The sequence below is a fragment of the Mastigoproctus giganteus genome, chromosome 7 (genome assembly GCF_048544385.1).
Source record: "Mastigoproctus giganteus isolate SK-2022 chromosome 7, ASM4854438v1, whole genome shotgun sequence".
NCBI classification, from domain to species: domain Eukaryota; kingdom Metazoa; phylum Arthropoda; class Arachnida; order Uropygi; family Thelyphonidae; genus Mastigoproctus; species Mastigoproctus giganteus.
Genome location: NC_143581.1, coordinates 59,379,073 through 59,619,984, shown reverse-complemented (window position 1 = coordinate 59,619,984; position 240,912 = coordinate 59,379,073). Strand labels below are relative to the sequence as shown.

The window sequence follows — 240,912 nt, the reverse complement described above, 5'->3', positions numbered from 1 at the left end:
ACCAATCTTAATAAAAAAAAAAACAATTCGCTGTTCCGTACATTTGATTCCTCCATCCCGCTGTTCTAATAATCATTCTATATAAGGTACTGTGCTGTGTGTATATACACACACACACACACACAGAGGGTGTCTCAAAAATACAAAGCATAACTTCTGGAATGAGTTCCTCATATGTAGACAATAAAAATATTTTGTATCAACATAGTTCCGGAAATGCTTGGATCAGATGAGCATGGAGGCCAGGCAGTTGGTCCACCCCTCTACTCCAGGAGTCGTAAATCTTGGTCGTCCTCTGTTGGCAGCACGAGGTGTAAAGGTCCCATGTTCACAAAGGCGGCGATGGATACCTTCAAATGTTTTTATGGCTGGACATCTTCCTTCTGGGAACCTTTCTTGATACAAACGATGAGCCTCCAGAGCATTGCCGTCTGCCAAACAGTACATAAAGTGCATATCCGCTTGCTCCTGATTTCAGTACATGGTCGGAATAAAAAACCACCAGATTCTGTCCGTACCTTGTGATGAAGGAAATCACCTTCGGGAGATAAGATATTTCGGTTAATAACTCGGGAACCAAGCATTTCCGGAACTATGTTGATATTTTTATTGTCTACATATGAGGAACTCATTCCTAAAGTTATGCCGTGTATTTTTGAGACATCCAGACAACCTGTGTGTGTGTGTGTAGAGAGAGAGAGGGGGGAGGGGGTTTCAAAAATGATGGTCAATAATTTAAAGGTGAAAAGTACAAACTATTATATTGAGGCCACCCGAATAATTAAATTCATCTGCCTTGTTGTATCTTATGTCTGTTAATTGCGTGTGTTCTATTGTCGATTTGTCTGTTTGACGAACGAAAAACCCCAGTTTCTGGGGAAAAATCTTGCTATCTATGCCTGAGACCGACTAACTCAGCCATGGAGTGAAAAAAATCCGATTAAAGTTCCGCGCGTCATCGACGGGATTATACAGGCCTTTTCCACCCGGTGTGGCGAGGACGGTGACGATACCACTGTGCTACCCGCGCAGACGGTGAAAAGTACAAACTAAAATAAGCAAAAAACTTAAGCCTCTCTTGATAAGAGGATCCCTTCATTCCCCTCACTAATCTTGTTGCCCTTCTCTGTACACGCTCAAGTAAATCTACATCCTTCCCAAAATGAGGCCTCCAGATCTGTACTCAGTACTCAAGGCGTGGCCTGACCATTGTCTTATACAGAGGGACAATCTTCTCCTTTTCCCTGCTAGCAAAATTCCTATATATCATTGACAAAACCCCATGACCTGCCCTGGCAGCCTGTCTGCATTGCTCAGAAAACCTCATATCTGACTGCACAATTACTCCCAGGTCTTTTTCATTTTCTACCACCTTAAGTGTAGTACCACACAGTTCGTACGTTTCTCTGGGGTTACTTCTACCCATATGCAGTACTTTGCATTTGTCAAGGTTAAACTTCAGTTGCCACTTCTTAGCCCATCTGCCCAAATTATCTAGATCCTGTTGCAGTAGCACACTGTCATTAACAACCCAGCCAACCTTTGTATCATCTGCAAACTTCGACACTAAGTCTGATATACAAATTGTACCTTCATCAATATCATTGATAAATATACAAAACAACAGTGGACCCAACACCGAACCCTGTGGGACTCCACTAATAACATTAGTCCACGAAGAGCAGCACCCATTAATTACCACCCTCTGTCTTCTCCCACTTAACCATCCTTTTATCCATTGTAGCAACTTACCCTTAATACCATTCTGCTCCAATTTATACAATAGTCTCCCATGCACAACAGTGTCAAAAGCTTTCCTGAAATCGAAATATATGACATCAAAATTATTTTTTGCATCCAGTTCCTTTGTAACCACATCATAATAACCAATCAAATTTGTCAGACAAGACTTTCCCTTAACAAACCCACGCTGTGTCTGAATTATTTCTGCAGTCTTGTCTAGATGACTTGCAATGCATCTTTAACCAGTGACTCCATTATTTTACCCAGAACAGAAGTTAAACTAACTCGTCTGCAATTACTCGTGTCACCCTTCGATCCCCACTTTATGAACTGGGGATACATTTGCACATCTCCAGTCCGTGGGGACCTCCCCTGAGTCCAAGGATGCTCTCATAATTATGGTTAAGGGTTTGCTTAGTTGCTTTGCCGCCTCCTTTAATATAACTGGATAGATCCCATCCACCCCAGGTGCCTTTCTTATGTTTAACTTCAACAATTTCTCCTCCACTTTGCTCTCAATTATTACAAAATCATTAAATATCCTGCTACAATTTGATAACCTTCTGCCATTTTCAATCCTTAATAATTCCTCATGTGTGAATGTAGATGCAAAATACTCATTGAGTTTGTTTGCTATCTGAGCAGGATCATCAACAGTTGAACCATCGATGTCAAGTGGACCAATCAGATTCGTCCCTTCCTTTTAGAGTTTATATAAGTAAAGAAATCCTTGCTGTTTTTCTTAGCATCTTTTGCCAAGTATTTCTCGTAATCTGCCTTCGCCTGCCTAATATCCTTTGTGACCTAATTACAGACTAGCTTATATCTACCATAGGCTTCTGAGTCGCTTGATAATTTATATGCATCCCATGCATTTTTCTTCTCTGTTACGAGTCTCATTAGTTCATTTGATAACTATTTAGGCCTAAACCTTGAACAATATTTTTTAATAGGTATGAAACTTTTAGTAGTATCCACGATTAATTCCTTGAATGCTTCCCACTTAGAATTTATAGTTGGTAACATCGTCAGTTGATCCCACTGTACAGAATTAAAAAAAAAAACTTTCTGAGAGCACAGTACTCACTTTTACGGAAGCAAAAACCCTTTCCTTTACCCCTGATAGTAATTAAATCTTTAAGTGAATCCCACATCAGTACATGTGATCACTGCCACCTAGTGGTTTCTTTATTTGCAAATTCTTAATACACGAATGATCACTGCTGGTAACCAGATCAAGAGTATTACTCTCTCTCTCTCTCTCTCTCTCTCTCTCTCTCTCTCTCTCTCTGGTTGCCTCTCGAACATGCTGCTGCATAAAACAATCGTCCAATAAATCCACAAAAGTCGGACTAGTGTGTGAGTGACCAACCCACAAGTGCCAGTCAATATCTGGGAAGTTAAAATCTTCCATTATAAGAAATTCATATTTTCTAGCCCACTCTATTTCTCTGTAGAATTGTTCATTTTACTCATTCGAGTCATTAGGCCTATAACACACTCCTCGTCTTATTTTTGCTTTCGCAGTGCTTATGTCACACCAAACTGACTCAACAGTGCACTGTTCATCTATATCAACTGGGTGCACTTCTTTCGATTTTATGTTTTTCTTAATTAACAGCATAACACCTCCTCCCTTCCTATCTATCCTTTGTATGTGTGAAGAAAGATTTTTTTTTTTTTATTATTGACCATCATTGACCAACTAAGTACTATTAGAACCTATAGTACTTAGTACCGTTTTTGGGTTGGACGTTGAGAAGACGAGAGAAGATATTTGTTGACATTAGACTCGAACTTCTGCAGACTGTAATTTTCAGGAAAGACATATGAAGGAAGGTTGTTCCAGAAAACGGCAGTTGAATGAATAAACGAGGAAAATGAAAATGAAAAGTTGGTTCTGTGAGTTTGAAGTTGGACAGTAAATGGAGGTTGTCTTGTGGCGGCACGTGTTCTGATTGTTTTGAAAGAGAGAGCAGGAACTATAGAAGCCAATTCAGAAGAACCGTGCCCATGGAAGTATCTGTAGAAAAGGCATTCAGCAGAAACAGTACGTCTATGAGACAGAGAGTGGAGACTGTTAGAAATTAGTCATTAATTAATCTAACTGCCCTCTTCTGAATGGAATCTAGAAGCCTGAGAGAGGTTTTAGAGGCACGGCCTCAGATGTGGAACAATATTCCATGGTAGGGCGGATTTGCGATTTATACAGAATGAACAGCTGTTTGAAAGAAAAGTAACAGCGAGAGCGAAAGAGAAAACCAAGTTTTTTATATGTAGAGGAAGCAATATTTGTAATGTGCGTGTGCCAAGAGAGATTTGAAGTCAGTATGATCCCCAAAAGAGATATATCAACTTGCCTAGAAATCAGAGTGTCACCAAAGATAAGCATAAGAGCAGAAGAATCCTTTTTGCAAGACATAAGACAAGACTGAGTTTTAGAAGGATTGAAATCAACTGAGTTGTCTTTGCCCCATGGAAATCGGCGTTTAAGGAATTGGTAGCGGATATTCGAGAAGTTAAAGCTGATTGAGCAGGTCAAGGTTTCTCAAAATGGAAAGTGGAATGCAATGTGCTATAATCAGCAAAACTATGGATAGGATTTCTAGTCAATGGAAGAAAGTCATTAATATACAAGAGGAAAATAATCGGGGAAAGAACTGAACCTTGGTAGACACCAGCATTAGTTGAGAAGTTAGAAGACAGAGAGCCATCTACCATCACCCTCAGTGAGCTATCAGAGATAAAACTGGATAACCAATTACTAAAAACAGTTGGCAAACCATAAGATGGAAGCTTGTTTAGACCTTTATGCCAAAGGCAATCGAAAGCCTTTGCGATGTCTATAGCAACTGCTTGTGTTTCACTGAACTTTTCCATTGAATTTGTCCATAAATGAGTAACATATGCCAGGATATCACCAGTGAAGCGACATTGACGGTATCCATACTGGCGATCGTTGATCAGACGGAAGGTTTCTAGGTGGTCTAAAGAGTTGGCGGTTAATTGATTTCTCCGTTACTTTAGAAAGAGTAGAAGTAATTGCAATGGGACGATAATTGGATGGGAGGGATTTGTCGCCCTTTTTAGGAACTGGCTGGATATGAGCAAATTTCCAAGCAGAAGGAAAAACGCCTTTGGAATAAGAAAGTGAAAAAAGGCGGCAAAGAACAGGAGTAAGTTCGGGAGCACAGGTTTTGAGAACAAGTGAAGAAATACCATCAGGACCTGGGGCTTTCTTAGCATCAAGATTCTTTTGACGGAAGACCACAGGAAGCATTGAATGGAGCATGTTGGGAAGTGTTTTACCAAGATCATTAATACACGAGTAGGAAGAAAAATGGGATGCTAGCAGGTCCGCTTTATCCTTGGTCGAAGTGACAACAGAGCCATCTGGTTTTGACTTTGTCAAAACCAGATGGCTCTTCGACCAAGGTGGGAGCAGAGACGGACAAAAGTTGCGGCCAATAGCTTTGGCAAGAGACCAGAATGCTCTGCTACCATTAGGGCAGGAAGCAAGTTTTCTACTCCTAGCCTGTTCAAAATCTAGTTTGGACTGATTAATAACTGCTTTACAATTGTTGCGAGCTTTGGTAGGCAGAAAATGAAACTGAAGAATTGGAAACAAGCCAATTACGATATGCAACATTCTTCTCCTGAACGGCCTTAGCACATTTATTGGAAAACCAAGGTTTAGATTAAAGGACGAGATTTTAAAGTGGAGCGTGGGATAAAGGATTCCATTCCTACAAAGATAATTTCACTGACACGATCTGAGCAAACGTTGACATCAGAAGTTTTGAAAGAGTATTCTGGGCAAGGAAAAGAAGAAAAGAAATCTCGCAGGTCATCCCATTTTGCATTGGGGGAATTGCAAAAACTACGGAGTAATTAGTATTTTAAACCAATGTGATAAGGAAAATGAGAATTTTGAAAACAATAGATTTAGGGGGGGGGAGTATAAAACAGTAGAGGGACAATTTAACCGCTGGATAGTGAAACATGGATAATATCATTGTCATTCGTAAAATTTTATGCAAACGTATAGGACGAAAGACGGCAATCCACTTTGCTTTTGCAGATCTTAAAAAAGTGTACAACGTAGACCATATGCAGCTGTTTAAAGCACTGAACAAAAGAGGGATTATTGGAAATCTTATTTGAATTATTAATCACCTTGACAGTGGAAACAGATTAAAAGTTAAAGTTGTAGTTTTCAAGAGCTTTCGAGAGTTCAAATGGACCGAAACAAATTTATCACATCTCTATTTAAAATCTTTGTTCAAAAGGCAGTGAAATAATGGAACTTAAAATAAAATGGGAATTAAAGTAGGAGAAACTATTCAGATGATCAAATAGTAAAGAAGATCTAAAACTAACGATGAAAAATCTATAAGAACACCACGAAAAAGGACGTGAGAATTAAATTACAGAAAACAGTATATCGGCAGGAAGAAACAGCAACTAGAAATCTGGAAATTGATTCGGAAATAATATCAAGAACAAACAGTTTAAGTTTCTGGGATCAATAATCCAGGAAGAAGGCAGATGCCTCGACGATTTTACCTAAAAGAACTTTATTAAACTAAGGACAGCAAGTAAGATTTTAAATTCAGTTGTTTGGAATACAAGCATCTTTAAAGAATGCAAAAGAAGAATATTTTTCTTGATAGTAGAGAGTATACTTGTCTATAGATATGGAACATGAACAGACTAATTTGGTATGGACATGTAAACAGAATGAAAGACGACCAATAAAGATACTCGAATGGGTACCACCAGGAAAGAGACAGACAAATTAAGATATATTGGCGAGTTGTTTATGTTTGTTATTTAGGAGCATTAGCAACTAAGGCCATATTGCTCCGAGATATGCGGTGGTCATTCCCCGACTTTTCCGCATCCTCCGTATTTGGTGGTGACGGGCTCGAACCCCGGGCTAATCAAGCGTGTGCTACGCGCTGCTGCTCCTTCCCACCTGGCTACGGAGGCGCCTGGATGATTAGCAAACCATAACATAAGTAAAAGTTTCGGCAATAATAGATGAGTGATTATAATGGCCGTGTGGTAACGTGAAATGTAGCCGTTTTCTCTTTCCGCGGTTCAGATCCCACGTTTTCCCACTTATACTTTCTATTTGTTTCTCTGGTTAAATATGGAAGAAATTTACTTGTTTTCGCCAAAAGAAAATTATATTAATAAAGTTTAATGTCATGGCCAAACATCCATAATGTAGCTTAGGAGGAGTAGGTTAAGATGCCATTTGCAATAAACATTAATAAATACAGATTTTTTATTTACACTACTGGGTGTAAATAATCAGGTGGCTAATTATAGCAGGTTTTAGTACAATTCTATGAGTACAATGAGGCCAGAACACCTGTCTCACTCTATTGAAACCTTTTTATTTTCACTCACCTCAAGCCAGTAGTGTTTACATGAAATTCTGTATTTATTAATGTTTATTGCAAATGGCACACATCACTGTCATTTTAATATCCCTGTAGGCTGCATTTTAGGCAATGTCTGGCCATTATATTTTTAAATATTACTTTTTTTGACCTTAACTCCATAAATTTACAACTGTCATTTTGACTGATCTCAACTGTTGTTTTAGGTTAAAAAGTTAAAAGCCGAAGTTAAAAGCAGTTCAATGAATGAATTGAACTGCTTTTAACTTCAGTTCTAATTTTTATTTAATTATTTTCCTTTATTTATTTATTGTTTTATGTCTGGCATACTATGAACACTGCATCATTTCCCTGCTAACCAGAGCCACTAATAATTTTTTTTAAATTTTTTTTTATACACTTCACAGAAATACAAAGAATCTGGAATGAATGAAAAATTTGGAAGACAATTCTCTGTGACTAAATTTTGACTGGTTTTTTTGCTGAGTTAGTTATTTTCTCCATTGTAAAAAAATAACGAGCCACATTGCTGTTATGGCTCGTTAGCCACAACAGCAATGTGACCCTAGATAACAGCAATAGGACTTCCAGAGAAAACTTACATACACATGCTGACTTTCCATGACCAAAGCCATGTTGATTTTGATATGTAAGGCTTTAAAAAATTGAAAAGTTGTTTATGCACTACTGCATCAAATAGTTTAAAAAAGCTTTTTTTGCTGGGGAATAGTCTGAAATCTTATACAAATCACTCGTAACCTTTTTTGAATACCAGAAGTATGTTAACCTGATTAAAATGCTTTGGGTAAATGCCCAATCTCAGATATAAGTTGCAAATATGAAGCATGATAGGATTAAAAGTAGTGACAGACTTTTTACAAAATATGGTTGGTGAGTCACCTGGGTCTTTTGTATTGTCATTTTTCATTATCTTCAATGTTGAGTTTTGGTCATCCTCATTGATCACCAGATCTCAACCAGGAAATGAAACCAAAGGCTCCATATCAAGTCTCAATCCTTGACAAATACTTCAGCAGTGTGGAATTCATCAGACAATAGAATTCAAACTGAATAATGGGGCTATATGTTATTTGTCATTAAGGTATATGTAGTTCAGAATGGCCAGTTAATCCAGTATTGATCAATTAATATTGCTCTGATACAAGCGATCTCTAAAAAAGAGAAATCTTGACACAGTTATTCCCCAGAAAAATCAAATCATGACAATTTTCCCCTCTATCTTTCACAGCACATGCTTAACATTTCCCAGTTACACGTGTTTAACACGTTTCAATAGTTTTTAAAGGGAGTTTCATACTTGACTGGACAGACAAGCTAAATTCATATTTTTCACTTTTTGTTTTTCTATAATTTACGAGATAGACTGAATAAGCACTTTTTGCACATGTGCTTGGTACTCCTGGTTCTCAAACCACTCTAAGTCAATAAAACTTGTTTTAGCATAAAGTTTTTGTAGAACGTTTTCCTTATGAAATAACAAATACACTTCAGAAAAGCAAAATATCTGATACACTTCTCATTGTATTCAATAATTCCTTTGATGGCCATTTTAATCCATACTCTCTCTCACATTAACATTAATACAACAATTTGTCCATATCATGATCTTTTGGGCCTAATAGTAAATCTTTATATGTTTCACAATAATTGATCTTTAAAATATTTCTAGCTAGGTAACCTGAGGCATATGCCAATACATTTTAATCATAAATATCCATATCCTCACAGTACCTGGGCAATTATAACTCTTTCACTTTGTCAGTGAGACTCTGGCTGACTTGACTTGATTTCAGAAACAGTAAAGATGTTATGACATATTCCATGAGTTTTTTTTATGGAATAATTTAATTATTTCATAAACTATTACTTTGATTAATATCAATACACTATTCATAAATTAGTGTAATAAGTTATGAATTAGTTATGTTCCAGGTTCCAGTTTCTATCAATTCTTAAAAATTATCTGAAATGTTCTTTCGGAAATCGGTACAATCGAACTCCAGATTTATTATTATTATTAGCTATATGGTGCAAGGAAGCCTTAGGCATATGCTGCACCAGCCAAAAAAAAAAAAATTCCTGGGCCACCCTGAGAGAGAGAGAGAGAGAGAGAGAGAGAGAGAGAGAGAGAGAGAGAGAGAGAGAGAGAGAGAGAGAGAGAGGGAATCACCAAGAAAGAGAAGAATGATGATATCCAGCTCAGGACCCTGGGTGTGCCATGCCCATACTCACCAGATGTGAACCCCTGAGGTTTTCTGTGCACGATGTCAGCAGATAATTATAATAGTAAAAAAAAAAAAAAAGCTATGTAAAACAAAATTGCTACGTTCAACGAACACTAGAACTCAAAAGAAAGTAGCAACCACGTTATTAATTAGCTATTCAGTTTTTTTTTTTTTTTTACATTTCATTAAACATTTCCTGGTTCTATGGATTCCGATAAATTACCTTAAACGTTCTTTCGAAAATGAGTACAATCGCAGCCACATTTATTGCACACGAAACACTTATTTCTGTGCATGACAACAGATAACTAACAGAAAAATAAATACACAAATAATTATAACAACAGTAAAAAAAATACTACTTAAAACAAAATTTCTACGTTCAACGAACACTATAAATCGAGACACAGAAGCAACCACGTGTTAGCAACTTTATTAGTGTTGGGCATGCGCGTTGAGTTTTGATGGCCACGGCCCACAAGTGAGTTTTGATTACTCAGTGAGTTTTGATGGCCACAAGTGAGTTTTGGTGGCCACAGATCGCCGCGTTAGTTCCATGTTCTGAAAGTGAGGGCTCTAAGATACTCTGTTATTCCATGTTCTGAAAGTGAGAGAAGTAAGATACTCTGTATCTTACTTCTCTGTGGTATTTACCAAAGAGTAAGCCAAATCAGATGCGTGAGTGTGTGGCAAGCGAGGATTTACACGCCGTCATTCTTACATATGGAAAACCTCTCTGACCACACCGTCAGGGGCAGGCCGTCGCGAGGGTGAAAGAGGTGCATTGCACCCGCGCGCCAACGTTCAAGGGCCCACAAGTGAGTTTTGATTACTCAGTGAGTTTTGATGGCCACAGATCGCCGCGTTAGTTCCATGTTCTGAAAGTGAGGGCTCTAAGATACTCTGTTATTCCATGTTCTGAAAGTGAGAGAAGTAAGATACTCTGTATCTTACTTCTCTGTGGTATTTAGACTAAGGCGCATTTAGGGCTAGAGCCTCAAGCTGCGAACAAATTTAGACTATGTATATAAAGTGCTTAGCATCATAATACACAGCCATTTCTGAATAAACAGAAAATTTTTAAGGTGGCATATAACCTAAAACGATGCCACCTTAAAAATTTTCTGTTTAGTTCTCTGTGGTATTTACCAAAGAGTAAGCCAAATCAGATGCGTGAGTGTGTGGCAAGCGAGGATTTACACGCCGTCATTCTTACATATGGAAAACCTCTCTGACCACACCGTCAGGGGCAGGCCGTCGCGAGGGTGAAAGAGGTGCATTGCACCCGCGCGCCAACGTTCAAGGGGCGCCTGAAAACCTGAAACTTACACATATGAAGAAAATTTTAAATGGGGGCGCCAAATTGCGATTGGCACCCAATCGCAATTTGGTGCATATAAGTGAAATGTTTTTGGTGCATATAAGTGACACATTCAGATTACCACTTTACTTATTGGTAATACAATAAATATATTTTCTGTTTATACTCTGGGACGACCACACGGTCAGAGGAATTCACAAGATAGAGAGAATACAAGAAATAGAACCGTATATAGCATTCGCGGGCTTGACCCCAGTCACTCAAGGCAGATGTACTTTAGTAATCTAAATCTTCTCCCTGATCTTGGGAATTACAGAAAAGAGGAAGGACTTGTGCTGGCTCTCGATGCTCCTGAATACAAGCATGCATCAAAACTGTACATTATGCTAAATTGAACAAAATAATATATATATATATATATATATATATATAGTATCTTGTATTAATGTACCAATCTGGAATACCACAAAAGAACACAGATAAAGAGAACACAAAATAATGATAACATATCAGTTACAAAATTGATAAATTAAGAACAAAAGACAGTTGTTATATGATATTTCGAGACGATGTAATTGTGACTTGGCTACGTCTTTTATCATTGCTTAAATGAAAGTACCGTTGATATAGTATGACACAATGGGCTCGGCAATGTATGGTAAAAATTACAGGATGCGATATTAAGAGTATAAATGATTGTAAGCTGACCAGTTTCGTTTCTCAGCCTTTTTCAGTTCTTTATTTATTTTTCATAGTTGTGTGTTAGACGTTTCAGCTTGTAAAATGAAGATTTTTTTATGCGTAGACATATTATTCTTTATAATATGTCTACGCATATTATAAACAATAGGGCTTTTTAAATTTTTTCTATGCACTAGGCCAGTGGTTCCCAGTATTTGTTTCTTTTGCTGAATCCCCTGAGTAATAACTGTTTTCGTGGAAAATCCCTTGAGTAACATCAGCTTTTATAGCGAACCCCTTCAAATACAGTTGATAAAATTTTTAAATAAAATAATTTCTGATTGCATTGAATTTATAAAAAATAAAGCTTCTGTGATATTAATACGTTTACAGAAACGTTTCACTTTCTGATATTGCCATCAGTTTGTACAAGGGTTGTTCAATAAAGAATTTTTTTCATAAAAGTTTTTTTTTACATGCGTTTGAGAATCGCCCATGACGTCTTTACAACTTCTTCTGATGACTGGAAACGTTTTCCTTGCAGCTCCTTCATTAAAAAAAAAAAAAAAAAAAAAAAAAATCGCAGGATGCAAGGTCAGGGCTGTAAGGCGGATGAGGAAACACATTTGACATTAATGCTAGCTAAGTACTCGATGACTGTAATAGGTCTCGCATCGTCGTCATGTAGCATCTACCCACCTGCCTGAAGTTGTGGTCGTTTGCGACGAATGTAACCCCGCAAAGTACGCAGTACAGTTCTGTAGTAAGGTCTCGTAACAGTCACATGATGTGGCACAACATGCTGGTAAACCATTACTTGAATGTCAAAAAAAAAAAAAAAAAAAATGACTAACATTTTCTACAGAAGCCAAAAATTTTGGTTTTTTCGGTGTTGGTGATGACTTGGATTTTCAAACAGAGCTTTGTTGCTTGCTGTCTGGGTCGAAATGATGAAGCCATGTCTCATCCGCCGTTATTACCTTGTTCAGACTCTCACCATCTTCAGTAACCATCCGTTACAGATCCTGACAAACCTCCATGCGAACTCGCTGTTGCTCAGGTGTAAGTAGTCTTGGAACCCAGCGTGCACAAACAGGTGTTATATGCAAATGGTCATGGAGAATATTGTGCGAGCTTCCTCCTCTCACGATTAGTGGCTGGAGCTTCAGGACAGCCGATTTTTGTGATTGAATCACGTCCATCTTTAAACATTCTAAACAACCTGCTAACCATATGAAAGCGTAGATTCAGCATTTCACACACTTCAGCTGATGTTTTCTTGAGACGAAAACCAAAATTTGAGAGCAGCATATTGTTCCTCGCGTGTCACGTAGGCGAAATTGAACAGACCTAAATTTGACGGACGGCCAAGGTCACACCATGGCCAGTGCAGAAAAGCCTGTGGCTTCCTTGCACTATATGGCTATTACTATTTATTACTTATTGTTATTTATTATATGTTGTTTACTCATCTATATATATAAAACGCTTAGGTATGCTACCCATATTTTCCGACTGGTAATTTATGCCAGCACGCGTTCACCTCGCATGACCACCATACCGGGCATTGTTTATTAATTTTTATACTAGCGTTTTTCGACTGAAGAAAGGCAACCTACGCCTGAAAGCTATCGATGTATGGTTATTTTATCTGTCTTCAATTTTAATAAACCGTTCTAAGTTTTAGTAAGTGTAAAAATGGCTAAACAGTGAGTGTGTAAGAACTTTGAGAAAATGTAGAAGAAATGCTAATGAAACATTGGAGGAGAGATCTAATAGACTAAGAGACCGAAACGAGACTCTACGGCTACGAAGACGGACAGAATACATTGAAGAAAGAGAAGCAAGTTTGGAAATGAGAAGACCTAGGACTAATCAAATAGAAGTACCGGATGCGAATAATCAACAGGCTGTAATTAATGTGGAAGAGCATGACATAGGAAATATGTTTTATAACTGTGAGTATTGCAATGCAAGATATTGGGGACATGAGTTAAACACATCGAATAAATACCCTAAATGCTGATGATGGAAAGGGTTCACTTGACCCACTGTCTAAGACACAAAAGCTGCTTACAAGGGATACACACGAAGCAAATAACTACAGAGAACATATACGAGAGTACAACTCAGCAATGGCGTTCGCATCAATGGGCGCAGAGATTAAATCACTGCCTGGAAATGGTCCATACTGTTTTAGAATACATAAGATTTACCATTTGGTGTCACCGCTATATCTAAACGAGGCAAATAAGCCACTATATGGACAACTTTATATTTTCGATTCTGCTGAAGAAATAACAAAACGGCTTGAAAAACAATCAAACCACGGGTGTATGTCCGAAGTAATGCAACAATTGGACGAGATGGTTAAGGGACAATACAATGCACTTACATCCAAAACGGAGGTTGCTGCAATATTTGTTGGAGAAGGTGGGGAACCATCTGCAAATAGAGACATATGCACATATTCCGCAGGTGATTGATGTAGAATTATATCACCGCTAAACAAGAATGGTGAAGACTGAAGGATCTAGATTAAACTATTAACGCCGTAATCAGAAAGATGGTGTATGTTACGCTGGGTACTAGTCATTATTATTTATTCATTACATATGCTTTCAATAAAATCTTGTTAGCTAACCTTGAAACCTCTCTGTAAGGCCCCCGGCCTTAAAATCGTGAAGGGTTAAATTGATATATGTATATTAGTATACAAGTAATAAAATAGATTCTCTCTTTTTCTTAAATAATCACGTTGTTCAGCAACAGGAGGGGGGGGACGCCATATAGATTAGCCACTGAGTGTATATTACGTTATGAGGCATTTGCAGCGACGTGAAAACAATTTTTGTGTTATTAATTAGTAATTAATTGGAAAAAAAAAAATAACTAGCTATTTATTTGTCAGAAATTATCAATTACAAATCTGTTAATCAAAAAGCTTTCTATCAATCGGGAAAAAATTCAGTTAATTTAAGAAATAAAAGTCGAACTCGCCTGATATGTAATGCACTGCGCTCATTATTTAACGTGTTATTTTATTTGTTAGAAAGATTTATATCGCAACAAGTAAAATAATATATACTAGGGGGCTCCGCCTCTTGCTTGCTTTGCTCGCCAACCCCCAGCCAATATCAAATATACAACAACAAAAAAAGTCTTAACCTGCTCGGCATCATTACTGAAGCCACTTCAAAAAAAGTTTCCTTCACATGATCGACCGATTTGCTTAGACCGGCCGCTCTAGCACTACTTGAAAAGTCTTGTTCACTACTCACTACTGTTGTTCACACTTTCAAAGACGTGAGAACTGTGAACGCACAGTTGTCACGTCTTAGAAACACCTTAGACCAGTGGTTTTCAACCTTTTATAAATAACGGCACCCCTAAGTAATTTATTTTAATTTGCGGCACCCCTTTACACCGATATTAAAAATATATATGTTATATGATCTTTATTACAATAATATAATTATAAAAATTACATTTCATAATACAAATTATATATATAGAGTATATAATTTTATTCTTTATATAGAGGTACTAAGTAAACATCAATTATAGATCACCACAAAATTAAAAAGATACTGTACACCTTTTTATAATGAAATAAACATATAAATTAAAAAAATAATAATAAGTTTAAGTAACTTAAACCCAAATTACGTGGCACCCCTGGAATGTTGTTGTAGCACTCCGATTGAAAACCACTGCCTTAGACGTTTCGCTTCGCGTAACAATAATTTCAAATGAGACATCTCACGGTGAGACGCAATCCAACCGAGCGACTACTTTACACACATTTTTACATCGACGCCATTTATTTCACGTTTTGTCCCACGTAAAAGGTAGAGGTATGACGGAGTACGTCAAATCTTCTACACACTCTCGTAATTATACTGATATACTAACATTATAACGCACTGATCGAAATTTAATCAAGAAATGACCTATATAATATCGGTGTAGATACACCGTAGATAACTCTTAAGAAACTACGATGTAGTGTGGGAGGCATCATTTGCTCTGTATCTCATATTGTGCTCTTCCTTCACAACCACCAATGATAGGCCAATAGCTTTGAAACGGCGCCGTCTGGGTGGTGGTACTCACTGAGAATAAGTAAAAATAGTCTTCTCTATCAGTGAAGTGTTACTTATTCGAGGTAGTGCAATACCATGGCAACTCGTTGAGGAAGAGCACAATATGAGATTATTATTAGCCATATGGTGCAAGGAAGCCTGAGGCCTATGCTGCACCAGCCAAAAAAAAAAAAATTCCCGAGTTACCTGAGAGAGAGAGAGAGAGAGAGAGAGAGAGAGAGAGAGAGAGTGTGTGTGTGTGTATGTCGAAACAGAAAGGAATCACCAAGAAAGAGAAGAATGATGATATCCAGCTCAGGACCCTAGGTTTACCAAGCCCATACTCACCAGAAGATACAGAGCAAATGATGCCTCCCACACTACCATCATAGTTTCTTAATAGTTATCTATGGTGTATCTACACCGATATTATATAGATGTTAAACTCTCAATCTTAACGTCTTATGCCTTGTGCATTTTGTTATTTTTAAATATAATTATTTATCTGCGCATTTGTAGTGACGCAATTTCCCCGCCCACCCGCATTTCACCCGCATCCCTCTTCTCCCATTGGCTCGAATAAATATCACCAGGAGGAAAAATTTTTTAAATGTATAGAGAGATATTATATATATTAGGAACAAACAATAAAAGTAATAAAACATTGATAGCAAAATAAATGGCACCCCCTGCATGGCGCTAGGGTTTTGTTGACTGTGTTCTTGTGTCAGCAAGATCGTATACACCTTCAGTTTACACTATTTTTAGTAGCTATACTAAAAATATCAATCTGTTCAATTTCAATGCATTAATTTGGAGAAAAAAATATACACTATTAATGCAATCCGAAAAAATAAATGCTCTCATATACTTTATAGTAAAAACAACAGCTGAAAGCCCTTTTATAGTGTTCAAAAAATAACATACAGGGCCGGCTCAAGAGTATGGTGATACTCGGCCACATTGGTTGATGGCAACCCTCTCGCTGATGCGAAGATTTTAATTTTTTAGAATATGAAAGTGCAACAATAAACACGAATAAGTAAAGAAAACAAAGAACCTCAAATAAACCTACATTTATTTATGAGACTGAATCTATTCAGTCTCATAAATAAATGTAGTAGTCGCAAACTAAGATGGTAGAAGGCCGTTTTGAAATATTGTTTAAAAATTTGTGAAACTAATTCCTAAAAGTTTTAATTTTGAATTTAATATTGTGTGTTTTTAACATGTTAACTCATGAAATACAAAAAAAATTTCTTGCGGGCTTTGTTTTTGGGAGGGGGCGGCGTTGTCGCCCCTAGGGTAGTGCCCACTCGACCTTACCCTAAAGTCGGTCCTGTATACGTACTTAGAAACATTTTAAAAGGTATACAGTACTTAGTAATTTGCACGATATTCTAAGAATAAATTAAGCTTTCAACTGTCAAAAAAGTTGTACAGTACTTGCTGTACAGAAAGTACTGTACAAGGATACATCTCTAATATGGCTGCCAGAACAACTGAGCTGCAGTACTAGGAAAATGAACGATTGTCTTCTTTTCCGCACTCGATTACTTTTAAAGTGGAATCTTGTCCTCCACTTTTCCGTGCCCAAATTCTTTTTTAGCTGCTCCACGGGGTATTTTTCTAAATAAATAAATGTTATACAATTTTAAATAATCGTTTTGTTGTCAAAAATTGGCATCCAGTTTGAAAGTCGTTCTTTTTCAAATGTTATGCTATGCTATGTATATAAATTAATATATTGGAAAGATATTTGAGTTGTTGTTTTAGTGGTCATTCCAATGGCATTTTAGTGGAAATATCTGTTACTGGAACGTACAAAAGGAGGTGGGGGGATGCTATCAATGTGGCTGAAAGGATGAAAGGTCAGTGAACTTGAATGGGTTTGAAGGTTAAGGTTACACTTCGGTGTTATATCTCGGAAATACTGCAATAATTAAAGACAAACACCAGCCAAGGAATTAAAAATTTTTACTATAAAAATAAAATATACAGAAATAAAATATAATGGAAAAACTATCGGAATATTACAATAAATTACGATAAAATAACTACGATAAAAACGTTAAAAATATAGTTAAAAATACAGAAGCAATAAAATTATCTAAAATATCCAGTTTATTTTAGATAATTTTATTGCTTCGGTATTTTTAACTATATTTTTAACGTTTTTATCGTAGTTATTTTATCGTAATTTATTGTAATATTCCGATAGTTTTTCATTATATTTTATTTTTGTATATTTTATTTTATAGTAAAAATTTTTTAATTCCTTGGCTGGTGTTTGTCTTTAATTATTGCAGTATGGAATTTCCCAGCCCCCATAGGCCTGTTTGAAGATATCTCGGAAAGTTAGATTTATGTGGAGATTTCGGATATGTTATACAGTACACGCAGGGGTGTGCTGCCAATTTTTGTTAATAAGGGGTTCACTCGAGAAGAATTTCAGCTATGGTTCATCCCTGGTTAAAATAATTTGTTACATTTTATGAAACTATTTTTTTTAAATAAGGGATTTAAAAAAAATAAGCGTTTATCTTGAGCAACTTATTCTTATAAAAATGTCGATATTTTTTAAATTATCGACATTCTAGAAAACACAGACTAGTTTTATATATAACTTAGTTGTCTCCAATTAAGTTATATATAAGCTATGTCGGTAAACTAATAATAATAAAAAATAATAATACAAATAAACCACTTGTTTTACCTATACATAATATGTAAACTGAGATTGAATTCGTCAATTTCCTTCCATAAGCTAAAGCTGACAAACAGATATTTGGACAGATTCAGAAGATAATATGAAAAAAAATATATAATAAATAATAAAAAAAACATAAAAAATAGAACTATCTAATTTATCAACCAGTAAAACCATGCACTTGCTTTCTTTCCATCTCACACTTAGCTAGACTAAACTATGTTCTCGAGAAGTAAACGATTTACTACCCATCACTCTGCGACTGTGTACTTTACTTAAAACAAAGGCGTCCAACCTTTTTAGACTAGGGGATGACGTTAAAAAAAAAGATAAACTGCTGAAAGTCGCAGGAGGGTTGCGGACCGCAAAACCAGTTCATTACCATTTACCACTAATAATACATTTTTCCAAATAAAATAAGTTTTTCTTTCTACTTTTTTTTTTTTTTTTTTTTTTTTACGTTTAATAAAAATACGAAAATCCACCAATTCTTGCATAATACTAATAACATTCCTATTATATTATAATAATATTACTAAATTCTGTGGAAGATTAATAAAATATGAGAAAACAATATAGAATAATAATATTATTTTATAAATAATAATATAAATAATATTATTTATTACTTTTGAAAATACCTATTTTTAATGGGTATTTTCAAAAGTCTATGGAACTATATTTTGTGACACACTAACTCGGGGGAACCGTAGTACTTGTTAGCTGCCTACATGGTCGTGGGCTGCATGTGGCGAGCAGGTTGGATACCTCTGGTCTAATTTCACTTTCTAATGCAGAGGTTCAAACATTTCCTGCATGAGAAGAACAATAACTGACGTAAAACTTCTGGCAAACGTATTATCAGAAACATATGCTGCCCCCGAAGTCCTCGATAAAGTAAACTTCCATGAGCCTTCACGAGACGTTGGGAATATACATTTCATGTCTCCTATTAGAAGGCTAATATCATGAAACACAGGCTCTCCACAACTGACAGCACATCCGACATACACGTCTTCAACAATCCTCAAGCAGTGCAAGTTTCAATCGAAGGGAAATACGGCAGTTTTCTAAGTATTTCCAGTGTAGCCAACAGCCACCCTGGTTCTGTTCTATTGTATATATACACTGAGTGATCACTGAATTATGACCACCTACTTAATACTTCGTAGGTCCTCCTTTTGCCCTCAGTACAGCAGCTATCCGGCGTGGCATTGATTAAACAAGATGTCGGAAGCGTTCGGGAGGTATGGCCAACCAAGCTGTGTGTAATGCGATCAGCAATGCAGGTATGTAGGTGATTGATGTATCCAGACGACTGATATGCCTTTCCATAGTGTCCCACAAGTGCTCTATGGGATTGATATCGGCGGAGTTCGGAGGCCAATAGATATGCTGGAAGTCAGAACTGTGCTCCTCAAACCATTCCTGCACAACAAGTGCCTGATGGATTGGCGCATTGTCATCTTGGAAGACACAATCGCCATTCGGGAAAGTAGTAGTGGCATGTGATGCAAGAAAGCAAGTGTATGAGCTTATGCAGCATCAGACAAAAAAAAAAAAAAAAAAAATCTCACCATTCCCTCCAAATGCCTGTCCAGTTCCTCCTCCTCCTTAAATTTATTTAACGTATCAACTTCCACAACGACAGATGGAAGTTTGTTCCAGCAATTAACCACCCGCTGCCTAAAGACAAATTTCCGCACATCTATTCTACATCTGTATTTTCTTAATTTGAATTTATGCCCCCTTAGGTTCGTAATCTGAACAAGTGGAAGGATCCCATCAGAATTCAGCGTGCTCAACCCACCTTATACACCTCAATCAGATCACCGCACAGGTGCCTAGTTTCCAGCCACTGCAATTTGCAGAACTTAAGCCTCTCTTGGTAAGAGGATCCCTTCATTCCCCTGACCAATCTTGTTGCTCTTCTCTGTACACGCTCAAGCAAATCTACATCCTTCCTAAAATGAGGCCTCCAGACCTGTACGCAGTACTCAAGGCGTGGCCTGACAATTGCCTTATACAGAGGGACAATCACCTCCTTCTCCCTGCTAGCAAAATTCCTATATATCATTGACAAAACCCCATTGACAACCTGCCCTGGCAGCCTGTCTGCATTGCTCAGAAAACTTCATATAGTAAGTGGTATAATCACCGTCCTCTCCACACGAGCGGGGAAAGACCTGAGTTCGAATCCCGTCAATGAAACGCGGAATTTTTATGGGCCTTTTATGTGACAGTGTGCCTGCATCCGTTGCACATGCCTAACGCTGGATCTGATGTCAACAGTTCAGTATGAGACTTGACAGCAATGTTGGAACACTCAACATATAATTTTTTGCAATTTGGAATTATATTTTCTTTAATCCTAGTTTGTAAATTTTTACTTAAAAAAAACAACAACAAAAAAATTCTTTAGCTGTTTAATTGAGCATAGTTGAATGCAAAGGACTGAGTGAGAACTTGTAACTTTGTTAGCACTATTTAGACGTTTATAAAATTTTAATGACATTTCTAAATTTTCCTTTTCCTAAACCATTAAAATTATTGTTAGTATTTTAATAATTTATAAAAGAAAACAACGTTGCTGGGTTAATTTAGTTTGATAAGTGATACACGCCGCTGTCAAAACTTCTATCACCTTGAACATTGTACCTGTGATTGCTTCACCTACCGCCCTCTATCTTTTCAAAAGTAAGAGAGGGAAGTGTTATTTTTTATTTGAGATTCAATTTGAAAGCACGACGAATAAGTTAGCAAATAATGTCTGAGGGAGAGGATCAGTCTGGCTCGGTTCGGTTACGGAAATTAAATAGTGATGTAAAGACTGATGCAAGTAATTTAGCAGAAAAGAAGGAAATTATTTTTCGTCCAGACAAACCGTAAGTTTTTATTTTTAGTAGTATTTAAAACAGTTTATTATTCGTTTAAACGACGCATTTATTTAAATGTCTCGTGTCAAGAAGGAGTTGGAAAGTTGACATCCTATTACATCATTATACCCCCACTAACGATTAAAAGATGCAAAAAAAAAGTAATAGTTATCTATGAACGATGGGGAAATAAACACTTGAAAAAAAAAAAAAATAATAAAAAAAAAAAAAAAAAATCCGCCCACAGTACAATATCAAAGTGTTCAAACCTAACATAGCTGTAACGAATCCGGGAACAAAATAGTCTGTCAATGTTGTGCATAGCGATTTAAGCACCTGGGGCGTTAATTAAATAAATTTCATTTAATGTAATTTTGTGCCAACCGAAATGCCATTTGTTTTCCATGTTGTGGCACATTCTTGGCCTTTTGATTATTGTTAAAAAGGGAATAATAATTAAATAAGTGAAATTATGAATTTATTTAACCAATAATTAAATGAAATTACAGGTATTTCGTAATATTAACTAATAATCTTAATTAAATATAATTTATTATATAAAATAATTAAGTTATATAGAGTTAGGACTATTTTGGCTTTTTTTTTTTTTTTTTTTTTTTATGTCAGCAGGGTTTAAACTGCTTAATTAATGCAGTGGTCTTAAGTTCACAGCAGAAAAAACATGCCTTAACAACAAGATGTCCTGGTCTTACACCACTTTCAAACAAATATCACTGCTGAAATGTTAATATGCCAATTATTTAACCTTCCACTGCTAGTATGGAGTCTGACAGTTGCTCCTTTTTAAAATTTTTCAATTAAAAAAAAAAAAGTTGTAAATGAAATTGAATTCTCCTGTATACCAAAGCCCACCAATATTCTCTAACTAGTTATACAGTATTTTTGTTTTCATTTCAATAAACAGGCAACCGGTGCCTGATTAAGGCCAAGTGATATCCTAAGCACAGCCCAACAATGGTGCCCCCTCGGCTTCTCCAGTGCTTAACTTATAAGACATTAGGACTCAATAAGTGCTGAATGTGAAATAAAAGTTTGAAAATTTATAACTCGTTTTTAGTTTTCTTTCAAGCAAGACACCAATATCTGTATTAAATAAAAACTTTTGGTTTTTTAAATTTTTATTTATTTAACAAACACTCTAAATAGCAGTAAAAAATATAAGCAAAGATTTACCTATAGGTTTATACTTATTTACTTTTTAAAACGTTTTCTTCTAGATTCTTTAATTGCAAAGTCTTTGATCACTTCCTCAAAACTAATTTGGCATAACAGATTTGCTTATTAGCATTAGCATTAGTAGAGGCATTTGATGCAAGAAAGCAAGCTTATGCAGCATCAGTCAAAAAAAAAAAAAAAAAAAAAAACCCACTTCCACTTCACCCCTCTGTTCGTTCAAAATACCTGTCCAGCTGAGCCTTAAACTTATTTAGGCTATCAACCTCCACTACAAGGGATGGAAGTCTGTTCCACCAACCAACCACCCGCTGGCTAAAGGCAAATTTCCGCACGTCTATCCTACATCTGTCTTTCCTCAATTTGAATTTATGCCCTCTCAGGTGATTATTCTGAGCTAGAGGAAGAATCCCATCAGCATTGAGCATGCTCAAACCATTCAAGGCTTTATACACCTCTATCAGATCACCTCGCTGGTGCCTAGTCTCCAGACACTGTAATTTGCAAAACTTAAGCCTTTCTTCGTAAGAGCACCCCTTTGTTCCATTCACTAATCTTGTTGCCCTTCTCTGTACTCGTTCCAGCAGCTCTACATCCTTCTTGAAATGAGGCCTCCAGACCTGTATACAGTACTCTAGGTGTGGCCTGACCATTGCCTTATACAAGGGAATAATCACCTCCTTATCCCTGCTGGAAAAATTCCTGTATATCATTGACAATACTCCATGAGCTACTCTTGCAGCCCGTCTGCACTGCTCAGAGGACTTCATATCTGCCTGCACAACCACCCCCAAGTCCCTTTCATTCTCTACCACTCTCAGTGTAGTACCACAGTGTAGTACCTCCTTTGATGAATTTGAGGTATTGCTCAAAACATCAAAGGCAGATATTGTTGGGATATCAGAGACGTGGTGTCACACAGATATAAGGGATGCAGAACTGGAATTTGGGAGTACAACGTCTACAGAAAGGATAGACTTATATACTGAGCACAGACAAGGCATCCAATCTGTCTTGTTGCATAGCTCTTCTCTTGGGATTTGTAATGTGCTTGAGTTGAGAAAATGAAACATCAGCTGTGCAGTTTGTAACCATTAATGTTAAAAAAAATATGCAAGCCAATATCTATGTTTGGAAACACACAATCAATTTTATCTTCTACAATTATTTTATAAAGTTTAGCATGACTGAATATGGATTTTACACTTTTTGTTGTACTGAACTTATGACACACATATGTGTGAAACTGCTGAAGCTCTGCAGAGAAATTGAGATTATTGTCCAAGTCTTCTGAGTAAGTATCAGTTAGTTTTTGAGAGCAGTGAGAGTACCTTTCAGTTTCAGCAGATGAAGTGACATTATTTGACACATCACTTAGAAAGGAAAATCTGTCTGCTGTTTCTTTGTACACCTCTCTTCTTCTTCTCACCTCAGTTTCTAGTTTGTCAATAATTGGATAACAGGTGGTGATACGAAATTTATCTCTGGCATTCAGATCTACTTCTGGTGAATTTCTGTCATTGGATACCTTCTTTCTGATACATTTGCAAGTTTGAATGACATTGTAATCATCATCTGGTAGCATTTCCTTTACAAGTGCTTCAAATCTTTCAAAGTCATCTCTTAAAGAACATAGTTGGTCAGCTAATGACTCATAAAGATCAGCACTTGTTTTTAAGTTCACATCTTCACTTTGCAGAACTTAGCTTGCTCTATGAAACTTTTGCAAAATCTCATACCGCCATGATCAACATGAAAACAAATTCTGCCTCTTGCATTGTATTTGTAATATTTTCTGCTTCTCTTCTAGTGAGTGTCTCCCTTTTGTGACTGGTCTGAGCTAAACACTCTAAAGCTTCCAATATCTTAAAGAAATACTTCAAAATTGCTGCTGTTGCCATTGCATATGCCTCCCATCTGGTATTAGAGAGGGATTTTAACTGTGCTGCTCCCTTTCCCTTGGTGCCCTAAGCGTGTGCTATTTTGCTTATTAATTAATCGGCACTACAGGCAACCCCTGTATAACACAGTACTTCTACAACACGGTTTCGCTCTAACATGATTGATAAATTGCAGCAATCCTCACACAATGCTGTACTTATGTAACATGGTTTTGCCCTAACAGGGTTAGAGAATTGCAGCAAATTGCATAAAACAGTAATTTTAGCTTTTGTGCAGGAAAAACCCTGCTATTATGTTGGGTGTAATTTTTTAAAATTGCCATTCTTTTTTTGAATCCTTGCTGTTGACTCACTAGTTGTTATGCAAAAAAAAAAAATAAAAAAATAATTATTGGGAAATCTCATGTGCTATTGAACTTGTGATTGTTTGAGACAAAAAAAAAGTTGATTTTGAAACGTGCAGTAAGTGACTTAAGGTTTTTGTAAGGTTATTTTGGTTTTTATTTGATCGTTTATAAATTTTTCAGTGTATGTATTACTAAACTTTTTGTTCTTACAAATATGGTCAAACTGGCAGAAAACAGAATTGGTGCGATAGTAGAACTTGCTAAGTTGGTAGGAGGGGAAGGTTTTGATGATATGACTACAGTACTGAAGACATTCAAGAATTATTGGTAGAAAAAGAGGCTGGCGAAACGGATTTGGTGGAAATGGCATTGGAGATAAACCAAATCAATTCAGAGGATGATAGTGCAGATGAAAATTCTGAAGTTCCAAAATGATAGTGCAGATGAAAATTCTGAAGTTCCAAATGTTACCCTAAATAGCATACTGGAAGGCATAAACTTAGCCAAGCAATTAGAATCTTATTTTTTTAATGCAATCCTTTGACTTGAAAGGAGCACAAACTTCAAAAGGGAGCTTCAAAAACGCTTTGCTCCATACTATGAAATTTTCAGATCTATCAAGCAAAAGCAAACAAACCCAGATTACCGATTTTTTTAAAGAGAGCAGAAGATACACGAAATATAGACGCTGCAGAAGAAAGTTCAGAAGGTGAAGATATTCTGCAACAAAGAAAACATTCTTGTTTGATTGTGCTTAGCAGCGATGAAGAGGAAGAAAATTAAAGGATGTACATTAACATATATGTATCACAGTTTGTAAGATGTTTGTTCAGTTATTACTGTTTTAATTAAGAATTAAGTTTCTGATAGTTATAAATTAAATGGTGTATTTTTGTTTGCTTTTGGAATGTAATTCCCCTTTAGTACTGGTTCTTAGTCACGTATAACACGGTTTTGCACTACATGAGATTTTATGGGAACCTAACTACTGTGTTATATGAGGGTTACCTGTATTATGAATTAAGAGACATTTTTAATTATTTGTTTCATTTAACAGATGCCAGGTTAGTAAAAGTGTATATCTTTCTTCTAGGTAATTCCCATTCGCACGTGACAACTATGAGAGTTCAGTGACTGGTGTCTAATCTTGTTATGTGGCTTCAGTTTTGCCAGTTAAATGCATACATCTGACAAAAATAAAGATGTTTGTGTTGCCTTTAGGTTTCAAACCCAAAACATGGGATCAATTCAGTAATAAAGCTAAAAATAAATTTTTTATAATTAAAACAAAAAAGGGATGTCTCACAGATACTATGTGAACATCTTTGTTAAATTGAGGGCATGAGTGATGGAAAGTTGAGACAGTCCTAAATGGCAGTTAGCTTTTTTAGGTGATGTCATTATGTCCTCAAAAAGCTAATTCTAGCACATGTTCAATTTCAAACAAATGTATTTTAAAGTGGGGGATACAAACTAGTAAAAGGCGAAATTGATTATTGCAGTGCTTCTGTTGGGGCATGCAACAGTCTATAAAGGGTTGGGAGACTACCAACTGGTGAGGCCTGCTGGTGGTTCACACGGACCTACCAATTATGTGGACTAGGTAAGAGTTATTGAAAACAGATACACACATTTACTTGCATCATACACTAATGATCTAACTAATCAGTAAATAAATTTGATGAGTATAAAATATTGGTTAAGTCATCATCAAATGTTGACATTGCAGGCTTAGCAGAAATAAGGTGTCACCTTGATACTGGGTATGCAGAATTTGAATATGGTAATTATAATGTGTTCAGAAAGGACAGATGCAATAGGACAGTAGGCAGAAGAGGGTTATGTTTTTGGTAAAGAAGCACATTGATTCTAAAACAATACCACCATTAGACACAAGCCATTGCAATGTTGAGTTGTGACAGACACTGGAAAAATAAAGATGAGAGGAGTCTGTTATGGGCCAAATGACTGTGAAGAATTTAATGAACAATTATATAGACAAATAGAAAGCCAGCAAATCAGAATGTGTTTCCATGAGGAATTTTAACTTTGCAAATATCAGTTGGAATTATGGGTTGGCAGCTTGCTCGGTAGCAAAACGTTTCACGATCTACTGGATGACTTTTTTTACGCGCAACATTTTAGAAAAGCAGCATGCTTGATCTGGTTATCAGCAGTGATTCATGATATATTAAGAATCTTCAAGTAACCTTTAGGTGGTAGTGATCATAGCATATTGATGTGGGATTTATTCAAAGAAATAACTACTGTCAAGCGTAAAGTGAAAGGATTTTGTTTTTGCAAAGGTGATTATAATGGGCTAAGACATAGCCAAGTGGTCAGGAGTGCGAGTGCATTGTGGGGACTGGGGTTTTGTATTTCTTATACAGTGGATTCCGGTTATTTGGGCCACCGGTTAATCGGAGCAGCCATTTATTTGGGGCAAATCTTAAAAAACAGAACCCAATCGAGAAAATAGCCAGGGTTTACTTCGCTTAATTGGGACAACATGCCGTTTAATCGGGGCAGGAGACCGCAGCACTGGAGATTATCCTACGATTGTCTCCGACCGTACCATGTGGTTCGGTCAGATTTCTGGAGGTCACAACCATAAAACAATAAAACCAATTAGAAGTCACCTGTTTATTGGGATTTTCTGTTAGTGAAATCTATCATAAACTGATAGTAAACTCGATCTTATTGAATTTGCGATAATATCGACAGCTGGAATTCTGTGGGTTATTATGGTAAAATGTGTTTACACTTCCATGGAATCTTGAATCATAAAAAAAAATAATTTTCAGAATCTTCTCTTCATTCCTATTTTTAAACCTTCGTAACTTGTTACTCCGTTCTCACTTGTGCATATCGTGTTACTTGCAATTTGTGCCGTGTTCTTTGTTATTGATTGCTTCTCTTTTTACTGTTTTAAATTTTAACCCCCACCCACAAATGTCAGTGAACAGAAATGTCAACTAGTTAGTATGTATTAATTATTCCGATTATCACATTTTTTAATTGGTAAGGTTATAAAGGGTAAATTTGTGCTTAATATATCTTTACTTTTATAGCCCTGTGGATAATATTCCTCCTATTTTTGCTAATTAGAATCGCTGTTTAATAGAATTAAAATTCAATTCACAAACGTGATCACAATGTCTGGTGCTTACTACACATCGTATAGTGAACTGTACTTTACTATGGTGACTCCATCATAATGTGATATGATTGTACAGGGAACCAATTGTAAAGCAGGGGTCCATTGTATTTTTAACTATTTATGTGAAACTTCAGATAATTGGGGCAGCCGCTTAATCGAGAAAAAATGCAATAGTCCTGATGTGTCCCAAATAACCGGAATCGACTGTATTTATTTATTTTTCTAGCACCTCTATACCTTGAACTATATGCCAGTTGTGGTAAAATATTCTCAAGAGTAATAACAGAATCCTCACTTTCTTCAAGGTCTCACTGTATCAGCTGACCTCAACACGAATTTTTTTGTTTACATAAGGGTCTCAGGTAATGAGATACTCTTATTTCAACCCCCCCTCCTCAGGATTAACTACAGCTACTCTCCGGAGTGGCAGTGTTTGTCTCTCTTGAATAATGAGGCAATTTTTGCAAACAAACATAATAGTTATGTTTAATTTAGTATTTAATTTATATCATTTATTTAATATTTGATATTTATCATCAAATTTATATCATTACTATATTTAATTTAGTAATTTAATTACTAAATAAAATATTCAAATAACACATCGTTTGTCTCATAACATGAGCACATATGCAGAAAGTCTCACATTTAATTTCCTATAGTTCTATAATTATTTTAATTACCCTAGGAAATTAATTCACATTAACATCGATCCCTTCTCTCATCTTTAGACATAAAGTTAACTTTCTTCCTTGCCATTATCAACAATTTACAAATCTCTGCTTACGCTTACACAGCACATCATCCCACAGTTACTACCACCAAACCTTAAAATACTCAGCTGTTAAGCACCCCTTTTTATAAAATTGCACACACACACACACACACACACACACACACACACACACACACACACACACACACACACACACACACACACACACACACACACACACACACACATTCTATTTATATAATGAGTGTGTGTGTGTGTGTGTGTGTGTATATATATTTTTTATATATATATACATATATGCCCTAAAGCTCCTCTCTACCTCAACATTTCACAACTCATTTTATAACAACATTATTAACTCAACATTTACTAATTAAGGCCTTTGAATCTACAACATACATATCTAACCTTTTTCTTTTTTCCTCACATTGCCTGTACATCACAGAGAAAACTCGCTCACATTCTCTCGTTCCTTTCTGTGTGTGAGTAATGAACCCACAAGTTCCAGTCAATATCTGGGAAGTTAAAATCCCCCATTATAAGACATTCTGATTTACTGGCCCATTCTATTTCTCTGTATAGTTGTTTATTGTACTCATCAGAGCTATTTGTCCTATAACACACTCCTACCCTCATTTTTCTTTCCCAGTGCTTATTTCACACCAAATTGACTCAATATTACACTGTACACCCATGTAAGCTGGAAGCACTTCCTTAGATTTTGTTTCTTAACTAACAGCTAACCCCTACTCCCTTCCTATCCTGTATCCTTTCTGTACACATTGTACTCCCTAAATTCCAATTCTGTATTCCTTATATTTGTGTGACACCACATCTCTGATATCCCAACAATATCCATCTTTGATGTCTTGACTAGCACTTCAAATTCATCAAATTTATTCACTGTACTCCTAGCATTGGTGTACATGGAAGTATACATGCATCTGTTCTTACTCTTAGTTACCCTAACATAACCCATGTATTTACATGTTTCATGATGACTCCCAGCAGTTCCTGAAATCCTCAGTAACTTGCTTTCCAAGCTGCTGCTCTTTGCAACAGAAGCAGTGCAAGAATCTCTTCTGCCTACAGCTACTGTTAATCCTCCCCCAAGTTAGCAGTTTTCTGACCCACCTAACATTGCCTCGATAGCATCAGCAAATATCTTGATAAGTGGGACCAAAAGGCATTCACTGCATAGATTTGTTAAAGGTGGATCATACCTGACCAATATGATTACCTACTCTGAGTTCATCACAAAGGACCTGGATGCAAAGAATAATATTGGCATGTACTTAGATTTCAGTAAAGCTCTTAAACTGTAACACATGTATGGTTATTGTATAAATTGGTAGCAATGTGGCCTTAAGGGAACATTGCTACCAATCTCCAGTTACTACTGGGGATAAAGGGATGGTTAAGTGGTAGGAAACAGTGTGGTTATAAATGGCTTGCCTATTACATAGACTAATGTGATGATTTGGGTACCACAGTGGTCAGTGTTGGACCCCTTACTGTTTTTAATATTTATTAATGATATTGATGTAAGTATTTATAGTTTTATGTCTAATTTGATGATTAATACAAAGGTAGGTACATTGGTTAATGATAGTAATCAGGGTATATTTCTTCACGATCATGATAAACTAAGCAGATGGGCAAAAACGTTTGAGATTTAACATAGATAAATGCAGAGTATGCATTTGGATAGTAGTAATCCCTGAATAACATACTATTTGAATTATTCAAATGGTATGCTATTCCTAGAATAATATGCCATTTGGGTGACATAAGGGTTGATAAGGAGAACAACAGAGGGGTGATTGTGTAGTTTGACATAATTTTCTGAGCAGTACAGACAGGCTACTGAAATAGCCTATGAGCTTCTGTCAGTGATATACTATGACTATTTCATCTATTTCCACTTAGTCTGCCAAACCCCATGTGCTTTTTCTGACAGAATCCCACTTATTGGATGATTCAACCACTGTTCATCTTAGTTGTCTGAATTATTTGCTGTATGAGTCCTTTTGCTTCAAAGGTGTAATTGTGCATATGTCCATTCTGATATTCCCTGTCAGAGACTTAGTACTTTGGAATCTCCTCTTTTCGATCTTCTCTGGCTTAAAATCTCTACCACATTCATCTCTTGCCTCTATTTTTCTCCCAACTCCACTAGTCACATGGAACTCTTTGACTTCCTCTCTCTGAAACTTGACTTTCTCCAGTCCAACTTTCCTAACAGTGAGGTAATTTCCCTTAGTGATTTTAATGTTTACAACTCCAGCTGGTTTCTGTTTTCAAGTCACATGGACCCAGCTGATTGAGATGCTGAGGCTTTTACAATTACTAATGACATTGCACAGATTGTTCATGTACCTACCAGGATACCAGATAATTGTAACTATGCAGCCAAACACACTATCTTTTCTGTTTCCTGGAATGACCTCAATTTATATGTATTTACTGAAAATTATGATTTTCAGAAGTTAGTCTAATGTCAACAAATATCTTCTTTCATTTTCTCAACCTTCAACCCATGCAGAGTACTAGGTATTATAGGTTATAATACCTCTTGTGCTTGGGGGGGGGAGAGTTTCATTAAAAAAAAAAACAATTGCAAGGCGAGTTGTTCATCCCATGTGACTGTTAAATTGGGAGTCACCTAGGATGAACAACTCACCTTGCAGTACTTCACAAACACCAATAAATGAGAGTAAATGACATAATTTGTGTCATTTACTAGACTCAAAAGCTTCCTTAGTATTTGAATATTGGATCCTTTTAGCATTAACGTTAGTAGAGGCATATGATGCAAGAAAGCAAGCTTATGCAGTATCAGCCAAAAAAAAAAAAAAAAACTCTCCCATTTCACCCCTCCATTCGTTCCAAGTACCTGTCCAGCTCAGCCTTTAATTTATTTAGGCTATCAACTTCCACAACAAAGAATGGAAGTCTGTTTCACCAACCAACCACCCTCTGGCTAAAGGCAAACTTCCGCACATATATCCTACATCTGTCTTTCCTCAATTTGAATTTATGCTCTCTCAGGTGATTATTCTGAGCAAAAGGAAGAATCCCATCAACATGGAGCATGCTCAAACCATTCAAGGCTTTATACACCTCAATCAGATCACCTCGCAGGTGCCTAGTCTCCAGACACTGTAATTTGCAAAATTTAAGCCTTTCTTCGTAAGAGCAACCCTTTGTTCCATTCACTAATCTTGTTGCCCTTCTCTGTACTCGTTCCAACAGCTCTACATCCTTCTTAAAATGAGGCCTCCAGATCTGTATACAATACTCAAGGTGTGGCCAGACCATTACCTTATATAAGAGGATAATCACATCCTTATCCCTGCTAGAAAAATTCCTGTATATCATTGACAAGACACTATGAGCTACTCTTGCAGACCATCTGTACTGCTCAGAAAACTTCATATCTGTCTCCACAATTACCCTCAGGGCCTTTTCATTCTCTACCACTGTCAGTGTAGTACCACAGAGTTGATACTTCACTCTGGGGTTGCTGCTTCCCATATGTAGTACTTTACATTTATCAATGTTAAACTTCATTTGCCACCTCTCAGCCCATCTGCTCAACTTTTCTAGATCCTGTTGCAGCAGCGTACTGTCATTAGTGTCCTTCACAACCCTGCCAACCTTCGTATCGTCTGCAAACTTGGACATTAAGCTTGATATACCATCATCAATATCATTTATAAATATAGAAAACAACAATGGACCCAATACTGAACCCTGAGGGACTCCACTAATAACATTAGTCCACGATGAGCAGTGTCCATTGATTACCACTCTGTCTTCTCCCACTCAACCATCCTTTTATCCATAGCAACAATTTGCCTCCAGTGCCACACTGCTCCAATTTGTGCAGCAGTCTTCCATGTGCAATAGTATCATATATCTCATTAGTTCATCTGACATCCCTTTAGGCCTAAGCCTTGAACAATATTTCTTAGTTGGTATGTAAAACCTAGTAGCATTCCAAAATAAATTCTTTGAATGCTTCCCATTTTGAATTTGCTGTTGGTAACATCATCAGTTGGTCCGACTGTATAGAATTTAAATACTGTCTCAGACCACTGTAGTCACCTTTTCGAAAGCAAAAACCCTTCCCTTTACCCCTGATGGTAATTACCTCTTTGAGTAAATCCGACTTCAGCACACTATGATCACTGCCAACTAGTGGTTCCTTTATCTGCAGATTCTTAATGAACGAAGAATCACTACTGATAATCAGATCAAGAGTATTGCTCCACCTGGTTGCCTCCCGAACATGATGATGTAGAAAACAATCATCCAATAAATCCACAAAAGCCTTGCTAGTGTGTGAGTGATCACCGCAAATTCCAGTCAATATCTGGGAAATTAAAATTCCCCATTATAAGACTCTCTGATTTACTGGCCCACTGTTTCTCTGTACAGTTCCTTATTATACTCATCAGAGTCATTAGGCCTATAACACACTCTTACTCTCAATTTTGATCTCCCAATGCTTACGTCACACCAAACTGACTCGACACTGCACTGTCTAGCGATGTTGACTGGCTTCACTTCCTTGGATTTTATGTATTTCTCAACTAATAGTATAACCCCTCCTCCCTTCCTATCTTGTCTATCCTTCCTGTACACATTGTACTCCCCAAATTCCAGTTTTGCATTCCTTATATCTGTGTGACACCACTTCTCTGATATCCTAACAATATCTGCCTTTGATGTTCTCAGCAATACCTCAAATTCATCAAATTTATTTACCAAACTCCTAGCATTGGTGTACATGCAAGTATACATGTACCAGTTCCTATTCTTAGCTACCCTAACACAACCCATGTGTTTACTTGTACCGCAATGACTCCCAGCAGTCTCTAAAATATCCTGCATCTTGTTTTCCAGGCTTCTGCTCATTCCAATAGAAGCAGTGCAAGAATCACTTTCACCTCTGCCAGTGGCTACTGTTAATCTGTTAGTCCTTGTATCCCCCCAAGCTAGCAGTTTTCCGACCCACCTAACACTGCCTCGATAGCATCAGCAAATATTCTTGCACCCTATCTATTTAAGTGTATCCCATCCCTGTAGAAGCAGTCCCTCCTGTTAACAAGTACAGATCAGGCTGAAAAACATTCTACCCCTTGAGCCTTGCACAATCTTTCCAGGGCCGAATTGATCGACAAGGCTCTCATCATATACTCCCTCCTATCGTGTCTGGGCAGAATTGCGTACACTTTCAAATTCAACCCTAATTCACTGTTTTTTTTTCAACAGTGACCTCTACTTGTTAAGTAATTCTGCCGGTCTTCTACTCTTAATATCATTAGTGCCAACATGTACAACAATATCACCCTTTGTGCCCTTAAAAGATGATATCTGCTCTACAACGTCTTCAACCTTGCCCCTGGCAGACATACCATGGTCCTGTTCCACCTATCCTTTTTACATAGCATGTTCCCCGTTTTCCTGACAATAGTGTCACCAACAACTGCTAGTTCCCGTGGGACCAGTGCATTCTGGTCCCACGGGAACTCCCTGTGTTGCGTGATGATCAAGTGCAAGCTGTTGCGTTGATGTGGGCAGCTGAGAGCTTGATGGGCCCCTCAATTTAGATCCTTCGAGGGCATCCACCCTGTCCTTCAAGCTCTCATATAGGCCCATAACAATGCTGAGTTGTTGCCTTATTTTCTCATACTCCTTACATAGCACACAAAGACATCCTCCTTGGCAATATCATGTCCTGTACCTGATTGCTCCACAAACATCAAGCAAGCAGTGCATTTTAAAAGGCTGTGAATCAGAGGGTAACTGGGCCCCCCCTTCCCAGTTCTCCCCTGAGCCACAGCACTCCATTTAGCTTAAGCATTTTGCTTTGCTGCTCTGGTCTGAGTCATGATTTCGATTCAATTTCAGTACAAAATTATAACCCTAAACTTGTATCCCAACGCAGTTGTAAAACTATATATATTTTTTTAATTAAGTACTATCTTAGAGTTTCTTTATAAGTTCCATATCACGTTATGTATTAATTAATTATATTACATTCGTAAAATCTAAGTCGTTATGTTAAATTAAAAGTACAATTTAATTGACAACGAAGTTAACAAGATTAATAAATTTACTGATTAATTGATAATATTTTATACTATACTAAGCTAATGCTATCTAGTTCGGGATATAACGTTGTATCATATAACAATGGCGGCAAATTACGAACGGTAAATCTATGGACACTTAAATATTAATTAACTTCCAAAATCTTGCTGTCTTAATTCAGAATAAATCAAGGATCTTGCCTAGGTCTATAAGCTACTTACAGAAAATAATTTAATATAACAGTTGGTCAATAAAGCAGCTAACTATAGTTAAAAAACTTCCGGTTCACCAGCTCTGCAAAATTTGTAAAACATGTGGATTGGATATCCTTACCGATACTAAGTAATAACCTACAAAATCTCTATCTACGTTAAAATTTAAACTAAGTATTGTAACTAGGAATATAGAGCTACTCTAGAAAATAAGTTAATATGCCAATTCAAGTCAATTTAAGTTAATAAAACAGAAAAAACTTCTATGTTCCTCAGCCGTAAAAACTTCGCCTGAACAAGGCTACTCTCGTTCCCAACTTTTGTGGCTAAACAGGATACTTGGAAAACCTTTTACCATCCCAAGAAGTATCCTGTATACCACCTTTAACTATAAATTATCGGTGTAAATACACCATAGTTAGTTCATAAAAATGAACTATATTCGTAGTGTAAGGGCATCAATTTAATTGTATCTCATATTGTGACTATACCTTCACAATGAGTTACCATGTATTACACTACCTCGAATAATAACGCTTCACTAATAGAGAAGACTATTGTTGCTTATTCTCAGTGGGCGCCACCACCCAGACGGCACCATTTCAAGGCTTGCTGGCCTATCGTCGGTGGGTGGGAAGGTACCCTGTTGTTGCAATCATGCAAACCCAGTTTTGAAGTAATGAGTTTTGAGGTAATATGAGAGATACCAAAAGGTGTACAGAATAATACTGTAATAAAAATATAAATGCAAAAGGCATAATAGAATAAGAGTGTGAATTAACTATAAAATATTGGTGTTAATACACCATAGTTAGCTCATAAAAATGAACTATTAGTGAAGTGTTACTTATTCAAGGTAGTGCAATGCATGATTACTCGTTGTGAAGGTAGTCACAATATGAGATACAATTAAATCGATCCCTTTACACTACGAATGTAGTTCATTTTTTATGAGCTAACTAGGTGTTTTTACACCGATATTTTATAGTTAATTCACACTCATCCTATTATGCCTTATGCATTTATATTTTTATTACTATCTTTAATTGGACTCCCTGTGAATTAATCACAATTCCTAGGGGGTACAGTTAAAAGTGGTTAATTAACTATTACTGGAAAAATTACATCAAGAATCGACACACCAAGCCTTTCCAAAATTATCTCTCTTTCTTGCAATGAAAGGGTTACACATGGAACTGAGGTGAGGCTGCTACACTCCATCTGTGACCAGCTCAGAAGACTGTAATGGATGTTTTCATACATTATGGTATATTTTATTTGCAGAACCTAGTGACAGCTCGGTATGCTGCAGCCCCCACTTTACTATTTTATGTAGTACAGTATATTGTATTTAATTTATTGTGTGTATTCCACTCTGCTATGTACTTTTTATTCATATGCTATTACTGTACTTGTTCTTTCCCCACTAGCATTTACTGCTGTATTGGGGTAAAGTTGTATTCTTCAAATAGAGTAAATAAATAAACAAAAAGTACAAGCAATTACTAGTGAATGGCACTGACTCATGTTCAAATCAGTTCATGATCCAAAAGTTTTGAAAGAAGAAGAATTGGGAACTTAGGCAAAAGAACTTTTGGTGAAAGCAATCCTAAACAGGCCAAGCAAGCTGATAATCCTAGGCATGCTATCCTCATTCATGCAGAAGGTCTGTTCATGGCTTTCTCTTTTCTTGGTTTGAATAAAGAAGTTTGCTTGTTCTTTTGAATGTTATGCCTATGTGTGTATAGTTTTCACTTTTGAAATTTTTTGTGGACAAGTTTCCAGTACTTCTTGGCATTGTTAAAAGATAAAAAAAATTAGATGAGACACTAGGTGTTTTTCAGCATTAGTACAGTCAATTTTCATTGTGAAAATTGAAGAAAGAATTGATGTACAGTGGTTATTGTTAGGGGAACTGGTAAGTGCACAAGTTTTGCATTTTAACAATTAGAAAAGAAAAAAAATTGGGTTTCTTTTTCTGGTGAAGCTTTGAAAATGCTTCAGACAGCAGGGCCATTGTCATGAAAAAAACTTTTGACACAACATTTCAGAAGAGGATGAAGTTTGCAACAGTACCTTTCTTGAAGTGATCAAAGTCAGTTGATGTCTAATAGAACATCCAAACAGAAATCCATCCACAGAAAAATTTTAGGTAGCTAAAATGTTTAAAAGCCATGGTTGTATTTTAGCATAAAATGTATATTTTTCCTTAATACACAATTTCAATAAAATGTGTATTAGGTCCATACTGTGTTAGAAATTTAATTTATAAAAAAACTTCCTGTTTTCCTCCAGTGTTTTGGGAAGTACTCCTGTTTTTAATCTGTTTTTTTTTTTGTCATTTGCCTGTTATTCTTCTCCTTAGAAATGCTTGATCTCCAGTTTTTAAAAGTCAAAAGTTGACAGCTATGTACAGAACATCTTAGAATATAGGGACTTCAGAAGGATAAGGATACACCTTAAGGATAACCTGATAGGTGTTTGAAATACTTAAAAGAATAAGCAAGCAGAATTATTAGGTAAATATTTTTATGTTACAGGTGAAACATAAGCAAGAGAACCCAAATATATAATTTTGGGAAGCAACAGAAATATAGATCTCGTGGAGTTCACTTTTGGTCAGTGTGTTATTGATAAATGGAATACATTTCCTCCCAAGGTAGTTGTGGTAGAGAGTTTGACAAGGTTCAAAATGGATTGGGATTTTTTTTTTTACTTTTTAGAATTTAGAAAATTGTGATTGACTCTTTCTTTCTTTCTTTCCCTGATGCAGAATAAGTTTGCTTTCTTGCATTATTTGGCCTGATTAATATTAATTAAATTGTAAAGGAAAGCAATAAACAGATTGGTAATGTGTTAGAGATCTCCCCAGTGCTAGGCTGGATTTGAAGTGTAATTTAATTTAATCTATTGCTAGAGTATGTTAAAAGTTTTAGTTGCTTTAAGAATTTTTCAAGTGCATCTGATACCTTTTTTCATTTTCCATGTCTTTCTTCTCTTTACTTTCATTTAATATTTGTATTTTAATGGCTAGTGCATTTAGACCTGCAAAATCCAGTTGTTACATATGAAACTAGAAGGACGAACTGTGACCTATTCACTGATGTGTTTCATCAATATCATTTATCAATGATATTGATGAAGATATATCAGGCTTAATATCCAAGTTTGCAGATGATACTAAGGTTGGCAGGGTTGTTAATGACAGTAGCATTGGCAGTGTGCTACTGCAACAGCATCAAGAAAAGTTGGGCAGATAGGCTGAGCAGTAGTAGCTGAAGTTTAACCTTGACAAATGCAAAGTTTTTAAAATTTTTTTTATTTATATATTTATTTATTTATTGTACTAGGCAGTCCCAGCCAGCTTTCCTGCATCCCCACCACTAATCACAATACTGTACAGATATTTACAGACTTACGTCACTAATTCCTACTCCATTACAAGATATTAAAGTTCTGCACTTCATGTTCCCACACAAGTATAAGACATTGAAGGGCTGCAGTTCATATAAAATGAATTTGGAGTCCTTGCTACGGAAAGTTACAAGTGAGAAATTGCCATCAGTGCATACAATTTCAATGTAATGTCCAGTCCGAGAAAGAAAAGTCCTTTTTAATAAATGAAATATTACCTGGAAAGCTGAATTCCACACCATGGAAGTATTCTCCAAAGTAAATTGCAGTCAGGCCAGAAAAGTATTCTCATCAGTAAATTGTAGTCAGAAGATGAACACAGATCTATTGAAAATGCATCATCTTCGTAAGTGTTGAAATAAGTTTAGTTATAGGTTGACGTTTCCAATCGACTCGTCCAGTACACAGACTTAAAAGACCAATCAGTGATGAAATGCACAACCCGAATCACCTATCCTTGTCAAGTACTCAGACTTGAAATACCACTCAGTGAAGCACCTGTCCTTGAATATTCTGCTGTGAAAGAGCACTCAGTGATGAAATGTGATCTAACCAGGGATGTTTGTCTGGCCTATTTGTACTAGTCCTCTTGATGAATCATTAGTGATTATCTAGCAGCTGCCAAAGCTCATTCCTGCAGTATCAGCAACTGCATCACATAGCTGTTGTCCACGGCACAAGGAACCGCCTTGCTGTAATCTAATGATCGACAAATGAAACAGTTCACCTTAGGTGAGCTTGTAGTTGTTGTAGGAACTGGTGACACCTTGGAATTACAATTTCAGTATGATTTAGCTGGAGGATCGATCAACTCGTGCAGCAAGGATCATCAAGAAAATTTTATAGCTGTCACAGTTTGTTTGAAATTGTTTTCAATATGATGTTGCATGTTTAAAGAAAGAAATAGTCACCTACCACTGAAGAGTATGTTGGTTTTCACCTCCGTAAAGGATACAATTGAAGTTGTGTTTTACACGAGTATCACCCGTGGTTAAATCACCTCTTCCGGTTTGATTGCAGCAGCTGACAGAAACATTCTACAGGTATCAGTTTGAGTCACGAAAAACTTGATTGTGTTACATCCGTTTCACTCAAGAAAATTTGATGTGCTGTGGAGCTACTTCGCTAATTTTATCAGCATTGTTCTTGCTCCATTTGCAGCAGAACTCGTCTCTTAAAAACTTTTACAGCAAATGTTTGGAAAGCACCAAAGTCTGCCCCTGTCTTCAATAGAAGGGTCTCACATATAGAAGTCAATGTTTGCACGCTGGGTGCTCCATCAATCAATTCCTCTCGTAGATCCTGGTATTCGGGTACACCTATACAGAAGATGTACCCAGTCTTCTCTTTCTCCACAAGTAGTACATGATGAACGTGCTGATGTCTGGCTAGATTGTGTCGCAAAAGGCAGATGTTAGGAGAATATTTTTAATTCAATGGATAATGTTGTTACTACTTAGTATGGCTTGTACGACTGTGTCAAATGAGGCCCTGCAGGTGATAACAGGATGGCTGCTGCTGGATCTGATCTTAGTATTCAAATCAATGTGCTTCTATCTGCAGCGTAGACAGCCATACGAGCTGTTATCAATTGAAATTTGGTGTGACGATGGTTATAATGAGGAGAGGAAACGATTGTGGACTCTTCTTATTGATCGGTGGCAAAACAGATGGAACAACTGCACCAAGGGTTTAATCAACCACCCGCTTTAGCCAGTGGGTGGTTGATTGCTGGAACAAACTTCCATCTGTCGTAGAAGTTGATAACTTAAATAGATTCAAGGCAGAACTTGACAAACATTTGGAGCGAGTGGATGGGTGAAATAAGGGGTTTTTTTTTTTTTTTTTTTTTTGGCTGATGCTGTATAAGCTTGCTTTTTTGCATCATGTGCCTTTGCTAATGCTAATAACCAAAAAGTTTCCTCCAAGCATCAAACAGTTTGGGAAGAGAATGTCAAGTTGGTTTCAACGAAATCTATATTCAACGTTCCTGCTTACAGGACATGGGTCCTTCTTTGGAAAATTAAAATGCAAAGTATTGTATATGGGTAGAAGTAACCCCAAAGAAACATACCAACCAACTGTGTGGTACTGCACCAGTGTTCTCCTCAGAAAATTTTGCCGCTGGGTGGGGAAGTGTAATACTGCGCAATATTATAAAATTTTCCATTATTTATATATGTGACTTAAGTGATCCAGAGCAAAGATTAATTGCATAATTTAACATTATATGCCCCTGTCACATTGACCTTAATCACATAGTAGGTTTGAATTAATATTGATAGAGATCAGTGAGCCATACCATATGGTACCATGAGAATCACTTAAATTTTAGCTGGGCGATCAGTTAAATTCGATAGGTCCTGGGGAGAACACTGTGCACTTAGGGTGGTAGAAAATTAAAAAGACCTGGGAGTAATTGTGCAGTCAGATATGAAGTTTTCTGAACAGTGTAGACAGGCTGCCAGAGCAGGTCATGGGGTCTTGTCAATGATATACAGGAATTTTGCTAGTAGAGAAAAGGAGGTGATTATCCCTTTGTATAAGGCAGTGGCCAGGACCTGTATGAGTACTGCATACAAGTCTGGAGGCCTCATTTTAGGTAGGATGTAGAGTTGCTTGAGCGAGTACAGAGAAGGGCTACAAGATTGGCGAGGCGGATGAAGGGGTCCTCTTACCAAGAAAGGCTTAAGTTCTGCAAATTGCAGCATCTGGAGACTAGGCACCTGCAAGGTGATTTGATTGAGGTGTATAAGGCCTTGAATGGGTTGAGCAGACTCAATTCTGATGGGATTCTTCCTCTTGCTGAGCTTACGAACCTGAGGGGTCATAAATTCAAATTGAGGAAAGACAGTTGTAGATGTGCGAAAATTTGCCTTTAGCCAGTGGGTAGTTGATTGCTGGAACAAACTTCCATCTGTCATTGTGGTAGTTGATAGCTTAAATAAATTCAAGGAGGAACTGGGCAAACTTTTGAAGGGAATGAATGTGTGAAATGGTTTTATTTTACTTTTTTTTTTTAGCTGATGCTACATAAGCTTGCTTTCTTGCATAACTTGTCTCTACTACTACCACCTATGACAGTGGTTTTCAACCCTTTTTTAATAACGGCACCCCTAAGTAATTTATTTTATTTTGCTGCACCCCTACTGAACTACTCAATTTTCTGCCTGTTAGATCTGATTCTCTCTCTCTCTCTCTCTCTCTCTCTCTCTCTCTCTCTCTCTCTCTCTCTCTCTCTCTCTCTCTCTCTCTCTCTGTGTATATATATATGATAGTTATTACAATAATATAATTATAAAAATTACATTTCATAAAACAAATTTTATATATATATATATACACATATACACACAGTATATAATTATCTTATTCTTTATATAGGCACCTCCGTAGCCAGGTGGGCAGGAGCAGCAGTGCATAGCACACGTTTCTTGATTAGACTGGGGTTCGAGCCTGTGACCACCAAATACGGAGGATACGGAAAGGTCAGGTAATGACCATCACATATCCCCGGAGCAATATGGCCTTAGTTGCTAATGCTCCTAAAAACCAAACAACAACATTCTTTATATAGAGGTGCTAAGAAAACAATTATAAATCACCACAAAATTAAAAAGATACTGTACACCATTTTATAATGAAATAAACATAAATAAAAAAAAATAATAAGTTTAAGTAACTTAAACCCAAATTACGTGGCACCCCTGGAATGTTGTTGTGGCACATAGGTCAGCGGTTGAAAACCACTGACCTATGATGAAACTTGTTTTTTTACCTAGTTCTTGTGCATTCATGGCACCTTCAGTCAACTACTGCTTCCACTTTTCTGTCAAAAGTAATTTAAATGATTTATTAACAGCACTATTCATTTTTACAGTACTTCTTGGTGTTGTTAAGGATACAGGAATAGATGAAACACTAGACGTTTTTCAGTATTAGTTCTGCCAGTGTTGTGTGAAAATTTAACAGATGCTATTATGAATCAAGAAAGAATTGATGTACAGTGGTTACTGTTATGGAACTAACAAGTGCACATGCTTGGCATTTAACAATTAGAAAAGTAAAATAAAAATTCCCAAGACAGCAACTTTTTACTAAGACCATGGGGTATGATTGCAAACTTTGAAAATGATGCTTTTTTGCTTCTTTGGTTAAGTGAGCTCTGCAAGAGTTCATCATTAGAATTGAAGTTGGCCTAAAGAGATCACAGCGTGGTAGAATTTATCTACCTTTTCATCTTCTCGAATCTTTTTCTATAGAAGTTTTCATGACTTCTCCATTCACCCACTCACTCCTTTTCATTAGCCACATCAGTTATCTCCTACTTGCTGGGGAAAGATTTTCTTTTAAAAATAACTGTTAAGGACCATCTGATGTGATTAAAATAACCACCACAAAAGTTGACTTTGTGACCTTTTGACTTGATTGACACTTCTTTTTCTCCCTTGGAATGCACTGTTCTCAATCTTAGCAAGTCGAAATTTACTTGTAACTTGTCCATATTTCCAAAGTGGAGATTAAATAAATGCATTTTAAATTTTCCTTCACAAAAAGTAAGAAACAACAAATAGGTGTGAGTTATATATAGAGGGTAATCCATTTAGTCCCAGTCTGGCTCAAGGTACAAAAGTTTAATTGTAAACCTTTAATATTTTATATATGTTTACACTCAGTAACATTTTTACTTGGTAAATTGAAGGTGGGAAAATAATTTGATGTTATAAAAAGCTAATAATAAGGAAAAAAAAATAAAGGTTAAAATATTTGATGCAAGCTATAAAAGATTGATACACAATGCAAGTATTTTTGGGCGACCACACCTGATTATTGAGTAAACTGAGTAAATTACTGAGTTAACATATAAACATAATGTCACTCAGTAACAGTTATGTTTACACTCAGTAACTTTATTAATATAAAGTTAATTTATTAATTAACTTTATAAATGACAGAACTTACAATTTCTGAAGACTACGTATTTTACTCGATACTAGATTATATTTAAAGAGCAATCTATACTGCACTCAGAAATTGTACTATACATTTGTTGGATTGCAATTGTCCAAAGTGGAAGGTGGGAGTAATTAAGTTTTTTTTTCTTTTATGCATAAATAAATTTTTGCTTGTGTATAATCTTATGTGGTTCTGACGCAGTAATTGTTTAGTTGCATAATGTTGGATGAAGACAGACATATAATAAAATAAACAATTCTTATATATAATTTTAAAAAAATTCTTTTTATACTCTGGCACTAGGTCAGAGAAGTTTAAAATTAATCATTTTTTGTGAGGAATTCACTACTTACTGTATTTAGCAGTAATGTGAACCACAGTCCACTCAAATAATTAAACTAATGCACTCTTGTGCTATACTTCTTGGCTATTAACCTGAACACAATCTTTAACCAGCACAGCTAAATTAAAATGAATTAATGATATACAATATGACAAAAAAGTCATTTGAGCTATGAGGAGGGAAAAAAAAAAATTGCTGATATCTTTATTTTAAAATTAGTAGTGAGGCTCAAGGTATTCTCCATAAATCAGTTTTTTAGACGTGTCGCCTCTCTAGTTATTGTGTTATTTTGTTACAATATGAAACTTAATTCTGTTATTATCAATCTTGGGAAGCATTTCATTTAGACATATCCATTTTGCACCTGAGAAACAAAGAACATTTGTTAGTTGACTTGTGTAAAATTGTATTTTTATAACAGATAATTATCAGTTGCATTTGTTATGCATGTTAAACAACCCCAATTAAGTTTTGTGTAATGAATTGTTAGCTAATACAATAAAGTTATAGTAATGCTGTTTATTCTCTTTTGTGAAATCTTTGTTGCACATGCATTGAAATTCCAGTTTATTTTACACTTGATTAAAGTGTAATACTTGGTAAATAAATGTATCTGCTTGTACAGATTGAATGTGTTTTTTTATGGGTTCCCTCATCTGGTTATTTTTATTGCTGTTTCCTGAATTGGGAAATTATGAAATTGTATAGCTTTAAAATAATAATAATAATAAAAAATCCTATTATGCTTGAATTTGTTGTTCAAAGATAAAATATGATTTCACCATGAAACCCAAACTCTTAGCTATAAAATAAGCAAGTGTACTCTGTTCATGAAGTGTTTTAGGACCAGTTTTCTTATTTAGGAAAAATGTTTTTTAAATATGAATTGTTTATTAAATATCATATTTAGCTAAGCAGTAAAAAACAGAAGACTTCCTGCAAGACATTAAAAGAATCCATTAAAGTAAATAGTAATTTATTTCATCATAAGACCTGGTATTAGTACTAATAATTTGTTTTAAATATCCATTTGGTATGCTTGGCTTCACAGTATTTTAGTTCACTTCTTTCCCATTAACATGCTATTTTCTGCATAACTTATTTTCTCATTAATGTCTTTGTAATCGTTGGCTATTTCACAATGGCATTCTCTTCTGATTATGGATGCAATTTATCTTTGTTCCACTTATGTGGAAAAAGGTTGCCAGGCATCAGCAACCTTTTTCCTTGTAAGTGCCATTTTTCTTTAGTACAACTAAAAAAATCTTCATGCCACTTGGACAAGTGTATGAATAGTAAAAAGCAATTCAAATAAGTATTGTACCATTGGTATGCTGAGAAAAATCTTCCTGCATGCCAGCAAATGGCATGCATGCTTAGGGTTGCCTTGAAGCTGTCAATTCAGTCTTCAACATGTTAGACTAACCAATTCCAATCACCCCCAGCCCCCTTGAAATAAATTGGTAAGAGAAGCTTGGATTTAACTACAGCAGGATTGACTCATCCTCCACTCCCTAAATTATGGTTAAAATCTGTGGACGATATATTCTTTATATGCAACCATGGAGCAGAAATGCTTAACACATTCTGCAAACACATCAATAATCTTGATGCAAATATTAAACCTGAATGGAAAAAGGCAACGACAAAACCCTCCTCATAGATGTAAATGTTTGCATTAAAAATAATAAACTTAGCAGTTTTGTATATAGAAAACCACTATATGTTTTCAATTTTAACCTTTCATTTTAACCAGTCAGTAAAAATGGGCATTATATAAAATGTCACCCCGAGAGCTTTCAGAATCTGGTCAGCAGATATCTTTAAAGAACTTATAATATAAAACTCATTCACAACCAATACTCAGAAATCGGAGCCACTATACTCAGAAATAATGATTAATGAAACCATCAGAACTAGTAATCGGAAATCGCCACTGCGAGTACTCTGAAACCGTCACTGCGAGTACTTGAAAATAGTGATAAATGAAACCATCAGAAGAACCATTTAAAACTTTTGTATTCATTTTACCCCATGATACAATCTCAGAACGTTCTCATCAGACAACTTACAAAAAGAGCTTAATTAATAATATCAAACTTCGAAAAATATTTCTTGACCGAATGTCTAAGAGTACGAAACAGGTCGTTTATGCATGGGTATGACACTTCCATCATGTCTACTACCCAGGTAGTATGAATGCATCGTTTATTCATATCTCATATCGTGAACACCTTCACAACAAGTTGCTAGGTATTATACTACAGGCCGACAGTCACTAATCCTGCAGCGTTGGGACCTGTGGAGTGCCGGATTAGTTAGTTTGCCGGATCACCGGTGGTTATTTTAGCATGCTACATATGTGTAGCTCAAGTTTATGGGTTAACTATGGTGTATTTACACCGATAGCACATACAGTTTACCCAACAGCTAACCTTTAACACGTTGACTGCCTACCTTTAACACGTTGACTGCCAAGTCAGTTTAAGAAAAAAAATTCCCCAGGGACCAAAAAAATTTAGCAAATAATTTGATTAGTGATTCTAAAATAAATATTGTAATGTCAGTGTTGTCGTTTTTACGCTTAAAATATAAAAAGAGACTTTTTTTATGTCGCATATATGTGGCCCATTAGGTTACTTTATTTCTTGAGAAGCCGTGTCGGCATCATACGTGTGACGCTATTACGGCATACATATGAAGGTCGTTTGTGATTAGTTTATTGCACTCGCGGCGAGCGCTGCAATAAAACTAATTGCTATAAAATAAACTCTCAAACGTTGCAATAAGTTTTTCAGTATTGTTAGAGATTTTGTGAAAACAAGTTCGTTAGCGCGCTGTATTATCCATCATATTGTGTTGTGTTTTTCCACAAGTTTGTACAAGTGTGTTGTAAAAAAAAAAAATCTAAAATTGAATGACTAAAAGAAAATTACTAAAATGAGAGAAATTGTTGGAATTTACAATTAAGCAGAGCTAAACTTCTCACGGGACACACCGCTGTCGGTTTTTTTTAGAAGTTCAACTTTATCTGTTATGGACAGTATACGGTGTTTGCGCTTTACACCAAGAGAGGCACTTCCTTTATGCATTGGAACCATGGCTGGGGCTAAATGTGAGCAGGCTATAATAATAATAAATGCAGAAAAACAAATGGGAATGACTTGCCAGTGTTTACGAGTTCGCGCCAACAGCTGATGCTGCAACCAACGCCACCAAAACAGTAGCGGCAGGTCGGTGCGCCGACCGGGAAATTTTAAATTACGTTCGCGAAAATTATTAGGTCATAGTCATATAGTGCAAGGAAGCCTGAGGCTTATGCTGCACTAGCCAAAAAAAAAAAAAAAAAAATTCCCAAGTTACCCTGAGAGAGAGAGAGAGGGAGGAATCACCAAGAAAGAGAAGAATGATGATATCCAGCTCAGGACCCTGCGTGTGCCAAGCCCATACTCACCAGATGTGAGCCCCTGGGGGAATATGTCCGAATTAGCAGTGGAACCAGATTACTGGTGGGCCAGATTAGTGATCATCAACCTGTACTTCGAATAAGTAACACTTCTCTGGTAGAGAAGACCACTGTTACTTATTCTCAGATGGGCACCACCACCACCCAGACGGCACCGGTTTGAAGCTAGTTAGCTTCATCATCATCTCTTTCATACCCTTAGACATTCAGTCAAGAAATATTTTTTGATTAAACCACACACACCATCAAGCATCTTTCATGTTGTGGAGCTTTACTTCATAACTGGGTTGTCACTGTTGCAACAGGGTACTTGCCCATCCACCGATGATGAAGCCAACTAGCTTCGGAACGGTGCCATTTGGGTGGTGGTGCCCCATCTGAGAATAAGTAACAGTAGTCTTCTCTACCAGGGAAGTGTTACTTATTCAAAGTAGTGCAATACCTAGGCAACTCATTGTGAAGGTGTTCACAATATGAGATATGAATAAACAATGCATTCATATAACTTGGGTAGTAGAAATGATGGAAGTGCCATACCCATGCATAAACAACCTCTTTCAGTATCAAACTTATTTGTAACCAGTATTCATAAATCATGATTAATAAAATCAGAAGAACCAATGAAAACTTCTGTCTCTCCCCACTCAACTCCAAACAGACCCCAATCTATATTTTGCCTTCTATTCCAGGTATAGGGAAAATCATTAATAGATTTCTGAAAAGGTTGCAAATAACTTAACAATCACTTACTAGACCAACCTATCATAATTGCTTAAATAACAAAAATCTTGGTTACCATAATAATATTTATTCTGATTACGCAGCCATGCCTGCATGTTGGTTCTGTAATCTATTATACCTTTTGTGTTTGGGTTGGGGTTATCATAAAAGAGACTGATTTCAAGAGCAGCCACATGCTAAGCTTGTATAGTATGTTAGGAGGAGGAGGATTACTATTAAAAAATATATATATTTTATTATTTTTTCTATCTAGTAATCATTTAGTCTGCATGAATTAATGCCTTCTATATTCTATACCTTTGGATACTGCATCCTGTTTTTTGGCACACATTTTGCCTCTTCCCCCCTTATGAGACTGGTAGAAGCACTGCATAGTGTTATTACTCAGTTGCTATTTTGGCACATAGAATGTTTTGTTGTATCAAAGAATTAATATCTAAGAAGATATTTTTTCGAAAAATGGCTAAACCTTTGAGCAGTTCAAGCAAGCTGTTAAAACCACCCACTTGGTTTGGTTGGTTACACAGGAACTTTGCCAGTAGGGATAAAGAGGTGATTATCCCTTTGTATAAGAGATTAGTTAAGGCCACATCTGTAATACTGCACACAGATTCAGAAACCTCATTTTAGGAAGGACATCTAGTGGAAAGTGTGCAGAGCACAAGATTAGTGAGGGTCACAAAACTGTTCTTACCAGCAATTTGCAAAACTTGTCCTTCAGGATGGACAAGTTCTGTTTGCAGTCTGTAGAAACTAGATGTCTGCATGGTAACCTAATTGGAATGTAGAAGGTGTTAGAAGGGTTTTAAGTACCTAATGGTATCTTTATCATCTCTCAAATGTGATGTAAAATGGGACATAATTTAAATTGAAAAAAAAAAAAAAAAATGGTTGCAGAACAGATGTGTGGAAATTTGCATTCAGCCAATGAGTAATTAGCTGGAATAAATTTGTACTAATTATATGGAGATAGGTAGTTCCAATTAATTTAAGGAGGGTTTGGACAAATTAAGTTTTTTTTTTTTTTTTAATTTCTTTGGCTGCTCTGTATTAACATTGCTTTCATGTATCATGTTGATATTAATAAATAAATTTTTATGTTTGTACTCTTAGGCTTGATCCTAAGTTTATACTCCTTTGGCTTGATCACATCAAGCCAGAGGAGTTCACAAGATAAAGAGAATACAAGAACATTACTGTTTACTAGCCATACTAATACAGTACTGTAATAAATTTAGTGCTTAGTGGTTACTTCAATTTTTTTTTTTTTTATTACAAAGAATGAAAATAACTTTTACAATGCTAATTTGTTAAAATTAGGTGATTTTCATATGTAGATGTCAAAGTATATACATATATAAGGGTGGATTGAAAAGTAATGCCTCTGTTTGTAACTGCAGTGCCAAGTGGAGCAGCAAGTTCCAACTAGGTTCATTGTGTAATTAACAGTTTCTGTTTGGAATAAAAGCTTGAAATAATTCAAAATGTTCACTTTTTTTTCGAAGGCATGCCTTTATTTTCAATCATTTTTGAACACAATGTGAATAATCCATTTTTTTAATTGAAAATGCATTTTTAATTAAAATCAAAACATGTTTTACACATGTACTTTTCATAACATGTATTTTTTAACTTCCACACTTGATGTTATTTTCACTGTTGGTGAGCAAAACTTGAAAGAAATGAAAGTCAAAACTGCAAACTACTGCAGATGTAAACAACCTGTGGCCAGTGAGCATTTCTTTTTGCTAGCTTCAGTTTAAAGGTTACACTTTGCTCATCTTTCATTGGATGCTGCAGACAGCTAATTTTAAATTCTTTCTTTCTATAGAGTTTCATAATTTTATTCAAGAATTGGCTTCATGGAAGACAAACTTTCCTTTTTTATGGCCAAACTTCTATAAAAAACAATAAATGATACAGATAAAAATTCGAACTAATAATAAAAGAATACTAAAATTTACGTTGATTTTTTTTTTTTATATCTTTAAGAAATATTTTTTATTTTCAAATCTAAGTTGCTCTGGCGGACATTTACTCGCAATGTGATGACCAGTAAGGAGTTAATTTATTTAATTCTAGTTAATATAATAAACTATATTCTTTGTTCAGACCTTTTAAATGATACATACTGTCTTGGTAGATAATGTCTTTGCAAAACTTTGAGACTAAGATTACAGAAAAACTGTTTAAGAATTTCTTTGATAATAAATCAAAGTATGTGATTAGTATGATAATTGCTTTGATATTTTATCAGAGTATGTGATTAGTTTGAAGGTCATGTGGTACAGCATTGTTTCAACTTTAGTTTAAAGTTAAGAATTTTATAATACTGTATTGATAATTATACTACTTTTTGCTATGCATTTTAATTTTAATATTGCATTATGTTTCAAATGAATTTTGAATTAACTTTTGCAGATGTCATAAACCTCAAGATTCGTTACTGAGTTCATCAAGTGGGTATAACAACTATAGAGGTATTCTAAATCTCTGTGTTGTGTTATTGGTTAGTATCTTAACAACGAAAGTCTTTTTAAACTAATAAATTAGTGTTTTAGTAAACTTTTCCATTCTCTTGGTAGATGTGTTATTGGTATAGTTTTGTTAAAATAAGTGTTGGAGTGTTTGTATGTTGTCCGTTCAAAATTATTTAGCATGTGAGGTATGACTCGAGCTGAGTGTTGAACAGAATGCAGCACAGCTTCGTGCCTCTGGCTACCATTGTATTTCTTCATTATGCGTCTGGTGAGTGTATCCATTACAGTGTGCTGTGTTGTTTTGTAACTACCATTCTAGTGTGTGCGTGTTTTGCGTGATTAATAAAATGGCTGATATGGAGAAGCAGAGGATTGACGTAAACAGTTTTTGATGATGATGCCTTGTGAATGACACTGATATTTGAGTGTTTTTTCATGTTTAAATGTTAATTAAAGATTCAGTCATTTCAATATGAGTCAGACTGTTGAAACAAGGAATAGGTGGTTATTATCTAATCTGAATAAGTGGAAGTTTATTAGGATCACAGGGAAGACCCTTAAATGGCTCGCATAGTAGCTGCAGGACAGAAGGCAGAAAGTTGTGATTACTCCTCAGAATAAGGAGGGGCAGTCCGTCCCCAAGATTTGGCTCAGGAACTGCTGTTGCTTCTGATTTTCATAAATGACATTGACAAAGGAATACAGGGTGTAATACTTATGTCATTATGAAGCGCTTCTTCAGGATGACTTAAATATCAGGGATAGTCAGAAGTGGCAGTGTGTTTTAATGGAGCAAAATGCAAGGTACTTGGGGAATAACTGTCCAAAAATTACTTATGCACTTGGTGTTGAATTAAAACAAGTTAGTTAATGTACACTGTGTTACATTTTAGATGTGTTAGTAAATAGTACTAATTCATGATTTATTTTTTTATTATTATTTTTTTTTTTATGTAAACCCCAAACACGAGAGGTATTAGAACCTACAGTACTTAGTACCGTGCTTGGGTTGAAGACGAAAGAAGATATTTGTTGACATTGGACTTCTGTAGACTGTAATTGTCAGGAAATACATATGAAGGAAAGTTGTTCCAGAAAACGGCAGTTGAATGAATAAACGAGGAAGATGAAAAGTTGGTTCTGTAAGTTTGAAGTTGGACAGTACACCTAATTCTGTTTTTACACGATAGATACGTTCCTGAAAAATACGTGTAAAAAAAATTCGTGTAAAAAAAGACATTGTATTTATGGAAGAAAAGAAGATTGGTTCCGGATCTAAAAAAATCAGTAAAAATAATTTAAAAAAAAAACACATAAAATATTCGTTTTAAGCTTATTATTTTATTTCAACAAAATACACATGTAATAATATGTAATTAAAATGTACTAAAATAAATTTGTATGCATATGAAATGAAAAAAAATTCTTCATGAACAAAAAAAATCTGTTTTACATATAACAAGATTTTATTCATTTTCCACTTTCTGATAATAAACGGCGCATACGTTTGCGTACGACTGGAATATCACTGCCATCACTAGAAATGTTGTGGACATCGTCTTCTTCCTCTATTAATGAAATTCTTTCTGTAATCTCTTCAGCAAAATCAGCACGAATCTCCTCTGGTGCTGATGTTTCACCGGTTTTACGAACGAATTCAGTTATTAATCGTTGTGTTCGTGTTTTGGTTAGTCCGTTATATAATTCTCTGTAAGAGGCTGTCAACAACTTCAGTTCGCGTTGAAACTTCCCAGCGCGTTCCTCATTAGGGTCATGTTTGACAAAATGATTACCTAATTTTCTAGCCAGTTCCAGACCTTCTTTTATTAAATCTGCATTTAGAACAGGATCATTTTCTTCATTATCACTACGTTCTGTGGGATAAGGAGTCCCAAGGACAACCTCTAATATTTCATCTTCGCTTAGGGCTTTGTCGGTTAACAATTCATCAATATCTTCAAACGATAGATCATCGAATCCTTCTCCACCAATTTTGTGTGCCATTGTAATGATGTTGGGAAATTCGGTCGTATTAGGGATGATGGGATCTTTGCTTTTTACACATTGTGGCCAAACCGCTTTCCAACACGCATTTAAAGTTGCTGGTTTTAATTCAGTTAACGCTAATCCAACTTGATTGATACAATCCATAATTGAGAATTTCTTCCACACATCAATGACTGTTAGTGTTTCATCATTCAGTTTGTCCAAAACGTGTTGGAATGTTCGTTTTACGTAATATGTTTTAATTGTCGCAATTATACCTTGGTCTAGCGGTTGTATCAAAGATGTAGTATTAGGTGGCAGAAATAAAATTTGTACATTTAGGTGTTCCAAGACAGGATGGCCGGGTGCATTGTCAAGAATCAGAAGAACTTTAGATTCGAGACCTTTCAAATTCATATAACGTCTGACTTCTGGGATGAAACATTTGTTGAACCATTCTGTAAAAATAGTAGTGGTCACCCAGGCCTTCTTGTTTGCCATCCAGTGAACAGGCAATTTATTGATATCTACACCTTTCATTGAACGTGGGTTTAGGGCTCGATTTACCAGCAGTGGTTTCAACATACAATCTCCTGAAGCGTTGGAAGAAAATAATAAGGTCACACGATCCTTAGCTACCTTAAAACCACCAGCAGTTTTCTGCGATTTGGCTACATACGTTCTGTTCGGCATTCGTTTCCAGAAGAAACCAGTTTCATCTGCATTCCACACTTGATCAGGAGTGTATCCTCCATCTTCAATAATTTTTGCAAGTTCCTGCGGGAATACTTTAGCAGCCGATTCATCTGCAGATGCAGTTTCACCTTTAATTTTTATATTATGAAGAGCATTCCTTTTAAGAAACCCTGTCATCCAACCTGTACTCGCAGAAAATTCATACTTTCTGTTTAACTGAGATGAAGTGCTTGGCTCCTTTTCTTTAATCTGTCTGTAAATTCTTAGTGCTGTTTGCTTGATGGCATTTCCATCTACTGGTACTCTTTTTTGTGACTGATCTTCTATCCACATTACCAGGGCCTTTTCCATTTTTTCCTTGACAATATCTCTTGTATATGATGATGAATTAACACTTACTTTTGTTCCAGAACATACCGACTTCCTAATTGCAGCTTCATTTTTCTTAATAGTTCTTACGGTAGCTTCATGTACACCAAAATGCCTTCCTACAGACGTAGCCCCTTGTCCAGTTGCAAGACGATCTAAAATTTGAATTTTAAGTTCCAAAGAAATCGCTTTCCTTTTCATTTTGGTAATAGGCGAATTATTCGACATTATATAAGGGCTACCGAAAAATATCTCAGTTATAATTAATAAAAAAAGGTATGAAAAATTTGTAAACTTACAATTTATTGACTATCGGCAAAATTAATAAATTTATATGTGCACAAATTTCACTAAAGATTCTTTCACTTTGAAATAGAGCTTACTACTACATGTCTGCTGAAGATACAATGCACGAATACCGTAGATGTGCACAAAATTAATAAAAACGTTGATGATTCATAGATACCTAGACGTAAACATTGGTAAGCAAAAGCACGCGTTTCAAAACGCAAACACTAGCTGTTATCCAATCTATTGATGCGTGTAATATAGAAATGATACTAATATGCCACAAATAAAAAAAAAATTTCTTAGAATTTAGGCAAAAAAAAAATTCATAGAAATCGTGTTAAATCAAAATGACTCGCGTAAAAAGAGAATGAAATATTTATTTTGAATTCGTGTTAAACCAAATTCGTGTAAAAAAAGTTCGTGCAAAAACAGAATTAGGTGTAAATGGATGTTGGCTGGTAGTGGCACGTGTTTGGACTGTTTTGAAAGAGAGAGTGGGAATTATAGAAGCCAATTCAGAAGAACAGTGCCCATTTAAGTATCTGTAGAAGAGACATGCAGCAGAAACAGTAAATCTATGAGACAGGGAGTTGAGAGACTCTGTTAGAGATGAATCATTAATTAACCTAACTGCCCTCTTCTGAATGGAATCAAGCAGCCTGAGAGAGGTTTTGGGGGCACCACCCCCAGATGTGGGAACAATATTCCATGGCAGGGCGGATTTGCGATTTATACAAAGTGAGCAGCTGTTTGGAAGAAAAGTAACGCTGAGAGTGAAAGAGAAAACCAAGTTTTTTAGATGCAGAGGAAGCAATATTTGTAATGTGCTTGTGCCAAGAGAGATTAGAAGTAAGGGTAATCCCCAAAAGAGATATATCATTTTGCATAGAAATCGGAGTGTCACTAAAGATAAGCATAGGAGCAGAAGAATCCTTTTTGCGAGATATAAGACAAGACTGAGTTTTAGAAGGGTTGAAATCAACTAAGTTGTCTTTGCCCCACTGGAGAATTAACTGAAGATCGGCATTTAAGGAATTGGTAGCAGATTTTCGAGAAGTTGAAGCTGATTGAACAGAGCAAGGTTTCTCAAAATGGAAAGTGGAATGCAATGTGCTATCATCGGCAAAACTATGGATAGGATTTCCAGTCAATGGAAGAAGGTCATTAATATACAAGAGGAAAAGAGTGGGGGAAAGAACTGAACCTTGGGGGACACCGGCATTAGTGGAGAAGTTAGAAGACAGAGAGCCATCTACCATCACCCTCAGTGAGCGATCAGAGAGAAAACCGGATAACCAATTACTAAAAACAGTTGGCAAACCATAAGATGGAAGCTTGTTTAGAAGACCTTTATGCCAACCACGATCGAAAGCCTTTGAGATGTCAAGAGCAACTACTTGTGTTTCACCGAACCTTTCCATTGAATTAGTCCATAAATGGGTAACATAAGCCAGTACATCACCAGTGGATCGACACTAATGAAATCCATACGCAATGGGATGATAATTGGATGGGGGGGGGATTTTTCACCCTTTTTAGGAACTGGCTGGATATGAGCAAATTTCCAAGCAGAAGGAAAAACACCTTTGCAATAAGAAAGTGAAAAAAGGTGGCAAAGAATAGGAGGAAGTTCAGGAGCACAGGTTTTGAGAACAAGTGGAGAAATACCATCAGGACATGGAGCTTTCTTAGCATCAAGATTCGTCAAAATCCTTCTGACATCCTTTTGACGGTAGACCACAGGAGGCATTGAATGGAGCATGTTGGGAATGGTGGGAGATGTTTTACCGAGATCATTAATATATGAGTTGAAAGAAAAATGGGATGCTAGCAGGTCAGCTTTATCCTTGGCTGAAGTGACAACAGAACCATCTGGTTTGGACAGAGGTTTGAGCAGAGATGGGCAAAAGTTGCGGCCAATAGCTTTGGCAAGGGACCAGAATGCTCAGCTACCATTAGGGCAAGAAGCAAGTTTTCTACTCTTAGCCTGTTCAAACTCTAGTTTGGACTGATTAATAACTGCTTTACAATTGTTACGAGCTTTGGTGTAGGCAGAAAATGAAACTGAAGAATTAGAAACAAGCCAATTACGATATGCAACATTCTTCTCTTGAACAGCCTTAGCACATTTATTGGAAAACCAAGGTTTAGATAAGGACGAGATTTTAAAGTGGAGTGTGGGATAAAGGATTCCATTCCTGCAAGAATAATTTCACTGACATGATCTGAGCAAACGTTGACATCAGAAGTTTTGAAACAGTAATCCGACCAAGGAAAGGAAGAAAAGAAATCTCGCAAGTCATCCCATTTTGCATTCTTGTAATGCCAAACAACACGAGGTTGGGAATAGCCATGAGATAAAGGTTCCATTGGTGAAGAGACAATCACCAAGTTGTGATCTGAAGTGTCTAAAGGACCTCTCACTTCGACCGTGTACTTAGAAGGGTTGTTTGTGAGAAAAAGATCAAGCACGTTGGCTGTATGATTAGGATTGTGTGGTGTTCTTGTAGGTAAATGAACAATCTGTGCAAGTAACAATCTTATTAGTAATTGCAAAAGCCTCAGCATCTCGACCAGCTGGGTCAGTGTGACTAGAAAACAGAAGCCAGCTGGAATTGTGAACATTAAAATTACCTCACTGTTTGGAAATTTGGACTGGAGAGAGTCAAGTTGCAAAGAGAGGAAGTCAAAGAGCTTCAAGTGATTAGTGGATTTGGGAGAACGGTAGAGACAACAGATGAATTTGACACAATGAGGTAGAGAGATTTTAAGCCAGAGAAGATCAAAGAGAGGAGATTTCAAATTGCCAAGTCTCTGACAGGGAATATCAGAACGGACATATGCACAAGTACCAATTTTGAGGTGAAAGAAATCATACAGCGAATAATTTGGGCATCTGAGATGAGCAGTAGTTGAATCAACCGATAACTGAGATTCTGTCAGAAAAAGTACATGGGGTTTGGCAGACTGCAAGTGGAAATGGACATCGTTGAGATTAGAATTGAGACCACATATATTTGTGAAGTGAATTAGGAAGTGCTTGGGAGGTTTAGATCTTTTCGCAGATAAGCTTGCTCTATTAGTTTGACAATTCATGGTGTATTCAGTAGTAAGAAAAAGTGGGTGGGACATGCTGTATGAAGTAATGAAATTTTTGGATATGGCATACACGTGGTAAGAATATACCCAGATCCTTGACATAACATGGCCTCGACAATGCTCCCCGCATACACACTACTCGGACTCCCTCCAATCACTATCTGGCAGAGTAGAGGTAGCAAGATTATAGACTAGCTGATCCGGAAGCCTCCTAGAGAGTTACCAATAGGTTCGGTCCGGTGTACTAACATTTATAACAAAAAATGAGTAGAGTAACATGACTTTTCTGCATGAACCGAAAACCTTTCATTTCTCTGCATCTGCCGTACTGCATCATTCATTTCTCCAACTATGGCAGCAAACAGTTTCTAGTGTTTCTGCTACAATATGCAGTATATGGATAGTCTGTGTATCTATGGGTGGGGTGAAGAAAAATAATAATTGCTGGATTTCTATTTGTCCGATTTTAATGAAATTTGAGAAGGCTCGACAAATCTATTTGGTGTCACAGGAATGCAGAATCGGAATTTGAGGAGTACAATGTATACAGAATGAATAGACAGCATAGAAAGGAAGGACAAGTTATGCTGTTAGTTAAGAAACACAAAATCTAAGGAAGTGCATCCAGTGACATAAGCACTAGGAAAGTGAAATTGACAGTAGGAGTGTGTTATAGGCCTAATGACTCCAATGAGTACACTGAACAAATGTACAGAGAAATAGTGGGCTAGTAAATCAGACTATCATATAATGGGAGATATTAACTTCCCAGATATTGACCGAAACTTGCAGGTGGTCACTCTCATTAAGGAAGACTTTGTGGATTTATTGCATGATTGTTTTCTACAGCAGCATGTTTGAGAGGTAATCAGAGGGATCAGTGCTCTTGATCTGATTATCAGCAGCGATTATTCATGCATTAAGAATCTGCAGATGAAGGAACCACTAGATGGCAGTGATCACAGTGTACTGATGTGGGATTTACTCAAAGATGTAACTACCATCAGGGGTAAAGAGAAGGGTTTTTGCTTTCGTAAAGGTGACTACCAGAGGCGGATTAAGGTCAGTTGAGGCCCCGGGCGCAGAAGAAAATATATTGTTAACCATTTTTTTAAATAAATAAAAAATATTATGTACTATTAATGTTTTATTTCCAATAAAATTGGAATATAATTTATGTATAATATAATTAATATATAATTAATAATAGCATAATAATAATCATGAAGTTTTGAACTAATAGTTGAACATATGTAAAAGTATAATTAATGATAGTATACGTATAATAGGAGTAACAATCAGAAAGTTGAACAAAAAAATCATAGAATTTTACTTGAAATTAAAATTACAAATTGAATATATTTAAATAAATTTTTTTCTTGCTTTTCGTTTTGCAAACTTATTAACTATCTCATCACAATCAATAATTTTAAGTAAATCGCTCTCTATATATAAAATAGCCATATTATTTAGTCTTTCCTCTGAAATTGAATTTCTTAGATAATTTTTTTACTCTTTTTAGACAAGAAAATGAGTGTTCCCTCGATGCGTTTGAAATTGGCATAGTTAATAAAATTTTCAAAATAATTTCCACATTTGGAAAAGTTGCTTTCATATCTAATGCTTTTTTGTATATATTATTAATTGATCGCTTGTCTTCTTCATCTAAAAAGATTAAAAACTGTTCCAACTCATCTTTAAAATTACTTGAATCAAGGTCATCTTTATACATTTCTATTAAATTATTAACGCATTTTTTCTTTTCTTCTACACACAATGTAAAGAGGAAAAAAACTCTAAAATTATAACATTTTCATAGATTTTTCCTCGTCTGTTCAGTTCTGCTATTAAATGATCGCATATTATGTAGAGTACATTATGTAAAAAAAATTCCTTTAGATTTTCTGTACATGTTCGCTTGCGATCATCTTCAAATGTTTTATCTGTTAGTTCTTTAACTTCTGATTCGATTTCATTGAAATTATGTCTTATGTTTACATTAATAAAAATTTCTAGACTTTTTTTAATAATGATGCACCTTTAACACAATTGTGCAGTCAATAGATTGTAAAGATTTACTTGTTGCATTGATTCTTTGCAAAATTTTATTCCATAGGACTGTCATTAATGCAGTTTCATAATCATTCATTTCTTTAAGTAATGATTTTGCTTCAATAACAACAATTTTTTTTTTCTTTTGTGGAATTGCATATCTCATCTAATGCCTCTTTTATATTTTTGTAGCCACATTTTAATGCTAAAACTGCATCAGCCCTGGCAGACCACCTTGTGTCTGACAATTTCTTTAATGTATAAGAATCTTTATCCAATTTATTGCATAACATGTTCCATCGAAACGTTGATGCAGAATAAAAACCAAACAAATTTTGCACGAATAAAAAATATCTGGAAGCATTACTACAACTCTCTGCAGCAACATAACTAACTAAATTAAGTGAATGACTGGAGCACGGAATAAACGTTGCTGATGGAGCATGTTGCTTATTCTTTTTTGCAGACCTCGTACGATTGTCCACGGCAATATTTTATATCTACTGGCAAATTTTGCAAGGTAGATAAAACTCTCTTCTAGATTCTCTGCATCATGTCTTTCTATAGGGAAGAACTTTAAAAATATTTCTTTAACATCCCCATTTTCTGATAAATAGCATACTACAAAAGTAAGTTTATCCACATGCACAACATCGGGTGTAGAATATAAAATAATACTATAATATTTTGTGCATTTTATTTCCTCCACAATGTGTGCCATAAGATAATCGGCAATTATTTGCAAAAGTTCATCACACGTCTGATGCGATAAGTAATTTACATGTCCGCTACCTTGATTTCCATACTTTTGTAAGTGCAACTTTAAAAAATCGTCATATTCGCTCAAATACTCTAAACTAGTCAAATAATTGCCTTTTCTCGAAGATGTTGCACTCTCATTATGGCCTCTAAAAGCAATGCCCAAACTTGCAAGGAATTTTATTGTGGATACAATTCTTCGCAGAATCTCTCTCCAATAATTTTCTTTTTGCAATGTAATTTGCAGATTTTGAACATCAATGCGATTTAACGTAGAGGAGCGCTTGTATAATGTACACATTGAAGCGATGTGCTCTTTTGACATTTCATGCTCGGACAAAGTTATTCCAATTTTGGAACCCTGTAGTCAACTTAGACTTTGAGCCCGAAAAAATTTTGCATGGGTAACAATAAATTGATTTGGATTTTTCGGAAAGAATTAGCCACGTCCTTCTTTTTCACCATTCGAAATTTTTCGGTAAAAATGGTCTTTACGCAAGCCTCTGTAGTAAATGTGATCATAGTGTTTATAGACCGATTTAAGTGTAGTTATATCACCTATATTTTTTGGTTTATTTGAAATTAGAAATTCAACCATTTCATTAGATAAAACGTTAGCCCAGAGAGCAATATCTTTTAGTGTAACTTTGAATGGAATATATTCCATTTGCGTTTCAATATTTTCTAATGGACTTTCCTTCTATATTTTTTTTTTCTACTGGTTTTTCACCTGGTTGACTGTTGACTGGTTCTTCATCTTCTTCATCATTGTTGTTTCTTCTATACCTTGGTTTTCAACTTCAGCTAACTCTTTTTGTTGACTGATGGAAGCTCCTTGTTCTTCATTGTTGCTCGAATTATGATGGCCTGAATGGCCAGGGCCAGTTATAAATTTGTCCAATGCTCTTTTCTGTTGGTTGGCAACTTGCTCGCGTCTTTTTTTAATTTGTCTTTTCTCAGCCCCTGATAGATATCGTTTCATTTTTCTAGCTACCATTGGTAGCCTACCAATGAAAAGAAAAATATAAAATTTAATAGTCTGAATGATTAGAATTCTAGAGAAGAGATTTTTCGTTATAGTGCAATAAATTAATGATTAATTAAAATTCAAAAATTATTCATAAACTATGAAAATCCAGGCGCTGATGTAACAACAGGAATTAATTTTATCTTAATATAATTTCAACAATATACGATATACGTGTATTTGCGTATATCGTAAGTCTGCACTGCAGGAGAACCTTTATAAGTACAAAGTAGCAAATAAGATTCTATTGCTCCAATGAGGGGGTAGCGCAGCTGCGCGGGGCCTATGCAGCATAGTATGTGTATAGTGTGCAGCGTAGTAATGAAATAATGAAAATAAGCGAATATAAACATACTATCAGGTTTTACCGCCAATTGTAAACTTGTACGTAATTAAAATTGCACATATGAAACCAAACTTGGTGTCATTAGAAAAAAGTGTAAAGTTGGGGTTTTGCGGGGCGCTTCAGAAGTCAGGGGCCCAGGGCGTGTGCCCGGTGCGCCTGCCGTTAAATCCGCCTCTGGTGACTACAGTGGTCTCAGACAGTTTAAATTCTATACAGTGGGACCAGATGATGATGTTACCAATAGCAAATTCTAAATGGGATGCATTCAAGGAATTAACCTTGGAAGCTACTAAGCTTTTCATACCAATTAAGAAATACTGTTCAAGGTTTAGGCCTAAATGGATGTCAGATGAACTAGTGAGACACGTAGCAGAGAAGAAAAATGCATGGGATGCATATAAATTATCAGCAGACACAGAAGCTTATGGTAGATATAAGATAGTCTGTAATCAAGTCACAAAGGATGTTAGATAAGCGAAGGCAGATTATGAGAAATCTTTGACAAAGGATGCAAAGAAAACAGAAAAGACTTCTTTACTAATATAAACTTTAGAAGGAAGGGGTTGAATCAGATTGGTCCACTTGATATCGATGGTTTGACTTTTGATGATCCTGCTCAGGTAGCTGACAATATGAATGAGTATTTTGCATCTGCATTCACATGTGAGGAATTCTATAGGGAATTGGAGGCCTGAAGCTTATCAAACACTAACAGGGAGCTAAATGATTTTGTAATAATTGAGTGAAAAGAGGAAGAGAAATTGTTGATGTTAAACATAACAAAGGCACCTGGGGTGGAGGATCTATCTAGTTATATTAAAAGAGGCAGCAAAGGAAGTAAGCAAACCCTTAGCCATGGTTATGAGAACATCCTTGGACTCAGGGGGAGGTCCCCACAAACTGGAGATGTGCAAATGTATCACATAAAAGGGGATCAAAGGGTGACATGAGTAATTACAGGCTTGTTAGTTTAACTTATGTTCTGGAGAAAATAATGGAATCACCGATTGAAGAATCACTACAGGATCATCTTGACAAGACAGCAGTTATTGTTCAGACACAGCATGAGTTTGTTAAGTCAGAACTCTTGTCTGACTAATTTGATTGGATATTATGAAGTGGCCACAAAGGAACTGGATGCAAAAAAATAATTTTGATATCATATACTTGGATTTTAGGAAAGTTTTTGATACTGTTGCACATAGAAGACTACTATAGAAATTGGAGCAGTATGGCATTAAGGGCAAGTTGCTGCTGTGGATAAAGGGATAGTTGAGTGCGAGAAGTCAGAGTGGTAATCAATGGACACCGCTCTTTGTGGACTAATGCCATCAGTGGAGTCCCCCAAGGTTCAGTGTTGGTCTCATTGCTTTTTTCTGTGTTTATCAGTGATATTGATGAAGGTACATCAGGCTTAATGTCCAAGTTTGCAGATGATACGAAGGTTGGCAGGGTTATTAATTACAGTAATGACAGTGTGCTACTGCAACAGGATCTAGAAAAGTTGAACAGATTAGCCAAGTGGTGGCAATTGAAGTTTAATTGACAAATGCAAAGTATTGCATATTGGTAGTAGTAACCCCAGAGTAATGTACCAACTGTGCGGTACTGTACTCAGGGTAGTGGAGAATGAAAAAGACCTGGGGTAATTGTGCAGTCAGATATGAAGTTTTCTGAGCAGTGCAAACAGGCTGCAAGAGTAGCTTATGGGGTCTTATTAATGATATATAGGAATTTTGTTAGCTGGGATAAGGAGGTGATTATCCCTTTGTATAAGGTATACAGGTCAGGAGGCCTCATTTTAGGAGGGATGTAGAGCTGCTGGAACGAGCACAGAGAAGGGGCACGAGATTGCTGAGTAGAATAAAGTGTTTGCTCTTATCAAAAAAAGCCTAAGTTCTGCAAACTGCAGTGTCTGGAGACTAGGCACCTGCAAGGATCTGATTGAGGTATATTTGGCCTTGAATAATCCTGTCAGCATTGATGCTTGTTCAGTGCTGATGGGATTCTTCCTCCTGCTGAGATTACACAATGAGGGGATATAAATCCAAGTTGAGGAAGGATGGTTGCAAGGTAGATGTGCGTATGTTTGCCTTCAGCCAGCGGGTATTTGATTGCTGCAACAAACTTCCATCTGTTGTGGAGGTGGGTGGTTTGAATAAATTCTAGGTAGAACTAGATGCATTCTTGGAGGGTACAGATAGGTGAAGTATGTACGTTTTTTTTTTTTTTTGACTCATACTTTATAAACTTGCTTTCTTGTACAATTTGCCACTACTAATACTTTTGTTGTTGTTATTTATATAGTGCATTAGCATTTAATTGCACTGTGTTCACAGGAGGGCAATTTGCATGTCATAGGCTGAAAAGCCTGAAATAACTAGTGGGAGTGGGCTACTCTCTCAATCTAAGATTGGCTAACTACAGCCCCTAATTAAAGAGGCTTTTAAGAAATTTCTCCATTATCCGATATGGGATTTGAACTCTGGTATTGATGGGATTTTACTATCATGGAGGGCACTACTTTTTGTAGTAAATACAATGAACATAACTGGAGTTAAAAGAAAAAAGATATTTGATTATCAAATAAAGAAACAAACAGTTGAAATTAATTTTATATATCATTTGATTGTCATTATTTTTTGTATTCAATGTTTAGTTTTTTATTTCATTTAATTTTTTAAAATTATGTAGGGTATTATTTTAAAATTTGCATCTCAATTAGATGGATTGCTAATAATGGTAAATATATTATTGCATTTCCGGCCCATTACAAAGGGATTAGAAATTTCACTCATTTTAGTTAGGATATGTAAATGCGGCACCATGGTTTTTCAAAACATTTTCCTTGAGGGACAACAATCCAACCTCCCCCAAGTTCCCCCTTTTCTTCATTATCTGATGGAAGTTTATATTTTACAAAACCCTAATTATATGTATATATATATATATATATATATATATATATATATATATTGCCTTCTTATTTCTAATGTTTCTGAAGTAATCCAGAAACATTAGAAATAAGAAGGCAATATTTCATTATGTAGCTCATCTTTTAAAATTATATGTATATCATTTTAGGCCCTTTCTAATGCAAGAGTAGCACTTGAGAACATTATTAAGTAAGTATATTTTTATAATATGTGTTGTTTAAATTAAAAAATGGAAGAGAAAAAAACTTAAGGAAATCAACATTAGAGACCTAAAGGTTTCAGTGTGTCTTTGTTTAATATTGATTATACATTAATAAAATAAAGTGTTAACTTTCTTAAGTCTAAATAGCTGGCAGCCCAGTTTTGGTTGGACTTCACAGCTGATACATGGAACTACCAAAAAAAAAAAAGAATAGCATTGTCATCTTGTATGGAAAAGTACTTGGAATAATCTGTACTTTGCATTTTTAAGACTACTAGTTGTTAAATTGCATTGAATACTGCAGTTTAAAATCTGCTATCTCATAAGTGTCTCACTTAAATAAACGATGACAGACTAGCCGTTTATTAGTACCATTTGTTTGAAAAGATGGGACACTATTATGACAGTCTGTTTAAGGACTTACCAAGTCATATCATATAGCCTCAATTTGTAAATCTAAGACAGCTTAAATAATGAAAGAAGCTTTTCTAACATGAGCTGCCATGCAGTGTAAGGATGATGCACTTCATAATGTTTAATACAGCAAAAGCCATATGGCACTAGTTAACCATTGCCAGTCGTGCAGTACCTGACAGGTTTGTTTTTTTTTTTTGGTAGTTGTTGATGCATCGGCTTCTGTGGCCATAATGCACCTCCCAAGGTTTTTTCAGTACTTTGATCCAAGCCTGAGGCGGGATTCGAACCCACAACCTTTGGGTTGCCAGGCAGGCACATTACCCACCTGGTTAGCCCGGTCGGCTACCTGACAGGTGATCTTCGAAAATATCAGTTGCACATTAATTGTTAATTAATGATTAAAATTCTTAATTTTTTTTCTATCTTCCTAAATATAGTCAAGCTTTTATTCAAGATGTTTTGGAAGTGAAAAATTTTTACTTGTAATAAGAAATGCAAAGAACTTGTTAGATCCATGTGACTAATGTTTTTGCTTTTCACTTTGATGTGCTAGTTTTGCTTTCAGCAATACATAAACATGTTGCTCACAAGTTTAGTTTGAAATTAACACATCAGCTGAAGTGTGACAGAGGTATCTGCTACAGAAAGTAGTTCCTCTTTGTTTTATATTTAATTGTACAAAATGTGTTTTTTGTATTAATTATTAATATTATCAATGTAAAATGGTTTCTTGCTTTGATTATTATTATTTATTCCTTTATTTTTTTTAAAAACACATTAATATTTTTACAAACATAAGTTTGAAATTTCATTCTCTTAATGGTTTGTTGAACTGGAATGTGGAAACAATTTTACTTTTATGGTTTTTTTATTTATTCATTTATTTTTATTTTCAGCAGAATTTTTCTGTCTTTTAAATAAAAACACATTTTATAAATAATGAAAGGTTTTATTCATGTCAGTTATCCACATTCCTAATAGCTAATTTGCTTAAAGTTATGTCTCACTGGTTAAACTTAGTCAGTTCCCTCTACCAATGACCAATAAAATCTTTTAAACAAAATATGGAAACTGACGATTATGAGTTGCATTTTTAAATGAACACCCTGTATTTTTTGCTTTCAGCATTTCTGTATACCTGGATCTGTTGGATCTTGTGTGACTGCAGGGTTAATTAATATTTTAGTGTAATTAGTCCACACAACACTTATTTTATTTAATTTTAATCTTAATATCTTGTGATACACACACACATGAGGTATAGTAATAAAGTTTCCAGATTGGTACTGTTGCAGTCATTTTCAGTGAGTTTGAAAATAAATAAACATGGTATATTGTAGTTCAAACTTTCTCTAATAGATGGTGGTACTTAGATTATCTAGTAGGCCGACAGGTTTTTTTTTTTTTTTTTTTTGGTAGTTGTTGGCGCATTGGCTTCTGTGGCCATAATGCTCCTCCCAAGGTTTTTGCAGTACTTTGATCCAAGCCCGAGGCAGGATTCGAACCCGCGACCTTAGGTTGCCAGGCAGGCACTTTACCCACCCGGCTAGCCTGGTCAGCGCCGACAGGTTGGAAGTAACAACCAGTTTCGTTAGTAGATTTAATGTTCCGGGTCACGATTTTGCAGTGATGCAATAAACGAATATTATACTTTGCTTTAAACTGGGAAAATCTGCAACAGAAATGTATGAAACATTAAAAACTGTTTATGTTGATTAAACATTAACTTGCACCAACATGTTTGAATGGTATAAGTGGTTCATTGTGGGGGTTCAACAGTGGGTGTGAGGATGTTCACAATGACCCAAGAATGGATGTTTATTAGGCTCTCAAAATGAGGACACAGTTTCAAAGGTTTCAGAAATTGTGGCAAGTGATAGTTGTTTGACCTTCAGAATAATGAGTTGGATACGAATAAGGAGATGATTAATCAAATTCTGCATGAAGGTTTAGGGAAAAGGAAGGTCTGTGCAAAATTTGTACACCCTCATGGATGAGCAGGAGCAATGAAGAGTGTCATTATGTGAAGACTTCATCCAACTTGTCAGGACAATCCTAATTTCCTCAACTGTATTGTCATTGGAGATGAGTGTTGGGTATTTCAGTACAACCTAGAGACAAAGTGTCAGATCGTTTAGTGAACTTTACCATTACCCAGGTCGAAAAAGTTTTGTTTACAGATGTCCAGGATCAAGACCATGCTGATTGTGTGATTCACGAGGAATTTATACCTGAAGATGAGAGATTCATGTTGCATTATATGTACAGGTGCTTCAAAGACTATTGAAGCACATTTCCTGGGAGAGGCCACAATTTCAAAAGAAAGGTAACTGGTTCTTGTTGCATGACAGTGCCCCTGCCCATTCTGCATTTGTGCAGACTTTTCTGATGAAACATGGCATCCACTCTACTCTCCCAATCTAGTACCAGTAGACTTCTTCCTCTTTGCCACGGTGAAACTGCCCCCAAAGGAAAGAGATTTTAGGACGTTGAGGAGGTAAAGAAAATGTAACCGCTGAACCAAAATGGGATCTCTTTGGAAGCCTTTGCTGACTCTTCAGATATATATATATGTCATGTCGAATAGAATAACAAAGTGGAAACAAGAAGCCAAAAATTGGGGAAATAGTCTAGTGCAGTCAAAGGCAGCAAACGTTAAACCTATGCAAAACATGAACAATAAAGTGAGGCGGGGAGGTTAACAAAAAATATATATAATAAGAGATGAATAATTACAAAAATTGATAAAATAATTATAAAATTGACAAAAGGATGTTGCACAACTTACAAAACCAGCCTCTCGTCAGGTGTCAATGGCCAGGATTGCAAGCAAAATAGGAACGTCTTAATTTCTGATGTAAGCCACAAGCCAAAGGGTAAAAAGCATAAACATAAATAAAAATGAGAATAAAAGTTTGTTACCGAAATAAATGAAAAAAATTTGTTATCGAAATAAATGAAAATAAAAGTTTTGTAAACAAAATAAAATTTTTTTTACAAGGATTAAAAGGGGGTTTATTGAATATATCTTGTGAACTTTACAGTTGACACTATGAAGACAAATTAAAAACTGGAATCGACAACAGAAATTTCTAGAAGCATATAACTTATTAGTCTAATCCATGTAAAGAGATTTGAAAACAGTAAAAAGCAAATAGTGTTAAAAGAGAGCAAGAGACTTGAGATAGGCAAAGTTGCAAGCAACAGCTTGCAGAAAAAAGTGAAATATAGATATAAAACTAAACAATAGTGGCACCTGGAAATAAATTTTTAACCAGAATCTATAAATTTCTAAGAGTAAAAACATGAAAAAGAATGGAAAAAATAACCTATATTGTAGAGACGAGACATATGGGCGAAAAGGTGGTAACACAACTGTACACCAGACAAAACAAAATCAAAACTAAACAACACACACCAATGAGACACATATATAAAGTAATATGGCAGCGACATTTAGTGATTAAAATTTAAAAAAATTGGAAATAACTAGAAACTTTTTTTTTTTTAATTTTCTACTCATTTCTATTTTTGCTTTAATTAAGGAGAAATAGTTAACATAATGCTTAGTTTAATAGTTAACTAGCTGCATAATATAATTTGAGTTGTTACATACAGTATTAAAATTTAAACCAGATATTATATTTTTGCTCTGTTGCACACTTTTTTTTTTTTAAGGTATGGTATTCTTGTTGACCCAGTGCAGTGGGCAAGGATTTTCATGGGGAAACCTTCTAATTGGCCTTCAGTGCTTATCATTGTTGGTGAGATGAATTCTTATTTTGTAACCACTTAAATTTATTTTTGGTCTTTTAAAATGATAATATTACTTAAATTTTGGATACTTGAAAGCATTGTGGAATGCTGAGAAGTTCTAGTTTTATAAATTCATTGAATTTATTCATTTGCCAGTATTAAAACTGTCTTATAAGTCATCCTTGAATGGTTGGACACCATGACTGAACACCCTTGTACACCCCTGAAACCACCGTTCAGAGCACCAGATACCAAAAATTTGCATTTACCACTCTTGAAAAGTTGATGAAACTGACAAACTAAAACTTATCTTCAGCCTAATGAATAGATCCACTGATTCATAATTTTTCTCTGCCAGTGAAATAAAATTCAAACAATTCTGAATTAGGCATAGATAAATTTAAGTTTATCTGTGTAAGAGCACATTTCAGTATAGTTATAACTTGCTGTATTACATTGTTTTTCAGATCAAATAAACACATCCATTCATTCTAAATATCTGTGTACAATGACAGCCGCTATTCTACTAATAAGAACAGTGAAATGCATACCTTAGTAAAAACTGGCTACTTAAACGTTAAACTTTTGGCTTGCATCCAAATTTCCAGTTTTTCATTATGTCTACATTAAAACTTAGTAGTTGTAAACAGGCTGTTTACAACTACTAAAATTTTGTAAATTCCAAAACTTGTCTGTTGTCCAAATGGTTGTCAATCCTTCTGGTCTCTCGCTGAAGCAACTAGCCAGCCATTTAAATTGGGAATAAATGTTTTTGAAAAGGCAACTGTATTCGGAGATATTTGAATACAGTCATGAGTGCTATAAATGTTAAGTTAATACTATTATTACACATTTAATAATAAAGAAATAAATAAATAATAGTATGTTTGATAATGCATATGCAAAGTAGCAATAAGATATAAGTTTTAATTTTCATTATATTTTACCTTTAGGTACGATGATGTTGATTGAATGCATTCCTGCTTTTAATGCTGTTATTTTTTTGCAAAATAAGATAGTTAATTGATCTGAAGAACATTGATTTCTTAAAATCAATTTTTGGTATCCCAACTGCATTAATAAACTTTGTTTGGTAAAATCAAATTGTCCTTGAAATTTTTATTTAGTATAAATAACATCATAATGATAAAAGAAATTAATGTTGCCCTTAGATTTATTAGTGAGGTTTAATTATTCCTTTTCTTTTGAAATTTTTCATGCTGTTGTTATAATAAAATTTTTGTAATAAAAAAAAATTTCCCATTTTAATTTCCCAGATATTGTCTGGAACTTGTTGGGTTTGTCACTCACACACTAACAAGGCTTTTGTGGATTTATTGGATGATTGTTTTCTACAGCAGCTTGTTCAGGAGGTAACTAGATACATATATAAGAGGGAGTAATACTCTTGATCTGATTATCAGTAGTGATTCTTCATACATTAAGAATCTGCAGATAAAGGAACCACTAGGTGGCAGTGATAAAAGTGTGCAGATCTTGGATTTACTCCAAGAGGTAACTATCATCAGGGGAAAAGGAAAGGATTTTTGCTTTCGTAATGGTGACTACAGTGGTCTGAGACAGTATTTAAATTCTATACAGTGGGACCAACTGATGATGTTACCAACAGCAAATTCCAAATGGGAAGCATTCAAAGAATTAATCTTGGAAGCTACTAGGCTTCTCATACCAACTAAGAAATATTGTTCAAGGTTTAGGCTTAAATGGATGTGAGATGAACTAATGAGACATGTTTGTTTGGGGATTTATTAGGCACATTGGCATCTGTGGCCATACTGTGCCAAACGAGACATGTGGCAGAGAAGAAAAATGCATGGGATACATATAAATTAACAGGTGACACAGAAGCCTATGGTAGATATAAGCTGGTCTGTAATCAAGTAGCAGCCCCCTAGGCAGAATGCGCTGGTCCCACAGGAACTAGTAGTTGTTGGTGACTCTATTGTCAGGGAAACGGGGAACATACTTTGTAAAAACGATAGGTGGAATAGGACCAGGGTATGTCTGCCAGGGGCAAAGGTTGATGACGTTGTAGAGCGGATATCATCTTTTAAGGGCACAAAAGGTGATATAGTTGTACACGTTGGCACTAATGATATTAAGAGTAGGAGACCGGCGGAATTACTTAGCAAGTACAGGTCACTGTTGAAAAAAAGCCGTGAATTAGGGTTGAACTTGAAAGTGTCTGCAATTCTGCCCAGACACGATAGGAGGGAGTATATGATGAGAGCCTTGTCGATCAATTCGGCCCTGGAGGGATTGTGCAAGGCTCAAGGGGTAGAATTTTTTTCAGCCTGGACTGTACTTGTTAACAGGAGAGATTGCTTCTACAGGGATGGGATACACTTAAATAGAAAGGGTGCAAGAATTTTTGCTGATGCTGTCGAGGCAGTGTTAGGTGGGTCGGAAAACTGCTAGTTGGGGGGGATACAAGGACTAATAGATTAACAGTAGCCACTGGCAGAGGTGGAAGTGATTCTTGCACTGCTTCTATTCAAATGAGCAGAAGTCTGAAAAACAAGATGCAGGATATTTCAGAGACTGCTGGTAGTCATTGCGGTACAAGTAAACACATGGGTTGTGTTAGGGTAGCTAAGAATAGAAACAGGTGCATGTATACCTGCGTGTACACCAATGCTAGGAGTTTGGTAAATAAATTTGATGAATTTGAGGTATTGCTCAAAACATCAAAGGCAGATATTGTTGGGATATCAGAGACGTGGTGTCACACAGATATAAGTAATGCGGAACTGGAATTTGGGGAATACAATGTGTATAGAAAGGATAGACAGGACAGGAGGGGAGGAGGGGTTATGCTATTAATTAAGAAACACATAAAGTCCAAGGAAGTGAAGCCAGTCGACATCGATGGACAGGGCAGTGTCGAGTCAGTTTGGTGCGACATAAGCATAGGGAAATCAAAATTGAGAGTAGGAGTGTGCTATAGGCCTAATGACTCTGATGAGTATAATAAGATATTGTACAGGGAAATAGAGTGGGCCAGTAAATCTGAGAGTCTTATAATGGGGGACTTTAATTTCCCAGATATTGACTGGAATTTGTGGGTTGGTCACTCGCACACTAGCAAGGCTTTTGTGGATTTATTGGATGATTGTTTTCTACATCAGCATGTTCGTGAGGCAACAAGAGGGAGCAATACTCTTGATCTGATTATCAGTAGTGATTCTTCATGCATTAAGAACCTGCAGATAAATGAACCACTAGGTGGCAGTGATCACAGTGTGTTGAAGTGGGATTTACTCTTTTTTTTTTTTTTTTTTTTTTTTTTTTTTGATTTGGTAGTTGTTGGCGCATCGGCTTCTGTGGCCATATTGCACCTCCCAAGGTTTTTGCAGTACTTTGATCCAAGCCCGAGGCGGGAATCGAACCCGCGACCTTTGGGTTGCCGGGCAGGTACTTTACCCACTCGGCTAGCCCGGTCGGCAGGGGGATTTACTCAAGGAGGTAACTACCATCAGAGGTAAAGGGAAGGGTTTTTGTTTTCGTAAAGGCGACTATGATGGTCTGAGACAGTATTTAAATTCTATACAGTGGGACCAACTGATGATGTTACCAACAGCAAACTCAAAATGGGAAGCATTCAAGGAACTAATCTTGGAGGCTACCAGGCTTTACATACCAACTAAGAAATATTGTTCAAGGTTTAGGCCTAAATGGTTGTCAGATGAGCTAATGAGACATGTGGCAGAGAAGAAAAATGCATGGGATACATACAAATTAATGGGTGACATGGAAGCCTATGATAGATATAAGTTGGTCTGTAACCAGGTCACAAAGGAGATTAGGCAGGCAAAGGCAGACTATGAAAAATCCTTGGCAAAGGATGCAAAGAAAAACAGAAAAGAGTTTTTTACATACTTGAACTCGAAAAGGAAAGGGATGAATCAGATTGGTCCACTGGATATTGAGGGTTCAACAGTTGAGGATCCTGCTCAGGTGGCTAACAATCTAAACGAGTATTTTGCATCTACATTCACGCATGAGGAGTTATTCAGGAAGGAGAATGATGTAGGTAAAGTAAACATTGGCAGTGAGCTGGATGATTTTGTAATAACTGAGAGGAAAGTGGAGGAGAGATTGTTGAGGATAAACATAAAAAAGGCACCTGGGGTGGATGGGATCTATCCAGTTATATTAAAGGAGGCAGCAAAGGAAGTATGCAAACCCCTAGCCATAATTATGAGAGCTTCTTTGGACTCAGGGGAGGTGCCCATAGACTGGAGATGTGCAAATGTAACCCCAATTCACAAAGGAGGATCAAAGGCTGACACAAGTAATTATAGACCTGTTAGTTTAACTTCTGTTCCAGGTAAATTAATGGAGGCACTGGTTAAAGAAGCACTGCAGGATCATCTAGACAAGAATTCAGTTATAGCTCAGACGCAGCATGGTTTTGTTAAGGGCAGGTCTTGCCTGACCAATTTGATTGGATACTATGATGTAGTCACAAAAGAACTGGATGCAGGGAATAACTTTGATATTATATATTTGGATCTTAGAAAGGCTTTTGATACTGTTGCACATGGAAGACTGCTGCACAAATTGGAGCAGTGTGGCATTGGAGGCAAATTGCTGCTATGGATAAGGGGATGGTTGAGTGGCAGAAGACAGAGAGTGGTAATCAATGGACACTGCTCAACGTGGACTAATGTTATTAGTGGAGTTCCTCAAGGTTCAGTGTTGGGTCCGTTGTTGTTTTCGGTGTTTATGAATGATATTGATGATGGGATATCAAGTTTAATGTCCAAGTTTGCAGATGATACAAAGGTTGGCAGGGTCGTTAAGGACAATACTGACGCTATGCTGCTGCAACAGGATCTGGAAAGGTTGAACAGATGGGCTGAGAGGTGGCAAATGAGGTTTAACATCGACAAATGTAAAGTGCTGCATATGGGAAACAGTAACCCCAGAGCAACGTATCAACTCTGCGGTACTACACTGACAGTGGTGGAGAATGAAAAGGACCTGGGGGTAATTGTGCAGGCAGATATGAAGTTCTCTGAGCAGTGCAGACGAGCTGCAAGAGTAGCGCATGGTGTCTTGTCAATGATATACAGGAATTTTTCTAGCAGGGATAAGGAGGTGATTATTCCCTTGTATAAGGCAATGGTAAGGCCACATCTTGAGTACTGTATACAGGTCTGGAGGCCTCATTTCAAGAAGGATGTAGAGCTGCTGGAACGGGTACAGAGAAGGGCAACAAGATTAGTAAATGGAACAAAGGGTTGCTCTTACGAAGAAAGGCTTAAGTTTTGCAAATTACAGAGTCTGGAGACTAGGCACCGGCGAGGTGATCTGATAGAGGTGTATAAGGCTTTGAATGGTTTGAGCATGCTCAATGCCAATGGGATTCTTCATCTTTCTCAGAATAATCACCTCAGAGGGCATAAATTCAAATTGAGGAAGGACGGATGTCGGATAGATGTGCGGAAATTTGCCTTTGGCCAGCGGGTGGTTGGTTGGTGGAACCGACTTCCATCACTTGTTGTTGAAGTTGATAGCCTAAACAAATTTAAAGCTCAACTGGACAGGTATTTCGAACGAACGGAGGGGTGAAATGGGAGTGGGTGTTTTTTTTTTTTTTTTTTTTTTTTTTTTGGCTGATGCTGAGTAAGCTTGCTTTCTTGCATCATATGCCTCTGCTAATAAAAAAAAAAAAAAAAAAAAAAAAAAAGTCACAAAGGATGTTAGGCAGGCAAAGGCAGATTACGAGAAATCTTTGGCAAAGGATGCAAAGAAAAACAGCAAAGAGTTCTTTCCTTATGTAAACTCTAGAAGAAAGGGGGATCAATTGGTCCACTTGATATCAATGGTTCAACTGTTGATTATCCTGCTCAGATAGCTAGTAAACTGAATGAGTATTTTGCATCTGCACTTACACACGAGGAGTTATTCAGGGAGTGGAATGCCAGAGGTGTATTAAATTCTGGCAGTGAGCTAAATGATTTTGTAATAACTGAGAGCAAAGTGGAGCAGAAACTGTTGAAGATAAACATAAGAAAGTCACCTGGGGTGGATGGGATCTATCCAGTTATATTAAAGGAAGTAAGCAAATGCTTAGCCATAATTATGTAAGCTTCCTTGGACTCAGGGGGAGGTACCCATGGACTGCAGATATGCAAATGTAACTCCAATTCACAAAGGAGGATCAAAAGGTGACACAAGTAATGACAGACCTGTTCGTTTAACTTGTGTTTTGGGGAAATTAATGGAGACACTGGTCAAAGAAGCACTGCAGGATCATCTAGACAAGACTTCAGTTATAGTTCAGACACATCATGGGTTTGTTAAGGGGAAGTCTTGTCTGACCAATTTGATTGGTTACTATGATGTGGTCACAAAGAAACTTGACACAATAATTTTGGTATCATATACTTGGATCCTACTTTTGATACTGTTGCACATGGAAGACTTAGCCAGATGGGCAGGAGCAGCAGTGCATAGCAGAAGCTTCTTGATTAGACCGGGGTTCGAGCCCATGAGCCACCAAATACAGAGGATGCGGAAAGGTCAGGGAATGACCACCGCATATACCCGGGGCAATATGGCCTTAGTTGCTAATGCTCCTAAAAACCAAATAACAACAACAATGTGGAAGACTGCTGTACAAATTGGAGCAGTGTGGCATTAGGGGCAAATTTCTGCTATGGATAAAGGGTTGATTGGGAGAAGATAGATAATGGTAATCAATGGACACTACTCTTCGTGGACTAATGTTATTAGTGGAGTCCTGCAGGGTTCAGTGTTGGGTCCATTGTTGTTTTCTGTATTTATTAATGATATTGATGATGGTATATTAGGCTGAATGTCCAAGTTTTCAGATGATATGAAGGTCGGCAGGGTTGTTAATGGCACTAATGACAGTACGCTGCAATAGGATCTAGAAAAGTTGAGCAGATGGGCTGAGAGGTGGCAACTGAAGTTTAACATTGACAAATGTAAAATATTGCAAATAGGGAAGCAGTAACCCCAGAGTAACATATCAACTGTGTGGTACTACACTCACGGTGGTAGAGAATGAAAAGGACTTGGGGGTAATTGTGCAGTCAGATATAAAGTTTTCTGAACAGTGCAGATGGTCTGCAAGAGTAGCTCATGGTGTCTTGTTAACGATATACAGGAATTTTTCTAGCAGGGATAAGGAGGTGATTATCCCCTTGTATAAGGCAGTGGTCATGCCACACCTTTAGTACTGTATTATGGGTCTGGAGGCCTCATTTTAGGAAGGATGTAGTAGAGCTGCTGGGATGAGTACAGAGAAAGGCAACAAGATTAGAGAATGAACAAAGGGTTGCTCTTACGAAGAAAGCTCAAGATATGAAAATTAGTGTCTGGAGACTAGGCACCTGCAACGTGATCTGATTGAGGTGTATAAGGCCTTGAATGGTTTGAGAAAGCTCAATGCTGATTGGATTTTTCCTCTTGCCCAGATTAATCACCTGAGGGGACATAAATTCAAATTGAGGAAGACATTTGTAGAATAGATGTGTGGAAATTTGCCTTTAGCCAGTGGGTAATTGATTTCTGGAACAAACTTCCATCTGTCATTGTAGAAGTGGACAGCTTAAATAAATTTGAAACAGAACTGGACAAGTGAATGGATGGGTGAAATGGGAAGGGTGTGTGGGGTTTTTTTTTTTTTTTTTTTGGCTCATGCTGTCATAAGCTTTTTCTTGTATCATATGCCTCTACTAATGCTAATGTAATGCTAAAAAAGTTGAGGGGATATGTTTTCTCAGCATTGAAAAATTAAAATCTGCAAAAGTAACACTTTCTGGCACCTACAATGAGAGAGAGAGAGAGATTGAGCGATCGTGTGATTACTTCTAGCACAACAGTGTGGTTCATATGGTAATGTTTTAGATTGTTACTGTACTTAAAGGGAAGAGAAAATTAGTTATGGAGAAAATGGAACAAATTTGATCATTATAAAATGTTATTGTAATAAGGTGAAATCTAATATTTGATTATCATGTGCAAGATTTAACATCAATACAATACAATAGTATCTTGGTGAGGAATGTAGGTGTATGAAGTAATTTGGATTATTTGGCTGTGTTTAGCGATATTAAATACAACACAAAGTATTCATTCATGCTATAGCACACACACTATATTAAAATGCTGAAAAATTAAAGAAAAAGGTATGTAAACTTTGTAGAGGTCCTCTTTTGAGATAGTTTACACATAGTTATTGCTCATATAAAAGTAGAAAAAGGAGTTAAACTTGACTGAGGTCAGTCTGTGAAAGAATCCTTACTTATTGCCTGTGATTAAGCTTTGGCATTCTTTTGCTTGAAGTACTAATGCTCATTGAGAGTTTTTTTTATTTATTTATTTATTTGATTATGATGCATATTGTTATGCTGGTTTTGTTATATGAATTATCCAGAGTTTTAAAAGGTTCTTCCTTGGAAACTGTTATCCTAACGACGATATGGTCTTTCAGAAGTGTCATTTGCATTAACCCCAGTGCACTCACATCTGGTGAGTATGGACTTGGCACACCTAGGGTCCTTAAGCTGGATATCATCATTCTTCTCTTTCTTGGTGATTTGCTTCTGACTCTTGTTCTCTCTCTCTCTCTCTCTCTCTCTCTCTCTCTCTCTCTCTCTTTCCCCCTCCTCTTCCAGGGTAAAAAAAATTTGGCTGGTGCAGCATAAGCCTCAGGCTTCCTTGCACCATATGGCTAATAATAATAATATCTCAAAACCTCAGTAATGAAGAATAAACCAATGGGTTTCGTAAGCTGTGCATATTTTTTGTTCACAGTTGTAAGCGAAGGGAAACTTTAAATGAAACACATATATATTTGGCTTAACACAAAAAATTTATTGCAACAACTGATGCACCAAAATTAAAATAAAATTAAATATAGTTACATATAAATATAAGTACTAAATTTGAATAAATAAGCAAAATAAATCTGATAAAATCAATAAAAGCATTGATAAAAATCAATAAAATGCAGTTAGAAATAAAACTTAAAAGCATTAAAATACAATAAATAGCCTTCAAGGCCAAAGTGCCTCTTTTTCAGCTTAAAAATGAATGGTATACTGGGATAGGTTATAAATAGAGTTCATATGACACTTGATTAGTGTGGAAAAGAATAACTGGGCAAGATAATAAACTAATAATCTGGCACAGTTGATGAAGAATAATGTGTATAAAATGCACTCTAGTGCTCATTGCACTATAAGATGCAAGATGGTGGACTCTATAATAGGGCGGATGCAGGTACAGTTATCATGATTCATGGTAGGGTCCACAGTAAAAACATGAAGTGATTCAATCCACAAGCATTGACAGTAGTTGCATGAGCAGTCAATAACTTAATGTCACGCAGGGGATCAAGGTTGTATTGCTCACTCTAGTTGATGTCGTGACCACCTGAGATCTGGACATCTATTTGTTGGCCAAATTAAATCCAACATGTCAGGGAAAGTACAAAGAAGCTCAAATATCTCTGAACTAATTTTCACCTAAGGTCCAAATTGTTTCAAAAACTTAAGTGTACAGAAACAGGTAGTGGATATAATATCCTGAAATGGGTAATGTCCAAAGAGATTTCTGTGTTCAAAGGAACAGGTGTTGGCTTCAATTTCAACAAAGGGGAATTAAGTGGATTGAAGAATTCCCTGGGTGCTACTAATTGAAGGGACAACTATATGCTGTGGCATATGAGTTAATTATGGGACTTATTCAAAGGATTTATCCTGGAAGCCATAAAATGCTTTGTTCCAGTGCAGAACCTCTTGTTATCTGCTTAACCTTTCATTATCATCCATTTTGGCATATTTCAAAATGGATGAAAAGAGAGATTGAGTCTGATTGAGCAAAAGAAAAAGGCATGGGATAGTTAGAAACTGATTTATATGAATATTATAATATATGTAAAAAAACCACAGGTGAGGTAAGGTGGGCACAAAAGCTGAGTATAAGAAATTGCTGCAAAGAGAATGGTGATAGTGTTCTACTCGTACATGAAAATAAAAAAAGAAAGGTGAATTAAATAGACCTCATACTTGTCAGTATGGAAGAATCATAGAAAGCCCAGCAGAAGTGGCAGATGTACTGAATTGGTACCTCACAATAATATTTAAAACCATTCAAACAACATTGATATTTAAAATCATTCATGGACAACACACAAGTTTTGTCTGTTGTCCAAATAATTGTCATGGGGGGGGGGGGAAAGGACAGTGATATGGTAGCAGACTGCTATGAAATATGTTATGATCCCAGAGAAGAGTATCAGAAAAGCTGACAGACTTTTGAATCCTGGGGTGGGCAGTATACATCTTGTTATACCAAAAAAAAAAAAAAAAAAAGTGCATGTGAGTGCATTGGCCCATTGGAAATGTTAATAATATCATTTGAGATCTGGGGATGATTCCTTTGTATGGGAGAAGTGCTGTCTTCTCAATTCATGAAGTGCAAAAAGAGAAGATGGACAAACTATAGACCAGCGAGTTTAATGGTAGGTAAGATGTTGCAGTTTGTAGCTAGGGATACAGTATAGGATCGTCTTGATAGGAATATTATCCTTAATGGATCACAGCATAGGTTTGTGAAGGAGAGCTTTTGCTTGACCTATTTGGAATTATGATGAAATTACAAAATAGTTGGAGGCAAGAAACAGCTTTGATAATATTTACCTTGACTTCAGTAAAGCTTTTGATACAGTTTTGATTATAATTCCTCGTGAAAGGCTCTTATATTAATTGAGATCATGGGTAAGATCCTTTGCTGGATCAGGGGTTTGCTAAAAAGAGACAAGTCATAAAAGGAAATCCTTCGTGGTGAACCAGTGCAGTAAGTAGAATCCCTCGTGGATCATTGGTGGGAGCCACCCTTCCCACCATCATATCATATGCTTATGATTTGATGGTTGGAAGATTGGTTAACCGTCAGGACTAGGCCATGTTTCAGAATGACTTGGAATGATTGTAGATATAGTCTGAAATATGGCAACTAGAGTTTAATGCTCTTAATTGTAAGGTTTTGCATTTGGGAACAGAAATCTAGGACTTAAAAAATTGGGGAGAGAGAGCGAGAGTTAAAAATATATAGGATAAAAAAGAATTAGGGGTTATGTTATAATTAGATATGAAATTTTCCATGCAGTGTAAAGAGGCAGCTCAAAAAAACACCTGGTGATTTGGAGAAAAAAAAACACATGATGGACCTTTGATTTATGACCTTTGTAAGGAGGATGCCATTGTCTCTCTGTATGAGACAAATCAGAAAGCCTTTGCAGACCTCATTTGAAATATTGTATTTAAATTTGGAGATGGCACCAGAAAAAAGACAAGAGCTTCTAAACTATGTCTATATAAAGAACAGCTTTGCAGATTGCAAAGCTTGATAAAAAAAACTACCTTGAGAATGTAAGCCAATTGAGATGTATAAAGTCCTGAAAGGGGGATCGGTAAAGTTCTGTATAGCAATTCTAATAGTCTTACTACATCTGATGTTTTCCTCTTACTTAGACTATGTATTTCCCCCTTTAGAACCTTCAGTGGACAGATCTTTCTTCTGCATTCTATCAAGTCTAACGGAAAGTGAACATTTCTACTAAACTGTGGATAGTGGATGTATGTTTGTCATGTGCAAGCAGACTCCAGCACACCTGCTACAGTATTCCTGCATTTTCTAAAAAAAAATTCTATATTTGAAAGCAAATATAGAATTTTTTGAAATTACCTTCTGTTCTGTTAATATAGTTATACAGAATTTTTGCTACTACACACATTACTTTAATCATATCAGTATGTCTTGAAATCATTAAATCTTAATTTAGATTTTCTTCAGCTCAAGAAATTATTGAGAAAGATAAAATGAATTTTAATACAGAAACCTCAAATCTTAAAATCCAGAATTCTCAAAAGCATGGCAGTTTTGAGAATTTTACATAAAAAAAAAAAAAAAAAAAAAGCCCTGAGTGTTGTTTAACTCAGGAAACCTTTCCATGTCTGCCAAAGTAGCAACATGACAAAGTTTCTCAGGCATCGCATTCTGAGCTTTGTTGTGGTTGCTTAAAAATTTATGATACATATAATATGAATGGCAGTATTTGTCAGATGTGATTAGGAATAATTAATGAAAGATTATACTGGATGGAGATTGATTATTAGTGAACTGCTCAATCATATCATGTAATACAATATTGACACTGCTTCAATAAGCTATGGCAAAGTTTCCTGTGGTTGTAATATTATTTGTGGTTGCTGCTAAGGCAGCTGTTTTGGCAGTGTCCTAATATTTTGAATGATATTTATTTCTTTATTGATATTTTTAATATGCTTATTTGTTGCTTGGGAAACTTTACCAAGATGAGCATTGTGATATAATTGTAGTGGCAAGATTATTTTACTGCTATGTTTTGGAATTTTACTACTGATAGTTCTCTGCAATGTTAGATTTCAAAAATCAGGAAAGGGTGAGGTTAAATTGTCACTGAATTTGAGATTCTGCTATATTAGATATCTTTTCAGGCTTTAAATATTTCAGTTCTGATATTTTTCATTAAATTTTATAAATAATTTGAGATTTTATATCAAAATGTTCATTTATTTGCTGGCTTCTGATTAATTTCTTTTACATTTGAGTTATATTATATTAAAAGATAATGATATTGTATGACACTTATGCCAGAGCCTGTTGGAGGGCCCATCTGTAATATATTTTTCAAGTGATATTAATATTTTTTTTTATCTTTGTTTTCTAGGAGCAAACATTGCAGCTGTAGTGTCACTTTTGATAGAGATAGCAATTTCAAAGGTAAGGTTTGTTAACTGTTTTATCTCCATGTTGCTTTAAAGAAATTTAAGAGATTTTTTTAATTTTAAAGACTTACCATGCCACACGTTGCCGACTGAACCAAAAGGTTCAGTCGGCAATGTGTGGCACGCTAAGTCTTTGCTGTGGCTTAATTGTTTTTAGCATATTTTGCCATTTCTGTTTTTTTTTTTTTTTAACATATTTCACCATTTCATAATTTTATTTAGTAACTGTTAAATAATACTGTTGATTAACTATTTTTTAACAAAATTCAAATCGCAAATTTTTTATTTATTTTTTTAAAAAATAAAGGTAACAATAGATGCCACAGTTACCTGTACATATTTAAATAAAATCATTTTGTTTTAATAATTTTCTTGGCTACAACACTAAATTATATGTACAGGAAACTGTGGAAACGTTAAAGGTGTATATATATATATATATATATGGACTATTTTAGCATATTTTGCTGAAGTAGTATAACGGTGTGGCATCCTGAACAGATACCGTTTTACATATATCAGCCTGTTACCCACTAATTTAAGTTTAAAACCTTAAATATAAGTGTATACAGTAATGTTAAATAGAATTTTATTTTCAAGTAGAATTTTAATTATAAGTATAAGATTTTGGTGCATATAGATATACAGACAAACATACTTCCGAATGCATATATCTACCATGTCCAGGGCCATTACTAACATGGATGGGAAATTGCACTCCCAGATAACTGGAGCACTAGCTTTATATTCTTCAATCATATACTGTACTGTTTACTTTCCTACAACTTTCCACACTCTGAGCTATTAGTGTAATACGAGGGCAGGAGTGTCTATTGCTATCCTAATTACCCTCCTAATTTCAATTCCCTTTAGCTAAACAGCCAGACAATAACCTGTAACTATAATACGCAACTTTTACATTTAAAAAAAAAATATATATATATATATACATGTAAAGAGTAATTTCTGAACTCCATCTTTGTATGTGTAACCTGTGGTCACTGAAAGTTCCACAAACCATTGGAAGTTTGCCATGCTTTTAGTTCTAATAGCATGGGCTTTCATCATGTAGAAGCTTTCTGATTTGAGATCTTTACAAAGATTCCCTCTCACTTTTGTGGTACTGTCTTTGGAAATTTCTAACAATTAATGAAATCTTGAATTCATCTTGCATATTTTTTTCTCAAAACTCCAAAGGCCAGGTTTAATGGGATAGATGGAAAGAAAATACTCCAAACTACTCATTCCTGGCTTATATCTGCTTCTTTGAGGCCAGTCATGACTGATGCACTAGTCTGTGGTATGGCTGTCCCATTGGCATAGGAAATGACAATATTTGTGAACCCTCCGTGCATGCCCATTAACATACCAGTGACTTTGAGGTCACCACAGATATTCTGCTGATGAGTGCTGCAATGAATTGCTTCAAGTAGTGTATCTTCATGTTGTAGTATGGCAAATACTCTGTCTTCTTTAGACAAATAGAATGGGCAATAAATGCTAAATGCAAGAAATGAAGTTTCAAGTTTCTGTGACATATATTTCAATTTGTTATATATATATATATAAGAAATAGAAATAATTGATAAAAGACATAATAAGATGGGAAAGTTATTAACAACAACATGCCAGGCTTAATGGAAGAAGATAAGAGAAAAAGAATGTTAAGAACCTAATAAATTAAGTGGAATTAATGGCTGAATTATCAAGCCAAATCATATTTACAAAAGCCAGAAAGGAAGCGGTAATTAATGAATATTAAAAAATAATAATAAAATGAAAATGAAAATAAATTGGTACATGGATCAGGTATTTCATTAGGGGACTACACCTGATCATGTACCAAAACACTGCGTTACTATACACACCCATGCATGGAGGTAGCATTAAAGAATAATAATATTGTGAAAAAAAAAAAAAAATTAAAACCTCCAGAAACATGAGTAAGGTAGTCCCAACGCAGTGTGTATATTTTAAGTAAAACTGTTAAATTAAGTTAAGGTGAAAAAAAAAAAAAAAAATTTAACAGGCAGCAGCATAGAAATGGGAAGTAATACATGGTATGGGAGGGAAAAGGTAGTAAAAAAAAAGAGAGACGAAGATAGCGAGAATAAGAAAAGAAGGAATGTCCGAATCGCCCTCGTATTGCACTAATAGTTCAATGGACGGAAAAAGAAGAATAGAAAGTAGAAAGACATAAAGGGAAGGAAAAGATTTTAAAAGATACTAGGCAAGCTAGGTGTGTAAGTACCCAACCTCTTAGAGAGGGCCTTGGCTGTGAAGATGTTAGTAGAAGAGGAAAACTAATACCGCTAGCCTGTGATATATTTTTTTGTTAATGTCAGATGTAGAAAAGACAAGTGAAAAGAAGAATAAGAAGCAAAATTAAGAAGAAAAATAAAATTAAATACCTTTAAAATTATGTAGCATCAGTTAGTAAAATGCATAATAAATATGATTAATAAATAGAATACAAACAGGGAGAGCTATAATGACGGTGAAGTTGCTTAGTAGAAAAAACAATGGAACCTCTCTATAGTTAAAAGTGAGGAAAAAGGTCCAATTAATAATAATTAAAATAAATTAAGAATGAAAATAAAAATAAAATAAAGGTAACTTAAAGTGAAAAGGCATGAGCAACGTTCAGAATAGAAGTCATATGATGTGATCACTTTCAAAGTGGTGGAAATACCACTGTTTAAATATACAACTGTACAATTATCATGTTAACCCCAATCAAAATGAGACATAGTGAATCCAAATTTGTTTAATGAAGTTAGAAAGATTTTTAATAATACAATTTATAAAATTAATTGGAATATCATCGAAACGTAGTTTTGTGTAAAAGCCATTTAAAGCTTTGATAAAAAGTGCTTGATTGCTGCTAAGATATGCAAGACGTAAAATTTGTGTATGAATGATATTTTTATGAACTCTAATAGAAATATTAGAATTCCAATTTGTTAAATAATGTTGAAATTAAATTGACTTCTTTTATCAAATACTTCCAAAGTATGGTGAAGAGGGGAATTATTTAAAGTAATATTTAAATCGAGAAAGTTTGCGTGCTGGTTACCATTATTTTCTTTATTTAAGGTAAGTTCAGTAGGATATCCCACTCCTGAGAATACTGTGTTAAATACTAAACAGGAGAATCATATGTTTAGCCCTAAACACTGTGATTATGTACCCATACATACTACACATATTCTAAACCAAACTCTATCTTTTAAAAAATGTTCAGACAAATGGTGTCTTACTTGTCCCATGATGGATAATTCCATTTCCAACTCTAATTCTATCTCCACTCTGTTTTGCAAAACCAGTAATATCATATATTTACTTACTTGTAATATTAAATATGTTGGCCATACTTCAAATTCTCTTAATATTAGAATCAACAGACACAGATCCAAAAGCAAAAATCTTGCATTTGGCAATAATATTGATACTGAAATTGAACTCTTCCACCATCATGGTTTTAAAAACGTCAAAATCAAAATTATCGCTATCATTAATGATAATGTCCTTTGGGATTACTATGAAAATTTATTCATGTGTGCTTATAAGTCGTATCCATATGGTTTAAACAATAAATTTTTTAACAAAATTTTATCTAGTAATGGTTGTTTAAACACCAGCCACTGCATTTACAATCTATTCCATCTTAGTCATTTTCTCAACAATAAATGCAAACACAAATGTGGGAATAATTCAAACTGACATTTCAGATATATTTGGCATAATTTCAATGATATTATTTGCTCATGGGATAATACCATTCTTTGATGTACATAAAATTTCTCTTTTTCTTTTTAACATCAAAAACTCTATACTAAAAGCCCTAACTTTATATATTAATAATTTTAAATTCAAAAATGTCCAACTTAAACACATCATTTTAGATATCTCTCTTTTTAGACTAGGCTCCATTACTACATATAGTAATGAATACTGTATTATTCAATTTACACATAAATGGTTTGACAAAATTCCTTGGCATCATTTGCTAAATAATTGTAATAATCTCCTCCCATTTTATAATAATTTTAAGTTTAACCTCCATCAGTTTCAATTATGAGTCTCCTATCGGACACAAAAATTTACAATTATAAAACTTTAGCTACCAATTTAGGCAATTTTCAACTTTCGGATCTTCCATGTCACTGTAATAACTCTATATATGCTCCTTTCAGAGACCAACACCATGGACATTATCACTGGCAATTTGGATATTGTCAACAACATCCCCCTCAAATTGGCCATGGAAAAAGGATTCAAATTTAGACCTATTCATAAAGCCTATTTAAATAATATATACAGGGACTTATATCTCAATATTTTAAATTTCTGCAACAAATTAGCTCAAAAGTATACAATACCCCATGAAGCATTCTATAACTGGATAAATGTTGTATATCAAGATATTATAAAATCAGTTTCAAAATCTTACAACCTTTATAATAATTCTCATATTAGGCACTCTAATCTCAAAAATGCCATCTCAGATCTACAAGAAAAATTCATCATCACCCCCTGTAGATAAAGCTTCTAACAACTTCGCAATCTTTTGTAAACTGTTTTACTATACTACTCTCAAAAAGGAAGTCGACAGCAGTACCACCTTTTTACATTGTAATCTTGACATTAATATGACCATCAAAAAACTTATAGCTTTGCATAAAAAACTACGTACCAAAATTTGCAATTCTACATTATCTTTCTTATATATGATAGCCAATTTCCATAAACATCCCATATGTTTTAGATTCATCACTAGTGCCACAAAAAGCGGTTGTTATCTTCCAGGTAAACAATTTTTTAAACTACTAACTACTATCTTCATTAATATTCCATCCACCTGGATCATTAATAATAACCATAACATCATTAAAATCTTTAATTCTAATGCCAAAATCTTCAGTATCGAAACTTATGACTTTACTAACTTATTTACTTCCTTGCCACATCATTTAATTATCTCTGTGCTTAATCAATTATATCTTAAATACAAGCATGTTCTACCCGTGGATGAGATTGTCTGGAATAATTATATCAACTTATGTATTCTGAACAACTACATTTACTATGGCATTAGTACCTATAGACAATCTATAGGAGTTCCCATGGGCTTGCAAATTTCCAGTATAATTTCTAACTTATTCCTTCACTACTACAAAGATCTTTATACTCATAATAATCCAAAACTTAACTTCTTTGCATTTAGATATGTTGATGACATCTTGATTTTAAATAATCATATTGAAAATATTGCAAAATTGATATATCCTACTGAACTTACCTTAAATAAAGAAAATAATGGTAATCAGCGCGCAAACTTTCTCGATTTAAATATTACTTTAAATAATTCCCCTCTTCACCATACCATGGAAGTATTTGATAAAAGAAGTCAATTTAATTTCAACATTATTTATTTAACAAATTGGAATTCTAATATTTCTATTAGAGTTCATAAAAATATCATTCATACACAAATTTTACGTCTTGCATATCCTAGCAGCAATCAGGCACTTTTTATCAAAGCTTTAAACGGCCTTTACACAAAATTATGTTTCAATGATATTCCAATTAATTTTATAAATTGTATTATTAAAAATCTTTCTAACTTCATTAAACAAATTTGGATTCACTGTGTCTCATTTTGATTAGGGTTAACATGATAATTGTACAGTTGTATAGTTGTATATTTAAACAGTGGTATTTCCACCACTTTGAAAGTGATCACATCATATGACGTTCTATTCTGAACGTTGCTCATGCCTTTTCACTTTCTAAGTTACCTTTATTTTATTTCTATTTTAATTTTTATTTCCATTCTTAATTTATTTTAATTATTATTAATCGGACCTTTTTCCTCACTTTTAACTATAGAGAGCTTCTGTTGTTTTTTCTACTAAGCAACTTCACCGTCGTCATAGCTCTCCCTGTTTTTGTATTCTATTTATTAATCATATTTATTATGCATTTTACTAATTGATGCTACATCATTTTAAAGGTATTTAATTTTATTTTTCTTCTTAATTTTGCTTCTTATTCTTCTTTCGCTTGTCTTTTTACTTTTTTCTACATCTGACATTAACAAAAAAAATATCACAGGCTAACGGTATTAGTTTTCCTCTTCTACTAACATCCTCACAGCCAAGGCCCTCTCTAAGAGGTCGGGTACTTACACACCTAGCTTGCCTAGTATCTTTTAAAATCTTTTCCTTCCCTTTATGTCTTTCTACTTTCTATTCTTCTTTTTCTGTCCCTTGAACTATTAGTGCAATACGAGGGCAATTTGGACATTCCTTCTTTTCTTATTCCCGCTATCTTCGTCTCTCTTTTTTTTTTACTACCTTTTCCCTCCCATACCATGTATTACTTCCCATTTCTATGCTGCTGCCTGTTAAATTTTTTTTTTTTTTTTTTACCTTAACTTATTTAACAGTTTCACTTAAAATATACACACTGCGTTGGGACTACCTTACTCATGTTTCTGGAGGTTTTAATAATTTTTTTTTTTTTCACAATATTATTATTCTTTAATGCTACCACCATCAGCATGGGTTTGTATAGAAACCAGTGTTTTGGTACATGACCAAGTGTTGTCCCCTGATGAAATACTTGATCCATGTACCAATTTATTCTCATTTTCCTTTTTTTTCTATTTTATTATTATTATTTTTTAATATTCATTAATTACCACTTCCTTTCTAGCTTTTGTAAATCTGATTTGGCTTGATAATTCAGCCTGTTAATTCAGCCATTAATTCCACTTAATTTATTAGGTTCTTAACATTATTTTTCTCTTATCTTCTTCCATTAGGCCTGGCACGTTGCTGTTAATAACTTTCCCATCTTACTATGTCTTTTAATTATTTCTATTTCTTATTTTATAGTTGTATCCTGTTCTATAGCCTTGCGCATCCAGGTACATCTATCTTCTTATTTTCTTTTCTTTTCTCTTCTCTTTTTCCTTATTTCCTTTTCTTTCTTACATTTCTTACCTTTTATATATACTACACACACACACACACACACACACACACACACACACACACACACACACACACACACACACACACACAGAGTTCATTCTGGTTATTTGGGACACATCGGGACTAGTGCATTTTGACCTGATTAAGCGACTGCCCCAATTATCCGAAGTTTCACGTAAATAGTTAAAAATACAATGTTACCCCCACCCCTTTACAATTAGTTCACTGTACAATCAAACACGTTACAACGAATTCACCATAGTAAAGTACCGTTCACTATACGATGTGTAGTAAGTGCCGGTCATTGTGATCATGTTTGTGAATTGAATTTTAATTCATTCTATTAAACAGTGATTCTAATTAGAGAAAATGGGAGGAATATTATCCACAGGCTATAAAAGTAAAGATATATTAAGCACAGATTTGCCCTTTATTACCTTACAAATTAAATGATACGTGAAAATCGGAATAATTAATATGTACTGTAATATGTACATACGAACTAGTTGACATTTCTGTTCGCTGACATTTGTGGGTAGGGGTTAAAATTTAAAACAGTAAAAAGATAAGCAATTAATAGCAAAGAACCCGGCACACGCAAATTGCAAGTAACACGATACGTGCAAGTGAGAACGGAGTAACGAGTTACAAAGCTTTAAATATCGGAATGAAGAGAAGATCTGAAAATTAAATTTTTTTATATGATTGAAGATTCCATGGAAGTGTAAACACATTTCACCATAATAACCCACAGAATTCCAGCTGTCAGTATTATCGCAAATTCAGTAAGATCAAGTTTACTGTCCGTTTATGATAGATTTCACTAACAGAAAAGCCCAATAAACAGGTAACTGCTAATTGTTTTATGGTTGTGACCTCCAGAATTTTGACTGAACCACGTAGTACCATCGGAGACAATCGTAGGGTAATCTCCAGTGCTGCGGTCTCCTGTCCCGATTAAACGGCATGCTGTCCCAATTAAGTGAAGTAAACCCTGGCTATTTTCTTGATTGGTTCCTGTTTTTTAAGATTTGCCCCAAATAAACGGCTGCCCTGATTAACCGGTGGCCCAAATAACCGGAATCCTGTATATATATAGTTATTATAGTAAAAGCACAATAAGTACTATACAAATGCTGAACATGTATATGAACACAACAGTATACAGCTTACAGTAGGCCATAAGGCCAAAATAACTTATAAAGACTAAAATAGCCCATGTAGGCCTACAAGGCCAAACCCTGGAAATAAACATATAATTAGTAATAAAATATAAATATATAATGCAATGACGATTATGTAGTTAACTATTGGTGTAGAGCTACATTGAAAGGGACTTTTTCAAGGGCTGACCCTCTCAATATATCCCACCAATAATTAACAGAGCTATCTGTTTCTGATTGCCTCAGATAATCGGGACTTTACTGTAGTATGTATTCTTTCAAACCTAGCTGAAAAAATTCATATTATTATCAGTAGCTGTTGTATGACCATTCCTATAACTTTTGGCAGCATTTAAAAGTAGCAAATGTTTACAGATTAGAGAAATTCATATTTATCTGATAATCATAAATTTCTTGGAAATTAGTTCCAGACTTTTATTTAACTGTAAACATTTGTTAGTCTTTTTTTTTCTCCACCTGTAGGGTTTGCTGAATGAAATTGTTAGTCGAGTGTTAATAGTACTTTTACTGAAAACTCTAGTCCTTTTGCCAGCAGCTGTTGTTTATACAAATGACTGCAATCCAAGTAAGTTATTATAGTTCAAAAACCTTCACTTTTTTATGAATTACTCTAAATTCTTCCCAAAAATACATTTGCCTTACAATTTTAGTTTTGCTTTTCAGAGCTCGGTTCAGGCACAGTTGAAATGTGTACTAGTTGAAAATAAAATACAATTGAAAATACAATTGGGTACCCAATTTGCAGTCTACTATGCATTCCTTCCATTGTGTAGAGTAGAACTGTATTCCATTAATGAGTGAAAAGAGAAGGCATTCCATTCATTAGCATTCCATGAAGCAGAATACGTTGACAGTACATCTACAATTTTGATATAAAGGGAAGGATCCACAAAGCAAACCATTTATTCTTGTTGGTACAAGCATTTTGTGAATAATTGTATCTATAAAAATCACTCACCCACTCCACTCTACTCACCCTACTGGTAGGCAACTTAACATACCCAAAGAAGCTCTTTGCCAAGTTATTAAAAGGTACCTTCATTAATTGGGTACAGTTTGTGCAGAAAAAGCCCACAGAAAGTGTAATGATATGATTCCTTTCCCTACGGTTCCTTGAAAATATGGCTAGTGATGACATTGATTACAAATGGATTACAAATTTTTGAAACAACATTTCTGTTGTTGAATGAATAAATCAGTACAATTTGCAAAGTCAGGAGGGATGTAACCCTCTTGAGTTAATTGAACATGAAAGAGGCAGTCCTAAGGTTAATTAGGACTGCCCCTTTCATATCTTTGCAGCATTATTGTAAGGAAAAATTTAGTTTTTTCCATGCAGAACCAACAATAAAAGGGAATTTATTGTTTGGGAATTAATTCTCATGTTATAGAATTGGTTAATGCTAGCAGCTGTAGTCTCAGCAGCTAGCATTAAGGGTTCCACCACATCTGCATAATTGAAGAAAGGTCATTCATGAGTGAAATTCTTAATCCGTTGATTGCATTTGGTGGTCCTGTTCAATGACCCAAAGATCATGGGATCTCACTGTTTTTTTTTTTTTTTTTTTTTGGTTCTGGGGATTTGTTAAAGACATTGCTTATGTCTGTTTGTTGTTGATGACGACGACACTAGTAGTGGTTCAAGACATGCATAATAGAAGCCTGTGCAAGAATTCATTACATTATTCTTCATAAAGGGTAGCTCTTGCCACCCTTTATGGAAAATAAGAAAGGTGTCACAGCCTTGGGGCTGTTTATTACAGTATGGACTAGGTCCCTTGGTTTCAGTGCTGAATTCTGTATCCTATATTGATCTAGGCAATTCTGTGTGCCTACATTCTGCCAATTTTGTGGAAGTGGTCTTACATCTTCTTTGTGATAACCACCCCATGCCACAAAGCATGGATTGTGACCACATAGTTTGAAGAGAATAACATCAGAACTTTGCAATGACCTCAGCCTAATTGAAAGTCTTTGGGATGAATTGTAATGCAGGATTAGTTAAAGGGCAATATAGTCCTCTTTATGAATAACAGTTACACCAGCCATTCTACCAGAAACTAGCAGAGCAACATTTTTTTGTGAATTTATGCTTATTTTTGTTAAGGAATTGGCTGCCAGGTGTGCTGTGATAGTTTGTTGCAAAATAGAAACATGGGATAAAAGCATTGTTTTCTCTGTTATGTGAAATCATTTCATAGTACTTGTGTAGCAAAATTGAGTCTTTCAGTATGATGCCAAAGAACACACGCGCACACCAGGTTTTCCATGAATTGTAAAATCAAAAAAAAATTAACATGCTTGCTTGTATAACTGTGTAAGATGTGATTTTTCTATTTCAAGCAGCAGAAACATGATGTAATCAGATGTTTGCAAACAAATAAGCTTGACAGCTTGCAGTGCATAGAAAGAAATGCAAAAATAGGTATTATATTTTGTGGCAACAATCATGTCATATGTGCCAAATGTTTATTTGCCGACCGGGCTAGCCGAGTGGGTAAAGTACCTGCCCGGCAACCCAAAGGTCGCGGGTTCGATTCCCGCCTCGGGCTTGGATCAAAGTACTGCAAAAACCTTGGGAGGTGCAATATGGCCACAGAAGCCGATGCGCCAACAACTACCAAATCAAAAAAAAAAAAAAAAAAAATGTTTATTTGCAACTTTTGTTGTAGAACATAATCTTCCTCTGAGTCGTGTTGAATGCATCATTTAGAAATAAGTTTCCCACTGGCAAAATAGCAAAAATATGGTTGTGGAAGAAAATAACAATGGGCGTTGTTGTGAATTTGTACAGACAAGGAAAGAAGAGGTAGTGATAGTTCTGAAAAATGGGCTAGTTTTGATTGCTACAGATGGCAGTAACCAAAGTGATTGCAAGAATTCCATTCTAATAAATTTTGTAATAAACCTTTTGTAGAAGGAACTAAAAAAAAAAAAAAAAATTGTCAAACTGAAAGCAGCTTGCTCGCAGTGCCAGCATTGGAAGGTGACTCTACAAGGGTACAATATTAGACAACTTCTGAAAGCAAGTGGGATTCTCACAAAAATCTGGCACTTAGCTGATAATGTGTGTTATGCTAACCCTGAACACTGGAGGAGCAAAAAGAGCTGAAGACTGAGTACTTGGTTATAATAGGCTATGCTTATTAATTTGTGTGCTTAAAAGGAAGCTGCATGCCTTCCTGTGAAAGTTGATGAATACTTAGTGGAACTTTAATGCTGTTTAGAAAGAAGTGCTCAAAGGATTGATAGTTAAACAATTTCAACTGATGCATACCACTGAAGTAAAAATGATTCTGAAGCATGTGTGTACCTTTAGTTAAATGTATAACTAGACTGGTAGAACATTGGCAACCTTTGATATTTAAAGAAGAGATTAGAAGCGGCCAGAAAAGCCACATGAGCACTTTTCAGAGTTGCTAAATTGAAAAGTACAACAAGCAGTCACTAGTGAGTGCCATTGAATCATATCCAAATCAAGTTCATGAACCAAAAGAAGTTTTGAAGAAGGATAAATTAATGAACTCCCCCTTTGAAAAAGAGCTTCTAAAACAAAATTCTAAACAGGCCAAGCAAGTTATGATAGTAGTAGTATATGATGCAAGAAAGCAAGCTTATAAAGCATCAGCAAAAAAAAAAAAAAACTCCTGCATTACCTGTCCACCCCTCCAATAATTTGTCTAGTTCTTCCTTGAGTTTATTCAAACTGCCCACTTCCAGAGCAGCAGTGCATAGCACATGCTTCTTGATTAGACCAGGGTTCGAGCCCGTCACCACCAAATACGAAGGATGCGGAAAGGTCAGGGAATGACCACCACATATCCCGGAGCAATGTGGCCTTAGTTGCTAATGCTCCTAAAAACCAAATAACAAACAAACAACAAGCCCACTTCCACAACAACAACAGATGGAGTTTGTTCTAACAGTCAACCACCTGCAACCATCTTTCCTGAATTTGAATTTACATGCTCTCATGTATGTAGTCTGAGCAAGAGGAAGAATACCATTAGCATTGAGCTTTCTCAGTCCATTCAAAACCTTAAACACCTCGATCAGATTACCTCAGGTGCCCAGTCGTTTTGTTCCCACCCTTTCATTCCTTTCACCAATCTCATTGCCCTTCTCTGCACCCATTCCAGCAGATTTAATCCTTCCTAAAATGAGGCTTCTAGACCTGTATGCAGTACTCATGATGCGGATGAGTATCATTGCCTTATACAGTGGGATCAGCTACTAAAGTTCCTATGTATCATAGACAAAACCATGAGCCTTTCTGACAGTCTGTCTGCTTTGTTCAGAGAACTTCATATCAGACTGCACAATTACCCCAAAGTCTGTTACATCTTCTACTACTCTGCATGTAGTACCACCCACTTGCTATCCATATGCAGCACCTTGAATTTGTCGATGTTAAACTTCAACTGACATTTCTCAGTCCATTTGCCTTTTTTTATCTTGTTGCAGTAGCTTACCCTAATTACTGTCATTAACCACCTTGCCAACCTTTGTGTTATCTGCAAACTTAGACATTAAACCTGATATACCTTCATAAATATGGAAAAAAGCAATGGGCCCAGTGCTGAACCCTAGGGGGGTTCCACATAACTCCATGAAGAGCAGTGTCCATTAATAACTACTTTCTGTATTCTCCCACTCAACTGTCCCTTTTTCCAGAGCAGTAACTTACCCTTAATGCCACACTGCTCTAGTTTGTGTAGCAATCTTTTATGTGCAGTAGTATCAAATGCTTCCTTGAAATCCAAGTATATGATATCAAAATAATTTTTTTCATCTAGTTTCTTTGTGTTATGATCTTTAAAAACCTCCTGCTTGCCTATGCCTGATCTTCAACTTTTTGAAAGTCAAAAGTTGGCAGCTGTGCGTGATGCAGCTACCGGGTTATTCTTTGGTTCTTTTGTATTCACCCTCCCAATGCTGTTCCCAGTGAGTACATGACGTACAACATCTTATATTGTTAGATTTTTTTTTTCCTGAGATTGAATCCCTTCCATTACCTTGGAAACAGAAACCTCACTCATCATTCAACTTAGCACTCTGTGATCACTCCCCACTATGGGTTCCTCTACTGAGGAACCCATAGTGGGGAGTGATCACATGTGCCTTATGATACTTTGTGATCACAAGTGCCGTATGATACTTTATGTGAATTGCAGCTGATGATCAGACACAGAATATTCTTGCCTCCATTACTTTCTCTACCAGGCTAATATAGATAATAATAATCATGTAGTTGATTTATAAAGTTTGTTTTCTATAGCATGCTTCCATACCGGTTGCCTCAATAAGTATATATTTCAATATCTCATAACAAGGCACTTGCACTTCCTTGTCTCTGTAATTAAACTATAAAATAAAATACTCTTTATTAAATTATCAATTTACATAGAGCTCTAGGCACGGTCAGTATCATATTTTTAAATTGAATTATATATTCAGTTATTCTGAGGTATTTTCTTTAATCCATACAATGCATGTAATGAATGGACACCTGTGGCCACATTAACCATATTCTAGTTGCACCACTTGACGGCCAGAATGAAGCAAAACCTTGCACTAAGCACATTCTTCCCCCCTCCACCCTACCTTCCTTAGAAATACTGAAGAATGGTGGTCTACATGCTACATTCTTGCTAGAATAACTTCTTTGTGCCTAGAAGAGAATTAAGGTTGATTTAAAAAGCAAAAAAAAAAAAAAAACTCTTTATCACCCAAAATACACTGTACACAGAAGTTTTGTGCTAAAGTGCTTTGGGAAACACTGATTAGGTGAGATATTTCTTTGCTTTATGAAGCAGAACAAGTGTATTTTTACAAACTTCTTAATTTTTTGAGTATATGCAAATTTAATTCTATTTGCCTTTAATCCTGTTATTGCAATGTGATGAAATATAATAAAAAATATAGCATTTGGCTGTTTTAAGTAGTAACATGGCTGGTAGTTCAATAGTGGTTTTAGTTATAGATCAGCACTTTAAGGACTACCTGTATTGATTTATTATTATTTATTAACTGATTATTATTAATTTGTTTTGATTATTTTTTCAATGGGATTCTTCCTAATGGTAATATGTTCTTGTTTTTGTCAGTTGGAAGTTCATTTGCTTTGGGATTTGTTAGTGTGGCATTTGTAAAATTGGTATCCTACCATATGGTCAATTATTGGTGTAGAGAAAACCTTAATAGGGTCCAAAGTGACCAACACAAGAGTGTCACTTCAAGCCAGGAATGTAAGTGATGATTTCTGTTTCTGCATTCATAGTGATATATCATACATATTATTATTCTTTTAATGTAAATTATTAAAATTTACTTATTTTTCTTTGAGTCTTTGATTAAACAGTGTTACAGTAACCTTTGCACTGCTAACTTCAGCCAGTGGGGAATAGAAACCTAAAACCAGGAAGTTTAGATAGTGAAAGAAAAAAAAAATACAGTAGAAAAGTCAGTACTTGGTAAGTTCTTTGTAGCTGCTAGCCTCACACACGATCTGAGGTTTCAGTTCTGAATTATCGATCTAGCTGAAATTCAGTGGATTTTTAAAATCCACTCATTTTTAAATTTGTCTGTTTATTTATTTTTCCTTCTGTTGAATTTCATCCCAATATTCTGATTGTAATTTCCATTAAGATGCTGTTTTCTGGGATATTATTTAGTGCAGTGGTTTTCAACCTTTTTTTAATAACGGCAAGCCTAAGTAATTTATTTTATTTTGCGGCACCCCTTTTCAATTTTCTGCCTGTTAGACCGATTCTCTCTCTTTCTCTCTCTCTCTGTATGTATATTTTGTATGTATGTGTATATATATATATATATATATATATAGACAAAAAGGTAAAAATTAGTATATTTGTATATATGATACGGGAGTTGAGCTATAAGGTGTAGTAACCATGGAAAGAATAGGTAAAAAATCAATTTACCTGAAATAAATATAAAATGCAATTAATAAGGGTGTGATAATTGTAAGAACCAAAAGCTGTGGGTCCTAGGACTTGAACTACGTCTTCAACAGGGTTGGCAGTAAAAATCGTAGGAGTCTCAACAATGGTCCAGGTCTTTGTTTCTGTTATGATGTAAACGGTATACGTATACATCATAGCCGACCAGAAGGAAGAATAAAATAATAAATAAACTGTAAAATAAAAATAATAATGATAAATAAAAACTTGTGGAAAGAAAAGTATAAAATTTAAACTCAAAAATATCTAAGAGATGGGGCAAAAACAAGAGAACTTCCATTCTGTATAGACTGGAAGACATTGTTGTCAATGGTGATTGAAGGAGAGCTAAGTGTTCACTTGCGGTGTGTGTGTGTGTGTGTATATATATATATATATACACCGGCGCTGTATCCATGTGACGGGGAAGTGAGCAATTAAACAGATGAGGCAAAAAGCCAGCAGAGGGAGAAACAAAAACTAACAAAGTAGTGTGGAAAAGACACCAAACTTTGTAATAGAAGAAGCAAGTACTGATAGTAGAGAAATAGCATCTCGATATTGCTTTCGGCCAGCCTAATTGCTCACGAGAAATAAAATGTAGTAAAAAGAAAAGCTGAAAGGAATTGAAATGGAGGTGAATAAAGTAGTGCTCGGGCAGTCCGGGGTTGCAAGCCCATACCACAGATGGCTCCTGGACAATTGTCTCATGTATTTAAGTCAATAGTGGCAATGTTAAAGAAATCAAAATAAGATAAAGAATGAGATAATAAATAATAAAAATATAAGAATACACAAAAACGATGACAAGACGATAAATATAATACCCCCGTCAATAGACAATCTGTGGGCACGAGCTTTCCACGCTGTGAAACACGACAGAGTCAAGGGGGGTATGAAACTATGCAACATATACAAGCCAGAATGTAAAGGAGGTTAGTCTACTGACATGATGTTTAGAACTGGGTCGTAGTTGGTAATATTTTTAAATTTAATAATGTTAAATGCTTTTGTGAAGTGATGACAGAGGAAAGCAGCTGGGAATTTATTATGTAGTAATTTATTGTAGAGTATTTTAATGTTGTCTGAACATAGGCTGATGCTGTTGCATATTGTAGCAATTCTTATACATTGGGAAAGAATGTTTGCATGAACTTTTTTAGAAATGTTAGAATGCCAATGGGTAAGATTTGACTACCTTGAAGCTAAAAGCTTCTCTTTTGTTATATATGTTGATAGTAGTATGGGGGCTGTCGATTTTTTATGCCTAGGTCTAGGTAGTTGGTTGAAAGGTCGGATCTACTGTGATGTATATGTATACCGTTTACGTATACATCATAACAGAGACCTGGACTATTATTGTGGCTCCTACGATTTTCGCTGCCGACCTTGTTGAAGTAGTTAAAGTCCTAGGACCCACAGCTTTTGGTTCTTACAATTATTACGCCCTTATTAATTGCATTTTATATTTATTTCAGGTAAATTGATTTTTTACTTACATGGTTGCCAGTCTTTTCTGCATCTACTGTAGTTCCTGGATCTATAACTCGGTCTTATATACATTTTATAAATTTTGCATAAACTCTTATAGCCAATTCCTGTTTGATAAGACTTTTGTAATTTCATTGCATCTTTATCTTATATATATATATATATATATATATATATATATATATATATATATATATATACACACACACACACACATACACAGAGAGAGAATCGGATATATATACACAATATTAAAAAATATATATATGTTATATGATAGTTATTACAATAATGTTATTATAAAAATCACATTTCATAATACAAATTACATATATACAGTATATAATAATTTTATTCTTTATATAGAGGTACTAAGTAAATATCAATTATAGATCACCTACAAAATTAAAAAGATACTGTACACCATTTTTTAATGAAATAAACATATCATTTAAAAAAACAATAAGTTTAAGTAACTTAAACCCAAATTATGTGGCACCAATGGAATGTTGTTGCAGCACCCTAAGGTGCTGTGGCACCCCGGTTGAAAACCACTGATTTAGTGCCTTGGCTCGGTGCCTCTTCCTTTAGTTCTCAGTTGTTGTCTTGGTAAATACTTTGCAATCAAGATTATCATACATAGAACCACAGCCATTTGGTCCAGGCCTAAGACAAGATTTAGGGGTTTATGCAATGCAATGTCCTTTAGGTTTTTTTTTAACTTTTTGGCATTAAAATTCCTAAAGGCCTTGTTATTTATGATGATTTGAGAGCCTGGTAGATGAATTCTCTATATAATTTCTGATTGTGTACTTTTGATTGTGTAAAATAGTAGAACTCCAAATATTTCAATGCAATGCAGTATAAAATCATACACATACTAATGATTTCAATGCAGTATTAGCATTATTAGAGGCATATGATGCAAAAAAGCAAGCTTATGCAGCATCAGCCAAAAAAAAAAAACAAAAACGCTCCCATTTCACCCCTCCGTTCGTTCCAAATACCTGTCCAGCTCAGCCTTAAATTTATTTAGGCTATTAACTTCCACAACAAAGGGTGGAAGTCTGTTCCGCCAGCCAACTACCCGTTGGCTAAAAGCAAACTTCCGCACAACTATCCTACATCTGTCTTTCCTCAATTTGAATTTATGCTCTCTCAGGTGATTATTCTGAGCAAAAGGAAGAATCCCATCAGAATGGAGCATGCTCAAACCATTCAAGGCTTTATACAATCAGTCAGATCACCTCGCAGGTGCCTAGTCTTCAGACACTGTAATTTGCAAAACTTAAGCCTTTCTTCATAAGAGCAATCCATTGTCTCATTCACTAATCTTGTTTCCCTTCTCTATATTTGTTCCAACAGTTCTACATCCTTCTTAAAATGAGGCCTCCACACCTGTATACAGTACTCAAGGTGTGGCCTGACCACTGCTTTATACAAGGGTATAATCACCTCCTTATCCCTGTTAGAAAAATTCCTGTATATCATTGACAAGACACCATGAGCTACTCTTGCAGACCGTCTGCACTGCTGAGAAAACTTCATATTTGCCTGCACAATTACCCCCAGGTCCTTTTTGTTCTCTACAAAAGTCAGTGTAGTTCCACAGAGTTGATACATTACTCTGGGGTTACTGCTTCCCATATGTAGTACTTTACATTTGTCAATGTTAAACTTCATTTGCCACCTCTCAGCCCATCTGTTCAACTTTTCTAGATCCTGTTGCAGAAGTGTACTGTTATTAGTGTCCTTAACAATCCTACCAACCTTCATATCGTCTGCAATCTTGGACATTAAGCTTGATATACCATCATCTTATCATTTATAAATACAGAAAACAAGAATGGACCCAACACTGAACCCTGAGGGACTCCACTAATAACATTAGTTCACGATGAGCAGTGTCCACTGATTACCACTCTGTCTTCTCCCTCTCAACCATCCCTTTATCCATAGCAGCAATTTGCCTCCAATGCCACACTGCTCCAATTTGTGCAGCAGTCTTCCATGTGAAACAGTATCAAAAGCCTTTCTAAGATCCAAATATATAATATCAAAGTTATTCCCTGCATCCAGTTCTTTTGTGACTACATCATAGTATCCAGTCAAATTGGTCAGGCAAGACTTTCCCTGTTGCTGTGTCTGAGCTATAACTGAAGTCTTGTCCAGATGATCCTGTAGTGCTTCTTTAACCAGTGCCTCCATTAATTTTCCTGGAACAGAAGTTAAACTAACAGGTCTATAATTACTTGTGTTGCCCTTAGATCCTCCTTTGTGAATTGGGTTCACATTTGCACATATCCAGTCCATGGGTACCTCCCCTGAATCCATAGAAGCTCTCATAATTATGGCTAAGGGTTTGCTTACTTCCTTTGCTGCCTTCTTTAATATAAATGGATAGATCCCATCTGCTCCGGGTGCCTTTTTTATTTTTATCTTCAACAATTTCTCCTCCACTTTCCTCTCAGTTATTACAAAATCATCTAGCTCACTGCCAGAGTTTAATTCACCTCTGGCATTCCCCCTCACTGAATAACTCCTCATGTGGGAATGTAGATGCAAAATACTTGTTTAGTTTGTTAGCCACCTGAGCAGGATCCTCAACTGTTGAACCATCAATATCCAGTGGACCAATCTGATTCATCCCTTTCCTTCTAGAGTATTCATAGGAAAATAAATCTTTTCTGTTTTTCTTTGCATCCTCTGCCAAAGATTTCTCATAAATCTGCCTTTGCCTGCCTAATCTCCTTTGTGACTTGGTTACAGACCATCTTATATCTATCATAGGCTTCCATGTCACCCATTAATTTATATGTATCCCATGCATTTTTCTTCTCTGCCATATGTCTCATTAGTTCATCTGACATCTATTTAGGTCTAAACCTTGAATAATATTTCTTAGTTGGTATGTAAAGCCTAGTAGCTTCCAAGTTAATTCTTTGAATGCTTCCCATTTTGAATTTGCCATTGGTAACATCATCCTTTGGTCCCACCGTATAGAATTTAAATACTGTCTCAGACCACCGCAGTCGCCTTTACGAAAGCAAAATCCCTTCCCTTTACCCCTGATAGTAGTTACCTTTTTGAGTAAATCCCACTTCAGCACGCTGTGATCACTGCCACCCTAGTGATTCCTTTATATGCAGATTCTTAGTGCATGAAGAATCACTACTGATAATCAGATCAAGAGTATTACCCCCTCTAGTTGCTTCCCGAACATGCTGATGTAGAAAATAATCAGCATGTTCGGGAAGCAACTAGAACATGCTGATGTAGAAAATAATCATCCAATAAATCCACAAAAGCCTTGTTAGTGTGTGAGTGACCAACCCACAAATTCCAGTCAATATCTGGGAAATTAAAATCCCACCTTATAAGACTCACTGATTTACTGGCCTACTCTATTTCCCTGTACAGTTTCTTATTATACTCATCAGAGTCATTAGGCCTATAACACACTCCTACTCTCAATTTTGATCTCCCAATGCTTATGTCACACCAAACTGACTCAATACTGCACTGTTCAGCAATGTCGACTGGCTTCACTTCCTTGGATTTTATGTATTTCTTAACTAATAGCATAACCCCTCCTCCCTTCCTATCCTGTTTATCCTTCCTGTACACATTGTACTCCCCAAATTCCAGTTCTGCATTCCTTATATCTGTGTGACATCATGTCTCTGATATCCCAACAATATCTGCCTTCGATGTTTTGAGCAATACCTCAAATTCATCAAATTTATTTACCAAACTCCTAGCATTGGTGTACATGCTATATACATGCACCTGTTCCTATTCTTAGCTACCCTAACACAACCCATGTGTTTACTTGTACCGCAATGACTCCCAGCAGTCTCTGAAATATCGTGCATCTTGTTTTCCAGGCTTCTGCTCATTCCAATAGAAGCAGTGCAAGAATCACTTTCACCTCATCCAGTGGCTGCTGTTAATCTATTAGTCCTTGTATCCCCGCAAGCTAGCAGTTTTCTGATCCACCTAAACTGCCTCAATAGCATCAGCAAATATTCTTGCACCTTTTCTATTTTAGTGTATCCCATCTGTGTAGAAGCAGTCTCTCCTGTTAACAAGTACAGATCAGGCTGAAAAACATTCTACCCCTTGGGCCTTGCACAATCTTTCCAGGGCCAAATTGATTGACAAGGCTCTCATCATATACTCCCTCCTATCGTGTCTGGACAGAATTGCAGACACTTTCAAATTCTACCCTAATTCACGGCTTTTTTTCAATAGTGATCTGTACTTTTTAAGTAATTCCGCCAGTCTCCTACTCTTAATATAATTAGTGCCTACGTGTACAACAGTATTGCCTTTTGTGCCCTTAAAAGATGATATCCACTCTACAACGTCATCAACCTTTGCCCCTGGAGACATACCCTGGTCCTGTTTCACCTATCCTTTTTACATACCATGTTACCCGTTTCCCTGACAATAGTAACTAACAACTACTAGTTCCTGTGGGATCAGTGCATTCTATCTTGAGGGTTGCCACTGTGTTGTGTGATGATCAAGTGCAAGCTGTGGCGTTGATGTAGGCAGCTGAGAGCTTGATGGGCCCCTCAATTTAGATCCTTTGAGGGCATCTACCCTGTCCTTCAAGCTCTCATATAGGCCCATAACAACGCTGAGTTGTCGCCTGTGGTATAAGTGCTGTATAAAAATCATACTTTCTCTCTGTATATTCCAGACAAAAAAATTAGTTGCTTCTGGTATTTTGGCCACATAACAGGTTAAACACACACACACATTTTCTATGTTTGTTTGTTTGATCACATCACTGAAATTAGGGTATAAGGTTAACCCTTTTTTTCTATTTCCAGGTATACCAGCTATGACTGAAGAAGTAAGGGTTTCCATCACAAAAGATGGAGTGCAGAAAAGATATTAGTGAGTAGTAAAAAGGAGTGATAGCATTTGGTGGGTCTACAGGATATCCTGTTAAAGAAGTTGCTGAATTTGTCAGTGCAAGTAGAAAATCAGTAGCAGAATTGTATTGGGAAATGTCTGTGCTTAAGTGGTCGTGACTGGCGACAAATATTGCATATTAAAAGAAAAATGATTTCAAACATTACAAGAATTATTGCAAACAGTCAAGGACCTCATCAGCCATTTACTGAGAAAACAATGCAAAGAGAATTGTGACATGGATATTGAGTAGGGACCCCGGAAAAGATGATATTAGCACCTGTGTTTAAGCCCAGCTAATATGGGTTAAAAGCCATAAAAACTGGAATGTTAATGACTGGAAAGCTGTGATGTGGTCTGAGGAATTCAAATTTTGCCTATATCCTAATAATGTCAAGTTCAAAGGAGAAGTAATGAGTAATTTCATCCAGGCTGTGTGCAAGGTGTCATCCAAGCTGGTGGTAGGTCAGATATGCTTTGGGGATGTTTTCATTATTATGAATTGGGTATCCTACTTGAAATAACAACCGGTATGAATCAGTTTGGTTATACAAATATTCTGGATGATCAGATTGTCTTTTACTGAACATTTGAGGGTCATTCATGATTTCAATACTACCATATTTCAGGATGACAACTGTTTGGTTCTCAGTTCTTCTACTATTTTAAACTGGCATGAAGGAATGGTATGGCCTTTAAATTGACTAGCCAACTCACCAGATTTAAATCCTATGGAGAACATATAAGACTACTTTGACTGGAAAGCAAAAATACAAGAATGGCGTCCACAAAACCTGAATGAAATATGCACTAAATTCTTTCAGAATGGCCTGATATTGTTATAAACTGACAGTTTACATGCTACATATTTGCTAGATAGTATTTAAGTGCTCTAGTTGAATCCCTATCAATTAGAATTCATGAAATGTTTCACTGAAGGAGTGGGGGGGTGCACATCAATTGAAAAATTACGCAGGTCAGCTGTTCCCCCCCCCCCCCTCATCGTTCTGTATAATGTTTCTTAATGGTAATATTTCTTGTCCCTGGTTCTATATAATATTTCATATAATATATAGGGTGATTCAAAATTTGCAAGTCATAAATTATGTTAGTAATTCAAATTTATTAATTCTTTAACTATAACATTATGAAATCAAGTAATTATAATAATTGTAATGTTAAAAAAACATTGCAAATGTTCACTCTTGATCTGATTATCAGCAGTAAATCCTCATGCATTAAGAATATCCAAATAATTCAACCATGGTGACAGTGATCATATATACTGATATGGGATTTACTTAGTAGGGCCTGATGTAGCCGAGGGGTCAGGAGAGTGAGTGCAGTAGCACATGCTCTTTGAGTTGACTGGAGTTCAAGTCTGTGACTGTTTATACGATTAATGTTTGTGTTGATGATTTATTGTATAACTCCACTAACTTCTGATGGTTGTGCCAGCATATAAACAAGAAATTTTAAAGATATAACTACTGTAAAGGGTAAAGGGAAGAGATTCTGCTTTTGTGAAAGCAACTACAGTGGTTGTAGATATTTTTAAATACCCTTCAGTGGGACTAACTGATGACATTACCAGTTGCAATTGTAAGTGGGAAGCATACAGGGAAGTAATCATATAAGGGATCCTAAGAGATCCTGTTCAACGTTTAAACCTAAATGGATATCAGCTGAACTTATGAGACTAGTGGCAGAGAAGAAAAATGTATCCATGAGTATCCTTGGATTCAAGGGAGGTCCTTGTGGATTAGAGATGTGCAAATGTCTCCTCCAATTCACAGAGGGGGATCAAAGAATGAGGTGAGTAAGTACAGACCTGTAAGCTTGACTTCTCTTCCAGGGAAAATAATGGTGTCACTTATTAAAGAAGTAATGCAGTATCTAGACAGGAATGCAATAATATGGCAATCACAGCATGCATTTAAAGGGCAATCTTGTGGAAGATTGTTGCTTCTGATACAGACATACTCTCTAGTGAGTATGGTTACCAAAATGAGAGCGACTAGCTTTTTCATTTTTAGTACTAATAGTAAAATGTGTAAATCCTTACACATTTTACTATTAGTATTGACAAATGATGCAAGGAAACATGGTTTTATACCATTAGCCAAAAATTAAAAAAAAAAAAAAAAAGAAAAAAATGAAATAAAATAAAATAAAAGTCAAAAAAAAAAAAAAAAATCAGAATTAGACAAATTTTCAGATGGGATGAATGTGTGATGTGAGGAGTGTTTTTTTAATTTTTATTTTGTTTATTTTATTTTATTTATTTTTGCTGATGCTGCATAAGCTTTCCTCCTTAAAAAATTCAACAAATTAACATTACAACTCAGGAAGAGAGCTAGTTTCTCTTATTTTGGTAACTGTACCAGTGGAATCACCAAGAACATAAGCCTGTGGCCTGTAGTAGGTATTGTTTCACTCTATCAGGAAAACAGGAAATATATAATTCAAAAAGAATAGACAGAATAGGAACAAGACTATTTCCACTGGTAAAAAGTCACAAACAATGTCAAATTGTTATCTTTTAATTGCACAAGAGGTGATATTGTTGAACATGTAGTACTAATGATATTAAATAAGCATAGATAATTTGAGGATTTATTTCATAGATATGAAGCGATGATGAGAAAAAAACTGAGTTAAATCTGAAAGTATGTGGAACTCTGCAAAAATATGGCAGGAGGAAGTATGTCAGTACACACACACAATTATTACACCCTGGAGACATTGTGCAAAGCTGACGCAGTAGAATGGCATGCACTTGCTAACAAGAGAGTGGTTTTTATAGGGATAGGACACACTTAAGTATGAGAGTGCGAGAATATTTTCAGATGCTGTCAAGACATTATGTAGGACAAATACTGTTAGTCTGTGTATCTGCGGAGATGCACAGACTAATGGTACCATGAGCATAGGTAAAATTGATTCTTGAAGTACTTTTTTTCAGACGTGTAGTAGCCTGGAAAGGAGATTTGGAGAGAATACAAGCATAGTAATAATCACTGTGGCCTTGAATGGCTTAGGCCTATCCAATAGTTTTGAAAAGATCTCAATTATTTTAAAATTCAGATTTTGAATTCCTCTCTTCTCTATTGATCATAAATTCTAATATAATTTTTTTATTGGTGTAGAGTAATTACAGGATTTTTTTAAAACTGTTTAATTTCTCTATATAGCGCATTGGAGTATTATAAATAAATTAATAAATTTGAACTTTTGTTTAAGTCAGCCAATTCCATTATTATTATTATGACTTTTTCTCCTTATGGGATTTCTTCTGCCTCATGACAAGTACTGGTACAAAGTGCATGGGATGGTTGGTTGTGTCCAGTTGCTATTATTACTTTATTATTTTTAACATTCCTATGAATAGGTGCACTAACTACAGCAGCTTGTGCACCATTAAACACACACACACACACACACACACACACACACACACACACACACACACACACACACACACACACACACACACACACACACACACACACACACACACACACACACACAATTATTTCTATTACTGTGGTTGAGGAATTCTCTGACAACCATACAGGTGTTCAGGATTGCAACTTTCTGGAATTCCATGTGTTTTCTGGGAAGCCTACTACTGCTAGGGTCTTATGGGGCTCTTTGGCACCATGCTGGTGATCATGGTAATTGAGATGGTCATTACTTGTTTCACATGCTGCATTTCTTTGACTTCCTGTCTTGGGTTTATGTAGTTCCTGATCTTTTCCTTGTAGGTGTTGGGCACTGCTGTGTCAATCAGGTAGATAGCCATTTTCTTCTTGTCAGTGAGGGTTATGTCTGGTCTGTTGTGTGTGGGATCATTTTGTCCATTATTATGGCGCAGTCCTATTATAGTTTATGAGTAGGAGTCTCTAGTATGGCCTGGGATTGTAATATGGTACATCCTTTGATCAACTGGTATTTTTGTGCTAGCTTTTGATGTATTATCCTGGCAACCTGGTTGTGTCTATGAGTTCACTCATAGGCATGATTAGGTTTATGAGATTATTATTATTGGCAAGTGATGCAAGGAAGCTAGCTAGTACAGCGTCAGCAAAAAAACCAAAAAACTACCCACCTTATCTGTACATTAGTAGAACTATTGGAGATGTGGTGCCATACATGAGATATGGTATGATGAATACAGTATATTGAGAAGAAAATAGGGAGGGTAAAAGGGGAAGGAGAGGAGAGTTATTCTTCTTATTAAAAGCTCCCTGAAGGTCACTAGATTGTTCCCAGTGTCAGTCAAGTTCAGATGGAAAAGAAAATGAAGTCAGTTCTCTTTCTGATGCAATTTTGGAAATGCTGTCAACAGCCAAGTCTAAACAGAAGTGCCTTTGTCATAAGCAAAACTTTGACTTAACACTTCTAAAGATGCGCAAAGATTCTCCTGGAAAAAGACTAATTTCATTTAGTAGTTCAGCATGGTTTTCTATTTGTCTAGATGGAAGACTGGGAGATTGAATTTTTTTTTTTTTTTTTTTCATTGGTGCTTATTCTGTATGGTCTAAAACTGGCGATAGCTCTCAGGGAGAAGGCTAACAAACAGGTGTAGGATATTGTTGTCAAGTCCTGTTTGTTTATAGAGGAATGTCCATTTATAACTACCCTCTGTCTTTTCCTATCAGTAATTTCAGTTTTTCTCTTCCAGTTTATATAAATTGCTATTCATGTGGAACCATATCAAAAGCTTTACTGAAATCAAAGTAAATAATATAGAATTTGTTGTTTAATCCAACTGCTTTGCATCTTGAAAGATAATAAACCACATTGGTCAGACAAGATTTCCCCTTCAAGAACCCCTGCTGTGATCCATTAAGGACATCATTATAGAAGTAGTTCTGTATGTTAACTCCATTGTTCTCCCCCCCCCCCACAAGTACTCAAATTCTCCTATCAGAATCCATAACTAAACACACTTAATTTCTGGGCTCTTTGCATTGAAAATATACAAAAGCATCTGTTGCTCTGTTATGTCCCACTGCAGTTAGCTCAGTATACATGCTGCCTGTAATTCAAACAATAAGATTCTGATTTGTAGGTTCAACCCAGGGCAATTCCATTAGCAATTGAAATCATGCCCACACAATTTATTCAGGATTTGGAAAAACAGCCCAGCATGCAGTGTATATGCATATTTCATAACCATTGGTAGTATTTGCTTATTTCATTATGCTTACTGTTTACAGATCTGTTTTGGAAATAGTATGAAAATAAAAATATGATCTTAAATATATTTATTATTTTTGTAGAAGTTTTCCATAATAAGGTGAAATGGATTTTTAAAATGTAATTAAATTATAAAAATCTATATTTATGTGGTACTTACAGCAGGAATTGCAAATGGAAAAGTTTCTTCAATGCTTGTTTCATATCCAGACAATCTTAACATTAAAGGTATGTTTATAGCATCTTTAATTTTGAATAATTGGTTGACTATTTATTACATTTATTTTGCAATATGATTTTGTTAAGGAACCTTGAGTTAGACAATAAGAAAATTCACAACTAAATATTTTTCTCATGGATTTTGATCCCCTCTATTATAAATTTTTTCCCTTACTGTTGAGGTATATAACCTTGCTTTCTTGTATTATATTTGCCACTACTACTACTACTAATAATTAATACTGATGTTACCCTGGTGACGTGAGTATTATTATGAGTATTATGGTGACATCTAATCCTTGTTTATCACTAAACAAGGATTAGATTTCAAAGTATGGCAAATTATAAAAAAAAAAAAAAAAAGTATAGGAACAAATGTTTTTGTATTTAGGATTTTTTGGGCCTAAGTGCAAGTCCTGCATTTTGGATTTGTTGATTTGCAAAAGCATATTATAAAGTACCTATGGATTTACTTTTCAAATTTCTGAAAAACATGACATCAAAGATAATCTTTTAAGGGGAATAAGAAGTTCCATGAAAATGGCAAATCTGTATGAGGATTGAGGAGTGCATTGGAAAATGGCTTAAGGTTAAATTTGGAGTGAGACAAGGCTACACATACTAAAAGCATGTTACTTTTTTTTTTTAATATACATTTAAAGGTTTATCATTCAATGCAGGGCCATGCCGAGCCATTTTAGTACCTGAGGCAAGAATGAAAAATTGCACTCTACTGTTAATGATGGCAACATTGGCAATTATTTAATCTTTCATTTGACGCCCATTTCAGCTTTTAACCTGAGGCAAGAGCCTCATTCGCCTCATCCCCAGCACGGCTGTGATTCAAGGCCTAAGTTATATCCCTTCTAGAGAGAGTTTCTGAATGTTTGGGTCCTGTGCAGCATGGGCCCTGTGGGGCAAGTTTCTTCATGTAATTTTGAAAATTTGTAAAAATTAAAATTTTGTACATTTTAATTATTAATTTGTCATTTTTTGACTTGGTTGCCCAGTATGCAGTATTTAAAGAAATCAACTCAATTAAAAAAAAAAAAAAAAAATTGTAATAAACTTGTTACTTATTTTTTTACCTATATTTATATAGTGCTTCTATTTCATAAACTTCTGGATCTGAATTTTAGAGAATTTCAAATTTTGTAAGCTAAAATTGGGGAACAGTGACAGGTGTAATTTCCTCCTCTGCTGCATGCTCTAATTTAAAATATATTTTCATGCTATTTATTATAAACTTCAATTGTAATTACTTAGAATTACTGAAAACAGATGGCAGCACTTACTAGATTTCAAGACAATTCATAAATGGATTCAATATTTGAAACATTCCTCAGGGCCATGTTTGAAAAACATTCATATACATATGTACTCCAGAAATTTTATTCTGCAGAATAAAAATAAATTAATAAAAATGAGCTAAAATAAAATTTGTTTTATATTTTTTCTTCTAAATATTTATCTAATACTTCTTTAAATTTACATAAGCTCTCTATAAAAGGCCAAGTGATGATTTGTTCCAGTAGTCAATTACCCTTTTACCAAAGGCAAATTCTACATTTATCTTTGCTTAATTTGAAAATGTGTCCCATTGTTTGCATCATCCCAAAAAAAAGAGAGAATATACCTCCATCATTAAGTGTTTTCAAGTCTTTTAAGGCTTTAATCACTTTGGTTCAGATACATGCACTGGTGTTCAAAGAAAGTGCATCACCTAGGAATTTCACATTTCTAACCCTTTTTTGCAATAGTATGTTACATTAATGACTAGCATCACAACTAGAAATATAAACAAAAGATATTAATTGTTAAGGCAAAGCTAAGTAATATTTGACAGGGGCTCTCAAAATATTCCAAAATGAGCATTTGCAACCTTTATACAACAGTTTTGGTGAACATGACAATTATGTCTGAAATGTTATCATCAATTTGCTTCAGTTTATTATTTTAAATGAAAAGTTCACCAGGTGCAAACTAATTTTTAGTTGAATCACCTCTGGCCCTGATGACAGCAGCACACCGTCGACTGATAGTTTGTGGTTCCAAACACGAATTATGGCATCCTGAAGTTCATGAAGGGTCTTTGGTTTCATTCTGACAACTGCAGATTCCACATGATGCCAACAGTTCTCTATAGGATTCAGGTGTTTCCTGCCCTGCTGTTTCCTGGCCAGCTAAGAGTTGGCCAGGAAATCATTCTTGCAACCATTTTTTCACCTGTAACAAATGTAAACACATTACTGTAGAACCTCTAATGCAGAAATGAAGCTAAAGTAACTATAGAAGTGCCTACTTGCACTTTTTTGCCTGATGACAAGGAGCAGAGTTATCCTGAAAGATGCAGTTACTTGGCAGGTTGAAATGATCTCTAATGTTTGGCAGCAATTTGCCTTCCAATATAGCCAGGTATCCATTGGCATTTACAGAACCTTTTATAAACTGCAGGTGACCTACTCTGCGATACGAAATGCACCCCCATATCATTTGGCTGGTAGGGAATTTCACTGTAGACACCATACAGTCTAGATTGTATTCTTCACCACATCTATGGCGAATTATTTGTCTCCCATCAGAGCCATGTAGGTTGAATTTCTTCTCATCCGAGAAAATAACTGACTTCCACTGCTCAAGGGTCCATTTGACATGCTCCTTACACCAAATTAATCGGGTCTTTTTTATTTTTTGTGTGAGGAAGGTTTTCTTTGGATGATGGGCTACAAGTCCATTTTTGAAGAGGCATCTTCTGACTGTTACTACACACTTGCTACAACTCCTGTATGTTCTTCCCATTCTCTTTTCACCTCAGACGAAGGAGCTTTATGGTTTTTAAGGCATAAGCGCTTAAAAACGCAGTGCTGTTTTGGCATAGAGACTTGTTTGCATCCAGTTCCTTTTTTCCTATCAGCAGAACCAGTATTCTTGAGTTTGGAAAGAAATCTACTCACTGTCAACTGATTACAAAACACTCTATAAGCAATATGATGGGAAGAACATCCTTTCTCACATAAAGCAACAATAGCATTTTTTCTTCGTGGCTTCAACTGCACGTAACTCGCCATCCTGACCCAATCAAGGAATGACTGCAACTCTTGCAGAGCATGCTTATATAGCTGAAAGTAACAGCTGATGCAATATTATGTCATCACCATATGCATGTCAGTCTTATCTGATGTAATCTGTAAGAAATATTGCCATATACTTATGTTATTTGGATGACAATTACAATTTTAAGGGGTGATGCACTTTCTTTGAACACCAGTGTATTTTCCAAACTTTGCATCTCACAGAATGAGTCTCCTCCTTTAAGAATCTTTCTTTGTATCGATAGGTAGTCTTTTTGTTCTCCTTTTTACAATTTCGAACATGTTTATATCTTTCTTAAATGAGATTTACAATTTTAAGGAGCGATGCACTTTCTTTGTACACCAGTGTATTTTCCAAACTTTGCAGCTTATTCCCTGTATACAATATTCAAGATATACATTTATTTGTTATCCTACTGATGAAATTCCTTCAAATCATTGCTAGCATTATGCACTATCCTTCCAGCTTTACCATACTGTTAAGAGAACTCCATCTTGGACTGCATTATGATCCAAAGGTTCTGTTCATTTTTAACATTAAGTATGCTGCCCCTTAGTTAATAATATAACTTGAAATTGCTGTGACATAAATGCAAAAACTTTGATACTAGGACTTGTATTAAAGCTTATTTGCCATATTTTAGAGAAGTTGTAATTTCCTTGTCTCATTATAGCAACATTTCCTGTTTCTATTGTTAATCACCTTGATACCATTATCAAATATTATTAATGAAAATTAAAAACAGGTGATCTACTGTGGAACATGCCCATAACTCTGGTCCATTCAAAGCATTGCCCATATATAACCACTTTGTCTTCTACCAGTTAAGTCTCTCCATTGTAGCAACCAATCACCAGTGCAATATTTCTCCATAAGATGTTTATGTAAGACTGTCAAAGTCATTGTGAAATCTAAGAAAATTATATTAGTTATTCTTTTTATTCAATTCCTTTTGTGACTTCCTCATGATACCTTATTTTAACAGACCATGTTTTTCTCCTTAATAATAATATATAGGTGTATTGCTCAAAATGAGTTTTAAGATTTGGATTTCCCCTTTAGTAGTGTGAAACCTGTCTTCCAAGTAATGCTGTGATATTTAAGTTACCAATAAATGATATAACTTAATGTTTTGGAAAATTCATTCAGCATCTAGCTTGCTTCACTAAACATTTATTGTACAGATGAGTGCATGTTATGCTTAGCATCTGATTGTGTGTTTTCTTTGTATTTATTTCCAATTTTTTTATATATATATTTTTTAATAAAGGTCTTAATTGCCTAGATCACTCTGAGAAAACCCTTTGCATATGGGAGAGACATTTGCACACTTCCAGTCCTGGAACTTCACCTGAGTCTAATGGCCCTCCATTATTAGAGACCACTGGTTTCATGATCTCCTTAGTCATTTTTCTCAGCATAACTTGATATCATTGACCCTTAGTGCTTTCTTCACTTTTAAATACAATAGGTTTCTCTTCTAGAGCTTTTTTGCTAATCACAAATTCATTTAATGCTGAATAATTGTTAGCGGAACTACAATCTGCTCTTAAAGTATATTCTTGTGCAAATATAGATGCAAAGAATCTATTCAGTTCATCAGCTGTTTGTTTGTTTTGCGGTTGGCATCTGCTGATTGCACTACTTCTCTGTAGTCTGTCAGTACAGTTTGTTCTTTCCTTCTAGTGTTCAGATATGCAAAGAATTCTTTACTGTGTTTGGAAGTAATAAAGGTAGAATGCTACTTTGCATGAGTTTAAATTTTCACTCTTGAAAGTGCAGTATAATACTGAATAATAATACAAACTATATGTTTAAATTTTACAATTGTCTGACGAACTTTAAAAATTGTTTTAAATAGGGGAAAAGATCAATATGAATCAAGATTCAGAACTTTAAAACGTACAGAAATTTAAAAATACAAGTATTTCTTAATAAGCTATTTTTAGCTGAATTTTATATTAAAATTTTATATTTAACTGTTTTTTTATTTTTTTTTAGATCTCTATTACTTTATACTTGCACCCACTCTTTGTTATGAACTAAATTTTCCACGCACATCTCGGATAAGGAAGAGATTTTTGGTTAAAAGAATAATAGAAATGGTATGTATTTTTTTTTTTTTTTTTGTTTTATCTGTGTGAGTGAGATTTGTTTAGATAGAAACATTGAACCAGGAGAGAAATGTATGGTTTGTGCTGACAGCTATAAAGAAACACATGTAGTTGCAGTATTGGAAGGAAACAGTGAATGTAATAAATGGTGCAGTGCACACACGGAATGCATATAAAGAATTGTGTCCAAATCCATGCTATAACAGTTGTACAGTACTGTAGCACTTGTTGCCTACAGGGGTCTTTAACTACCTTGAGGTAAATTTTTCATTGTATGCAATTTTTTATGGGGAACATTATCTAAAGCAGATAAATTACACAAAGCAGATAAGTGCTGTGCATGTGCTGTTACTTGGAAATGTGCATCATGTTGTCTGATACAACTTAAATTTAGAAGCATTATAAAATGGCTGCATATTGTTTTTTTTTTTTTTTTTTTTTTAAATCCTGGTTAATTCAGAGGTGAAAGTGATTCTTGCACTGCTTCTATTGGAATGAACAGCAGCCTGGAAAACAAGGTGCAGGGAATTTCAGACTGCTGGGAGTCACTGTGGAACAAATAAATACATGGGCTGTGTTAGGGTAGCTAAGAATAGGAACAGGTGCATGTATACTTGCATGTACACCAATGCTAGGTGTTCGGTAAATAAATTTAATGAATTTGAGGTGTTGGTCAAAACATCAAAGGGAGATATTTTTGGGATATCAGAGATTAGCATTAGTAGAGGCATATGATGCAAGAAAGCAAGCTTATGCAGCATCAGCCAAAAAAACACTTCCACTTCACCCCTCCGTTCATTCAAAATACTTGTCCAGCTGAGCCTTAAATTTATTTAGGCTATCAACTTCCACAACCAGGGATGAAAGTCTGTTCCACCAATCAACTACCTGCTGGCTAAAGGCAAATTTCTGCACATCCATCCTACATCTGTCTTTCCTCAATCTCAATTTATGCCCTCTCAGGTGATTATTCTGAGCAAGAGGAAGAATCCCATTGGCATTGAGCATGCTCAAACCATTCAAGGCTTTATACACCTCTATCAGATCACCTCGCCGGTGCCTAGTCTCCAGACATTGTAATTTGCAGAACTTAAACCTTTCTTTGTAAGAGCAACCCTTTGTTCCATTCACTAATCTTGTTGTCCTTCTCTGTACTCATTCCAGCAGCTCTACATCCTTCTTGAAATGAGGCCTCCAGACCTGTATACAGTACTCAAGGTGTGGCCTGACCATTGCCTTATACAAGGGAATAATCACCTCCTTATCCCTGCTAGAAAAATTCCTGTATATCATTGACAAGACACCATGAGATACTCTTACAGCTTGTCTGCACTGCTAAGAGAACTTCATATCTGCCTGCACAATTACCCCCAGGTCCTTTTCATTCTCTACCACTGTCAGTGTAGTACTTTACATTTGTCAATGTTAAACTTCATTTGCCACCTCTCAGCCCATCTGCTCAACCTTTCCGGATCTTGTTGCAGCAGCATAGTGTCAGTAGTGTCCTTAACAACCCTGCCAACCTTTGTATCGTCTGCAAACTTGGACATTAAGCTTGATATACCATCATCAATATTATTTATAAATACAGAAAACAATAATGGACCCAGCACTGAACCCTGAGGAACTCCACTAATAACATTAGTCCACGATGAGCAGTGTCCATTGATTACCACTCTCTGTCTTCTCCCCCTCAACCACTCCTTTATCCATAGCAGCAATTTTTCTCCAATGCCACACTGCTCCAATTTGTGCAGCAGTCTTCCATGTGCAACAGTATCAAAAGCCTTTCTAAGATCCAAGTATATAATATCAAAGTTATTCCCTGCATCCAGTTCTTTTGTGACTGCATCATAGTATCCAATCAAATTGGTCAGGCAAGGCTTTCCCTTAACAAAACCATGCTGTGTCCGAGCTATAACTGAAGTCTTGTCTAGATGATCCTGCAGTACCTCCATTAATTTTCCTGGAACAGAAGTTAAACTAACAGGTCTATAATTACTTGTCACCCTTTGATCCTCCTTTGTGAATTGGGGTCACATTTGCACATCTCCAGTCCATGGGTACCTCCCCTGTGTCCAAGGAAGCTCTCATAATTATGGCTAAGGGTTTGCTTACTTCCTTTGCTGCATCCTTTAATATAACTGGATAGATCCCATCCACCCCAGGTGACTTTCTTGTGTTTATCTTCAATAATTTCTCCTCCACTTTAATCTCAATTATTACAAGATTATCTAGCTTACTGCCAGAGTTGAATACACCTCTGGCATTCCCCTCGCCGAATAGCTCCTCATGTGTGAATGTCGATGCAAAATATTCATTTAGTTTGTTAGCTACCTGAGCAGGAAAGAGTTGAACCATTGATATCAAGTGGACCAATCTGATTCATCCCCTTCCTTCTAGAGTTTACATAAGTAAAGAACTCTTTGCTGTTTTCCTTTGCATCCTTTGCCAAAGATTTCTCGTAATCTGCATTCACCTGCCTAACTTCCTTTGTAACTTGGTTACAGATCAACTTATATATATCATAGGCTTCTGTGTCACATGTTAATTTATATGTATCCCACGCATTTTTCTTCTCTTCCATATGTCTCATTAGTTCATCTGACATCCATTTAGGCCTAAACGTTGAACACTATTTCTTAGTTGGTATGTAAAGCCTAGTACAGAAAAAGCCTAGTAGTAGCTTCCAAGATAAATTCTTTGAATGCTTCCCATTTTGAATTTGTCGTTGGTAACATCATCAGTTGGTCCCACCGTATAAAATTTAAATACTGTCTCAGCCCACTGTAGTTGCCTTTACGAAAGCAAAAACCCTTCCCTTTACCCCGGATGGTAGTTACCTCTTTGAGTAAATCCCACTTCGGCACACTGTGATCACTGCCACCTAGTGGTTCCTTTATCTGCAGATTCTTAATGCATGAAGCATCACTACTGATAATCAAATCAAGAGTATTACTCCCTCTAGTTGCCTCCCGAACATGCTGATGTAGAAAACAATCATCCAATAAATCCACAAAAGCCTTGCTAGTGTGTGAGTGACCAACCCACAAATTCCAGTCAATATCTGGGAAATTAAAATCCCCCATTATAAGACTCTGATTTACTGCCCCACTCTCTTTCCCTGTACAGTTTCTTATTATGCTCATCAGAGTCATTAGGCCTATAGCACACTCCTACTCTCAATTTTGATCTCCCAATGCTTATGTCACACCAAACTGACTCGACACTGCACTGTCCAGCTATGTCAACTGGCTTCACTTCCTTGGATTTTATGTATTTCTTAACTAATAGCATAACCCCTCCTCCCTTCCTATCCTTTCTGTACATATTGTACTCCCCAAATTGCAGTTCTGCATTCCCTTATATCTGTGTGACACCACATCTCTGATATCCCAACAATTATCTGCCTTTGATGTTCTCAGCAATACCTGAAATTCATCAAATTTATTTATCAAACTCCTAGCATTGGTGTACATGCAAGTATACATGCACCTGTTCCTATTCTTGGCTACTCTAACACAACCCATGTGTTTACTTGTATTGCAATGACTCCCAGCAGTCTCTGAAATATCCTGCATCTTGTTTTCCAGGCTTCTGCTCATTCCAGTAGAAGCAGTGCAAGAATCATTTTCACCTCTGCCAGTGGCTACTGTTAATCTATTAGTCCTTGTATCTCTCCAAGCTAGCAGTTTTTCGACCCACATAACACTGCCTCGATAGCATCAGCAAATATTCTTGCACCCTTTCTATTTAAGTGTATCCCATCCCTGTAGAAGCAGTCTCTCCTGTTAACAAGTACTGACCAGGTTGAAAAAAAATTCTACCCCTTGAGCCTTGCACAATCTTTCCAGGGCCGAATTGATCGACAAGGCTCTCATCATATACTCCCTCCTATCGTGTCTGGGCAGAATTGCAGACACTTTCAAATTCAACCCTAATTCACGGCTTTTTTTCAACAGTGACCTGTACTTGTTAAGTAATTGTGGTGAGATGTGGTGCCACACAGATATAAGGAATGCAGAACTGGAATTTGGGGAGTACAATGTGTACTGGAAGGATAGACAGGATAAGAAGGGAGGAGAGGTTATACTATTAGTTAAGAAACACAAAATCCAAGGAACCTGGCCGGACAGTGAAGTGTTGAGTCAGTCTGGTGTGACATAAGCACTAGGAAAGCAAAATTGAGAGTAGGAGTGTGTTATAGGCCTAATGACTCTGATGAGTATAATAAACAACTGTACAGAGAAATAGAGTGGGCCTGTAAATCAGAGTGTGTTATAATGGGGGATTTTAATTTCCCAGATAGTGATTGGAACTTGTGGGTTGGCCACTCACACACTAGCAAGGCTTTTGTGGATTTATTGGATGATTGTTTTCTACAGCAGTATGTTCGGGAGCAAACTAGAGGGAGTAATACTCGTGATCTGATTATCAGTAGTGATTCTTCATGCATTAAGAATCTGCAGATTAAGGAACTATTAGGTGACAGTGATCACAGTGTGCTGAAGTGGGATTTACTCAGAGGTAACTACCTTCATGGGTAAAGGGAAGGGTTTTTGCTTTCATAAAGGTGACTATGGTGGTCTGAGAGTAATTAAATTCTATATGCTGGGACCAACTGTTACCAACAGCAAATTCAAAATGGGAAGCATTCAAAGAATTAATCTTGGAAGCTACTAAGCTTTTCATACCAACTAAGAAATATTGTTCAAGGTTTAGGCCTAATTGGATGTCAGATGAACTGAGACATGTGGCAGAGAAGAAAAATTCATGGGATACATATAAATTAATAGGTGACATGGAAGTTAGGGCTCACAATACTAGTATTAATACTGGTATTCCAAAAAACATTTTTCACAATAAATTTTGATTACAATTAGGTTCAATAAAGTAAGGAAAAAAACAAGTAATTACTGGAATTCACATTTAAAATCAAACTTTTATTACAATAAGAAATAGTCTAGCAAAAAATTATTAAACATACTCAAAACAAAAAAAAAAAAAAAAAAAAAGCATCCAATCTACCTGTCTGAATAAAGTGAGTTCTTAAGAAACTCAATAGTGTTATCGTTTAAACTGGATCTAATTTTGGTACATATTTAATTAGCGGCAGAAAACGTCCTTTAGGATTCTGTGCTGGTTGGTGCTTTGTACTGAGATAGTTGTAAACAAATTGCAGTTTAACTCTCCCCTTATTCCCTCATCTTCAAAAAATATTTCCTTTTTACCAAAAATAAAAAAAATACCTTTTTAACTTTATGGCGTTACATCCATATTAATGAAAGAAGGACTAACGGTTAAGCTTGGCGAGGAAACCAAATCTAAGTTCTGGTGGTGGTGGTTTGGAGGGGGGGGTTATTTATTAATTTTTATTTGCCTGTACCTTTGTATGATTTTCATACAGCAGCTCCCCTCAAGCACTAAGCCCCACAAACTACCTGACTGCGTTAAAAAAATGAGAATTTCCAGGAGCTGAGGGATTTCTCTCCCCCCCCGCACACATGAGTATATATATCGTATATATATATATATATAATATGTGAGCTGTCAGTTTCTCAAGAGCAATGACACAAATATAAAACAAAAGTCGTTTATCATACAAATCTACTCACAATACATAACTGGTGTTTACTTACATCTAATCTATTCATTTTTCTCATTAAATCTGTTAATACATGCTATCATTTCCATAAAATTTCTCTCAATTAACAATCAACTCTCTCTACAGCTTCAAACACTAAACTAATTCAATCTTAATCACCAATATCAATTCTCTTCACAACAGCAATCCATGAGTTGCTAACGTAATGCCAACAGTTTCATGTAATCTCTCTTAACCCTGCTTTAGGCCTGTGCTTTTTGAGCACAATTTTTAACTGTAATTTGACACCCGGCCTCGTCATAGAAACTAATTATTTTTGAAATTTCTACTCAATATACAAAATTGAAACTCTCAATATACATAAACAGAAGTATATTCTTTAATTTCCTACCTTTAGCGCTCAGCAAAAACTATTAATTCACTCTAAAACAGCAAAAATGTACGATCACATTTCAATTTATTAAATTTTGATGTCGGCAAAACAAGATCCAAGCTTTGAAAATAAAACGCGTTACTTCATTAGTTCAAAATTCGCGCGTCAGCTCGGCGCCTCTGGCTAAAACGAATCAACGCACGCAGAGAGATAATTGACTGGTCAAGCTTACGTCATTAGCGTTACCAAGGTGATCCAAGGAGAAAATGAAACTGTAAACAACTTTCGTGGAAAACAAACAGTTGAGCATCATTACTTGCGAACACTAATTTGCATGGCTCACTCACAACAGTAGCTTTATTGCTTTTCGTAATTGTTGTACGAAAGAATTGCAACGAATTGGTTTTGAAAAACTAAAATATTGCATTTCCTTTCTTCAATATCTACTAAAAAAAATCAAGGAAATTCATCTACTGGAAGCTATACTGGAAACGGAAAGAAAAAAAATGTCGTAAAACTGATCACTACAATGCGCATTTCATAAAAAAAAAAAAGTTCGCTTTATTGTAATTGTTTCTAGAGGACTAAATCGGAACAGCAGTTTCATGGATGTATATTTGATCTTCTTACGAAATTTCAAGAAAATATTTCTATTCATAGCTGCGTTATAAACTTCGAAAACTGATATCGAAAGAACTTCACATGCATCTCACCTGGTGTACAAACGAAAAAAAAAAAAAAAAAAAAAATGCGCAGCTAGTAACAGATTGTAAGAACAATCCATTACTCGTAGTGAGGGATTGGGAAATTGTAAGTAATTGTTATTGAATACTTCAATATTTCCTTGATATGCATTTGATATCATCAAAAAATTTCCAGAGAAAAATTGAATTTTCATTATCACACAACACCCGAAAAATTCACCATAAAATGTCATGTGTTTCAATGTTTGAATTCCATTCTGAGCTGCAAATGTAATTTCACTTCTCTTGCGCTGACAGAGTAGCCGTTCACCGAATGAAGAAAAACAGGGTTCATTTTCATGAAATTTCCAATTCCCTTCTTTCACTTGAGGGAAAAAAAACTCCTTAGGGGAGGGAGTCCACCCTTTCTAGTCCGACCCTAGAGAGAGAGAGAGAGAGAGAGAGAGAGAGAGAGAGAGAGAGAGAGAGAGAGAGAGAGAAATAAAAAATACCCTTTTGGTGGGGAGAAGGCCAAGAGATTGTCAAACTTCCAGAGCGCTAACTTTCATTTATATTATTTATTATTATTTATTTATTTTATTTTATTATTTTAATTTATTGCCTCTTATTTATTTTTTTTTTTTCTTGTGTTGTTCTAGCAATCCATCCTGGATTGGGGTTTCCCTGGGCCGGGATAGTGCTTCTCCTCTTTTCTCCTTCCCTCTCTTCATCTTATACAAGTTTTCCTTTCCTCCCTGGGAAACTTTTTTTTTTTTTTTGGCTGATGCTGCATAAGCTCATACACTTGCTTTCTTGCATCACATGCCACTACTACTACTACTAGCAGTTCCCCAGGGAGGAGAGCGTGCAGTTAGTAGGGGAGATCTTGCCCTCCTAGTAGGGACGAGTACCTGGAGGCAGCCAGGTGATTGCTGCTTCCAGGTAGCCAGAATGCCCAAATACAACATCACAATACAGAACACACACATAAGCTCACAAACAGTTTTTCTTTCCTGTCACTTTCTCCCGTGCAGGATGAAAAATTTTTTTCTCTCTCTCTTGTCTTCCTTTTCATCTGTCTTCATCCAACATGGGATATTCCTAAGCAGGATGATTTTTTTTTTTTTTTTTTTTTTTCACAACACACACTGGCCTTACCCTGACAATGCGTAAAAATTGAACAGAGCAACGAGGCCGAGATGACTTTTGTTGTAGGAGCCGCCCATACAAAAACAAAAAAAATAAATAAATAAATAAATAATAATAATAATAATAATAAAACAGCATTGCAGCTCTAAGTCAGTTTCATCCTAGGATGCGGAAACTGCAATTGTTTTAGAGAACAATATTTTACATTTTTACTTTCTAACATTATTTTGCGTTATAGCTCTGTTACAATATTTTGCTTCGTTTCTTTACATTATTGCTGTACCAAACGATATCGGTGTGCATGACGTTTCATCACAGATGCTGGAGTTCTAATTAGTCAGTTCATCCTAGGATGCGGAATTACTAATTAGTCCGATTTTGGTCTGGTGCTCATTTGATAAAAAATCCAGAATAATTCCTCTGGAAATATTAGCTAGTGAACTGCATTATAAATTTCAAACATCGCTGTATTGCTTATCCTTTGAGTGACCGCATGTTTTCGCCTTGTACAATTGTTTTATTGTGGACAGTTTCTTCCAGTCAGTAAAATCATTTTTATACATATAAAGTAATTCATTATGTTGGGGGAAACCGTTTTTGTTCCTAATTGATGTAGCACTTTCGAATTTCGCAAAGTGGATTATTTGAACATACATTAGGAGGTCGGTAAAAGAGTTGATAATTGATGGGCAGCATTCCGACGAACAAATTTTCTGTTTATATTACGTGATGACCACAGGTCAGAGATCCCGAAATAGAGAGAGAGAGAGAGACAGAGAGAGAGAGAGAGAGAGAGAGAGAGAGAGAGAGAGAGAGAGAATACAAGAAATCGCACTGCATTTAGCAGTCACCGACTCATCTGCCAAAAACCACAGTAAAACAATAAAAGTGATGGGGAGTAAGTCTATTTGTCAGCGGAGTTTATCTGTTTATTGCAGTTCAGAACAGCATTATGACCATGGATGGTGAATTTATTTGGCTTCTGAGCTAAAACAGAATTTCTCCCTTTGCGATGACATCAAAGCGTAACAAGCAAATATCTTCTAACGATACTTTTTGAGCAGCCGTTAGTTGTAATCTGTTAGCTTTGTATTGTTACAAATATTGCAGTTATGTGAACAATACACATTTCAAGAAAGAAAGAAATTCATAGCGGATGATTTTTTTTCTTTCTTTTGATGCACCAGTTTCGAAGTTTATAACGCAGCTATAAATAGAAATATTTTCTCGAAATTTGGTTAGAAGATCAAACCCAGGAAACTGCTGTTCTGATATTGTTTACTAAAAACAATTACAATAAAGCAAACTTTTTTTTCTTTTTTTTTTTATCAAATGCGCATTGCAGTGTTATCAGTTTTACACCAGTTTTTCCCGTTTCGAACAGATGAATTTCCTTGATCTTCTGTTCGTAGGAGCAATACACGTTGAAGAAAGGAAATACGATCTATTCACCTTCCATAAACTGTTATTGGTACTGTATGGCTTTATTGCCTCTTATGTCAAAAACAGTAGCTCCTGTTCGTCTTTTGTTTATTTACACTTCTCCCTTACAGTCTCGATGTAGCCGTACGATGTAGCTGTTTATATACTTCCCACGCTTCGCTCGTATTCACGCGGAGTTGTTTATGAGAACTGCTCCTCTCCGTAAAAAGAAATTCGCGCGCTTTACACCAAGAAACGAATCAAGTGTCGGGTTTCATAAGCTCTAGGCTGATTAGGGTGGGGGTAAAAAAATTAATTGAAAAAGGCCTAAAAAATTGCATACTTGATGTCACATTTTTGTCATTTGCGTGAAATTCAATAGAAGGTTTTGAAAATTTAAGTAGGAAAACTCAAGAAAAATGTTCTGATTCCAGCTATACCGAGTTTCAGCTCTGTAATTAGTGTAAAAATGATAGAATTTATGAATTGTAATTTGATCTGGGTAAATATTTACCCAGAGGACCGTTTAAAGGTTAATTTAGCAATATCAATTTTCTTTACAACTTCAACCAAGTAAACCAACTCAATACTGAACATTTCCTTATTTCCTGTTTCTTCAACCTTACTCGAAAATAATCTCCCACTTTAAGTATCTAGGTTTGTTAAGGGAAAGTCTTGTCTGACAAATTTGATAGGATATTATGATGTGGTTACAAAGGAACTGGATGCAAAAAATAATTTTGATATCATATATTTGGATTTTAGGAAAGCTTTTGACACTGTTGCACATGGAAGACTATTGTACAAATTGGAGCAGAATGGTATTAAGGGTAAGTTGCTACAATGGATAAAAGGATGGTTGAGTGGGAGAAGACGGAGGGTGGTAATCAATGGGTGCTGCTCTTCGTGGACTAATGTTATTAGTGGAGTGCCACAGGGTTTGGGGCTCCTCCATAGCCAGGTGGGCAGGAGCAGCAGTGCGTAGCACATGCTTCTTGATTAGACCGGGGTTTGAGCATGTGCACACCAAATGCGGAGGATGCGGAAAGGTCAGGGAATGACCACCGCATATCTCCCTGGAGCAATATGGCCTTATCTGCTAATGCTCCTAAAAAACAAACAAACCCACAGGGTTCGGTTGGGTCCACTGTTGTTTTGTATATTTATCAATGATATTGATGACGGTATATCAGGCTTAGTGTCGAAGTTTGCAGATGATACAAAGGTTGGCAGGGTTGTTAATGACAGTAATGGCAGTGTGCTACTGCAACAGGATCTAGAAAATTTGGGCAGATGGGCTAAGAAGTGGCAACTGAAGTTTAACCTTGACAAATGCAAAGTACTGCATATGGGTAGAAGTAACCCCAGAGAAACGTACCAACTGTGTGGTACTACACTTAAGGTGGTAGAAAATGAAAAAGACCTGGGAGTAATTGTGCAGTCAGATATGAAGTTTTCTGAGCAATGCAGACAGGCTGCCAGGGCAGGTTTTGTCAATGATATATAGGAATTTTGCTAGCAGGGAAAAGGAGGTGATTGTCCCTCTGTATAAGGCAATGGTCAGGCCAAGCCTTGAGTACTGCATACAGGTCTGGAGGCCTCATTTTAGGAAGGATGTCGATTTTCTTGAGCGTGTACAGAGAAGGGCAACAAGATTGGTGAGGGGATTGAAGGGATCCTCTTACCAAGAGAGGCTTAAGTTCTGCAAATTGCAGTGGCTGGAGACTAGGCACCTACATGGTGATCTAATTGAGGTATACAGGGTGTTTCAGTTAAACGTTTCAGAACTTCTAAGAGGGGTAGGGTACATCCTGACAACTCGAAATCATATAGCAATGTGGGGTCGGAAATGCTTTCCTGAAGCGGTGTTGTACACAGAAGCACCATAAAGAAAAGAGACCGTAAGTGAGAAATCGTTTTAATAATACATGAAAAGAAGCAAAAGGTACATGGATTAAAGTAAGTGTTCGAAGTTTCTTCCACGGGCTACAATGCACGCCTCACATCTCCGACGCATGGACATCCGAACATTCTGGAATACTCCAGGCGAATTTCGAATTTCTTCGGCAGCTACTGCGATTCTTGAACCCAGCTCCTCAGCATTGTCAACAGGGGTGTCATAAACTAGCGATTTCATATGACCCCAGAAATAAAAATCAAGACATGATAGGTCGGGTAACCGAGCAGGCCAACGCACGGGACCACCACGTCCCGTGCGTTGGCCTGCGAGATCACCTCATCGGACCTTACCTGTTACCGTGTCGTCTAACCGGACCTATCTACTTGATCTTTCTGCAGAAAGTATTGCCACAACTTTTGAGAGATGAACAGATTTCTGCATCGACGCAACAGACAATGTGGTTCCAACACGATGGAGCCCCTGCCCATTATAGCGGAGATGTTCGTAACTACCTGGATGTCACATTTGGTCAACAGTGGATCGGACGTGGTGGTCCCGTGCGTTGGCCTGCTCGGTCACCCGACCTATCATGTCTTGATTTTTATTTCTGGGGTCATATGAAATCGCTAGTTTATGACACCCCTGTTGACAATGCTGAGGAGCTGGTTGCAAGAATCGCAGTAGCTGCCGAAGAAATTCGAAATTCGCCTGGAGTATTCCAGAATGTTCGGATGTCCATGCGTCGGAGATGTGAGGCGTGCATTGTAGCCCGTGGAAGAAACTTCGAACACTTACTTTAATCCATGTACCTTTTGCTTCTTTTCATGTATTATTAAAACGATTTCTCACTTACGGTCTCTTTTCTTTATGGTGCTTCTGTGTACAACACCGCTTCAGGAAAGCATTTCCGACCCCACATTGCTATATGATTTCGAGTTGTCAGGATGTACCCTACCCCTCTTAGAAGTTCTGAAACGTTTAACTGAAACACCCTGTATAAGGCCTTGAACGGGTTGAGCATGCTGAATTCTGATGGGATTCTTCCACTTGTTCAGACTATGAACCTAAGGGGACATAAATTCAAATTAAGAAAATACAGATGTAGAATAGATGTGCGGAAATTTGGCTTTAGCCAGCGGGTGGTTAATTGCTGGAACAAACTTTCATCTGTCATTGTGGAAGTTAATAGGTTAAATAAATTTAAGGAGGAAACTGGAGGGAATGGCGTGATTTTTTTTTTTTTTTTTTTTTTTTTTTTTTTTGCTGATGCTGCATAAGCTTATACACTGGCTTTCTTGCATCACATGCTGCTACTACTACCATTTCCAAAACAACACAGTTCAGAGGGCTTACCTTTCTTCTCTTTCACGGTGGGATTCCTTTGTGTGGGTTCCTTCCATGGAGTGCGATAATATCTCTCTCTCTCTTCTTAGTTGAACTTCTGCATCTCTGCTGTATAGCTCTTCCAGTAGTGTCTTATTTTGGGATTTCAAGAACAGTTCTCTGTTAATACTGAAGGAAATTACCACAGCAGTAGTAGAAGCCAGGGCACTATCTGACTGGCTTGTTATTTAACTTTGGGATTAATTTCTAGCACAGGAACATGCCCGGCGGAACCCTTCACTATACAGCTAGACACTCCCAGAACTACCATTGGAAGTCTGCAACCCCTCCGAACAACAACCACAAACCCCTCTTTTGATACGAGTACCTTATTTATTTCCTTCTCATTTATTTATGTATTGAATTGATTGCAAGTTACAATCACCCCCTATACTATTTTATATGCAAGTTATGTGCAAATCCCTGATGGGTTTGCACGTATTTACGTATCTCCCACTATCTAATTTAAACCTGACCCAATCACGGTGTTATTCTTTAAACTCACTCTTCTTACTTTGGTGGGAAAAACAGAATATTTTCCCCACACAATGAAACACTTTCATCTTTTACCTCTACATCACCTGTTCACAATACGTTTGAACTGCTCCATACCAAAACCTTTGATTGGTTACTATAATGTGATCACAAAAGAACTGGATGCAAAGAATAATTTTGATATCATATATTTGGATCTTAGAAAGGCTTTTGATACTATTGCACATGGAAGACAGCTGCACAAATTGGAGCAATGTGGCATTGGAGGCAAATTGCTGCTATGGATAAAGGGATGGCTGAGAGGGAGAAGACAGAGTGGTAATCAGTGGACACTGCTCTTTGTGGCCTAATGTTATTAGTGGAGTCCCCCAGCATTCAGTGTTGTGTCCATTGTTGTTTTCTGTATTTATTAATGATATTGATGATGGTATATCAGGCTTAATGTCCAAGTTGTCATTTGATACGAAGGTTGGCAGGGTTGTTAATGACACTAATGACAGTACACTGCTGCAACAGGATCTAGAAAAGTTGAGCAGATGGGCTTGAGAGATGGAAACTGAAGTTTAACATTGACAAATGTAAAATACTGCATATGGTAAGCAGTAACCTCAGAGTAACATATCAACTGTGTGGTACTACACTCAGGGTGGCAGAAAAGGACTTGGTGTAATTTTGCAGTCAGATATGAAGTTTTCTGAGCAGTGCAGACAGTCTGCAAGAGTAGTTCATGGTGTCTTGTCAATGATATACAGGAATTTTTCTAGCAGGGATAAGGAGTTGATTATCTCCTTGTATAAGGCAATGGTCAGCCACACCTTGAGTACTGTATACAGATCTGGAGGCCTCATTTTAAGAAGCATGTATAGCTGTTGGAACGAGTACAGAGAAGGGCAACAAGATTAGTGAATGGAACAAAGGGTTGCTCTTATGAAGAAAGGATTAAGTTTTGCAAATTACAGTCTTTGGAGACTAGGTGCCTGCGAGGTGAATGGTTTGAGGTGAATAAAGCCTTGAATGGTTTGAGCATGCTGTTCAGTGTTGATGGGATTGTTCCTCTTGCTCAGAATAATTGCCTGAGAGGACATAAATTCAAATTGAGGAAACATAGATGTGTAGAAATTTTCCTTTAGCCAGCAGGTGGTTGATTGCTGGAACAAACTTTCCTGTGTCATTGTAGACAGCTTTAATAGATTCAAGGCAGAACTAGACAAACATTTGGAGCAAGTAGATGAGTGAAATGTTTTTTTTTTTTTTTTTTTTACTGATGCTATATAAACTTGGTTTCTTGCATCATATGCCTTTACTAATGCTAATTGATACTACTTGCATTGAAGTTCTGAAATATATCCTTTGTAGTAACAGCAGTGTGTTTTAACAAAAGTTACTTTAACCTAATCGGTTGCATAGGCTGATTTGCATGCCTGAACACTTAAAAATTTATAATGCTGTCCCGTATGAATATTAATTAACAAGTTTTTTTTCCGTACACTATAGATAATGTAAATTAAAACTATGTAAAATTATAATAATAATAAATATGATCATTATGTTTCAAATAAAAAAAAAAAAAACCAATCTTAACTGATGCAACTTTGCTTTGTGTTTCATTTCAGTAGCTTAATGTAGCTGCGTATGGAAGCTCATAATTGATATTTATTTTTCCTTCTGCTTAACAGCATTGTGAATATAAAATATTGGTTTCATTGTGACAATGTTTTTTTATTATTATTATTTAAAATCCTAACTGGTCACTTTTGATAATTACAAAATTCAATTTTAAAAAATTTGTGGTAGCGAAATATTTTATCAATTTTTTTTTTTTTTTTGCCCTAGTCAAGCCTTCTCTGTGTATGTTATTTAAAATATCTTATTATAATAACAATTAGTTATTTTAGTTTAATTTTTTTTTTCAACAACTGATCATTTATGGTAATCACTATTTCATTTTTATAAAATTAAAATGCCAGAAAGCAGTTTTTATTTATTTGTATTTTTAAAAATGTTATTTATGTATGTATTTTATTATTATATTTTTCCATCTCTTATTGCCATTACAGTGTTTATAGAAATTATGGAACTGAAAATAAATGCCGTATTTGATGGCATATATAAGACGCATGGGACTTCTCCCCCAGCCAGACAGACCTAGCATGGGTTCAAAGGAAAGCAAACAAAATAGCACTAAATATCTATATGAGGAGCAGCTTAGAATGTTTGGCAGTATCTTATACATTGCATATGATTGGGACGTATAAAGCTCCAAAGGGAATCAGTAAAAAATGAATAAGGAAGTTATCTTCTAACTGGTAGGGGAGATAGAATTTTAGTGAATAACAGAAGGCTAATTTTGTGAAGTTTATCAACGGGGCATGCTGTAGATAATGGGGATAAGTTACCTTCCAAGGCAGAAATAATAAGTGATTGGGGAATTTTTATTTTGTTTAATTAATTATATTTTTTTCTTGCTGATGTAGAATAAGTTCACTTCTTTGGCCATGCTAATACCAATAATTGTCTACTTTATTTCTGTATAATGTTAGAAGAGGAAAATCTCTTATGTAATACTGTTATTTATTATTATTTTTTTAAATTGAAAATCTAATGAGATCAGTAAGTTTCATGCTGGAACCTACTATCCAAAACTAGTACATGTTCATGGTTACTATTCACTTTTTTATTATTTATTCACATCTTAGTTATTTTCAGAATGTTAACCCCCTGACCTGTATTGTCATATTGGACGTTATTGTAGGTCGTGCCTGATATAGTAAGTCCCTGACTTACGTAAGCCCAAGTTACATAAATTCGGACGCGTAAATTTTTTTTCACTCAAATTTTTTTATTTTTTTTTTTTAGGATTGTAAAATTTAAAACAGTAAAAAAAAATTAAGGAATCAATAACGATGAACACGGCACTCACAAATTGCACAAGTGAGATATGGAGGAACAAGTTTAGGAAGCTGTACAAAACTTAAAAAATAGGAATGAAGAGAAGATTCTGAAAATTTGTTTTTTATATGACTGAAGATTTTAGTGAAGAGGGGACATATTTCACCATAATAACATAAAACTCACAGAATTCCAGCTATCGTTATTATTGCAAATGCAATAAGATAAGAGTTTACTACACGTTTATAATGAATTGCACTAACAGAAAAGCCCAATAAACCGGAAAGTGTAAATTGTTTTTGTTTTATGATGTTGACCTCCAGAAATGTGCTTTAGTAAAATGTGAGCTCGTGTGAGGTGATAATAGTGTGTTGCCCCCTTAACCATGGAAGTTCTTTACAGAAAATTTCATTTTGACCATTATTATGGTGGCCCACAAAGAGAATAAGTAACAACGGCACTAGTAAATCTACTAAGAAAAGGAAAGTGATTGAGTTAGATCAGAAAATTAAAACGATAAGGATGTATGAAAATGGTCAAACATTAACAAGTAGCATGCAGAATTTAGATTTGTCAGTGTTAACAGTGAACACAATAATAAAGGACAAAGACAGAATACGAGAAGCGGTGAAGGGATTGGCACCAATTAAACCAACTATAATAACCAAGACTACGATATACATATCAATTTTTACAGTACAATAACATGTGTTCTTTCTTCCTTGTATGGTTTCTTTTTTTGTGCCAAGCCGATTACTTCACCACTGTGCCCAGATAAAGTTTTTAATTGAACTAATTAAAAATATAACTAATTAATTGAAAAATATATAACTATTTTTCTTCATTCTTCTGAGGATATTATGTAGTTTTTGTAATTTTGGCATATCAAGGATATAGTATCAATATTTTATTAATCGTTCCCGAGTTACGTAAAACTCAACTTACGCAAGAAGTCTTGGAACGTATCTCTTATGTGTGTCAGGGACTTACTGTACATCTCTTCCACAATAATAAAGATCTATTTATTTATTTTAAAATAAATAAAATTTCTAAAATATTTCTAACTTTAGGCCTGCTATGCTGTGTAATACTTAAAGAAATTATGGTAATATTAATAATATGTGAGCAAATTATTTTTTCTCTTATCTTCTCATTAAAATTCTCTATTTTAATATATTCCTTTTTATAGTTGATTTTACTGCAGTTAATATTGGCCTTAATTCAACAGTGGATTATACCTACTATCAATAATTCTCTGAAACCACTTCAGGTAATCAACTCTTTTCATCTATGTATGTTATGTATAACTTTTATAACTGAAGAATGAATTCCCTTTATTTTGTGAATACCTTCTGAATGCTTAGCAGCTCATTAAACAAGTTAGGCAATGTACACAGTGCATTACATTTCAGATGCATTTAATTTTTTTCTCTTTTTTTCTATGATTAATACAAGTGAAAAGTTATCTTATGAATTAATTACTAAGATACTTCATAGAATAGTTAATACAACTATAGTTTGTGTTCTTTAAACTTAGCCATTCAGTTTAAATACAACTGTATAATATTTATTTCCCTTCTCCCATATACTTATATACTTTATTTAAGATTCACTCTCTCTCTTTCTCTGTATATATATATATAAAAAAAAAAAAGATAAAAGTGCAGCCATTATCAACCCACAGCAGGATGTGGAAGCCTCCTCAACAATTAATGTTGAGGGAAATGGACCATAATCTACCATGCTGGTCCAGTGCGGGTTGGCAGATCGACTGTATTTAGCAGTCAGGGGCTTGAACCCTGGTCTACTCAAGAAGCATGTGCTACTGCACTCCTGCTCCTGACCACTCAGCTATGGAGGCCTCCTCGATATATAATATATAGATAAATAATAGCTTAACAAATGCTGAGAAAAGAAAAGGGAAAGAAAAAAAGAAAGATGAAAGTAGTTAATATATCTACTAAAAAAGGTGAAAAAAATTTATACATTTTAAACACTATATAGAAATAAATACTTATATATAATTATATAGTTGCATATCGCACAATCCTGACATCTCTTCAAGTGTCAACCACCAGAATTGCATGACAAAATGACAATATAATGTCCTCTGTTTCTAACATAAAGTACATGGCAAAGTAAAATTAATAAATGGAATTAAGGGAAAGAGAGGAGGGAAAAAATTTGAAACTTATCAAGACCTTTTAGATTATTGTATACTTGCAGCCTACAAACACAATCTGAATCCTACCAGATTGTGTTTGTATCCTACCAGATGTGGATTAATATCAGTTTTCTACAAACTGGTTAGAAAATATTCTAAAATCTGATCGAAATCTCTTATTAATAAATCTTTTATATACTACAACTTTACCAATATTACAATGTAGTTACAAGAACTACATAATAATTTTATTATTACCCCTGTGGATAAAGCTAACAATTATGCTTTCATCTGCAAGGCTTTTTATGCTTTTACCTTAAAGAAAGAACTTCAGTCTTGTGATATTTATAAACCTATCTTATCTTCCCACAGCATCATTACCTAAAAAATATTGGCTTTAAACAAAATTTTGAAATTAAGCATAAATAATTTTAACTTTCCTTGTGTATACTTTATACCCAAATTCCACAAAACACCTGTTTGTTTCAGGTTTATCGCTTCCTGTAAAAACAGTTATGGCCACATTCCTGGCAAAACTTTTGAACAACTGCTTAAATCCATTCTGGATATACTACCCAAAGCAGTATTATTTTTAATAATCTACCAGGTTACACACCAGTCACTTTACAGATATACACTGAGTGGACAGAAATCATGGGATACCTACCTAGTAATGGGTAGGTCCACCTTTTGGCCGGATAAGGGCAGTCACACAGTGAGGCATTGAGTTCACTAGTTCACGAAAGCGTTCCACACGTATTTCCATCTATGCTTGCTGCATTGCTGTCCATAATTCCATCGCAATCCTGAGTGGAGGATCCAAAGCTCGAACATATCTTCTTTCCATAGGGTTCATGTCCGGTGAATGGGGAGGCCATTTCATGGTGGTAAAATCTGCGGAATGCTCTTCAAACCATGTTCTTGTCACCATGGCTCTGTGGGGAGGTGCATTGTCCTGCTGGAAGAGGCCATTGCCCTGTGGTTGCACGAGAACCACGAAGGGATACAGATGGTCTGCAAGGATGGACACGTAACCCATACTGTTCAGAGATGCATCTAGACGTACCAGAGGTCCCAACATGTGCCAGTTGAACACTCTGCAGACCATTACCGACAGTCCTCCTACCTGAACAGTTCCTTGTTGACATGACAGGTGCATAGTTTTGTGTGGCCTTGAATGATTTGAGCAAGCTCAATGCTGATCAGATTCTTCCTCTTGCTCAGATAATGCATCTGAAGGGGCATAAATTCAAATTGAGGAAAGACAGTTGTAGAATTAGGTCCTTGAGGTTGTCACAGACATTCTCTCAGATATGCCAGACAAGCTGTACTTGCTACCTGGGAGTCTAAAACACTGATGGAACTGATATTCGGGTGACACTCAAGTCAAATGGACCCAATTTCGGTGAAGTCCGGACGGTCTGTGACAGCCAAATCCTCTGCTGGCACCTTCATGATGGTGAGACTGTTAGTAATCCTGGGTATTACCTCCATGCACAAGTACATGGTGGGTGACCACCCAGGTGTGAACCAACATAGGCAGGAATCGAAGGGCGGCATTCCACCACATGGAGGAATGGCACCCCTCTGTGTTACCAGGCAGTACTAGGTGGTGGATGACTCTCATCAACCGGAGCAATACCACTACTTTGCTTATTGGAGGCTTGAAGTGGTGAAACCCATGTTTAGTCTCTAGAGCTAAGTTCCGGTAAATCCTTCCCCATCTCTTCCATCATGCAGTATGATTAATGACTTTTGAGGTTATGATGAACATCATGGCGAGATCCAATATTCCTTACATTTCGAGGGTACAGCTCTAAAATGGTGTTCACAGGCCGGCTGCTAGTTATTACACCAGACCGAACCTATTGGTAACTCTCTAGGAGGCTTTCGGATCAGCTAGTGTATAATCTTGCTACCTCTACTTTGCCAGATAGTGACTGGAGGGAATCCGAGTAGTGTGTATGCAGGGGGCATTGTCGAGGCCATGTTATGTCAAGGATCTGGGTATATTCTTACCATGTGTATGCCTTATCCAAAAATTTCATTACTTCATACAGCATGTCCCACCCACTTTTTCTTACTATTGAATACACCATGAATTGTCAAACTAATAGAGCAAGCTTATCTGTGAAAAGATCTAAACTTCCCAAACACTTCCTAATTCATTTCACAAATATACGTGGTCTCAATTCTAATCTCAACGATGTCCATTTCCACTTGCAATCTGCCAAACCCCACGTACTTTTTCTAACAGAATCTCGGTTATCGGTTGATTCAACTACTACTCATCTCAGTTGCCCAAACTATTTGCTGTATGATTCTTTTCTCCTCAAAGGTGGTACTTGTGCATATGTCCGTTCTGATATTCCCTGTCAAAGACTTGGTAATTTGGAATCTCCTCTTTTCGATCTTCTCTGGCTTAAAATATGTCTACCTCATTGTGTCAGATTCATCTGTTTTCTCTACCGTTCTCCCAACTCCACTAATCACTTGGAGCTCTTTGACTTCTTCTCTTTGCAACTTGACTTTTTCCAGTCCAACTTTCCTAACAGTGAGGCAATTTTCTGTGGTGATTTTAATGTTCATAACTCCAGCTGGCTTCCGTTTTCTAGTCACACCGACTCAGCTGGTCGATATGCTGAGGCTTTTGCAATTACTAATGACCTTGCACAGATTGTTCATTTACCTACAAGAATACCGGACAATCCTAACCATACAGCCAACACTCTTGATCTTTTTCTCACAATCAACCCCTCTAGTCACACGGTCGAAGTGAGAGGTCCTTTAGGCACCTCAGATCACAACTTGTTGATTGTCTCTTCTCTAATGGAGCCTTTATCTCATGACTATTCCCAACCTCATATTATTTGGCATTACAAGAATGTAAAATGGGATGACCTGCGAGATTTCTTTTTTTTACCTTGGTCGGATTACTGTTTCAAAACTTCTGATGCCAACTTTTGCTCAGATTGTGTCAGTGAAATTATTCTTGCAGGAATGGAATCCTTTATCCCACACTCCACTTCAAAATCTCGTCCTTTATCTAAACCTTGGTTTTCCAATAAATGTGCTAAGGCTGTTCAAGAGAAGAATGTTGCACATCGTAATTGGCTAGTTTCTAATTCTTCAGTTTCATTTTCTGCCTTCACCAAAGCTCGCAACAATTGTAAAGCAGTTATTAATCAGTCCAAACTAGAGTTTGAACAGGCTAAGAATAGAAAACTTGCTTCTTGCCGTAATGGTAGCCGAGCACTCTGGTCTCTTTCCAAAGCTATTGGCGACAACTTTTGCCCATCTGTGCTCCCACCTCTGTCCAAACCAGATGGTTCTGTTGTCACTTCAGCCAAGGATAAAGCTGACCTGCTAGCATCCCATTTTTCTTCCAACTCGTGTATTAATGATCTTGGTAAAACACCTCCCACCATTCCCAACACGCTCCATTCAATGCCTCCTGTGGTCTTCTGTCATAAGGATGTCAGAAGGATTTTGACAAATCTTGATGCTAAGAAAGCTCCAGGTCCTGATGGTATTTCTCCACTTGTGCTCAAAACCTGTGCTCCTGAACTTATTCCTGTTCTTTGCTGCCTTTTTTTTCACTTTCTTATTCTAAAGGTGTTTATCCTTCTGCTTGGAAATTTGCTCATATCCAGCCAGTTCATAAAAATGGTGACAAATCCCTCACATCCAATTATCGTCCCATTGCAATTACTTCTACTCTTTCTAAAGTAAGGGAGAAATCAATTAACCGCCAACTCTTAAACTACCTAGAAACCTTCCGTCTGATCAACGATCTCCAGTATGGATTCCATCAGTGTCGATCTACTTGTGATATTCTGGCTTATGTTACCCATTTATGGACTAATTCAATGGAAAGGTTCAGTGAAACACAAGTTGTTGCTCTTGTCATCTCAAAGGCTTTCGATCGTGTTTGGCATAAAGGTCTTCTAAAGAAGCTTCCATCTTATGGTTTGCTAACTGTTTTTTGTAATTGGTTATCCAGTTTTCTCTCTGATCACTCACTGAGAGTGATTGTAGATGGCTCTCTGTCTTCTAACTTCTCCACTAATGCCGGTGTCTCCCAAGGTTCAGTTCTTTACCCCACTCTTTTCCTCTTGTATATTAATGACTTTCTTCCATTGACTGGAAATCCTATCCATAGTTTTTCTGGTGATAGCACATTGCATTCCACTTTCCATTTTGAGAAACTTGCCCTGTTCAGTCAGCTTCAATTTCTCGAAAATCTGCTACCAATTCCTTAAATGCTGATTTTCAGGTAATTCTCCAGTGGGGCAAAGAGAAATTAGTTGATTTCAATCCTTCTAAAACTCAGTCTTGTCTTATATCTCGCAAAAAGGATTCTTCTGCTCCTATGCTTATGTTTGGTGACGCTCCGATTTCTATGAAAAATGATATATCTCTTTTGGGGATTACCCTGACTTCTAATCTCTCTCTCTTGGCACAAGCACATTACAACTATTGCTTCCTCTGCATCTAAAAAACTTGGTTTTTTCTTTCGCTCTCAGCATTACTTTTCTTCCAAACAGCTGCTCACCCTGTACAAATCGCAAATCTGTCCTAACATGGAATATTGTTCTCACAACTGGGGTGGTGCCCCCAAAACCTCTCTCAGGCTTCTTGATTCCATTCAGAAGAGCACAGTTAGGTTAATTAATGATTCATCTCTAATAGTCTCTCTCCACTCGCTGTCTCATAGACATACTGTTTCTGCTGCACGCCTCTTCTACAGATATTTCCATGGGCACTGTTCTTCTGAATTGGCTTCTATAATTCCCGCTCTCTCCTTCAAAACAGTCCGAACACGTGCCGCCACTAGCCAACATCCATTTACTGTACAACTACAAACTCACAGAACCAACTTTTCATCTTCCTTGTTTATCCATTCAACTGCCGTTTTCTGGAACAACCTTGCTTCATGCGTATTTCCTGAAAATTACAGTCTACAGAAGTTCAAGTCCAATGTCAACAAATATCTTCTTTTGTCTTCCCACCCTCCAACCCAAGCACGGTACCAAGTACTATAGGTTCTAATATCTCTCGTGTTTGGGGTCTACATAAAAAAAAAAAAAAAAAAAGAATAGATGTGTGGAAATTTAGCCAGCAGGGTAGTTGATTGCTGAGCAAACTGCCATTTGTCATGGAAGTTGATAGCTTAAATGAATTCAAGAAGAACTGGACAAGCTTTTGGAGGGATGGGGCTCACATCTGGTGAGTATGGGCTTGACACACCCAGGGTCCTGAGCTGGATATCATCATTCTTCTCTCTTTTGGTGATTTCCTCCTACTTTTCTCTCTCATATTCAAATTTTTTTTTTGGCTGGTGCAGCATAAGCCTCGGCTTCCTTGCACCATATGGCTCATAATAATAATAATAATAAGAAGAATGGATTGGTGAAGTGGGAAGGGGTGTTTTTTTTTTTTTTTTTTGGCTAATGCTGTATAAGTTTGCTTTCTTGCACCATATGCTAATGCTAGTATTTTTTTAATATATTGATAGTAACTGCAATTTCAGTACATTGTATTTAAGATGTTTGTGATTTTGATTATATAATGTTTAATATAATTTTTTGGGTTATGTAAATTAACAACCCAGCTACAGTAAACTTTTGTATATCCAACTTTATGCAATACCTGATCCATTTTAAATTAAAATATAAATTTGCATATGTGATCTCTGTATTTTTTAAATTAATATAAGTTTCAGTTGGGGAGGAATCTCAAAACCTTTCCAGGAACTAACAGAGCTTAAATTAAAAATTTGGTGTTGATCTGGCATTTCCTTATCAAGTAATACTCTAAAATCCAAAACATACTTCCATTTATGTGTAGAAATAATTTAATGTTTATAGGAGAAAACTAATCAAAATTTGCTGATTTTTGTTTGGTCAGATTTTCATGAAAATTCATCCACTGGGAGTTTAGCTGATATATATATATATATAGACAGATGGAAATGAAGACAGACAGACAGACAGGTTTCTTTTATACATTTGAGAATGTGCTTAAAAAAGAAAAAAAAAAAAAGCAACAATAATTTGAAGCATTTTCTGATGTATAAAGATTATTCCGACTTGAAGTAAATTATTTATTATTTTAGACTGGGTTAATGGGTTTTAAATTTAAATGCTATATATCACTTAGCACTTTGTATTGGTGCAGACAATAGCAGAAAGATGATCGATTGTAAAGTGAATGAAGTTAAAAAGAAATTTTTAGCATTTTGTTTTATACCAAAATACTAAATTGTCTGTATTGAAATTATATATAACAGAAATAGATAGCTTGCTGATTTTGCATTTATTTATTATTTTGAAGGAGATGAATTATTCCAAGATGTTAGAAAGGCTATTGAAGCTTGCTGTAAGTATTTCAATATCAGTTTTCAGTGAGGAGCATATCATTTGTTAGATATCAGAATTATAGTAATAAGAATTTAGATTATCAGGGAAAAATTATTTACAAACAATAAAACTCTGAAAAGTCATTATGCTGATGACTTCAGAATTTAAACTGATGGATTGGGTCCTCCCTGCTTTCTTTGTATTGGAGAAATTTATTGCTTTATGCTGTGTAAATACCCTAAAACTGTGTCAAATCTGTTAATATTTTGCATATATAATTATTAAAAAATGTAACAAAACAAATTTAATTGTGGTTTTAACAAATTGAATTCTAATGTTAGTTTTATTTTCTAACAAATTTTTTTTTTTTTTTTTTATTCCCCATGTCTCTTCAAAGAATACTATAGAGTTTTCTAGTGTAATATATAATAGCACAAATATACACTGGGTCATTATCAAACAGAAAATTTCAGTGGAGGATTGACACATATCTAAGTGATCAGTTTGTTTTGACCATTTTATTTTAACTGGGAAGCAATAAATAATGAACAGAAAAATTTTGGGTATAGATTACTCTTAATCTGGAAGCAATGATAGGAATCAAGTAATTTGGGAGAAATGAAAGAGTGCAAAGCCAGAAAGAGGATGTTCATTACGTTACCACATACATAACACATACGATACAGGATAAAAAGTGTAAATCCATGCAACATATTGGGACATTCAGCTGAGAAACAAGGTGTGGAAGATTAGAAGGTCTTCTGGAAGTCCTCATGGGACAAGCAAATGTATGGACTCTGTTACTAAGAGCAAAAACAAGCATACATATATATACTTACATACTAATGTTAGGAGTATAGTAAATAAATTTGAAGTGTTCGTTAAGTTATCAAATGCAGAGATTGTAGGGGTATTGGAAACATGGTACCACGCAGACATAAGGGATGCAGAATTTGAATATGGTGGTGTATGTATTTCTGTCTGGGCAGTTCCCTGGGATCACCTAAATCCTCCATTGTTGTCTGTTATAGTATTTCAGATTTGTGCATGTTCTGTAGGTTTGTGTTTAGCATTGTGTTGTGTTATTTGATTGGCCACTTAACCAGCCAGCCAGCAGAAAATTGTATGGAAATTCACGAAACAAATTGTGTGAGTTCGTATATATTATACGTTTTTTGGTGGATAGATGGAGAATATTTTCTAGGGCAAACTTGATGTTGCATAATTCAGCTGTATAGTTGCTACATTCAGTGGGAAGTGATACAGAGACAGTGTTAAAAGGGAGAATGGCTGCAGCACCCACTCCAGTATCAGACTTTGATCCTCTGTATATATTTTTGTAAAATGTGGATAATTTTGTGTGTGGGCAGTATGGAGTTGTATGTTGATATTTGTAAGAGAATGTTTTCTCCAGTTTAGGAAGTAATTGTCACAGGATGGTTTAATATAGGACCATGGAACTGTTTGGATCTGAACTGTTTGGATCTTGGAGGACTTTTTTCGAGGTGCATATCCCAAGTTTGTGAAAACGCCTGCAATTTTGATACCAGTAGGCTGAATTGCTCTGGTTTTATTTCTAGAGTATATTGTAAATTGTGAATCACTAAGTATTGCCAAATGGGGTGGGTAGGCAGGCTTCATATTTTAGCTGCATAATTCGGAAGTAACATTTTTCTGCTAAGATTCAGTGGAAGTTCATGGGCCTCAATATAAAGACTTTGTAATGGCAATGTTCTGTAATCACCTATAGCAGTCTTGACAGCAGAATGTTGAATAGCAGCAAGATGTACTAGCACCCTTTCCTTAGCAGAGTCTTATATCAAGGTGCCACAATCAAGGTGAGACCTAATTAGAGTTCTATACAACTGAAACAAGGTGTAGCAGTCTGCACCCTGTGTTGCAGAAGAAATAACTCTTGAGTATGTTAATTAATTATTTTTTTTTGGAAAGTAGTCCATAGCTGTTTGATGTATTCTAAGAATTTCACTTTACTATCGAAAATCAGGCCAAGGAGGTGGATGCTATTCATAATTGAGCTAGGATGATTTGTTAAGTGTTGCTCTGGGTCAGGATGCAACTTTCATTTGTTACAAAAGTGTATGATACTAGATTTCTGATGAGATAGTCGATACCCATACTGCATCACCCATAGCTCAAAATTATTAAGTGAGATTTGCAGTTGCTTTCAATGAAGCTCATTCTGTGAACTGCAAGAAACGGATCATTGGCATAGAGGTATGAGTTTACAGACAGGGTTGGGAATACATTTGGTTATATGATTTATTCTTATTGCAAATAAGGTAGAACTGAGTCTTGTGAGACTCCTTCCTCTTGTATATAGATGTACGAGAGGACTTGCTGACAGCGGACTTGAAAAGATCTGTGCTGAGGAAGTTTTGTATAAGATATGGTAAGTGGCCTCTCAGGTCAAGAGAATGAAGATCTTTCAAGATACCAAAATGCTATGTGGTATCAAAGGCCTTCTCTATGTCAAGGCATAACAAGATACTCATTTCAGATAAATGCATTCTTGATGTTTATTTCACCTTTGACCATGAGATCTAGGGATAATTTATTTCCTCCCACTCTTCTAAAATCAAATTGATTATCAGAGATTAGATTTTTGAAATCAAAATACCATGTCAGTTGGCAGTGTATCATTTTTCTAGGATTTGCTCAAGTAGCTGGTAACAGAAATGGGTCTATAGTTGTGAGGACTAGAGTGATCTTATCTTGGTTTTGGAATTGCCAGTACATAATGATGCCAGGAAGTGGGAAATGAATGATCAATGAAGATGTAATTGTAAAAAGTCAGCAGCAGGGATAATGATTTGTTATCTAAGTATTGGGGCATAATGTAATATATTCTGTCAGGACTACCAGCACTGTTCTTTGAGGTATATATTGCTTCTTGAAGTTCAAGCACTAAGTGGCTGATTGTATGGCAAAGAAATTCAGTTGAGATTTTTCAGCTAAAACTTAAATCTTTTGAAATGAGAGATCATATGCAGTCGAGGTAGACAACTGTGAGAATATGGTGCCTAGAGCATTAGCAATCTCTGCAGGAGTAGAGCTTTTAAATTGAAAATTGTAGGGGATAATGGAGGAAATTTGCCATTTAGTTGCTTTATTTTTCTCAGTATTATTCTTACAATCAGTATTTTTATTAATTGAAGTTGTAAGTCAAATCCAAGAATTTCTTTCTTCCTGATGTGGTGGGCCTTGGCCCTGAGTTGAGTCTCTTATAATATTGTTGGTGGTAGGATTTTTGCAGAATAGATTCTACGCTTGGTTTTTTCTTTTTTGGCACTCTTTACAGACTTCATTCCACCAATAATTTTGTGGTTATATGGGAGCTTAACTGTGATTGTGGGATGGCAGTAGATGCAGCTGCTAGAATTTGTTTCGTAATATGGTCGGCAACTGTTAGTTGGATGAGATTCGATGATCTGATTATCAAAAGATACATGAGAAGTGTACTTTACCCAATCTGCTTTGGAAAATTTCTATTTTATGCAGTTTTCTTAAGTTATGGAGTGTAATGTTTTAAATTTTACAGATTAATGGGTAGTGGTCACTGTTGAGCAGATAGTTAAGAACTGTCTACTTGATAGTAGGAAAGAGGATTGGAGAGCAGATAGAGAGATCTATTGCAGAGGTTGTACCTGTTGGGAGAACAATGGATGTAAGTTGGTGAGCCAGTATTTAGTATGGTTAGATTTTGTCTGTCAGTGAGCATTTCAGTGAGTTGTCCTTGTCCGTTTGCATTGGGAGAATCTCACAATTGGTGTCCATTGAAGTCGCCCAATAAACAGAAAGGGGTTGGCAGCTATAAAATAAGATCTTCAAGTTCATGAATGGTACAAGGATGATTGGGTAGCAGGTAGATTGAAACAAGTGTCAGAGTAATGTCAATAGCTATGTGCATAGCAACAGCTTCAGTAGAGGTCTACGAAGTAAAGGAATGCATTTGCAAGGGAGTTGTGAATCTATGAGAATGGCCACCCCTCCATGAGCATCATTTCTAACAGGTCTGTCTTGTTCGAAAAGAGTAATTTTTTTTTTTATAGAGGGAGATACCCTAGACGTTAAATATGTCTCCTATAAGCAAGTGCCAACTGGATTATTAGCATTAGCATTAGCATTAGTAGAGGCATTTGATGCAAGAAAGCAAGCTTATGCAGCATCAGCCAAAAAAAAAAAAAACCCACTTCCACTTCACCCCTCTGTTCGTTCAAAATACCTGTCCAGCTGAGCCTTAAACTTATTTAGGCTATCAACCTCCACCACAAGGGATGGCAGTCTGTTCCACCAACCAACCACCCGCTGGCTAAAGGCAAATTTCCGCACGTCTATCCTACATCTGTCTTTCCTCAATTTGAATTTATGCCCTCTCAGGTGATTTTTCTGAGCTAGAGGAAGAATCCCATCAGCATTGAGCATGCTTAAACCATTCAAGGCTTTATACACCTCTATCAGATCACCTCGCTGGTGCCTAGTCTCCAGACACTGTAATTTGCAAAACTTAAGCCTTTCTTCGTAAGAGCACCCCTTTGTTCCATTCACTAATCTTGTTGCCCTTCTCTGTACTCGTTCCAGCAGCTCTACATCCTTCTTGAAATGAGGCCTCCAGACCTGTATACAGTACTCTAGGTGTGGCCTGACCATTGCCTTATACAATGGAATAATCACCTCCTTATCCCTGCTGGAAAAATTCCTGTATATCATTGACAATACTCCATGAGCTACTCTTGCAGCCCGTCTGCACTGCTCAGAGAACTTCATATCTGCCTGCACAATCACCCCCAAGTCCCTTTCATTCTCTACCACTGTCAGTGTAGTACCACAGAGTTGATACGTTGCTCTGGGGTTGCTTTTTCCCATGTGTAGTACTTTACATTTGTCAATGTTAAACTTCATTTGCCACCTCTCAGCCCATCTGCTCAACCTTTCCAGATCCTGTTGCAGCAGCATAGTGTCAGTAGTGTCCTTGACAACCCTGCCAACCTTTGTATCATCTGCAAACTTGGACATTAAGCTTGATATACCATCATCAATATCATTTATAAATACAGAAAACAATAATGGACCCAACATAAGATGATGTTGGGTCCATTATTGATTATGATGCTTAATTATCTTGTGGATGTCATCAGTATTGCTGTGAAATACTCTGCAATTCAATTGGATGATGTTCATTGTTTCTATTTAGATGAAGCTGAGTCTGTCAGCTTTTTGAAAGTCTGTTTGAGGCAGTCATTTTCATTTCATTTTATCTCTATTTGGGAAAATAGTTCTTATGTCTATTTCATCCTTTGGATTGATCTCCAGAATGGTTTAGATTTATTTATAATTGAAAATTTCATTGGTATCCATAAGGAAGGAGTCAAATAGCCTTTTTGCTAATGAGATATGATTTCTCTGATTGAGCAGCAGGTGGTATCATTCATGACTGGTGTGTTGTTAGCTCTGTTTGAAATTTCTTGCTTTTGAAGATTGAGGTACAGAAGAGAGCAAAGATAGAGCCCATTCAGAATTAGAGATGCTTGGTTGGTATTGATGTATCAGTCTGGACTAATACTGAATGAAATCTTTAAGAGGCTTTAGCATATGTACTTCTTGATATCTGTAGTTGTAATTGTTTTCTTACTTTTGAAAATGATACCTTAATTTCTGACTTTTTTCCTCTTATTTCCACTGTTCACAATTTTTAGAGAAGGCTGGGTGGTTTCCTTTATGATTGGGACAAAGTGAAGGCTGTACAATTAAAACATACTGAGTCACCTCGACAGACCGTGTGAAAGTGTCCAAATTTCTGACAGTTATGACATCTTATAGGGTTTAGAGTATACGAGCGAATGTGGCATTGCAAAGTACTCTGCTTTCACTGATGAAGGTAAGTTTGGTGATCTTAATGTCACTATTCTCCTCTGATCCTGCAGTTCCTGAATGATTTCTTCCTCCAAAACATTAATTAGGTCCCATTCTGAAATTACACCTTTCAAAGTATTGAGTGTGGACACATGGGGACACCTTAACTGGAACTCCACCAAATGTGAGGCGAGTTTGAGTAGAGACTCAGTGTTTGGAGCACTGGTGGTTTTAACCAGCAGGTTGCCAAATTTTAGTCAGCTATGAACTAGCTATGCTTTCAAGACATTTCTCTATGAGAAATTCGATAGATTGCCTAAGGACTGGTTTGTTAGAGAATGCAGAATCAGAAAACTTGGATATCCTTTTCAGGGAGCATCCATACTCAGTCTCTTTAGATCGATTGAGTTATTATCAGGTTGATGCAAATCCATAGGATTTGGATTTATGGTCTTTATTGGTGGAAAATTGTCACAGTCCATGTTTTGCTCTTTTTGGCCCTGGGGGTTAGCTTTACCACCAGGTTTTTCACGGAGAGACAGGAGCAGTGCCACAAGGTGGCTATGAAGCTGAATTAGTTGGTTAATACTATTAGAAAAAAAAACAAAGGGGGATTTCCTTTTTGGGCCTTTGCACTATTTCTTGTAGTGCAAAAGAGCTACTCGAGTTTATAAATAAAGAAAACGGTAGTTGAAACAAAATGTGTTCACTGAAAGGCTCTTTTGAATAACACTTTGAGTTATGCACAAAAATTGCTTGGCCACAGAATGCTTGGTACCCAGGGCTTTTGTGATGAAATCCGGAAAATGGACAAATATACAGTGCACCCTTCATTGATTGTGAAATATAATGGATATATAATCCAGAACCTGAGGCTATAGCCCTAAATGAATTATGTTACATAATGGATGTGCAATTGCGGACCTAACTGCAATTGTCAAATTCTAGGGGAAAATTTTTCTAGAATATCTGCAGAAACATCCTATTTCCCAGAGTTTCTGTTCCTAAGCCATTAAGACTATTTTCCAACAACTTGGAAGCCTCAACAGGCCATTCACAAAATGAGAACTTAAAATGGCACTCAGTATGCTGTTGGGTCAGACAACATCCATTATGAGATGATTAAACATTTTTCATCAGAGTTTATGGATTCTGATCTTTCTCTATCACAATATATCTTGAAGAGCAGTTTCCAGCCGCTTCGCATAATGCAATCATACTTGCATTTTCTAAGCCAGAAAAAAATTCAGAAAGATTAACAAAAATCCTTGTCTTTATAATTTTGACCTTATCCTGATGTATTAGTCTTCATTGTCAACATGCCAGAAAAACTTAAACCTTACACCTTTCTGAGTGAAGGATGGATTTATAAAAATAGTTTCAGTGCCTGGATGATGAATGATATTTTTGCTTCATGGTTTGAAAGTGAGTTTGTACCATCAGGTGATGCCACTTGCTTTCCAAAAAACTTGAAGAAAAGGCTCTATGATTGTTGAATCACTGTCCAGCTCATCCTTCAGCTGATGTCCTGAAATTGAAAATTGACATGATCAGAATCATGTTTCTGTCAAGGAACACAGCTGCACTAATTCAGCCCATGGATAAGAGCATTAATCAACCCTTCAAAGCTGCTATCTTGGTGAACTCTTGAATTCATAAGTTCTAGAGTTTCTGAAAACATTAACACTAAAGGACCTTGCATACAATATTGGATTATCATGGGAGAAAGTAAGCTCAAAAGTAATTGAAAACTGCTGGAAAAAATGTATTGGGAAAGACGAGATCACCGATAATAACCTTGAATTATCAGCATTTACAAGCAGCAAAAGCTACTTGTAATGTACTTGTTGAGAGTCTTGGCACAAATGACCTGGCTGCTTGGATTGAGGTGGATGCAGAAGCTCCAGTTGCACATTACCTGAGCAAGGAGGAAATTGCAGCCTCTCTGAACAGTGGGAAGATAATCAACAAACAGAAGGCCAGGGATACAGGGAGTGAATCAGAAGATAATGTGGATGAGTTGTGTAAGGAAAAATCACCAGAAATTAACAAAGTGCTTGAAAACATTGAGGTGATGGTGTGATCAGAATGTTAAATTATTACAGTTATAAATTTAATATTTTGTTTTATAGTAAAATAGAATTGCCAACCAGGGGAGGGGGAGAAATTATGCACTATATATGCTTTTAAAATTTGAAGATATCCAACTTTGTGCAACATTTCACTCATTCAGTCCTGTGACTCAATCTTGAAAGTAACTGCCATGTTCTTAGGGAGTTCAGCCCATGGGTTTCAATAGTCAAAGTGGAGATATTCTCTGCTGTGTATTTTTTTAGTAATGTTGGTTTTAAATTCACACAAACTATCATCACAGATAATTGCTACTAACTGACCTTCTGAGTTGAGTTAATTACAGTGCCTTGAGTACTTTAGTGAAGTTGGAGAATGTGGCCTCTTTGTGTTGTCATTCCTAAAAGGAAATATATTACCATATGTTCTGGCATATAAGTCAACTTCTATTTTTTGCTTTAAATTCCTGCTTCATCAGTTCACAGTGTTCAACCCCACTTTTTACAGTGATTTTTCTCATTTTGCTTAGTGTAATTAAAATCCACGTTAAGAATCACTGTCTACTTTTTAATTCAATAATTTCTGCTTTTTAAACTTTTTTTGTATTACACTGTGTAGTAAACTACTGAAAAGATTATTGAAAATTGGTTAAAGTATGCAGTGCTCCTTTATGTTGTGATGGTCACAAAACCAGGACCTACAGGCATAGATGATAACATGACATTACAAGCACTGCCCAGCTTAAGTAATACTCGACTTACAAAAATTTGACTTTATGTAAGTTTTTTTCCGGCCGGTGCAAACTTAAACAAAAAAAACGTGGAAACGTATTTTGCATCTTGTAGGAATAAATGGAGGTATCATGAAAATATCAAAATGTGAACCCAATAACACATTGTTTTTTTTTTTTTTTTTTTTTTGGTAATTCGTTCGAAGACCTTGGAAGTTGAAATTTTCACTATATAACTAAGCTATTTATCTCTCTAAAAGGTCATTTTTCTAATGGAAATTGCACTACACTTTCATTGTTATTATGTTCCGTTGTAAGAATTAGTTTTAAACGCCTTTGTGATATTTTTCTAAAGTACATTTCTGGAGGTCACTACCATAAAACAATAAAAACAGTTTGCGCTTTCCAGTTTATTGGGCTTTTCTTTTTAGTGCAATCTATTATAAACAGGTGGTAAACTCGATCTTATTGCATTTGCGATACTGATAACTGGAATTCTGTGGGTTTTTATGTTACAGTATTATGGTGAAATAAACTGAAATCTTCAATTGGGCGCCTCCTAGCCAGGTGGGCAGGAGCAGCAGTGCGTAGCACACGCTTCTTGATTAGACTGGGGTTCGAGCCCGTCACCACCAAATATGGAGGATGCGGAAAGGTCAGGGAATGACCACCACATATCCCCGGAGCAATATGGCCTTAGTTGCTAATGCTACTAAAAAAAAAAAAAAAAAAACCCAAACAAACAATCTTCAATCATATAAAAAACACATTTTATAATCTTCTCTTCATTCCTATTTACTTATTACTATGGTAAAGGGAAAGGAACCAACGGAAAGTGCAAATGCTGGCAGTGCTAGGAAACAAAACAAAATCTATTTAGAAATGAAGATGATTTATTAAGAAGTACAAAGCAGGACAAAGTTTGTCATCTATTGCACAGAATTAGGTCTCACTGCTTCAATAGTGAATACTATTTTAAGGGACAGTGCATGTATAAAAGAACACGTTAAAGGATCAATGCATGTAAGATCAACAGTGATATAACAGCATTCAGCTATTTCGAAGATGGAAAAGCTATTAATAATATGGATGGAAAATCAGATTCAGAAGCAATTGCCCCTGAGTCCAATGGCCATTCAAGCAAAAGCAAGAAGTATTTATGAAGATATTAAGGATAAGTACGGTGAACCCCAAGCCAGGTTCATGGAAAGCAACAGGTAGTTTAATAAGTTTAAACATCATGCTGGTTTCCAACACATTAAAGTAGGTGGTGAAGTTGCCAGTGCCGTTTCTGCAGCTGCAGAGAAATTTTGCGATGTGTTGGAAAAGATCATTTCTCAATCTCCACAGCCCTTAACTTCCACAGCGGCATGCTTATCAGCTGGAGAGTTAATTCTGGCAACGATGCTCGACGATGCCTCCTCTCTCTTTTTCTAATTTTGAAATTTTGTACTTTTGTACACTTTTGTAACATAAGATAAAAAAAAAAAATTGAATAAATAATTCTATTTACATGTTCACCAAACATTTCATTTTTGTTTCAATCAAATTCAGCGCACATAGTTGCAAGTGCTGCATAATTAGGGAAATTTCAACATACGTACAGTCCCATGGAATGAACCCTTATGTAAGCCGAGGAGTGGCTGTACTCTCATTAATGCTATTTGTGTACGTTACATGAGAGGCTTTAAGTAGCTGAACTTCAGTTGAAAACTAAATCTGAAAACAACTCGCAATGAATTCCACAACTGTTTTCATCCCATGAAAAAGTTTTTAGGTTTTAAAAGATGAACAGCAATATATATTTGTGTAAAAATATGTATATAATAAATTGTAAATATAGTTATATTAATTCATATCTTTATAATAATAAGCAACTTCCTTGGATCAAGCTTAAGATTTTATACCTGGGATATAAGCCAACCTTAACTTCACACCGTTTTTTAATACTTTAAGTAGACTCGTACACTGAAATATACGGTAGTACTTTTCTTCAATACATAGCATCTTAAGGAATTTGTGCACTTTGGACATTTATTTGTCAGTTGGCTAAAAGTATAATTTAGGGGGGGAAAAATGGAATTTCTTTTAATTTGTCAAATGTTTTCTTATATAACTGATTTTATTGTTAATTAAGATCAAATTTTTATAGATTCCTAATCACATTATATGGCTAACCTTTTTTTACTGGATGTTTCATTCTTCAATGAACACTGTTGCAGAGCTTCTGAAATTTGCTGATAGGAACTTTTATAATGATTGGTGGTGAGTCGATATTTTTTTCTTTTTTTTTAGTAATTCAGCACTTGGAACTAACTAGTTAAGATTGCAAGTTATTTATTATTTAAATTTTTTTTATCATTTAATTCAAAAGACATGAATTTAATATCTTTTGAATTTAATTTAAATTTATTCTGAATAATTTTTTTATAATTCTGAATTTAATCTTTTGTGGCCACCATGAACTTTAACTCTTGTCAGGTTTACATTCATATAAGTCAACTTCTCTTTTTTGCGTTAAATTCCTGCTTCATCAGTTCACTGTATAAGCTGAACTCGCCCCTCTCCCCACTTTTTACATTGATCTTTCTCATTTTGCTTAGTAGTGTATTACATTAAAATCCACATTGAGAATCACTGTCTACTTTTTAATTTCAAGTGATTGCTAAGAGTGAATGAAACACTGATTTTAAGAGCTTGTAGCATGGCCATATTTTTCATAACTTATTTTTTTAATTAGTAGTTAATAATACTAATCAAATAATAATAATGTACCTATTATTATTAAAATTACTATTATTTTAAAACCTATTGTTATTTAAATACTATTATTATTATTATAATAATAACTCACCAAAAGAACTCATTTGGTAGTTTAGCAGTGCTGTCCCTGAGAATGAAGCCTTTTTTCTTCTTTAGCCTCACTTAAGGTGTGATAAGAATTGGAAGAAATCCTCAAATATCACTGGCTAACAATTTAGCAATGATATTGTGCTTGTAAAGTGTCATTAAAAGCTAATTTGTTTTTACAATCTGTGTGGTAGAAGAGTGTCTTAATATACAGGTGTTTAAATTAAAAGGCACAATGGTTATTAGCATTAGTAGAGGCATATGATGCAAGAAAGCAAGCTTATGCGGCATCAGCCAAAAAAAAAAAAAAAAAAAAAAACCTGCTCCCATTTCACCCCTCTGTTCGTTCCAAATACCTGTCCAGCTCAGCCTTAAATTTATTTAGTTTATCAACTTCCACAACAAACGATGAAAGTCTTTTCCACCAACCAACCAACTACCCGCCCAGGATCACCAAGGCAAACGTCTGCACATCTATCCTACATCTGTCTTTCCTCAATTTGAATTTATGCCCTCTCAGGTGATTATTCTGAGCAAGAGGAAGAATCCCATCAGCATCGAGCATACTCAAACCATTCAAGGCTTTATACACCTCGCAGGTGCCTAGTCTCCAGACACTGTAATTTGCAAAATTTAAGCCTTTCTTCATAAGAGCAACCCTTTGTTCCATTCACTAATCTTGTTTCCCTTCTCTGTACTCGTTCCAACAGCTCTACATCCTTCTTAAAATGAGGCCTCCAGACCTGTATACAGTACTCAAGGTATGTGAAGCTTTGTCTTCAGTATGTGTTTAGATGTAAAACTACTTGCTATATGAGGATATCTGCATTGCTTCTACTCACACTACAACCATTTTGGCTTTTTTTACCTTCAAATAAAATCAGTTTTTCATTTTCAAGTATGAGTAGGTCCTTGAGGATGTCACAGACATTCTCTTAGATATATACCAGAAAAGCTGTACTGGCTACCTGGGAGTCTAAAACGCTGATGGAACTGATATTCGGGTGACATTCAAGTCAAGTAGACCCAATTTCTGCAAAGTCCAGACGGTCTGTAACAGCCAAATCTTTGCTTGAACCTTCACGATGGTGGAACTGTTAGTAATCCTGGGTATAACCTCCATGCACAAACACACTGTGAATGACCACCGAGATATGAACCAATGTAATCAGGGGTCGCGGTGTGGCACCCACACCACATGGAGCAATGCTGCCTCTCTGTGTTACCAGGCAGTACTCGGTGGTAGATGACTTGTCAACCGGTGCAATACCACCATTTGCTTATCGGAGGCTTGAAGTGGTGAAACCCGTGTTTAGTCTCCAGAGCTAAATTCCGGTCAACCCTTCCATCATTCAGTATGACTGATGACTTTTGAGGTTATGATGAACGTCATGGCGAGATCCAATCTTCCTTACATTTCGAGGGTACAGTTCTAAAATGGTGTTTGCAGGCTGGCCACTAGTTAGTACACTGGATTGAACCTATTGGTAACTCTTTAGGAGGCTTCTGGATCAGCTAGTGTATAATCTTACTACCTCTACTCTGCCAGATAGTGACTGGAGGGAGTCTGAGTACTGTGTATACCGGGGACATTATCGATGCTATGTTATGTCAAGGATCAGGGTATATTCTTCCCATGTGTACGCCATATCCAAAAATTTCATTACTTCATACAGCATGCCCCCCCCCACTTTTTCTTACTATTGAATACACCATGAATTGTCAAACTAATAGAATAAGCTTATCTGCAAAAAGATATAAACCTCCCAAACACTTCCTAGTTCATTTCACAAATATACGTGGTCTCAATTCTAATCTCAACGATGTCCATTTCCACTTGCAGTCTGCCAAACCCCATGTACTTTTTATAACAGAATCTCTGTTATAGGTTAATTCAACTACTGCTCATCTCAGTTGCCCAAATTATTCACTGTATGATTCCTTTCGCCTCAAAGGTGGTACTTGTACATATGTCCGTTCCGATATTCCCTGTCAGAGAATTGGTAATTTGGAATCTCCTCTTTTCAATCTTCTCTGGCTTAAAATATCTCCATCTCATTGTGTCAAATTCATCTGTTGTCTCTACCATTCTCCCAACTCCACTAATCACTTGTAGCTCTTTGACTTCTTCTCTTTGCAACTTGACTTTCTCCAGTCCAACTTTCCTAACAGTGAGGCAATTTTCCTCGGTGATTTTAATGTTCATAACTCCAGCTGCCTTCAGTTTTCTAGTCACACCGACCCAGCTGGTCAATATGCAGAGGCTTTTGCAATTACTAATGACCTTGCACAGATTGTTCATTTACCTACAAGAATACCGGACAATCCTAACCATACAGCCAATACTCTTGATCTTTTTCTCACAATCAACCCTTCTAAGTACACGGTCGTCCTTTAGGTTCCTCAGATCACAACTTGGTGATTGTCTCTTCTCCAGTGGAGCTTTTATCTCATGGCTATTTCCAACCTCATATTGTTTGGCATTACAAGGCCAAACAATTTGGTATTACAAGGCTTATGTTACTCATTTATGGGGTGCCTCCGTAGCCAGGTGGGCAGGATCACCAAGGCGTAGCACACGCTTCTTGATTAGACCGGGGTTCGAGCCCATGCCCACCAAATACAGAGGATGCGGAAAGGTCAGGGAATGACCACCACATATCCCCGGAGCAATATGGCCTTAGTTGCTAATGCTCCTAAAAACCAAATAATAACAACAACTCATTTATGGACAAATTCAATGGAAAAGTTCAGTGAAACACAAGCAGTTGCTCTTGACATCTCAAAGGCTTTCGATTGTGTTTGGCATAAAGTTCTTCTAAACAAGCTTCCATCTTATGGTTTGCCAACTGTTTTTTGTAATTGGTTATCCAGTTTTTTCTCTGATCGCTGACTGAGGGTGATTGTAGATGGCTCTCTGTCTTCTAACTTCTCCACTAATGCCAGTGTCCTCCAAGGTTCACTCTTTTCCTCTTGTATATTAATGACCTTCTTCCATTGACTGGAAATCCTATCCATAGTTTTGCCGATGATAGCACATTGCATTCCACTTTCCATTTGAGAAACCTTGCCCTGCTCAATCAGCTTCAACTTCTCAAATATCCGCTACCAATTTCTTAAATGCCGATCTCCAGTGGGGCAAAGTTAATTTCAATCCTTCTGAAACTCAGTCTGGTGTTATCTCGCAAAAAGGATTCTTCTGCTCCTATGCTTATCTTTGGTGACACTCCGATTTCTATGAAAAATGATATATTTCTTTTGGGGATTACCCTGACTTCTAATCTCTCTTGACACAAGCACATTACAAATATTGCTTCCTCTGCATCTAAAAAACTTGGTTTTCTCTTTTGCTCTCGGTGTTACTTTTCTTCTAAACAGCTGTTCACTCTGTACAAATCGCAAATTGCCCTACCATGGAATATTGTTCCCACATCTGGGGCAGTGCCCTCAAAACCTCTCCCAGGCTTCTAGATTCCATTCAGAAGAGGGCAGTTAGGTTAATTAATGGCTCCTCTCTAACAGAGTCTCTCCACTCTGTCTCATAGACATACTGTTTCTGCTGCATGCCTTTTCTACAGATACTGCCATGGGCACTTTTGTTCTGAATTGGCTTCTATAATTCCCACTCTCTCTCTCTTTCAAAACAGTCCGAACAAGTGCCGCCACCTACCAACATCCATATACTGTCCAACTTCAAACTCACAGAACCAACTTTTCATCTTTCTCATTTATTCAATCAACTGCCATTTTCTGGAACAACCTTCCTTCATACGTATTTCCTGAAAATTACATTTTACAGAAGTTCAAGTCTAATGTCAACAAATATCTTCTTTCGTCTTCTCAACCTCCAACCCAAGCACAGTACTAAGTACTATAGGTTCTAATACCTCTCATTTGGGGTTTTCATAAAAAAAAAAAAAAAAAAAAATATATATATATATATATATATAGATACACTGAGGATCTTTTTAGGCTAAATTGGGAGGAGGGGGAAACAACTTTCCCATTGAGGGAAAAAAAAGTAATTAGGCAAAATTTAAACTTAGAAACTGTAAAATCTAAATCATGACACTGTCTAATTTTAACATGACATTCAAAATTTTCAGTTCAAATATGGTGTGAAAGGTCCACATGATAAATAACCTAAAAATAAGTGAGATAATACTGTTATAAATACAAATATGATTATGTTTCTATGACTGTTATAGAAAAAGAAACACTAGTTACTACAAAACACATAGCAGATTAATACTACAATTAGGATTGTGCTTGGCAGCATTATTTGGCTATCTGAGTAACAGGCTACACCAATATTCAAAATAAAATTAAATCATAAAAATAAGAAAAAGACAAAGCAACACTCACTCTCAGTAGTGAAAATGCATGACATCCCCTATAAGGAGATGTACCCTTTCACTCAAAGTATGAGCATCACTTATAAAATAAAAGGAAACACCAACTCTTCATTGAGAAATCACAGGTTCACAAGCACTGATGTCCCTGTGAGTTCCTTGTTTTCATTTAATTCGACTTACTTTATAAGTGGCACCTATACTTTGGTGGGTGTTAGGGACCATTTTGCTACATTTTGTAGCAAAATTGAGTTGGGGTTCCTGTCCCCTATAAAAATCATATTTAGATAGCTCTTTTCAAAGTGCTGGTGTGTGCAGGGATTAAGAATATGAAACTAACCTCTTCTATTAAAATTACATGATAAAAGTTTAAAAATGCTTAAAAGCCTTATAATGCACACTATAGCCAAGTGGTTGGCGTGAAGAGACAAAATTCCTTATACAGTGTTTGAATGTATATACCACAATTTAAAATCATAATTTTTAACTCCTTTAACCTTGTATAGCTGTTCTGAAATATAATTTGTATTTTATTTTATTTTTTGAAGTATTTTCATTTAATTCTTTTGGTTCCACTGATATTTTTAATGCTTTTTAAATTTCATTTAACAGTTTCAAAAATTTATAAAATGATTTTTATTTTTCTGCTTTGATTTGTTCATTACTTTTACCTTCTTAGGAATTCAGAAACTGTACACTATTTCTGGCAAAACTGGAATATTCCTGTTCATAAATGGTGTGTACGACATTTGTACAAGCCATTACTTAAACATGGATACTCAAAAAACCAAGCATCCATTGCAGTTTTTTTTGTGTCTGCATTTTTTCATGAGGTAAGAAGGGTTTGTGACTAGGATGTTTTTATATTTATTTATATGAACAGCAAAAAATGAGCTTTTTCTACAATATTTACTTTTATCTACATGTTACATATAAGGTAATTTGTAATTAAGTTCCTTGTTAATGTGAGTAAGCACATTGTTTTTCTCTTAAAGAGAATTTATTCAGTATTGGTTATTGGAAAGGAAGCTAGGCTTATACAGCACCAGCAAAAAAAAAAAAAAAAACACACCCCACCTTCATTTGCTTCCTAATTTTCAGTTCATTTCATTCAATTTTAATTCACAAACATGCAGTTCACATTATTTTAATAATTTGACAACGTTTTCCACAGAATGCCTGTGAAACTTAATTACTTTAATTAATTAAAGGTAAAGGCACAGGTTTTAATTTCAGATAAGGGGACTATGGCAGTTTAAGGTGCTTCATGGCATGTTATTTATTATTAATAATATCACAATATTGGCCAGACACCAATCGAATTACAGATTACATAAAAGAGAATCTTTAGCAACTAAATATTAATTGGGCAAATTGCAGAGGGAGGATGAATACATTAGACCACATTATTGAATACCTTTAAAGTAATAATCGCATATGCTACAAATGCATATTTATCATTGAGAAAATATAGCACAAGGAGGATGCTGTGATGGATGAATACAGAGTTCGCCAGTCTGATAGAGCAGAAAAAGACAGCATGGGAAAGTGTGTGAAAAGTACTGAAGCCTATGGCAGATACAAGTTGGTCTATAATAGTAATGCAGATAAGGCTAGGGAGGTCAAGGCTGAGTATGAGAAATCATTGGCTAAGGGGCAAAGAATAGGGAAAAGGAGTTTTTCATGTGAACGAAAAACTCCTTTTCCAAAGAAAACAATTGAGATTAGACCTTTGTGTACTAATGGGTGTGGGAAAGTCTTAGATAACCCAACCAATACTGCTGATAAATTGAATACATACTTTGCATTGGTCTTTGCTGGCAAAGGACCATGCTGAGGAAGGCTGGGATATACAAAATTAGTGATTTCAAAATTACAGTGACTGTTTATTAAAAAAAACTTTTGAGCCAAAAGGCAATATAAGGCTCCTGGAATTTGTTTCTGGGCAAGCACTCATTTCTTCAAGTTGATGGGATATACCCAGTGATTTTGAGGGAGGTGGCTGGAGAGTGTATTGAACAATTGAGGTTAATTATAAGAACATCATTGGACTGGTGAGATTCCTTTGGATTGGAGAAGAGCTAATATATTGCCAATACATAAAGGCAGTTCTAAGAGTGAAGTTGGTAACTGCAGACCAGTTAGTCTGACTTCAGTGATAGGGAGTGTCTTGGAGACAATGATTAAGAGTGCATTTAGATAGCAGTGACATTCTGAGGGACACACAACATGGTTTTGTTAAGAGAAAATCACATTTAACTAACTTGCTAAGCTATTTTAATTCATATTCAAAAATAGGTTCTTTCTTCAGTAATCACAACAATTATAACTATTCTCTACAGGAAATGAACAGCACTTAACTATCTTTCTCCCACCTGTCAAGATAATTTGGTACCAAGTACCTGAGTTTTGCATCATTGTGAAGCAGTAATTTCACATACTGGGGTATGGGTACATTACCATAGCTATAGTTTTAGCAATGACTGTGATTAAATGGAATTAAGTTTGTATGCATATGCTACTGAACTAAAGTAGAGATATTAATAATATCACAATATTGGCCAGATACCAATTGAATTACAGATTACACAAAAGAGAATCTGTAGCAACTAAATATTCACTGCATAAGGAACCAGATCTCTTAATATTTGCACACCTCTGCACATACCATTTACATGCTAAATGATATGTGCTTTTAAGTTCAGTTTTCAATCATATGCCTTTTAAATTTGATTAACTAGGAAAAAGAGGCACCCCTTTTCCCAAATGGGGATATCTTTTAGCTTTTTATTTTTAGTTTAATTTCACTTCCCCATCTTTCAGCCCTCAATTAATACATGGGCACCCAATAAGTCTACAGAAGAAGGGTGCTCACCAATTGACTGATGATCACAAGATAGCATGTATGGCAACATCACTCACCAACCTAATACAGCAGGCCCCTGTTATAACGTGGTTTGCTTTACACTGATTCGCTATAACGCTGTTCTTATATTATAACCCATATCTGACTATAACGCTGTCACAGATCACTATAACACTCTTTTACAGATTGCATTTTTGGCATATTTAACGAAATCGTTTCATTTGATGGAGTCGATAGCTTGAAAATGAATAGCAAAACAGAATTAAAATGTTTCCCACGCTCAGTGAAATTTTCTTGCACGCTAATTTAATTGCAGTACAATGACTTGTTACGTAGTTCGGAGATCAACATTTAAAAAAAATGATCAAGTATATTGCTTGTAATATTTACGCTATATGCATTTGTCCGAAGTCTAGTCATCACTCAGTACCGTATTAGACATCGTGCGAAACGGACAGTTTACTTGAACATTGTATGGTAATTAATGCAACCAACGCAGTTACATTTTCGAAGAGTTAATAATGGCCAATAGGAATGAAAAAGCAACAACATCTGAGCGCAGTATGAAGACTATATAAATGTAAGAAAAAGACTGAATTTGAAAATTAAATTAGACGTTTTGAAGCGAATCGATTCCGGTCAAAGACAAGCGGATGTGTGCCATAATTTAGGACTTGCAAGTCTAACTGTAAGAACAATTATAAAAAAAATAAAGAATTAATTTTAGCAGCGGGAAAGATAGCTGTTACACTGCAAGCAACTAGGGCTAGGCCGGCTATTAGGATTGAAATGGAAAGACTTTAACTAATTTTATTGAAGATAATATCCAATGCAGAATTCAGTTTAGTTAAATATTATTAAAAAAAAAAGAGAGAGAGAGATTAGCCAATATGATGATCTGAAGAAAACTCACCTAAAAAAAAAAAATGTGGAAACATTCAAAACTAGTAAGGGCTGGTTGATGAATAGATTTAAAATCCAAGGAGAAGCCTCAAGTGCAGAAGGAGCCAAAACTTTCAAAAAAGAACTTGTTAAAATTATTGAAGAGGGATATTGTGTGCTATACTTCTCAACATGTTTTTAACATAGATGAAGCAGGACTTTTGTGGAAACGAATGCCTAAAAGAAGTTTCATATTGAAAGAAGAAAAAAACATGCCAGGTTTCAAAGCGGTGAAGGATCGGTTGACTTTATTGTAGGGTGGTAATGCTGCAGGGGATTTGAAATTAATACCCCTTTTAGTTTATTTGGGAGAGGGCCAAAGTTCAACCCAAAATGACACATTTTTCATGATTAAATTCATTAATTAAATTAAATCAATTTAGATCAATTAAATTCATGATTTTAATTGGAATTAAGTTTAATTTTGATACGTAAGTAGTTACCACATAATTATATATGTATGTAATGCAGAATGTTTTATGTGTACAAATATTTGAACATTAAATATTTTGACCAACATTTGTGCATCTTTTCACTACCATTTATTATTGATTAGGAAATATCCTTTGGCACCGACCGCAACTCACAAATACATATGTTACCTTATGGGAATGCGGATTCACTTAGTGCTCTGTTTTTACGGAACGAATTATCAGCGTTAAGTGGGGGTCACCTGTAATGTGCAGAAACAGCGTGGAATTTTTGGGTTTTGTCTTTATTAGACTTATCAGACATAGGTGTTTTGCTGTTTTACCAGGGCTAAGGTGGAATCCATGGTATGAAAGCATCTGTTTCCCCACCCAGAACAAAGTTTAAGTGATGGAAACTATTCTTTTGGAACACACAAGGAATCATTTTGCTAGATTTTATCCCACACAGTGTGAATATCAAAAGCAGTGCTGTTGTTGCAAGACAATGCATGCCCACTCAGTCCTTTTGAACACTTGTCACTAGTATACTCTTTCTTTATTCCCCCTGGTGGCCTGACCTTCACTTTTCACTGCACTTGAAGCATCTGCGAGATAAATGCTTCTTATCAGATGATTGCTATGGTATCTTCCTAGTGCTATTGCTTAGACAATTTCATCCTGTTTAATTGTTTAAAGATGTGTACTTATCAGCAACATGTGTATTTCAGTGTAAACCACATGTACTCACACAAAAATAAAAGGAATGTTACTTTTTGAATTCTTCTTCTTTATTACTGTGCATAATATTTTGCATTTTATTAATTTCTTTTATTTTGGCATTTATTGTGTATATCGGAAATTAGAGGTTAGAAAGTGAAGTCTATTTGGGATAAAGTTTCAGAACTCATGATACAGATTAGGAGTGATGAGTACATATTGGGAAAGACTTATCTTTATGAATTGAAGCTGCAAAACAAAAGGAACCAAATTCTTTAATGTTCACATATCTTTGCACATATCATTAAATGCTAAATGATATAAGCTAGACTGCAGCATCTCTCATGGTGTAACTTGGCCCTAATGGCATATCTTAGTTGTGCTCCATTAACTATGAGAGATCATACAAAGTATTAAATTGGTAATTCTCTAGGTGATTGCCACTGACAGACTACTAAGAGGCCAGTTGAACAATGGAACACACAACACAGTGGCTCAGTACAATGTTCTATATGCCCTCCCTCCTTCAACACAGTGTTTCTTCTCCAGCCCTTGCACCAGTGATTGCCAAGATCTGTCCTGAACTGTCATCCTTGTTCTGCAAATAAGCCTTGACTCTTCAGAGATGGACCTTTGCTGACCTGCATGGGATCTCTGCTGACCCCCGACTACTAAGGAGTGAAATTCAGGGGAAACTTCCCATCCCTGCTTATAAACTGTTCCCCAGCCATCTCTAACCCTATCTCTTCTTGCATTCCAGCTGATCCCCAATTTACCAGAGGTGGAATTTTGTTGATGCCTAGGGCTTGCCTTTGGCCTGGGAGTTTGCTGGAATCCCACCTTCAGGTGGGATTCTCTTGGTGGCGAGATGTCTCCTCTCACCCTACCATTTTAATACTTTCATACAACCTATTACTCTCCTCCCATACTTTCCCCTCTCTTATCTACCTTTCCATTCCTGGCCAGACATTGGTTGTTCAGGATATATCATTAGTGTATCCTCAGGGCCTAGTGTCTAGCAACCATTGGTTGGGAGGTTGCCTCCAGGTTTCAAAATAACTGGTTCTCTTTCTGTGCTGGGGCCAGCCAGCAGTTCCCTGGATAATTGCCACTGGCAGGCCACTAAGAGGCCAGTTGCACAACATAACACACCAAATACAATTCATGATACAAACACAACACAACACGTGAATGGCTCAGCTGTGCTAATGCTGAGCCAGTCACAAAGGACCTTGGCAGTTTTCAAGGGTATCTTCTTTTGCCACTTAGACAAATACACCTCTGCACATTCCTATGTGCTCACCATTTCTTTGCTACATCTAAATCTCGGAACAGATACACTCCTTCTGCACCACTAATACTGCGCATGCCTTCTGTCATGATAATGATGCAATCCGAAACTTGTATTGCAGATAGCTGTCAGTTTTCCTTACCCTCTCAGTGGTGTATGCTTTTTATTTTCCTTTTTGTCATAAGCAGCTGCTGTACAGGATGTTATTACAATGAATAAATATGCATATGGCAGAGGTAATGTATACATTCATGCTTCTCTACACTAACATCATTAGTATTTAGACATACTAAGAAATAGTTTTTTTTCCCCCCTTCCACTCTGCATCTTTGAATCAGGGTAACTTGGATTTTGGTTTACTTGTGTGTGGCTGTGAATGGTTCTATGGCAGCATTATTCCTATTAAATCACCATTGATGCTGACTTCCAGGATATGCCTCCAGGGTTCTGAAATCTGATTTATCATAAAGCTCATTGACCTATTCCTACATATACTTACCATTTCTGTACCCTTTTCTATACTGCTTGCAATATTGTTCCTGGATATAGACTATACGTACTTACCATCCCAAATTACAATCTGACCTATTATACAAAAATAATAATTAAATCATTATAGTCATTCAGTGCTGATTGAGCTACTCATATTCTATTATTTTTTGTTGATTATATACATTTTTGCTTATAGTACTTTTCTTGGTAACAGAGCAAATAAAATAATTTATAATATATTTCTTCATTTATTATTTCTTCCCCCCCCCCTAGTATCTTGTAAGTGTTCCTTTGAAGATGTTTAGAGTATGGGCTTTTTGTGGAATGTTAGGTCAAGTAAGTTTTCCTTATTTTAATTTCTTATATATATATATTTTTATATATACAGGGTGTCTCAAAAATATTGGTACAAACTTTTAGGGGAGGTAGGGTAACATCTAAAGGAATGTGAATTGCATAGGAACCCATAACTGGAAACGCCACCGTAAGTCGGTTCACGCGCTGTTCATCAGTTTGCAAGAGGGAAAATTTCTGGTTTACTCATTCAGCAGTAGTCGCCGCACGAAGAGCATGCATCAATATATGAACTGTGAGCTGGCAGACATGCACCTAGTTGTATGGATTAGCAGAGGGCAATGGATGAGCCGTTCAACGAATTTATGGAGAACGCTTCTCAGACAGATGTGTACTGAACCACCATTTGTTTGCACGTGTGCATCAAAATTTGTGCGATTATGGGTCATTTAGAGGTAACAGGAGTAGTGCAGGAAGACCACGTTCGACGTGAACTCCTGCCATGGAACAAAGTGTGTTGAATGTTGTCCAGAATAATCCTACTACTACACGTGCCTCTGCCTTAGGAGTGTCTCGTTGCAGTGTACAGCATGTCTGGCATGATGATTCCTTACACCCCTTTCATCTCCAAAGGGTTCAGTTACTGCTCCCCCAAGATCATCCTGCACGTGTGGCTTTTGCGCAGTGGTTTCTCCAAGAAAGTGTTCAAGACTTGAATTTTCCAGCCTATGTTTTGTTCACGGATGAGGCTTATTTCACTCAGGAAGGCATTATTCCATCAGCACAATGCTCATGTGTGGGCTCACGACAACCCACATGGCGTGCATCCCCATGCGGCACAACATCGCTTCGCAATAAATGTGTGGGCAGGTATGGTTGGCCCATACATGTTACCATTCCGCATGAACTCCGCTAAATATCGGATCTTTCTTGAAGTTCTACCAGGGTTACTTGACAATGTTCCAGCAAATGTGAGATGCAGCATTTTGGTTTCAGCATGACGGGGTGCCTGCCCATAATGGAAGGTGTGTTCGTGACCATTTGAACAGGCGTTTTGAGCGTCGATGGATTGGCCATGGTGGACCTGTTGCCTGGCCCCCACGCTCACCTGATTTATCGAGCCTTGATTTCTTTCTTTGGGGGAGGGGGCCTCAAATCTATCGTGTATGAATCGCTTGTGGAGACGGAAATGGATCTCGTGGCAAGACTTGTCTGTGCTGCTGCTACTGTCAAAGAAACTCCAGGTGTGTTCGACCGTGTCTGCCAATCCATGCTGCGTCGGTGTCACGTATGCATCATGTCTCATGGTGGAATCTTTGAGCATCTGCTGTAACATCATGAAATGCATCCATCTCATACTCCATTGTTAATATTATGTCAAATAAATGTTTGCCATTAATTACTGTCTTGTGCCTCTGCTACTACTTTCCCGTGACGTTTCTGGTTATGGGTTCCTATGTGATTCACATTCCTTTAGATGTTACCTACCTCCCCTAAATGTTTGTACCAATATTTTTGAGATACCCTGTATACATACACACACACGGTATATAATAGTATGCTTCTATTTTTCTATCTTAGGAACACTGGTCTCTCCAGTGATAGCAGCCTAAAGCTTGATTTTTATCTGTACTCTTTATCCATGAGTCTATCCATATTATATTAATAATGTTTTAAACCAAATGGCATCACTATTTATTTAAAACTCCATGACACTGTGATGACAGCCAGTTTTGATACTTACTAGTCTGTCATCAGACAATGAGTGACATCATCTAGCACTTTGAATCAAACAGTGATTCTAAATGAACAGCCAGTGTGTACAAGGAAACCTTTTCAAATGAACAATGAAAATTGTGTATATTTAAAACTCTGATACTGGGCTGCATTATTCCTACACATTAATTAGTAATTGTGCCTTTTGTTGCGTGTTCATGCAGAAGTTTTTCCTTCAATACATACAGCTTGGCTGCTCATTCAGTCTTAGTACATTGTCATTCAGTTGATAATTGAAACAACTTTCCATTTGATGGGATATCATTGTCTCAGAACAGGCTTTTATGGCATACCTTTGCATTTTTAAACGAATACAGCTTTGTCTCTTTTGGTGTTACTATTGAACTTGATATTAGTAATTTTAAATGTCAACATCGAGGATGATGCAGCTTCTGAAATAAGGCTGCCTGAGCCGTCATTGTTACTTGATTGATCAGAGCTTCCCTGAGCCAGAAAAAGACTGGTTACACCTTTCTTTAGAGGTGTAACAAGTTTTTTAGAATTTTGTCATTACTTTTCAGATTTTAAATTTAGATATTTATTTGAAAGATTGAAGAGTAGAACCAGCATTGATAAATTATGCATTCATTTCTGAAGATCAGTTTATTACATTTCAGTATAGTGTCAAAGGCCTTAACATCATCTTTGTTACTACTTTTTTTAATAGAAAACTATTTTTACTTATTCTCGGCAGATACCACTCTGGTGATGCAATGATGACAAAATAGTTATGAAGTATAACTCCACAATATGAGAGATGCCTGATGGTGTATAAAGTGAATTAAACTAAAGCACTTTAAGGGCTTAGGCTGTGAAAGAATTAGATAACGTATAAATTTGTGCAAATGCAGCATATTAGTACGCAGCAATTCTAAAAAAACTTTATACACCATCAGGCATCTCTCATATATTGTGGAGTTATACTTCATAACTGTTTTGTCATCAGTGCATCACCAGGGTACCAATCCACCCACTGAAGAAGGGCCAAACGGCCCGGAAGCAGTGCCATCTGTATGGTGGTATCTGCCAAGAATAAGTAACAATAGTCTTCTCCATTGGTGAAGCGTTACTTATTTGAAGTAGTGCAATATCACGGCAACTCGTCATGAAGGTATTCACAATATGAGATATAACTAAAGCGATGCCATTTGTAGCTTTTTTAGAATCGCTGCATACTGCTATGCTACATTTGCACAAACTTGGACATCGTCTAATTCTTACGCAGCCTGAGGCCTAAGCCCTTAAAGTGCTTTACTCATCTGTAATATGTGATTGAAAATTTACAATAAGGACAAATGTTTATCTCTTTTTGTATTTGCAGTATTTGAAGTCTGATAATCATTTCCATGTTCATTTAAGTTGATTCTTCAATTAACATTTGCATTACTAGTGGATGGTCTTCTTACTCTTAATTTATTTTTAATAACTGAATAACTTATTCTTTTAATGTTATTTTCAATCTTAAGTCTCAAGACTTCTGGTTCACTTGTAAACCAAACAGCCAGCATGAGTCTTTGTAGTTACAGTTTTTATTATAATTAAGGCATCCCATCTCTATTAACTGATCCACAATTTTAAATTTTATACTGTTTGCTTTTATGATTGCATATGTGTATTATATTTTTATATTTTTCATTTCAGTTGCCTTTTGCAAAGTTTGTAAGCAGGTTTTTACACAACCAATATGGAAATGTGGCAGTGTGGTTATCACTTATCATTGGACAGCCTTTGTGTATCTTAATGTATTACCATGATTATTATGTCATTCATTTTGGGAGTCTTGAAGCTGCCACGTGAATTTTATAATCTACTTACATGGGGAGCAAACAGATGGCTACTTTTGACCAGTTATGATTTGGGTCAATTTCTTAAATATACAGCGCTTCTATAATTGATTTTGTGCCATTGATATACTGATGCAAGAGGTTTAGATTCTGAATCACACTGAAGGAAGTGGGGGGAGGGAACTGATCTAGAAAATCAATTAATGTACAAAGGTTTTTTTTTTTAACTGTATATATATATATATATACATATATAATGTACATATAAGTGGTAACTAAAATTATCGAACTGTTTTGTATGTTGATATGTGAGAGATTTTCTTTAGCAGAGTTTTGCTAGTTATTAAACCAAAGATAATTGTTACTTTTGTAGAAGACAAGTTAAATAAACATTTACCAAGAAGTTGTATGTATGTTTTTAAATTGGCATTTTTTTACAAGAACATTTTGTTGCACTCGTCACTAAATTTTGATGATGTGATAAGTATGCATGTTAGTTAATTTCTGTATTGTGTCCTAGTATTGACCTAATGACAAAGGAATATGATAATTTTTATTTTATCAACAAAACTGGATATCTACAAGAGTGCATATTTGTATTACTCAGAAATGCTGCAGAACAGTTCAGTCCATATATGCATTGTGCTCAAAGTTTATACCCCCTATAAGTTGTTTTGCTGACATTTTTTCTATGCATGGTTAAAGTGGAATAATTTGATCATCTTTTCAAATGTTAATATGACTAATTTGTATGTATTTCAATGAAACTGTGTGGCAGTTTTCAGTTTTATTAATGGAAATAGTTTTGAATAATTAAAATATTTGGTTTTTGAGGTATAGATGCAAAATACCAAATTAATTTTTTTTAATCATGCATATCTTTTTTTCTTAAGATGGTGGTAATCATTATTTCATATGTGATACTGTATAAATAAATGTATGATAGATAAGATCAATAATGCAGTTTTTAACATTCCTTTGGTATTTGGACAACTGGAAATAAAAATGTGCCAAAGTTTTTAGTTTTTTTTAAGTCTTTCAATGCAAACATATAAAGATAAATGTGAATTGTAGCATGATTAGTTTGACATTTTTAATGTCTTTAAAAAAATTGAATGTTATAAGTAGTCTTTATTGACTTTACAGTATTTTTTGTGGTAATGTTACAAAGTAGTTGCTGTTGCCAAAAGGACAGCATCTGTGATTGTGTTGTTACTTTTTAAAAATTTATATGTACATCTGCACAGTTGATTTCATGCAAGCATTGTAATATTGGTTGTATATATTTACAGATAACAAATTATTTACTATCATCTAATCTTATGATTATTTAGCAATCATAAGGCTAATTCTAGATTGTCATTCTACATAACCTGGTAGTGGTTCAGTTTAGTATATGCAGAAGGATATACTTTGTTACATGTAACAAAGAATTCATGCATTTGTTCCACAGATTAATATAGTGGTGGGGGCTCAAAGTGTGGCTTCCATTATAGGGAGTTTGTTATATATAAGACTATTTCAACTTGGATTTTATTATTGACTTCGGCATTTTTATTATTTCCCCCCCCAAAACCCCTTTTTTGACAAATGAAACAACTCCAGTGAAGTTGTTTCATTTGTCAAAAAAAACTGCATATACTATTCTTTTCCATATTCTCTGAATTTATTTTAAAAAAAAGTTTTGCTAACATTAATAATTATATACAGGGTGTATCATAACATGTGGGATCCACTTCAGGAATGTATTTAGGACCTAAAAACAATAAAAAAAAAAGAAAAAAAAAATTAATGTAACCACGGGTCTGATTTTGCCTTGTTTCTGAGTTACAGCCATTTTTTTTTTTTGTGTTCCAGCAACTGTCTGCTTATGTTTACAGGATGGTGCTCAAAATGACCATGCACCTGAATACAAACCTGCAAATGCCTCATCATAGACCTCATTCACTCAAAAGTTACAAGTGTCTGTCAGACTTGCTGTTCTGGTGCTGATGGGTTTACCACTTTCTAAAACCTGTTTTCTAAATGAACCAGTTTCTGCAAGGTGTTTGCATATTCTATGAAAGGTTTTCTTATTTGGCACATGACAATTAGAGAAGTTTTCAGTGTACACGCTTCATCTAGCAGTCCATACATGAGATGCATGTCGGCCATCTCTCAATTTGAATAAGTCTCCATTGTCACAGCAAATGCACAATATCAAAATGTTAATAACACGCTGTAAATGTAGTGCCCTTGCCAGGAGAACTAACTGAAATCACTCAAAGAACACAAGGGGATCTTGTTTACAAAACTATCAGCAAAGTCCTCTGAGATAGAATATTGTTTGTAAATAGTCCAGCTATGCTAACTCAGTTTATGGAACACAAAAATGGCTGTAACTTGGAAACAAGGCAAAATAAGACCTCTGTTTACGTTTTTTTTTTTTTTTTTTTTTTTTTTAATGCAATTTATTTATTTCCAAAGTGGGTCCCAGATGTTATAATACATCCTGGTATTATGTGTGATGAAGAATGTATGCTTTTATATAGTATGACTACAAGTCAGCCATGATCTAACCATCCACATATTTAAACTTAAGTCTTAAATATTTATGAATCTGGATATCAAAACCCACATGTACTCAACACATTAACTAACTGGGGTCAAGGGTTAACTATTCATGGAAAGAACTAGTACCTGAAACACAAACTAATGTTTGTATACTTAATGTGGATAAATGTTTGCTGAATAGGAGGTAAAGGGAAAAAAAAAAACATTCCAGAAAATTTATTTTTATATGCTGCCAATTATAACTGAGCATATGGAAAATTATTAAGTTCACGCGCATGTGCATATTTAATATATCTAAAAGTTCATTTTTTGAAACCTGCATGTTGTGGGGTACAAATGCTTTGTACCCTACAACATGCAGGTTTCAAAAAATAGTACTGTGTTACCATATACTTAAAAAGGTGCCAATGACTTAAAATATTATAGCAAATTTATAGCAAATATATATTATTTTTTTTTAATAGAAGAGAGTATGCATCCTATTTTGGTACTTACAGTGGTGCATGTTACATGTGTAACAGTTTGTATATGCAGAATTGTATATTTATACATAATTTTCATGTGTATTTCAAAATTAAAATTGTTAGTCAGTTAGCAATAAATCATAAATATTTTTGTTGTAAAGTGTGAGGAATTGAAAGAACAGTCAATATAGTTTCATATGAATTTGTACAGTCTTTTATCAAAATAAAATATTTGTAAGATTGTTTTCCTTTAGTTTATTTTTCAAGATTTCCTTTGGTAGCAAGTTATAAGGAATCATTCTGAGAATGACAATGGTGAGTCACAAAATTATAACTTTTTACATTTCTATTAACCCTTAATTGATCCTCAGGAATGTTTTGAGGCTCCACATATGTTCATAGTTGCCATCAATAATGGAGAGATTTGATCAAAAATGAAATTATCCTGTTTACAAGGTTGTTTGTTGCTGTCATTATTTCATAACTCCCATGATTAAAATATAACCAGCTGATGCAAAAAGCTTTGCAAAATACATCACAAAAGTCCAGTTTTGCCTGCAGAGAGTAAGGTGTTACATTTGTACATGAGTGGACACTTTATTAAGTAAACCTACTTTTACCTATTGTGAAATGGAGCACTCCATCAGGAACAGCATCATGTTTGTACCATGTGATTCAAAGCAGGTGGAATAAATAGGAAGCTGTGTGTGAAACGACCATGCACTTTGGATGTGCCGTGGATCTCGGAAACTGCAACCCTGCTGCAGTTTTCACATGACTGTCTCAGGTGTCAAGATTCATCTAATAACCAGCCAACGGCGACCTTGTGGCAGGAAACACTCAATGACACAAGAGGCTGGCAGGGCTTGTGCAGGGTAACAAAGGTTAGTCCAGTGGTTTCAACCTTTTTTTTTTTTTTTAATAACCGGCACCCTTAAGTAATTTATTTTATTTTGTGGTACCCCTACTTAATTTTCTGCCTATTAAATCCGATTCTCTCTCTGTACATATATAATATTAAACAATACGTTATATGATATGATATATTTTGTAATAACCGATTACAAAAGTGCCAGCCAGAGAGGCATTCCAAAATGTGTAATTCATCATACCTTGTGTTTATGGATTGTTTGATACCAATGATCAAACATAATCTGTTGTTGGGGGGAGGAAAACAGTTATGGTGGCCTCAGGAATATCAACAGTGGAGGATCAGAAAATGTTGCCTAGACTGATAAATCCTGGTTCCTGCTGCTAGTTATATTATTATAATAAGTCTAAACAAAATTAAAATTCATAATACAAATTATGTATACTTATATAATAATTTTATTCTTTATATAGAGGCACTAAATAAACATCAATTATAGATCACCACAAAATTAAAAACATATCGTACAATGGATACTGTAAAGCTTTTCATAATGAAATGAATATATAATTAAAAAAAAAAAAAAATCAGTTTAATTAAATTAAACCCAAATTACGTGGCACCCTTGGAATGTTGTTGTAACACCCTAAGGTTGCGGCACCCAGGTTGAAAACCACTGGGTTAGTCAGTCAAATAACCCATTACAAAAGTGCCAGCCAGAGAGGCATTCCAAAATGTGTAATTCATCATATGGATTGTTTGATACCAATGATCAAACATAATCTGTTGTTGGGGGGAGGAATACAGTTATGGTGGCCTCAGGACGGCCTCCGTAGCCGAGTTGGCAGGAGCGGGAGTGCAGTAGCACACGCTCTTTGAGTAGACCTGGGTTCAAGCCCCTGACTGCTGAATACAGTTGATCTGCCAACCCGCACTGGACCAGCGTGGCAGATTATGGTCCATTTCCCTCAGCATGAATTGTTGTGGAGGCTTCCATCCTGCAGTGGGTTGATAATGGCTGCACTTTACTTTTTTTTTTTTTTTTTTTTTTTACAGGAATATCAACAGTGGAGGATCAGAAAATGTTGCCTAGACTGATAAATCCTGGTTCCTGTTGCTTAGCATGGATCCAACCTACCAGGTGCCAACAATGTAAATTGGCAGGAGTAAGGGGTTGTTCATTGGGCCCCCCTTGATACCAGGGGGGTGCAATTTTGATGCCACCAGTTTTGTGGAAATTGTTTTTGATTAGGCACATTCCTCCTATGGCTGCAGTGTATTCATCTACATATAGGTTCTTCCAACAGGATAATAGGCCATGTCACAAGGCCAGAATTAGTTCCAAGAAATTCAGTGAATTCAGCCAGCTCTAATGGCCTCCCTAGTAACCAGATCTCAATCCATATGAGCACTTGTGGAATAAGCTTCTTGGAGTAGAGATGTACAACCATACAATCTGTAACAACTGTGGAATGCAGTTGAGTCAGCACAGACTGGCATCATTGTGGCACACTTTTTACACCTCAATGGGTCTGCACCATGACAAATGCAGGCTATCTCTGAGAGCTAAAAATTGCCCTAGGAAGTGGACACAGTGTAATACTTTTAGTGCCCTTTTGGTAGATATGATTGATGCTGTAACTCAAATGTTTACTCAAAATTCAATAAATAAATGTGAAACAGAAGTAAAACACCAAAGAGTTAGCATTCTGATTTAGAAAATTAACTCTGAAATGTTAAAAAGTTTAAAATAAAAGAAAAATTGATTTTTTACTTTTATCATCCCAAACATTTTAAATGACATTGGGATTGCCACTAGAAAGAAAGTTACTCCATGCCTTCTATAACCAGAGAATTAAGTGTATTCAAGAATCAGTTTGTTACTCTTGCAAACAGTAACCATTCTGTCACGTGACATAAATCCTGTCTAGCTGGCATACACGAGTCCTCCCTGATATGATGGAATACAGGCAATATAATTTAAAATTGGATGCTTCATAGTGAATTCATTACCTTGACAGTATAGTGGATATAAGAAGAAATAACATACATATTTTATAAAAAATTAACATGAAACCTGGAATAAAAAAACTCATAAGCATATAAATGCACATAGACATCCTATGGAATATCGTTTAAGCATAGGTGGAAAAATTTTTTTTTAAAACTTTAAAAGAAAAGTTATGTATTCCTGCAGCCAGCAGGATTTAAGTTACCTAATTAATACAAGTTTTATCACTTGTAGCCGGATCATGAACTAAAACTGGACAGCCAGCTAATACCAGTACATGAGCATTAGTTTTTTAGGACTAATACTTGTCATAAACAGACCTCCTTGAAGACATTAAACAGCTGAGTAGGTGATAGTATAAAATAAGTCACTCGTTTGGAGAAGTCTGGGTTTAAATTGCATCACATACTGGAGATGTTTCCTCTTCATTTGGGGCTGTGGCAAGCCAATTTCAGCCTATGCTGATTGGCCCACAAATATGCACTTGTACAGAAAATCTAAGGTCTGAGTTCATAGTACACAATGAAATCAGACCTTTACCAACTGGTGTGGGGAGGATGGTATTTATGCCAACCGTGCACAAGGGCATGGCACAATATGGGCTAAGCTGTTTTGCACCTAAAAACAAAAACAACTTTGCTTTAAATCCTGTTAGCATAGTGAAAATTTGACCACAATACTGCCATGTGAGACAATAAACAAAACAATGACATCTGGTTTCGCATTTTCTCCTTAGAAATGTCAAGAACTGAAAGTTAGGTACTGATGCATGGTGGTAGGAAAATAATTTTTGGGTACTTTTTGTAAATTGAAATTTGTATGGGGAAAAAGTACTTAGAATGCTGCTAGGCAATGGACGGATCTATCAACAACAACACTGTTTCAATTTTATTTTTTAAATAGATGCAGAGTGCTGACACAGAACTGATCTGAACAAAATCAAGTTTGAAATTGACAAAAATGTGTGTAGTTTAGTATGTCATGTTATATGCTGCATTTTTTTGACATGCCAGTCTAGTTTTGCACAACCTTTATATATGATGTGTGCCACATATGGCATTTTGATGCTGAAGTAGCACTTTTTATTTAAAGCAACTTAAATCCGCAGACCTTACTAGTTACTAGTAAAAAATATTTAACTGTTAACATTATAATTTTTATAGATACATCATATCTATGCTAATTGTGAAAAAAATATATACAATGTAGTACCGATAGAAAAAACAATCCAAATTTTATTGCTTTTCTGAAGTATATTTTGAATAATCAAAATTAAATGTTTAGAAGATACAAATTACAAAAGGTTACCTGATAAACAGTACTCCTACATATATAAGGCACTTTTAACAAGCTGTTTAAAAAAAACTTCATAGTGCATTGATAATTATAAATTATGAGTATATTGCACAATACAATGGTAACCATATATATTCTGTAACTGATTTTAAGGACTAACTCTTTTTTTTAGCTATTTTGCTTTTAACAACATAAATTTACTGTCATAATAACAAATGTCAGTAAAATATTCTTGCATACACTGAATAAACAAAATACAAATGAAACAAAATGTTTTTGTTTTTATCTATAATTTATATGATCTTTCTAACCCTTTGGATACCCTTTGTGAAAACTTTGTACACAGTATTATCAATGCATTGTTCTTTGGCTTCTGTCAAAGTTGTCATCGTTTTGACCCCCTGATGCTGGTCATAATAGGTCTATACAGAGAGAGTTGACAATGCCCAAAAATTGGCATCAAAGCTATGCAATGAAATGTTTGCTTCTGATATTTGTTGATTATTGTAGTGAAAGCCAAATTGAAGAAAAGATATTGTTTCTGTCCTGCATATTCAGTATTATATAATGAATAAGAATAATGGTAAAAATTAGGGGGGAAAAATTGTTGCTTAAGGGTTTTATGACACAAGGGCATCAAAGACCAAGATGTCTTTCTAGGTTTATTAATGTAAATCATGTTTGGGTGAATGAAATTAAACAGTTCTAGGTTTGCAGATTTACCTAAAATATGTTTAACGTTAGGTGCATTCTGATTATTACGTAAACTCCGGATGCAAGGTAATTTGGAATTTCTGAACCAAGGGAATGCCAAAAGAATGAGTTTTACTGAAAGTTGAACAATATTGAGCACAGGAGAGGGTGTCATTAGCTAAGACATTATAATGCATCAGATATGTGTGGCCAATTCAGTCTAGCAAGGAGTACTCTGATTTTTGCTAATGCTGGAGTCCCATATTTGTGGATTAGGTTTTATTTCATGTAATGTATTATTGATTTGTTTTCTCCATGCCTGGGCCAATTTGTATTCACTTGCTCTTCTAATAATTGGTCTAAAGTCAGTGTAAGGAACTATCATTGTTTTGTTTAGTAATTGTGATTCTGACATTATTTGCTTTGACATTTCCTGCTATTCTAAAGTGTACTGGGATTCAACAAAGAGTTATTTCAGAGTGATTTTTTGACAGTGGTTGATTAGAATGGCTGAGATGGCACTTAGTATATATTAATTCTGAATCAGAATATATCAATGCAGAAAGTGATGATTGTTGACGTATTTTATTTAATGCAAGCTGGATAGGATATAATTCTACAGATAGTATGCTATACTTAACTGGACGAGACTTTGAAATTACATGTGATGGGAATACAGCTGCTGCACCTACTTGTGACTGGAACTTAGAACCATATGTATAGATTGAGTTTCCCAATGTGCTCTGAAGCATGATTAGCACAGAGCTGTTGGACGTTATCCAATGGAATGGTTATTTTTTGACCACTGAACAAAGTATGGATAAAGGCATTTGTATTTTCCTCAGTTTTGTTGAGATCAATTATTTGTTTATGTACCAATTCTTGATGGCATATCCCAATAGGACTAGGTTCATTTTGTTCAGTTTTTTTTTTTGGTATTACTATGGTTACCACAATTGACTGATGCCATATATCAGGGTAAACATTCTCTTAAAGATTCTGTTGTAAAGTTGCAGTAGTGTGGATATGAAGTTGGAGTTAAGGTAGTGAAGCATTATGTAATAAATGGCATCTGATCCAGCAGAACTATTTTGAGAATTTTGGAATTCCTGAAAAAAAACCATGTCAAATATCTCTAAAACAGTTGATCAATTACAAAATTAAGCAGCAACAAAGTTCTCATTAGAATTTCAAATGTTAGTCAGTGTTATTTTTTCCTCCCTCACATGAAAATTGTTATGTTTTCATTTCAACTTATTTTTGACATACATGCCAGAAAAGATTTGCCTCTATGGCTTAGGTAAACAAAACACTCATTTAGGACTCCATAATCTTGGGGGTCCAAGAACAATCATGGATAGAGACAAAAAAATTGCATTTTTCAAACTGAACACAAGATCAACTCCAATCCCATTTTATGACATGCTTTCTTTTTGGAGTGTTGTGTTCAGTTTTATTAATTTTTTCCCCATTATAGCTAATTATTGTAATTGACAATTTGTAATAAATATGCCTTTGATAAACAGGTAATAAAATAAATTAAGAAATATTAAATGAAGAAATTTTTATTTTTTAATTTTAAGAAATATTTATTTATAAAACATAGTAGGTTGGCTTTTATCCCTAGAATTGATTTACTATTTCTTTGTAATTACACTTCTTATTTATATATATATATATATATATCAAAAGCCAAATGCTCATAATATTAGGGCTAAAAAACAAAGCATGTCAAAATTATTATTTTAAAATTTTTTACTCATATTTTTCACTCAAATTTTTCATTCAAATAGGTTTCCTCAAATGTTTTCTCCCTACCCAAATTCAACAAAAGACAAGGCCTTGGGAAAACGTGATACTATAGTATCACATGTTTTCCATAAAACAACCATGTATGTTTAGGTCATATGCAGAGGATATTGCCACCCTTCAACACTTATGATGGCTGAATATGCAATAACTAAAAGAAAACCAACCATTTAAAATTCAACAATCAAAGCTGACAGACATTTACTGAAAACCAGTGGATTTCTATTTCAATACTTCCCTGAGGTATACATGTTTGTTTTGAGCTTATTTTCCCTTTGAAATGGGGGAAGGAGGAAGACAGATTAATTACGGAATACATAATTTTCAGAATTTTCACTTTACGTTATAAAATTCAAGTAATTAAGTAAAAGAAATACAGTACAACGAAGTGTTTATTATCAATTTAAAATCTGAGAACCTTTCATATTTTTGTTAAAAGCAAATCCATCCATACTGCATTTGTGGATATAACCACGAAATTTAAAAATAATAAAAATTCATTTGGCTTTTTGCTAATTAAAACAGAATTTAGTGAAAAACTGAAAGGGCAATCTAGAATTTCAATTAGTCATATTTTGAAAACTAATACAAAATGTATCATACATAAACATACTTCAGACTTATGGAATAGATGTATAAAGAGACACCAAACCTAGTTTCCTGGGAAGCCAGATTTTAACTCGTCCAGACAGGAAAGTATTCAGAAATTTGCTTCATGACACTGCAGGTTTGAAAATTCTGTCCTTGAAGCCCACAACACAACCATGCTGCAGAAACTAATATGGTTGTATTGCAGGTCTTCCAGAAGTTGGAGTGTAGTGGTTAGGTGTGTCTAAATATTGGTGGGAGACACTAAACAATTTAGTTTAATGCTATAAAAAGAATAGCTGCAGAATGTTTAACAAGTTTAGCTTAATAATTTAGAGTACAAAAAGCAATAAGACATGTTTCCAGGTCATCTTCCTGTGGCAAAAAAATTAACAAGTATAGTTAAGGACATTGTGGTTGTTTTCCATGAACATTAATTACTATATTTAATAAACACTCTTATACCATGTGAAATTAATATAATTTATTAAGCCACCAGGTAATTGATAGTTGGAACAAACTTCCATCTGTCATAGTGGAAGTTGACAACTTAAATTAGTTCAAGGCAGAACTAGACAAGCATTTGGAGCAAATGGATGGATGAAATGGGAAGGTTTTTTTTTTTGGCTGATGCTATATAAGCTTTCTTGCATCATATGCCTCTGCTAATGATAATGCTAAAGTGATGGGCATCAGTAAGATGCCTGAAACATTGCCTTAAATGTATAGTGGTTTCAGCTACAAGCTTAATAAGCTATGTTATTAATTTCATGTGGGATAAGAGTGGTTATTAAATATAGTAATATAGTAATCTTCATGAAATTAACAAGCCCCTGCTTCTTTTTGTAGAAGCTCATCAATTTCCTTGGTCAGGAATTAGATCTAGTCTGTTCTAACAGGGAAGAATCCCATCCCAATATTATTTCTTCAATCATTGACTAGTGCTCTTCCACAAGAAGCTGATTAGGAACTTTAAAAAAAAAAATTTTAACAAAGAAGACTGAGCAAACAGAGTGAAACATGACAGTTTTTGTATCTCAAATTATTTACCTAATTTAAAACATTCTAAATTCCACATACACAGTTGTTTTTTTCATAGCATTTAAGTTTTTATTTAATTTTATTGACATTGTGATGCATTGTTTATACGTGCATGTTGCCATACCCTTCAGATCAAACATGTAATGGTGGCTTAATCTATTTCACATATTCTGAAATATGTTTGTGCTTCCAATATACTTTCAGACATTTTTTTTTTAATTTTGTGTGATATGAGGTATACTTAGCAAGTCATAGCCACAGGGCAGTAGCATCTTAGCCATATGCCTAGTATCTAATTTTTATTAATTCTTAGATTCAAATTGTTTTTCTCTTCTTAAGAATTACAAAAATGTACTTTAATGAAGATGAGAAAGATGTATTAATACTTGTAATTACCACCTTATTTTCAAGATGATTAATTGTACTATTATTAATATGTAATAAAAAAACCTTGTATAAAACCAAAATAGAATATTATATAATGATGTAATTTTTGCATATAAAGGTAATAATTAAAAACATCTCTAAAACATTTTTAACAATGATATAGCACCCCTGAAGAGATATAAAAGCAGATAAAGATTCTCATTTTACATCTCTTATAAGACATATCTAAAAATATATATAGTATATAGAACATTTAAACACTTTACAAAAGTCAACTTAATACATAATATTAAAATATATTTTTTTAAAACTATATATTGCCCCATTCAGTTATTAACAAACAACTTTATGCCAACACATTCTTATGATGTTATTAAGAACAGGAAGGCAAACTGTCTGCTTCAGAATCTTCCTGAAATTGCTTTTTGATTTCTTCCAAAGTTGATGATGACTGCATAACTTTAAGGCAAGTCATAGCCATTGCCTTAGCTGCTATAATCGTGGGCAGCTGGGCTTTTTGTGATCCAGCAGCTTCTGTAAAGGCAGCAGAATGATTTGGAGCAGAAGTTCCAATAGCATAATTTGGATGTATGCTAGGAATTATATGTGAAACATCGCCCATATCACTGGATGCTACAAACTGAATGATATTTGGATTTCCATCAGAAAAGATAACACCTGCATGAAAGAAAGTATTACAAAACATGGTTACTTCATCAACCTAAAAACATTTAAGAAAGTGAATATAAATATCAAGGAAAGCAATTTAAAAGAGTATACTTAGGTGGTACTGCATTATAAATAAACAGCCTTATCGTTAAGAGAAGTGCTATTTGTACTGGTACACCAGGGTTACTCGTGATGCTGTCACAATTCGAGATCCCTGTTATTGTATGAGGGCTTTGTCTTTTCACAATTTATATATTCCATATATTGAAACTCATGAGTTACAAGTTATTTACAATACAGCCACAGGATATAAATGAGAGTAACAAACACTGAAAATTTACTGTGATGGAAATATACAGTGATTCAACATGTAATTTAAAGTACAATAAAGAAACTCAAGAAAGTTCTTTGTAATATTCATTTATTTGGCAGTTTATGCAGATGCCAGCATGTGTCAAATACCACTGTGCCAGTCAGAAAAGCATTTTGTGTGCTTCCATGACATATCTAACAAAGAGTAAAACTTGTGTGATAGGTAACATCATTTTTCAATTTTAAATATTTTATGTAATGCAGAATAGTATGCCTGATGGAGAATAAAATCTGGAAAGTTGATAACTATAGAAAAGGTATTCATGTGGGACAGCATCAAGCTGGTGTCCCACACTGAAGTCCAAATACAGTATGTCAAAACAGGTCTTTCATTGACAACCTCATAATAGCTTATCTGATTAATTATATGTGATTTCCTTTATTTCTCATATTATCTCATTCCTAACTGGAGGGGTTTGCATGAGCCCTTGTTAAAATTCTGGGGCTTATCCAAGACCTATTAAAAATTTTTTTTTGATTAAAATTTAGCAGGCTACTTTAACCAGGGCTCTTAGCTGATTATTTTTTGAGAGAGTCCCTTGTTAACAAATTGGCAGTAGGCCCAAGTACTTCTGTAATCATTAATTCAATAATCATAATTTTCCCTGTCAAAGAAATTAAATGTACAAGAGTGTAGTTAGCCATTTCACCATTTTAACCACCTTTGTGAACTGGAGAGACACTCATACATTGCAATTCTTCTGAGTCCAGATTAAGATGTACCCATTAAACAAATGATTCAGTTCCTTACTATTTTTTGCAAATATTTATTCAATCCCTCCTTAAATTTAGATAAACTTCCAGCCTCATTCAACAATTAATACTGGAAAATGCAAGGCCTTTTTCAGTATGGGAGTTTATTCAAAAAGGCACACTCTTTGACTAAAGGAAAATTTTCTGACATCCAGTCTACAATCATCTCTTCTCAATTTAAATTTATTCCCCCCCCATGTGCATCACTTGAGTAAGCATAAAAATTCCCCTCAGCATTTACTTTACTCAAATTTTATAAAGTCTTTTTTATAAGATCTTAAAAAAGGTATCCATACCAATCTTACTGCTCTTTCTGTACCTTTTCTAACAGGTCCACAATTTTCTGAAAATATGGCCTCCAAGCATGTATGCAATATTCAAGATGCAGTCACTGCTTTATGTAATGAAATAATCGTCTCTATCTCTAATAGCAAAGTTCTTATATATCACTGACAAAATCCCACAAGCAGTTCTAGCAGCCTGTCTACACCATTCAGAAAACTATTTCCTTTTCATTATCTACAATCTTCAGTTAGGTTGTACCCAAGTAGTATGTTACCCTAGGATTACTGTTACCCAGATGCAAGGCCTTGCATTTTCAAGTATTAAAACTCAACTGTTTCTCAGCCCATCCAAATTATTTAATTTTCTTGAACAAGCATACTCTGATTACACTAACTATCCTGCCCAACCTGTGTATCATCAAAAAACTTAGGCAGTAAACTTGAAATACCTACATTAATATCATTAATGAATATTAGAAACAATAAGGCCCAAGAACTGAACTCTGAGGGTATCCCACTCATAACATTAGTTCACAAAGAGCAGTGGCCATCTATAACTACTGTCCTGTACCACTTACTATTCCTTTATTCATAGTAGTGACTAGGCCTCAATGGTAGATTGCTCTAATTTATAAAACTGTTCATGTGGTACTGTATTAAAAGCTTTGCTGAAGCTAAGTAAATGATGACGGAATTATTCCTTCTAGCAAGAATAGAAGAAATAAAACAAGAAATAAACGTAAATGAAAATATTACATGGGATATTTTCACCAATGGCCCAACCTGCATACAGAAATAAAAGTACAGTAAAGGCATTTAGAATCCCCCACCATAGTTCATACACTTGCTTATTACTTTAGCAGTACAGTAATACCCCGACTTACGCGAACTCGGAGTTACGCGGTTCTTGATTTTTTCGTTTGGCAACGCTGCCGCCCACTATCTTCAAGGTCGTTTTTCATGTTATCGATATCCGGTGCGACGGCGGAGATTGAGAGCGAAAGATGAACAAAATTCAACTTTGCTGCTTTTATGTTTTTTATATCAGTGAAGGGGAAACACATTTCACCATAATAACGTAAAAACCAACACAATTCCAGCTATCGGTATAATCGCAAATGCAATTAGATCGAGTTTACTACCAGTTTATAACAGATTTCACTAGCAGAAACGCAACTGGATTTTTATTGTTTTATGGTAGTAACCCCTAGAAATGTGAGGTGTTAATAGTGTATCTCTGCCTTTATGGTGTTGTTTATTCAGTTGCTACATGCGCGCAGCTTTGTTTATGCGTATCAAGCGTGCTCCTCGTTTTGTAATTGTGCTTTATTCCCTAAAAATTAGTAAAATTAAAAGGTGTGAAAAGGAAGCGTCCTGGTGAAGACACTGCAGATTCAGAGAGAAAAAGAAAAGCAATTATCGATAAACAGAGGCGGACTGGATCAAAAATTCTTACCCGGGAAAATTTATAGTGGCCTCACACTATGGTTTATGGCCAAAATCACACTGGCCCACTGGGGTTTCCCTGGTAAGGCTTATGGCCAGTCCGCCTCTGTCGATAGAGAAAAAATATGAAATTGTGAAACGCTTTGAGCGAAATGAAAGACCATGTGATATTGCACGTGCTACAGGCCTAAATGAAGCAACGGCGAAAAGCACATGACAATTGCAAACTTGACAGGTTGAAAATTGAAAAGATCTCAATTGTAAAGGGCTTAAAAATTTTAGAAAACATAGACTCCAACGAAGAACACGTTATAGCTACAAAGCAAGGAATAAAAAAATTATTAGCTTGCTACGAAGAAATTCTGCGTGAAAAAAAGGAACGCGCTGTGTCGTCAGACGAATTTGTTAGATTTTATGAAGCCATCGACATCGAAATAACTTTTTAACGTGTCATTTGTTTTTTTAATACATATTTTGTATTAATATGTATAAAGAACTGCAATTTTATTAATATTTTTCTTCTAAACTAGTGTTTTTGTTAGTCCTTGGTCCCAATTAAGCAAAATTTATATGTATTTATATGCAAAGTTGTACCCCGACTTACGCGATTTTCGTCGGACCCACCTATCGCGTAACTTCGGGGTATTACTGTATATATTTATAGAGTATATGTTTTATTCTGAACAATATATATACCCTGTATGCACCATCCACCTACTGTCTTGAATATCAGTGGGAAAAGAGCAATCGGGGATGAAGTATTTCCCCCCCCCCCACCACCACAAAAGCAACTTTGGCCATATTGCACCTATCTATTAGTATTATGAGACAATGATGTTGCTTAATTATGATTTTTATATAACTGAAATATCCTATTGGTTTTAAATAAATAAATGTTTTCAATGTTAGAGTTATTGCCTATGATTTATGATAAAGTCAGGGAATCCTGAATATTCACAGGGAGATGGAAGGCTGTTTGTCATGCCATATTGCACTGTGGGTATTCTATAAGGAAATGTTTCACAGCAGGTCGATAAGATCGGTGGAGGCATTCTAGAGGTTTTGCTTTTATAAGTAGTGTGTGAGGTGAGTATGTCTAATGTGCAATCTTGTTAGAATGACTTCTTTGTACGGATTCTTACGGAAATTCAAATTACACAGCTCAAGTTCATTGTTTAGTTGATTTTTCCAGATTTGTGACCACTGAGTGTTGAGAGTCTGTTTAATGATAAGTCTGTAATCGGAATGTGGAACTTTATAAAGCATGAGGTTTGTATTTGTAAGATTCTTTGCTGCTCACACTCATTTCCATCAATACCTGCATGTCCTGAAATCGAACAGAAATTTACTTGCCTTCTTTTCCTTTTGAGCTTCATGGGATGAGATAGTGTCTGCCTTCATTGGAGAGCATGTATTACACTTAATGAAACTATGTATATGAGATGTTTCAGAAGAGGAGAGGTTTCAATGTATTTCAAGGCTATTAATATGGTAAACAACTCAGCAGAATAGATGCTGCATTCTTTGGGAGTAACTGAATGTGTGTGGAAGGACCACTGCATAGCAAGCATGCGGGTATCTGTTTACAGCCATATTTGAAGATATTCAGAGAACTGTGATGAGTAGGCTGCATGCATCTGTTTTATGTTGACATTTATTAGAGCGCTTTTTCACACTGTTGAAAATAAGTGTCACAGGTAGGAGTGAAAGTGTGCCATGATGGCTTCATTGTGCTATTTTCCTCATATGTTGTCAAAGCCTAGGGCCCATTTTGAAACTACACTGAGTGGACAGAAATCATAGGATACCTATCTAGTAATGGGTAGGCCCACCTTTTGCCTGGATAAGGGCAGTCACACGGTAACGCACTGAGTCCACTAGTTCACAAAAGCGTCTGAAAAGGTATTTCAATTAATACTTGCTGCACCGCTACCCATAATTCCATTACATTCCTGGGTGAAGGATCTAAGGCTCAAATGGATCCTTCCACATCATTCCAAAGATGCTCCACAGGGTTCATGTCTGGTGAATGGGAAGGCCATTCCATGGTGGTAATCCAATCATCCAAGGTCCAGTGCTGATGTTCTTTTGCGCAGTTGAGAAAAAGTCCTGTGTCATCATGTTAGCAATGGGACTCTGGTGGGGCTGCAGCTCCCATAAGCTATTGCGACTAATGATTACCTGATGGTCTTGGTGAAGATGTTTCTGGCACTTCCCCTCGTTGAAGTTGGCAGTGATTTGTGCCACTGTTGCTCTCCGGTTGGCTGAAACAATGTGAGACAGACGTTGATGGTCATGTTCATCCACCACTTTTCTCCGCCCACAGTGCTGTCCATGATGAGACGTTATTCCAGAAGTGGTGTATTCCCAATACATTCTTGATACTGTCGAATGGGGATAGTACAATTTCTGTACCACCTCTGCAATAGAGTGACCCGTGCATCAGGCACCCACCCACTGTTATCCCTCTTTCAAAGTCAGCTAACTAACAATATTTATCCATATTGACATTGAATTACTGTCTACATCAATGCAGTGTACCTATATACCTGCCAAGTGGTGGGTTCATCTACTAGCTAGAGAGGTGACAGCGTCGCATTGCCCAGGAACACCATGAATTCTGTCCTTTCTGTGTAGTTCATGTAGTCATATTCCAGCTGGTTTATTTACTGTGGGTTTGTTTCAGTAGAGTTTCTCCCATTGTGGATTGAAAAGATACTGCCAAGTAGGATGATGAGGAAGACTTTGGATTTTAATGGCATAGTTTAATAGCAGCTTTTGCCTCTGGAGCTATAGTGAAGGCCCATGGGCCTCTGCATATACGCTTTGTACAGGTAACGTTTTTGTATTCACCTAAGGAAATTCATAAGGCACCGTGATATATGGAGTCAAGCCATTTGATAACACTTGGCTTACACAAGCTATACCAGGGGTTCCACAGTCTGTCTTGATCTGATTAAAGCAGGGTATAAGTGAAGCAGCATGTACCAGTCAGCTCCCCACATTAGTGCAGAAAGAACTGTAAGAATATTTAGTTTTTTTAGGCAGGTGGGTTGGAGGCATTTGATATGTTCCAAAAAATTAAGCTTTTTATCAAGAAATAGGCCAAGGAAACATATGCTATTTGCTAGAGGTATCAGCTGATTTTCTAGTCTTATTTCTGGATCTGGGTGCATTTTTCGCTTTCTACAGAAATATATAGCCATTGTTTTTTGTTGTGACTTTCTGTATCCATTGTTTTTTTGTCCACAATTCTATTTTTTTAACTGCACTTTGTAATTGCCTTTCAATCATGCTCATGCTTTGTGAATGGCATGGAATGGTAACATCATCTGCACAAAGGAATGTTTCAACTCTGTTCAGTAAGTGTTTTGTAATAGAATTTATTTTGATTGCAAACAAAGTAGCCCTGAGAACTCTTTCTTCTTGAGTATATGTTTGTAATTTGTAACAGATTGTTTTGGTATTTCACTTGGAAGGTTCTGAGCATCAAAAATATTGTAGTATTAAGATTGGCAGGTGTCTTCACAAGCCACATTTATGGAGGTCATTCAGAATGCCATATCACCAGGTAGTGTCAAAGGTTTTTTATATATCGAGACTGATCATAATTAGATGCTCATTCCTTAGAAAAGTATTTTGAACATTTGCTTCTGCTTTTATCATGGAGCCTAGCAATGATCTATTTTTATGATCACTGCTGGTCTAATTAACTGTCCACCACAAAAGCACTGAAATAATTGTACATCATAAAGAACAACTATTATTAATTATAGTGAAGAACGGCGCCTCCGTAGCCAGGTGGGAAGGAGCACACGCTTCTTGATTAGACTGGGGTTCGAACCCATCACCACCAAATAAGGAGGATGCGGAAAGGTCAAGGGAATGACCACCGCATATTTCCCGAGCAATATGGCCTTAGTTGCTAATGCTCCTAAAAACCAAATAACAAACAAACAAACAGTGAAGAACCACTGCAAAACAGAAATTCTATTTTATAATGCACACTAGCACACCTGATTGCCAATTCATTAAAGAAAATAAACAGAAATTTGAAAATTTTTTTTTAAAATTACAATTTTACAATTTTTTTAAAATCAGTTTTACTAATTTTTGCATAAAGAAAAGATGCCAAAAAAACTGAGCATTTTGCAAAGCAACAGAGAAACTCTGTCATCAACCATTTTACGATGGTGGGATGGAGAAAGGGTCAAATCTAGTAAAAAAAAAAAAAAAAAAAAGTTCTCTGTTATAAATCCAGAGAGAGTTGGGAGCTATGACGTTAACTGATGACAATGCATTACTACAACTATAAAGAAATGGGTATCCAAATTTCATCGTGGCAGGCATGATGCAAGAATGAAGAAGCTTATGCACTGCATCCACAAATTTAGACACCTGATCTAAAGCATGTGGGATACTCTTAATGGAATATCTTTAGTGTTTTGAGGAAGAGTCAAAGAATTTTATCGTTACATTTGTAATGATGAACAAGACCTGGTTTCCTCACTCCTAAACTGAAAGGAAAGGAACAGCCTAAGCCAGTGTTTTTACAACCTTTTCTGAGTAACACAACACTTTGGAATGGATAAAGAAATTGGCAGACCAATTTATCCATTCTAAGTACATACATGCAAATTTTTAAATACAAACTTATTCTGTTTCACTTTAATTGTAAAAAAAAAAAAAAAAAAAAAAAAAAACTTTCATGATTGGAAGCAATCGCAAGAATTTGTTTTTAGTAAGATATATTAATTATATTTTCTCTCCTATGATGAAACGTTACTTATTCGAGGTAGTGCAATACCATGGCAATTCGTTGTAAAGGTATTCACAATATGAGATATACTTAATGATGCCAATTTATAACTACTTATGTAGTTGGCTATGTACAGAAATGATGCAAATGCACTAACTTGTACATTATATTTTCTCTTTATTTTGAAGTGCACCAAAATATCAAAATTGAATGTCCTTGTTTATATTATGGCATGACCATTGGTCAAAGGAGTTTACAATTAATTATTTTGACAATGAATATAATTATTAACCACATCTGGCAGTTACATAAGCATGAACCATAATTCACTCAAATGTGAATGTGCATTAGCACATTCTCATACTTGACCACTTAGCTACATAGATAAGAGCTAATTTTTGCTGAAATATTTCACAGAACATTTGGGCAATATTTGCAGGCTGTTGTTTGAAAACCACTGGAAGGGACAGATTTAACCTTTTTTAGAGGTATGAACTTTCATTTCCTATCCCCAAAAAAGGTTAAATCTGTTAATTTCAGCTGGCAGAGTGATAGCATCAAGCTTCAAGAATTCTGCAGATTTGCTCAGATTATCACAGGAATAATACTTTTTACTCTGGTACAATATCAAGGCTAACTGAAATGGAAGTCTCACAGAGGAGTGATCTCTCATCAACACAATCTGACAATACACTGACTGGTGGCTGCAGTGGATATCAATTCGTGATTGTGATATTTAAACTCCATGTTCTTCTTCCTGATTTTGCACAAAACTTATGTCTTCCTCCAAGTTGGAGGGGGGGGGGGAAATTGGCTAGAAGTCGTATTTGCCAAATTCAGGTATCAAAGCTGCTACCAGTGCCTTGAGGATGGGATTAAAAGCTTTGCAGAAACAGTGCAACAGAATTATACATCAAATCCATCATTAAAAGCATAAAGAACAACATGTACCCAAATCCATCAATATTACTATTACAGTTGATTGTAACAAGTAGAAAGTGAAGAACTATTATTCAAACTTATTGAACTTATCAAAGCCATCAACGGAAAGAACCATTAGCAATAAATACTGATATGATTATTATTACAAAAATTATCTTTTTTAACCTTTGACTTATTTTGCCAGACAGTTAGTCAAATAAAATTTATAGTACAATAAAACTTTGATTATTTTAATAGAGTTAAAGTTATATGGCCTATGAAACAAATTAGTAAATTGAGGACTATCTTGTCCTTCTAAGTACTTAGTGATGAGAGACTGTACACAGCATATGTGAAAAATTTATGAAATCCTATAAAAAAGTCAAAAGATGTTCTCTTATACAAACCTTGTTTCTCAGCATACATTCTATAAAGAGTAGCAAGTCCACGGTTGGTAAGCAGGGACTGGTAACCTTCAGATTCACTAAATGATACCTTGCAGCCAGTAGCCGTTGAAGCTGCATTTATGCAGTTATGAACTCTCTGACGAAGATCTTCAAGTTCCTTGTTGTTTGGAGCTCTGATGTATAAACTTAGTTCAGCTTCATCAGGAATAATGTTAGCAGCAACACCTCCTTTTGTTATAATTGCTAGGGAGAGAATGAATATATTCCTCTACAGTAGTGTTTAATTAACTGTGGAATACCTCAGAGGGTATACAGTCTCTCGTGATGAGAGATTGCATAGTCTCCATGAGCAAGTTTGATAAGAGCAGATGATACAGTTTAACAATATCTGATGTCACAATGAGGACCATCCTAACACTCACTCTGTTGCAAAAAATAGGCCAGTCCTTCCCATTAACATTATAATTTAGTAATAGTTATTTATCTTTATTTTCTACTGGCACTGCATGGGAAAGTTAATATATTATTTGGGAACTATATTATTTGGGAACTACTCATACTAATTTGAAAAACATTTGGATGAATCATTTGATGAGCAATGAATAATTTTTAAATTATGTGAAGTTAAAGAAGTTATTGTTAAAGAGTTTTTATTGTTTCGAAACTTTATTCGACAGACAACTTGAGTAGTTGAGACCCGCTAATTTTCGTAAAGTCAGACAAATGCTAATAATTTATTGTAATTTTCCTTGTAGTGGATTTTTTCCAAAAAGGATGGTATAGGCTATTTTTGGAATATTAAATTTTAGAAATATATATTTTAAGGCAGAAGAATTCTCTTACCTGGGGTTTTCTTCAGGAATGGCTGCATCCGGGTGAGGTGTAATTCGAAAGGTATTGAAATAGCATATATCTGGAAGGAGGTGAAGGAAAAAGCAAGCTTTTGTCCTAAATCCTTGCATGGGTAGTAATTATAGGCATAAAGGGAGATGTCCTGAAGCCTGATGGGGGCTGTTCGTTAACACCATCTTCAAAAGAGGGTGAATACAGGTCGTAGGCCGTCTTTTTTAGCCTGGGCATGTTCCATTGCCATATTTCAAAAGTGTGGTGGGGGTGTTGAGTAGTCGAAAGGAGGAGAAGTAGGGTACAAGAAAAATTTTCTCACCCCACTGTATTACACCTATAGTTTGGGAATTTGGAAATTGTAGATTTAGAACAGCTCACAGGTGTTTCTGAGAGGGAAAAAAAAAGGGGGTGAGAAAGGTTTAACTCGGAAATCCGGGTACCTGACTACCCGTTCCCATTACTAAAGGTCCTGGATTGGGGGGGGGGGGGTATGTTCTGTTATTAAAGTTAAACTTATAGGATATTTGTTTTTGGTCCCATTTTTCAGAGATTATTATTGGTCTATGTATGTTTGTTGATCTCATTGCTAGTGTCTCACTGGTTTCTAACTTAAATTTTGTGTTTTGTTTGTCAATTATTATCGTGTTTTCAAAGGAAGGGTAATGTCCTGTGTCTAAGTGGTGAGCTACCAATTCGGAACTATTTTTTTCCTGTTTGGTCTATTTTTTCTTTGTTATTTTTGGCTACTTTTAAACTACTTTTTTATGTTTTTGGATTCTTGTATGTAGCGATGTTCTTGTGCTGCCTATATATATGCAATCGCAATCCAGTGTGCAAGGAATTGCATAAACCATGTTTGTTTGAAATCTATTGTTTTTTTTTGTTGTTAGCTGAGCTTTTTAGGTATGTCCATAGTTTCTTGGAGCTGCCAAAGGCTAGGTTTATTCCGGAATCTTTGAAGATTTTTTCCAATGGTTGTTGGTATGTTTCAATATATGGGAACCCTATCCATTGTTTTTTTTAGTGCTTCTCGTTTTGGTTTTTTTTTTTTTTTCCGGCTGTATTTAAGGTGCCGTTTATGAGCCACGTTGGGTAACCGCGGTTGGAAAAATCTGTCCTTAAGTGTTTCGATATCCCGTTTGCATTCATCCTCTGTAGATAAATACCTGAAAGCATTGTTGAACTAGGCTATTAGGATTGATTTTTTGAGGGGGGGGAAGTAGCTGTCAAAATGTAAATAATTACCCTTATTTGTAGGTTTGTGGTATATTTTAGTGTTGATTTTGGTGGCATCACTTGTTAATGTTAAATTTAAGAAGTTAATCCTGTTGTTTTCTTCATTTTCAATTGTGAATTGTAGCCAATCATCTACATTATTCAACTCGTTGAAGATGGTATTATTATTATTAGCCATATGGTACAAGGAAGCCCGAAGCTTATGCTGAACCAGCCAAAAAAAAAAAAAAATATCCAGAGTTATCCCCTGAGAGAGAAAAGTAGAAAGGAATCACCAAGAAAGAGAAGAATGATGATATCCAGCTCAGGACCCTGGGTTTGCCAAGCCCCATACTCACCAGATGTGAGCCCCCGAAGTTATTTTATGGAGTCTGGCTTGCCTATAAGTAATCATCTACATACCTTCCACAAAATTTAAGGGATGGGGAAGAGCACTTGGAAATGATGTGGTTTTCTATTTCCAGGAGGTAAAATTCAGAGATTTTACCATCTATTCTAACAGTATATTTAGTAAGATTGTTATATCCGAAATATCTAATTTTGTTCTGTTTTTAAGAGTGGGATCATTACGTAACAAGTCTTCAGCGGCCTTCACAGCTTTTTCAGGGTACATTTGTGTATAGTGATTTTATATCGAAGGAATATAATTTGCCATCAGGTTCTAATTTTATATTTTTGATTGATGAAAATAGGTGTTCTGTGTTTTTTATGTGATATTTGGAATAATTCATTAGGGGTTTTAGTATGTCAACCATAAATTTTGCTAAGTTTGCTGTTGATGTATTTTTGAAGCTTACTATGGGCCTCAAATGGTCTGTCTGGTTTATGCAACTTGGTGACTCTGAATATGTATGGTGAACGTGTAGTGGGCTAAGAGATCTGTGTGCAAATTGCTTGTAATCTTTTCTTCACAGCATAATCTTTTTAGTTCTTTTTTGATTGATGGTGGGGATAGGATTTTTTCCTAGTTTCTGGTATGTGTTTGTATCTTGTAGGAGGTTTGTCAATTTGTTGTCATAATCAGATTTATTAATACTATTGAGTCACCTTTATCAGCCTTTTGAATGATGTTTTTATTTGTGGCTAATTTTTTGATGCACTGAAATTCCTCTTTTGAAAGGTTAGGAGTAAGGTTTGGTTTTTTGTTTATCACATTGTTTAATTAGTTTTTTTTTTTATTGCTATGGCTGTATAAGCCTGTTTGGGCTTTTATTACATATACATTGTATGGGGTCACGCTGTAATTGAGGCCTTTATAGAGAAGATTGTGTTCGTCTTTTGTTAAGTTATAGTTGGATACGAATTCATTGTTTGCGTAATTATGTGCATACCTACAGATTGTGGTCTCTGTGATTTTAAAAGTTCCATTTTTTCTCATGTCTTGTAGTATTTCAGTATGAAATTTTGAACACCCCCCACCATGCTTTTGAAATACGGCAATGGAATGTGCCCGTGTTATAAAAGACGACCTATGAGACATATTCACACTCATTTGAAGATGGTATTAACGAAAAGCACCCATCAGGCTTCAGGACATCATCTCCCTTTATACCTATAATTACTCCTCATGCAAGGATTTAGGACAAAAGCTTGCTTTTTCCTTTGCCCCCCTTCCAGATATATGCTATTTCAACACCTTTCGAATTACACCTCGCCCAGATGCAGCCTTTCCTGAAGAAAACCCCAGGTAAGAGAATTCTTCTGCTTTAAAATATATAATATTTCTAAAATTTAATATCCCAAAAATAGCCTATACCATCCTTTTTGGAAAAAAACCACAAAGTTTATTTTAAATCCATAATGAGATCGCAGATCCACTACAAGGAAAAATTACAATATAAATTATTAGCATTTATCCAAATTTACGAAAAATTAACAGGTCTCAACTACTCAAGTTGTCTGTCCAACTACTAATGCAAACTTGATCAACAGAATTACTGTATTGTGACATACTTTGCTGGAGAAGGGATCAATGAACCCTTCCCGCTCAAACCCCAGCAAGAGAATAGCTGCCTAGCACACTTACAGTATCCAAGGCTTAACTGAAACATCTTTAATGAACACTACCTAGCACTGTTACACATGAATTCAAATATCAGGGAAATGGAGATCAAAATAACTGATGATTAAATATGCAACTATATGTATTATTATTTTTTTCCTGGACACAGCCTAGGCTGAAAGAGGAAGCCACTTGTTCAACCTCCATGGGAACCAAAATTTCTGATCTACAGCCATCATGTTTTCTCTGGATAAAAGAACAGGCCATGCAAAGTGTGTTGGTTGAACTGTACAATATGGGAAGCAAGAAGATCATAGAAAAACTACACATAGAATATAATAAAATTAAAAAAAAATAGTAAAATTAAAATGATGTAACTAATTATAGATATATGGATACATTGAATGGAACATTAACTAGGTCTAGCTCCACTCAATATATCCCATCAATAATTAGCTGAGGCTATCTGTTTCTGTATGCCATTTGCAGTTTTTCTATGTTCAAATATACTGAGAATATATTATCAATTTAATTTAATTACTTTAATATACATTAAATTTAGCAGAAAACTGGTAGCTAGCCCGACAAATAGCAGTGAAAATGAATAATAAAAATAATGGAAGTGAATCAAGAATAACAAATGTGAGTTACCAACTATGTTTGAAAAGGAAAATTAAGGTGAAGAGGAATAAGGATAGTAATAGACCTCAATCTCCCTCGAATTGCTCTAATAGATTTTGAGGTATAAAAATTCAGAGTTAGCAAGCAGAAAGCAAAAGCATAGAAACAGCATATTATATAGATACTTGGGATTTACCAGGAGCGTAACTGCCCGACCTTTTAGTAAGGATCCTAGTAATATAGTATGTAGTGATATTTGATGTAAATTAGAAGAAATTTTAGAATACCTGTTGTTTCATAAATTCAATAATGATTAGAAAAATTACCTGATATATTAGAAGTTTAGGGTTGTTATATTAGGGACATGATTAATGGATATTCTTCAATTAGTGTAAGATAAGAAGTGGGGTCCCTCAAATATCAATTCTTTGACCTTCGTTGCTTTTGATTTTCATCAATGACACTGACAAAAGGATAGAGGGCATTATGTCAAATTTTGCAGATGATGTAATGATTGGCAGGGTAATCAATGACAAATGCCAAACAGTACATTTTCAAGATGACTTGGAGAGGCTTCAACAATGGTCAGAAAAGTGGTAGCTAAGTTTTAATGCAGCAAAATGCAAGGTCTTACATTTGGGAATAGCAACCCCAAAACACACTTGATGGAACTGAATTAAAAACTGCAGAGGAAGAAAGGGATCTGGGAGTTATGATACAAATGGATATGAAGTTGTTCAAGCAGTGTAGATAGTAGTAGTGGCAAGTGATGCAAGAAACAAAGTGTATGAGCTTATGCAGCATCAGCCAAAAAAAAAAAAAAAAAAATTCTCACAACCATTCCCTCTAAATGTTTGTCCAGTTCCTCCTTAAATTTATTTAACCTATCAACTTCCACAACAACAGATGGAAGTTTGTTCCCGCAATTAACCACCCGCTGGCTAAAGGCAAATTTCCGCACATCTATTCTACATCCGTCTTTCCTTAATTTGAAATCAGCATGCTCAACCCATTCAAGGCCTTATACACCTCAATCAGATCACTGCGCAGGTGCCTAGTCTCCAGCCATTACAATTTGCAGAACTTAGTAACTAAGTTCTGCTTAGGAACTAAGTAGAACTTCTCTTGGTAAGACATTCCCCTCACCAATCTTGTTGCCCTTCTCTATACATGCTCAAGCAAATCTACATCCTTCCTAAAATGAGGCCTCCAGACCTGTACACAGTACTCAAGGCATGGCCCGACCGTTGCCTTATACAGATGGACAATCACCTCCTTTTCCCTGCTAGCAAAATTCCTATATGTCATTGACAAAACCCCATGACCTGCCCTGGCAGCCTGTCTGCATTGCTCAGAAAACTTCATATCTGACTGCACAATTACTCCCAGGTCTTTTTCATTTTCACCTTAAGTGTAGTACCACACAGTTGGTACGTTTCTCTGGGGTTACTTCTACCCATATGCAGTACTTTGCATTTGTCAAGGTTAAACTTCAGTTGCCACTTCTCAGCCCATCTGCCCAAATTTTCTAGATTCTACTGCAGTGGCTCACTGCCATTACTGTCATTAACAACCCAGCCAACCTTTGTATCATCTGCAAACTTCGACACTAAGCCTGATATACCTTCATCAATATCATTGATATACAAAACAACAGTGGACCCAAAACCAAACCCTGTGGGACTCCACTAATAACATTAGTCCACGAAGAGCAGCACCCACTGATTACCACCCTCTGTCTTCTCCCACTCAACCATCCTTTTATCCATTGTAGCAATTTACCCTTAATACCATTCTGCTCCAATTTGTACAGTAGTCTTCCACGTGCAATAGTGTCAAAAGCTTTCCTGAAATTCAAGTATATGATATCAAAATTATTTTTTGCATCCAGTTCCTTTAACCACATCATAATACCTATCAAATTTTTCAGACAAGACTTTTCCTTAACAAACCCATGCTGTGTCTGAATTATTGCTGCAGTCTTGTCTAGATGATCCTGCAATGCATCTTTAACCAGTGACTCCATTATTTTACCCAGAACAGAAGTTAAACTAACTGGTCTGTAATTCCTTGTCACCCAAATAGGTGGCTAAGAAGGCCCATGGTGCCCTATTGATGATTATAGGGAGGTCATAATCCTACAGTATAAGGCAACTGTAAGAATGCACTTCAAATACCATGTCCAAGGCAGATCACTCTACCTGATGTATGCCGCAGTATTTTTCATCCCGAGTGTGACCTTTGGTGTGACAGTCAGGATGCATTACACAGATCGACAGCAGACAACATAAGTACCCTGATCAACTCTATACACAAATTTTACTCTGATTAACAAGAGCATGCAGGATAACTCTACTGCAGGATCTGACAGGAAAGCTTTCCCTTAATCTGCACTCTATATATGCTGGACTCCCCCACCACATCAGGAAAAACAAAGTCACTAAAATCTATACCAACATCAACGCAAATACCAAACAACAGAAACAGGGGATATTGAATTTACTGGAAGCACTTTGGCAAACTTATAGGACAATTGTCCTAAACGTGCCACTGCCAAAAACATTTTGTAATTCTGTGACCTTTGCTAACCATCAAAAATTTGGTTTACTCCAAAACTCCACGTTACTTTCTTTCTCACAGGGAAAAGCTCATTCAAACAGAAGCTGATGGACCTCACCTTGTTCAGGATGCCACCTGCCTATGTGGAGACATTGAGGACTGGCAACATCAGCGCCTCCGTAGCCAGGTGGGAAGGAGCAGCAGTGCGTAGCACATGCTTCTTGATTAGACCAGGGTTTGAGCCCGTCACCACCAAATACGGAGGATGCGGAAAGGTCAGGGAATGACTACTGCATATCCCCAGAGCAATATGGCCTTAGTTGCTAATGCTCCTTAAAAAAAAAAAAAAAACAAATAATTGGCAACATCTCCAGTCATACTACCCTGTTTACTTAGATCTGAGGATGTGGCTACTGACTGACCACCAGCTATCTTCTCTCCAACTGGAATGCACTGAGACAAAACAAGGCTTTCAAACATAGGTCACAGCCTCTTCAAATGGAGACAGAACTTTATGGTCAATTCCCAACCTCAGGCCTGTCACTGCATCTGCTGTGATCAGCTCACCTTCTGCACCTACTACTACTGACTAATCAATGGAGCATGAACCTTCCCCTACCCCACCTGGAGAACTCTGGCCTCCAAAGACTTCCTGTTTATCACACTCACTCTGCTCTCCATCTTCTGCAAACATTGCAGATGATGGCAACTATATCTGTAAAAGACCTTACTCCTCAATGAAGGAAACATTTGATGATGCTGGAACTTCTCCCAGCATGAGATCCTTGTACCCTTGGATATCATTGCTGACCATGGCAGGATCTTCTGCTCCAAGTATTTGTCTTGCCACCTAGAGCCTCACTCTACTGTTGTCATTGGCTAACCCAAAACTCCGTTGCCCTCTTAGCCATTAATTTCTCATAAGTAGCCATTGTGAACCTCAGTGCATGATACTATTATAGATTAACTTTTTCATCTCAGCATATGTGCATTTATGGCTTCCATAACTTCTGGATGAAAGAGGGGGCCACTTGTTCAACCACCCTGGGGATAACAATCTATCTTCTCTCCAACTGGAATGCACTGAGACAAAACAAGGCTTTCAAACATATGTCACAGCCTCTTCAAATGGAGACAGAACTTTATGGTCAATTCCCAACCTCAGGCCTGTCACTGCATCTGCTGTGATCAGCTCACCTTCTGCACCTACTACTACTGACTAATCAATGGAGCATGAACCTTCCCCTACCCCACCTGGAGAACTCTGGCCTCCAAAGACTTCCTGTTTATCACACTCACTCTGCTCTCCATCTTCTGCAAACATTGCAGATGATGGCAACTATATCTGTAAAAGACCTTACTCCTCAATGAAGGAAACATTTGATGATGCTGGAACTTCTCCCAGCATGAGATCCTTGTACCCTTGGATATCATTGCTGACCATGGCAGGATCTTCTGCTCCAAGTATTTGTCTTGCCACCTAGAGCCTCACTCTACTGTTGTCATTGGCTAACCCAAAACTCCGTTGCCCTCTTAGCCATTAATTTCTCATAAGTAGCCATTGTGAACCTCAGTGCATGATACTATTATAGATTAACTTTTTCATCTCAGCATCTGCCCCCCCCATGATAATTTCTTAATGGCATATGTGCATTTATGGCTTCCATAACTTCTGGATGAAAGAGGGGGCCACTTGTTCAACCACCCTGGGGATAACAATCTGGGAACCACACAACTGTCAACATTCCCTTGGATTAAAAATAATGCTATGCAAAGTGTAGTTTCACTAATAATTATGGGATCTGGGATGATCGCAGACAGGCAAACTTTCAAATTATATATTCAACATGTTAAAGTTGTTATTAATGAATTTACGACAAAGGCCTCAAGCTACAAGAACTATAAAACATTAGTATACAATAACGTTTTATAATTCTCACAGCAAGAGGATATTGCATTAAAACTGCTGCACCAACTTGCACATTATGGATATTTCTCATTGCCAGGAGCCATCACGTCATTCAATACTTCCCAACTGACAGGGCACCAACTAGTGCCAAAACCACTCTTTGCAGAATGGCATACATTTTAAATGAATAACAATATACTTCTTCACTGAGGCAGTGATTTTTATTTAAAGTGCATAAATCAATGCCTTACTCACACAATAAGTTGTTATAATGTAAATTTTTTTTCTGTATTTTTTATATATAAAAAAAGGCATGTTTTTTTAAAAAATTGTTTACATTATTCCATATTAGGAAGAGCTACTACAAATAACCAATGTTAGTTGAAGGGTAAGCACAAAAAACATTTTAGAAGCAAACATTGCACTAGAAATTTGCTAATACAGTAGAATCCCAGTTATATGAAGCAACTGGAATGAAGGAAAGTCTTTCATAGACTTTCCTTCATTCAATTTCTTTAATTTCAGATAACTGATTTTAAATGCAATCTACAAAAGCAAGGGGGTGGAAAAATACTGAGAGAAAATTACAGTAATTTGTACATGAAAAAGAAAACTGCATCAGCAGGTTGTAGATCATACTGGTTTTATCTAGAAGGAAAGCCACACAGTTAAAAAAAAAAAAAAAAAAGAGAGACTTACCACTGACACGTGCTTATTGATTTATCACCAGTTTTGCACTGCTGTTAAAATGTTCAAAGAATTATTAGGTAATTCAAACCATATGGAAAGAACACCTGTTTATGGAAAGTAATATTGAGGGACTGTGCAAATACAAATTTAAATAACATGCACCAGAAAAAAACCATGAAGAGTCCGCAAAAAAGTCAAGCAGGCTGGATCTATTCATGCCACTTCTATAACACCAACCAAACTGATATGATACATATACACTTAGTTTAAAAAAAAAAATGCCTACATATTAATTCATATTGAGGTAAACTTCTCTTATTCTTTTAAAAATGTTAATTATTACATAAATTTTTATTTTCAATAATTTATGTAATCACAAATTTGAGCATTTTTGCATTAGCATAGTAGTGAAAAATGAGTCCACAAAGCAAGCTCATACAGCATCAGCCAAAAAAAAAAAAAAAAAAAAAAACCCTTTTCCATTTTACCTATCTGTTCCTTCTTCCAATAGTTTGTCTAGTTCTTCCCTGAATTTCTTTAAACTATCAACTTCTACAACAGATGGAAGTTTTTTCCAAAAAACTTCTATCTGAAGGTAAAACTTCCATCAGAAGTTTTACCTTCAGATAGAAGTTTGTTGGAAAACTTCCATCAGAAGTTTTACCTTCAGCCAACAACCCATTGGTTGAAGGTAAAACTTCTGCACATCTATTCTGCAATCAGCCCTCAATTTGAATTTATGTCCCTCCATGTGCATAGTCTGAGAAAGAATCCCATCAGTACTGACCTTGTGCAATCCATACAAAGCCTTAACACCTCAATCAGATCACTCATAGGTACCTAGTCTCCAGATGTTGCAATTTGTAGAACTGAAACCTTCCCTGGTAAGAACACAACTTTGTTTTGCTCACCAATCTTGTTGCCATTTTCTGTACTTGTTCCAGCAGTTCTACCTCCTTCCTAGAATGAGACCTCTATGCAGTACTCAAGATGTGGCCTGACCATTTCCTTAAAAAATAGGATAATCAATTCCTTATCTCTGCTGGCAAAATTCCTGTATATCATTAACAAAACCCAATGAGCTTTCCTGGCAGCCTGTCAGTACTGCTCAGAGAACTTCATATCTGACTGCACAATTACCCCCAAGGTCTTTTTCATTTTCCACAACCCTGAGCGTAGTATTACACAGTCAGCACATTAATCTGAGGTTACTGCTACCCACATGTAGTACACTACATTTATCAAGGTTAAATTGTCCGGTCTGTGCTCGTTTACAGGAGCGACTGCTTGTACAGGGATGGGATATACTCAAATAGAAAGGGTGCAAGAACTTTTGGTGATGATATCAAGGCAGTGTTAGATGGTTGGTCAACTGCTAGCTTGGGGGATACAGATTAATAGTAGCAGGCAGAGGTGATTCTTGCACTGTTTCTATTGAAATGAGCAGCAGCTTTGAAAGCAAGGTGTTGAGGATTTTTAGAATTGCTGGGAATCATTGTGGAACAAGTAAATCACGGGCTGTGTTACAAGTAATACACAGGTTTGAACAGTAAGAAATAAATTCGACAAATTTCAAGTTTTGATCAAGACATCGAATGCAGACATTGTTGGGATTTCAGAAACGTGGTATCACTCAGATATAAGGGATGCAGAATTTGAATATGGGGAGTACAATGTATATAGAAAAGGCAGAGAGGATAGGAGAGTTATGCACTTAGTTAAAAAGCACAAAATCTAAGGCAGTGCATCCAGTTGACATGGCCAGTGCAATTTTGAATCAATTTGGTGTGACATAAGCACTGGGAAAACAAAAATGAGAGGAGTGTGTTATAGGCCTAATGATTCTGATGCAAGGGCGGGTTGTTCCGTGGTTGCAAGGGGTGCACAGCACCCGGAAGCCAACATTCAAGGGGTGCCTGAAAACCTGAAACTTTCAGACACATGAAAAAAATTTTAAGGGGGGGGGAAACAAATACCCCAGGAAAGCCCCTGCTTTGATGAATACAATGAACAGCTGTAAGGAGAAATAGTGGGCCAGTAAATCAGAATGTCTAATAATGGGGAATTTTAACTTTCCAGATATTGACTGGAACTTGTGGGTTTGTGACTCACAGACTAGCAAGACTTGTGGTTTTATTGACTGACTGTTTTTTTTTACAGCAACATGTTAGAGAGGCAACAAGGAATAATACTTTTAATCTGAATATCAGCAGTGATTATTCTTGCATTACTCTGTACTTTTGAATTTTCTTTTCTCTCTGCCACTAAATGCACTGCTTTGAGTATGCTGAACGACTTCCTTGGCAAGTTGGACAGCACTGCATTTCAGTAGTGCAGTCTGTGCGAATGTGCTCTTTTGAATCACAGGAGGCACAGCAGACTGCTTGGGAGTGCCCAAATTTGTGGCACTTAAAACAGCAGTTAGGAATGCAAGGTCTAATTTTATATCTCAAATATCCAGCTTTTATGGTTAATGGCAGAGTTGGTGTATTCAATGTAAGAATGTCTGTCTGAGTAGGAGTAAGTACACTAGTCTTTCTATTGATTATCCTTTTCACATGTATTACATTTCGATCGCTGAGTTGAATGATCTCTTCCTCAGATACATTAAGAAGATCCCACTCTGCTATTACCGCTTTAGAGGAGTTCAAGGTGGCATGCAAGATAACCTTTGTGGGAATTCCACCAAATGTTGATATTTTTAAGAGCCTTTCTGAGTATTTGGTAGTATTTTGAGTATTTGCAGGTGGTAGATGACTCTCATCAACCGGTGCAATACCACCACTTTGCTTATTGGAGGCTTGAAGTGGTGAAACCCATGTTTAGTCTCTAGAGCAAAGTTTCTGGCATCCCCCCCCCATACTTTTCTTTCAACCCATCCATGGTACTAAGTACTATAGGTTTTGATACCTTTCGTGTTTGGGGTTTTCATAAAAGAAAGAAAAAAAAAAAAAAAAAAAAAATCCTCACTCATCTCTACTAGGAGGTCTCCTGATTGAAGTCTTCGGACCATTTTTGTAAGGCCAGCTACATTTTTAAGACATTTCTGAATTAAAAATGGGGACAGCTTACTCAGTGGGTTGTCTGTCAAGGAGTGCAGAATTAGAAAAAGAGGAGCAGGGTTTTCAATTCATTTTTTCTGTCTCTTTGCATTTGATGTATTTATATTATCTCTGGTTGTTGGACCAAGGGACATTAATGGTACATCCATCATTGCTCCTTTTAGCCTTGGGAGAGTGAGTTTCTTCTCCCAGGTTATTGCCACGTGGAGGCAGGAGCTAAGTGGTTGTAGTAGAGTTTGTTAGTAATTAATAAATATATACATTAAATAAAGGAAGGTAGATTTTCTTTCTGGCTTTTTACTTTAAGCACAGAATCACTTGAAGTAAACAAAGCAGAAAAAGTCACTAGGAAAAAAATGAAATTTTTTAGGCGTGGAAAGAGCACTCTATATATCACAGAGAAAATCATTTGTCACTAGGGGCCACACACACACCAACAGAAAATTTACTTCAGACTCTAGAAATATACAGTACTTTATCACTACAGAAACTGCCTTATAATCTCAGAGAAATCACCTAATCACTAGAAAGACCTGGCACTTGGGGGCAGCTGTATTGGAAATGAAACTACAGAGGACCATGTGGTTTTCCATCTGTTGTCTTTCATCATTCCACTGCATGCACACACACACATGCACCTATTTTACAATTTTGTTGACTTTCATGTTCAGCCAGTGAAAACAGCGAGATCACAGGTGCCACTTGGGAATAGAAGCTGCCTAAAAGAAAGATAGATGCGTTTGCTCACTGCAGCCTGTTAAACCTAGCAAGCGTTGTTCATGGGAAGCTGCCTCCCCCAGCAAGGACAATTGGAAATGAAACTAAAGAAGAATGTGTGGTTTCTCATTCATAGTTTTTTGTCATTCCAGTGCATGCGTGTGTGTGTGTGTGTGTGAGAGAGAGAGAAAGGCACATAGGGCATTCTGCACTTGCTCATGTGAGTCTTCTTCAATGCAAGCACAGCGTCCATTAAGTTCATTAGTCTATACTTAAAAAAATTACGAAGTGGATTATTCATAATATATTTAACAATACAGGGTGACATACAAAAGTGCACAGCTTTTAAGTTATTTTCTTTACTGTTAGTCCTAATCTGATTTGTGGGTGATGATCTGGTCTAGACTATTACTGCCCTATGGCATGTTTCCCTCCCATTTGATTCAAATAACAAGGAGCAAATTGAAATGGCACATAATAGAACATTCACACTTGCTTGCCCAACCATCCACACACACAGAAGCTCTCATCATAATCTTCAAAATCTAATCTGTAGATCTCTCTCTCTCATTATACTTTTGCTTTCAACTGACTCACACTATGATGATTTTGTACTAACATGTGTAACTTATGGATCTGCAAAATGCTTCTATGTTCAAGCTATTTTTGATAAGAGGCATGACTCCACTACCCCTCTTCTATCTTCCCTATTCTTCCTAAATACATTATATATACCATAGTGAAATGCATTATCTCATTTTGGATGATACCACATTTCCATTAGCTTTTCTATATCAGCATTAGTTGTCCTAACCAGGAATTCAAATTTTCATTCATTTTATTGACAACACTCCTGATGCTACTAGACACACTTAAGATTAAGTGTTCTTGCATACATTCCCTCTTAAGTTATTTAACTTGTTTACCTGGCATTAGCTATCTGTTAATTTGAAACATCATAACTCTCAGTGCCAATACTGGATGATGCAGTAACAAATAAGAACTCTTATGATGAGTGAAAATGTTACTCTGATTCATATCAGATAAATACATATCTGTTTACCTCTGCATCCCCACTCCAGCTAGCAGTTTCTCCTGAGCCCTTAAGGCCTCCTGAACAATAGTGGCAAAGACTCATGCCACCTATATTCAAATGTATTCTATCTCTACAAAGTAGGTCCCTTCTACCTAAAAGTGTGGGTTACGTTGATAAAAATTTTCTGCCAAAATTATTTGCAATACTGGTTCAGACTGCCCAGGCCATTTCCCCCCATCCAATATCTCAAAATAAAATTCCATTTCATTACTATCATGAAGATTACTGCAATTTATGCCAATATTTTACTTGCAATGATCTTAATCTATATATTGTATATTTTACCATTATAATTAATGCCCCATTTTTTTATAGTTTTGTGCTTACTGGTATTTATTTTATTTTTAGAGTATTTTGATCAGTATTTTTTCAAGTAATACTATGAATGATCTGCAAATTAAATTATTTTCAACCCAAGAAGGCATTTGCTGACATTAATGTTTGTTTTTTTTTTACTATTTTATTGTTTCCATTTAACAAAAATGTATAATTTCGAATTCAGATTTAAAGTGACACTGGGATTTCATTAATGTGATAAACATTACTGATGACAAACTGATTGATGGTAAACACTTTTCTGAGAAATATTGAAAGTTCAGAGAGAGAATTAAGCAAATTAATCTATCTGAAAACACTTACCATGAATTTTACAGTTAGGTTTCATTTGTTGCCTTAAGAGAGAAACATTATTGTAACATGCTACAGCGGCATCAAGAGCATTCAGACCTTCCCAAGGATAGCCAGATGCATGTGCTGCTTTTCCTGAATAATTTATAGTAAACTGCATAAAAGAAAGTTTTAAGATATGTATCTTGTAATAAACAATCATTTAATGCTTAATTAAGTGACCTGAGAATGAACTATTCTATATATATTATTTTAACACTGTTCAAATATTACATCTACAGACAAACAAATTACTTGTACGTTGATAAAAGTAATATATACAAGGGATATTTAAAAGGATAGAAGCCTAAGTAAGAAAGAAAAGAAAGCACAAGCATGAATCTTTTAGCTAATAATCCCATCTATCTTTCACTTCCACTTATATGCAAGGTAGCTACTGTTTGCCATTATGTGTCAGTGAAAGAGAAATAGAGCATAGTTTGATTCCTAAAAGCAGGTATCAAATAATACGGATTCACAGAAGAATGTATGCGGTATATGGAAAATATCATGAAAACAGCAAAATTCTCAAGCAAATGATTCAATAAAGGGTGTGCCATACAAAAGATGAAAAGCAGCCATTCTAGCTGTACTGCATCATTAGACCTGGGACAAACTTTGGTGGAAAACAGAATCAAGTCTAATGATGAGTTTGTTAATTCTGGGAACATTGGCTGGAACCCTATCTCATCAAATCTGCACGTCATGGAGAAAGAAGCAGTGTGTGACATTAACCCTTTTAAAATGAGTCTGCTAAATGTGGGATAGCCCTGAGGAATGAATTTATTACTGGAATTCTGAAATTTTGGAAAAGTAAAATTTTTACAAAATTTCAAATTATATATTACTGAAATTGTAAATGAAACAATTTAAAAAATTAATATTTAAATGCTTTAAAATGTTAATTTATTCTTATTTGGATTTTATCACTCAACATTAGAGTTGAACTCTTAAAAATCAAGTCAGAATTCTTTTCTACAATTCATTAAAATAATTCTTAAAATAAAAACACTTTTACTTTTTTGATTCAATTAAATCATCTATATTTATTTATGTTCACTTGACAAATTTTATCAATTTATAGATTTGAATTTCAGAGAAATTCATTAATTTCAACTTGTGTAAGTTCAAATCAGCCAAATGAAGGCAACTGTGTGGTCCCCAATTTGTAAAGTTGGAAAGACAAGAGATGACAGCACATACTAGAAAAAATTAATAATTTATACATTAAGGGATGCATTGTTTGAAAAGACCTTCAAAACATAGATAACATACATACTTCTCAGAGCCTAGACATGAAAAATACAGATATACAGACACACCTGAATGGGTTAATATCAGAGTTAACTTTTGTATAAAGTCATCAAAAACAAGTGCAGGCAGATTTCTTGATTTGGGATGGGGGATTTTCTTCTTCACAATAATATATATGTGTAGCTCCACAAAATATTAAAAATAACTCAGATTCAACAAATTCAATAGAGAAGCATTGGAACACTTATCATACAGTCCAGATCCATCATCTTATGACTTCTGACTGGAGAAGTTAAACAAAAGCTGAAGGGACATTGGTTTAGCCAAGATGATAAAGTCAAGGATATTGAAGTAATCACCAAAATCTTTATATAAATGCACAAATAGACTAGTAATACGAGATACATGTTTTAAATAAATATAATAATTTTTGTTTATTTAAAATAATTATTATGTAGCTTGGTCCACTTTCATTTGATTTCATCTGAAAGCAAATATTTGTTTTCAAAATATAAGCAGTCAGATTATACAAGGTGGATGAAATTTCACAACCCATACAACTGGCCTATTTTTTCCTCCAAAAAAATAATTGTACACAGCCTGTGTAAGTTCATCAATTCAAAGCAATGCACATGCCAGTATGTGTATATCAAAACATGCTAAGGTTGTGCACATAACCTTGAATTTCCACCATTCTGTCAGGTTTTTTTTTTTTTTTTAGGAGCATTAGCAACTAAGGCCATATTGCGCTGGGATATGCAGTGGTCATTCCCTGACCTTTCCGCATCTTCCGTATTTGGTGGTGACGGGCTCGAACCCCAGTCTAATCAAGAAGATGTGATACGCACTACTGCTCTTTTCCACCTGGCTACGGAGGTGCCCCCATTCCGTCAGTTGCATGTAAACTATTTCATAGCACAATGAACTGTCCTTAAACATTTTGATAGTGTACAGTTCAAAATCAATTGACAATGAACACAAATGACAAGAATTGATCTGACTTACCATCAATACATCAATGAAACAGATAACATTTGTCAATGTTTGTTGCAATTGCAAGGCAAACCATTCCAAAAAATTGCTTAGTCAACCAGATTGTCCTACCAAAGTGCACAAAAAGCTATGCAGCATTTGAGTTTCATCCATATCATTTAAGTCATGCATGAACTTAGGAAAATCAGACATTGCAATAACACTGCGATACTGTCAGTGGCTTCAGCAGCTGATTCAAAATTGTGTTGACAGATTGGATGCCATTTTTTATACTTTCATCTAAGAAATGTTAATAGTCAAAACAGCAGAATATAGATCAGCAAAAATTCCCACATTTTTCTCACCCTTACAATATAAGATAAAATGGGAGTACTCTCACTCATTTCTAAAATTTCTAAGAATTTCTGGACACGAAGAGCTTGGACTTATCTTTGAGGAGGACTCGGAGGGAGTGTAGCACAATGCTATGATATGTATCATAACTGAGGTAAAGCTTAGTTATGTTTCAGGAAATAGGATCAAGAGCATCTTTTTTGGAATATGCATTGTGATGCTATACCAAAATTAAAGATATCAAAAGCCATTATAGATTTCACAAATTTTAAATTACCATGTAAAATGTAATGCAAGCTTGTATGTGTCTATATTTAATGTCATCCTATCCTCCAGTGTGATGCATTACTAGTTGATGAAAACAGATGTTTTTGCTGTCACAAAAGTAAATAATAATAGATCTCATGTGAGTAATTTCACAGGGATATATGTACAGGTGACCCCCGCTTAACGCTGATAATTCGTTCCGGAAAAACAGAGTGTAAGCGAGCTCCGCATTCCCATAAGGTAACATATGTATTTGTAAGTTGCGGTCGGTGCCATAGGATATTTCCTAATAAATAATAAACGGTAGTGAAAAGATGCACAAATGTCGGTCAAAATATTTAATATTCAAATATTTGTACATATAAAATATTCTGCATTACATACATATATAATTATGTAGTAACTATTTACGTATCAAAATTAAACTTAAATTTCCAATTAAAATCACGAATTTAATTGATGAATTTAATCATGAAAAATGTGTCGATTTTGGGTTGAACTTTGGCCCTCTTCTAAATAAACTAAAAAGGGTATTAATTTTAAATCCCCCGCAGCATTACCACCCAACAGTAAAGTCACCCGATCCTTTGCCGCTTTGAAACCTGGCACGTTTTTTTGCTTCTTTCAATATGAAACTTCTTTTAGGCATTCGTTTCCACAAAAATCCTGCTTCATCTATGTTATAAACTTGTTGAGAAGTATAACACACAATACCCCTCTTCAATAATTTTAACAAGTTCTTTTTTGAAAGCTTTGGCTCCTTGATCTGCACTTGTGGCTTCTCCCTAGATTTTAAATCTATTCAACCAGCCCTTACCAGTTTTAAATGGTTCCACTTTTTTTTTTTTTTTTTTTAAATCTCTCTCTTCTTTTTTTTTTTAATAATATTTAACTTAACTGAATTCTGCATTGGACATTATCTTCAATAAAATTAGTTAAAGTCTTTTCCATTTCAATCCTAATAGCCGGCCTAGCCCTAGTTGCTTGCAGTGGAACAGCTATCTTTCCCACTGCTAAAATTAATTCTTTATTTTTTTATAATTGTTCTTACAGTTAAACTTGCAAGTCCTAAATTATGGCACACATCCGCTCGTCGTTGACGGGAATCAATTCGCTTCAAAACGTCCAATTTAATTTTCAAATTCAGTCTTTTTCTTACATTTATAGTCTTCGTACTGTGCTCAGACATTGCTTTTTCATTCTTATCGGCCATTCTCTTATAAAAATGTAACTGCGTTGGTTGCATTAATTAAGATACAATGTTCAAGTAAACTGTCCATTACGCACGATGTCTAATACTGTACTGAGTGATGACTAGACTTTGGATAAATGCATATAACACAAATATTACAAGCAATAGACTTGATCATTTTTTAAAAATGTTGATCTTGGAACTATGTAACAAGTGACTGTACTGCAATTAAATTAGTGTGCGAGAAATTTTCACTGAGCGTGGGAAAGGTTTTAATGCTGTTTTGTTATTCATTTACAAGCTATCAACTCCATCAAATGAAACGATTTCATTAAATATGCCAAAAATGCAATCTGTAAAAGAGCGTTATAGTCAGATAAGGGTTATAATATAAGAACAGCATTATAGCTAATCAGCATAAAGCAAACCGTGTTATAATGGGGGCCTGCTGTACTTAGACTATGCATTCACATGTTCATGTCGAAGTCTTCAAAGTGGGTTTTATTTTTATTTATTTATTTATTATTTTTTTTTTTTTTGAAGAAAGAAAGTCACTGATATCAAAGCAAATGCAGGACATCATTAAAAGCTGTTAACTCATATACACTGAATTATAACCACCTACCCAATACCATGTTGGGCTATTGTCTACATGGATAACAGCAGCTATTTGCCTAGGCATTGATTCTGTTAGATGTCTGAAGATGTCCATAGGAATCTGCAGCCATGCTGCCTGCAAGGCTTTCTACAGTGTTGGAATCAGGGCTGTGCTGAGCCATTTTAGTGCCTGAGACAAGAATGAAATATTGCACCCTACTGTTAATCATGGTAACATTGGCAGTTATTTAATCTTTCTTTTGGCACCCATTTCAGCTTTTAATCTGAGACAAGAGCCTCATTTGCCTCACCCTCGGCACGGCTAGTTAGTTATTTGGTTTTTAGGATCAGCAACTAAAGCCATATCTCCGGGGATATGCGGTGGTCACGGGCTCGAACCCCAGTCTAATCAAGAAGCGCGTGCTATGCACTGCAGCTCCTGCCAACCTGGCTACGGAGGCGGACCTCGACACGGCTCTGGTTGGAATAGATGACAGTTGTGTGTCCATAACACCTCACTTCCTATTCAAAAACATCCCACTGGTGTTCAATTGGACTGAAGTCAGGTAAATCTGGAAGCCAATCAAGATGGGTGATATCTTCACTGTGTTCCTCAAACCACATATGCACAGTACGGGCCTGATGACATAGTGCATTATTATCTTGGAAGATCTCATTTTCTGTCTGGGAAATAATGCAACATGGCAGGGCACACATGGTGTCCTAAGAGCTGCCGATAGACCTTGCCAATGAAACGTGGATTCATACGCACCAGGGGTTCTAGTTCTTGCCAGCAAAATGAGTCCCGTATTAAGAAATCACTGCCCAGACAGTGAACACCATGTCCGATGGGTCCATGGCCTTGCGTTGCACCAGGTATTTGGATTCAACTGATCACCACACTTGTTTCCAGTCCTCCAGTGTCCAATCAATGTGTTGTTAACATCACAGCATTCAATGTTGACAATGATTAGCAGTGAGGAGAGAGTGTCCCTTTGGTCGTCTGTTGTGGACTTCCATACATCTGAGTATGCAGCGCATTGTCATTTGGGATATTGTCCTTGCATTCTCCATAATGTATTGTGATGCTAACTATTGCACAGTGACCTGTCATTGAGCCCATACAGTGTACTGCACCCTTCACTCAACACGAACATCCATCTTGAGTAATCCTTTAGAGTTCTGTGAGTGGGAGGTGGTTTTTTATGCATTTGACACCATTCTTTATACACCTTAACCACAGTGGACTGTGAGAAGCCGACAAAACATGACATTTCAAATATGGAAGCACGAGCTCCCACAACCATGCCCTTTTGAAGTCCTATAACTGCTACTTTATCACTCTGATGCGCACAACCAGATGCAACCCACCACTGCTCTAGTGTATGAAGCTATTTGGCTTTTTACTGCAAGCTAGGTGACATAGTCCATTATCAATGGGATGGTCATAACTCAGATGACTGAGCACATTTCAATTCCAGTAATGGACTACTCACTATAAGCAATGATGAGCCGGAGAGAATCTGAAACAAAAGATGAGGATACTGAATATTTTTGGGGAAACAGAAGATGATGAAATAATTATTGAAAGGTTAAAATATAGAACTTTTGAATATACATCCTTGTTAACACTACTGGGGGGGGGAAAAAAAAAAAAAAAAAAAAACCTAAGATGTGCTTGCCATCAAAGAAACTTTATGACTGATAGCCAGTGCACAATATTTCATATATTAAACTTCATGTATGTTACTGCAAGTGAACTTCATGTTCACTGCAATATTTATTAGATTACCCAGCATCCTAATATTCATATTCTTACCACAGGCAATTAAATGAAATGGCATCTTGTGAAGAAAACAGATTTTAAATCTGGAAGACACTGAAAAGACTTTTAAGAGCCTTCTTTTTATTTTCAGGTCCTTTATATTTGTTTTCTGACTTTACTGTGTTGTATGTAAATAGAAAACTAGCGGTGTTTTATGCTCAGTATAATTTCCTTGAATTAAAAGTCCAGAGTTAAATTATTATCACATAGTTTTGTATTCTTCTGAAACAATGCAAAAGTAAATTTGTAATATGTTGCATGTGACATCGCAATGTTAATGAGCATTTCATGGTTTACTATGACAATGGGAAAGAAAAGAAGTAACTGGATTTTAAAAAGAGGTAATAGTAACCATTATGTGATAATTGAAGTTTTGGTTTTAACTGAGTACTTGCAGTTCAACAGGAGTTTAGAATAAATTCCATCAATGTTTTTGTAAGTGAACATTCTGCAACCAAAGGCACTCACCAGTGTATTGTATTAATGGTGCTCTAGTTGAGGGAACTGACATTTAAAGCTAAAATCACTCAACTGTATTCAGCTTAAATTGAATCATTTTGTTGGCTATTTTCTGCTATAATTTTAGAAAACAATTTATAAACAGAGGTTTGAAAACTAAGAGGCAATATTGAGGTAGGACAGAGCCTTTTGTTATCATTTCATACACTGCTATGAAGATTGTTTCTCACTGTGACTGCTAGTCAGAGAATGCAACATTACTTGTATGCTGCTTGTAATTCCAGAAACCAAAACTAAACATATGATTTTATCAGATTGTTTTTGCTATTGAAGTACTGCTAAAGTACGCAACTCTTATGTTACATCGTATTATCTATGAATACATTATTCACTTGCTAATTACCCTAAAGGCTAAGTCCTTATATTTACATAGGAAGCATGCTTGAGGTGGCTAAAATTGTTTCACTGCTATTTGCGCCTCCGTAGCCAGGTGGGAAGGAGCAGCAGTGCGTAGCACACACTTCTTGATTAGACCGAGGTTCGAGGATGCCGAAAGGTCAAGGAATGACCACCGCATATTCTCGGAGCAATATGACCTTAGTTGCTAATGCTCCTAAAAAAACAAATAACAACAACAACAACAACACTGCTATTTCAGAGTTTAAATACTAGGTGTCTGTAACATAGACTTAAGTTTAACACAAAGATATAATATCCACTTCATCAAAACAATATAACATGCTAGACCACGTGGAACTAAAAACCTATTAGAAGAGTTGCTTTACCCTCAATAGAATCGTCAAAAGTGTATCATGAGAAAGTCAGGTGATATCAGCAACCTCACAGGAGGCAAGGTCATAGACAGTTATACAGCAGGAATAATCATTACAGACAGTTGCAGAGCTCACTCATGGATACAATACACGATATCTAGGGTCTTCAGTCAATTGGGAATAGGCAGCAACTATAACTGTGAAGCATGTCCAGCCAGAAGAAGATATTCCATTATTGGAAAACAGACATCTGCTCTGTCATGTATGCAAAAAATCAAAAGATAACACTGCACACAATCACTAAACTCTTCAATACCAGATGACACACATTCCACATTATTGTACTACCAGGTGATCCCTGCCAAATTCTGGCAACCCCACCATATATTTACAATACCGTACGGAGAATGAGGTACATCTATTCTAAAGTAGGCAACAATATCCAGATACTATCCGGCGAATTCAAAATTCAAGAGCAAGCAACAGTGTACTGAGATACTGAGATTAGTCTTACCTATATTTGGTGATGCTATTCTCAGTTCAAGAATAAAATCACTACAAAATGAGCTCTGGAATAACAGTTGTAAGACATCTCAGTCACTCTCAACCAGGGAACATCAATCAACAATGGTAAAGCCAAGTTCAGTTCTAATCTGTTCTAATTTATTTCTAATCTGCAGATTAGAAATGAATACTGCAGTGCAAATGAGTTGCCAACTTAGGTACATTTCCCCTCCCCAGAAGAAATAGTCACCACCATAAAAAGGTCAGGATGTGCCCACAACGAAGAAATCTACCAGCAGGTTTGCAGCACGAAAAGCTCAGCATGTTACAAGTTCAGATACATTGGAACCATAATTATTCACCAAAGGCATGAGTCTACAAAATTTAAGCGCAGCACCAGGAACTACACAAGAATCCTCCAAGAAGAAATGCATAATCCAAGTAGCTTGCAGTATAAGGAGCTGCACGATCTTATCGAAATTGTCTGATGTACTGATATTCTGAAAGACCCTAAGTCTGGTGAAGTACAGGAACTGCACATTGCTACTGAGCCATCTGAAATATTTACATTCTGAGATAATATTAGTAAATTAATAAGAGGAGTATACCTCAATATAGTACGTGGAACACTTCCGTATGATACCCTCCAGAAATTAAAACGGAAAAAACGAAAAAATCGACAACTTACCGGTACATTAAAGTAAAATATAAATAATTAAATAATTAAAGTAAAATATAAATAATTAAATAATCAATTTAACACAATTCAAAACAATAAAAATTCAAATTAACGCAATTAAAAGAATCTAACGAAAATATTCAAAACGATTTTCCTTCCTGAAGCTGACAATGCTTTTCGACCGACTGTCGTGATCACAGGAATGAAAATTCCTGTGATTCCTGAATTTTCATTCCTGTGATCACGACAGTCGGTCGAAAAGCATTGTCAGCTTCAGGAAGGAAAATCGTTTTGAATATTTTCGTTAGATTCTTTTAATTGCGTTAATTTGAATTTTTATTGTTTTGAATTGTGTTAAATTGATTATTTAATTATTTATATTTTACTTTAATTATTTAATTATTTATATTTTACTTTAATGTACCGGTAAGTTGTCGATTTTTTCGTTTTTTCCGTATTAATTTCTGGAGGGTATCATACGGAAGTGATTTTTTTTTTTTTTTTGATTTGGTAGTTGTTGGCGCATCGGCTTCTGTGGCCATATTGCACCTCCAAAGGTTTTTGCAGTACAGTGATCCAAGCCCGAGGCGGGAATCGAACCCGCGACCTTTGGGTTGCCGGGCAGGTACTTTACCCACTCGGCTAGCCCGGTCGGCCATACGGAAGTGTTCCACGTACTATATTGAGGTATACTCCTCTTATTAATTTACTAATATTATTATCAACGTAGAACATATTGAGTATTACAGCTCTGATTCATACTATCTATTCTGAGATAAGCAATGGATAATCAACATGTAGTGATGCCTCCACAGGAACTGCATTCACTAAAATCATGTTGTACAGAACAAGAAAGTGCAGTAAAATTTCACAAGTGAAAATGCACTAGACTTTCCTTATTTGAGACTAACAGGGGTAAATTACCTGTACATGTTGTTAGTCCATGGTTAGCAGAGCAATCATCCCTGCATAAGGATTGATGCAATACATAACAATAAGTGCAGCACAAATATCTGCAACTGATGGGCCTTCTTTACATTATGCAGAGAAGATTGTCTTTCTTTCTGAAACCATTTGGGCATTATTGCTGGCACAGGGCAAACTCCAACCTTTAATTAGAATGGTACTGCACATCCTGTGCCTACCCTGTTGAAATATTGAAATTCATTCTGATGATCAGCCAACCTAGTTGTTCTTCAGTCAGCCACAAGACCTCATTACATGATGTAATAATTAATTTCCTTGCTCCTCTATTTGTAACAAGGTTAACCATCTTCTAAATACCTGGACGGCAAACCCTTGGAAGGATTTGAAATCTGCCTTGTTGCTACCAGAAGTTCATGTCCGGGATTCAATGCCTGCTATTAATTCCTCTCTAAGATCGGAGTACTCACGACAGTCCCACTGTTCATCTTTCCCGCAGATGCATGCAAAACAGTCCACAATACCTAATTCATGTAACTCTGCAAAAAATGATCCATGTCTTGTCAAGACAGTTGCTTGTAAATTTGAACTAAACTGAGTCAAGATTTATCATTAATAATTACGTGCGAAATGAATTTATTTGTAGTGCAACCCTTAGTACTATCATTCCATCTCTCCTGCGATTGACTAATCAAAAGAGCCCAGATATGGTTCTTTTCTTCTTTGTATGCACTAGTGCAGTCAATTTCGATTGATAGATGCCTGTATGATAGATACTCCATGCCTTAAGTGAAACCATGTGAACTTGAAAACTAAGTGTAGGTCTAGAGGCAGTTGTCCAGTCACAACTTGCAATGCATCGTTCAAAACAGTTCTGAAGACAGCACCTAGCTTTAGTAAGAGCTGCACACTGAAAATTGCAAACAGTTTTCTGACATTCACCTTTCAAAACCCACAATCTAACCATACACGTATATCATAACTAACAATTGGTAAGAAGATCCAGTTACAGAACAAATTCAGTATTCTTCCTTTTATCCCTCAGTCCCTCGTTGTTATCCATGCAATCATTTGCACAAATTTCCAGATCTTATCTGCTATGTAAGTAATATGGAAAGAGAAATGTAGCTCTGCCCATCAATGAGGATCCCTAAGTATTTTATTGTTTCCACAAAGGTGGAGATGAGCTCCACCTAAAGAAACCACCGAGTTCCTAGTCATTGACAAGTATCCTTTCAATAACAAAGTTTTACTTTTTGTTGTTGACATTGTCAAGTCTATCAGTTTGTGCCATTGATGCAGTTCTGATAGAATCAAGTATGAGCGTTCTTCCAATTGCACTTGTGAATCACCTTCCACTAACAGAACCAGATTCCTGAGAGCAACCCCTTACTACATTCCTTGTAATTGTCGCACAGAAAGATGACAGTTGCGGTTCTGACTGTGAAATAGCCATTTATGACAGAATTGATTCCAATAGGTTGTGTCAAATGCCCCAGAAAAATCAATGAAAATGCCCAAATTATATTTAGTCATGCATTGCTGTACACAGTTGACCAACCACTGTAACACACATCATCTGTTCCCCTGCCTGCAGTGAAACTGTATTGACTGTCAGATAATACATAGTTACCTTGCACATGATTCATTATTCACATTGTCAGGAGTCTTCCATACACTTTTCCCATTCCACTCAACAGAGCAATCGGGTCATAAGATTCCACTTTGTTCTTCAGTTTCACTGGAAATTTTAATAGAAGTTAACGCCACCTTCCATCGGACTGGAAACACCCCATCTTGCAGACATGCATTAAGATGCTGAGAAGATAACTTGGAATCAACTTTAAACTTCACTTAATAACCTCATGCTCAACAAGGTCCATTTGTTGTTTTTGATCTTGAAATAGCCATTTCTAACCTATCAACCTGAGGTACTCTCACCCTCCCTCACCTTCATAACAATCACTTAACTTCTTCATTTCCAGGTATTCCTCAGGTCCAGTGTCAACCATTAACTTAGAATTACTTCACAGATGATCTAAATTAGCTGCACACTTTCTTCCCAAGATGTTGAAGTTCGACCATTAATGTGAATAGAACAGGTTATATATCCAGCAGGGTATCTCATCTTGTTATTACAAATCTTACAAACAATATCCCAGGGGTTATCATTACCAAAGGATCTCACTAGTTCTTTCCAAGCTTTATATTTTTTCTTCCAATCATACGAGTATATTTTCTATACAAACGTTGGGCTGGTATCTCTAAATAGGCCTACAAGGCTGGGACAAACCATGTTGGTGATAAAGCTTCACACCAGCCAGAAGATAAATAAATTGAATACAGTAACTAAAAACTTTATTTACAATAAAAATTAAAAATATACAAATAACACTGATAAAATATACTAAAAACCTAGAAATTAAAAGCAATAAAAATTTGCTGTAGCTTTTGGAGGCAGCAGTCTCCTTCCTCAGCAACATATGTCTACTGTGCGGAACATCCTTAAATAGCAAGTCCACAGCACAATCGCATGGTTCCACGGTTGGAACTTTCCATTTGCGCAGCGGGACTGCGCTAGCTGAATAGTATTGCTAGCTGCCCCAATACTATGTATTGGGGCAGCTAGCAATACTATTAATAGGGATAGGGGTGCACGTCTACACCCCCTCCTGGAAACCGTCGTCCTTGGACGTGATGAACGGTTTCAGCTAGTGCGCTCCCGAGCCATTTCCGGTCCCGCTGCGCAAATGGAAAGTTCCAACCGTAGAACCATGTGATTGTGCCGTGGACTTGCTATTTAAGGATGTGCTGCACAGTAGACATATGCTGCTGAGGAAGGAGACTGCTGCCTCCGAAAGCTACAGCAAATTTTTATTGCTTTTAATTTCTAGGTTTTTTAGTATATTTTATCAGTGTTATTTGTATATTTTTAATTTTTATTGTAAATATATATTTTATACTTATTTTATTGTAAATAAAGTTTTTAGTTACAGTATTCAATTTATTTATCTTCTGGCTGGTGTGAAGCTTAATCATCAACAACATTGGGCTGGTAGTCATCCTTCAGAGTAATTTGCTCATTTCCTCCCAAACATTTATATCACTGGAAGAACTTTCTTTCCTGATTTGTTTCTTTACACAGACATCTAAATTTCACCATTCACCACTTCACTGAGACACGTTTATTCTGACAGCACCTCATGGAAGCTGCAGAGGCATCAAATAATCAACTCTGCTACAATTGTACTGCATCACATCCCGCCATAGAACCCAACTGATCTGCTGTCATCTCAAAGACTTTATCCCGAAGTTGCTCACTGAAGCTGGTCCAATTTGGCAATCATATCGAGAACCATCTTAGCTGGCCTTGCACATAACCAGGATGACAGGTAGCTAGCTTATCAACCTAAAACCTAATTACTCGATGGTCACTGATACCCAGTTTGGTTCAACCAACCAACTACTGATGAGATCCGATTCCTGCATGGTGGATAATGTGATATCAATGTTAGATTTCTCCATTTAAACTCCAAAAGGTAGTGTTCCGAGTGCTGATTATGTACAAACAAATTGTGGTGGTGTGGTGCCTCTTCAAGTGTCTCCTCTCATCAGTCGGTCTGCTGAACCACAAGGTATTTTTAGAACTGGAATCCAAACACAGAATGACCTTCTCTCCAAGTGATGCAACAAGTCATCCGTGTAATTTAGATATGGTTAAATTTTCACCTCATGTTTGAAATAAAGTTGCACCAGGTAGAATTTGATGCTATTTGTTTCAATTCATATGCATACAGAGTGCAATGTGCAGAAGGGATGTAGAAGAGTAAGAGTAATACTGTGGTTACAGATAAGAATAGCAGCATGCAGATTAAATCACACATTTGGCGCCTCCATAGCCAGGTGGGCAGGAGCAGCAGTGCATAGCACACGCTTCTTGATTAGACCGGTGTTTGAGCCCGTGACCACCAAATACGGAGGATGCGGAAAGGTCAGCGAATGACCACCGCATATCCCCAGAGCAATATGGCCTTAGTTGCTAATGCTCCTAAAAACCAAATAACAACAACAACAAATCACACATCAGTATGCTGTGATCCAGCCAGTGGGTTTTTTACCTGCAGATTCTTAATGCATGAAGAACTGCTGCTGATAATCAGATCAAGAGTATTGTTTCCTCTTGTTGCCTCTCTAACATGCTGTTGTAGAAAACAGTCATCCAACAAATCCACAAAAGTAGATTTATTGGATGACTGTTTTATTAGTGTGCAGTTGACCAATCTGGAAAGTTAAAATGCCTCATTATGAAACTCTGTTTTACTGGTCCACTCTATTTCTCAGCGTAGTTGTCTGTTATCCTCATCACAGTCGTTAGGCCTATAGCACACTCCTATTCTCATTTTTGTTTTAATATGCTACTTAACTAAGAGCATAACTCCTCCCTCTCCTGTCCTCTTGGTACACAATGTACTCCCCATATTCAAATTCTGCCTCTATTATGTCTGAAGTGACGCCACGTCTCTGATATTCCTACAATGTCTGCATTTGATGACTTAATCAGTACTTCAAATTCACCAAATTTATTTACTGTGCTCCTAGCATTAGTCTGCATGCAAATACATGCACCCATCCTCACTCTTAGTTATCCTAACACAGTCCATACTTGTTCGATGTTGACCTACAGCCAGCAGGGCTTGAAATCTGTGACATGGTTGCTATCAAATGAAGCAAAACAACTCAAGCACATATTGTGATCTTGGCAGTCAGTCAAGTTTATGCCTGTTCAGTTTCAGCTATGTAACAAAAGATGTGACATGAGGAACACTATGCTGTTCTCAAATTTTGTTCTGTCTCAAGAAAACATCCGCTGAAGCATATGAAATGTTAAAAGATACTTACAGTGAATCTACGCTTCCATATAACACAGCTTGCAGGTGGTTTAGAATGTTTAAAGATGAATGTGATTCAATTACAAAAATCAGCAATCTTGGAGTTCCAAACACTGATGTCATCACAGAAACCATAAATATTGCTTTGTGTAATCATGAGAGATGATTGTCGTACAGCAGTAAGGCAACTGGGAGAGATGTTGAGAATATCAATAGGAAGCATGCACAGTATTCTCCGTCTCCATTTGCACGTGATGTGTGTTTCTGGATGCTGTGTTCCAAGACTACTCACATCTGAGCAACAGCAAGTTTGTATAGAAGTCTGTCAGGAGGATGGTTACTAAAGATGGTGAGGTTCTGCACAAAGTGATAACAGTGAATAAGGCACGGCTTCATCATTTTGACCTAGAGAGTAGGCAACAAAGCTGTTTGGAAGTCTACATCACTGAAAAAAGCAAAAGTTGTTGCTTCTGCAGGAGAGGTTATGGTCGTTTTTCTTTCTTTTTTTTTGACATTCAAGTAATGGGTTACCAACACGTCGAGCCATGTCATACAACTATTACAGGAGCTTAGTACAGAAATGTAGATGGATTCTGTATCACAACAATGCAAGACCTCACACTGCTCATACTGTCATTGAGTGCTTGGCCAGCATTAATGTCAAATGTGTTAATAGTCTGCTCTACATCCTTGACCTTGCACCCAGAAATTCTTTCCCCACTCCAAAGTTAAAGATAGAACTGTGAGTAAAACATTCCCAGTCATCAGAAGAAGTTGTAAAGACATCAGAGGCGATTCTCAAACACATATCAAAAAATGGCTTCCACCACATTGGACTAAGTACATTTCATCAAATGAAGACTAGTTTTAAAAGGGATATCAAAATATGATAATTAACAAAGGTAAGTTAGCATTTTTGGTGGTTTCATATCTATCGTCTGTCTTTTTGCCTCATTCTCTGAATTATCTGCATTTTGGTTACACAGAGTTTTCTCTTAAAGTCCTGTAGGAGTAGTGATTTTACTACACATACTCACTGTTTTGCCCAGGGAATATTACTTTCTTCTCCCCAGCTTGCAGCCCTGCCACACAGAAGCAAGAGCAGTGCCATCAAGTTAGTTACATCAGTAATGTTAGAATAAGAGAGAAGAAAAAAAAAAAAAAAAAAAAAGTCGAGTTTTCCAACTTGGCACCTTGGGGCCACAAAACTAAAGATTACAAAAACCAAGTTCATCCACAGTAATTACAATTTAAGGGATCTGTGCAATCACAGCTTCACTGAAATTCCAGATCAAATATCAATAACCATATAATAAGGTAAAACAAATGCCATGTATGCAAATGCCACATAATTCCCAAATAAGATACACCCCACTTTTTTCAGAATGATGTTTAAAAAAAAAAAAAAAAAAAAACCCTCTATACAAAAATTTTCTGTTGACTTGCTAGTCATTATGCAAATAAAATTATTGAGAAATCCCCATATTTTATTTTGTTGGGAAATCCCTGTGTTCGGTTCTGTGCTATTGAACTGGTGCTTGTTTGAGATCATAAAAAATTGTGACTTCGAAGTGTGCAGTTCGTGACTTTTAAGGTTTTTGTAAGGGTATTTTAGTTTTTATTTGATCATTTATAAATTTTTCCAAGTATGCATTACTAAACTTTGTTCTTAAGAACTGTATTGGAATAATTTCTTTATTGTGAATTAAATTCCAGCCCCAAAAGGAACTTAGTCATAATTTGGGTAACTACCAATTTATTTAAAGAATAGTTTCTAAATTGTTTTGTGTCAGCTGTGGAAAACTATTTAAAGGGGAAAAATCTAGACTGCAAAGTTTTATTACTATTGGATAACGAGCCAGGTCATCCAAAATGTTGAAGTAATGTTCCTACCACCTAATACAACTTCTTTAATTCAACCATTAGATCAAGCATTGTATCTACCTTTAAAACTCATTACATTAGAAAATCGTTGCAATGGATTTTGGAAAAAATTGATTCCAAATCCATTGAAGTGATGGAGGCATGGAAATATTTTTTCAATTGTGGACTGTATCGGAATCATAGCTTTATCGCTCAAAGAAGTAAAACCGTCAACATTAAATGCAGTTTAATGTTGACATTAAATTTAACATTAAATGACAACATGTATGGCCAGAGTCAGTTCATTCAGGATATATGGTCCAACCGGCAGAGAACAGAATCAGTGTGATAGTAGAACTTGCTAAGTCGGGTTGGCGCCTCCATAGCCAGATGGGCAGGAGCAGCAGTGCGTAGCACATGCTTCTTGATTAGACCGGAGTTCGAGCCTGTGAGCCACCAAATATGGAGGATGCAGAAAGGTCAGGGAATGACCACCGCATATCCCCGGAGCAATATGGCCTTAGTTGCTAATGCTCCTAAAAACCAAATAACAACAACAGCTAAATCGGTAGGAGAAGATTTTGATGATATGACTACTGAAGATGTTCAAGAATTACTGGTAGAAAAAGTGGCTGGCAAAGTGGCTTTGGTAGAAATGGCATTGAAGGTAAACCAAATCAGTTCAGAGGATGATAGCACAGATGAAAATTCTGAAGTTCCAAATTTTACACTAAAAAGCATCCTGAAAGGCATAAACTTAGCCGAGCAATCAGAATCTTATTTTTTGAATGCAGATCCTTAGACTGAAAGGAACACAAAATTCAAAAGGAAGCTTGAAAAATGCTTAGCACTATATCATGCAATTTACAAAGATCTATCAAGCAAAAGCAAAAAATCTCAGAATACTGATTTTTTAAAGAGAGCAGAAGATACACAAAATCTAGCTGCTGCAGAAGAAAGTTTAAAAGGTGAAGATATTCTGCAACAGAGAAAACGTTCTTGTTTGATTGTGCTTAGCAGCTATGAAGAGGAAGAAATTTAAATGAATTTACATTATCTGTCACATATGTATCACAGTTTGCAAGACGTTTGTTCAGTTATAACTATTTTTAATAAAAATTAAGTTTCTGATAGTTATAAAAAATTATGTATTTTTGTTAGCTTTTGGAAAGTAACCCCACCCTTTTTGTACTGGTTCTTAGTCCGGTATAACACGGTTTTGCACTACACGAGATTTTATAGGAACCTAACTACCACGTTATACGAGGGTTACCTGTGTATATATAAAAAACAGAAGACTTTTAATATAGTTGCAGCTTTAGAAAAACTAACTTAAACTTTGTTCTGGCACTGTTCAAATCGTGTTCCTAAACTTTTATTTCGAATTAATGATAACTAATTATTACATGTCATGTGCTATAGAGGTAAATTATGTATCTTGTCATTAAATGCAATAAGCTATATTTTAAAGTTCCTTATTTTATTTATCTCTTCTTCTCACTTTTTTTTATTATTATTTTTTTAATTTTGCATAGTTTAAATTGCATAGTACTGAATAATGCAAAATATTTACAATCCATAACTGCAGCTGAAGCTGACTATAGTAAACCATGCCAACTTACAAAAATCAACTACCAGAGTAAATCAAATCATTCAAATTCAAAGTAACCTAATCTTTCATTAACAAAATATATATATATTTACGCTAACTTTTTTTTTTTTTAACCAATCTACAATGCCAACTTATACAAATCAATTAACAAAGCAAACTCATATCATTCAACAAATTCAAATCTTTCATAAACAATACCTCAACAAAAAAAGAATATATACGTATAGAATAAAATTGTGTATTTTTCTATTAATTCATTTTGATTTCAATATATATATATATATATATATATATATATTATATATATTTACCAAGAAACATAAATACACAAACAGGATGAACTGCTTGATAACTAATAACAACAGTGGTGTCCTAGCTCTGTCCAAGCTGTTAATGATACTTACAATCATTCAAATTAAAACACTAAAAATGAAATGTTTATTATAAAATCGATATGCAAACATACCCCAAATAAAATTTTACCTATAAATATACCTACTTTATATACTTTAAAAGCCAATATTATATGGCAGAGATACTGATTATATTTATCAGCTATTAAGTATATATCATTAAATTAAATAGGTCTGTAATTAAATAAATAATATACCTGCCTATTTGAAAATTAATACAAACTTACTGAAAATCAGAAGAAAACTAAGCTTACTGGAAAACTAGGAGACACCTGATTATCAGAAAACTCCCAACTAAATAAGACAAGTTGGTAGTTATGTTTAAACTTCATATTGTGTATCTTAATGCAAATAATTCTTATTTCAATTCAATTTTTCTGGAACATTAGAGTAAAATGAAATTAAATTAACAGGGTATGTATCTAGTAGTAGTTTTTAATTTTACAATTACTATCCAAGGAATTTTATAGTCACAAAACACAGTGTAAAACTTGCAAAACTCACCCTAGAGATTGCTATAAAGGGAGTAAATAAATCATTTGTTGGAGCTGGATGAACCATCATAGCAACATCAACGCCATTAAATGCACCTTTTTCAATCAGTTGAATTTTTCCTCCACCTCCTTCTTCTGCTGGTGTGCCAAGTACAACTACCTTCAAAATTACAAAAATTAAATATTATTTTCAATATTAAAACAACACACATTATAATAAGCAAATATTAACATAACCTTTTTCTGCCAATTTCTTGGAAAGGCTAAGAAAAATAACATGAATTACAAATGTTAGAAGTAGTTGTGTTTTCTTTTTCTTTTTTTAATTTATTTGCTATATTTTAACAGATAAATCCTCACAACTCTTCTGTGAAAATCTCATTAATACAGCCCGAAATAAATAACCACCATTTAGATCTGTGAAATCATGTTTTATGACTCCATGGTACATGGCAGTACACACAAATTTAAAGAAAATTCATACATAAACAGACTCATCCAACATCCCAATTTTTGGTGTAATGTCTTAGCGTCTGCCTAAAAAAATTTTGGGGATGCTATTTTGTCCTATTTTCACGTAAATTTACTTTTTCTGAACTAAATATACAATGTTAAAATGAATGTTATAAAATTATTAATTCAGCATGGCAATGAACATCATCATAATAAATTGCAACAGTTGTTTATTTCACAACTAACATTGTTGAAGTATGAGGATGTAATAAAGCATCAATACAAGCTATATATTCATTTGCTCATGCACTACTTATTGACATTGTGTTGCACTGTTTTCGTGGATCAAAAATATAAACAAGCAGAAGAAACCTTTTATAATTATAAAACAGAACAAATATTTTATATTCTCCCCATTCCCATTCAGCAAATTGCCTATGCATAAACGCATTTATTAGGAACGATCAAAGGAACAGACATTTAACAAAAAATATTGCATTGATCAAAGTTCAATTCAGAACATGCATGACATTTTTAAATAGTGGAAATGGTGGCTATGATGACAAAAATGTTTACTTAAAATCAAGAAAAACAAGCAAAATTTTAAAGACAAAACTCCAAATTCTGGCTCATCACAAGGTACTTAAGTAGGGCCACCTTATATTCTTTAGCAATTACATTGAAATAACCATTGGGTCTTCTGAATTTTTTTAGTATATCTATGATGACAGATCTAGTGGCATTGTAGTTTACCACTGCAAAATTGCCATTGCAGCCAGGATCATGTAATGTCATCGCAACACCAGGATACAAACAGAAAATTCTGTTGCTTAACATGAAAAGGGCATAGTACAACTACTAGTCTGCCACCTCTGTAAGCTGATGGTGATTCCATGGTGTTGTGAGTAGTGATTACAAAGCTCAAACTTCAAATTTTTCAAAACCAGTAATTTTATTTTTTTACCACAGTATTCCATGAAAAATTAAAGTGCTTCTGAGTTTTTCCAGCCCATTTTCTTAGCATTGTTGAGGAGTATACTATTCTTTAGAAAAATGTGATCGAATAATACAATACTCAAAAGGTGATGGCTTATATAATAGCAGCAAAGCGACTAAGACTCTAATGTTTCAATATATTTTTCTGTAATAGATTCGTTTGCTGTTTGCTGGAGATAAAGTCATGACCCATCCAAAACTAACTAAAAATTGATGAAAGGTCCTCCAGTTGAGATGTAATTCAGATCCCAGGCCTTTCCATAACACAGAAGACTTAACACTATGCCAATATCTGTTTTTTACAGTTCTTAACACTGTGTCAATGTGGAAAAAATATTTCATTTAAACATGTGCTGAACAGAAGAGCAAAACCGAATGGAAGTCTCTACTCTGAAAGTAATTCTGTAAGTAGCAACTGATTACAAATCAACTTGTTTGGAATTTTTATTGTTAAAGAGAAAAAATCTTCTAAACAAAAAAGGATCTAATGAAGAACATGACATAATTGGATTATGGTATTTTTAAATGTAGAGTGCAATTTAAATTTTGGATTCATTATATAAAAGATGATAATTGTTACCTGCATTAGGATTTTCCTGTTCCTACAATTAACTGATAAGTTTTCCTAGAACCAAAATTAAAATTACAGATCTTTCTCTGTGCTGTTTTATAAAATAATATTAGCATTGCTAATATTAGGATATCCTAGAAAAGCTAGTGAGAGTAAAAATTACACCATCCTTATGTTTATAGGAATTGTACAGATTTATTTTGTCTCAATTTTCATCCTTGAAAATCTGGTTACCCTAAATATAAATAATTTTGAAATGTACTGATAAAGAAGACATTAGATAATGTCTTCCTTTTCAGAATGATATAGCAGCAATTTTTCTGCTTTTAGTGGTAACAGATAACATTAGTATGTAATGCTGCTTGTTGTCATAAGTTTTTATTGTCACATATTTTTACCCTTTTCTATTTTGTTGAAATGTTATCTAGTGGAATTCAAAAATACAAAAGGTATTTCACCTGCATTTGCAACCTGTGATGGAATATATAAATTCTGATTCTGCTGCGATTCAAAAATGATCATTATAGTTAGTGTGAGAACCAAAACATGAAAATATGTTCTAAACCTAATATTGACACTGGCATCTTGGTTTCTCAACCTTATGTCAACACTCAAACATAGAAATACACATATAAGACATACAGTTTCAAAAGTAAATATTTTTGGAAAAAGTCTGTATGGTTCAATAAATCTGGTAAATAACAATGATGATACATATAAAAATATGTGAAATATAATTGATTTAAATCAATTTACATAAAGGTTGCTTCAAGTAGGCAATGGATAAAATATATCTTAAAGGGTACACTGGATATTTCTTATACTCTTGTCTTTATATAAAGAAATAAGGTATAAAACAAGTTTTACCAGGTGCATGCACACACAACATTTATATATCCAAAATAAAAAAGAAGGGGACACAAATTTATAATATTATTGATTAGGAACACAAGTGATGGTGAAAATATTTTATAAATCGAAACATTCCAGGCAAATCTACCTTGAGAAAGAATTATCTTAACGCTATTTATGATGATATTGTTAAAAAAATTGGTCAAAATATAAAAGAAAGGTACAGCTGATGTCCATGAATGAAACACAGATGCTTGTAGCCTCTATAGTACACATTTGGTACTGTAGAGTACCAATATTATGTAGGAAATTATACTGACAACTTTCTGGTGTACATGTGCTTGCTTGTAAGGGTCACAAAAAGTGTAATGCTCATAAATATAGTAATAATTAATGTTTAATTTTTATTTTTGTTACTTTCCTAAAATAATAACTTACAAAATAAAATGAGCAGTTTACACATACAGAGAGCAACTTTCTATTACATAAAAAAAAAAAGGGGGGGGGCTATACAAGAAGATTACCATCTCCGATTAAAAAATTAGCCATCAAAACCAGAACAATATTGATTATGTGTATTTTATTTAATAACCTTTGAGTTTTTATGTTATTTATGAATCACTGCATAATATATATTGATAAAATAAGCATGAAAATGAGATAAGTATTCGCAATTTATAGCTTTTCTGGAACCTATCCACGACTGCTATATAAAAACATATATTCTATCCTGTGAATTTCTACTGTGCACTTTTTTTTTTTTTTTTTTTTTTTTTGGAACATATCACATGTTATAGCAGGATAAATTGCATTAAAGTGAAATCCAATACAGGGTGTCTCAAAAATATTGGTACAAATGTTTAGGGGAGGTAGGTAACATCTAAAGGAATGTGAATCGCATAGGAACCCATAACCGGAAATGTCACGGAAAAGTAGTAGCAGAGGCACAAGAAGCAGAAATGACACAAGACAGTAATTAGTGGCAAACATTTATATGACATAATATTAACAATGGAGTATGAGATGGATGCATTTCATGATGTTACAACAGATGCTTGAAGGTTCCACCATGAGATGCGATGCATGCATGACACTGACGCAGCATGGATTGGCGGACACGGTCGAACACACCTGGAGTTTCTTTGACAATAGTAGCAGCGCAGACGAGTCTTGTCACGAGATCCATTTCCGTCTCCACAGGTGATTCATACATGATAGATTTGAGGGTCCCCCACAAAAAGAAATCAAGGCTCGATAAATCAGGTGAGCGTGGGGGGGGGCCAGGCAATGGGTACACCACGGCCAATCCATCGATGCCCAAAACGCCTGTTCAAATGGTCACGAACACACTTTCCATAATGGGCAAATGCCCCATCATGTTGAAACCAAATGTTGCGTCTCACATTTGCTGGAACATCGTCAAGGAACCCTGGTAGAACTTGTTCAAGAAAGATCTGATATTTAGCAGAGTTCATGAGGGATGGTAACAGGTATGAGCCGACTAAGCAGTCACCGACCATACCTGCCCACACATTTATTGCAAAGTTATGTTGTGCCGCATGGGGGCTCACACCGTGTGGGCCCTCTGCTAATCCATACACTAGGTGCATGTCTGCCAGCTCACAGTTCGTATATCGATGCATGCTCTTCATGTGGCAACTACTGCTTGAATGAGTAAACCAGAAATTTTCCCTCTCGCAAACTGATGAACAGCGCCGTGTACCGACTTACGGTGACATTTCCGGTTATGGGTTCCTATGCGATTCACATTCCTTTAGATGATACCTACCTCCCCTAAACGTTTGTACCAATATTTTTGAGACACCCTGTATACATAGTTAAATTACTAGATATAAAAATCACCTGAATATATTTAAAATAAGAAATACTTAAAATAATGTAATATGAAATATACAATGTGATTCTAATACTGACATTAATCATATCCTGATGGTTGGGAGTCACTGTGTCTTACTAATCCAATATTAAACATAGCAAAATCTTTATAATATTAAGGTGGTTATTAATTAAATATCACTTCAACTGGCTACGGATGGAAAACCATTAATGTAAAAAGATGAAATAGGTACATAAGCCTGATCAATTTTAAAAATGCAAACAGAAAGCCTTGACCATTCTTTACATTCGGAAAACAAATTTGAGTACAGATTTCAAAGCATTAAAAATATTTTGCAATACTGATAATATTACATGAAAATGAAATATGCATTTCAATATTTAACTTTTATTCTGCAATGTATATGCAATTTTTCAAGTGGAAACTTAATGCATATATAAATAGAAAAAAAAGCTCACTTTTCCACATATTTCAGGATTTTCTTCCATTGCCTTTTTAATAGCTATTCCAGTAGCAAATCCAGCTTCGGCAATTAAGTTATGCCCACATGCATGACCAATTTCTGGCAAGGCATCATATTCACAAATCACTGCAACTGTGGGACCACCTAGTTTTAATGAATCATGATTATTTTTTACATGAATAATTCAAATATACATTACGATAACAAAATAAATGAGCTTTATAATCCAATCTAATCTAGCACATACGTGCACGCATGCACACACACGCACACAATTAAAATGACCACATTAATAAGGCATTTCACATGATGGGAGAAGACTGTCAGAATAATTTATGGCACTAAGGCCTATAATGAAAAGCAAGGTATGAGAAAACAGCAATTTTAATCATGGGGACAACCTTCCTTTAGAGTGGAAGCAAATTTTTAAACTTTTTCAAAAAATGTTCGATAAATGGCCACCTCTGTGTTTAATTAACCCACAGGTGTTTGCATTCCATTTTATAATTTGAGTGGTCATATGGCAACATGAGAGAGCACTGCTTGCACACTTAAATGTGACTATGAATATCAGATTATCATTTTTTCTTTACTGATCAATAATACTGAAATGATGATAGTGATAATTTTTTCCAAAACATTTTTAAACAATTTGTCACACAGTACAATGTACACCGTGTGGCCAATTTTAACACTGTGAACTGAAATTTTCAATGAATAATATACAATATGTCAGTAGTGACGTTATTCATTTAAAATTTCTATTCTGGATTTGATTTGATTTTGGTGTGGTTTTTATGGTGCAAGGGCAACTATCTATTTTGGAGAAATCATGATCACTCAAATTGGAGATCATTTTATTGTGAGCTCCAAATTTTAGAAACTTGTAATGCAATAAAGTACAAATATTTCTCATTATTTTATATATTTTTTAAAACCTTGATCAATTACTGGGACACATGTACCTCAGAGATATTTAAAACTGTCTCAGTAAGGTAGAACAAATAATAAAAAAAAAAAGCTGTATTAACTTTAATATACTGCATTTGTTTTTATTTTAATATCACATAGCTGATAACATTAAAAATAGAAAAATATAGGAAGGAACGATGAGTAAGTGATGAAACAAGGTGTAAAATAGTTTAGCAAGTCCGTTAATATATGTAAAGCATTACATTTCAGGTATGTTAGCAAATAATAATAATTCATGATTTATTATACAAAAAAAATGTAATGTCTTTTAAGCAAGAACTGAGAGCATTTTGTTTCTGTGCACCTGCCACATTGCTCATTCATTCCTCCAATCAGTGCACAGCAACAAACATAATATCCAGTGTTTCAACTACAATATATGGGCAGCTTATGTGATATTCATGAAAAAAATATAAAATAAATAAATAATAATAATTACTGTATTTCTACAGGTCTAATTTTGGTGAAATTTGGTGAGGAATGACAAATCATTCCAAAAGAGCCAAATCTAAAATTTTGGGGAAACTGATCTACTAAGAACCAAGCTATTACATGCATACAGATTGATAAAGAAATAATAATTTTCATATTGCTGTTGGTTCAATTTTAATTAAAATTTGGGATGACTTGATATTTCTAAAACATAAAAATTTATATATATAAATTTTTATGAAAACCTCTAAATAGTAAGTACTGTAAAAATTAAACCCATGTATAATGAGATATTAAACCCATGTATAATAAATTGTAATCTAAGTCATTGCACAAGTTGATTATTATATATTTTTTAAAACACTAATAACATGGTTATATGAGAATAGCAACAATCCCCCACCCAAGGTTGATGTACTATGTGACAATTCCATTTGGAAATGCTGAGGTTCAAATTACACTGAAACCAAAGAAAATAATCACGGGCCTCCTCTTCAATAAGAATTGTCATTAGCTGATTTCAGCCACAGGAATTTGCTACATTACTTCAGGTTTTCAGCCTGCCCAACATGCAAAACACACACAATAAAGATCACAGGAACTGACACACCAGCAACTAAGGTTACTGGTGTAGCAATTACTTTGGTAGCCAATGCACCAAAAATCCTTAAACAACAGTATTCCCAGTAAACAATACTATAAACACAATGAAAATAAAATATCATATTCATAATGGCAGGAATCTTGCACCACAGATTTGAGATAATATAGTTTTATATTTGTATACTAAAATTTTACAATCCCAGGCTTTCTTTTTTTTTTTCTTCCCCCATGTACATGCAATACAGTCCAGAAGTCTTAAACAAAGGAACGTGACTATTATTATTGTTCCCACCTTCCATAGATCACAAGGGCAGGTCTGGTGGACAGCTTCACATTTAGGTAGTCTGGAAGCCTGGTATACAAATTTTTAGAGGATATAAAACTAAGCATGCATGGCCCCTGTACCAACAGTAATTACAGTGTTCTTATGGTATGCAAAACATGGTATTCTTATTTAATTTTATTATCATTTTTTATTTATTTTTTTTAAAGCAGTCACATAAATATAGCTACTTAGTTGTTATTTGGTTTTTAGGAGAATTGGAAACTAATGCCATATTGCTCCGGGAATATGCGGTGGTCAATCCCTGACCTTTCCGCATCCTCCGTATTTGGTGCTGATGGGCTCGAACCCCGGTCTAATCAAGAAGCGTATGCTACACACTGCTGCTCCTTCCCATCTGGCTACGGAGGTGCCTGCTGCTTAGTAAATATATTTAATTATTTATTTAACTTACCACTGTTCCATGTAAAGTCAGTATGTAGAGCTGGAAAAACTCATTTTGTCTAAAGTTTCTTCTTTTTGTAAAGAATTTATAGACTTTCGTTTGTCAAATTAATATTTACCTTTTTTTTTTTTTTTTTTTTTTTTTTCCAGCCAAAGAATAGCTGGAATCTAATTTGCAATGTGGCATGTTAATCCTAAATTATCTATTTAAATTTGCTGCAATTATTTACAGTAAGTTATCTTTTCATTCCAAAATTTGCTAAGAATTGTTAAGCATAAACTCATGAGCAGTTATTGTTTTAACATTAAAAACGTTTTTTTCTTTTGCCATGCAGTGCACTGTTTTTTCATTAACACACAAAAAAATAAAATAAATAAAATGTTTTACATGCAAATATTATAACATTATCCATGTAAAAGGCTCAATGTGACCAATTGCTTTACATGAAATTCCTGAAAATTACAATCTACAGATTGTCTAATGTCAAAAAGCATCTTCTGCGTTCTAACCTACAACCAGTACATAGTAAAAAGTAAAAGTAAAGTGCAGCCATTATCAACCCACTGCAGGATGGAAGCCTCCTCAACAATTCATGCTGAGGGAAATGGACCATAATCTGCCACGCTGGTCCAGTGCGGGTTGGCAGATCGACCGTATCCAGCAGTCAGGGACTTGAACCCCCGTCTACTCAAAGAGCGTGTGTTACTGCACTCCCGCTCCTGCCCACTCGGCTACGGAGAGTATTATTTGTTTTACCCAAAATAATTAATTATTGCTAGTTTAGCTTTTTTTTCTGAAATGCCAAAACTCCACTTCATATTCTGTTTTACTCACAGCCACTTTATGGGATGAGCTAATGAGCCACTGGCAGCAAAATTTTAGGCAGAACAGGGGGGGGGGGTGAAAATAAAAACACATGAAAATATTGCTCAATTTTGCTTGTCATTGTATAATTTCTAACTAATGAATTTTATGTTAAATTCAAACCCTCGACTGCCCTTTCTACTTGGACAGTATTCAGTGCCCAGTTCCCCCAGCAACACACACACACAGAGCCTCCGTAGCCAGGTGGGAAGGAGCAGCAGTGCATAGCACACGCTTCTTGATTAGACCGGGGTTCGAGCCCGTCACCACCAAATACAGTGGATGCGGAAAGGTCAGGGAATGACCACCGCATATTCCCGGAGCAATATGGCCTTAGTTGCTAATGCTCCTAAAAACCAAACAACAACAACAACCACCACAACAACCACACAGAGAGAGAGAGAGAGAGAGAGAGAGAGAGAGAGAGAGAGAGAGAGAGAGAGAGAGAGAGAGAGAGAGAGAGAGAGAGAGAGAGAGAGAGAGAGAGAGAGAGAGAATGCCAAATTTCAGGTGCGAAAATAGAGCTGGGCTGGTTTATTCCACTATGTATATAAAAAGTTGCTAAGCATTTTTAAAGCAGTCACATTAAAGTTAGTAGTTGGTAAAGATAATTATTTACTTAACTGACCACTGTTCTGTGCAAATTCAGCACGGAAGGCTGTAGGCAGGAGATAGCTCTTTTGGACTAAAAATCCCTGCTCTTGTAAAGCATCTGTCAAAATACAATGCGCATAATTTTCTTCATATTTCAACTCAGGATGATTCCATATTCCTTGACTAATTGAATTTAAGAGTGATTTTTCTTTCTCAAGTTTTTCAGAGATGATATCAAAATCTTTATCAGTCATTCTTCACTTTAACTTAAAACACAAATGAAGCATGCAAAGAACTGAAAAATAAAAATGCAGTATTAATTTTTTTTAAGACTATTATAAAATCCTATTTAATGTTAAGGAAACAAATAAATAACTATAAATAAAAGTGACATAAAAAATTAAATAATTCACTCAAAGTTATGGATACATACAAGTTTGCAGTGCCAAAATTAATCCTAATCCCCAGACATGCAGGGTCAGTGAGACCCCACACAATATTATTATTAGCCATAAGGTGCAAGGAAGCCTGAGGCTTTTGCAGCAGCAGCCAAAAAAAATAATAATAAAATAATATATATGCAGAGAGAGAGAGAGAGAGAGAGTTTTTTTTTTTTTTATGAAGCCCCCAAACACGAAAGGTATCAAAACCTATAGTACTTAGTACCGTGCGTGGGTTGAAGGAGAAGTATGGGGGGGGGATGCCGGAAACTTTGCTCTAGAGACTAAACATGGGTTTCACCACTTCAAGCCTCCAATAAGCAAAGTGGTGGAATTTCACCAGTTAATCACCAAAAAAGATGATATCCAGCTCAGGACTCTGTTAATTATTGTGAAAAATAGGAAAAATGTAGGAATCAGGTTATGCCTGATGCATGCAATTATATTCAACAGAATTTATCGTGTATACAATTATTGACAGTGAGCTGGCTTTACTTCAGTTGGTAACACTGACTGGTTTCACAACATAAAAGCATCATCTAGAACAGGGATTCTCAACGGGGGTGATATTGCCCCTAAGGGGGAAAAAACTGGTTTTTGGAGAACGAAAAAATCATGGATATCGTGGTTTGTGGCCCTCAAGCTCAACTCTTCCCAACGACATCTTATTTCTTAATATTTAATTTCTCTCATTGGGTTTTCTTTTCCCGAGACAACTGATTTTTAACATATAAGTATATTATATTAGGAGTGAGCGAGAAATTTTGATAAAAGGAAGATAGTTGACGCGATTTAATTCAACCACCTTTACTTTTCACAGGCATTAAATGCCTAAGTGCTTTCACAGGTAATGTCTCCAAAATCCTTGCAGTTTGTACCTTTCCGACAGCTGTGACTTTGGCAGTGGCATCATGGGCGTGGTTTATTTATTTTAGTTGTTTATTTTTGATCCACAGTGCTTTTGTGAGTGACATGGGCTATGAGTGTTATATAAAAATAGTTTATATTTTATTATTTAATTCTTTGTAGTTATTCAACCCATCATCAATCATGTCAAGTGCTGGAAAGAAAAAGTGTCAACAGTATCTGGATGAATATCCAGTTTCTGGTTGTATTGAAAGCCCATTCAACTCAAGAGCCTATGCATAATAATTCTTAGCCGACCGGGCTGGCCGAGTGGGTAAAGTACCTGCCCGGCAACCCAAAGGTCGCGGGTTCGATTCCCGCCTCGGGCTTGGATCAAAGTACTGCAAAAACCTTGGGAGGTGCAATATGGCCACAGAAGCCGATGCGCCAACAACTACCAAATCAAAAAAAAAAAAAAAAAAAAAAAAAAAAAATAATAATTCTTTATCAAATGAGGCTGTGAAACCAAGACTTTTAGATCACTTCAAAAGGAAACATCCTGATAAATTTGGTAAACATATTGAATATTTTAAAAATTTAAAACAGAATTTTGAGCAACGTAACAACTATTATTTCCTTATTTCGAAGAACACGCAAACAAATGACAATGGAATAATTGTATCTTATAAAATTGCAGAAATCATTGCAAAAACTGGTAGAGCTCATACAGTTTCTGAGACTGTTATACCACCTGCATTAGACTGTAATTTCAACAGTGATGCATCAAAATCCTTCTAATATTTTAAAAGCATTGCCATTGAGCAACGATTCAATTCAAAAACGAATCGATGAGATGTCAGTTAACATTGAAGAGCAGATAATTGACAAACTAAAAAGAAGGAAATTTTCTATTCAGATTGATGAATCCACAGTTACTGACAATAAGGACCTTCTAATGGCATATGTTTGTTATTTTGATGATGATTGTAAATTGCAAGAAGAGATGTTGTTTGTGAAATCTATAGAAACTGTACTGGAGCATCCATTTTTGCTGCTGTAAAAATGTGGTTTGATGAAAAACAAGTACCATTGCAAAATTATGTATCCTGTTCCACTGATGGTGCTATCTCCATGGTTGGAAGACAAAGGTTTTATAGCCCACCTAAAGGAAGTATGTCCCGAAGTGAAGTTCTTGCCATACACTGTATTGTGCACCGACATCATCTGGTCGCAAAAAAATATTAGTCCAGTTCTTTATCAATCCTCAATATAGTTATTAAAACCATCAACAAAATAAAGCCACATAGCAAATATGATCACTTGTTCAGAAAATTGTGTTCATAATGAAGAACGGTATGTGAGGCTTCTTTTACATACAGAAGTCAGATGGCTTTCTAAAGGAAACTGTCTAACAATATTTGAAAACCTAATAGTTTAACTAGAGCTGCAGGCAGAGGTGTAAGTGATTCTTGCATTGCTACTATTGGTACATGCAATGTTTACCCCAATGTTAGGAAAGTTGGTCTGGAGAAAATCAAGTTTAGAGAAAGGAAGTCAAAGGAGTTCCAAGAAATTACTGGAGTTGGGAGGACAACAGAGACAGCAGAAGAATTTGACAGAATGGGGGTGGGGAGATATTCAGCCAGAGAAGATTGAAAAGAGGAGATTCCAAATTACTAAGTCTCTGACAGGAAATATCAGAGCAGAAATATGCACAATTACCTCCTTTGAACAGAGATGAATCATACAGCAAATAATTGGGGACAACTGAGATGAGCAGTGGTAAGGGCAAGCAATAATTGGGATTCTGTCAGAAAGAGTAAATGCAAAGGGACACGACTGAAATTGGAACCAAGACCATGTATATTTGTGAAATGAATGAGGAAGTATTTTAATTTAGAAACTAGAAATTTAATCTAGACACTGTTCATTGTTAAAATGGCATTCTATTTTCATATAGTGCACTTGACATGTTTCCGTTTGCCTCGTACTGCACCACGGTTTTCCATTTTATGACAGGTTATATAACTGACCTGAACCAGAATAACTTTGTTCTATAAAGAGGGAGGGGTGAAAGCTGTTGTTATTAAGTGTTATTGGCAGGATTTGGTTTGTTCTTTTGTAAGCAAGATCAATATTATTATTTCTTCCCCACACAGAGGTGTATTGTTAAAAAAAATAGTACCGGAACGCTCGTCGTAAAAAAAATAGTACCAGAACACTTGTTCTCCAGAAGACTATACGATAACGCCACATCGACTGTACAGAAACTGAATCAGACTTAAGACTCACAGTTCATAGAACAACCAGTTCTAGCGTTCAGCTCATGGCAAATCAAAATGCAGCATTCGCAAGCATCATGGTATCTCATTTGTTGGATCTCTTTATCTAACACATTGTACTTTAGTAAGAAACGTTCAAGTTTCATTGCAAAATTTATATTTTTGTTTTTAAATAAAATTTTAAAGAAATCTATTAATTTTAAAGGTTACTATTAATATATATTTTTAGTAGATTTGGGTAAAATAGACATTTCTCCCTCCCCTTTGATTATGCCATTGTTTCATAATATTAGGTGTATAAATTTAATGATTTTCTATTATGACATTTAGAAAAAGTACCGGAACATTGTTCCGGCCTGAATATACCACTGCCCCACTCTCCCTTTCTTCTTCATTTACAATATTTACCCAGTCATTTTATTACCAAACCATTATAGCAAACCATTATTATAAAAATAGCATTTGTATGGTGGATATATCAAAGTTTAACAATCTGCAGATCAAGAAGCTTTAGTCTATCCAAACATGCCATACTCCATTACTCCAGTGCCACATATTGAGGACCTGCCAATTCCCAATCCACCTTCCAGAAAGAAGTCTTCAGAATTTGATGATGAACTGGCAAACAGGATAATTAGTTTACAACTCTTAAACAGATTCAAGGCAGAACAAGACAAACATTTGGAATGGGTGGATGAGTGCAATGAGAGAGGGGCATGTGTTTTTTTTTTTTTGGCAGATGCTATATAAGCTTGCTTTCTTGGAGACAAAGGATTGACTTCCTGTCTGCTGAGAGCAAACAAAAGCTTAGATTACAGTAGTTTTTATTTAAAGGCTGGGTTTTTGACTTGATATTCACGAAATGAAAGTCTGCTGCTCTAATGAGAACTTAGACTTTAAGACACTAATTCTATTAGATAATGTTCCTGTTTAATTTAGTAATTTATCAGAAAATGTAAAATTTGTTTTTGCCTCTTAATACCACATCACATTGATCCAGCCAATGGATCATGGAGTAATTTCAACTTTTAAAAGTTATCACCTCTGACATACTGATAAACAGCTTCTTAAAGCTACTAGACAAGATAAGACAATTATGCCAAAGTTTTGAAAAACATTCAGCATGAATGCTATAAAAATATTTCAGACTCATGGAAGGAGATGAAATCTTCATGCATGATGGTATTTAGCATAAAATATAGCTAGAATGTGTGCACAAATGAGGATTAATTTACAGTTTCTTAAAATATTATTTCTTGAAACTTGTAGTGTCGGTACCTATTGATATTTCAGTAGTTTCTAATAGAAAACTATTTCAGTTTGTGTCATGTTTTTTAATAAGAACACAATTCCAATACAAAGCGGGATCTAAAGGTAAACCAAAAACTTTTTCAGAAATAAAAAAGAGAATGTGTGGTCTGTTGGTCTGTTGTTTGGTTTTTAGGAGCATTAGCAACTAAGGCCACATTGCTCCGTGGTCTGTTGGACCAAGTGCTATCATTACTGGGTTAAAGATGTAGAAAAAGAATTCGGTATCATTCGGAGGGGCTCACATCTAGTGAGTATGGACTTGACACACCCAGGGTCCTAAGCTGGATATCATCATTCTTCTCTTTCTTGGTGATTCCTTTCTACTTCTCTCTCTCTCTCTCACACACAGGGTAACTCAGAATTTTTTTTTTTTTTTTTGCAGCAAAAGTCTCAAACTTCCTTGCACCATATGGCTAATAATGATAATGAACTCAGAAGCATATTCCAGTAAAATGCCATACTTCCCTAATCAGCAAGAACTGCATGACTTAGTGAAGGACTTGGGTCTAACCAAATAAAATACAAGAGCTCTTGACATTTCATTCAAAAAAAAAAAAAAAAAAAAGTGGAAAAAACTGAATCTCAGCTGAGAGATCTCCACATACAGAAAAGGACATGTCACTCATAGATGCTTGCAGAATCTCTATGCTATTCTTTTGATTTGATTGATCTTTATGAAGAAATTGGTACTGGTCACAATCCAGAAGATTGTACACACACACACACACACACACACACACACACAGATAGACAGTTCAAATAAAAAGCTTTAAAAGTTGTGCTGCTCACATTTTTAATTTGAATTGAATCCATGAATTTCTGCACATCTTGTTCATATTAAAGAAGACTACAGAAATGCAATGAATGTGTTAGAGAAAATCAATCATAACCAGTATAAATGGGATGTCTATGGTGACTTCAAGGTGTTAAAGTTCCTTCAGGGTTTGAAAGGTGGTTTCACCAAGTTTCCTAGCTTTTTTTGCCTCTGGCATAAAAGGACAGAAGATCGGCATTTCAAGAGAAGAGAATGATCTGTCAGAATTGAGGTTTTTCAGCTTGGTGAAAACAATGCAGTAAAATATTCCTTAGTTCCACAAAATAAGGTCTTGCTGCTGCTGTCACCACTCTGTATCAAGCTGGGACTGGTCAAACAAGTTGTTAAGCATTGGATCCTCAAGGTGACATCTTCAACTTATACACATTTCCAAAATTGGTTGATGTAAATATGAAAGGTAACATATTTATTGGTCACAAGTTAAGCAGATGTTGGCTTAAACAAAACTGGAAGACAAAATTACCAATAGTAACCAAATATCTGATAGTTGTTTTATCTTGTAGTGAAAGGGTTCCTTTAATAACATTAAAAGTGAAAATTACAAAGAGATAGCTGTCAAGTTGATTAAAAATTAAAGTAAAATGGGTTAGCAATGTCAATCAAACTCTGTTACTTGTACTCTCACCTGGACTTTTTTCTGACCACATCAGGGGATGTGGTCGGAAATATTAGTGAAGAGCATGGGGTGAAATTCCACAAGGACATGATCAATGAAGATGAGATATTAAGAAGGTAACAGAAGTTAAATACTATTAATAAATCTTATATGGTAATATACATATTTACTTTTTCATTTTTGAGCAAACCTAACAGTGCAGCAATTGGAAAATGTGACTGATATTATGACATAAGTGTGGTATAGTCATTTGCTAGAAGTAAACATGAAATGAAAGAGTGATTGTTCCTTGAGCAATTCAGTCAAGGCCAGTGGAAATTGCGACCATTTCAGAACGTAGTGCGAGCTGAAGTACACATCTCTTTTGTGTCCTGTTGTGGAAGGAGAATGGAATAAAGAGTAAACATAAAAGTTGTGTTCGACTGGGCAAAAGTGCCAAGAAATGTTTCAATTAATAAAGCAAGTGTATGGAGAGAACTGTCTGTTTCATGCATGTGTTGGAGTGGCATAAATGTTTTGTCCATGGAAGAGAATCACTGGAAGACGACGAACATCCAGCCCCAGCAAAAATGGTTCAAACACCAGATTGATTGAAAAGGTGCAGGAAGTCATCACCAATGACCAATGTGCAATGCTCCAAATGATTTCAGAAGATCTGTGTTAACAAGGAAACCATTTGACAAATAATAACCCAGTATTCAAAGAAAATTAAGGTCTCTGTGTGGTTTATTCCACATTCATTAACAAACGATCAATGACGGGCACAAGCTGAATACTGCAGAGAACACATTGAGGCTGCTGAAAGCAAACCCAACTTCCTGAATTTGATTGTTATGAGCGATAAGATGTGGTGTTTTCAGTAAGATCCCCAATGAAACAACCAAATGCAGAGTGGAAGTCAGCAAACTCGTGGGGATTTCAAGAGCTGCTGGGAGTCATCATGGAACAAGTAAATACATGGGCTGTGTTAGAGTAACTAAGAGTAGAAACAGGTGCATGTATACTTGCTTGTACACCAATGCTAGAAGTATAGTAAATAAATTTGAAGTGCTGATTAAGATATCAAAGGCAGATACTGTTGGGATATCAGAGACATGGTGTCACACAGATATATGCAGTGCAGACTTGGAACCCTGGATACCCCACAAGCAATAAGTCTGCAATAAGTCAATAACAGTGTCACAAGCAAATGAGCATTCATTTGCTATACAACTCCAAAACTCAAATAACCACCCTTCCTCTTACTCATTTATTTCTTCTACTTCTGTTCTCTGGAACAGCCTTACTTTAATTTCCTGAATATTTAAACGTGCATAAATTCAAGTCTAATGTCAACAAGTATCTTGTCTTCTTGGCCTTCAACCCAAGCATGGTACTAAGTACTAAAGATTCTAATACCTTTTTGCGTTTGGAGTTTTTGTGGAAAAAAAAAAAAAAAAAAGAAGAAAATAATAAAAATAGTTTAAAAAAAAAAAAAACACAGAAACTTTGATTTTGAGCTTCAGATGCCCATGATTAATTACGAATGTGCTTGAACCTTCTTGGCAGATAGCTGAGAAGTAACAACTGAAGTTTAATACTGACAAATGCAAGGTACAATCAAGGTGGTGAAGATTGAAAAAGACCTGGAGTAATTGTGCAGTCAAATATGAAACTGTGAGCAATGCAGACTGGTTGCCATAACAGCTCATGAAATTTTGCCTGCAGGGATAAGGAGGTGATTGAGCTGTAGAAGGCAATGTTTAGGCCAAATCTTGAGTACTACATACATGTTTTATTAGCCTTTTTATTGACTTAATTGTATATTAAATTATTTTCTATAAGTAGCTTATAGTCAAGCTCCTTGGTTTATTTTTAATTTAGATAGCGATTTTGAAAGTTAATACTTAGTATCTGTAGATTTACCGTTCGTAACTTGCTGCCATTGTTATATGATACAATGTATATCTCAAACTACGCAGCGTAAGGTTTAAGGTAAAACTAGATAGCGAAACATATAGCGCTGTACTAGAAATCTGTTAGCTTAGTATAGTATAATCAATTAATCAGTAAAATTTATTAATCTTATTAAATTTCATTGTCAATTAAATTGTACTTAAACCAACGCATCACATTCTAAAAAATTGCACAAAATATGAGATGTTTGCTGACCTGCCTAGAACAGGATATGATCTAGCCAAGGAGGCTAGATCACGTCCTGTTCGAGGAAATTAATAAGAGGGGCCCATCAAGCTCTCAAGCTGCCTAACTCAATGCCAAAGATCACTCCTGTGCATCAGGCAACACAGTGGCAATCTCCAAGGCAGAAAGTTCAAAGGCTAACGCAAATAATTATAGACCTGTTAGTTTAACTTCTGTTCTGGGGAAAATAATGGAGTCACTGGTTAAAGAAGTGATGCTGGAGAACCTAGACAAGACTGCAGTAATAGTTCAGACACAGCATGAGTTTGTTAAAGGGAAGTCTTATCTGACCAATCTGATTGGATACTACAATGAGGTCACAAAGGAATTGGATGCAAAAAATAATTTTAATATCATATACTTAGATTTCAGGAAATATTTTGATACTGTTGCACATGGAAGACTGCTATACAAATTTGAGCGGTATAGCATTACGGGCAAGTTGCTGCAATGGACACAGGGATGGTTGAATAGGAGATGGCAGAGAGTGGCAATCAATGGACACTGCTCTACATGGACTAATGTTATTAGTGTTATTACCCCAGGGTTCTGTGCTGGGTCCATTGTTGTTTTGTGTATTTATTAATGATATCGATGGAGGTATATCAGGCTTAATTTCTAAGTTTGCAGATGATACAAAGGTTGCAGGGTTGTTAATGATAGTAAAGATAGTATGCTACTACAACAGGATCTAGAAAAGTTAGGTAGATGGGCTGAGAAGTGGCAACTGAAGTTTAATATTGACAAATGCAAAGTACTGCATATGGATAGCAGTAAACCAAGAGAAACATACCAACCGTGTGGTAATACACTCAGGGAGGTGGAGAATGAAAAAGACCTGGGGATAATTGTGCAGTCAGATAAGAAGTTCTCTTAAATGAGGATGGGCAGCCAGAGCAGGACATGGAGTTTTGTCAATGATATATAGGAATTTTGCTAGCAGAGACAAGGAGGTGATTATACCTTTGTATAAGGCAATGGTCAGGCCACACCTTAAGTATTGTGTACAGGTCTGGATGCCTCAATTTTAGGAACGATGTAGAGTTGCTAGAATGAGTACAGAGAAGGACAACAAGATTGGTGAGAGAACCAATTTTTGTTCCCTTGTAAGAGAACAAAAATTGTAAATTGGTTCTCTCCACAATAAGTACAGATGTGTGGAAATTTGCCTTCAAGCCAGCTGATTGTATGAACAAACTTCCTTCTAGTGTTGTGGATAGCCTGAATATACTCAAGGAAGAACTAGACAAACTGTTTTAGAGGGGATGGGCATGTAATATGGGAAATGCTTTGTTTTTGCTGTATAAGACTGCTTTCTTGCCTTATTTTCCTCTACTAATATTAACCTGTAATCGGCAATTGCAACGCGAACACATTAGAAACCTTTTATTTTTTTTTGAAAACTTACCAAGTGGAACACTCTGAGCTTAATTTAAAAAGTAACTTATTTAACTAACATATCATTCTTTCCAATTCTAACTATTTCTTTAAACTTTTATGGTTCTCAGATGAAATATCCATCCTGGGAAAATGACATCGATTTATCTTAAATTCACAGCGAGTTTCTTTTATTTTTTTTATAATCTAAATTGTGAGTTTGTTAAATTCAGTGACCTTTTATATTATTTTGTTATATCTTATGAGACAGATATTCTTCTCTCTCTCGCCCTATCCACACTAGCTATATTTTGAAGTTCGATTTCTAAATACTTTAAAATAAACAGTTCTCCAAAAATCAGGCCCTATAACTGTCCAATAAAAAAAATTAAAATATGATTCTGAAAGTTAACCAAATTGAAAAGAGAATCGGCCGATGTACGGGACTACCATAGCTTGTTCTGCCATGACCTGGCAGTAAAACAATTCCGAAAGTTGGGATAGAAAAACAATAGCAGCTAATGTCAGTTACAAGTAAAATGATATAATAAAACTTCTACAATTTATTGCAGAAGTTTTACTATGACGCAAAGAATTCAGCAAAATAACATTTAATAAATATTGCACGAAATTACCTTGCAAAGATAGTACATGCCACATACACGTGGACAAGTTAAGGAGGGCACTATCCAATGAATCTATTGCGTTCGCCATTCGACCACCCTCAGCCAATCACATACACGTCACCTGACTGTAGCTTCCGTAAATATCTAGAGGTACGTTCTTCAAAAGGCCAGAAGTTGATATGAGGGACTTCTTTCTGGTTACTTAATAATAGGGCCAAATACAGACATAGTCATGCTTCAAGCGCTAGATACCAAAATTGCCTAGGTAATCACAATTCCCCGGCTCCTATCATTTTAACTCTGCGACTTCCCCCAGTGATATTTCTGAACTACGCCCCCCTCCTACATGATCTTTAACAACCACATCATGTCTCTCCAATTCTCCCCATTCTCGCTAATAATTTCTCCAATCCTTCTTTAAATTTATCCAAACTAACCACTTTCACCACCACTTACAGTACGTATACACTGTGCTGCCACTTTATTAGGTACACCCCTGCTGTGCACAAAAATGGTTTGTTCCACAACGTTTCAAGTCACATGACCACAGTTGTGGATATAAATGCAGCAGAACAGCCTTTCTACTATCAGTTAAGCGTACAAACTGTAGCAAGAATGGGGAAAAGGACTTCGAACGTGGAATGGCAGTAGGTGCAAGACGTGCGGGACAAAGCATCTCTGAGACGGCAGTTCTCCTGAACTTTTCACGTACCACAGTTTCAAGGGTCAATGGCGGATTTCCGCACAGGCGTGCGCTTGGGGCCTCTTAAATCGAAGGGCCTCAAATCTCAGGCCTCAAAAAAAAAAAAAAATTGTTTCATTTTAAATTTTTACACTCATCTTTATTACCGTTACTGAATAAAACTATAATTTAATATGAGAAGGCCTGACGTAGCCCAGTGGTCAGGAGCGAGGATGCATAGCACGCATTCCTTGAGTGGACCGGGGTTCAAGCCCATGACTACTAAATACGATAAATATTTGTATTGACGATTTATTGTAAACTCTACTGACTTGGTTGTCGTGCCGGAGTATAAACAGAAAATTTATTTTTATTTAGTAATCTCTTATGCGAATATCCCCACATATTATATGAAATATCTATGCGAACTAAGTGAATCTGAAGTATAATACATATTATCATGAATGTTAGATTTGGGAGGGATGGTAGTTGTGTCATTTTTTTCCTTTAAACATTAATTAAAATATGTATGAAAGAATTGCGCAACCAAAATGATTAAAACCGCAACACCAAAT

At 35.7% G+C, this 240,912-nt stretch overlaps 2 protein-coding genes across 3 annotated transcripts; one reads left to right on the top strand and one right to left on the bottom strand.

The window, feature by feature from the left end:
- Window positions 1–20,952: 20,952 nt before the first annotated feature.
- mdy (diacylglycerol O-acyltransferase) lies at window positions 20,953–164,068 on the top strand. The gene is made up of 15 exons (XM_090376920.1): window positions 20,953–21,082; window positions 50,067–50,154; window positions 63,835–63,875; window positions 67,984–68,069; window positions 80,837–80,889; window positions 89,542–89,644; window positions 95,187–95,327; window positions 107,823–107,888; window positions 112,974–113,077; window positions 130,175–130,255; window positions 137,486–137,530; window positions 148,335–148,447; window positions 154,064–154,217; window positions 160,376–160,438; window positions 163,814–164,068. The coding sequence occupies exons 1-15, from the start codon at window positions 20,964–20,966 to the stop codon at window positions 163,967–163,969; spliced, it is 1,413 nt and encodes a 470-aa protein (XP_090233046.1). The 5' UTR covers window positions 20,953–20,963; the 3' UTR covers window positions 163,970–164,068.
- Window positions 164,069–175,994: 11,926 nt separating this feature from the next.
- LOC150082934 (xaa-Arg dipeptidase-like) lies at window positions 175,995–239,702 on the bottom strand. Of its 2 annotated transcripts, none has more exons than XM_090376918.1 (7): window positions 239,665–239,702; window positions 229,167–229,436; window positions 224,944–225,092; window positions 219,766–219,915; window positions 200,658–200,799; window positions 185,281–185,523; window positions 175,995–176,347 (listed from the first exon to the last, which is right to left on the bottom strand). In XM_090376918.1, exons 2-7 carry the CDS (start codon window positions 229,393–229,395, stop codon window positions 176,043–176,045), a joined length of 1,218 nt encoding a protein of 405 aa, XP_090233044.1. In that variant the 5' UTR covers window positions 229,396–229,436; window positions 239,665–239,702; the 3' UTR covers window positions 175,995–176,042. The 2 variants fall into 2 exon arrangements, with proteins under 2 accessions (XP_090233044.1, XP_090233045.1); XM_090376919.1 differs by having other exon boundaries at window positions 229,176–229,436.
- Between the last annotated feature and the right edge of the window lie 1,210 nt (window positions 239,703–240,912).

Bases quoted from the DNA above. Each gene is read 5' to 3' on its own strand.
- mdy (XM_090376920.1), top strand. From the start codon at position 20,964: ATGTCTGAGGGAGAGGATCAGTCTGGCTCGGTTCGGTTACGGAAATTA. The intron at 89,645-95,186 runs GTAAGTTATTAT...TGTTTTTGTCAG, and splicing joins TACAAATGACTGCAATCCAA to TTGGAAGTTCATTTGCTTTG. The intron at 148,448-154,063 runs GTGAGTCGATAT...TTACCTTCTTAG, and splicing joins AACTTTTATAATGATTGGTG to GAATTCAGAAACTGTACACT.
- LOC150082934 (XM_090376918.1), bottom strand. From the start codon at position 229,395: ATGACTGATAAAGATTTTGATATCATCTCTGAAAAACTTGAGAAAGAA. The intron at 200,800-219,765 runs GTGAGTTTTGCA...TCTTTTATGCAG, and splicing joins CCTTTATAGCAATCTCTAGG to TTTACTATAAATTATTCAGG. The intron at 185,524-200,657 runs GTAAGTGTTTTC...TTCTCTCCCTAG, and splicing joins ACCTAACTGTAAAATTCATG to CAATTATAACAAAAGGAGGT.